At 40.8% G+C, this 288,358-nt stretch overlaps 1 protein-coding gene across 7 annotated transcripts; it reads right to left on the bottom strand.

Moving 5' to 3' along the window:
• Positions 1–69,985: 69,985 nt before the first annotated feature.
• ZFAT (zinc finger and AT-hook domain containing) lies at positions 69,986–171,004 on the bottom strand. 7 transcript variants are annotated; one of them, XM_075024003.1, is made up of 17 exons: positions 165,418–165,434; positions 162,893–163,270; positions 157,522–157,692; positions 152,702–152,962; positions 134,833–135,006; positions 124,557–124,707; positions 122,813–124,281; positions 121,397–121,629; positions 112,744–112,831; positions 108,737–108,886; positions 105,483–105,656; positions 100,424–100,512; positions 97,727–97,865; positions 89,583–89,701; positions 87,765–87,891; positions 85,565–85,695; positions 69,986–72,468 (listed from the first exon to the last, which is right to left on the bottom strand). In XM_075024003.1, the coding sequence occupies exons 3-17, from the start codon at positions 157,673–157,675 to the stop codon at positions 72,229–72,231; spliced, it is 3,699 nt and encodes a 1,232-aa protein (XP_074880104.1). In that variant the 5' UTR covers positions 157,676–157,692; positions 162,893–163,270; positions 165,418–165,434; the 3' UTR covers positions 69,986–72,228. The 7 variants fall into 7 exon arrangements, with proteins under 7 accessions (XP_074880104.1, XP_074880100.1, XP_074880105.1 ...); XM_075023999.1 differs by lacking the exons at positions 162,893–163,270; positions 165,418–165,434 and adding an exon at positions 170,225–170,571; XM_075024004.1 differs by lacking the exon at positions 162,893–163,270 and having other exon boundaries at positions 165,418–165,436.
• Between the last annotated feature and the right edge of the window lie 117,354 nt (positions 171,005–288,358).

A 288,358-nucleotide genomic window follows, 5' to 3' on the forward strand; every position in this document is an offset into this window, starting at 1 on the left:
AGGCTGTGATGATGGGTAGAAAACCATATGCTTTTAACCACTTTCATTTATAAAAGTAAGAAAGAGGGACTATAATTGCTCTTGATCACAGACTGTGTCTCAAAGGTCTTGAGAGGTAGGATGTGCGTGCATTCACCTTTCAAGAGGATGGGAAAGTCTTTGTTTCACCTGAGTGACTTATTGATATCCAGGAAGAAGATATGAGCAAAGTCAACTCTTGATTCTCAAGTCAAGTGGGATTTGAGAGCGTGGGCTCTGTGGCAAGGGGTAGGTTGTATCTGCAGTGGGAGACAAGCAGAGTCCTCAGGTCTTTATATCTGACCTATACAGTTTTGAGTTTCTCTTCCTCTCTTTTGCCTCACTGAAAGATCTCTATTCTGTAGCAGTCACGTAAAGAGCCTAACTTTCTTTTGGCCCTTGCCCATGCTTAAGCTATTGAAGAGGAGAAGAAAGACAAGGTCTAGATCTAAGAGTTTTGAGAACAACCAAGTTGAATGCATCAGGTTTAATCAAAAGGCATCATTCTATTTACTTCACTGGGCATGGGATCAGACACCATCTGAAATAATGAACTAGGACTCCCAGGATAAATTGTCCTAGCATTCTTTTCAGAATTTTTGCAGGATTTTAAGAATGCTAAGGGAAGGTGACCCACAAAGCCTAGTAAAGAGAAGAATATCATTGCACAAGGAAAGATAAAACAGAAGCACATCCATCAGTTGAGTATGGTTTAATTAGATGAAACCCAAGATGTATCGGCCATCATTTAAAAGATACTCTGCGCGCTGGGGGATGAGGAGGTGATTTACAAACCCATTGTTTGCAAATGCAAATGCAAGAAAAAGAAAGGCATGTAAGCAAAGCTTTGTGCTGCATTTGGAAGTCTAAACAAGGCAAGTAATCTAAGTTTGGATTAGAAATCATGATACTGAGATAATCCTTTATTTGAAAAACGCAAGACTCTTAGAAGAGGCTGAAATTTAAAGATCTATTATTTACTAATATGAATGTAAGAGCTCTTGAATATTAAAGAGATGAGAAGTTTGGGAACGAAAAAGATATTAGTTGTATGAGAGGGGACATATCTGTAAAAATAAATCAGTATTATTATACCTTACATTTCTTGTGATATGATACAGGAATTGGGAAATAATTTCCCTAAAGGAAGTGGCATATAATTAGTAGGATATGGTAGGAAGTTTAATTACATAGGGCTACAGTGACTTTCTTCCATGGAAGGTGAAATTACTGGTGTGTTTTGTGAAAGGAATATAGGAACTTTTCTTTATTTCCTAGGCTTATTAACAAAAAAGGTTAGAGAATTATTAAAAAAAAGACTCTTCTCAGGAATTTACATTCCAGTTTTAGGATCTGTCTGTTCCTGAGTTAGAAGAAAAAGATGTTCAGCAAAAGCAAGGGAGGCTTATTAAAAAGGATTAAAGTTTATTTTTGAAACTGAGCATATTAATGGAAGGTCATGACATCAGTATGAATGTGGTGTAACCTGGCAGGCAGCTAAACACCACACAGCCACTCGCTCACTCCCTTGCAGTGGGGTAGGGGAGAGAATCGGAAAACAGTTAAAACTCATGGGTTGAGATAAAGACAGTTTAATAGGACAGAAAAGGGAGGGAAAAGAATAATAATGATAAAAGAATATACAAAACAAGTGAAGCACAATGCAATTGTTCACCAAGCACTGACCAATGCCCAGCCAGCCCCCGAGCAGCAGGCTGCCCGCCCCCAGCCAACTCCCCCCAGTTTTATTGTTCAGCATGACGTCCCATGGTCTGGAATACCCCTTTGGCCACTTTGGGTCAGCTGTCCTGGCTGTGTCCCCTCCCAGCTTCTTGTGCACCCCCAGCCTCCCCGGTGGTAGGGCAGTATGAGAAGCTGAAAAGTCCTCGACTTGGTGTAAGCGCTGCTCAGCAACAGCTAAAACACCAGTGTGTTATCGACATTATTCTCATCCTCAATCCAAAACACAGCACTATACCAGCTACTAGGAAGAAAATTACCACTACCCACCAGACACCAGGACAATATCTATCCCTTATTCTATACCATCTACATCATGCCGAGGTCCCACACTTTCCAATATATCCCAATTAATCACTACCACCTTTCCTCTCTTTTGATACATACACAGAGATATCATTCCCTTAGTCTACGGGCCATCCCTCTAAAATGTCCTTTGAGTTCATTTAGTCCAAGACATTGGGCTCCATCTGTCATAACAGTCATTCAGGGCAAGAGAGGTGGTGTGTAGTGTTGGACTGTTTCATACTGAAGCCAGTTCTGGGTCAATCACTGCTGCACTTTTCTCAGTTTCATCAGAATTCATTCTTCATTAATTTGGGTAATTCTTACTGTAATACTGTTGATATGGCATATAGCAACCATAGTAGTGATGACATATAGTATTATATAGCGATTAACATTATACAATTAAAATCATTGGCTATTCTCACCTAAAATCAAACCCCCTTGAGGCACACATCCGACTTCTCCATCCTTTCGCATCACCCACCAAATGCACCCAGGTCCTTGAGCAAAAACAATCCCATGAGTGGGTTTGCCTTTGCCTGAGGCAGGAGTAACCCAGACTGTTTTCCCTAATATATTTTTCATGTGCACTACAGGGACTTTATCTTCTTCTACAGTACGTAAAAGTTCTAATTGGGCAGGGCCAGCTTGATTGGCAGATCCTCTGGTGTTGACTAACCAGGTGGCTTTTGCTAAATGCGTGTCCGATGTTTGAAGGTTCCACCTCCCATTGCTCTCAATGGAGTCTTTAACAGTCCACTGTATCGTTCAATTTTCGCAGAGGCTGGTGCATGATAGGGGATGTGGTATACCCACTCAGTGCCATGCTCTTTGGCCCAGGTGTCTATGAGGTTGTTTCAGAAATGAGTCCTGTTGTCTGACAGAATTCTTTCTGTGGTGCTCTGTCGCCCTAAAACTTGCTTTTCAAGGCCCAGGACAGTGTTGTGGTGGCATGGGGCATGGGATATGTTTCCAGCCATCCGGTGGTTGCTTCCACCATTGTAAGCACGTGGTGCTTGCCTTGGCAGGTTTGTGGGAGTGAGATATAGTCAATCTGCCAGGCCTCCCCATATTTATATTACAGCCATCACTCTCCATACCACAGGGGCTTTAATCACTTGGCTTGCTTGATTGCAGCACATTTCACATTCATGGATAAATTGTGCAATAGTGTCCATGGTGAAGTCCACCCCTCGATCGCGAGCCCATCTATATGTTGCATCTCTTCCCTGATGGCCTGAGGTGTCTGTCATGAGCCCACCGAGTTATAAATAATTCACCCTTATATTGCCAGTCCAGATCCACCTGAGACACGTCAGTCTCGGCGGCCTGATCCACCCGCTGGTTGTTTTAATGTTCCCCAGTGGCCCAACTCTTGGGTACGTAAGCATCTACATGACGTACTTTTACAACCAGGTTGTCTACCAACAACAGCAATATCTAGCCACAGTGTGGCAACCCAGATGGGTTTATCTCTGCGTTGCCAGTTGCTCTGCTTCCATTGCTGTAACCACCCCCACAGGGCATTTGCCAAGATCTGTGAGTCAGTATAGAGATAGAGCACTGGTCGCTTTTCTCTGTCAGCAATGTCTAAAGCTAGCTGGATGGCCTTCACTTCTCCAAACTCACTTGATTCACCTTCTTCAGCAGCTTCTGTGACTTGTTCTATAGGACACCATCCAGCAGCCTTCCACCTCTGATGCTTTCCTACAATACGACAGGACCCATCAGTGAACCGGGCATCTTGCTTCTCATTTTTTGACAGTTTATTCTACAGTGGGGCCTCTTCGGCATGCGTCAGCTCCTCTTCCGGCAATATTCTGAAATTGTTGCCTTCTGGCCAGCCCATGATCACTTCCAAGATTCCTGGGTGACTGGGATTTCCCATACGAGTCCGTTGTGTGATCAGTGCGACCCACTTACTCCACCTGGCATCAATTGCATGATGTGTAGCGGAGGCCCTCCCTTTGTACATCCATCCCAGCACTGGCAGTTGGGGTGCTCAGAGGAGCTGTGTTTCAGTACCAGCCACTTCCGAAGCAGCTCAAAGCCCTTCATATGCTGCCATATGCTTTTTCTGTTGGAGTATAGCGGGCCTCAGATCCTCTGTATCCTTGACTCCAAAACCCCAGGGGTCAACCTCGGGTCTCCCCCAGTGCTTTCTGCCAGAGACTGCAGGTAGGGCCATTCTCCCCAGCTGCACATTTTTTACATCTTGTCCTGCCTGGACTGGCCCAAGGGCTACTGCATGAACAATTTCCCATTTCATTTGTTCAAATGCTTGCTGCTCAGGGCCCCATTAGAAATTGTTCTTCTTCTGGGTCACTTGACAGAGAGGGCTTACAATCAGACTGTAATTTGGAATATGCATTCTCCAAAAACCTAGAACATGTAAGAAAGCCTGTGATTCCTTTTTATTAGTAGGTGATGACACAGCTGCTATTTTGTTGATCACATCCATTGGGATCTGACAACGTCCATCTTGCTATTTTATCCCAAAAAAATGTGTCTCCTGTGCAGGTCCCTTGACCTTAACTTTCTTTTATGGCAAACCCAGCTTTCAGAAGGATTTGGATTATTTTCTGCCCTTTCTTAAAAACTTTTTCTGCTGTGTTGCCCCATACAATGATGTCATCAATGTACTGCAGATGTTCCGGACCTTCATCCTTCTCCATTGCAGTCTGGATTAGTCCATGGCGAATGGTGGGGCTGTGTTTCCACCCCTGGGGCAGTCGATTCCAGGTGTACTGGATGCCCCTCCACGTGAAAGCAAACTGTGGCCAGCACTCTGCAGCCAAAGGGGTTGAGAAAAACGCATTAGTGATATGGGTTGTGGTGTACCACTTGGCTGCCTTTGACTCTAGTTTGTATTGAAGCTCTACTATATCCGGCACGGCAGCACTCAGTGGCGGTGTGACTTCATTTGGGCTGTGATAGTCAACTGTTAGTCTCCACTCTCCATTAGACCTTCACACTGGCCATATGGGACTGTTAAAAAGTGAACGAGTTTTGCTGATCACTCCTTGGCTCTCCAGTTGACAAATCAGCTTATGGATGGGCATCAGGCAGTCTCGGTTGGTGCGATATTGCCGTTGGTGCACCGTTGCAGTAGCGATTGGCACCCCTTGTTCTTTGACCCTCAACAACCCCACAACAGAAGGCTCCTCCAAGATACCAGGCAAGGTAGACAGCTGTTTAATTTCCTCTGCCTCCAAGGCAGCTATACCAAAAGCCCACCAGTACCCTTTTTGGTCCTTGAAATACCTTCTCCTGAGACAGTCTGTGTCAAGGATGCACGGAGCCTCTGGGCCAGTGACAATGGGCTGCTTTTGCCACTCACTCCCAGTTAGGCTTACTTCAGCCTCCAAGACAGTTAACTGTTGGGATACCCCTGTCACACCAGAAATACAGGTGGGTTCTAGCCCTTTATATTTTGATGGCGTTAGGGTACACTGTGCACTGGTGTCCACTGGAGCCTTATACTCCTGTGGGTCTGATGTGCCAGGCCATCGAATCCACACAGTCCAATAAACCTGTTTGTCCCCTTCCTCCACCTCGCTGGAGGCAGGGCCCCTCTAGTCCTGGTCATAGTATTCGTTACTCACTTCTTGTAAATATGAATCAGAAGTCCCTTTATTAAGATCAGAAGTAAGATCAGCCGTTCTACTCTGTTTGGGGAACTTCCCACTGGAAACTGGAGCAGCAGGTTTCCTGGAAGAACCCCCTTTTGTGACTGTTTTTCCTGGCAACTGATGTATGCATGCCTCTAGGGTCAAGGTAGATTTTCCATCCCACTTCCTCATGTCCCCTCTGTGGTCATCCAGGTAAAACAACAGGGTGGCCTGTGGTGTGTACCCACTATATCCTCTTTCTTGAGCAGAGGACCACTTACTCCTAGTAGCTGAGATACTGGTCCATACATGTGGGGAGTAGGGCACACCCTCTCTGAATTGATGGAACTCCTGGGACAGTTTCTCCACGGCCAAGATGAAGGCCTGTAGAGAGGAAGAGAGACTTTCTTTGTATTGCCAGAGTTGGCCAGCCAATTCATCCACTGTTCGTCCCTCTCCGTCTTTCCAGGTCATTACTGCCAATGAGTTGGCATACAATGATGGTGTGTTCTGTACAAACTTCCGCCACATGGGTCATGTGCATTGGACTTCATCTGGATCTCTGGGTAATTGTGTGTTGTCCAGCTCATAAGAAGTCATCTCTAGCACGGCTAATTCCCTCACCAAATACCTCTCTCCATGGTGGTCCACTTGCCTGGGTGACATACAGTGTCTATCTTGAAGGGGTGCCTTTCCTTCACATCCACCAGGAGTTGTCTCCAGAGACTGAGGGCTTGTGTCCCTTTTCCAATCACTTTGCCAATGCCCCCTTCCTTCCCTAGAAAGGGATCACAGCTGCTTGGCTTTCCTACCCTCTAATTCTAAGCTACTGGCCCCATTATCTCAGCATCAGAGCAGCCAGGTGACCATGTGCTCACTTGGATGATGGGTGAAATCTTTCCGCATATCTCACAGCTCACTCAGGGATAGGGATTGGGTGGCTACTGCCTCGTTTATGAGTTCTGCTTTTTCCTCCTTCTCTTCCCATGATAGCCCTGCTTCTGGCTAGCCTGTCTCGTCCACTTCTTCCTCCTTCCCCTTCTTAGTAGGAGTTTCTTCCCTTACTAAACAAGCTAACTTTTGCACCCAATATTTCTTCTTGTGTATAGAGACAACTGATACCGGCACAGGTTGGTTCTCTGGTTCAGCTGCAGTACCTGTCGTGGGGGTTGGAGTGGCCTCAGTGCCTGTCATTTTGTCGCCAGATCCAGAGACCTTCTGTTCCCCTTGAGGGTACTGTGTAGTGTTGAACAGGGCTCGGTAGGCATGGGCCAGGCCCCAGCACGTTGCAGTGATTTGTGTGTCTCTGGAATGGCCAGGGTGACAGCATACCTTTTCCAAACAATGAAAACATCAGTGTGTTATCAACTTTATTCTCATCCTAAATCCAAAACACAGAACTATACCAGCCACTAGGAAGAAAATAAACTCTATCCCAGCTGAAACCAGGACAAAGATGTTCAGAAAAAGCGAGGAAGCAAGGGAGACTTATTAAAAAGAATTAAAGTTTAGTTTTAAAAGTGAGTGTCTTAATGGAAGGTCATGACATCCGTATAAATAATTCACTCCTAAGGGATCTGTCATTTCATCTGGCATGAAATGCCCCATTGCACAGCCAAGCCTCTCCCAAGCATGCTCAACATATGGGACAACAGTTGAAAGTGTTCATAAAAATAGTTCTACTGAAGCCATGCCCTTTTGGTAGAGAGATCTACCATCACGGCTGTCATAGTGGGGTTTCATCACTTGTCTTGCAGAGATCAAATAGGCAGAACTTGTTAAGAAGAAGAATATTCTTCCAGACTCAGATGTCTCAGTGCAATTAACATCTGAGTTTCTATTTCAATAGAGCACTTGAATTACACAGAAATTTTATATAGTGTGATATGAAGAGTTTCTACCCACATTCTGGAGGGCTAGAAGGTCAGGGCTGTATCATTTTTTAAAAAATATGACAAAAAATTGATGTGAAGGTTGTATCCATGTCCTGGTTTCAGCTGGGATAGAGTTAATTGTCTTCCTAGCAGCTGGTACAGTGCTATGTTTTTGAGTTCGGTATGAGAAGAACGTTGATAACACACTGATGTTTTCAGTTGTTGCTAAGTAGTGTTTAGACTCAGTCAAGGATTTTTCAGCTTCTCATGCCCAGCCAGCAAGAAGGCTGGAGGGGGACAAGAAGTTGGGAGGGGACACAGCCAGGGCAGCTGACCCAAACTGGCTGAAAAGGTATTCCATACCATGGGACATCACATCTCGTATATAAACTGGGGGGAGTGGGGGCAGGGAATAGCCACTTGGGGACTGACTGGGTGTCGATCGGCGGGTGGTGAGCAATCGCACTGTGCATCATTTGTACATTCCAATCCTTTTATTATTACTGTTGTCATTTTATTAGTGTTACCATTATCGTTATTAGTTTCTTCTTTTCTGTTTTATTAAATCATTCTTATCTCAACCCATGAGTTTTACTTCTTTTCCCAATTTTCTTCCCCATCCCACTGTGGCAGGGGGGAACTGAATGAGCGGCTGTGTGGTGCTTAGTTGCTGACTGGGGTTAAACCACCACAGTCCAAAAGCAGCTAAAATGGAGGTGTGAAGCCACCCTTGGGCGATCTCCCTTAACTTTTTGGTTACAACTGAGAGTGATTTTTCATCCCTGGGTTTTCAGAGAAGAAAGGTCTCTGGCAGAAGCAGAAAAGGACTGAATGAAAGTAATTGAGAAAGAGAGTGAACTGGAGCTCTGCAGGAAGACGGTTCAGCTCAAGGAAATTCCTACAGACAGAGATCTTTAGGCTCCCTGCCTCCATCGCAATGAGAGGGTACAGTACACTGCCTCCTTTCTTCCTACTGCGATGCAACAGCCAACTGTCAGCAGACAACTTTCCTTTTTGGCAGCACATGTTTTGCTTCAGTTGATTTTTCTGACGAGTAGCCTGCAAACACAGCGGATGCTTATGTTCACAGTGGTTTTATAAGCTTCCTACTTCCAATCCATTAAGCATGGTCTGTGAGAATGTGTGCACCACATCTTATTATACAAATAATGTAATCCATCAAATAATTCAAAAAAGTAGAACTCTTCAAAGTTTGTATAACTGACTTACTTATAAACTGTTCACTTTGTGGAATATGCACAGAAATCAAGTTAGCTGAAGAGCTGAAATCACACCATAAATTACGTATGAATCAAAGCAGACGTGGATGTACAAAAACAAACAGCCCCTCCTTTCCCCCAAACCAGAGATGGGGATTATACTTGAAAGCAGTAGAGCATCCAACAGTATGTTGTGGGTTGTGGCGTTGGATGTAAAGTATTGGAATGAATGTTCTTTGGGATAAAGGGGATTCAGCAATTTTTCATTATCATTAATCTCTCAAAAGCATGTCTAAGAGAAAAATAGCAGCCAGTAGCTAATTAGACATCTGCTTTAAAAAAACCCAAAACTCATGTTGTGTGGGTATTTTTCTATAGAATTAATACATGTGAAATGTGCCAGACAGCAGGGGCTGGAGATGGAAGCTCTCTATTTGCAGAGCAAATGCAGCCCCATGTGTGTCTATGCCCAGGCTAAGACAGTTGTTTAGCCTTCCACAAGTATGGCCCTTGCCAAAAAAACAAGATTCATTTTAGGATCCTCTCCTAAAACTAAATTGTGGCCTTAAAACCTTTTTCAGAAGAGCAGCCACAACTTGAGGTAGCACATGTGTGTACTACTGCCTTTATCTACATTTGCAAATGTAGAAGTAAACTGGCAGTGACACACTCTAAAGCCTGCTATTTCCCAAGCCTGCTAATTCCCATCCACATTATTTTCTAAAAGGCTATTCCTTTTTGAGAAACTAGCTCTCCTCCCTCCCAGATGAATGATCTAATTCATAGGTTTGTGGTCCCAAAGGTTTCAGACCAGAACATCTGAAATCTCAAAATGTCTGGTGGATCAGCATACACATCAGCAAGTTTTTAACTGCAGATACTGTGAAGTCAATATTGTTTCATGGAGCAGGTTGTGGAGGTCTCATTTATTACAGCCACCACTGCTGGGAACCTCCGTAGCACCAGAAGCACTGATCCTAGATGGACACTTTCCACGCCTCTGCATTCATGATATACCCACCACATTTCTTGGGATGGAATGTGGTGGGTATATAACCCACGTTATGTCTGCCTATCCTACATAGCAAAAGCCTTAATCTCTCCATCCAACCAATCACACATGTAAGTATTACTATAAAAGACAAAAAGTCCTACTTCTATTCCTCTTTCATACACACATAGGCACAAACCGGCACAAAACAGACTGTAAAGTCACCTTTTTCTACTACATAACAAGAGTACCGCTGTTGCCTGCTCCAAGGACTTTACTGCCTAAGGGTCATACCTTTGATCTAAAGGTGACACCTCTGATGTAAGGGTGAGAGATACACATCTAAGTAATGTGTATTGTTTAGGCTGTACTTCAGCAAGATAAGAATTATCACCTCACTATATAAAAATGTCTGTGTATATAATTTATTTATATATTTTTTTAAAACAAATTGGGAAATGTATCTGAAAATCAGGGGGGTTTTATCTACTCAAGCGCGGACAATGTAAAAGCATCACTGGGTTAATTAGTATGCCCCAAAAGACATTAGCATCACCTCCAGTAAACTGTGAAGTATTCATATATCTGTATGCCAAAGTTATTTGATGACTTTATTTCAAGAAGCTGCAATGAGAAAAAGTTAGAGAAATTACTTGTGAGATCAAAACTTGAAATATAAGCTTCATACCCAGGAGGTAACACTAATCAAAGCCTGATAATTATCAGTTTGATTCTGCAAAGTCTTAATTGTCTCCAAGTCCATGTCAGTTCTGCAGGATTTGCTGAGCCTCTTGCAGAACTGAAATCCTCTTGAAAAGCATGATTACCCAGGGACTGATTTTGTTATCCTTGTTGCTGATTTCAGTGGCACTGTTTGTGAAGTAAGGTGGTGGTGTGAATGAGCTACTTATACTGCTTTGTTTACATAAAGGAACATCTGAAAGAGACTCGGGCATAATTTTGCATTAAGGCTGTTTGCACATACCATGGAAACTGCTCTAAAGATCATCTCTAGTAGGCAATCTCATCTTTATAGAAACTACTCAAAGGCATCTTTCTGCAATTCACATTGTAATTTTCTTTGATCTTTATTTTCTTTTTCCCTAGAGTGCATTGCCCAAGACAGATATACCTGTTAAAATATGCTAAAAGAAATGCAACTTGAATAAGGACACTTACTTCTCTGAATGCAACGCTAGTAGGACAAGGCATTGAAAACCACTCAATGCCCTATTTCCCCAATTCTTCAAAGTGACTAAAAACCTTGTCAGTGACAAACTACTGAGCTTGACCTTAAAATTTGTTAGATGAAAATAAGAAACCCCCTTACAAACCTTGCTCCACAATACTATTTTTCAAGCAATGGGAGGTACAGGTTGCCACAAGTAGCATAAATATGATTGGATAATTTGCTGTCCTGTGGTTATACATAAGATGAAGTTTGCTTTTAAAACCTTGGCACCAATTATCTTTAGCTATTAATCTTGAAATTAAAAAAAAAGTAAATCCAACATTGCATCACAAATTTAGTGGCTGCAAAAACTTTCTGCCCTAATGATACATAGAGTCTCACAGATGAGAACTGGACAGGACTGTTTGATCAGTTAGTTTGACTTTATCCTACTATCAGGCACTTTTTGATCTTCTATTTCTATGCTGAGCTCAGTAAATTGCCCAACCAGTAACTTCCAGAAAATTTCCCATTCTTGATTTGAATGCATTGCAGCTGGAAAATCTTTGCAATCTGCTCCAGTGACTAACTGGCCTTGCCAATCAAAGTTTATTTTCACTATGGATTTCCTTGACATCAGTTCCCAGCTATTAGGCTACCTGAGGGGAATGAAAATTAAATTATCCTCTGTAGGTGATGGAGGCAGAAATATTACTACCATCATGCCCCATTCTGTTACATTAAATATAAGGACATGAACCCAATATTCCTATTGTGTAGGAAAATGCCTTACCAAAAGGCAGTATCCAGAGAACGCGATGTAATGCTCCCTATTCAGCCTGTGGTTATAGGTACATCCACCTAAAGAAGGCACAAAAATTGCTTCAATTAGTATGGCATAACTTAGACCAACCATAAGTACTGGGCTGATACCGCGTCAGGCATTCTCTGTGGTCCTTATCTAAATAATCTAAATAAGGACTGAATTGCAGAGGTGCCAAAGAGAGCGTCATTGCTGTCCCTTGCTGGAGGGCATGCAGAAAAGTGCTCGAGGGCCACCTAAAAGCAGTGACAATCTGTTCAGGGACAGGAGTAGATCCTTCTTCTGGGAGTGAGGGTCCGTCATTAGAAACAGTGGTCCCTTTCTCTTCTGCTTGTGAAAGTTTAAAGATATTTTTAAAGTAGCTGTGCTTTGGCTGATGCTATGGAGAACAGCAGCTTTTCAAGGGAAATATCACTGTAAAATCCTCCCCAAGGTAGCACCATGGCCACTTCAACAGAAATGATGGAGAAGCAACCCAAGGTGGAGGCACAGAGTGCCAGAAAACATCCCTCCGAACAAATACAAAATGAGAGCAAACCTCACTCAGCTCCCTGAGATTGATTGGGCCTCACTTTAAGTCCACTGATTTCAATTAGTACCCTGGAACTAATTTCTCCTCTGATCTCCAGCACACCTGAGCTGCCTTGCTGGTTTATTGGCCCCCTCTCCTTTGACCGTAATTTTTTCTGGCTGTGGACCAGAGGGAATATTAAGCACCTGAATTTCCAGATTTAATTATAGTGTTTAAATAATGATACAGAGCATTGATTCCATTTACTCACAATGGCACAAAACAGCTTTAAGTATTTAACACCTAGGGCACTTCCTGTCTCACTGCTCTCCATTTAATCACCTTCTGTCAATTAGAAAAATCCCTAAGAGGCTGGTCTGCTTTATACCATTAGAGAAACTGAATACCCCAGGCATTACAGCAGCTTTTATTTAGTGTTTTATGTCCTGGAGAGAAAGATTTGCTCGAAACAAATTAGATGGTGTATTTGAATCTTACATTGCATGCCTACAACTCACTCGAAAACTGCCTGGGGACTGGCACAGGCTGACCTGACTTTATAACCGGTGCATTTATAAACTCTTTTTTGCTGGTCTGGCTGCACAAAAGGGCTCTGAGGCAGGGGTACATGGGTCTTTGCAGAGAAATTAATGTCTAGAGGGCTCGGAGCACGTCTGATGCAGGGCAGTCACGTGTTTTGCCATACCGGGGGGTAAGCCCCATCCGGAATGCCGGCTCCTGAGTGCACTGCACCCTCGCAGCCCCAGGATACTGCCTGCAGGTATCTGCTGCGGGCAGCTGGTGAGGTCCTCTTGGTCCCCAGGTCCTGCGAGGCCACAGGGGTGCTGAATCCTGGGCGGCTGCTCTCGGAGCTGAGCTAGCCTGGGATGAGCTGAGAGCTGCCCACTCTCTGCTTTCCGAGCGTTTCCATCTAACTCCAGCAAAAAAGCCATCCCAGAGCTATAGACAACAGCAATGCTACAGCACGCCTATACTACAGAGCTTGGAGCTTTCTGGTTTAATGAGGCTAAGCAGGATGTTTGCTACCGCACTCACGCTTTCTCTTAAGGCTCCGGCCAGCTGAAATTCACTTGTCATGTTTCTGTACAACAGCAGCAAATCCCTCCATCCCTCCCTCTCTACCCTGGGCTCAAATCACACCCCATGCAGTGGTAGGTTCTCTACTCATTCTTCCTCCTCATCTCTGCCTGATGCTTTGTCGTGGTTTAACCCCAGCCAGCCACGCAGCCGCTCACTCACTCCCCCCCCCGACCCAGTGGGATGGGGGAGAAAATCGGGAAAAGAAGTAAAACTCGTGGGTTGAGATAAGAACGGTTTAACAGAACAGAAAAGAAGAAACTAATAATGATAATGATAACACTAATAAAATGACAACAGTAGTAAGAAAAGGATTGGAATGTACAAATGATGCGCAGGGCAATTGCTCACCACCCGCCGACCGACACCCAGCCAGTCCCCGAGCGGTGAATCCCTGCCCCCCCCTTCCCAGTTCCTAAACTAGATGGGACGTCACATGGTATGGAATACACCGTTGGCCAGTTTGGGTCAGGTGCCCTGGCTGGGCATGAGAAGCTGAAAAATCCTTAACTACAGTCCAAACACTACCAAGCAACTACTGAAAACATCAGTGCCATCAAGACCCCCCACATACTGAACTCAAAACATAGCACTGCACCAGCCACTAGGAAGACAGCCAACTCCATCCCAGCTGAAACCAGGACATGCTTGTATACAGTCACTTCTAAAGGTCATCCACAGAGAGGGTTTTTCTCTCCTGTACCTTCCCCCTCGCTGCTGTTGGTATCTTGCTTTCTGTGCCTTGCCAGCGCTCATGAACCCAGGGAAGCAGAAGGACCCTGCCTCAGGTCTGGCCATGTGGGTAGCACGTGGGAAAGTTTGGTTTGACCCTTCTGCCCCTGAAGTCCACGGCACAGCAGGGTTGTACTTGTATTTTCTCTGTTTCTCCAGTGCTGCCAATGACAGGTTGAGAGGAAAGGGAAGGGTTGGGACTAGGAGGGAAAGGCAGACACAAATGTATTTAAGTTTATGGCTTTCCCTTCTTGGGACTGAAATCACAGGGTTTCTAACCCACGTTTCCCATACTGACTTGACCAAACAATCCCCTTCTTGTTCTCTGTGCCACATTTGTTCAGCCGCTCTCCTAGGGGAGGCTAATTTTGCAACTCCCTTGAAATGACTAAGAGCAGCTTTACATTAATAACAGTGTCCTCTTGACAGCTCTTAATGCTGATTTGCCACGCTGCTGCGGCAGTGGTGCCAACACCTTACCCAGCAGTGGTAAAGCGGCGGAGCTGCAAATCCCCACCGCCACCTGCAGCGAGCAACATCCCATCCCTGGTGCCCTGGCTGGTCCCACCAGACCTGCAGAAGACAGGTCTTCCCTCACCCTTTGCCATTGCTAATAATGCAATAACGCCAGGCTGACGCTGCCCTGACAGCCCAGCGCAGGGCTCATTGCACCCATCTGGGAGACGGTTTTTCCTCCCTGCTCACTATTCCGACCACCACCTGTGAGCATTTGCTGCCGCAGCGCTTCACAATCGATCTGATTTGCTCATCTGCCCCCCTCAGGGAGAGATTTACTCTCTGCAAACATCTCTCTCCTTTCTGTCCTTACCTCCTCCAAGAGACATTAGCATATTTTTGAGCTCTCGCTATGACTAGGGGTGTCTCCTGTCACTCAGGGAATGTGCCATCAAGCTACAGACTGCTTTAATCTTGTTTAGCTTTCCATGCAAACACCCTCATGCTTTTATTTAATCCTTGGGAACATCTGCAAGTTTACTTTTAGCCTTGATGGTTCCTAATGTTTTCTACTATCTAGTGAGTGCTCTGCGCTCCCTTTGACTCAGTGGTAGGAGCAGAGCTGCTTGGACATGGTCATGTCCCTTTTTTTGGAAGTTTTGCTCCCCACAGGAGGGCAAGGAAATTCCTAGCAGATGCAGCTGCCCATTTTTCTGTTGAAAATGCCTTAGCAGGCCCTCTCTGAAATATGTTCAGTTATATCAGTCTGGTGTAGGTTATTCATCTGTTCCTATCCTTTTTCCTGAGTTTCTCTGTTATCTAAGACACCATTTACCGGAATTACAGTTTTATCTCTAAGATGAGACAGGTCTTCCTAGACCTGCCTTTTCTGGGCCATCACATCTTCATTACAGCTCTGGAATAATCCATGGAGTCTGAGTGTTGAAATCATGTCTAAATTCCCCATACCACATTATATCTTAGGCACCAAAAATACCTTCTTGTTGATGTGGTATTTTCCTCCTCTGAACCTGAACTCCCATCCTCCTTTTTACTAGCTGGTTGCTGGTTTTCACTCCAGAAAGATTTGGAGGCAGTAAAGTGGTTCATAATGTCATTTTTTCTATGTAACTACTTGCATTAGCAAAGAGATTTTTAATTCTCAAACATAATTATTAGTAGAAAGGTGGTGGGGAAAGCCATAATGTCAGCTTTCTTCGCAGCCTTATTCACCTCCTTATGCACCTCCTTCCTAAGAATAGCAACTCTGTTTGTTTTCCTTCTTTTTTTAAAACCATAGCTTCATATTGATGCTGTCATTCTTCCTACACAATTACTTTCAGAACAAAGGAGGTGTAAAATGTTCCCATTTCATTTGAGGGCATTTTATATTCACTTACCACTCAGATGTGAATGGCCACACCAGTCTGGAGAATCGTGGGCAAATGCCCACTCCTCCTCCTGCTTCCCAGGGCAGCTCTCCAACCTGAATTGATGGAGAGCTGTCACAGGGAGCCTGAGGTATGAACAAGCCTTTCATCTCAACGGAGGCTTGAATCTTAAGATTAATGTAGGTGGAGGAAAAAACTTTTCCCAAAAGGCTTAGCATGCTCCCATAATTTGTAAATGCAATTACTGTAATGGTATGCTCCACTCGGGATAATGTAATTTGCATGAGCAAGTGGTCTATATTTAGTTTAAAGAGAGGCTGTTTATTGAGTGTAATATGAGGCAGAAACTTTACAGATGCAGGCTACAGACCATGGCTAAAAGTTGTAATTGTCCTTTTTCTCTGAGTGCGTTTGACATCTCTGCCTCGCATGGACCATATTCTGCTTGGGCAAATGAAGAAAATCACAGGGCTCCAATTCCATGGGGCAACATGCAGCATGTGAGCTAAAGCTGCATACCGCAATTTTTCACAAGGTTTTTGCTGGAAAACTTCTCCAGAGTATAAAATAGTACAAAAAAATCAGACTCGTCTATTAGCTTTGAAAAATAGAAGGCACAGACACAGCAAATGAAAACTGGAATACGTGCATACGTGCAAGGCCTCCAGAGGAAAAGGCATGGAGGACTGCTGGGAATCAAATAAGGTTCAGGAAAGATCTGATAGAAATTTGTGCTCTTGGGAGGCTGAGAGGGAGACATCTATTGAGGTAACTTGCATTTTATTCAGGGAAAATTATATCCCTCTTCTTCCCTCCCATCTCCACGTGCATTCATTCCCTGTGGCCTGTGAGATTATATGTTGAAGAGGAATTGGCATAAAAAGCCAGATCCCCAGCTCTTTTCTCTTGCAATGTCCTCCTTACATTGAAGGGGTGGTTTTGGTTGGAGCAGAAGCTTGCACACATGGTCTCTGTATGGGCTTTCTCTGCCGGAGAAATTTGCTCCTTCGACTGGTTACAGAGAGGGCTTGCAACTGAGACAAAGGTGGGATTTCATCCTCTTTCATTTTTAAGATTTCTTTTTTTACATTACAAAAAGGACAAACTGATTTTTTTCTAAATGCATGAAGCTTTTTATTATTGTTGTTATTCCAAATTCATTTTGTGGAGGTTCACAAATTTCATATGAGTGTATTTTTATGTCCAGACAGAGCCCCTAGGTTTTATAGTGTAAGTGATGACACAACTAGCTAGACTAGCAGGCGCAGCAACATGGAAAGCCAGAATAAAAACAAAAAGCTATGGAGGCTGCATTCATAAAACAGAATGAGGCAATAAACCAAAAAGAAGCATTCTCAGAAGTTGGTTATTTCATTTCTGATGGCATCAGCTCCCACAAAACTGCCAGAAAATATAGACAGATGTAATTTTTTGCTACATAAGGTTTGTCAGATAATAAATATAAGTACTGCCACCCTCTCTGGAATTGGCTTTATTTGAGGGACCTGGAAAAAAAAATGTCCTTCCTGGGAAATATTTAAAACAGAAGCAATTTGCTACTGTAGAGAGACTTGTAATAATCACTTTGTTTCTCAGTTTTTCAGGGCACTCTAGTGACTAGTGAATCTTGCTTTAATTCAGTAACAAAAAAATCCCTCATCTGGGAGAAGAACAGACCTGGGACCAGAGATGAAAGCTGTTCTACTGTATGGCTTTGATGTGGACCATCGCGGTTTGTCCGAACACAAAGTTCAAAACTAGGTGCCCGGGTTTAACTGATCATTTGTTAGTGATGTAGATCACAGTCTTTGGATCTGGATCTAATGCTTCTCAAATTCTGAATAGTTCAGAAAAGTGGTTAAACAATATCCTATTTTTGCTGCTGTACCAGACAAAAAAAACCCAAAACAACCAAAACCCCATTTTTGAACTGTTTACTTCAATGTCTGTCAGACCAACAAGATTGGAGAAAGACGTGTGCAATGATCCCACAATATTCTGCTATTTTTTCTGTTTTTTTTTTCATTTATGATGCTTAGACCATGGAAAAAGAGACTTGCTAGAGATTTTATTGCACATATAATGAAAAAAGTACCTTTTATGTGAATTTATATTCTATATTAACCCAGATTGTTTAGGATAGTGAACAGGCTTCACAGAGCAGCTTGAAGATAAATGGACGATGAGGCGCTTGGGTAAAAAGATGTAGTGGGGGGCAGCGTTAGAAGCCACTAACTGGGACTGTGCAGTCACCAGCCTTTGCCTGCTTAACCAGGAGAATTGTAAAGCTCCTGAAGAAAGGAGGGCCTCACAAGCTGCTGGGGCTGAAAGCTTTTCTGGTTTAATTACTTAAAACCGTAACAGTGAATTGTTAATGGAATTTCAGTTTTGTTCTCTTCTGCAGATGTGTCTTATTCTGCCCGTACCACCACATCCCTGAGCACCTCCTCACCTCCTGGCACTGCACTGATGTCCCTAGTCTTTGTCACTCATGGCTCATTTTTCCCTTGGTTTCCAGAGAAGGTCGGTGTGAGAGTCTCAGTGTTATGTTTGCATGGTTTTAATGTCTGTTGTTCTTATAAACAGTTATGAAAATGGAAGAAGTTAGAAAAATGGAAGAAACAGGTTTTGGAAATGTCCCCTTGAGTCTTGGGGGAATTAGCTGCTTTTTGGGCTAACTCTGTTATGGCTGAGAGGCAGAGCCGTTGATCACATTTCTAGAATGGGAACTATAAGGGCACCACTCAGAAATGCTTGTGCCAGTCTGCTGTGTTCCTTGATAATGAGGACCAAGACTTAGGAGCCGGAGAGGCTAGAGGAGGTCTGAGGATGCCAAGGTAGCCCACCTCACTGCAGGGGCCACCGGGATGTCCTGTGCTAACTGGAGTTTCCACAGGTTGGTAAGCAGACAGCGGTCATCTAAGTGGAAAGTAATGTAAGTGTGGTTAACTGCATTCACATCATCATATGTTAAGAAGGGACCGGGTCTTCTAGCTAGCCAAAATACTGTGGAAACTAAGATCGGTGATGGTACTGAGTGTAACGTACTCTGCAAGGTGTAATATGTTCCTCCAGACACAGGTAGCTGTCTTCTGCTGTTGTTTTCTAATCATTATATAGGGACCCCCACATAAAGCACAGATTGTCACACTCTGGAAGGTTGAATGTTTTGATATATGTCTGAAAAGAGCACCCATGGCATGGATTCATCTGAATTCTCTGACTACATGGAGAGAGAGGATTTGACTGTAAAGGGTTTGTAAAGGACGACCTGCCAAATGTTAACTTCATCTGTGTAAACCTCTAGTTTAGACTGGCAAAGCCATCATTTGTTCCAGGGGAAAATTTGCTTTGTTTGGCATTAAAAGGAAAAAAATAAAAATAAAAATGTTTTGTAGGTCACTGAAGTTCATAATTGCTGAACTGAGAGTTCAGATGTCATCTGCAATCAAAATATCTTCTCTGTTCATTCTGATTATGCGAAATATCTTCTTCTGATTCAAGTTACTATGTCCTGGTGCCAGGAAAAGTTATGATAAAAACTACAGTACTATCTAGGAAGTCTTCATGCACCTATTCTACAACCACAAGCCACCCAGTCCTTCATTTCAGCAGATCAAACCCGAGAAGTCAGTAGGGCTATCTTTCTCCATGGATAACACTAAAGGGCTAATTAGCAGGGGAAAATTTAGGTATTTCATATTTAATCCAGTAAACAGATATGACATACAGGCAAGTTAGCAAGCACACAGAGCATTGTAATAGGAGAAGGAGAGCCATGGAAAGTGTCTACAATATTCCAATCATGTCTTTATCTTGCAGCCTTTCTGACATAATTAAAATTTGTTAAACAATTTATAGGTAATACTAAGTCTGGATGAACACAAGTCTATAAATTAGGTTTTCCCATCAGATAAACTGTCCTCTGTGGTTTGTACTACGTTAACATCGCAACATTATTCCCTAGCATAGGCTGCAGGATGTAGACATTCAACCACTACCCTTATCCAAAACAATTACTTCACATACCAGAGAGTAATGAAGGAATTGTGAAATGTTTTCCCCTTTAGCTGTAACCAACAATATCAAGAAAGATCAAAGGAAGGCTTTTCCCCAGATGTCACACTCCATTTCCACTTCATTTCCCTTTGCTTGGTTTGATTGATGCTCCAAGCTAAGGAAAAGAGCTTTGTTTTTCTGAGCTGATTTTCTTTCTCCAGTGTAAACAAGCAGAGATGAGTAGAATGGGTAGCACAGGAAGCCAACAAGCTAAACTCAAATGAAGGATATCACAGCTGAGCACACCCCAGAGTCCTGTGGGGACAAGAAAAGCACCAACATCTCCAAGGTTGGCCACCCACACCGGTGGCCTGATAAATACCCGAAGACGTAGGCTGTGTGTGGCAACCCTATAGCATGTTGCAAGTATAAACAGTGTACTGTGTGCTTACTCCTGCTTTCCTGGAGATGGCTGAACGCCTGCCTGCCCATGGGAAGTGGTGAATCAATTCCTTGTTTTGCTTTGCTTTGTGTGCGTGGCTTTTGCTTTACCTATTAAACTGTCTTTATCTCAACCCACGAGTTTTCTGACTTTTACCCTTCCGATTCTCTCCCCCATCCTGCCGCAGCAGGAGTGAGCGAGCAGCTGGGTGGTGCTTAGTTGTTGGCTGGGGTTAAACCACAGCACCGTTTTTGTCAAATATCCTATTGCATGCTTTTAAATTATGGCTGGAGGAGGCAGTGGGCCTGATGTTAACCGAGTGATTAGTGCACACCTCCAGAGACCGCAAGTTCAGGTTCATACCTCCTCCCAGCTTGAGAAGATTCTGTCCTGTGCTCCTCACAGTCCTGACGTTGCTCCACCACAGCCCTCTCGGCTCCTGCTGGGTCCAGTTTAGGACACTGAGGCTTTTGGCCGCTCAGAGGAAGAACAGGCAGAGCTGAGTCTGTGTCTCTTGTGGAGCCCATTGGATGAGGCTCTTGTTGAGATAACAGGACACCAATACCTCTCGAAAAAAGGGATTCTCCCTTACTGATAAGCACCTAGTGCAGGTGCAAGAGCAACCACTCAGTAATGTAGAATATAATATTAATATCAGTTAACTAGGAAAAAACCCACTAACATACAGGAATCCAATTTACCTTACATCCTACCTGGTGACTGAAGGGCAAGAAAAGGGTAAATATACATTTGATCATAAAAATGATGACAGTTTTCCCTAATAAAATGCATTACTGTCATCAGAACCACTTGATATATTTACAACCAAGTCTCCATCGTCCCTTTGCATCTGCTCTGATTTAATTATGATGGTTGCACCAGTCTGTTAATATCGTTTTGAGCTGGCTTAATTTGCCTTCCGTAATTTAGGCAAATTACAGGAGGTGAGAAGGATTGAATGAGTAACCTTATTAGCAGAGAGACCTTCTTCAGGATGCAAACTGAATGAAGGTTAAAGAAAAAAAATTACAACAACAAAAAAAAGGAAGCTAAATAGTTCCAGATGAAACTCCCCCTTTTAGATGGCTGCTCTTATAACAAAGAGTTTATTTACTTGACCCCACGTTAAAAATCAATATTTTTATTAGAGAATTTTTTTTTTTTCTTTTTTGGGTCTTCAGGTCAGTATTTTGTTGACAGTATAATATATGAATGTTGCTCAATGGCCATTCTTTGTATTTATGGTATTGTAGATCACCCTTCCACAAAGGAAAAGAACCATGTTTCTGAAAATTACTATGTCCAAATCATAGTTTTTCTCCACATTTAAAAAAAAGAGACAGTATTTGTGGGAGCTTTTTCTTCTGTCTCTCTCACTGGTGTATATTCAAAGTAATCTCGTTAAAATGTATGAAATTACCTTGGCATAAAATTAATATGGGAGGAGATTTGGGCCCATGCTTTTTGTATAGATTCTGAAGTATCAAAACTGCCTCTGCTACATCAAGAGCTGCATTCATGTAATTCAGGAAAGGATCAGGTCTAATGCACTCTGATTATTCCTTTATCAATTTTCACTGGCAGCACTAGTCTATACTATTGAATAAGTTATTATGCTTTGATTGATTTTTCTTTCTTCAGGCATGAATTTTATATTTGAAGCAATTCCTGTAAAAGAAAGAAAAGCGATACCACAAAACATGAACCCCAACTTTTCAAAGGAAAAAGTTATTTGGTTAATTCCCATGGAAGAAAAATATGCAGTAATTTGTTCTTCTACATTTGACACTTAAATAAAGACCAGGGGATTTTTCAGTAGAGGGTTGGATTTTTATTCCAATTGTCTTTGTTTTTTCGTCTGTCCTCCTCACAGCAGGAATTGATGATGGCTGCTTTCAAGGAGAACTGATTCAAAACACACTGAAGACTCTGACAATCTCTCTATTGAATTCCATGAGTTTTGGATCAGGCCAAGCTGAGGTCTGCTTTGTTTTCTACGACTGCTGGTTTCTATTTTCCTAGATTTCAGCATGATGTAGCCAAATGTGCTTAAAAACGAACAGCCCCTCCTCTCTCAATGGCTGTATGTTTAGTTTGAGACAGACAATTGAATATGAGCATTTTAACTGAAAACCAAGACCAAAAATTTTTAAAACTGCATATTTCAGTTTGTGTTTGACAGTGCTCCAATGCTATCCCAGAATTCCTCGGTCTGTTCTGAACTTTCTCTCTACCTCTGACTTATCTCTGATTTTAGTAGATGTGGGCAATATGTAACTTTGCCACCTCTGTAGAAAATTGACTTGTTGGCCTAGCAAAACGAAAGCTTGGAAGAGACAAGGCAGCTCACCCACAAGGAAGCAATTACTAGGGAGGGAAAGGAGATGGAGAGCCATGTTGTCATGAGAATAAATGAATCGAAGGAAAAAAAAAATGGTCAAGACTGGCCCGAACTTAGCAATGATGGCAGCTGCTATCTTTGTTGCTATCATTATGGAGGAATTCAAAGTACAGAGGCTGTTATACTGGGGGGGACCCTTCATGCAAGCACATGGTAGTAGGAAGAAAAACAGCATAAAAAGTAATCAAACTATCTGTGAATATCTAGAAGAGAATGAAGTGGCAGGTAACTACAGACTTGGATTTGCCATGTCACTTCAGAGCAATCTAATATTGTTTGTGAATGACCAAGAGGTCTGGGTTGGGGAAGAAGCAGCAGGCACCATATATCCAGCCTCTAGAAGGCTTTTTTTTTTTTTGATGCTGCCTTGCACAACACCTTCAAAAGGTAGTTAGGGAAGAGTGGTCCTGAATGAGCCCTTCTTGTTTGGGCCTCAGAAAAGCTACTCAGCTGGCATTAAATGGTAGCTCAGTGTTTTAACTGGGGGAAAGTATCTTGTTTCCACCACCCCATGCCTTTCACTGGAATCCCCTCATTTTCCTCTCATGTCCCTGTGTTACAGGGTGTTTCTAGTTAGTAAAAGAGAGCATTTGTCAATTTAAAGCCAAGAAACAGTCGACTTCCATCATTCTTCCCTTCTCCACACATAACACGTGCAGCCCTCGGAGATTAGATTTGCTACATGCTTTCTCAATGGAAAGCAGTCAACCCAAAGAGATCTTGGAAAACTTCTGGTCACCAGACTGTAGTCAAACAGCCCAAACTCATTCATTCCCAGACATAAGCAAGCAGAAACTTAAGGTAATTACAGTTGACAGCCTTTATCAATTTGGGGAGAAATAACAAAGAAAGTTTCAAGTCTATCAAAACCACAGCGTTATTGAGGAAGTTAATTATATACACATAAAGATGTTAGTACATGGATAAGGATAAACAGTAATGCTGCCCTTCATGCAGTCCACATAAAAATCCTTGACAGCGTTAGACTAGAATAGACTACGTACAATTATTTTGTTGGTTCTGCTTTTCTGACATCATGTCATGGTACTTATATCAATTTTTATATTGTGGAAATAAGAGGATAAGTTCCCTTTAGTTTTATTTTTCAAGTTCTTATTCTGTATCAGAGGGGTATTTCACCATAAGATTTTACAGTCTGTTTATTTGGGGCAGGTTGCATATACTTGTAATGGACACATGTAATTTACTTGATACCAGAGAGACAAACACAGATATGCTGTATTTATTCAGGAATAAGACTTTTTTTTTTAATGATTCAACGCCTGTCCTGAATAAATAATCTTGCATATATCATTTGCTTTAAGATGGATGAGCTATTGCACCAATATTAAAGACAGTTAAGAATTACCCTCCACAGTATAAATCACCCGGTTGCTGTGAGGGATGTCACCTTGTATGACAAAAATGAGAGTGTAGGAAATTAGAAAGGAGATTAATGTCATGTTCTGATACTCTTGCATAGAAGTTATATATAGTTTGTATCTCTACTGCTTGATCTTTCCATACCTAAGGTAAATTGGTTTATGAAACATCCAGATGCACATAATGAAAGATTAGACACAGTAAACATTTAAATTAAAATGTCTACTAGGTGTGTCCAGGATCAATACCAGGGTGTAGATTTTTAGCATCTTGAGCTAAATTCCTCACTAATAAGAGGTTTATTTTTTCATTTAATGGAGTTCTTCTGAAAGGCAAGTGTCTCCTCTGATCACAGCAAATGACCTTCCTCTTTGAAGATAACTTGAGCTTACGGGATTTAAACTCAAAATCCTCTCCTAACAAGGATCACTGATAAGCACTGAAGTTGCATGGAAGGGAAGACCCCAGGGTGGCAGCCAGTGACTCCACTCAACGTATGACTACGTGATATGCTGCATGAAAATGTGAACACATTCTGCCTGTGCTTTGAGCTGGCCAAAACCCCTTGACCGTGCTAAGGTGGCACCAAGCAGAAGGAGGTCTGGCCCAGCACTGTGTTGATGGAGTCACACAGCTTTTGCAGGGCACCCGGGCTGGATCCTGGGGGCTCAGAACACAGGCAGTTCATCATTCCGAGGTGGTCACCATCACTAAGCACAGTCACCTTCTGGATGCATTCTAAAACTACTGGGAATGCATCTATGGTTCCTTACGGGAAGCGCTAAAGCCAAGGAGGGCCAAGATCTGGCTGGTGTTTGGGACTAAAATGCTGTGTCAAAAGAAATCACCCTTTAAGCTTTGTCTTTGTAGTTACAGCTTGCTTCTTAAATACGTATGAGCTGCATTCCAGTACAACGTATCGTACCATCTGCCAGATGCTGCCCTTGGGAGAGAGAAGAATCTGTACCATAAAGGAAAGAGTTCATTTTCCATAATAGTTTTGCTTTTTAGTCCTTAGATACATTTAAATTAAAATAAATTCAGCAAATTCCCATAAAGAGCATGTTGAGTCAAAAGCTTGCAAGTTCCCTCTCTCAATTCCTTCACATTGAACTGGATTGGTCTGCTGAGTAAGTCCAATTACAATGGGATGTGGTTTGATGTGGCAGCCAATGCCTAGAAGGCTGCTTTAAATTGGGAATTATTTTAGAATTAGGATACTGTAGCCTTATCAGATCTGCTTAGATCCGTAGTTTAAAATAAATTGGGTCATTAGAATGTATAGTATGGTTAATGCTAATGAGCTGGTTGGTTTAATTACATAAGAAAACAGCTCTAATCATTGGAGGGTGGGTTTTTTGTTGGAGGGTTTTTTGTTCTTTTGTGGTTTTTTTTTTAAACTAGTAGCAGCGATGATGCTAATGTTCTTTGTGCTAAATGTCTTCTCACAGCACATTTACAATTTATCATGTCTGGTGATACAACCTTGAAAGTGTTAAAGAGAAAAAAAATAAAACCTCTCTGAAAAGCTGTGCCTGATGCTGATTTTCTGAATAGATATGTTTTCTTACCTTTCTTCCTTGTCAGATGGAAAGTAATACCCAAAGACTTTCCAAACTCAGAAAAGCCATAGAGATATGAACTAACAACCCTGGTCTATTTTTAAATGGAGAGAGTGTTAAATGTCATCTGGGGGGGTGAAGTCTACTTACAGCAGCAAGCCTAAGCTGCTCACTGGTCACCTTTTTCACTGCATACTCTGTGTGGTGAAGGTCCTTCAAGTTATAACTTACTTTCATAGGATTATTAGAAAAGTAAATAAGTAGAAATTATGAACATATTTAAAAACTTTAATAATGGGCTACGTGATCCCCAGAAGACACCTTTGTCAGCCACCTGGTATCTTTCTGATGAAGGTCATCAATAAGTGCATCTGCACTAACCCTGATAAAGTTTGTAAACCACATCCAGGCCAATGAAATACCAGATATTGATGGGCCAGATCAGTCATGTAGTCACCTGCTCCACTTAATACATCAGGCCCATGTGAGAAAACACATGGAAGCACCTAACAGAAGCCATACCTCGGGAATGCATCGGAAGGAGCAACTCACCATGAGCCCTGCTGAGCCAAAATCAACCTGTGGGCAGATGGGAGATGGCTAGTGAATGTGAGCAGAGAGGTGATCTCACCTGGAAACGGGAAACCAGCGCTAGGGAGTTTCATCTAACATTAACCTGATTGAGAGTCTAACTTTCCTTTAAAAAGTGTATGACTCTCTTAAAATATCTTGGCAAAAGTAATCTACTAAAATACCTTAGCAAAACCAGCTGCGGTTTGCAGGGTCAGTCCACCTGGTTCTCCTCCTGTGAGGGCGAGCTCTGGCTTGTACTGCCTGCCCCAGCAGATCCAGGCCAGTGCATGCACTGAACACGTGGAGCCCAGATTATGGTCTGTCGCGTCCCAAAGTTGGAGCGACTCAGGTTCGTGGATTTCCTTTGTCAGAATTAAGGTGAAACGACACCAGGGGAGTTCAAACAACAATCAACATTTATTCAACCTAGCTAGCTTTGTCCAGATACACATGAACTTGTTAATATGAACCTTGCAACATGTCATTAAACTGCTGTTTGAGAAGAAGAGGGAAGTATAGAAAAATGAAATGGAAAAAGGAACATGAAATGTATCAGAAGGGGAGCCCTCCCGTTGAGTCACGAGGTTCAGAGCAGACCCCCTTGCTTTCTGGACTCCTTCTCAAAGAGGAGCTCAGGGGCGGCTAGATCCACTCCTAGTCTCAGACTTGGTCAACGGTTTATATTTCAAAGGATGAGGTGTAGGGACTGTGGAAAAGAGAGAAGGGAGAGAGAGAGAGAGAGAGAATGAGAGAAAGGAGAAAGAAAGAGGAGAAGGGTTTCACCAGTCCTGGGTCCAGCGTTGGTCCAGCCAGCGTAGAGGTCCAGTTCCGGCGGGCGCGCACTGAGGATTTGTTCTCTCCTCTTTTATAGTGTTAGTTGATGATCTTAACATGCGCAGTTCCCACACCTGGGGTTCACTGGAATCGATCAGTGAGCTTTGGCGGGGGGGGGGGGTGTGTGTTCATTGTGGCCTGCTGGCATGACCACTTAAAATAGAAGCACAGTCCCAGCTTCCATGGGGCCCTCTTCCTCCAGGGAGGCATAAATTGTGCTCCTTCTCCTGGTAATTGGGGCCTTGGCCCACCCTCCGTGGACCCCTCTCCCTCCAGGAAGACATAAATCGTGCTTCTTCTTCTGGTCACTCAAGATAAGGAATTGGGCCTTGGAGCAGTGCATTCCCCCCCTCCATGGGGCCCTCTCCTCTGTCCACATTGTCCTGTTCACAAAACTCCAGCATTTTTACAGAGGTCATTTTGTCCACCAAAGCTCTTTAGCGGATGTTTGAGACATTCGAATTTGTCAGACCGTCACATGGTCACAGTCAGTCTGTATCACTGACATTCTCCAAAGACAATAAAATTTGCAAAATCTGTGACAAGCTCAGCCTCAGCTGCCTCTCTGTATTACTGATCTCATCTCTAAATGTAGCATCATAAAAGTTGTTAAATGCTGCAGGCTTCACAAACTAAAAATATGAAGCATAAACAGTATGTGCCAAGCAGAATATAAATGGTTATACTTACGCTGTATGGGAAGTGTTGGCCACATATGTCCCATAAGGCTTTCTGTCAGAAGGGCATTAAGTGAATACTAAATACCTCAAGAGCAGAAAGTTAAATGTTGACCCTCATTTTTGTTTATTAGACCATATGCTTTGCTGACGGGGCATGAACGTTGCATGTTCCAGAGCTGAGAACAACAGTCCCATCTGCTAACGCAGCTCCACAACTACTGACTTGTATTTTTTATGTGGACCCAGTACTGAATGTCAACAAGATCTCCAGGACCTTATCAATTTAACAACTGAACAATCAGTGAGACTCTCATTGTCTTCCAGGATGTAGGCTTTGATCTAGAGTGGGGTTTATATCTATATAAAATATATTTAAAGTATTCCAAGTTTTTAGTAGATCAAGATGCATAACAGAATAGATGCAATATTTTATCTAGTGTTTTGGTTTCAATACTTTGGAGGCAAGAGTGAGGGTTAGGAGCTGATCACTGAAGGAATTATATGTTTTGAAAAATGTTTTCTGTACATCACATTTGCTGCATGCAAGATAGATGTATGTATATTTTCAGTGAAATAGAATGTGCAGTAATATATTTCCTCATTTCAGTCAAATGTAGATGTCTAGCCTGCCATTATAGATGATTAGATAGCTATATTTACTGCTCTGAAATTATTCATAATAACACCATTGCTCTCAACCTTCTTCTTAATCTCAAGAAAGGAAATTGATATTGTGTCTAATTATCTTCATCAATTCTGAATACAATAAAACTGCACACACTGGAATTACACTTATGTCTGTTCATAAAAACACACACCCCAGTGCTATAGAACAATAGGCATTTAAAAAAAATTAAAATCCTTCCTGTTTTATCCATATATCATAAATAATAGGTATATATGTGATGGATGGTGTACGGAATAACATCTTACTTTTCTCAGCAATTGCTTCACTCACTTATCTTTAGAATTCAGCTCTTGCTAACAGCAAAGAAAGGGGCACCTACTTCCCCGCCATGGCCATTTAAAAGTAATAGCCTCACACTATTTGTCATTTTCATTGCAGTGCGGTTAGTAAAGGAACAGATACTGAAGGCTTATTTCTGACTTGGCAATTGACCATGACACTCCAAGATTGCAGGTGTAATGTTTGAAGTATCCAGAAGAATCTGCCTCATATGCTCCCTCTGCAAAGGGACTGCTCTGCAATATCCAGTGGGTTAGACCTGAGGACAAACAAGTCACCTAAAATCAGACTTAATAGTCACGTTCATTGTTTGGGTCTCGGAAGTCTCCAATTTAGTTTCTACTTAGCTTGTTGCAGATGTCCCACAGATGAGGACGAAAACCAGCTTCTGGAACAGGACATAGCACTTTTCATTCCCTAACCTCTTACATGGGAGCCACACACACTGGCCCCTCATTATCCACTCAGAGAAATGGCTAAAAGGACTTGGAAAAGCATAATGTGCACTCCTATATTCATTCTACTCTGTGCTAAGCCAAGAGGATAATGCTAGGGAGTGCCAAAGTCCCTCATTTGTTACCATGAAAAGGAAAAATAGAAACTAAGAGGTACAGCCTGAAAAACAAAACAAAACACCAAACACCACCACCACCCCAAAGAAACAACAAACATCAATAAATGACTTTATTTTACCTGCATCTGGCATCTTTCTGTTAATTCTGTAAAGCTTATTAATGGATAGGTTAAAAAAAATGGGCCTCTTTGGTCTGAATTAGCTGATTTGTCTCAAGCTGGTTTTGGAGCTGTTTCAGTAATCAAAGGTGTTTCCTCTCCTAAGACAGATTCCCCTGAAGGGCAGTTTGTTCCCCTAATTATTTTACACTGAATGTAGCTAACTAGTTGACAATTTTTCAGAGAGAAAGACAGATGAGATGAATCCCACCTTTGAGGCCCTGACCCACTGCAAATGAATCAGCAATGGACAAATCATCGCTATTATAATAATTTGAAATTCCAGTCTTCATAACTCTTGAAGGTGAGACAGAAAAGCTGCATAAACTTAGAAAGCACATTTCTACTTGAAATGATGAAGATGCAAACCCGACGTATTTCATATAAGGCACCTGTTCTCATGGAGTCGCTCATTTTCTGTACTTTCCTAACAAAAATATTTCAAGCTCCTATCTCTCCTCAGCACTAAATGATAAGGTTGATAGTAGATATACTGTTATTTTGCATGAGTAGATGCTGCATTCATTTATAAGGCTTGAAAATAATTCTGTTTAGCAGCTTGATGTAAGATGAAAGCATGTGCCCATTACTTATTCCTAGTCAACAAATACAAGGTATATAATTTATACACAGAGAGCAACATCTGGCATCATCCTTGCTGCTGGGAATAGTGGAAACTGCACAAGGTATCCCCATTACCCTATCAGCCTAATTTTGCTAAGCTCATTTTAATGAAGCGCAGAGATGTGGCTGCCTATTCAGTCTCTCATCCTGGGAACATATTGTAATTAACTGCCTGAGCAGCTGTATGGCAGTACGAAAAGGCTTTAAATGATGTGACTCTGTTGATATTACTTGTGTTAAAATGATTCTGGAGATTGGAAAGGAAGATCTGATTGCCTTTTATGGCAGTGTCTAAAGCCTAAATGAGTTCTGACACCTGAAGGAAAAAGAAATAACCTGCAGACTTCACATCAGCAGTCTGTAAAATGCATTTGGAAGCTTGATCACTGTGACCTAACCTTTGCAATTATTTCAGCCCCTCCAGTTATTGTCACATATTTGATCCTCAAATGTTGTGTAATTGATACTGTGAATGTTAACATAAAGTCGATGGCAAAGGAAGAGCTATTCACTGTGTAAGCCAATTTCTTCATTATCGCAAGGAACCAAGATATATACCACCAAGGACTTTTCTCATTAGTAAATAGCAATGGTTCATTGAAGATCTGCAAAAAAATGTTCTTGGAGAAACTATTACGACACTTTATTAAATGGGAGCAAATGGAGTTGAGTCTGGCAGACAGCTACACTTTGTAAGGCAAGGGTGGGGTAAGCCTTGAATAATACATTTAAGGTATTAATAGCAATGGTTAAAATACTATCTTCTGTGGGATGACAGACTAGTTCTGCAAAGCTGATGATTGCTATCTTTGTTTCTAAAAAGTAGACTGAGAGATTAAGACAAATTATGGTATAGTCCATCATGGTGAATTATCATTAAATGCAGCCATGAGCCAAAAGGCTACTTAAAGACTTCACACCTCCATGTCCTGTTCACGTCACTTATGTCAACACTTATGTCAACAAAATAAGATTTCAACAGAGGAAGCCTTCCAGGTTACAGTCCAACCAACTGACAATCCACCACAACTGAAATTTCACTGCAAAACAGTGACAGCAGACCACCATGCAAAAGCAAGACCTAGCAAGAAAACATACCCTACCTTTTACAGCGTTTCTCATCTCAGAGTCCTAATCCTCCACCAATTCCCACTTTTAACAGTCTGCACCACTCGTTGAACAACGCCTTCCGGAACATATGTTAAGTTTTGAAATTGGGTTTCAATTTAGTTTTATGGGAAAGCTTGATGTGGCCAGGCTCAGGCTTCCCCTAGGAGGGGACGAGACGTGCTCCTTCACATTACCGGAGGCACGGGCTTTGCTTGCCTGTTTGGTCTGCTAGAAGCAGGGAGAGCGAGCTGAGGGCGTCAAGGACGTGCTTCCAAGTGCTTGATCAAGGGCAGGCTGTGGGACCTCCAAGAAAGAGTATGGGAGAGAACCATCTGGTTGAACATCTCATCTGTCTTTAAGAACCTGTGCAGATGTAAGCCTGCATCTGTTTGCGGGGCTAATTCAGCGCAGAGGCTGCCAACAGGAGATGCAGCTCTGAGTGATCCTGGAGCAAGGGGAAAGTGAGGCTGTTGCTTAGTAAGGCCTGTGATCTCATGAACATTTTTTTGTTTGCTTCTGTCCGTAGAAACAAGACATTCTTGCAGCTCACATTTATAGATAGCCTTCATAACCAAGTATCTCAGCTAGCTATGGTTTCCCTCCGTAACTGCTTGCTTGCAAAATTCACTTGATGAATCTTGTTTAAGAACATCAGGTCCCCTGTGAAGAAAATATTTCTCACAAGCTAGTTGTATATTGTACAATGCAGAAGCTTCTGGGCCTTATTAGTGTTATTATTTGTGTTTCAGAGAGCACCACAGAGATTTGAGAACAGTTGTTCTTTGGCTGGAAGAACAGGTTTCCCCATGAAGAGTTGCTTCAGGGACATTAAAATTGAAAGTGGAAATGGCACAGCACAAAGCATGCAAAGTGGCATTCTGACATCATTATGGGGGAATATAAATTACAGCCACATTAGTACTAAGTACTAAATATCAGCATAAATATTTGTCTATTCCAGCTGTTGATTTTAACAGAGATTTAGACACGTAAGTGCCTAACAGTACCAAAGCATTTGTTCTAAGAATATGGATTTTCATATCTGTGCTGTTATGAGCAGTATTAATTCTCCATTTGAAGTACATTTGTCTTCATCATTCAGAGTATCCCTTTTCATTAGCCCTGGAAATTCAGTCAGAAACACGCTGTATTCATTCCACTGATTATGATCTAAACTACCCTCTTGGGTGAGAAAAGCAAAATACATTTATTTTGCTTTAATTAGACCTCTAGCAAATCCTTGGCAAATGCAAATTCGAGCAGAAGACGAGAGAGCTATTTCCTTTAGTCTCTCCCTACCACGATAGCAGGATGACAGAAGGAGCTAGGAGTTAATAGGAAACATTAGCCAAAATTTGCCCTTGTAGCAGCTAGCAGTTCAGCGGCTGTTTCATATTTCTTCCATGACATCACACGCACTTCCAGACTTTAACATTTGTCCATGGCCTTCAGGCAGTGCACACCATGGTAATAAGATGAACTGCCTTTAAAAGATTGTGCTAATACCGTCAGGGCTGACACAGCACTGATGTCAGTGGAGGTGAGGGAGAGTGCTGAACTCCTCACCTCCGTTCCTGCGACAGGGAGGATGAAAAATGTACGCCCTGACGCTGCCAGCGTTGCAAGCTGTCTCCAGCTGCCCACAAACAGCCATCAGGATCAAAGGGTGGGGAGTGCCACGGCCCCAGCACCCACAGTGCTCAAGGTTTGAGGGCCGTGATGGAGGAATTGCAATGGGGTCTGTTGGGGTGGGGGAAAGAAGGGGTGCTGAAATCTCTCCTTTGCGTTTTCCCAGGAAACCTATATCTGACCATCAGCTTAAAAATGCAGTTGTGCTCTCCAGGGATACAGGGACATTAAAAGAGTATTAAGCTGCACTGGACTACCCCAGTGGTCCTTTATGGACTGGCTGGCCGTTGACAGGTTAGAGAAACACCCAATTTCTCTGCCACAATACTCTTTGTCTTTAAAAAAGGACAGTAGCCCATGGGAAAAGCAGTGACTAAGGCATCACTGAAAGATAAATTCCTTCCTAGGCCTGCCCTTTGCCTGCCCGCTGACTTGGGATGAGTCACTGTCGTTTATCCTTTTTCTTTTAGATGCTTCATCTATTCAGTGCAAATCTTTTAGGACAGAAGCATCTTCTTAAATGGGTTTGTCTAACACCAAAGATGACTGAGCTCCCCGAGTGCAACTGCAGTGTATAAATAGAGGGAGGCTAGCTGGCTGCAGAGTGTAAAAGGCTTGTGCTCTGCATTTTTTGGCCTTTCCAAACTGTAAACTTACAAATATCAAAAGGAAATAATCCAAAGGCAAAGGACGAGAGCACGAGGAGGAGGAGGAAGGGAGGGAAGCCACGCACTAACAGCTTATGATAAATCACTTGGCAATTCGTCATCTGGCTTCTTTGAGATAAAAAGCCAATACAGAGAAATCAAGAGCAATTATGTCCCAGCTTATGAAATGTCTTGGGCTATGCTCAAGCCTTCATTTTTCAGCTTATGAAATGTCTTGGGCTATGCTCAAGCCTTCACTTTTGATTCTATATGCTTTGCACTTTGTGTGTTTTGTCTCTTCTGCAAATAATGGATTCTACCATCATTATTAGTTATTATTTTCATTATGATATTTATTACACTCTTGAAGTTACAGGAGATGGCTGGAAAGTGACCAGACTGCAGTTGTAGAACATATTGGGTTTTAAGGAGTTCTTTCATGTGCCTAATGAAGACATAATTGGGATAAAAGGGCTGAAAGCTGAAACTTAAAAATCCAGCCTGGATTTTTTTTTTTAAAACAACAGCTGCAGAAATTTCTGCCAGAGCCAAGAGAAATAGTTGACAACTCTCTCTCTGGGCTTTTCGGACCAATCTGTGTGTGTTTCCCAACAGCTGAGCGGCCTTGATGACATTCAGCATAGCAGAGTGGAATATTGCTATCTTGGCGTGGGTTGCAGCAAAGGTCAGGCTAACAGGGATCCTTTCTGGTCTTAAAAATAAAATACACACAGCAAAAGAAGCGCTAAGCCTGGAGAGCTGGGAGTCTAAGAAAGCTGTTGCAAAAACATAGGCCTTTTAGTGGTTAGGGTGAGGAAAAGTACATGCCATATAGTAATAAGGAGAGAATTCTGTTCATGGGGTGAACATGACAAATAACATGGAGAGGCAATAGAAAAAAATGGATCCTACCGTAACAAAAAAATGCAAACGGCTGCCTGTAGGGTATTAATTTAGTTGGTCAGTACCTCTGTACCAGTCCTCCTCCTGGAGTTAAAGACTCTGCAAGAAGGGCAAAGGGGAGCTGTCTGCCTTGCAGAGCTCACAGGCTAAATGTAAAATGAGAGGCAACAGGCTGGCAGGGAAAATACAAGGAAACCAGCACACACTGTTGGTCAAAGTGGTAAGGCCAGGGGTTTCGGGAGAGGAAGGACCTAAGCCTTGCTTACACAGCAAACAGGTGTCCTAGGGAGGGATTTTTGGAGGATAATCCTAACAGAGTAGTTTCAGAGCTGCCTGTGGGGTTTTCCTGCCTAATGCAAGGGGAAACTTCAGGGAAGGCATAGAGGAGCTCACCTGAAAGCGCAGAGCAAGCAACCGAGCTGATGCCAAGGCCTGACTGAGGACAGGAAGATGAGGAAGGCGAGGAAAAGAGGGGAAAAAAATGTAGGCTGTGAAATATTTTCAACTACTTTCTCCTGGATATAGTGTAGTTGGAAGAGATAATGAATGTCATGAGCAGCAGCATTTTGAATGGGCAGGAGCAGGGAAAGGGAAGATGCCCACATGATGACGAAGAGGCAGGCAGATGATGTCACCACAGTGACGAAGCCAAGAGATGGGGCAGGGAAGAGGGCAGAATCAGGGCCAGATTCAGGACCGTGGTGAGACTAACCATGCACAACAGAGATACAGGAGACAGGCTGAGATGTTAGGTAGGAGATTGTGGTGCAGTCTTCACGTACTGCCCAGCACAGGATTTATTCGCAAAACAGCTGACAGGACAGATTTTGTCTTTTAGATGTTTTTATAATACATGCTTCAGGAGTCCTGCAGCCAGCCAGCTGACCTAGCCTCTGCAGCCATAGGTGGGCCGTTGGCTCATCACAGCAAGCAAATGCAACTCTATTGATTTAAAGATGTATGAGTCTCCTGCTAGAAAATCATTGTATTCAATGGTTTCTTCATTGCATTTAATCATGGGAGTAGGTTTTCCATTATATTCAAATGACATTTTTTCCTTTTCTAGGAGACAGATGGAGGAGCACATAACAAATGCATGGAAAGAGGCAGTTTTAAACAAGTCTGCACAATGGAAGCAAACTTTAATGACAAGAAAGGTCAGTCTGGCAGGGCCTTTTCACAGATGCGCAGTGCAGAACTTTCCAAACGCTAAACTGTTACTACAGTAGTGCTCAGGACCAAATGAAACCTACCTTTGCTCTCCCCTTCCACAAGGTTTATTAGCCCAGACAGAAACCTTATCTGCTTTTCTCAGAGTAGATTCAGGTTGTTTGTTCTTCTGCTGGTCTCACAAATCTTGAACTCCTAGTTATGCACTCAGAGGGATGGAGTGCATGTCCTTGGAGCACAATGGCTGTGGACACGAGAGACAGAGACTCGAAACCCCTCACATCAGGGAAGGTTAAATTCCTGCTTTCTGAGTACTGACTTCTTCACTGTCACAGGTTTGAACATTTGTGGTTTGTCGGCCATAGGGATGTATGCATGGCAGAGGGCTCCTGCAAGTATAGCACCATGGGCCAGAAGCTCTCCAGGCTCTTGGATGGAATTAGGCACTGGTGCCCAAATCTGAATGTCAAGGGAACTTGAAGGCCACATGGGCACCAACCTGATCTGAATGGGTGACAGCAAAGATGTACCATATTTGCATTTATATGGATAGGGAACTTTGGGGCTGACGAATAACACACATAGACAATGGACCCTAAAGAGGATATCAAGAGAATTGCCGTTTTGAAACAGTGGTGTGAGTTGTTGGTATCCAAATTCTGCAGACCATTAGTCTAAATTCAGTCTTAATTTAGGTGACTTCAATCTTGCCTTCACTGCAATTACATGGAATCGAATTGTGTCCTGCACTTACTTCTGCAGTAAGCTCTTCAGGGATACCTAGGTCTTAGGACGGTATCAAAACACATTTATCATCCCCCTACATTTTCATTAGTTTTGCGACTATGCCTTCCTAACCTGATACACTGCTTCCATTAGTCCTGACACACAGAAACAGTTGATCTGACAGAAGGGCCCTTGCCTATCTTCTTCAACATTTTTTTTACATTTCTAGATCTTGTACTTATTCTGTGTTTGGAAGATAATTATTTGAATCAGTTCTTTCTTAGCCTATTGTTATTATTTTTTAAATTTAGGTCTTAGAGTAATCGTGGCAAAGAACCTCGGTCTTGATCAAACCTGTTTGTTTTTCTCTCTCTGGTCCTCCAAAACAGTAAATGGATTGTTGTATAAGTCTAGTGAAAATAACATTTTCCATTTTCAAGCATCAAAGATCTTCACAAGTATTTATCGATTGCTGTCTCTTACGAATCGTCTTTGAAGCAGGTAAGGTCTGTTACATCTGTTTAACCAATGGATAAACAAGCCTTGGGGTTCTTCATAGAGCTTGAATGACATACTAGCATCGATATTTTTGTTAAATTCCTTCTTTCACATCAAATTCTACCAGGAAACTTCATCCTTCCCTCGCAAGCCTGGGTCTGGACTCCACAGCCCATGAGTTTTACTACCACTCAGTGTTAGTCCAGTGCATTGCAGTGGCGTGCAGACACCGCACAAGCTGGGGCAGGGCACCGTGGTCTTCCTCTGATCTGCCCACACGGTCATGGAGATGTCAGCAAAACATTACTGGGAAGGTTTCCTGGACCCTGCTGGCACTCAAGCTGTGCCTGGGATAATCTGCAGAAGGTGGCAGAGGCCAGAAAATGTACAAGAAAGCTTTCAACCAAAGTAAGTCGAGGCAGTCACCTCCCTCTGCACTCCCATGCAGTGAGAGACCGAGGAGCTGAGATCCCACCTCTCCATTTGATCTCCCTCACCTCCTCCAGTGTAATCATTTTCATATGCCACATGCTTGTTCAGGAATTTTCAAAGGGCAGTTAAACATTTTGGCCTTTATACAACTGAAATATTTTTTTTCAGAATGGCTTGAAATGCTTTCTTTTGAACCATTTTGGCATCAAACTGTGTTTCCCTACCAGGCATGCAGCACTGAAGGGGACCTGCCAGTCTTCTCCACCAGGAACTGCGTTCCCTGGATGGAGGCACACAACTATCATGGAAGTATTCTGGTATCATTTTTCCATGTGAAATAAATTAAGCTCTTTTGGTTTCCTCCAAGAAAATAAACAGCTGCGTTATCCTTTTCTCTGCCTGCTTCAGTTCATATTTCTTTTTCTCAGGCATAGGAAACCAGAACTCCCATGCTATTCCAGATGAAGTCTCATTACAGTCTTGTATTTTCTTATCTCCATTCAAACACCTTGCCTGGTAATCCTAATCTTGGAAGTACATTTGAATGGATAGTCGGGTATGTCTCCTCTAGTTTATATCATAAGCTCCCACGCTGCAGCCAAAATTCCTGTTCTCAAGGTGTGCGTGACTTGCACTTCATTCTGAAACATTTTAGGCCACCTCCACCCTATGGTCATGTAACTCTTCCTAAATTATATCCCTAGCCTGCTCTGAGGTGAAAGTGCTGCTTAATTTTTCTCATAAGCAATTTTCTTAAGTTTATCCCTGCTTTTTCTGTAAAGGTTGTTAATGCATGCTTTTAAATATTGGTTTCCAAAGCCAGAGACCTTCCCTCTCCCCCCCCCCCCCGATAATTTATCCCTCATCACAACCTATTGTGAATTTTCTTTTAATTTCATCCCTACTCGGTTCACAGTTCTTTGCTGATATCCAGTTTATTCATCTTAAGTAATAATTTCTTACTTGTCAAAGGAAAAATGCATTGTTGACTAATTTAGAGAGTCTCATATCTTATCAAATGAGACTTCAGATTAATCCAGAAAACCTGTTTTTGAACAAAGACTTGTAGCATATTAATTAATTTCTCTGAATGCCTATATTTTCCTTAAAAATTTCTTCTAAATCTTAGATAAAACCAGTATCAAAGTAATTGGGTTTTAATTATCCAGTTCTTTATTTTTCACCCACTTTGATAAATCTACTCCGGTCATCTGATTTGAGAATATCTCTGATGAGATCAAGAGATACGCAGAGAAACTGTGTGGAGGAAAAATACTTATCACAATACCACAGGTCAGCTATTTTTCGTTAGTCCACTGAAATCCACAGGGCTGATGAACATGGGCTTGTGAATTCAGAGTCAGATATTACAGTCCTGTCCTTAAAGCCACCTTTTTCACAAGACTTGGCACTTCAGGCCAGCGTGATTTAAAAGCCTGCCATCCCCAAATGTCCCTGCCAGATTACTGATTAGGTGTGGTGATAATTTCGCTATTGCCAGTAAGTGTAAACCACTATCAAACTCAGTTTACACTAAAACATCAAGCTGTAAAGTGTGCAGGCTGATGAGTCAGATTCACAATCATCTTTGATTTAGCTGCAACAGTTGAAGAGTTTATCTTCCAGGCTGGTAACCTCTTCAGCCACCACAGGTAAATCCAATGTGAATCAGAGTCTGAATTGCCCTTGTTTTCCCAATTATCCAGCTATCCTGCATAGAGTCATGACAGTCATGCTGCAAATCTCTGCCCTCTACTCCAGAGGTCTACGTCTTATCAGAAAAGACATGATTCAAAACGCCATGGGTAGATTTCAGCTATTCCGTTTGTCTCATCAAGCAGTGACCTTATATTATTATTAATATTAATAAGAAATTTATCAGATTACTGTATTCCAATGCCTAGGAAAGAAATACACCAGGAAGTAGACCCCTACTGTTCATATTCTAGGGAAAATTCTGACTATTTGTTGTTGCAGTTAATGTTGCGGTTGGCAGCTACATCAATGACAGGCTGAGAGACGTGAGAGCTGTTGCTCGACAATTAGACTGCGCCTTGTGGAATGAGCCTCGGTGGGAGCAGAGAGCTTTGTGCCTGCTGCTGAGTGTCGGGATTAGTCCAGATCTGAGCACAGACATGGTCATGACATGCAGGCGGCTTTTGAAAATGGTCTGGGCTGAGAGCAAGTAAGGGTCTGTTGCAGTAGCTGAGATTTGAAATGGCCAGTGCCACAGGGTAGCTGACAGGCACAGAAAAAGGGACATGGTGGGACACGCTGGCTGCCTACGATGACAAATAAATGTTCTTGGACCTTGAAGTCAAGTGGTACACATCAGCCTGCATCCATGCTAGTAAACCATGGTAGTCCCTAAAATTGTATCCAGGGACTGCTGGGGAGTGCACGAGTTGGAACAGGACAAATTCGTGACAGGGAATAGTCTAGGGAGTTACCAGCACATGGAGCCACATTCTTGTGCCCAGGAGTATGCTGGAAATTACAGAGGCAGCCTTGGCATCCAAATGGATGCAGCACTGGCACTTCACCGGCAGGGAAAAGTCTGTGGTAGGGCTCGTTAGCATTCGCCCCTCATTATAGGGTTACAAAAGTCACCAATAGGGCTGGCTACTCTACACACAAATTAGAGCACCTAGTCCGTCGTGTAAGAGGGAAGTCACAGCACAGAGAAGACTAGAAAGCACGGACCGGTGACGTGCTTTGCTCCCTCCCCAGTGCCGGCACATCCAGGCTGGGTGAGGCAGACCCACAGCTCCCGGTGCTGGTCGCGGGGTGCTGGCTGCAGAGGACCACGCAAATTCACTGCCCTTGGAGCCTGAGGTCTCCAGACTGTGTCCGGTATGGGTCTATACATCCACATCCACCCACTCTGCTGGGCTGGAGCAAAGTCTTTGGGGTGCACCTCCCATATTCATGTATATGAGGAAATATCTACTGCATTTTGACTGAATTTCACTCAAAATGTGCTGTTTATCCACTGAGCTTCCTCACCTTTGTATTAGTTCGGTCCGTTTAATAAACTCCTCCTGAGAAAAACAAAAGGCAATGTTTCATTGTACAGGTGTCACCTGTGACTTCCAAAAGCAATCTTGCGGGCAGAGATTTTTAATTTCACCTGGTTAAAGAAGCCTTTAAATAGGAGTCAGCACGACCCCTGCACAGTCCTTGTATACCCAAGAGCAACTTCTATGAAAGGTAATGGAAGAAAAGGACAATCACCTTGATAATTCTCCAGTAGATTTTTACAAAAGGCCAAAATAGGTGCATATATATATGCAAAAAACGTATGCATGCAGATATATGGCAAATATTTTTTTTGGCTGACAGTAAAAATAAACAATTTCATCTTTCAAGTGACAAATGACTTCTTATTTGGCAGAGTTGATTAAATTTGTTTTGTGGCTAGAAAAAAATGTGCTGCAGTTCACTGATACAGAAACAATTAAAATAGATTGGTTTTGCTGATGCAATTCCAGACATGAACTAATTATCCCCTTATGAAATCACATCTGTAAAAGGATAATTGATTTGAATGAGTACAATATTTCAGAGAGACATGAGTGAGTACAGCACCTATTTTACCTCCACAGTATATTCCTATATTCTTTAAAACCTTAATTCTTAATAGTGGCTGGTTTATTATATGCTTGTTTTTATTTTGTACATACATATGTGTTAATGTATACATTTCCCTCATGGATATATATTTAGACATAAAAATGTTGGGCTTCAGAAAAACAACAAATTAGCTTGGAGCACTGCAGAGGAGCCACAGTTTACTGAAATGACACAGTGATTTCTAAACTTTCTGTTTAATTTTGTTGCTTCCACAGGCTGTCCCAAAGAGGTCATACAACATGAAGTGACTCTTGGTTTTTTTGTATCTTAAGTAGTAGAAATTTCTCCCGTTTCTTTTGCCTAATGGATGTTCTGCCTAGAGAGCAGGATTCTGTACAGTGGCACATTTCCTGCTGGCCCTTGCAAATGCTTTGACATGCAGGAATAGGATCTACATTGGCATCCAAAAGTCTGAGATAAAGCGGAATAATGTCGGACATGGGCTGCAAGTCCAATAGAAAAATTTCAGGGTGTGACATGGGAAGAACAGCTAAAGAAACTTGTAGCATATGGTGTAGAGAAAAATGACCTGACAGACACAGCGATAAACAATATTTAGAGAATGTGTTAAAATAATGTCAGTAAGAATGGAAATTTAACTATGCTATTTGGAAGTGATCAGTGACATTTAGTTGTCAGGTCAATTAGCTAGTAGAATAATTTATATAGGGCAGTAATAACTTGGAACAACTGAGGAGGAAGGCTGGTTTATACTTATAGATCACAAGTGACTGAGAGTCACCACTGCTGCATCTGTGAGAAAGGCAAAGGTGTTCCTAGGACATACGAGATGAGTTTTTTCCAGTACATACAGTGAAATACAAATGTCATTGTATCTCACAGCACCTTGATGTCCATATTCCTGGAGAAACCTCACCTGCAGTACTCTGAGCCAATGAGGTCCCACATTCCTAGGAACACTAGGGAAAATGTGGGCTCTCTCCAAAAGGAAATGGAAGACCTGGTTACCCAGGACATGGAGAAGGCTGAGGTACTCAATGACTTTTTTGCCTCAGTCTTCACCAGCAAGTGCCCCAGCCACACCGTCTAAGTATCAGAAGGCAAAGGCAGGGACTGGGAGAATGAAGAACCAGTTGTAGAAGATCAGGTTTGAGACCATCTAAGGAACCTGAAGGAGCACAAGTCCAAGGGACCTGATGAGATGCATCCACAGGTCCTGAGGGAACTGCAGATGAAGTGGCTAAGCCACTATCCATCATATTTAAGAAGTCACGGCAGTCCAGGGAAGTTTCCACTGACTGGAAAAAGGGGAAAACATAACCCCATTTTTAACAAGAAAAAAAGGAAGACTCCTGGAACTACAGGCCAATTGGTCTCACCTCTGTGCCTGGCCAGATCATGGAGCAGATCCTCCCGGAAACTATGCTAGGGCACATGGAAAATAAGGAGGTGACTGGTGACAGCCAACATGGCTTCACTAATGGCAAACCATGCCTGACAAAGTTGGTAGCCTTCTACGATGGGGTTACAGTGTTGGTGGATGAGGGAAGAGCAACTGACAGCATCTACCTGGACTTGTGCAAAGCACTTGACACTGTCCTGCATGACATCCTTGACTCTAAATTGGAGAGACATGGATTTGACACACGGACCACTCCGTGGATAAGGAATTGTCTGGACAGTGGCACTCAAAGAGTTGTGGTCAAGGGCTTGATGTCCAAGTGGAGACCAGTGACAAGTGGCATTCCTCAGGGGTCGGTATTGAGACCAGCGCTGTTTAACATCTTTGTCGACGATATGGGCAGTGGGATTGAGGGCAACCTCAGCAAGATAGCGGGTGACACCAAGCTGTGTGGTGTGGTCAACACACTGGAAGGAAGGGATGCCATTCAGAGGGACCTTGACAGGCGTGGGACCTAGGAACTTCATGAAGTTCAACAAGGCCAAGGGCAAGGTCCTGCACCTGTGTCAGGGCAATCCCAAGCACAGTTACAGGCTGGGCAATGAGTGGATTGAGAGTAGCCCTGTGGAGAAGGACTTGGGGGTATTAGTGGATGAAAAATTTAATATGAGCCTGCAATGTGCACTCGCAGCCCAGAAAGCCAACTGTATCCTGGGCTGCATCAAGAGAAGCGTGGCCAGCAGGTCAAGGGACGTGATTCTCCCCCTCTACTCAGCTCTCATGAGACCCCACCTGGAGGACTGTGTTCAGCTCTGGGGGCCCCAACATAAGAAGGGCATGGACCTGTTGGAGTGAGTCCAGAGGAGGGCCACAAAGATGATCAGGGGGCTGGAGCACCTCTCCTATGAAGACAGGCTGAGAGTGTTGGGGTTGTTCAGCCTGAAGAAGAGAAGGCTCGAGGACAACCTTCTAGCATCCTCCCAGTACCTAAAGGGGGCCTACAAGAAAGCTGGAGAGGGACTTTTTACAAGGGCATGTAGTGATAGGACAAGGGGTAATGGCTTTAAGCTGAAAGAGGGTAGATTTAGACTAGATGTAAGAAAAAAGTTCTTTACTGTGAGGGTAGTGAGGGACTGAATAGGTTTCAACCAGAGAGGTTGTGGCTGCCCCATCCCTGGAAGTGTTCAAGGCCAGGTTGGATGGGGCTTTGAGCAACCTGGTCTGGTGGAAGGTGTCCCTGCCCGTGGCAGAGGGGTTGGAACTAGATGATCTTTAAGGTCCCTTCCAATTCAAACCATTCCGTGATTCAAGAACTCAAATTGGGTATGGTGAAGAAAAGGCCAGTAATGTGGCTAGGCTGCTGTGCAAAAGGAAACTGGGTACACAGGGCTTGCTCAAGCTGTTATGACAAAAGGAGGAAAGATTTTATTAAAAACTACTTCCTTCTCTCCATTTCTTCAGTTCCAGAGGGGGAGAACTAGGTTAATGCAGGACAAATAAACTGGGAATGAATACATTTAGATAGAAACCAGGAGAAAGTTTCCAGATCTCTGGCTGGATCACAGCCAGTAAACATCAATAAAAAGAACAAAGTTTTGAGACAGATCCTGATCAGCAGTTCTCATGTATAAGAAACTGTGTTTACCTGTAATAGCAGGAGGCAGAGTCTGATGATCCTTCTAGTCTAGTACTCTAGGTAAAGTAAAATAGCATAGCCTAATTTTCCAAGTTACTAAAGAACAGTGACCCATGAGTCAGGAAATTGCCCTTATTTGTGACTGACCTGAAAAACACACAGGAATTAAACATCTCTTTAACTACTGGACTGAATTAGAGCTTTAACAAGCACTGCAGGCTAATGTATTTAACTGAAAAGAACTAATTTTCATGACGCAACATTACATTGTTAATAGAAAAAAATCATCATAAAGCAAACTGAAAGTACAGCATAAAATAAACTAAATTTAAGATTAAAATAATAGCATAAATGCTGCAGTACTGATTTTATTGTTCATAGCAGAAGGTTGGTGGTGACTTCTCCTAACTAACAGGAAAACAGGTTTTATATCATCCAAATGTAAAACTTACAAATGGGAAGAGTACATCATGTTCTGTGTGTTTATACAGGTTGAAAGTTGCATTGATTTTGTGCTATCCCCTACTTTTAAGTGTATACCATTAAAGATTCATGTCATTTCCATGCTGTCGAAATGATGTGTCATTAACACAGAGGGAGGAGGCTTTGACCAGTACCTTAGTACCAGCCTGTTAAAGGTCCATGAATATCTACCCGCTAAGGATTTTGGTGGAACTAGAATAATCAGTACCTTCTATCATAAACAGCTTACCAAAATAGAAACAAGAAGAAAGAAGAAAGGGGAAAGTTTGGATGTAATTAAATAGGAAGGTTATTCTTTCCATTCTCGTAGCACAGATTCCAGTAACCTGAAGAGTTATTAATGGAGCCAGCGTGCTGATGATCAAAAGAGAAGACTGAAAGAAGTAAAGATTTTCAATACCATGCTGTTTTGAAGGCCGCAGGCCTACAGCCAACACAGTTATTTCTTATGAGTAAGTGCAAAGCCAGCTTAAACCAATTAATTTTTTATGGAGAATGTGCTTTCAATCTTGGGGATATAACGAAAGCCAGTTTGCATTTGGCATTACTTAACAGGTGGGAGCAGAGAACTTGGTTTGGTTCAATTATTGGAACTATTTAGATATTATTTTATGATGAAGTCATTTAAGTCAATTCTAAACAGCTACATGTTGATAATCTTCAACACTTCATTTCCATGATTTACTTGAAAAAATTGATTTATAACTGCCCCACAGCACTGTTGTCTGTCGAGTGTACTGGATTGAAAACGCAAATTCTCTTAACGCTGCCATTTTTCAGCAGAGAAGCCCTAGAAGAGATTAGACAGACATGGAAAGAATTGCCACAAACTTTGTATTTCGACAGCAAATGAAGCAAATGAAAGGAGCAAAATGAAAGAAGCAAATGAAAACCCAGTCGCGGAGGCAAGCAGCTCCAGTGCCGGCACAATGGGCAGCGCAGCGTTCCAGCGCGGTGCACGGGGGGTTTCCTGAACCGGGGGACCTGAGGGGAGCGGAGAGACCCACCAGGAACCAGCAGCTCACACCACAGTGGCTGAGGAGACCTGGGAGGTGCTAAGAGCAACGGTGGCCAAGCCTCCACGTTTATAAAAGAAACCCCCGGGGAGCACCACGAACAATGCCAGCAGACGGGGTGTGGTGTGGGAGTTTGCGTGGGAGGGCGCACGGGAAGGGTGTTCTAACTCAGACGGCTCCACCAGGGAGCAATGGTATCTACTGCTGACTTAGCAGGGGTCACGGAAAGAGCTTTAAACTAGATTTGAAGGGGGAAGGGGATAAAACCAGGCTTGCCAGAGATAAGCCTGGGAGTGGCATGCCAATGTTTGAGGGACAGTGTGCTAGCGAGGTTCTTCAGTCTGCTCCATGATGTGCTGAGTACACTGGAGCACATTTGAAATGTCCCTGTACTAATGCGTACAGCACCTTAGCCATCTCAGTGGAGGTAGGGGATGGAGGCCAAAGGGAGACCTTATGGCTCTCTACAACTACCTGAAAGGAGGTTGTAGTGAGGTGGGTGTTGGTCTCTTCTCCCAAGTAACAAGTGATAGGACAAGAGGAAATAGCCACTGAAATGGTTATCGAGCATTGGAATAGGCTGCCTGGGGAAGTGGTTGAGTCTCCACCCCTGGAGGTATTTAAAAGATGTGTAGATGTGGTGCTTTGGGACTTTGTCTATTGGTAGACTAGGTTTATGGTTGGACTTGATGATTTTAAGGGTCTTTTCCAACCTGGTGGGAGTTCTCTAACTTCCAATATCTGTTCTCAAAAGAGCAGCTCCCGATGATATTCATTGCAATCTCAGATCCAGAATCTTCACTCACTCCACAGACACCTTTAGCATTCGGTCTTGACCAAATCTCAGGGACACAGCCAGTAGCATCTCATAGGAGGTAAGTCTGAAGGAGAGAAGAGCAAAGGATGATTGGCAGTTCCTCAGAGAAAATATACTCACAGCAAAAGTGTGAACTATGCCTATGGAAAAGGAAGGTAGAAAGAAATCTCTACACAGAAGAACAGGAAGAGGAAACCAGGTCTACACTATTAGCAAAAGGAAGACCACAGAAATTGTCAATCACCTTCTCAGTGGAGAGGGGATACTTCTGATAAATGATGGTGAGAAACTCAAAAGGGGACTTGCCTTTTTTGCTGAACAGAGGGAGCATTTAATGCCAATGAGAAAGAGGACAAGGCAGGTACGCACAGCTGGCCTTTGACTGCACTGCTTAGCCATAGGTAGCTAGTGTTATTCCAGATGTTCACTCCACCTCCAGTTGCTGGTACAGAAAGATGCAGTATACCCCCCACACTATGAAGATGCTCAGGCATGGTCAGGCATCCCAAATGCCACTCTCTGTTTAAAAAATTCATTTGAGCCTTTGATATTCTCAATACAGTTTGGCCTTATGAGGTTAATGTTGGGGTCTGTTGGTGGTCAGCTGAGAGAATTTGCAAAGGGTGGCTGGAATACCAACAGACTGTGAAGGTCAAAAGCATTCCCAGTCCTGAAAAGGGGGAATAGAGAGGATCTGGGGAAAATACAGACCTTTCAGCTTGGCTTAAATCCACGATGAAGTTTTGGATCACATCATCAGCTCAGCCATGTGTAAGAATCCATAAGATAAGAAGGAGTTAGATAAGAAAAATACTGATGGGCAAAAATTAAATCATGACTGAACCTATCTAATTTCCTTCCAAAACTAGATACAATTTCACGTGGCAGTGAAGAAGTTCTGGATTTCATTCAGTTTAATTGGCACAGTTTTGGACTCTATTTTCTAAAATACTATATTATAAATAAGAAAGAGCACAGTCTAAACAAAAGCATATATAGTAGGTGCAGAAATATTAGGACACCACACCTGCGTTTCACACTAGTATTGTTCATAGTGTTGGTCAGGACATTTATCAGTAGCTCTTTGCCAATCTGAGAAACATACATCACATGGGGTGCCATCCTCCCGCTCAGTGTTTAACAGTGAGTCTTTAATGAATTTTCAAATGGCGTGAAGACACTGCTGAGCCTCTTTGAGAACAAGGTCAAATTCCCAGATGATCTTGACGTCTGAAACATGCAGGGTGAAATTCAATATGAAAGCATGCAATGCAGGAAGAATCAATATGGACTAACTCCCCAGGCAGTAGCTGTTCAGAAAAGGAGATGGGGGATACAGTGAGTCACAAGTTGGAGCTGAGTCAACAATGTCCTGTGTGTGAAAAAGGAAGAATGATCCTGGGATGTGTGAAAAGCAGCATGCAGCTTACAGAAGATGTGAAGCTGCAGACCTTGCTGTAAACATTGATTAGTATTTGTAATCATATAAAGGTTTTGCTGACACAGTAGTGAGAGCAGGTCTCACGGAAGATGTGATCATAGATGAACGGTTTGCCTAAGATAATGCTAAGGAGATCAGGAGAATGTCACAAGGTGAACAGTCCTGTAAAAATGGGGTAAGGGAGACGCTGGAGCAGGTGGGTGCCCAAAGGAGGCTGTGACCCCATGGGAAGCCCACGCTGGAGCAGGGTCCTGGCAGGACCTGTGACCCTGGGGGGTGCCACGCTGGAGCAGTCTGTGCCTGAAGGACTGCAGCCCGTGGGAGGGACCCATGGTGGCAAAGTTCATGGAGGACTGTCTTCCATGGGAGGGACCCCACGCTGGAGCAGGGGAAGAGTGTGAGGAGGAAGGAGACACAGAGACAATGTGTGATGAACTGACTGCAAACCCCATTCCCCATCCCCCTGCGCTGCTGGCAGGGAGGAGTTAGAGAAAATTGGGAGTGTAGTTGAGCACGGGAAGGAGGGAGGGGTGGGGGGAACATGTTTTAAGATTTTTATTTCTCATTATCTTACTCTGATTTGACTGGTAATAAATTAAATTAATTTCCCTGAGTCGAGTCTGTTTTGCCCGAGATGGTAATTGGTGAGTGATCTCTCCCTGCCCTTTATCTAAACCCACAAGCCTTTTGTTGTATTTTCTCTGCCCTATCCAGCTGAGGAGGGGAGTGATAAAGTGGCTTTGGTAGGCACCTGACATCCAGCCAAGGTGAACCCACCACACCCATAAACCTGGATGAATTTTTTGCCACCAAACCAAGCCTGTGGTCATGGTGTGAAAAGCAAGACCATGGATCAATGGATGCAGTGCAATGACAGCAGAAGATGACAGCAGCCACAAGACTACATCTTTCCTCCTCACGCAGCTCGTCTAAGACCTCAGCTGGAGACTAGTTTGGGTTATTTAGGAAAAAAATAGGTCAAATTGGGGATTGACAAAGAATGCTGGACTTCTAATTTCAGCATGACCAGTTCAGGCAAGAACACTGCCTGTGAGAATTATGAAGCTCATACTGCTCAGAGATGTCTACAAGAAGGTTAGACCATCATCTGCCAGGATGGCTTGGGTAAAGCTGATCTTGTCTTTAGTGAGTCAAAATTCAATATAAAGCTTGTAAGATTCCCAGACTGCAGTGAAGACAGACACCTATTCCCTGCAACAGCTTTCACAGAAAGTGATGATACAAAACCAATCATGTAGAGCCAGAAGAGACTCCTCATGATGGGAAACATTCCTAATTACATCTGGTTTCAGACCTACATGAGGCAGGCTGCTTCCTTTGCCAAAAGCATTTGAGAGCTATAGTAAATTAAAGCAGATGTCTCCAAAGTTTAAACCATGCAATCTACAAAACCATATTTCATGTACATCAGGCACTTTTCAAAATCAATGACAACCATCTAAAGCAGACAAGAGATCATCCTAAAACTCACTAACAACTGCAATGGATTTATTCGCTCAAAAGCACACTGATACGGAAAAAACGCTTGATGAATATATTCTATCAATCTCATTTCTGAAGAAATATAATATTTAAGCTCCAATTTTTAAATACAAAAGATCAAAATATGTGATAATAGATGTGTGCCAGCAAAAAATATATGTAAGTAAATCTGGCTTTTTTTCAAGGACTGGAAAGGCCTGTCAGAAGATGCAGTAAATGCTACGGCAGCAGATCTTAATCCCAACAAAGAATGGTCCTTTCTTTAAAAAGTATTTTATACATTTAAAAAATAGAGACCTACTCCTGTCTCTTTTTTAAGCTTGTATATCAGAAAGAGAAAATAATCAGTACCAGCCTCAAGTGAAGTTATAGATACAGGTCTAGAGACAGAAGTATTAGTAAAATAGCATTAATGGGGTAGGCAACGTGTAGACTGGTTTTTACATACCGAGTTCACAATTTCCTTACAAACTGATCAGGCTCCAAGTTGTGGAGAGGACTCTCCAGCCCTGTATAAAACCCAAAAGGTTGTAAGAGGTCAGACAGACCATTAAATGTTGCCAAGGGATGACTGTGAAATGGGTTGAAGCATCCTGTCTGATATCAGACACTGAAAAGGTCTCTGCAGCAGGGACCAGGACCCAGTTATCTGCCTACTCCACAAAGCAAGGCCTCCTGCTGTTTGCTCTCCCATGTGGCTTGGTGGCTTTAGTTGTGAACCAAGTGACTTTTAGAGAAAATGCCACATCCAGGTGATAGGGATACAAGTTTGAGTCCTCTCATCCTGGGGAAGGAATTGAATGGAGGTCTCCCAGACTCTGGACATGCTATGGAAAAGGTAGTCAACATATAACATTGCCTCATCTCAACAGATGATACATCACAGGTATCATCTCCGCAAGACCAAATGCTCTGACCACACAGCAGACCAACAAGCATAACATGCAACACTACATCAAGCACTGCCTTTGTTTGTCTCCAGGCTGCTCCCAGTCAGTGTGAAAAACACCCCTCATTTTCTACCAGAACGTTGTTTCAGTCCCTGGAGAGGGAGTCAGCTCCCAGAGACGGTATTTTGTGGAGGCACCAGAGCAATCCCTGCTCCCCTGCCATACAGATCTTAACAGATCTCAAACAAACTGTTCTAAAAGAGATTGAGCACTGCAGGTGGGTAAAAAACTAATAGGCAGTTCGGGAGACTGGGGATGCACCAGAAACCTGGAGTCAAAGGAGAGGTGTGCCAATCCAGTGGTACAGACACATCCTTAATTTCTTTACAGAAATACATGCTTTTGAATTAGAGATCCTACAGCCATGCGACCATGTGTGCATTTTACCTAAGTGATTTGCTCAAGGCAATGTAGGAAGAGCATGGCAGAGCAGACACTAAATCTAAAAAATCTGGTTTACTCTAGGTCTTTCTTAATTTTGCTCACAAGTTACTTTCATGTTAATATTCTGCTGCAGCCAGGCGAAGCCAGACACGACACACAGGGTACTGAGTTGCAGGAAATAAACCTTTTTAGCAATGCCTGGCAGCAAGTCAGGATAAGTCAAAGTTCATCCTCTGTTCTCACCCTCCCAGCAGAGAGGAACAGTGGAAATAACAAACAAGACACATAAACACTAAAAAGTGAGATTGAGTTGATTCACGTACCTTGAGGGAATCAAGTCATCTGTAAACCAAATTTTTTCCTTCCTTCCTTACAGGTCCTGTTAGATAAATGTCTCTGTAAGCAAAATATCTGCTTTAAATTAAGGGCAAGAGGTCAAATACACTGCTAGCAAAAGCAGGCCGAACTTCAGTTAAGTCCAAGTGGAAAATTTAACCTGATAAACACATTTCCTTAAGTTATGAGAAGGTTAACTTGGATTCAAAAAAATAACTTTTTTCAGACTGAAAAGTTACACGATTCCATACAAAAGATACACTTGGCAGCACCCAGAAAGTGATATTCACCTATTTGTATATATTAAGAATGCAGTTTTTTCCCAAAATAGTAGGTTATTGCTATTATTATTAGTGTTCAATTCAAAGAGCTGGGCGCGCTCTGTTTTTCAGAAGGTGCCAAGCATTCCCTCTACTAAAACTACTAGTCTTCATTCATGTGTAAAATGAGAAGCTTGAATATACCAGTCACTTCATGAAAGGAAGGCTAGAAACCTGTTCAGAAACCGCAGATAAATCACCTTAGGAATAAAGTCAGAAGGAGGAGACAGCCCTGGGTGCCTCTGGTGCGTGCGCTCGCAATCAACGTCTCCTTAAGCATTCTCTTTAAAAGCTTCATGTCAAAGTTTCTCCAGTCTCTTGACAAACGGAGTTTTTGCTGCATTCAGCCCAGCAGGGGAAAGTGTGATAACTTAGAAGGATGAACTCAAAAGTATTTCTGGTTCATTTGAAATAGCAGCAGCCATGACTAGGTAATAGAAAACAAAGTTCTTTTCGTGAATCTCAATGATGCAGTCTCACGCAGGAACGATAACATTCGATTTTTCTTCTACATTTGTCATGCAGGTACTATGTGCCTTGGGGGAGGGAAAGAAACAACTCACAGCATTCATACATGTATATATTTATTTATATGCTGAATGATAAGGCTAAGGAGTTGGGGATATAATACAGGTGAGGTTTCCAATCTACAGCACTCAAAGACAAGAGCTAAGTAATTCCGTAACGTAAAGTTTTGATCTGATTTGTGTAAAAATCTAATTTATATTTTCTGATTTAAGTGCCCACCCCAAGAGCGGACAGCAGTCTGTCCAGTCCCAAGGCTGGCCTGTTTCTGTCCTGCTACCAATGTACCACCTCAAACTGATGAAGCATACCATCATATTATACAGACACCTCTTTGCAAGCTGCACATGAAAGTTGTGAGTAAAAGTTTTGTTATTATAGGCTTTTTTCCCCCCTTTCCTTTTTTATGTGTTCTTGATGGCAGAACTAGAGATTCAAGACTCCCTTGTGCACAGTATCTTCCCAACAAGGTAAGTTGTAAGGAAATTATTATTGGAAGACACCTCTATAAAACAAGGTAAATGAATCACTTAATCTTCCCCACAGAGAATGACTTTTATTTATTACACTCTTACAAAGCCCTCTTTTTAAATTACGGAGAAGATGATCCCTCTTTCTAGTCACACCAATGTCCCGGCCACTGGGCCAGTGGGTGGAGGTGGGTGAAGCAGCATTTGGAAAACTACCTGTGTTTCCAAAGCCATGCTGTGTTGCTGGAATGAGCCTGGATATTTAGTTCAATTCCATTCTTCCTAAGTATGTTTTCATTTTCATGCATTCCTGTGCAGCCGCGTCTCAGCTGGATGTAATAGTGCCAACATTTTGAAAGGAAAATTGCTTTCCATTTCTCACAGTATTTCATGCATAAAGCATCCCTTACAATCAGAAAATGCAACTTCTCAGCCTGTGCAGAGCAGGGCAGTTACTGAGGTCTCAGGAAACGGGTGGGCTGAGGTCTTCTCTGCTTTTCCAGTCTTAAAACAAGCCAGATCCATGATCCTTACTGTCATGACCCAGGACTACACTGGCATGGGGCAGGACTGAGAAAAGCATGACAGTATTTCTGGCCACCTTCTCCAGACTGAGGAAGACTCACTTAATTTTAAAATTATTTGAAAAATGGTATCTGAAAATTTAGTACAATGAAACTAAACTGAAAAAATGAAAAAGTGTCAGTTTCTTTCCACTTGGCCGCAGTGTATGTTCATTTCTGCTTGTTTGTTAGTCAGAATCATGCAAAGAAAGGTTTATTATCTACTACCAAGGATAGTTTATCATGTCTGCTTAAATGGCAATGAAAGAGCTTTTGGTGGCATGTGAAGCTTTATTTATGTTATAGGCAGCATCGCAGTAGCAGAAGACATATTTCTATTCACTTCTTGTGGGAGGTGAGGATTTTATTTTTCCTTTTAAAACGTGTTTGTACATAACGCTGTCGGAAGGTGCCAGCCAACGCCATAAACACAAATCCTCTGTTCATCTGTCCACAAAACAGCCGGGGCAGTGCCCCATGCCCAAAGGACTGCTCCTCCTCGACTCCCAGTCCTGGGGACCAGTGGTGGGAGGGCTGCGGGGCATCATCTCCTCCCACACAGAGAGCCCACGCTGCCGCTAGACCACGCGTATCTCACTTCCTTCATCTCACCCTGTGAGATACAGCCACTGCCAGCTGCTCTTTTGTTAACGCAGATATTTATATCACATTTAACCTCACTCATATTTATCACAGTTTTTCCTTAAACCGGTGTGAAGTTCATCCTTGCTGCTCCTAAGGGAAAGCATTCAGAGCCTAGTAAAGCAACTCCTCAGAATGACTGTCAAGTATGAACTTAATAACAAAACATCCCATCCAAGGATTCACTGTGATATCCAGTAGTGCTGCCGATGCCCTTCTCTGTTTTCTCACATTTTGTTACACTGCGGATGGGCTCAGCTGCCTTTCTGCAGCTGTACAGCGGAGCAGTTAGGAGAAGATGGAATATGCAAGTTATTTTGCAAGCTGAGGATTAGAGAGGGCCAGGAACAAACAAATGTTTGACAGAAAACCAGCATGAACTGGAAGACAGACACACAGAGCATTTCCCTTGAGCCAGTAGAGCATGAAACCGTTCACACCCCAGAAGGTTCCCCACCGTGTCCTACAAGTCCTTCTGGTGACTCAGAACTTCCATTTCCCCCATGCTTTGCTGGCAGCCTGGTTACAAATCATCTCCAGCATTACAAGTGCACCTCAGACACAAAGGAGGTGAAAAAAGCAGCTAATTTTAACCCATCAAGAATGTTTTCAGGCTGTCAGACCCACGTTGTGTGTCTCTGTGAGGGTGAAATAGAGGGAAGGGACTTAAGAGCACTTGAGAAAAAATTAAAGGCTAGCACAAGCACATCACTAATTCAAAGAAATCCTGCAGCCGGGATTTAGAAGAGCGCCAGTACAAAGTAATAGGTTATAAATCCTTGATTCCCTTAAAAACACTAATGCCAATCATCTCAAGTTTGTTATTTGCTGCCTGCCCACACAGCTGCCTTTCAGTTTGAGCACTCAAGAAGAAATTTCTCTGGACAGCAGACCAGCAGCGATTAAACTTTAAAATCAAATTCATGACTTTAACCGCATAATCTCCTATACTTTGTGAAGAGGAAAATTGGTATTCCACTTAAAATTTAACAACAGAGAAGACCTGATCTTGCCAGTTTGCACAAGCTGACAAACTTTTCAGAAAAAAACAAAAAAACCTTACATTATTGGAAGGGGCTGGCGGGGAAAGGAAACTTTACCATTTGCATTCAGGGTTTTATTTAGAGGGTTTTGTAAAGGGAGAAAGAGATCCAAAATATTTACTGGGGAAAAACTGTGCAGAATCTGTTCAAAACCCAGGCTGTGTCACTCCAACCCCGCTCGCTTATTAAATGGAAATAAAAGCAACCAACCCAGAATGCTCCATCTTCTGATTAAAAAGAGAAAAGAAGAGGGGAGGGAATTGTTATCACTGTATTTGCAGCAAAGCATGGTGACTTTTCTCCTTTTCTTTTTTTTTTTCTTTTTGGTAACTTACTTTTTTACAAGTGCTCCATTAATAATTCATGCCGCTTCTAAACGGCAGGGCAGCCGCTGTTTCTTTGTCGCATTTCACAATGGCTGAGTGACAACGGTGGCTCTGACTCCAGGCTACTATCTTTGACTATCTGCCGGGAGAGACACATTGCTGTCCTTCGTCATTCAATCCCTGACACAGTTGTGACAAATGCTGGCATGCCCTGTCATTCCCTTCACCCTCCGATAACAGAAATCTGCCACTTTTCAATGTGCAGTCTGCACTCTTCTCCCCCCGAGACGAAGCTGTATGTTAATGATGCCTGGTGATGTGCAGGTCTGCTTCTGCTCATTGCTTTTCCTCCAGTTACATATTTGGATTGACCGCGCTTCAAAAAGCACAGACTTTAAATGCTGTTTTGGGACCAGCACCCAGCTAAAGCTTATATGATAATGGTGTCTGCAGGGGGTTGGGGGCGGGGGGGGGGGAAGCTCTCTTTTTTAGCAAAAGTGATAGGAGACAGTGCCAGATTTTAGGACAGAGAATAAAAGACCACAGATGGAAAGAACTGTATGTTTCCCATAGGTGCTAGGGAGCTTTTGGTCCTGAGGTGGGACAGTGTGGTGTAATCCCCAGCACTGCTGGAGGCTTCCCAAAACCTGGGCAGGGTAGTGAACGCAGGACATGCCATGTACCTTCCTTGTGTGCTGAAACATCACAAACTGCTTTGCAGAGGTTCGTTAAGACAACGATCCTGCTTCTTTTCTCAGATGCTTGGAAGCGGTGGGTTCGTTTTCAACAGGCAGTGCAGTGTTCTGGGGCTCCTTCTGACTCTGACAGCAACTTGCAGCCCCCCTCCCTTCCTCCCTCCCTCCCTCCCTGCAACAGGGGGGCACATGCTTGATGCATTCAGACAAAATTGCTCTATTCACTTAATGTGCAATATCCATTACAGAGTATCTAAGCACCTGTTCGGGTGGCTGATTCCAGGAAGGGGCTGGGAGCCTTAATGAGTTTCCTGATTTCTAGCACTTTGATCTTCCCAGATAAATGGAAGCAGGCAAGTGCAAAACAAGGATTAAGTCATCATAGCTAGAGATGCCAATACCAGCCTATTGAATCCACCATGCCCTCGGAGCAGGCTGCAGTGCCTTAATGGGGCATATCCAGCATTCAACCATCATACCCTCGGCAAACGTTCACTACATGTTGCTATTATAAACACAGGGGACAAGATGTTACAAGGGCATTCTTTTTCCCATGGAGACATTGAATACTGCTTCCTTTATCCCTAGCTGCAGCAGCACTGTTACGAATTACAATCACTAAATGAGAACAGCTGGCACTTGTTTGAACAGTGCGCTCTTTCCAAAGCCCACTGTAGCTGATGGAAAAAGGATCTCCTTTCTTTCATTGGATTTTAGATCAGACTCAGAGAGACCTGATGGTTTAGAAAGCAGGGGTTTTTTTTCCCATTCCTTTGTTACTTCTCCATCTCATGTTTATGACTAGAAACCATTTTTCCAATCTATACAGTCAGTGACAGGAGGTGGGGCCAGCATTAACCCCACCATTTTTATAAAATAAGAGATGTTAATTAAAAAGCTGCACAGCAGGGCTGGAACTATTAGAAACTAGAAAGGGAGAAAGAATGAAGCAGAACAGCAAACAGGGGAAGACTTTTGATGTCCTTTGCACATGATGTTTTTCCCCATTAGACTACTTTCATGGCTGTTCCATGCGCTTCTCAAAGCTCAATTCATCTCACACACAGATCTTACTGAAAGGTAATAAGCAACTCCTAGCTAGAGAGACAATTAACATGTAATCTTTGACATTTTGAATCATCCGTGGCTGCCAGATGGGTTTCTCCTTTATACAGAATGAAATCCATTGCTGGAGTGTTTGAAAATTTGATTTTATGTTACATGTTTCCCTATGCTTCTAGACTGCTCTGTCTTCCAGTCCCATGGTGGGAAAGTGCACTGAGTTTGGCCTCTGAAATTATCAACAAAACTCTTCTTGAGCTCAGGGAGTAACAAACTGATCCAATAGTAACTGTGTTATGAGATCAAAATTTCCTTTCCTCTCCTTTAATCTTGTCCATTTGGGGCCAAATTTTTTCATTTTCATACCTGTAAAGCTCTGACCAGTGAAGAGGGGGCATGCCTAGTTGACAGCAGCAGATGCTGACACTACCCTCCATTAAGGGTTCCCTCTGTTGTACAAACAGCTCAGCTGCTCCTGAAGCAAGTACTGAACCCCATGCACAACAGTAACATGATCTGCGATTACCTTGTATTATCAGAATGCAAATCAGGAGAAGTTCAGCAGCTGCTTCACAAGGCAAAAACCATGGGAAGAGTGTGAAAGGGCGGGCAGCTGAGGATTATCATCTCTACATCCTTCCCAAGTTGCCAAGACACTAGGTCCTTTATTTGCAGTGCAATAACAGTTTGGGCAGTTTTGGCAGAATACATTACAGGTAAAGTACTCTACTGGACAATGCAAGTACTTCAGAATTCAACTTGCAGACTGGTTGGGCGGGGACTGTAATTTCCCAGGTAACTGTGAAGGACCCCAGCTGAGGTTTCAATTGCTACAGCTACAGAAATATTTAATAATGGTAAGTAAATGATTATAATTGCTCAGTAATTTCATTATGTGTAATAAAATGGTGTCTGTTAGTTAATAATATGCACATATCTAAATACAGCAGTTGCAATAAGCTCCATCTTGCTCACCTTTCTGCATTACTGTTGGATCCCCACTGGTCTCAACATGGCTGAAATTCCATGTCAGTTCAAACACTTGTAATTATCTCTCCTTGAAAGATTAACAAAGCAGCAGGATTATATAAAAGCATTAAACATACACATAAAAATAACATACTAAGTAATGTAAGAAAAATTGTAGGTGAACTAACCTCTGAAACACCTGTGAAGGCTGAAAAGTTGTGAAATTGCCCTGACTTACAGAGCTGTGTATTTTCTACATCTTGTTTAGCTATCTAGAACGACTGCAAAAAACTGTCACCTGTACCCAGAAGAAAGGCTACAAGAATGCTGTAATAACTTCAGTTATTCTGAGACACTTGCTAGAAACAGTGCCAGCTCTGCAAGTCCTTCAGTTCATCTCAATGTCATGCAAATACATATATACATTTGGTATCAAGTGATGTCTTTGCTGTTTTCTCTTAACAGTTCTGATAACCAAGCAAGATAATAGCAACACTCATGAAAGAGTGATTACCATCATTGTGTTAATGATGGTCACAGAAGAAAGGCTCAGGCTCAATGAGCTCTGCATTGGAAATGAATTTTGCAAAAGAGGTAAGTAATAAATGGGAGAATCTGAAACCCAAATCCACGAGGAAGTGATTTACTGCAATTTTCTCTGGACTATATAATCCTAAAGTAGAATGGAATTCAAGCCTTTTAAGAGAGATCTCTGCCATATTAATATGTTTGCTACGTTACCACCACAAAGTGGCTATACCCACTGTAATATGTTGCCCCCCAGTCAGATGAAATGGCTCGCACCTCAGGTTCACTAGATGGTCAATTAAATCAAGCTGATAAAGCAGATGAATTCAGCCAAAGGACAAATTAAGCAGCACAGAATGTATCGTTGCCAAGGCAGAAATGTAGCACACGGAGCAGATGCAGAGAAGCTGCTGTACTCCCAGAGAGTGCCTTGCTGGCCAAAGCAAGGGAATGCTACCAGAAATTAATGGCAATATGGTCTACATGCTGAACAAGAAAGCCATGCCATGAAATGCATGACCCAAATGTTATGGTTGATAAAAATAAAAATGAGAGAGAGAGACATTATTCAAAGGGTAATCCAGCAGGTAAGAGTTTACCATCTTTTATGAAGAGTAGACCAAAATAAGAAGGGTCCCAATGAGAGAAGAAATTAATTGCTGTCAGTATTGCTGGTGTATGAGCAGAAAGGTCACCAAGGGTCTGGAGCAGGAGCTGAACAGATTGAAGTTTCTATTACACAGTGTTAGATGGAGATGCAGAATAATTACTTTTGCAAGCTTGCAAAGGATTAAACTGATTTAAATGGGATGAATCTAGCTGCAGCCCACTGCATCAGCTGTGTGACAATAATTAATATGCAGATTAGAAAAAAATTAAATAGAGTAGTTTACTTTGCATTAAGGCAACATTTTACTTTCAAAATTTCAGCAACATCTCAGGCCTTAGCATAGATAGATAGTGTGGAAGATGTCTTCCAATGCTCAAAGTTCTTAACGTACAGATGAATTAATTTTCCAGGCTTCTTTTTAATGTTGAACAACTTAATTTGGGATTTAGAATTGAAGTTCTAGTTTTACACTACAAATTTAAAAAGTATTTAGGAAAACAAATGTTCAAATTACTTGCAAATATACATAATGAAGTTGGGATAGATGGATTTGGTTTGGCTTGCATTTGTGTTTTGCAGCTACGTAAAGGCCACAGAGAGCATTAGACATGCTTATAAATGGTCAAGCTAATTATTCCCAAATATTCATACTGCAGTAGCACTCACAAGCCTGTCATGCACTAGGGTCCAACTGCTTTATTCAGTCTGTCAATCAGACCTCAAATGGCATGGGCAGAGCCGGGTGGTTGTAACAGGGTCCATCAGCAGTCACAGACAAGGCAAGGTGATGAATCAGGTCCAGGGTTCACCTTGGGAACGCAGTGAGGAACGGCAGGAGACTGGGCAGGAGGCACGGCTGCAGAAAAAGCTACAGCGTAGGTCTGAGGTCCATCCAGGAGACAGGGGCAGAGGAAGGACTGGAGGCAAGCTACCTACAACCAAGGTCCAAGGTCCTTTTAGGAAACAAGGCCAGACATGTCACCAAAATATCCATGACATTTTCAATGTTAATCCCAGCTTCCAAAATACTTCTGTTGTCTGTTGGTTTTCTGTTACGCAAACTTAATAAGCACACTGTTATACCAGTCATGATGTAGGCAAGTACTCTCGATACTCATGTTAAGAAAGAAGAAACTAAGACTGGAAGCCCAGGCTTGTTACATACTGCTTGATTTTCAAAAACTTCATGATATTCAAAAACTTCAGAGGGCATGCAAACTACTCCTCACCTCTGATGCCAGACCTGGATATCTAGCTCCGTGCAATCTTCAAGATCATCATCCTATGAATTTCTTTTTTAGGATTACTAAAAATTCATTTTCAATCAAAAAAAGGAATTGCATCCTTATTTAAGTTGTAGCTACCAGTCATTAACTAAAGAATGGTACTGCTTTAACCTCTACTATTTTTATCTTACAAATGACAAAGAAGGATGGCAAGAATAACTCAAAAGAATTGTGACACTATTTGCAGTCAGCAGACAACCTTACTACAGACAGCTTCACAAGTTCTGGGTAACTGAATGTAAGAAGGAGTTAATATAGTGAGAAATGCTTTCTTACTAGTTGTGCATTTCTGCCAGGATAATGTACATGTTACTGGTGGAAGGTTTGAACTACCTCTTTCACTGGATTGACTTCTTAGAAGCTCACCTGCCTACAGGTGAGCCTACCACACTAAGAAAACACAAATCATCACAGGGGGACTTGGCTCAAAACACACTGCAGCATGCTGAGATCTTTGCGGGCTGTTAACCTGTGTGGTAAACTGTTGCAACACTGTGTTACGCAGGTAAGATTTGACCTTTGGATACTGAGAAACTGGTGGTGCAGCTTTTCAGCAAGTCCTGAGCAACTCTTCTGCATCTATTTTTACAGCATCTTCATCTTGTATTCCAGATATTGCAAGAGTCCCCCAGCCACCTGTGTGTCAGGAGCGCAGGAATTACTACCCAGCTCCCACCTCAACCCACCGTGCAGTTGGATGCTTAGTGGCAACGAGCTCCCAAGCTCAACAAATTAGTTGTGTTATTTGTGTGCTGATGCTTTATAATCTCTACATATGCATAGCTAATTTTGTTTTTAACCACACTAGCTGTTCTTCTCAATCTCTAAAACCTCCAGAGAAGTGATATAATCCCATTGGTTCCCATTTTCATGATACATGCTCCTAACACACGCAATTACTGCATGCGTAATTGCTGGCTCACATAGGCTCAATTATTAGTTTCTTAATCAGGTATTTAACTAGTCCTTCTAAATCACCGGAAGGGTGATTTAAACACAAATTCATATACCCTTGTGGTGTCAGCCTCACTGAAATGGTTTGTGTTCGCAGTAAATCACACAGTATCCAAGTCTTAGTGCCTTCTGTTTTATAAGCAGGATCTATCGTCTCAGAACGAGTAAAATTCTTTAATCCACAGAATCCTTTTACATTTCTGAGTATGTGGATAAAGCAAACTGCCTTGAACAAAGGTTGAAAAATGGACCAACCTAAGCATTCAGCATAACAAAGGAGCATCAAGACATCTGAAAGCAAAGCAAAAGTGGCAAGGCATATTCTTCTGAATATATAGCACAAGGGAATGTCCAATTCAGATGGATCTTTGCTTAGCTGGGAAATGTGCAATTAAATAACAATCTGGCTTTATGCTGAGCTGTGATGTAGGACATTCTGACATCTAGTGTAGAAACCTTACTGATCCCTCACATCACTCAGTGCCCTGAAATCTTTGTGAACCAACTTAAGCATAAAGTAAAGATGCTAACAGCTAGTGAACAAGGCTGTGAAAAGAGAGAAGAAAGTAAAAAACAACGTTTGTAGCTTAAGACAAAACACTTCCATTGCTTTAAGGGGTGGCAGAATTTTGCTGCAAAACACATTAAAATTGTTAAATCAAGACAGACATACTTCTCTCCTGCAAAATTACAAAACTGAGCTTTTCAAGAATATCCCTTACACGTGGTTTTGCAAGCTGTGTTTACACTTGTCTTGGTGTTACACTCCTACCTTGGCATCTACTAATGTCTACCACTAGAGGTTAGACAGTAGCTATATGACAAAATACACCGATTTTATATATCTACAGACATTCAAAGCTAGTCCCACATAGATACCCATACTGAGAATACTAACCAAAAATGTAACTGTTTGAAAAACAGCGTAACAACTGAAATCACGCTGCTATCATTCGGCCAGTATCTGTCCTTTTGTGCTTCCACTCCCCCTGCCACGGAAATACCAGTTACCAGAATTCAAGAAGCTCCAGGCTCTCACTCATTCACAGAGCTACAGATCCATACAACCATGTATGGTACTGTCTCGCGCTGCATTGCATGAAGACACTGCACTGTACAAAGACATAGCAGAGAGGAATGTCAGTAAAGATGCCTTTTGGCTGTGAGAAAAGCTTTCTTCCAGGAGAGAGGTTCCACATATGTTTTCCTCCACCTGCCTGTAGGCTTTTCTGCAACTTCCTTATGTTTTGTATATCAAGAGGAAAGACAACGCAGGGATACTTGGCTTCTCTCGGCTCTGCCACAGATTTACAGCTACCCCCTACTCTAATTCTCCATTCATAGACATGGAAAAACTGTATTTTAAGAACTCATATCAATCCTACCTACTTAGAGACCAAGATCTTTGGGGCAAGGATTTTTGGTGTGATTTTACAGCACCTACCACAAGATCAACCAGTGACTAAATTCTGCTCTGGTACAAAATAATAGTAAAATAAATAGGCCTATATTAACTCCAGAGTATGACATGGTAATATATTTCCTTTTTATCAATTCTTGTCAGATCTTGTGCTGCACTTTGCTTCCTGCTGTAACAGTTTTAAGGTGATGGTTAAAAAAAAGACCAAACAAACAAACAAAAACCCCCAAACCTAGTAAACTTTGCACATAGTACCTCTTGCTTAGTACAGAATACCAGGAATAGATTTCATGATGACTCCCTGTTTTAAGTATGACTAAATAAATATTAGGTTTACTCAAAAGTAACATCTTGCATCTTTACACAAAAGTCTAATCATTTTACCTGCTTCTCTTGTTTTCCTCATTTCACACAAGGCTCTGGAGAGACTTTGTAAAAAAATCCATTGCATGGAAAGCTGGAAGCTCTGGTGCAGCTTCAGATAAAGTAAAATAAAAATAGTATTAGACTAATCACTAAAAAGCATAACACAGTCACTGTGGCAGTCTCTCTGTTATTTATTTTCTGCTAAAGTACATACAAATTTAAATTTTCTGTCAGCTAGTTGGTTTTGGTTTGTTTTTTTCCATTCTGACCCAGGAGAATTAAAGCACTGAGACTGGCTAAAGTACACCATCTACAGCTTTGTCCATGTTTTTGGTGTTGAGTTGTTTTTTTTTTTTAAAATCACACCTTAAGAGAGAGAAAACTGTAGCAGGTCACATTTCTAATGCAGATGCCATTACATTAGCAAAGACCTTTTGCCAAGAAAAAAATATTCTAATTCAGGCAAATGGGAAAAGAATTTATTCTAAATAAGAAACACATTCTAATAATACAAAACTAAAACATCTTATCATGATATTCCTAGCATTAGCTATACCAGTGTAAGGAGTTTTATCCTGTCACCATTGCACCCTTTTCCACAGCCATATTGGTTGGTATCAGTGAAGTTCCCAAACCGCTCATGATCAGCCACCTGCTCGAGGCTGCCCAATAGCTCTGTGAGCAGAGGGCTCAGGTGAAACTCTCTAATACGTTTTAAGGAAAGTGTATGGGATTAAGTTAATGATCCAGTTTCCTTGGAGTAGCTTAGAGAGCTCCTACATGACCTTTTCTGCTGGCAAAGCTATTGAGTAAGTGCTAGCAAATGGAAGAGAGCAGCACCTGAGGACCACACTGTCTTTGGTGAACACCTCTAGGTTCAAAAGTGGACATCTGTCTAGCACTTCAGGCAATAATTTCGGTAGTTTCAAGTGTTACTGTCCCCCAGTTATTTTCTGACCTCACAAAACAGCACAGTTATGCCATAAGAACTTGCAAGTACTATGATTTATAGGGAAAAGTTCTTGTGCTGTGGCAGCACCCAGGAGTTCAAGTCAATACCCAAGGTACCAGAATCACCCAAATAGAAATAAAAAGCATCTCCACACTAGTGGGACTGCACTCTAAATAGACAAGGCTTCACATACAATTCATTATTTAAAGATTTAAAATGCCATCTGAATAGCTAAACCCAAACTTTAAATAGAATGTCACTGTCTAGGCTAACTTTGTGGCAAGTGAAGGATAGCCGTTTCTTCTGGATAAACTAATTGACCTTTGATCAAGGGATAAGAGGTAAGTACAAAACAACTCCAGAGTTAAAGATAGGGGATAAATCATCTAGACTTTTTTTACATCAGTTAGAGAATTATAATTTACTGGTATTCCTGAATATCACTCATGTACCCTATTTCTGTTGAGCCATGAACAGGCACCTGCTGTAATGAGACAACACAACCCACAAGGTGAAATCAGCAACAATTTTTTTTCTTGAAATTCAGGTGTGTATTACAAGTCCTGAACTTGTTACATGATGGAAACTGATAAAATGATCATTAAAAAAAAAAGTTTCTTAATTTGTCTTCCATTCTTTTTCTAGTTTGAAGTTCTTACAGTTGCCCTAGGATTATTTACTTCCCACTCTGACTCCAGTCCCACTGGTGAAGAGTGCCCTCATCAGCAACATGTTCTCTTTAAATCTTCTTTTTTTTTTTTTTTTTTTTTAAAAATTCCAATGCTGGCAGCTTGTACTGGTTGGTTCCGACACAAAATATCTCTGTACTGGATGTTAGCTTTCAGACAGTATAATCTAAAAGGCCAACTACCCGATACTTCTGTCATCACCAAAACTGTAAATTTTATTTTCAGAGAAGAAAAGGTGTGTCACAGAACTTGCATCACAACAGCCATAGAAACTTTCCCACTGACCTACTAATGTGTTTTTCAGCTACTCTGAGGATGACCTATATTCACACTCCACGTGGCTGCTTGAAGTTTTGTAAAAACTGACATGCTACCTCATTCCCAACTACGTGGAGATTTTTTGACTTGGACCTTTTCTATCATATCTTGGATTTGAAGTCTTTAACTCATTCAATTACCACTAGATGAAAGAAATACTTGATTACTACCATTTGAATATGGATTTGAACAAGCTACCTAGCACTAAAAAAGTCTGCACTCTATTTTTAATATCCCAAGCCCATTCAGCTATCAGCTCCCAGAAAGTATTTTCACTCCTAATGGAGTAGCAAAACAAATGCTATGAAGGCTAATCAAAACCAGGAACCATTTCCAAAACAAATTGTAAAAACATTGACTAGCTCTGTAATCAACTGTGATTGTCCTTTATTTCATTGCTAGCCCATAAAGAATATTGCCAGTGAGGTAGCTCCCATGGTCTCATTCTCATAAATCTTATGCATTCCTGTAAAATACACTTACACTGTATTTCATTTGGGTGCACGACACAAAATGATCCCTCATTTTCCAGAAGATAACACTCCTTGAACTGAAGAAAAACACATAACAAAGGTTGTTCTATAAATTCCCATTAATTGTTTGATTTCATTCCAGGACACTGAAGACCTTTTGATCCCTTTTAATTTACCTAGGCTGATAAAGTTATTTCCAGCTTTTCAGAAAAACTTAGAGCATTTAAAAAATCAGGCAGAGCTCTGTGCAATGCATTGACTGTAATTTCCCTCTTCATCCACTTTTAGCAAACACTGTAAAAAATATTTTTATAGAGAATAAAAAAGTCATTTATAGCACTGTCAGGGACATTTATTTTGTGTTTTTGTATTTTACTGGCAACCATTACTCACTTCAAGTCTTGCACTGGACTTTTCATGAAGAATAACTGACATAAGAAAATATGTGACAATTTTGCTCTTATTTAACATCCCATCAATGCCCATCCCATCAATTCCTTCAGAGTAAGCTCTGACAAGCATCCTTGTTAGGTGTGGCTCTGAATATGAGAAAGGTCTTATGTCATTTTATTCTCCTCTGCTGTTATTAAATGCCCTGAAATCTGAGGTGTAGGAGAAACCTTTGAGGTCAGCTGCCCTGTTCTTCCCACCAGGCTCATTCCCAATGTCTGGCTGTATTTTACTCAGTGCAATAATAGAGCAACTCAGGAAGAGCTTCTACCATTTCAGGTACTACCTTCCAGGCTAATAGTTCTCCCCAACAGGACATTAATCCTATTTGGTCTAATATTTCTTTTCCTTGATAACAACCTCATCATTCCATGTTTTGGTATCACACTAAAGCCCTGCTGTTCTCCTCTGGCAAAATCCTTAAATATTGTTGATCAGAGTACACATGGGCACTTGGTATCAACCACCTGGTCAACTGATGTAAACCTAAGTCAAGAGACAGGGGATAGAGGACAAAGAGTATTTTGAGTAATCCTTAGATCCAACTTCTTCCTCTCTTGGTTTCTGAGGAGCTGTAGGCTGATATGGAGTCAGTTAACTCAGAAGAAAAACTCTATTGAGTTAAAGAAAACAAAAAGCCCAATCCAGTTTCACCAGGCTTTACTAAATATAGCCTTCCCCAATGAAACTGTGGTCCATGGAGAGCCCGGGCGGGAGCAGGTTGTCCCTGAAGGACTGCAGCCCGGGGAAGGGCCCGCGCTGGAGCAGGGAGACGTGGGAGGAGGGAGGAGCGGCCCAGAGGGGATGGGGGGGGACCCACTGCAACCCCCGGCACCAGCCCCTGCACCGCCCCTCGGGGGGACACGAGTCGGGGGTCTGGGAGCAATGTGTGCACGTAGGAGAAAGACTTTTCTTTTAAACTAGGATAACTATTGCTATCTCTTTCCTTCATCCAAAGGGTTTACAAATTAATTTAAGATTTATTAGGCACTTTAAGCTTCATTTAAAGAGCAAAGAGAGGAAAATAGGTAGCTGTACTAAAACAAGCACGCAACTCTTGAACTCTTCAGTTGAAGTCCCCTCGTGCACCTAGTGCTATCAGAGCAGGAATATACTGACTAGCTGGAGTCATTTGCCAACCTATACTACTACTGCAGCTGCAGTAGTCTCTTTCTAGAATTCTTATGTTGAACTTTAGCTCCACTGTAACTGAGGGCTGAGTCATATCCTTGACAAATATCTATTGTAGCTGATGGCTTTTTATCAATGTGGCAAGTCATTCCCTCAAGCATCAACATGTTCTGTACTCTAAAACATATTGCTGGTTAATCTGAGAAAAGGTGATCAGGTTGGTTGCTGGCAACATTTTCTGAGAGAGAAAAAGTCATTCTGGGATGGTGAATTTGCACTTATGACTGAAAGGTCCTGTACAAAGCAGAATTCAAATCCAAGGGTTCATATCCAAGGAATTATGTTTAGATATAAGCAGAGCATTTTTATCCACTAGTATTTAGCAAGAGAGAAAACACGGGATGGTTCCCTTTCTCTGCCTCAACCGTCCTGAAGATTGACAGAGGGAACACAACAGACTTTAACAAAATTTTTTGTTAGGAACATACAGCAAGGGCTCTGTAATTTGCACTGTCCTTTGAAATGTGTAGCACTGCTTTTAATCACTTAAAGCCCAATACAGGCAAGTTGAGAACAGGAACACATGAAAGATCACCTAGCCAATTACCTGTACCTTGTGGAATTATAGCAGAGATGAATATAATACTGCATATTTATGTCATAATATGAAGCTTGATACTCTCAGGATGTGCCAAAATACATCTCTGTGACTGAGTGAACATGAAAGTCTTCCAAGATGAAAAGTTGTCCTCATTTCAAGGAATAAAAAAATACAAATGGAGTAGGGCTGCTATTGATGGAAATGATGTCCGCTAATGATGGGAGAGCTGGAAATGCAAATTGAGAAGCTGTCAAGCCATATGCAGTACAACTCACTAACGTCTCTGTCATCATATTACAAAAGGGAAAAGAACATCTGCAGTTTATCATGTTATGAGCAAAGACTGTATTATTAGCATTACCTAAAGAAACCACATTTTTGCTAATGATGCAGTCTGCAAATCAGCTCATGACTTTCCCTGTTTAAACTTTCAGATACAGCTCAAACTCACCTACAAAAAGCAGAAATTGTGATCTGGTGTAAAAAACCCCAACAAAAACTACAAAACAAACTATGACAATCCATGTACTATGATTTTGTGTACACCACCTGTTTAACTCAGCTCTGCTATGTGCACTCTGGTAACAGTCGTCATTATTTTCAGATCAAAAGAATTAAAAAATAAAAATCAATATTCTTCTCAATTTAATACTAGTTGCACAGTCCTCAGTTGAACCCTTCTGTTCTTAAGAAACACAACTTCACTTTTAAGCAAGCCAAGAAAAGACAGACTTGCAGTTTTTTAAGGCAGAAGACTGGTTGATAATTCTCCTACCTCCATAAAAGATTAGGTGTGACTTTGGAAAAAAGTTCTCCCAAAGTGGTCAGTCTTGGTTACTCAGTACTCTTTCACCCCAAGAGTTTGATTTTCAGAAGGGCCCAGTACTTAAAACTGCCTCATTGGGTGAATTTTCACATCTCCATTGACTTTACTGAAGCTTCAACAATCTGGAGCAGCTAATGATAAGACTCTTCCATAGGCAGGCAGGAAGAGTTCAAGCCAAAAAAACAAGTCCCAGTCCTGCAGTTGAACACAGCTCCAAAAGGTTCCCTCACATGCCAAACTCTCTGCCCACTTGGAGCTTAAAACATTTATTTGAATATTTGAATACCTTGCAGTATTATGTCTGCTACTTTCTTCCTTTCTCTGTTGTGCTAACAGGACTTGCTTATTCTTGAGACGTGGGGGGGGGGGAGGGGCGTGTGTGTGTTTTGGTTTGTTTTTTTAAAGTTTGCAATGCACATGTCCGTGTTGTGAGCAAATTTATTGGAACGTGAAAGCATTTTTCTTTTCCTTTATTAAGACCAAAGGCATTAAGTGCTATAATCTGTATGGGGGTTCTAGGATGCTGCATAGACTCAGAACTTTATAACTTCAGAAGAAACTTATTATAAAATTTTGAAAATCTTAGACTTGCAGCAATGTCACTTCTGTAACCTTGTTTGAAAACATGCCATTAAAAGCATTCATATCAAGTATATATACTCAAGGAGTGTAATTCCTTATTATAGCAGGAACAGTTGGTCTAACATTGTCATCTCTGTAGTACTCTTGTCTTTAGCCGTGATTTCATACAACCCAAAATATGTCGTAAAACAGCAAAGTAGAACTATGTAGTTCCTTTCTCTTTTCATCCCATGGATTTTGCAGGTAAGGGATAAAGATCCAGTACAAAGCCTCCATCAGTGCAGCTTCACATAAGTTAGGATGCTACAACAGCTGGTTAAAATCACTAGTATCAAGAAACTGTGCTGGGATCAAGAGGAACCACAAACATCCACAGAAACCAAACTACATCAAAAAGAAAGGCAGATCTCATCATCTTCTCTACTCAGCAAAGATAAATTACCCTCTGTGGATTTAATAAATTGGCGATGTAAAAAATTTTGAAACCTCCATTTCCCATACCCTCTCCTGTGCCTTTTGCCTTGCGAGGTCCAAATTTTCTCCTTCGTGTACAGATGCTTATACCATTCTGTAACATGACGTCCTTCCAGAACTAGTGTTCCTAGTTAATTTCTGTAAGACCTTTTGAAGAAGTCAGCTTCAAGTATCATAATCTTACCTTCCATTAAATAAGATTCTGCTGCCACTAAGTTTATTTGCAGCTCCCTTTTTCCATTTTTAAAAATCTTTGCACGATTCCAAGCCCTATCTCCCCTCTGTGCTGAACACATTCCCAGAAACATTTGATGTGTTCTTAGCTGTGCAGATCAGTTAGCCCATCAGTTACTCCACTTATGCATGCATAAGCTTTTAAAGAGTAATATTTGCCAAGTGTTAGCCTAAAGCCAGGACACTCCTCAGGTGTCAAAGAAAGAGGAAAAAACAGAGTATCAGATAGTGTAGTAAATGCTAATGAAAATTACTAGTGTGTGGGAAGAATGTATAATCTTCTGAAACAGGAGCTACTTGACTAACTTAAAACTGCTTGTCTCCCCTGAACTGAAAAGGTCATTTAACCCTCTGAAAAGATTAATTGGATAAAAAGAGTTGAATCTACACTAAAAACAATCTGTGCTGTTTGTGTGATAACAGAAGCAGAGCTTGCCAAGCAAAAGATTTAATTCTTACCTTTTTGGTCATTCCAAATCCAGACAAAAGACAACTGGAACAGCCATGGCCTCTCAGAACAAATGCCTGGTATAAACAAAGCTCTCTTTTCTTTATGCTTCTGAAAAAATACAAAAAAATACTTTGGACATTCACTTTGTAAAGTACAATGGCTTACATTAAAGAGGAAGTACTTATCTCCTCATAGCATTACAGACATTGCATATTCTAGAAAGAAGAAAATGTATTAATTATGGAGGCATGAAATCAGTGCGCAGTACTCAACACAGCTGAAAGTCCTTCCTGACTTACACCTCGTATGTTTCCAACCATTGCATTTCCAAGCAGAGTTGGGAAAAAACCTGGAACTTAAGAAAAGACCTGAACTGAAAAGTATTTCTAAAATAAAAAAAAAAGGATACAGAAAATTCACAAAAATATTTATGCTTTAGTGTAGGAAAATGTGATATAACTCATCAATTATAAATCAAGACTTAAATTACAGTACATATGCATGGCCATGATATACTGCAATTAAAATAAACCAAACCCAAAACCCTCCCTCCAAATACAGATGTACCTCTCATAAACATAAGTACTGAGTCTATCTGGAAATAATTTACTTAATAATCCTTGAGTGATGCATAGCAAAATAGTTTTCCGTGGCCCTCCCTCCATCAGATAATAATACAATTCATTGTTGAAGTGATTCAGAACGGTTTTAGATTAAGAACATAGTTGTTGCCACATATGATCATGATGCTCTTCCAAATGTGGTTTAACAGCAAGTGGGCCTTGAATATTTCAATAAATTCTGAGAAAACTCTTTGAGACCACCTTCTTCTCTTTCTGATAATACAAAGCATTATTCTTGCAAATCAACACTGAATTTTAACCAGTAATTACAAAAACCAAAGTCTGTTATACAGATTAATCAAGTTGATGCATTTGGTGCACCAGTTTCTATCACACTGCAAATGTTATTAAACACTTCATGGCTTATTCTAGTCAAGTTTACTGAACATATGAGAAATCAACACTGACATTTGTGACCAGCTCCAGCCAGTTACACCAAATGGCCAAAAGGTCTCCATCCTACAATGTAACACCCCGGGGGCTTCTTGTGCACTTTCAAGATTAAACCAGAGGAAACATAGCTACTGCCAAAGTTGAACGATTTTCAGTTCTTTTTCATTAACAAATTTAAATTCCCTATCACCACAGTTACGGGAGAAGCTACCACTGAATGTCTGCAGTCTGATTTTGTATAGCATTAATAGAACCCAGCAGATATAGAAGAGGCAGACAACCAATTCAAAACACTTAAGTCAAAAGCTTTTTTCCACTTTTCTACCCAGAATGCCCATAAATAAGTTCAATCACATAAAAAGGTCCGCCTAGACTTCATTATGCTGCTTTCTTGATTAAAGACTACTAACTGGAGGAATAATTTATTAGAGTCAATGCAAAACAGCATTTTTTACTTAGCTGTAAAAGGAAGCCAACACTTAAATCAGAGCATTAGAAGAAAACATGACAATTTTGTTATTAATAACTTTTATAGCTCAAATTTAAAAATAGTAAATCAGAAACAATTCAAGATTCATGAACAAAAGTCTGGAACTATATACATGCATAATTAAGAATATCTAGATTCTTGTCAATATTTACTTAAGTTTTTTGTACACGTTCTTTCACACAGTCATATTTACAAGTATGTCTGTTTAAAACATATGAACATACATCTTTTATAGCATTTACAAATCATTTGAATATAATTTTTTCCTTAAAAACAAAACAATATTTCATTGATTTGACAGATTTGGTTTCATCACATGGTACTGGACACGTATTTATCCAGTGGGATTCTGGTACCCAGAATTATCATATATGGCTTTAAATACCTTCCAAACTCAAAGGATCATCTCACAAGTACAAACTACAGTCCATCTGTGGTATGTTTCTAATTAAAGTCTTGAGCCTTTGTTTGGGTTAGATCCACAACTCGGCAAACACATTCTAAGCATGTACTCAGAAATAAGAAGCCCTTCTAATTTAAAGAAAAACCAACTCTGCTTCCAGTCAATTCCAAGTACATATTAAGTATGCATGAAATGCGATTTATGGACTTTTCTAGACATTCTAGCTACCTTTATAGGTGTTTTATTATTGTGGGATAACACAGTTTTGAACAGACAATATTTGTGGGGATTTACAGGAATCAAGTGAGAGATCTTTTAAGAAGGGAAGAATATTTTTTCCTCAAAGTATGAACATTTTTTAGAAAAAAGTCTGAGAAGATTTTGTACACAGTATGCCTAAGTTACTGATACAATCCAACCAGTCAGATCACTATCTAGTAACAAGGTCTTGCTTCACAAATTAACTGAAAATGTGTCAGCTTGCTTGCTTTTGGTTAGGAAAAAAACCCCAAACTTTTGGCTTTGGCAAATCAAGTAGCCATCTCCTTTGAACACTGTTCTCTAGAGCTCCTGCACGGATTGTTCCACAGTTTGTTCTTCTACAGGCTGCATAGCTTCCTGAACATAAACTATGAATTCTGAAGCCTCACCACCCTGCGTATAGACAGTCACCGTCTCAATTCCCTCCACTTCATCTGATGAGACTACCAGGTGATGCTGTTCAGACAGCTCCACTGAAGCCTGCTGCAGTGTCTCTTGAATCATCAAAGTGTGATTGGCTGATTGCTCCTCTTCTTTTACCTAAGGAGAAATTGAAGAGGTTACAGAAATTTCACCTTTCCAGTAAGTACCCGGTAGTGTGATGATTAATGGAAATACAGGACAGAAATTAGAAATCAGATAGTTTTGAAAGAAAATGTCAGTTTTACAGAAAACTTGTTGTGAGCACTTCTGATTAATAAGTGTATAGCTAGACAGAATACTGAAAGCAGTAACACAGCATCTCGGTTACATGCACAGAGACCTGTAAAGTACCAGGAACGTAGGTCTTTGGAGACAGCTTTAATCTCTCAGCAGTCATTCATTCAAAACTGCTCTTATTTAAATAAATCTGAAGCCAAACAATTCCTCTAGCAGCACTGAGATGAGAATCCATCGAAAACCACAGAAAAAACATCTACTGTACCCATTGCTTTCTTTTTCTTCTTTTTTTTTCCTAGCCAACCTATTGTTCATGGAAGAAAAATTTCATTGTAAACCTTAATGACATTTATTAGAAAACTGTGAAATGTAAATATTACTGTAATAGATTCCTAAGACCTACTGTTTGTGAGGCCGCAATTTTTACATTATTGAAAGGACAGTGACAGAAACAATTGAAAATAAAAGATTTTTTACTGAACATTTTGTTTCTTGTCAAAAAGAAAAAAAAAAAAAAACACAATTTGGTATTGAATTTCAAAGAATTCAAACAGCTGTCCATCAATTATTAAAATACAGTACTTACCAGAATTCAAGAACAAATCTTAATTCTTTACCAGATCCATACAAAATTCCTATGCAAAGTACTCCAGGCCAGTAAAAACACACCAGAAAACTGTAAGTCATGTGGAGGAAATGCATTCTTCTCAAGTGTTAGTGATAAAATAATGTACTTTTGAGGAAAGAATGAAATAGCAATTTTTTGGTATGCAAGATATATGCATAGGCATTTGATAGCTATTTTCAGTACAATACCACTCCCTGTGTTCATTGAAGAGAGCTGTTTTATTTGCTGGATCATAAATGCCAACCCACCTGCAAATGCAACATGCAGTTAATCAAATCCTCTCTTCCTTCTTTTTTCAGAAAATGGGTTGTTTTTGTTAAGGCCTATTTCTCCTTCATTTAGGCTTAGCAAATGTTTTATGAAGCAAGCTTCCAGAGATAAATCATGTTTATTTCTCACTGTAAGAAAGCAGCCAATTGAATTTGTAGGAGGTCACATTCTCTACAACAAATACTTTTTTCATATCATCAAGTCCATCTATAAATTGTCCACTTACACAAACAACAGGAAACAAAGACAGAATTGCTGGCTCACCTACATTTTATGATGGAAAGCAAAACTCCATGGTACTTCCAATAACCATACAAAGTGTAATAAAGAAGAGGACAAAGGATTGATAGACATCAGTTTACTGGATCTCAGTGTACCCTTGTATCTCACAGCAGCATATGGTGTGCTCTTCACAGCACTGAACTCGTAAGCACTCTTAAAAAGAATAGGTCAAACATGGTAGATACTGCAAAGTGTGGAATCTAAATTATGCAAATTAGAAAGGGGCTATTTTTTTAATTAGAAGCTGATTCAAAAGTTCTTGTCCAATTCTCATTTATATGTATCCTGGGTTCAGCTGGGCTAGAGTTAATTGTCTTCCTAGTAGCAGGTATAGTGCTATGTTTTTGAGTTCGGTATGAGAAGAATGTTGATAACACACTGATGTTTTCAGTTGTTGCTAAGTAGTGTTTATACCAAGTCAAGGATTTTTCAGCTTCTCATGCCCAGCCAGCAAGAAGGCTGGAGGGGCAAAAGAAGTTGGGAGGGGACATAGCCAGGGCAGCTGACCCAAAGTGGCCAACAGCGTATTCCATACCATGGGACGTCACATCTAGTTTAGGAACTGGAGAGAGCGGGGCCGGGGGGATTGCTGCTCGGGGACTAACTGGGCGTTGATCAGTGGGTGGTGAGCAATCACACTGTGCATCATTTGTATATTCTAATCCTTTTATTATTACTACTGCCATTTTATTAGTGTTATCATTATCATTATTAGTTTCTTCTTTTCTGTTCTATTAAACCGTTCTTATCTCAACCCACGAGTTTTACTTCTTTTCCCGATTTTCTCCCCCATCCCACCAGGTGGGGAGGGAAGTGAGTGAGCAGCTGCGTGGTGCTTAGTTGCTGAATGGGCTTAAACCATGACAATATAACATTGTTTTGTAAACAGCAGTATTGGAACAATCAACTTCAAGAAAATATGATTAAGATCAGTATTGTTGCTTAAGAGGGGAACAGGAACAGAAGGGAAGAACTACACCAAAGATTCCAAGCGTGTGTTCGACTCCTTAGAGACCAGCAAGGAGAAAAAGAATTCCTCTATTTGTTTTCCTGATGCTCTTTTCTAATTTCTTTTTTTTCCCCCCCTAAGCAACCATTCTCATTGTTGTACACTGACGTTTCTTTTAACTTTTTCATTCTGTGTTTAAAATATCTGTCAGATGAAGGTTTCAGAGATGCACAAACCCCTTAGGACTTCATTTCACTTTGACCTTTCACTCAATTCATCAGGCTATACAAAGCTTTTTCTTGAACAATAACAAGTATGTTCAGGTGTTAAATTATTCAGAGGTCCCAGAGTCAGTATGCCTGTAATATATTGATGAGATATATATGGTTTTTATCTGGTGAAAGATTTAACATCTAAAGAGAATCTTGCCGTTGTCACTGACCTTAATGCAACAGCACAATCGTACCTACTGATGATGACTCTGGCTTTGTTGCACAGGATTCAGATTATAGGGATAAAACTACAGGAATGGGCTGAAGTCCCTTCTACATTCTGTTTCTTTTACTAAGCATATCTGAACATTTTAACTGAAAGTTACATTAAACAGCTCCTGCTGAAGCTCAAGTTCAACATCCTACAAAAGTGAATGATGCTGGATGCTTGTCTTGACACAATAAAATTTGCAACCACCCTCAGAAAAACTAATTTATGTTGTCACAAAATATGGGTATCACCGAAGTACCCTTTACTAATGGGAGCTTGAGCCTCTTTTCGAAAAGCAAGGAGCTAATCATGAAAAGAAACTTAGCACTGTTAACTTCCTTCTCTTGTTCTTCTCCATGCACCCCCCCTTTTTTTTCTTTATTTATTAAAGAAACCCTAAGTCCTACTGAAAGCAATAGGAATTTGATTACTGTCCTCTCCACTTTCCTGAGGCTACCTGCTCCATTGTCAGCTATTGTGTGAAAGGAAAGGACATACACAAGATCTACTAATGAAGATCATAATAGGTGGGCAAAAGTCTAATCACTAGCAAATTCAGATAGGAAGCTGCAGTTAAAAATGTTAGATAATTAAAATCTCCCAGCTTGTTATGAATCAGCTCACAATTACAGTCCTTGATGCTAGACATCCTCAAACAAATACACAAATAGTGGTGTTTAAAATTTGTCCCTCTAACTATATATTATGCACTAACTTCTCCTGTGGTAGCGCGCTATACACAATCCTCTGACAACATGCCTCAGGCCCGAAAAATTACACTACATTTGCTAAGAGCTGCAAGAATGCACAACACAGTCTGAGAAGGATCTCATATAGTCTCACTTTAGTCACTTCAAACCAAAACTTATAAATAATTTTAAATATAGTTTTGTGAGTGTACATAAATAACGAAGAAAGGAAAATAAATAAAGCACAGTTGACACAAAAATGAAATGAAACCAGAATCTCATTCAATTCAATAGCAGCAATCTAATACTTATTCAGTTTTATATGTTTTTGAAATGAAAATGGCCAATAAAGAAAGTTAATTTAACCTCCCTACCTGACTTTATCGATGTGGTTTTATTACCCTTGTCATGCAGGGTAAAGAAGACTAATGCCCTTATTTCTGGTGTTTCTAGCTTCCAGTATCTTTTTTGGACAGCTATCTGTAATCCTTTTAGTTTGACAAATCACCACATTATTTTGGATATTTACATTTCAAATCAGTTCAATGTTTACATGCTTCTGCTTGGTTCCTATTAGATTGTTCCACAGGGAATAATCTCAAAACGTTAATTTACATCCCTCAAATTGATGAAACAGTGGGACAGCTGCCATCAGAATGAATGAAGTCACTACACTCAATTCTTTTTATTGGCGTCTGAAATCTTTTGAAGAGTAGCATCCAAGACCTCTTTTCTGTTTGAGAGCCAGCTGAAAAGCATCTGGCTGCTTATCCTTTGCTAAAGAATGACAGCAAGAAGCTGAAGCCACACACAGCTGGCATATTAAATCAATTCAGTACCTGCATAAATATTCTTCACTAGCTAAATGTGTCTCTCACAAAGGCCAATGGGACTATCACCCCCACGTCTTCATAAGAAGCTCAACATTTCTAAATTATAAATGTTCTTAATATAAATATCCAAGGACCATCCAAATACATGTAAGTGACATTAAAAACGGGTATCTCTTAGAGGAATCTTTCTCTCAAAACAAGGAAGTCTTTTTTAATTTGAGAGAAATTAATTCAAGCCATTAAGGAAAATATACTTCTTCCCTTCCCTGAAAAGGAGTAAAAAAAGTTTTGCAGTAAGATGCTAAAGCCGCTTTCTTATTATAGAACTCATCCTGAGAAATAATGAATATCTTCAATATTCTTTTAAGTCAGCAGGAGTTGCAGGTCCATAGAGTTTAAAACAGTCTTGCTGGGCTTGACCCAAAATCCTCTACAGAAACTCTCCCTTGATTTCAGATTGAATGCTGCCTTTCAGTTTACCATGAAGAACAAAAGTTAATCACAGAGATCCTGTAGGATTTCAAAACGTTTTACTAGGTTACAGATGCTCCTATTTATATCATAAGACACCACAGTAAGAAAATATACACAATACTACAGAAAGGATTAAAAGGAAAAGTAAATATAAGCATTCTAGATGACAGAGAGCACCTGAATATGCGATGTGCCAGCTTACATTGGTGCCTACGGGACTGTCTCTACCATTTTGTTCAGTGCCATTTGAATAATTTGAACTCTCTCTCTCTCTCAGTTCTAGTTTACCTATAGATATACTGCGTGAAAAACACATGCTGACACACACAAAACCCACTATAATTTGATCATATGAACCTCTATAATGAGCTACAAAACAATCTGGTGCACAGTAGCTTCAGAATAATAAGAGACTTGAATATGAAAGACTTGCTTTGCATAAAATAAAAAATGCAAGGTGGCAAACAAATCTTCATACTGGTGATGTAGATTTTTAAAAAGTTTTAGCAATTGGCTGGTTGAATATATCCTGACAGGGAGACTGTGACTGGCAACTTCACTCAGCTGGCAAAAAGTTGTAGCACCAGATTTCCTTCTGAGGAAGTATGGCAATGCTGTCATCATTTCAAGAGCTCTAACAGGATAGTAATCTTGATGTGAGACTTTTTCTGTATGTTACACAGATGACAAGATCTCCACAAAGGCTGAGAAAACAGGGCCATGTGCCCCAGTTATAACTTTCCTTTGCTGGTACCGTTATGTTAAGCATCAGATTGTTCCATGACCTAAAGCAACCACAAACTTGACAATCAACCTATATATAACTCCATATATTGGCAAATTTTCTAGATGAACACCAGCACACAGCATTATGTAGATACAAATCAGAGCCAGACTGAAATATAAGGTGTGTTCTGAAGTACAACATTGTTTTGAGTTTGTATGGCACAGTTTTGGTAGCAGGGCAGGGGCCGCAGGGCTGGCTCCTGTGAGAAGCTGCTGGAAGCTTCCCCAGCTCCAAGTTGGACCCACCTCTGGCCAAGGCTGAGCCCATCAGTGATGGTGGTAACACCTGTGGGAGAACAGATTTAAGAGGGGAAACCTGCAGTGAGTGAGGGGATTGGGATGTGAGAGGAACCCCTCTGCAGATCCCGAGGTCAGTGAGGAAGGAGGGGAGGAGGAGCGGGGAGGAGGGGATGCCCCCGCAGCCCGTGGTGAGACAAGATGGCAGGCTGTCCCCCCCAGCCCATGGAGGGGAGTGGGGGAGCAGATGTCCACGCCAGAGCAGGGGGATGCCCCCCAAGATGGCCGTGACTCCATGGGAAAGCCCACACTGGAGCAGTCTGTGCCTGAAGGACTGCAGCCCGTGGGGGGTACCCATGCTGGAGCAGTTCGTGAAGAACTGCAGCCTGTGGGAGGTCTCATGTTGGACAAGTTCGTGAAGGACTGTCTCCTGTGGGAGGGACCCCACGCTGGAGCAGGGGACGAGTGAGGAGTCCTCCCCCTGAGGAGGAAGGAGTGGCAGAGACAACGGGTGGCAAGCTGACCCCAACCCCCATTCCCCGTAAATCAGGAGTGGAGTTGAGCCGGGAAGGATGGAGGGGTGGGGGGAAGGTGTTCTAAGGTTTTGGTTTACTTCTCATTATCCTTGGTTTTTATTTGGTTGGTAGTAAATTAAATTGATTTTGTTTCTTCCCCAAGTTGAGCCTGTCTTTTGCCCATGACCATAACTGGTGAGTGATCCGTCCCTGTCCTTGTCTCAACCCATGAGCTTTTCTTTATATTTTCTGCTCATCATCCCACCAGGGGGGAGGAGTGAGCGAACAGCTTTGTGGTGCTTTGTTGCTGGCTGGGTTTAAACTACGACAAATGTGCAGTAGCCTTTGACAGGACAGCCATGCTAATATAATTAGATATTTATTTTTTGAAGATGTGTTACACTATAAAATTCTGTTCTCTGATCAGCTTCAAGCTGATGTCTAATCTTTGCTGTGCATTGCTACCGCTGTCACTTTGAAGAAAGTGACCGTTACAATGGCAGGATTTTACTGGAGCCTGAAGAGATCACAGAGTAAAAGGATGAAAGGAACTAAAATAAAGGGTGAAATGCATGGAAAGCCAGTGTTTTCTTAAGTTTGATAAAGATCTCCTTAGTTAGTGAAACAGTTGATATACCTACTCTTCAGAGCAAATTATATAGAAGTCTGGGTTGAAAATAGGTTACTATGCTTTTCAGAAATAGAGTTAACCCTACACTCCAAGATATGGAGGTAGTAAGAACATCAGTCCTGTCTCTTATTTCTGAATGTGAGAAAAAGAGAAAGAATTCAACAGCCAGTTACTGCTGTTTATTGTTAATATTAGTGTAGTGCTTTGGAACAGGACCTGGATTGTATCAGGTATGCTACATGCAAAAAGTACTTCATGCCCCAAAGGCCTTATAATTTCAATATAAAACAAGAGACAGTAAGCAGACACAGACAAAAGGAGGTGGGGGAGTACAACATAAATGAGACAGTGTTAGTTTTGTGCGATAGACATTAGTATCAATATACCAATAGCCTAACCACAGATAATTACTGTCATCATATTTTTGAAGAGTAATTGAGAGAAGACAATGAGGTACAAATTGCTCTTCATTAAAAATCCACATAACTAAGCACAATATGGAAGAAGGCATTAAGAAACTTGTTTAAAAAAAGTATTGAGCAATGAAATCTTTATGGACTGAGCAAAGGCAGGAGTCAAAATCTTTACAGCTAATGAGAAATGGGACACTAAGTCAGAAAGGAGTAAAAAGCCTTGGAAATGAAAACAAGCTTTTGTTTGATATGGCAAAAAAGGAACATCAAGTGAACAGAGTAAAAGAGAGTGATGCAAGAGGGGCAGATAAAAATAATCTTTGAATTTTTCTGCAAGAATACAAAAGGGGCAAAACGTAATCAGTGAATGACAGAAAAAAGTCTATCAGAGTTAACTAGCATAAAATAATGATGACTTGGACAACCATTTTAGCTAAGTGGTTGAAAGTGGGGAAATGTTTCTTCACAAGAAACTCAGTATTTAAATCAAGCAAATGTTTAACTTGGAACAGACTTCTTCAGGATCAGTTAATAACCTTATTTGATATATATATGCTAACTGAAAGAAATAACTACACATCAAGGTAGTTTGTAGTTAAACATTCTCTCTCTCTCTGTTCGAGTCTATATACAGGTATATTGTGTGAAAAACAAGTGTTTGAACATAGACCTGCAGGCACTGTAAATCAAGGGTGGCTGTGATACTGGCATGACTGCTCATCCTCCAATCCTGCCTTTATATTCAGCATGTGAGCTAGGAAAATAGTACACCTATATAAATAACGAACAGCCTCTGCTAGCAAAATAAACAAAACCCCAAATTAATTAATCTCCACCCTAAGGCATAAGGGCCAAAGTATATCTGTAATAGGACACAGAGAATCAAATATGCAGAAAGTAAAGTGACTTGGTTTACATTTTCAGTCCCTCCACCTTGCTATATGCTGTTCCCACAAAACTGCTTTCTCCCCAATTTCTTGTCTGTGTTTACCATCCACTATGAATGATATTTCCTGCCTTTTATAAGAATTTATTAGCCTCTTTCCCAGATATTCTTCAAAGTTAGCACTCTTTGCTCTCACCTTTTCCCTACCTTGTTACTTTTTTTGGTCTTTAAGCAGTGCAGAACAACTCAAATACCATGCCATAAAGAAATACCTTCATTACCTCTGTCAGAAAGAGATCCAGACTGATCACTAGTAACTGAAAAGGACTCAAGCTGACAAGGATACATTTCTCCTGCCATGCTGTGATCAAAGCTTCAGTGTGTATTTTTGCCAGTCTCAGATCATACTGGTAAAACTTCATATTATTAACTCTTTTTCTTGGGCATTTTGGTGTGTACTACGTTCCTTAGCAGTTGTATGTTTTCATCTGTCTTCAACAAGATTTCTCCCAAATTAGACACCAGAAATGTTTAACTTTGATAACAGGTTACTATGCTGACTCTCAGGCAAGACTGAAGTGAAGTTGTTTCAAGCTCCAGACACAAACTTTGAAAGGCCTCACACACATGACAGTATCAGAGCCAACAATGATTCCTATTTCCCAATCATAATCCAAGCTAAACAGGGCTACCTTTGCATTTTGGGGGTTTAAAATCGTAAGCTGAATCCCGATTCAGGCTGGGATTGGTTATTGCTATGTTGTCAAAGTGTCTTCTCTTATAAATCATTCCTATGAACAAAAAATATGAAGTTTCCAAAGTCAGAACTGAAGTTTTTTTCTTCTCAACACCCAATTCAGGAGCTGGGGGCTTTGAATAGACAATCTGATCTTGATTTCACCTCCATTATAATGCGTACTCATGATTTAAGATACTTGCAAGAAGACTACATGCAACCCAGAAGAGTAATTTAATAGAAGAACACCTCGAACATGGTATCCTTTCTGTCTTGTGACTTAGTAGAAAACAATTTTAAAAATGTACCAGTCAGATCTAATACACTGGTCATCTTGCAATATGCTGAGAAGGACTTATGGTTAAAGACAGAGTTTGCCTCTGCAGGCAAAAGTCTTGCATTATCCTGAAACACGACAAATACTGCACACTGAAGGTATCTGAGGACACAGGTTAGGGGAAATGCTGAAGCATGAAGATGGCAGCATTACTGATAGATACATCTGGATTCACACCTAATTTTAACGATCAAGTGTGAATGACACTTTTATGGGTGAAAAGTAAGGAAGACGACAGCTGTGGGAGAAAGTTCCAGGGAGGAAATGGGAGACAAAGATAGCAACAATGTAGTGTAACATTTACAGCAGAAAATACTTTTAAAACATGCTAATAATTTAGGATTCAGAAGAATTTTCTTGGTGCAAATTTAGAAATATGAAGGCAACTTGCAAGAGCTACGTAAAAATGAGATATGAAGCTAAGAACTGATAAAAAAAATGGATAATGTATGTCCTTAGAGAAGAAGAAAAAACCCAACATAACAGCATAAATATCAGAACAACTACAATAAATGTTGTTAAGGGAAAAAAATGGAACCAAGCTGCTAAGCAAGGACTCAGTGAGGCCATTAAAGAACAAGAGTGGAAATTCAGTGACAGATGATGCTGATATATTGCTGACATCCTGAATGAATTTTTTGTCTCACAATCCACAAGAGAAGCTGAAGGTCACAGAACAAAGTGTGGAATAAATTTTCCAATAGGAAAGTGAAATATGAATGTTTTAAGATCACTTCAAGGTTAACAATTAGGAACTTGGCATAATTAAAACCTGACAAAGTCGTAGGTACAAATGAGTGATATCCCACAGAAAGCAACTCAGTATTGAAGAATGAAGAAAAGCTTGCAATTCTGAATAGGAGTGGATTACAGTGACGTTAATACCATTTAAAGACTTCTTTGCCTCAAATGAAAAATGGGTGTGGCTGTAATTCTAAAGCAATCTTCTGGTGGGAAGACAAGAACTGGAAAATAACTAAAGCTGTATAACAGATCAAAGAGACTCTGATAAAACACTGATTTATATAGAAAATTAAAAGAGAAAAAATTAAAAAAGAAAAATGAAAGGAGAAAAATTTAAAAAAGAAATAAGCATCATCATCTACAGACCTCCTTTGGTCCTTGCTCTGCTCCCATAAAGCCCACTAAAGGTAACTATGCAGTCAGTCAGCTGTCAGTAGCTGATTCTGATTCTCCCCTGGGAAATCACAGATCTGCACATTTCTGCACATACAAAGTGAAAAGTCACTGAGGCTACTAGAGAAAGAAATGAGTAGGCATTCCAGGACACTCAAGAAATGTGTTAGTAGAGGAACGGTGCTTCAAGCATCAAAGCAAGGCATTAGTAAAATCCAGCGTAAACAGAGGTAGCACAAGATCACTCAGCTTGAGATGTACTTAAATTCTTCACTGATTTTGCTTCTGTGCAACTTCAAGTTAGGGGAAAGAAGGCATTTTATATTAACAAGACTCTAAAGCGGAGGGGAAGAAAACAAAAAAGAAAAGCAGCAAAGAGATTCTGTGCTCTGAGAATCCAATATTTGATTTGATATAAGAGTGGAGCTTGTAACAGTTTGACATCAGACCACTGAGAGTCACTGATGTATACAAGGCAAGGGAAAAAGACGTGATCAATGCTTAGCAGCTTGTAAACTCAAGAGGCTAGAAATATGGATTAAAAAGCGAGGAAGAAAATTAATTTGGAATATAAACATTTACTTACAAAAAGGTATCAGCAAATTCAGATGGTCTAATAAGGAAGACAATAGATTTTAAGATGAATCAGACATTGATCAGATTTAATACTTGGAGGAGGAGGAATCACTGAATTTTTTTAATTATGTATTTTTAAAGTTTAACATTCAAATATCAAAACGCAGTTTCTCCTTGGCAGCTGCTAGTACAACAGTCACTTTCTCCTACTCTTTTAGTAGAAAGGCCTCAAAAGATGCATTTTTAAGGGAAGAACAGGTTTCAGTAATATTGACAGACGGCATAGACAAACACCAATGGCTAATACTACATTCAACCCTTGAATAGGTCATACGTATAGCATAGCATGCATGTTGGCAGTGACTCTACTGTTAAGTTGTTTTGAAACTTGTACATAACAGGACTAAAATGTCTCTTCTCTCTAATGACTGAATTTAGTTTCCAAATTTGGATCTGTTATTCTTCAAAAAAACCCCAAACTCTCATGTGGTTTCTAATCAAAATACCTGTTAAGTGTTGCAAAAGAACATCTCAAAATGCTTTGTCTTGACATTCTGCCTTGGCTCCCTGACAATTGGGCAGCAAGTTTAGGAATTATACAAATACTGCCTTCACAGGCTATAGAATTCCCACTTCTATGGAGCACTCATGAATTCAACGTTCACAACACTACAAAAAAACACTAAACTCAAAAGTTAGTTCTAGCACTCAGAATAATCAGAGTTTTGGTTCATTTAATAAAAAGAGTTACTGAAACACTTCAGGAATTTAAGACTTCTCAGGTACTTTCCTTCCCTCACCTATCAACCACATTGAGCACAGAGACCCCAATGAATCAATGAACAGAATGGGAAAAGGGATAGGCAAAGAGCTATCATGAAACAGGAGGAACAAGTGGAGCTTGGAGAACACTGTGAGGAGAAATGTAAAATGTCAGCAACAAAGTTAGCAGACACCTGTGAGGAAGAAATACTGAGCAAAAGTCTTGATATTTGCATTCAATAGCCACCTCAAATTGAAAATTATTTCCTTTTACTTGCTGATTTTGTATATCTTATTATTCTTAATTTCTGAAGTGCTTTAGTAATGCTGTACATTGCAAATATTTTTAGCAAAAAATGTGCAGTACCAAACTTCAAGAAAAATATACATACATTCCTACCACAAATTACATCACTTAATTATCAGTTGAATCCACCATTTTTCTGGAAAGAGAATTCGTGCAAAAGCCTGAAATTAACAATCAATCTTATATCTGTTTTGTTTTTCTTTTTTAATTGATCTACATCTTCTGGTCTTGCACAATTTCCCTGGTAACAACAAAATTAACTACAGATCTTTTCAACCAACTACAACTCAATTGAATTTTTCTTTATTTATCTCAAATGTGGGTGGCCATGCTGACTTTTGTCTCACATAAACAGCTGTTGTAAGGAGCACCTGCAATATTCTTCTCAGAGCTGTTACACGCCTGCAGATCACTTGTGTTGCAACCCTCATTAAAAAGCCAGTGTGAACTCAGACTGAGGATGTCTCATTTGTCCCCAGGGTACATGACTTTGGGACCCCACAAGTCTGTCAAACTTCAGCCCCAGGACAGCCCTGAAAAGACTAACGACAATGGGTATGGTCCTACAGCACTACGGTTGCAGAGCACGCACAGTTCTGCACAAGCAACATGCTTTCATGCTCTTCTGTATCTGGATGAATGCTGTGCCAAGGACCTCCCGAATCTTTTAGACGACAATGGAACTAAGTGCCCACACACAATGTAGGTATGTTATTTTTAAAAGCCTGAAAATACCTGCTAGAAAAAAAGCTGTATTTTCACACCCCCCCCATATATTTGTGTATTTGTTCACTCATATTTTACACAACGCAAAAATGTATGCATTTTGTATATATAAACATATATGTGTAAATATGTATAAACATGTATGTGTGTGGGCATATAAACACACATACACATAACATAGTAAAAAATAAGTTTAGGAAAAATTCTATATGTGTCTTGCATGGTCATTCAAAATTTATCCCTTGCAAAATAATATTCATTTCACAATAAATGTATGAAAATTAAATATAGCTGTTTAAGAGAAGAAAAGAGGTCTTACCTGCTTTACCACTGTCACAGTGCCAGGTGCCATGGTAACTACAGAAGCAACTGCCGTGGCATCATGGGTTTCTGAACCCAACTCAATGATTTGCTGCAGGATGTTTACAGCTGTTGGATCAAGTCTTTCACCTTATCAGAAAGACAGTAACCATAAGATCATTACAGTAAAACAGCTCTAAGGGTATGCGAATCTAAGTGCTACAGGCACTCCTTCCCCTCCTGCCTTAACCCTGACTCACAGCGCTGTTTATAAATTTCAAATAGCTCAATAACATGACACCTTAATAATAGATCTATGGCAGGAAAGTATTCACAAAACAAATTTGCCTGAGGAATGTGTGAATCCGCAAGTGAAGCCACACTGATCATTTTTATGCATATTTGAAAGAGATCTAAAAAAATACATTGAATAAACAAGCAATAAGTACAACTCATAGCAGTAACTGTAAATTAGGAAGCTGCAAGACTTGACAAATCCAAATGTGTATTTGCCAGACATTCAGCTTAAACAGAACCTGAACTCTATTCCTATAACCACCACAGCTATTAGGTATATTACAAACCTGTGTTTACCATCTGTCCAGCCATCTTCAATACCCCTCAACCTAAAAGAAGTACTCTTATCACTAATGTGCTGAAGGGAAAAGTTAATTCCTTCAGAGAGCCCACGCTTACCATTTTATAAGCATGGGATCAGTACATGTTTGCCCTTTTTTTTAAAATTCTCTTGATGTGTGTAGCCCTGCCAAAGGAAAGGCAAGTTTACAAAAAAAAAAAAAAAAAATCCTGAAGTGTAAAGAGGAATAATTTGGATGCTGGAAAATGTTTTTTGTTATGCAGGAATACAAATTCCCCTCCTGTGGCCCACCATTCCCACATGCCCAGTGTAAGCATGAGATATGTCAGAAAGGGAAAGAAACTGTCAGTGTCATGTTAAAGCTGCCATATATTTGCTGTAATCACTGTTCAAACTAGGAAAAAGACAGTAAATAGAATAAAGCTCATCTCTTAACCCCAAACCCTTTCAATCTGAAGTTGATACTGTGATAGGGATCTAGGTCAGATAATATCATTTCAACCAGAAAGTAGTTATATTTTGTTATCTATGTGAGAAACAAGTTTATCTGAGTACTGGAAAATGTTTGCTTGGTTTAGTTTTTTTTTCTATATAACTGCCTTTAGACAAGATACTACTGTTTTTCATAACTAGATGGAATATGCTGGAAGAGTATCTGAAGTTGAATGCACTAACAAGCAAATCAAACTACAGCCTCATGCTTAAAATCAAAACTGTTAGTACAGCATATTCCATGATCATGTTTATTTTAATTTCAATATATAAAAGCTTAAGAAAAGTTCTCAAAAGGTTTTTACTCATTCAGAATTCCCAGTCATTAAAATAAAATAATATATAGAAATTGTCAGTAACAATTTAATTGCAACATGCCTGGAAATTCCATTAAAAGTGGGAGTTTTTGGAATGTATCTGTATTATGAACTATAAAGACCACAATGGTAAACAATTGTAAAATGCTATATTCTGATAAACCAACACATTTATTTACATATATAAAACCAAAACATATGAACAACTACTCTAGTCTCTGATGTTTTAACACTCTCAAAAACCTGGACATTTTTTCTTTTTGTCCAGTTTTTGTTATTTCCCACTTAGCAATCATTATCTAATCCCACTCTTGTTCTTCCTCAATCTGATACAGAATAGCCTACTTAGTTTTGTGTACCATCAGAATTAATTTTGTTAGTACTGTCTTGGGAACATGGTATATGAGCTATTCCACTGTGACCCTTCTGCAGTCTGGCTGACTTAAGCAGAGAGAAAAATAATAGCTAGAGAATTGCCATTAGATACACACCATCTACTCTGCCAAGATAGCTGATTCCACAATATATTTAATAATACAGGCAGGAAATTCCACACACCTAATAATAAAGTGCAAAACAGAGTGTGATAAGTATTAATGACTTAAGGATATAGAAATTTATGAAGAATGGTCATGTCTCATTATTTATCCTCAAAGAAAAATATAACCACCCAGAAGTAAGTTCTGGATGACAAATTTCATCATTTTTAATAGTTTTACAGGAGATCGTATATTGCCCAGTATACTCAAAAGAATTAGATATTTATGAAAAAAAGATATATTTTGTGTTCCAACCTAAAAAAGGTAACTTACCGTTCTCAGAAGTATATCTAAGGTTCTGTAATGCAGCTACGGCAGCTTGAGTACCTTGAACATCTTCTCCAGCCTCTGTTATATGGAGATACTGAGTGGATCCTTCTTCAGAAACTTCAGCAGTTAACTTGAAAACAAAATCCAGCCAAGGCATGAATAATCTCACTCTCATTTTAGCAATTTAGAGAACAATGAAAGTTCTGAGTTTAAAATAATGTGTTTTGGACAACAAATATTGTAACAAGAGTTATAGAAATACTAGGTGAAACAGAATTCAAGAAGACTATTACACGGGAGTCAGGGTATCAACCCATAGTTTTCTTCTAGATTCTACTTCAAAAGTCGTATTAAGCATGCTAAATTACCTTGACTTCCTTTTTGTTGCACAGTTATTTTAGAACTAACAACAGATTTCTATTGTATCAGGGTCTAGTACAGACCTTTTGGGCAAAATTAGCTTACAATGCATATCTTTGCAGATCTGGTAAAATGCTTCTGCAGTTAGAAAATGGCATTTTGTTTCAGAAAAATTGTCCTTTCCGTAACTATGTTTTCTGAAGACAAGTTGTCAATACGTACTCCTGCTCTTTATTTATAGCCGTTTCAGCAGCAGAGACATGCTTGCATCCTGGATGTCCTCTTATTTTTCCAGGTTTGGGCATTTACTGGGAGAGCGTACAGAGAATCGTTTCTGAAATGCTTGTGGATACAAAACTTTGAAGGACTACATTTTAAAATGCTTGCCCTGTCTTTGAATAACTGTCCATATAGAACCTACTCAGATATTTTTCAAGAACTTAACATTCTATCTGTGGATACTCAAAAACTGTTAAACAAGAACTGCAGGACAGTTCTTCCAAATCAGGCATTAGATTTATAACAGGGGCTAGACTGCCTGAAATTTAGCAGAACAGGTCTTAAACTGTGGAGGTCAGCCAACTGCAGTTGACTTCTGGCTTCTTCCTCTCATTGGACACCAACAATAGCCTACTCAGGCAGTGGAAAAGACTCAGCTTGCCAACAGTGATTTTTTAAATAAAAGTGTCTAGATAGTTCTGTGGTTTTCCCATAGCTTCTGCATCTACAGTCAGCTCTGCTCTATAAGAGCAACAGTTTTCATTTTAGAACAAATTGCTATGCATACGACAGCAGAGGAAAGCTTGAAAGGGTACACCCTTTCAAGGTAGCTGCCCTACCCTACCCCAAACCAAGAAAATTCAGGTTGTTGGTTTGTTTTTTTCTAACCCAGCTTCTTAGGTCTAACTTAAGTTTTTTAAAGTCTGATCCTAGTGGTACTGTGATTTCCTATATACTTTGGACTGAAGCTGAAAAAAGAAAACAAATGATAGAAGACTTACTTTGTATAACAGCACCATTCTTTTAGCTGACCAACTTACAAATTCAGTTTTCTAGATTGTAACCTTTTCTGGTCCAACACATAAGTTTCTCTCATTAATTCAATATAAGTTTGCAGCTTTACGCATCTTGCAGTTAACACCAGCAAATATTTGGCATATAACAAATTGCAGTAAGTGTTTCCATTTCACATTTTTTTGCTAAAACTTTCACCTTTCTGCTGCAAATAGAGGACTAGAGCACTAAAATGCAGAAATAAGCACTTACAAGGTTGTTAAACCTGCCAGATATTAAACCAGTCAAGCTTAACATTCATAGCAATGTATGCATTCAAGATGAGATCACATGACCTCCCGATCTTCTATAAAGTCAAGAACACATTTTTGAATACTTCTTATCCTTACTTTTCTCCTTAGAATTTGTTTAGATCTTAGGGGCAAAGCTATGGCAACTTTGCTTTACCTCCCACTTGGTCTCCCCATCATGTTCCACTAGCTTCATTCCATGCTTGTTTTTAAGATGTCTGTTGAATTCCCATTTTGTACCATACACAAAGCTGCAAACAGGACACTTAATGCCACCTACAAGGAAACACAAATAAATGCCTTAAGTTATTTTCATGTAAATACTTTTTCGAGGCAGTAAGGACCCATCTAATTTGACCCCATCTCAACCAAGTCACATAACTGTAACTTAAAAGGGTTTCCTTTAGCCATGTGTCCAACATGGAAAAAGGGAAAGAAAAATAAAGTAGTTGAACTCTCACAATGCTTAAAGAGCAATTTTGGATAATGGTAACAGAAGGAGTCTGGAATAACTCATATATCTGGGGAGCTACAGCAATCCTGCTTCCCTGCCTGCATGCCTCCTTTCAGTGGATGTGAAGCTGCAGGAATGCTGTTGCCATCTTTTCCCCGCTCTACACCTCTCTCCCTGGGGAACCCCTACCACAGACCAATTAGAAAGAAAGTGCAGGAACAGACGATTATTAGCATTAGTCTCGATACGGCATCATTTCTGCAATCAGGTTGACATAAGAAGTATTGGTTTAATCTCTCAGGAGCTAGATGTTAAGGGACATAGATAGCCAAACCATAACAGAGAGAACATAAATTGCAAAGTAAATAATTACTCATCTACTGGGTGAGAACATGTGCTTTCTTTGCTAACAAAAGCCATTCTAGAAGTGACATGTACATTAGAAAGTGAGAAGGTTTTTCAAGGAATGACGACACACTAAGTTTGACCAATCCCACCCCATTCTTTTGCTTGGACACAACAAAACACTGCAAACCTAGGGGATGCTTCAGTCTGTGCAGAATCATTCCCACAGTCATGATTCTGGTTGACGTTCAAGTTTTGCAGCACCAGTGGAGACTAGTCCTAATTTCCAAGGGAAATTTCTTTCAAGTTTGAGGGTGTCTACGACTTACGTTCTGCTTTAGGCCCACCAAAACCATAGCCTAGCACATGTTATAAATAATTCTGAACTAACAGTTTTGCCCTGTAAATACTCTTTTATTCCAAAACACAGAGTTCCTTAGAGACTACTTTTGACGCCTACTCCATTACATATCATTGCAGCTTCAAATATGAATTGTATGCATAGTCCAAAAATCTACAAGACTGGCATCGCTGACAAGCTTCAGCTTTAAATATCAGTTCCCTGTTGTCTTGCAAAGCTCTGGTGTGCCAGCCTTCACCATAGTGCAAACCATATGCACAATGCAAAACCATAGTGCACTGTACTCTTTCAGTAAGTGCTGGCATTTTTTTAAAGTGCTTATAAAAAACACTGAGACCTTAATATTTAACATACAGAGTAGCGGCATACTTTAATAATTTTTTAAAAATGTATCTTCTCTAAGACAGCTGTTCTAGTTTTCTGAAGTTTCAAACAAACATTAAGTTTTCTGGCACATTATCAAAGCAAACGAGGAGGAGTTAAAAAGGTAATGTCATCTTCACTCAATTATCTTTGCTTTTGAATTTCTACTGTTTATATTAACATACAAAACTGTAAACTTAAGTTTTCTGTCTATCTACAAAATGATGCATAGCATGAATTTAGCACAATGTTTTCTGACTGAGTATGCAGCATTACAGGTAAAAAACTGAGCATGACGAAATCATAAGCATCCAATTTTCTACACTAGATTAAACAGCTTTTACTTCTTTTTCTTATGAAAGTAATTTGGTCAAATGTTAGATCTCAGCTGCTTGTAATTATGCAAATAAGTATTTCTCTTTTTTTCCCATATTGACTAAAGCAGAGCAAACATAATCTGCATGTGATAAATTGTTGCATTAGGTGACCAGAACTCAGTCTAAAAAATTTAATGGGTAGGGAAGTGCGTTATGCCACTTTAGGAACTATGCCACCAGATGGCCGACTCCACATTATTGTGGCAAATGATGACTCTTACCCATCATGTTCGAATGCTTCAAATATACTCTCATAAGCTGGTTATAAGCCAAGTCCTCGTTGCACATAGTCTTTTATGAATAAGGTGATTAGAAAAAGCATTCCGTTTTACAGTAATGGAAACCTACCATATGGTATTCTACCAGGTGAAAAGAAATAAAATTTTTACTTTGATAAAACAGAATATAAGTACACCCAGTCACTAGGGTCTTTAACTGACACTTATTACTCCTATGCAATTTCCCCTCTTTGCTCTCAATCTAAGTCTTCACCAAACTTCACTACTATAGCAGATGCTCAATACTCCATCTCTAGATAAAACTGAAATAGTTTCCTTACTAAGGGAAACTCAAAAGTTCACAATAGCAAAATACCTTTGTTCAGATTAGGACAAAGATATTACCAGTCACAGAAAGTGAAATTAAATATTCATTTCACACCAATCTGTAGTATTAGGAAAAACCTGCTGTTGTGAAAGAGAGGGCACTTTTCCGCATTACTTTGCTATTGAAACTATTATAACAATACACCGGGTAAATTAAAGCTGTAACTTTTGTCATTATGACTTTAATTAAAGAAAAAAAATGGAAGCATAGAATTAAACTGGTAATATATAATTCCCTGTCAGTGACTTGATATGAAAGCTCAGGAACATTCATTTCTAGATGATTCTTTAAAGTAATTGCTAACATACAGAGAAAGTCAACGAATTACACACCTTATCTACTTTCAATACCACATAACAAAACTGATGTTTGCAGCAAAATAATGCACACAAATATTATACAGCTCCACAACTTTTTTCCATCATAGCATTGACACATGCTCTCCAATTTATTTATTGGCCTAAAATCTCCAGAAGACAACTATTATTTTATATTAAAAGAAAGCATGTGATGATAGTGGTGTAAGACAACACAGAGGCCACAACTGGATCATCATGTATGTACTGCACAAGTTGCTGCACAAACATAAATAGAAAATCTGTCTCCCAGAGTGCAGAAATATGTAAACAAAACAATGGATGGTAGGGAGTATCAGTGAAGAGAAAAGAAACAATTTCAGGAAAAATTTTATGTGACTTGCCCAGCACAAAGCAAATGAAACTAAAGACAACTATCAAACGAGCAAGTAGGCAGGGTCTTGCAAAAAACCTAGTGGGTAATGCATATATAATACTCTTGTCCCCTATGCAGAGTACATCAAATTCTTACAGTATTTATTTTCCTTTATTACTTTAAAATACTAAAATAAATGTCAGATCATAGACTTGTATTTAAACAAACAAACAAACAAACAAACCCAAATCCCCAGGCTTTTCTCTGATCTTGACTGATCCTAATTTCTAATATAAGCCAAGAAATGAAATACTGCTGTCTATCCCTGGCAATGCAGTTGCTCAAATGAACATGTTCCCTCTTCTATTCTATGAATCATTCATTTATTATAAACTCAATCTAGGAATCTTGAGTAGATTACAGTAGTCTACATTCATATAAATATTTACAATTAAGATTATTTGCAATGTCTGCAATGCAGTCAAAAACCAGTTGAGAGTAGAGAAGAAAAGATGAGCAAGTATGAGGCAATTCACTCTGGGCTTAGTGGGTAACTTAGAACAAGCGGAATACAATACGAATAGATATAGACAGCTTTTATTAATCTTTGTTAGTTTCTCTTTCCACTTTTTTCCAAACCCTTTTGCTTGTTGGTTCTCCCACCTTTTCCTTTTTGTCTATAGTCCTTTAATTTCAAAGGACTTGTTTATTACCAGGTCTGAAGGGTCTTCTTCCCTTATATGAATACATGAATAATTTTCCAAAATTGCTTTTCAGATCTATGACTATGGTAAATTGAAACTTGATAGAGGCTAGTCAGACAGCAAGTTGAAACTGCTGGTCCAAGCAGCTCAGAAACACATACCTTGTCATACTGTGTAACATGTCCACAATGATCTGTTTCTGCTGTGTGACCCAGATACAGAAGATCTTCTGATTCCAAAATCAGGAAAATTTTTATTGACTTCAATAGGACTCATGTTTATCAACTCCAAATGCAAATCCTAATTAACTAACGTCTCCCACAAGGAACATTTTTTTTCCCCCAGTGAGATACCAAAACACTGAGAAAAACTGATGCTTCTACAGTATGGTAAGAAATCTGCAGGTCTCCTGTTTTATTTTGAGCCCACGTGTAAGACCCATGTGATGCGTTATAGCGAGGAAATGGAGCTGGCAAAGGAGGTTGCATGTGTGAAAAGTGCACCTATTAACATAGCTTTCTTCATGGCAGAGTCCCGATAAGAGGCACTGACTCCACAGCTACTACATGGATTTGAAGCCCCTTTACTGCTCTAAAACTCCACAGAGCAGGTGAACACGTGGAGAGCAGGCATAGCACTAGTGGTAGCACCAGAAATATAAATGCTGTGTCAGGAAGGGAAGAGAAAGAAGGATGCAAAGTCAGAGATAGAAAGAACAGAATAGGATATTTCAGTTGGAAGGGACCTACAAATGTCATCTAGTCCAACTGCCTGAACAATTTGGTGTTGACCAAAAGCTAAAGCATGTTATGAAGGGCATTGTCCAAATGCCTCTTAAACACTGACAGGCTTGGGGCATCGACCACCTCTCTAGGAAGCCTGTTCCAATGTTTGACCACCCTCTCGGTAAAGAAATGTTTCCTAAAGTCAAGTCTAAACCTCCCCTGGTGCAGCTTTGAACCATTCCCACGCGTCCTATCACTGGAAACCAAGGAAAAGAGGTCACCACCTCCCTCCCCACGTCCCCTCCTCAGGAAGTTGTAGACAGCAATGAGGTCACCCCTCAGCCTCCTTTTCTCCAAACCAGACAAAACCAGAGTCCTTAGCTGCTCCTCACAGGACATGCCTTCCAGCCCTACCACCAGCGTTGTTACCCTCCTCTGGATGCATTCAAGGACCTTTGCATCCTTCTTAAATTGTGGGGCCCAGAACTGCACACAGTGCTCCAGGTGAGGCCACACCAACGCTGAATACAGCGGGTTAATCCCCTCCTTTCACCGGCTGGTCACGCTGTGTTTGATGCCCCCCAGGATGGGGTTTGCCCTCTCGGCTGCCAGGACACACCGCTGACTCCTGTTGAGCCTGCTGTCAGCCAGCACCCCCAGATCCCCTTCTGCAGAGCTGCTCTCCACCCATTCCTCTCTCAATTTAGACTTGTGCCTAACGCTACTCTGTCCTAGGTGCAGAATCTGGCATTTGGACTTGTTAAATTTCATCCCATTAATCATTAATCAAGTATGTCCACTACAGAAAAAATCAAAGGCTGTTCTCTCTCATCTCAATCTAATGTCTTCATTATAAGACTACTCCTGCATTCTCAACAACTTTACAGTTTTTTTGTTTCAGTGGAAAGGAGTTATTTTCAGAAGTGCATTATCTGGCTCCCAGAGGGGAAGGAAAACCTAACTAGCACATGATTCATTTTATTTGTTCAAAACGTTACAAATATGATCCTTAATTTCATATTAACAAGAATTCAATCTCAGGTACCTATTCTTGAGCATGGCTGTGGACAAATAATTTCTGGCAATGCTCAGGTAATTGGAAAGTTAAACAAAGCTCCCCATAGTTCATCCTTCACCAGCATGACTACAGAACAGAGGCTTTGAGTACTGACCAAGTAAATACTATGTCTTTAAAACAACTGCAGGTTCCCTGACAACTTTTACTGTCTGTGAAAATAATCGTAAAATTCTACTATATATTCCTGCCCTGAAATTTATAGACAAAGACCTACTTTTTAAATTATTTCTTTTTTTTTGACAAAAAGGAAACAAAGAAATGTCATATAAAAATAACACAGGCTCAAACTCCTTAATGTAGTTACACATTTCCCCATTATAGTGAAAGTTTAAAGGGAGAGTCTCAGACTTCAATTTGAGTGCCTTTCTCTGTGTCATGATTTCAGTATCATTTTAACATGGATTAATGCCTTCAATAGATAAATGTCCTGCGTAAGATGAATAATTTGGAGATACTATTTAGAAATAATGTAATCTTAGAATAATTATATTTAATTCATTATCTAATACAACAGCATTATTTTGGTCTTTATTGTTCTTCAACAAAACCAGAAATTTTGAAGATCCCAAGAGATTATTATAAAAAGGCTGGTAGTTTCTACTAAACAAATAGGGAAAACACTTTCTAAAATTATCAGAAACAAAGTAAGAAACTCAACTCTACCAAGCATTAAAATATTTTCAACACAATTTAATATTTTATTTGGCTTTCTCTTCTTCTTTCCCACTTCCCCCCACACCAGGCACTAGAACTGAAGGAGCTTTACATTCAAAAAGGTATCTGACTGCATAGTCAATTGTTTGCTTTTGTTCACCTGCCCAGTGTACAATAGCAAAACTACTTATGGGAGTCAGACAACTTGTACACATCGCCTTTGCTAGCACCCAGACACTGCAAGGAACGAGTTACAATTTGTGATATCTGTATCAAGGAGAAATAAAGCAACTAGTGGCATTGACTATCTTTTCAGAAGGATCTAGGATTTCAGCTGGGATGACATTTATAAACAAAACCAACAACAGCCAGGAATTTAATTTTTTATGCTACTATATAAGCATGGTAAAAACTACTACAATCTGATTTTCTCTTCCCCTGGCATTGGTGGACTCGGCAGTGTTAGGTTTACGGTGGAACCAGATGGTCTTAAAGGTCTTTGCCAACCTAAATGGTTCTATGATTCTATTCCATAAGCTCTTATACTTAATCTTGAATTTTTGACCCTCCCCCAAATACTTGTTGCCTTTACTTAGTTTATCTGTGACAGCAATTTCTCTAATTGACCAGGTGTCTATATCTAATTAGTTTTATTTCTCTTTGTGTGGTACAACTATAGTTTTACACAGACAGCAGTAACAAGCAGTTGTTCTAGGCACAATGAGGTATTTAGGACTCTTAATATAGAGATGTAATGTAGAGAAACGCAGGCCTGGTATGACAGCCTTGACAAGTAGACACAGGATGCAGCACAGAGGAGGGTGGGCATGGAGTAATAAGAAGTGGGGCACAAGCTTGGCACTGAAGGACCCACAGCTATAGACAACTCAGAAATGATCAGTTAAAAATATGCAAATCTGTAGCTGGATAAAAACGTTTTTTAGGGACAACAAAAAACAGTACTTAAAGTACCGGAAGGGCAGCGTATACAGTAAATTTGGATTTAATCTGCAGTTACAGACCAATGAAAAAGAAAAGCATAAATGTGTGTAAACAAACATGTAACAATGGCCTCAAGTGGAAGGGGAGAGGAAGATGAAACCATCAAGATGAACATCATACTACTCCCAGTGAAGACCTCCAGATGCTGACAACTTACTGAAACCCCCATCCCAACACCAACACCAGAGGGAAACCACCCATCTTAGAACTCAGAAAAACAGTGGAAGGGTGACCACAGCACCAGGCAAAGGAGTAAAAATTAAGAATTGTGTGTGTGTTACCATTTTAATTCTATTAATAATAATACTGAGAGTTCTCCTGTATATAAGTACTCTAACTATATTTTATTGTTTATTTAAAATAGTAATTAGGTCTAGCTTAATGGTGATTCTTGAATTAGACTGCTAAGATTTCCATTATACTAATAATAAATTCTTGACCTTATTTATATAGGTAAGGTGTTCTTCCTTTGCCATAAACAAGATTCTGAGCATAACATTTGTAACCTGTTTTACCTGTGCTCTCTTCCCCCCCCCATTTTTCTAGTGGGGGAATAATTTGCTGCCATTTACTCTTCAGTCTCTTTCCTTACATTTGCTCAACCTTACCTTGTGTTCAACCTTGCAAAATTGCCATAGAAATTTATCATTCATTTCAACAGATAGTGATACTTGCCTTACAAAAGGAGACAAAACAAGTGAAAATGATAAATGTATGCAACAATGAATAGTACAGGCAAGGTCAATCAAAACTTTGGTTCACCCACCCTTACAAACCAAGAAGAAAGGACACTGAATGAAGGGTAAAAGGTGGTGATTTCAGAATTTCTAGAAAGTAGTAATGATTTATCACATAACACCCAATAAACTGAGGAAGGCATATCGCACAAAAGTTTACCTTTACACCAAGTCTGCTTCAGAAAAAAAACCCCTAAACAAGTCTTATATGGTGGCGATGTACCTTGTTGGATAAGGGCTTCTGCTGCGGGCTCCCCAGAACCTACATTTACATACTCCTCATTAGGATGCTTTCTGTTGTAATGCCTCTTCAGGGAACCAGATATGTTGCAGGAATAGTGGCAATGTGCACAACGGAAAGGCTAGGAGCAAAAAGGAAAATGTTAGACCATGTTACCTGACCTTTTCAGGATACAGGTCTAAGCTGCAATGTTTTGATCCCGAGAAACCATGTTCATTTCTGGTTTAGGCATCTTCCAAGGAGACCTTCCAAAATTCAATATAAATGGAAGTTGTAACTAAACTTCACCTAAATTTGGTACTTTTTATTATGTGAATGACACCAAGTATTCTCAACATTATAAGATTATTACCTACTTTTCGTAATTCAGTAAACTGTGTGTTTTCATAATTGATGATCACAGGTCTGACCACGTGGAGACTTTCTACTACAAGGAAATGACTCAGCTGCCGTGACCTTTGGTCTGAACACGGGGAGTAAGAGAGCTAAAATAACTGAAGATACAATATGATTGTACAGTCAACCTAATTTAACAGATAACCGTACCTGACAGGGTTGATCTCTTCCCTTTCCTTTCCTTCTCTCTCCAACATGCTCCCAACTGCTTCCCTTTCACTGGCACTTGCATTCATCTGACCATCTGGTGAGCTAAGTTTTGGGAACTAAATTAATTAATTTTTAAGAACATACGTCTCCCTTCAACTGATAGGGAGAGACATTTCTAAAGAAAAAAGTTTAGGAAAACAAGCGTTTGTGCCTAAAGTTAGCCTTTGAGAATAACCTTCTGACTGAGATATGTCACAGTTATAGGAAGCTTGACACAACCATTAGGGTCCTGGAAAAGAATGCAGACATTGACCGAAGTCCCTGAGGAAAATTCCAGTACCTCAGAATGGGATGCAAAATATTTCATGCACAGCAACCAGGCCCACCTGAAGCTAGTCAGCAGAAAATGGTTGGTCCAGAAATGTTTATGAAGAAGGTGAATTTAAAGCAAGGAAATGTCTGCAGTCAGGGTCCACTGACCAGAACATTCCCCTAAGCTTGTTGCTCATGACCTTCCTTCAGGCTCCAAACAGCAAAAATAAGGAAGAAAAGTGGTGTTCAGATTCCCTTGATGTTATAATTCAGAGAGTACTGTAACATTCAGCTATTCAACTTTTCAGAGAGGGGTACTCTTCTATTGCTGAAACTGTCTTTTTTTCAAGAAAATAATCCAGACAGATTGCTGTGTTCTTGTAACGCTCTCTACTACTTGCATGTCCTGTATGTTATCTGCTACTGGATAGCAGGATTGCAAATTCATGGAGCTTGGAAATATGATGGATTAAATTATCATTAGGCTGTATAACTACTGACATTCCTCTGAGCTTGATACACATACAAACAACTATCTCAGAAGGAGGCAACACGTTACTAACAGACAGTTTTCGAACTCTTTTTGACAAGTACCCTGACTGACCTACCTCAGTGTTTTCCAGTTCTCTTGATGATGCATTGAATAGCCGCAGTTACATGCAGGCTTACAGAGGACTGAAAAGAGGTGCTGAGTCAACAGTTCTAAAGCTGATCCGGAGGTCAGAATCAGCTATATTTCAAGAACTGCACTATAAGTACATTCATCCTGTTAGCCATTAAAAAAGGAAAATGATGTATTTTCATTTACAAAAAATTCTTTTAAAAAGATAAGTCCACAGCAAAACTACATATTTAAGAAATAAAAATTATGTGTTCAAAATGTATCTTTAGATGACTTGCTTCATTTTTTTGTTTGTCTTGTCTTCCAAAATTGAAAACATAAATCAAAAGACTGTCTTCCTTTCTGCTTTATGAAGGTACGTAGCATTGGTACTTATTAAGACTGGTTGAAGCGTACTCTTTACAGAAGCAAAATGATTTGTTAGATAATGAAAGATGTTGCATATGAAAATAGTATAATGTTTTCAGTAAGAAATATGCTCATTGCCAAGATGAAGTGTTACATTAAAATGAACATTTTCATACATACATAATACTGGATTTTTCTGGAAAAGAAACTAGTATCATTTCTATTTCCTGAATATAACATTTCACAATTCATTACATCAAGACCCATCATGCTGAGAACCAATGTGAAATTTAGGAATAAAACCATACTATAGTTTATTAAAATAAAACCTATCTCTAATCTAAACACTTCATAGAAACATTAACAATCTTCAAAACTCTTTCCAAGACACGTTTCAGATAAATGGGGTGTTTTAAAATTAATTCTCTTCAATTTTCTTCAAGTATATGAACTCATCTATAGTACATTAGACTGGCAAACTTTCAGAGAAAATTAAGGTGGGCAATGAACAGTGATGTATGGGATTTGCTTCCTACTTCCCTAGGACATTTTAAGGTACATATTAGATTACTTCTCTCAAGGACTGACAGTCAAAAAAACCAATAATGTTTGTTTTATATCGCAACATACGTATATTTTTGGCAAGTAAAGATACTACTTAAAGTTGTCCATGAACGAAACAATCCTATCTCAAAAGTCTGTATATAAAGTAAAAATTCACAAAATATTAAAATATTAAGATGCCATAATTGTCACTGAAGAGGAAAATATGCCAGTTTTAAAACTGTTGTCTGAAGTTCCATGTATTTCTAAATGACTTATCAATAAGCATGATTTATATGTTTTCTTACCTTGAAAGAGACATGTTGTTCCATATGACGTAGGAGCTGTGGTTTTTGTGCAGCTGTATAGTCACACACTGTACATTTAAACTGCTTTCCTGAAATGGGAATAGAAAATGGAATAACTTTTTTCTATTTAAGTTCAGAAAACTACTGACTATATTTCCTCATAAAGATGATTTCCAAAATGCTAAGAATGAACAATGAAGAGTCTGGCACTTTCCAAAATTTTGCTTAAACAGAACTAGGGGGAGGGTAAAGAAGAAAAAAGGCTCAAGTGTCCTCTTTAAATTATAAGCATTAAATAGTCTAGATGCACCTGGGATAGTCACTTGGGAAAGAAGAAAAAGAATCATTATAGTGCAGCCTAAATGGAAGAAGGAAATCAATTATTTACAACTGCAGGTACAGTTATTTCACTATTTGTAATGCAGACTTGAAATCCTTAAAACAGAGATGTTTGGTCATGTTCACATGTTTTTACCTACTTCTGTCCCAAGCACTGAATTGTTAGTATTCAAATACATTTAAATTTCCTTGGTTTTCCACTGTAAGTTTTCTTGATGTATTTCTGGTAGGGTATGACATGACCTGTTATTTTTACCACAAGATTTGGTTATGTGTTTAGCACTACTCTTCCAATAATGACTCAAACTATCATAAAAGGGTTTTCTACACTGGCTTATCCCCGGATACAGGGAGAAATAAAACATGCTATAAAGAAAAATAAGATTAGAATGGCAAATAACACAGAGGTTTTGAAACAATGGGCACAAGTTCCTCCATCCAACATCAGATGGAATGATGCCTGCTTGCCTTGTTCATAGTGACATTTTGTCCTTCCTCATCTAAATCTCTGCCATAACCCTAGGCCTCACATACTGTGACACAAGGCAAGAGAAAGCACATACTGGGACTAGTTCACACTTTGTACCTGGTGACGTACACGCTGGTGGCTACCAACCCCTGGGGATAATGGATAGGTTCTGTGACCTGTTCTTGGAGAGTGCTAATTCGTATTTCTTTATTTTAATTGGGCACAAATTTTCTCAAGATATATGGAGTTAAAGTAACTGTTGGACTTCTACTCTTCTGCATCAATTGCTTCAAAAATCATAGAGTGGACTGGAAGAGGGTTAAAGACAATGGGTGCATATTTGCATCAACATTGTTCCTTCAGATACCAACCTAAAAAATCATTGGAAGATTTGAGACAGTCTCTGTCTCTTGAGTACTTGGCAGACTGAAAGTCTGTGTTATAAGCAGGTCTTCTACAAACATAATGTGATTAAATAGAGTCAATGCAATTTATATATATTGCTTTCTGAAAAAAAATTTACTTCAGTTCCAAAGTATCATCCAAAGAAAGGTGTTACTTTAAGTTCCACAGGCAAGAAATTACACTTGAAATTTCTTTACGTGCCTGTGAGCTTTCTAGTCAGGCATCAATACTGAAGGTACTAACAACCCTCCAACATGAAACAGTAACAATAAAATTGAAGAACAAGAACTGGAATTTTAACTAACGAAAGCTGAAGCTCAGAACATTCAGACTAAAACAAAGTCAATATTTTTAACAGAGAGCATGATTAATGACTATGACAATTTACTTAGAAAACAGATGGATGCCCTGTAATATGAAGTAAGTCTTTAAATCAAGGCTGCTTAGCCCTTCCTAAAAAAGATATACTACAATCCAAAGGAAATGTGATTCAAAATTTCTAGATTAAGTTATGGCCTGTACTCTGCAAGAGATCAGACTGGTGATTGTAAGAGTCTGCTTTTGGCCCTAAAATCATTAGTCTGAGTCCTTAAGGCAAGATGGTCAGATTTTGTCATGATACATGTTTAGGATTCTCTAACAGGAATGAACTCTCTCTGACATTTTCAAGAAACAACTGTTGCTGTTTGTGGCTTTGCAAAGAGTGAAACTCCCAAACATATTACCATTCTGTAGGTTTCTCTTACTTTCCCTTCAAAGCATTCTCTCTCCCAAATATTTTTTTTCCTTATGATTTAAAATAACACAATTTCCTTCCTTTCATTCTCTTGGTTTAATAGTCCTTCGATCCATATTTTGTCTTTATGATTCCGTCACTCCTGCTACCTCCAGCAATGTTTTATACTGAGTGTGCAAGTTTCCATAAAACATAGCTAAGAAAAACCTTAAGACAATTACTGATATCTAATTAAAATAATGAAAAACAGATTTTCCGGTTTATTTCTAATCACAAACAGTAATAAGCCTGGATGTCCTGGTTTCAGCTGGGATAGAGCTAGTTGTCTTCCTAGTAGCTGGTATAGTGCTATGTTTCTGAGCTAGGTGTGAGAAGAATGTTGATAACACACTGATGTTTTCAGTTGTTGCTAAGTAGTGCTTAGTCTAAAGTCAAGGATTTTTTCAGCTTCTCATGCCCAGCCAGCAAGAAGGCTGGAGAGGCACAAAAATTTGGGAGGGGACACAGCCAGGGCAGCTGACCCAAACTGGCCAAAAAGGTATTCCATACCATGTGATGTCATGCCCAGTATATAAACTGGGGGGAGTGGGGGCGGGGAGGGATCGCCACTTGGGGACTAACTGGGTGTCGATCAGCGGGTGGTGAGCAATCGCACTGTGCATCATTTGTACATTCCAATCCTTTTATTATTACTGTTGTCATTTTATTAGTGTTATCATTATTATTATTAGTTTCTCCCCTTCTGTTCTATTAAGCTGTTCTTATCTCAACCCACGAGTTTTACTTCTTTTCCTGATTATCTCCCCTATCCCACTGGGGGGGGTGGGGAAGTGAGTGAGCAGCTGCGTGGTGCTTAGTTGCTGGCTGGGCTTAAACCATGACAGCCTAGACTACAGAATTGTTTCCTATCATGCCACTCTTAAGAAGTCTGTCTTCTGGAGAAGAATAAAGCAGACAGAAAACTACTTTATATTCCACTGGTTAAATTGACCTTGCAGGGCTGATATTTGAACAAAAATTGCCTGGATTCTTAAGTCAGGAAGACAAGACTCATAAACAGCAAAACATCTTTCAAATTCATTTATTTGTGAAATAACTGAAGAACACTAGATGTGTGCTAGTAAGAACTTTTGAAGTGCTGTCACTATAGAAAGGGACACTGGCTAAAGAGAAACTGTCAGCATTCAAGAGGCTGAAAGTCCCTTGACAAATCATACACTACATTCCTGGTGACAAATGTTATCTTATTTTTCACAAGTGTTTGAAATGCATGGAGAGTTTACTGGGGTGGACTTAATGAGGAAAAATTACTTAGGATTCCACAGACAGTGAGATTCTGTTTCCAATGGAACCAATGGCAAAACACATTTTCCAAAGGTATGGGGAATTTCCTGGAACACTTTTGGAAGTGTAAAAAGCAAGGCAAAAGAGTGTAAGCCTTGTATTTATTTGTATCAGTCAAAAAAGGAGGTGCATCAAAAAGGAACATGCGGTCACCTCAGTTATTGCAGAAGATGATGACAGTCTGAAGCCAGATAAAAAAGGCTCCTGCTAACAACATTGCCTCTAGAGTCAAGGTTTCAGCCTGACCTAGCAATAAATGATATGAGAATATAGTTCCTTGCATGTAATTAAATGTTTAAAACTAACTTCACACCTTTAAACCAAATCCAGACAAGGCTAGCTCCTGCACAACTATAGCGCTATTCTTGACAGTGCCAAATTTCAAAGCAGCCTCAGCTGAATTGCAATAATTACTTACAGACATATATAATTTGTTCAAGCAATAGAACTAATTCACAGGTAAAAAACGAATTCAATTTTCATTGCTGAATTTCGCTATTTGGTCATGCCAGATGGTGAAAACAAAACAGAAAGGTTTTGAAATGAAAACCCATGAAGGGATTTTTTTACAGCACCATAGAAAGAAATCTTTTTTTTCTTTACAGTCTGGTCATGCTCCAAATTTCCTTTTAATTCAAATACTACCTGCCTCCTTCTCCCACCCAGGAATCAGCTGAGGATTGCATTTGATAAGTAAAATCTTGATTCTTGCATATGAAGTTTAGATATATGTGCAACATCTGCTTGTTATTGACCAAATTATTTCAAAATATTGGAAAGTACTTTTCGAATAACAAGTGATCTACCAACTCATGGTAATACTGCAGTAACTTTGGTAATACTGCAGTAACTATATGCTTCCTATACTAAGTATCATATCAATATAAACGGGATCATCTCTTTCACTTACACATACAGATGTAAGCATACATAAAAATAAAATAACTCTGACACAAAACTTTCACATATATTCTAAACATGTAACAAAGCATTGTGCAGTTTCTGTGAAAGGACAATGCTAATGAATATGCAAATTTTTTAAAAAATAATTTCAGTGAAATGGTCAATAAAGAGTGGAATGAGGTTTCACAAGGTTGCAAGAGTAACAAAGATCAAGCTACCAAGTCATAATGAAGGTCTGTACAACTTATCCTGCTAAATCATTTATTTCAATTTGATAATCACAGAGGAATAAAGTATTGTTGTGTCCCAAATTTGGATATGAAAGATGATATTTTTCTGGATTTGCACCTCACTTTTTTCTGTTATCATCACAAAAATATTAAAATTACAGAGCAAATGCATGTGCTGCATGTGTGCCTATAAAGAATAACATGCTTAGGCTTGTCACTGGCTGACTAGACCTGGGGACAGAGAGCTGCAGCAGCTTTGCCTCTATTGGCCTACTGGATTCGGCAACTCCTAACAATATTCTCACAGAAGAAAGTAGTAGGAAACTTAACCACGGAACTATTTCTATTTTCAAATTTTTATTGAGATCAACAATTCTCTGTAAGAACATAAAGGAATATAAAGCCAACACAAAATTTCAGAAAAATCAAGTATTCCAGAGACAGCTGTCTGTCTTTCACAGAAATTAACTCTGCAAAGTTTTGAATTATTTCACAAACAGTGTCTCCTGGGAATAACCAAAATTGTAAGAAGCACTTAGTATTGAACTGAAAAATGATTGCAAATAAGGTCCTATAGTAAAGCCAGTATTTATTGCTGTAAAATAAACTTGGATTTAATAAACATGCACTTACCATCAGCAGTATGAAGGAGTTTATGGCTCTTCAAAGTGCCTTTTGATTTGAATTTTTTCCCACACATATCACAAAGGTGCGTTTTCTCAGTGCTGTGACGATTCATATGAGCTTTCAAGTTACTCTTGCTGCGAGTGGCATACTCACAGAGAGAACATTTGAAGGGTTTGACACCTAAAAATAAAAAAATACACTTTGAAACAAACAAGCTGTACCTTTTGATGACAGTGTGGACATTTGCTTGAAAGAAATTTCAGATCATGTGAGCAACATGGAAAACAAGGTCAACATTTTAAAATTTGGATATATACATTTAAGAAATTTCATCTATAGCTTCTGTGTAAATGATACCAAGCTCTTGACAGCATCATTTAACTTACTAAAAGAAAGGAGGGCCTCTTCTAGAATTAATGTACTGGCTTTGTGCGGTACGGTTTTGGTAGCAGGGGAGTACAAGGGTGGCTTCTGTGAAAGGCTGCTGGAAGCTTCCCCTATGTCCGATAGAGCCAATGCCAGCCGGCTCCAAGACAGACCCACTGCTGGCCAAGGCCGAGCCCATCAGCGACAGTGGCAGTACCTCTGGGAGTACAGATTTAAGAAGGGGAGAAAAACCTGCTCAAATGCAACTGAAGAGGGGAGTAAGAACATGTGAGAGAACCAGCCCTGCAGACCCCCAGGTCAGTGCAGAAGGAGGGGGAGGAGATGCTCCAGGCGCTGGAGCAGAGATTCCCCTGCAGCCCGTGGTGATGAAGACCCTGGTGAGGCAGGCTGTCCCCCTGCAGCCCAGGGAGGTCCACGGTGGAGCAGATCTCCATCTGCAGCCCAGGGAGGACCCCACACCAGAGCAGGTGGGTGCCTGAAGAAGGCTGTGACCCCGTGGGAAGCCCACACTGGAGCAGGGTCCTGGCAGGACTTGTGGCCCCATGGAGAGAGGAGCCCACGCTGGAGCAGGTTTTCTGGCAGAACTTGTGACCCTGAGGGTGACCCCCACTGGAGCAGTCTGTGCCTGAAGGACTGCAGCCCATGGGAGGGACCCACACTGGAGCAGTTCGTGAAGAACTGCAGCCTGTGGAAAGGACTCACATTGGAGTTCACGGAGGACTGTCTCCCATGGGAGGGACCCCATGGTGGAGCAGTGGAAGAGTGAGGAGTCCTGCCCCTGAGGAGGAAGGAGCGGCAGAGACAACGTGTGATGAACTGACCACAACCCCCATTCCCCATCCCCCTGCGCCACCAGGGGGAGGAGGTAGAGAGAACCGTGACTGAAGTTAAGCCCAGGAAGAAGGGAGGGATGGGTGAAGGTGTTTTTAAGATTTGGCTTCATTTCTCATTATCCTACTCTGATTTGACTGGTAACAAATTAAATTAATATTTTTCCCCAAGTCGAGTCTGTTTTGCCCATGACGGTAATTAGTGAGTGATCTCTCCCTATCCTTATCTCAACCCACGAGCCTTTCATTATATTTTGTCTTCCCTGTCCAGCTGAGCAGGGGGACTGATAGAGCAGCTTTGGTGGGCACCTGGCATCCAGCCAGCATCAACCCATCACAATTAAATGCCCCCCTATTGAAGCCAGGTACTGAGTTTAACCAAGCAAATACTAATATTTTGGTCTTTGTGTGTCCATCTTTCATTTAAAAGTAGAATCTAGACTGCCTAAGTTGATGCCTAGCTGATGTACATACCAAGTCTCCCTCTAAAAGTCTTCAGATAACTATCATTCTCTATTTACTGCAATAAAGAATGAAGAAACCTGTTTTAAGGAGGACTGGTTCATTAGGCACTTAATATGTAAGCAGAAGTTAAATGTGCAAAGCTGTGTTTTGCTGTTAATTAGTATCAGATTTGCTAATGGCTCACGCAGTAGTACTTCTTTTATTCCCCCCTGCCTCAGTAAGATGCAAGCACTTACAATTTCACTTCTCTCAAACAGTCCAAAGCATGTAATAGAGAGACACACAGTATGTCATCTAGCAGAAGGTCTACAAGAACAAAGTAAATCCTTCAAAGAAAAGTTGAATAAATCTGAACTGGCAGAGTAGTTCAACAGTTTCATGAGGCTCTGGCAGTTTTAGATTGATATTCATGACCTTAAAACTAGATTTACAAGCATGAGGAATTATAGCCTACTTTAAGCAGACTTGATTGCACACTTTGAATTGGGAATAAATTTCTATTCACCTCTTTCTCCTGCTAGTTAGATGAGATGGGTTCCAAGCTTTCCTGGCAGAATAAACAAACTGTATCTATGGAATACATAAGTAATTGCCCTAAGCCTACAATTTTGCATTACCTAAACTCCTCAATGGAGTAAAGGCTACTGGAGAGGACCACTACTATAGTATACAGGCAGGTAAGCTTGTAGTTAAAGCATTCAAACAAATATGCAGTACTAGTATAAATGTCTGAACTATCTGCATGGGAACAAACACTTTGGAATCAAAATATCAGTTTGAGAGTACCAAATCCCATTATCTCCTTTATGCAGATGGATGGCTATCGAATCCAAAATAATGCTCAAACACCATAGGCAACCCGTTCCATAGAATATTAACTGACTAAAGAGCACACCAGTGGTCTTTCACCTGTTATAAAAATAGACAGACTGGGTAGACACAAGATGTTACTGGGCACAGATTTTAAGTTCAAGGGATTTTTAAGCTATGTGTTGCCATATTACTAGAATTTCACCCTAAAAAATCATAGATATGATCAGCATTATCCTATGGGTTCTTCATCACTGTTTATGTCCATGTTAGCAACGGCCACGCTCAGCATGATTTAATTAAAATATACACAGAATTTTTATGTATACATCAAAGCAACTGGACTTCAATTGTTTTACTAATAGATTTCCAGACCAAGTATTTTTGGACAAATGTGAAAGGAGCAGCAATTATTCATGAGAAGATACAGAAAAGTACTTGTTTTAAGAGACTGAGCATATATTTAATTCACTCTTCCTTACTCGCATTTATTACAGAATATTTTATAGGTGTTTATGAATGAGTTTTGGAAAAAAATTAATCAGAAACTTTTTAATTTAATAAAACATTTAAGTTGTCTATTCATGTTATGAGCATGCAGTTCCATATGTGATCCAGAACCTATTAAACTAATTATTTTACCTGTACTGTAGCTTAAAGTTTTTGATTCAGGTATAGCAATAATCTTGAATTCCTTTTTATGTCAGCAAAGTTTGTGTGGAATATGAGACTGACTATATGCCCAAAAGCTTACAACCAGAGTTTTACCTTCATGAGCCCAAATATGACGTTGAAGGTCTGATCCATTCTTCATAAAATAAAAATCACAGTAGGGACATTTCACAGCTCGTTTTCCAATAAGTCCTTTCAGCTGAACTCTTCTGCCAAGAATCTCAGAAATAGTAGTCATTGAAACCTCTGAGAGAAATGTAAAAGGTAATAAAAACCAGAAGGACATGAGGAAATTTGTTCCATAAGTGATATTGAAGAGCTAGGTCCTGATTCACCTCAACTTTTTAAAAGCTCCACTTCCCCTACTGCCACTCAGATAAGACCTGAGCAAAGAACATAAGGACCTTTTTTCCTTTAGGGCTTCTAGGATGTTCTGTCCTTTCTCTTCTGATCTGTGTACTCAGTGTCCCCACTGCCTGGTTAAACAAAAAATATTTTAAATATAAAAAAATCTTGGGTGTGCCACTGGTTTGGAAATAATTTTCCAACCATCCACTTATCTCAATAAGCTAATTTGGCAGTTTTTTCTTCAAGATTTTCAAAAGACTTTATTCAAGATTTCACTCCAGATTTCCAGATGTCAAGGGTATGAATACAATTCACTTCAGCCATAGCTGATAATCAGAAACTTTAAAAGAAAAAACAAACTAATGGAATAAATGCAATTGGAAGGGACCTCTAAGGCCACCTGCTCCAATCAGGGCCAACTTTGGAGTTCCAACTCCAAAGTTACATCAAGTTGCTTGGGGTCATATCCAGTCCTGTTCTGAACATACCCAAGGATAAAGATTCTACAACCTCTCTTGGCCCAGTGTTTGACCATCTTTACAGTTAAAATTATCTTCCTAATTTCTAAACAGAATCTCCTTGCTTCAACTTATTTCCTTTCACTGTACAATTCCAAGAAGATACTGGCTCTGTCTTCTTTTTAATTTCCTATTAGATAGCTGAAGACAGCAACTAAGTTTCCTCTCCCAGCCTTTGCTTATTTAGGCTAAACACACTCAACTCTCTTAAGTTTTTCCTTCATACAATCTAACGTTTTGGTTGTCACAGTGAAAAAGCTCAAAATAATGAAATTTAAATTAAAATGTCCCAAACACACATAATGAAAACACTGCCAAATGCTTTTAAAAAGTAAATCAAATTATTCAATGCATTTCACATGAATAAAATGCTAAATACCACGACTCAATGCAAGTACAGTACTCATGCAATCTAAACACATAGACATGAAAGCTGATTAATTATTATGCCCAAAACCTTACAGTCTAAACTTTGATTTTTACCAAATATGAACTGTCATACCTGGTCTCCTGATGATTGGTCCCAGAGTGGAATCAAAAATCCTGCCTGAACTCATATGCACAAGGAAAACAACCTCACAAAGGCAATATAAAAGCCCATGAACCGAGCAGATATATGTTCTAAAGTACCCAAAAATGAAAAATACAGACATAAGTCTGAACCCTCATCTGCCTTCTATGGCTTAGATCCTTCATTGATGATTGCAGGCTAGTATGTCTGCTCAGTAGGTATCTATGAAAGCTGATGCCTCTCATGTCTCAGGACTATTAACAAAAATCATATTAAATCAGACAGTGGATGAAAAGGTAAATAATTCTGAGAGCTGGGACCAGAATGCAAGATTCCTCCTTCACTGCTGAGTACCCAAATCATCTGGGAATAAAGCCAAACTCTGTTATCTCTTTGGTATGAAATACTGCTCTATCCAAGCCTAGAGAGATTTTTGCCCCATTGCCTTCATGGGACCAGAATTCAACTCCTATTCTCTGTGAACCTAGAAGAGGAAGGAGTACTGTTTTATTTCATACTTTCTACTTTATGAAATAGAAGAGACGAGAGATAGGTCATGCTGAATGATATTAAGAAAGGAAGGAGAGGGGAGCTCCAGAAATAGCATTTTAATGATAAATATGAAAGGGTTTCAGTTTAAATTAATTTTTGATATGTCGTTTTAAAATTCAATTCCTGTTAACAGTATCCATTTTTCCTTTCACCTTTTTTCTTTTCCATTTACATTTTTAAAAATAATTGCACTCATTCCACTACAGTACTTATACCATCACACCCCTCACAATTACTTGGCTTGTAATTAAGTGTGTTGTACGAATAAAGGATTTCCTCCTGATTACAAGGACAGCATGCACAGGAAAAAGATTTGTGCATTAATTCTCCTCCATATATTAAAAGTGTTGTTGCATAACTACTGCATAGGCATATCTTAGATGTAGTATTTCTTTACTACCATGGAGATATATCTAATAAATCTGGTATTTTCCTTCTAAGTTCTATTCGCCTGCAATATATGAATTAAAAATGAGGACACAAAACAATAGGCTGTGCAGATTTTCTTTTTTAACCTTACCTTTACTATAACCCAGAGTTTAAAAGAACCCACTTTCTTGGATCAAAAAATTTACGCTATACTTTTAGAGGGATTCAGATACCAAATGAATTGTTCAAGAGTATTTAAATGCATTAGTTTAGCACGTCAGGGCTTCAGAGTTAACTGGTATTTCTGGACCACAGACACAGCATAGAATAATAATTCAGCAGTCAATGGACCACTGCAGACCAATGGCAACCTGTAAGGGCACAGTACGTAATGTACTGCTAGTTCACAGATCACATTATTTAGGGAGGCCTCCTATACTCCCTGGCTGAGACAGCACAAAGGCTTTATAGGCACAGCTCTTGAGATTCAATTTCTATGCTTACTGGCTGACATACCTCCTGACTACAGTATAGTACAGAAGCCTTTCCTCATCTCATTTTGCTGCATCAGACATGTCCCCTGATGTATGACAAGCCCTCCAACCACACTGTTGTAGAGTGGTCTGCAAATAAAGAGGTTTGGTAACTAAAGAGCTAAAGTGGGAGTTAGTCTGAAATTAAAGTGAAGGAAATTGTTTAAAACACGGGTCTAGCACTATCTAGTGGCAGTAGGAAGATAAGAAACCACTGCTTTACCTATTATGTTGTATTTCTGACAAAGGCAAGAAAAGTTACATCATTTTAATTGGATTTTTTCGTCCCCAAACTCAGTTCAAGCATGGACTGTATTTTCTTTCTTAGTATCAAATTATGTCAGGTGATAAGTAACACTGTAGGTGAGTTAATTAAAGTTATGTTGGCCAACACAGCCAACCCTCTTTCATCCACAGTAGCAGTGGGCCTTTCTATCCAGCATAACACAGATACCGAGGAGAAAAGTACGGACACACCAACACAACTCTGCCAAGTTCACATCAGTCAGATTTAAATCAGTCTCTGCACCAGTCACCTCAGCACTTTGGCACTGAATTCCCAAGATGTGAGAAAGGATTGTTTACTCAGGCACAGCACGCTGACTTACTGCCTTCATTTTATGTTGTGCTTGCACTGATAAATCAGGGCACTAGAATGCAAGGTATAAACAGAGTTTGAATGGACTGCAGTGGTTAGCTTGGATCCAGCCAGGCTTGTCAGCTCCAGCTTAATACTGGCCATACTACATCACAGCTGTAAGAGCTCTGTTACAGACTTCAGTCGGCCCTGGACGTAAAGCCCAGCCACACACCAACTGAGCACAGGCAGAGTCAGCTCAGGGACCTCTGCATTCACATCAATTACTTACAGACAAAATAACGTGCAAGAAATGCATTTCTGTCAGTTTACGTATGGATGGGAATTTTATGTCTCATGGGTTGTTACGGGATGTCTATATGACTAATTCCAAACTTCCCAATGCTTAATTTGCATTCAGCTAAGTCCTCTTTTGGAAATGAATTCTTTGCCAGATGAAGACAGATTTCTTAGCACAATTACCTGATATACTCCACAACACACAAGCTGGAACAATAACTTTTTTCACTCTAAATTCTAAATTCTAACATCTGCAACATCTTACATCTTACTCTAAACAAGTTAAATTAGACATAGACTCTTTCTTTGGACTGTAATCACATTACTCTGCTCACTCTAAACCTTTATCCAGTTATTGCAATAGATTGAGAAATTTTCCTTGATTTTTTTCTTACCAGGGTGATTTGTCTTGATGTGAGATTTTATAAGTCGATCTTCAGAAAATGACTTCTCACACACAGGACAGGAATAACTCTTTTTATCCTTAAGCAAGAAAGAAAGAAAGAAAGAAAGAGATTGCATTATCAGTCCACTGGTGTAATCACTACAGTCATTATTCAGTAATACATGGTGCTCAACAAAGTTATAATTGAACATTCAGTTTGTAAGGAAAAAATGGAGATATTTATAGTGAAATAAGTGAAGGAGAAATATTAAAGTATTCTAAGCACATCAGTAATCCTCATGAATGAAGGGCTCCAAGTTACAGCACATGAGAATATGCACAATAAATGTAAGCATTATCTTCTGACTGACTCTTTAGAGAATCAAGAGTTGAAAGATCAAGTCACATAACAGAAGAAAACGTATTTGATATAGCAGTAATATTCAGGGTTTTTTCATTTTTTTCACAAGTCCACCCTTCCGAAACCTAAGGATCAGATCTCATTATTCTGAAGACATCCACCAGTATGCGTATTTATAATACTACTTAATGGCCTGAAATTGAGCAGAAGAGTTAACAATGACAGATGCCATTACTTATTCAGTGCCTACATTTCTAAGTACTTTATAAATATTCAGCATTTTATATATTACCAATAAAGTATTATTCTACTATTTTGATTTAAAAACTTACAGACTACTCTGGCTTTTATCAGTGTCACTGATATTATAAAAGATTTAACACCATGAAACAAGTTGAACTGGAGAGTTTTGATGCAATTTCTTCCTGTATGCAATTTTAGTGTAATTGTAATTTTAATTTTAATGTTTTTCAAATGCATCTAACTTCACATAAAAATGTAGGACTTTTCTCCATTAATTAACAAATTACCCAATTTAAAATAATCTTTGCCACTTACTATATAAATTGAAGAGGTTGTTCTTTCCAGAAGCACCTGCTGACACAACAGACTGGATGCTCAATCACATGAGTGGATCATCTAGTCACCTCTGCACTGACCAGATTAACATATGAATGGATTATCAAAACAACAGATGGAGTGAAGTCCATTTAGTCCTGACAACTACGCAGATACCCAGATAACATATTAGCTGGTGGGAGATGTGTACATACCAAACTACCAAGAAATCACTGTAAAAGGCGAGCTGAAGCTACAGAACAGATATTTCACAGGGACAGAAAACTTCTTGAAAACTGTGGAAGGAAGATTACTGTATCAAAATGAGACAGACCCCTTGGTTATGAAACAGAAATTTGGAGGTAACAGGAGAATAAGGGTCCTGGACTCTACCAGTTCATTTGCTCCTGTGAGAAAACCTATGCCAGGGACTGGGGATGGCAGCTTCTAAATGATTACCACCCTGACTAAGGCAAGGACAGTATCTTGTTATTATGGAGTTGGGGCAGTCACCATCTTGAGCCCTGAGAACCTCAAGTGAAGAAGGATCAGCAGAGAATACTAGCTGGTTTTTGGAAGAAGAGATTCAAGGAGCCTACAATGCTGACAAAATCTGCTTGAGAAAGAACTGTTAATTTGCACAGTTAGGTCTCTGAAATGATATAGCCTATTATCCCTATACCTGCTACTTATGATTTTGGACTTCTATCTGAACATGTTACTCAAATGAAAATTGGTAGATTAATTCTAATAAAACTCTATATAAATGTTTGCACCTTTTCAAAGACTGGGTTGCATGATCACATTCATAATTTGGCACATACAAGAAAAACATAAGCAGAGTATCATTTAGGGGCTGTTGAGGGACCAGCTAAAATTTGTTGACAGATCTCAGTCTGTTCCTCAAACTTGCTATATAAATGTTTTCAAAATATACAATAAATGAAGAAAAAAATAAGTATACTTTTAATGTACAGTTGGGTGTTGCTGATCTTTAATACTCATTCTATGAAGTATTTCTCAGTGTGCCCAGAACATTAAGACAAATACACCTTGCTGTTTCATAAAGTTAACTAAGGAAAAAAACCCCCAACACTCCACTCCACACACACATTACTTTACGTAAAATGCTATAACTGTGACAACTTTACATTCTTGCTAATACTCTCCAGGAAGGCAAGGCTATAAGCCTATGCCTGAGACAAAAAATCAACATCATCAAAAATGCATCAAGAGCTATAAAGCAACATTAAGGTATAGGCACCAAGAACACATCTTTCCACATGACAATGCTAACAAAATTTTTCAATAAAAAAATAATCCAAACAGCTTTCTTCAAGCAGTTAGAAAGTTAATGTCCTGGTTTCAGCTGGGATAGAGTTAATTTTCTTTCTAGTCATTGGTGCAGTGTTATGTCTTGGATTCAGTGTGAGAAGAATGTTGATAACACCCTGAAGTTTTCAGTTGTTGCTAAGTATTGCTTACACTAAGTCAAGGATTTTTTCAGCTTCTCATGCCCAGCCAGCAGGAAGGCTGGAGGGGCACAAGAAGTTGGGAGAGGACACAGCCAGGGCAGCTGACCCAAAGTGGCCAAAGGGGTATTCCAGACCATGTGATGTCATGCCCAGTATATAAACTGGGGGGAGCTGGCCTGGGAGGGATGGCTGCTCGGGAACTAACTGAGCATTGGTCAGCGAGTGGTGAGCAATGGCATTGTGCATCACTTGTTTTGTATATTCCAATCCTTTTATTATTATTCTTGTAATTTTATTATTGTTATTATTATATTTTGTTTTCTTCCTTTCTGTTCTATTAAACTGTTCTTATCTCAACCCACGACTTTTCCCATTTTTTTTCCCGATTTTCTCCCCCATCCCACTGGGCGGGGGGTAGTGAGTGAGCGGCTGCGTGGTGCTTAATTGCTGGCTGGGGTTAAACCTATAACGACAGTTACCTATACCAAGTTCTGCAGTAAATGACCTTCAGAAGGTGTATCTTTTGCAGCGTAACAAACAGATTGTGCTTACGAGCACCGAGTCCCTTCAAAGTGTATCTGTCAAGCTGCAGTCTCTCACAGAAAGCACCCAGCTGAAGCCAAACTTTTCACTGTTGTTTGTCCCAGTCAGTGCCATAGACTTTTGGAGCTTACGTTCTTAGTTTTAAATGTTTAAGTGTACTTCTGTTGCTGCCCTCAGAGCTTGTGACAGTGCTAGTCCTTCAGTGTAATCCCATCAGTCTCAAAACCAGCCTTTAAGAAATCCTCTGTTGCAATGAAGTATTTCAGAGCACCTAGGTCACAACGCAGAGCCCCAAAGAAGGTCTCCCCCACCACAGCTCTAGCTCTTCAGAGTGCCCTTGTCATAGGTGATGACAGAGGCACTTTGAAGAACTTAGGCTGAAGTTGTAGTAATACCTTCATCACATTCGCAGCATGCAAGTTTTCCACTGGTACGAATAAAAGTTATTTATCCTATGCCTTACCAGAGTGCCTGCCTTTTAAACTGCCTTTGAGGTTTTTTTTTGAAGGACACAAACAGAAGCAAAGTATCAAGAGAGCTGGATCTACCTTTGTTAGAGACCAGCTGCATAGTCCAATCAGCTACTTAAATTTCATATTCACTTCCACACTTCCTGAGATTTGCTTAATCCCCCTATTAGCCAATTTGAGAAAATATAAGAAACTTGAAATAATTCCAAAATAAAGTTAGCTTTCTGACGGAAAGTACTGTTCACAGTCCACAAATCAGGAATGTATTAGGTCCATAAATATTCTTAAACCTAGTGAAAAAAATTAGTGTAATACTATCACAGAATTTTCTTGTTTATGCTGTGCTGCATTGTAAAAGAAGGCCACTTACATCGGAATCACAATGCCTTTCTCTTTATATAAATGAATTAAAATTGTGCTAAGAAAGCATCAGCTATATTGCATTACCAATTTATAGCTCTCTGAAGAGAATTTTGTTTCTCTAACGCATGTGTTTCAAGATGATTCAAGGGGTAGGTGTACTAGTACGCAGTCATGAAAAGAAAAATGAAAAGCCTCTGTATGTGTAGCACTTAAACCAACAGACCACTATGAATTTTATTTGACTAAATATGACCTACACTGCAAAACATCAGAAACATTAGCAGCTATTCTATTGCATTCATCAGTAGAGACATTCTGATGACACAAATATCTTCCCTTATGAACACAGAATACACATGATCATATATTATATAACTATATGGCAACTCTGCCACCAATTTCAAAAGACTGTGTGAACTCCTGATTGCTTTGCCATCAATTCATTAATAGTGTAAAGTTAAGGCCACAGCCATAATAAAAAGCATTTAGGCTCAAATTAGACAAATATGTTGTAGAAATCAACAATCCATTCCCCTCCTTTTAGTAGTATTGACGTGATTTTATGAGCAGGAAATAAAACAAAGCTCTACTAAATATTGGTAGTCTGAGAGCATTTCCAGCAAAAGTTCCCACAACTTAATTAACACAACATTTGATTGTATAATTTCATAGAGGAATAGAAAGCCAAAGTCCGCTCCTGCATCTACTCATATCAACAGAAATTTAATTTCTAACACCTATGGGAACAGAATTAGGCCCCTGAGTTACACTTTCAAGGAGTGAAGACATCCAGAAATCTTCACCACAGTTGTCATGATATTCAAGTCAAAATTTTCACGAAAAGACTCCCAAATTAAGCTGATGTCCTATTAAAATGCAAATTAGCTAAAAGGATCTGATGTACCCAGGAGGTGGCTATGCACACGTGTGAAGGAGGCTACAGAAAAATTTGCAAATGGTTAGACAGACTTTTATGAAGTCTGGCAACCAGTAGAAATCACAGCTCACAAAATGACAAGCACCTGCACACAGTACTGCTTAAGCATTTTTTTGTGAAATGACCACTAGTAAAAATGAATGGCTAGCTGACATTCATTATGGAAGCAAGGACCAAGAACAAAAGCCATTTTCCAACTGAGTCCCCAATCATTAGATGATAGATTTTTTTGTTAATTCTGTCCGTTTCCAGCACCTTGCATTCTTGGCTACATAGTGGCACTGCTCCAGAGGCAAAGGTATCACAGCCAGACCAGTGATGGTCTGAAAATGAACACTCCTCAGGAAGGGGAAATAAGCAACCAGAGCTCAAGTATGTCACTTCCCACCGACAGCTCTAACTACACTATTACATGAAAGGTCAGCAGCATAATGAAATTTCTAAGCATCCTTCCAAAGACAAGAATAATTTACATCCCAAAATGTACGTGAAAGAAGATGTAGGTCCATAAGAGCAAATGGTGGTTCTGGGTCTGAACTCCAGTTTTATAAAGGTGCTTATCTTGCAGTATGAGTTACATATATAGATTGAAAACAATTTCAGAGACAAACCTCTCCATGATGTTCATCTGCTCAGCATACTAAGTATTGTAAAACCCACTGGAGGTTGTAAATGAACTTTAGTACCTACATGAGTACTGTTTAGTTCCACAACCGGTCCCTAATGCTACCACTAGCTCATTCATAACTGTAAATTATTTTAAAATCATTATAAACTGCCCATCCCTTTCTAAGATACTATGACATTGAAGTGATTCACATGTGTCATGGTTTGAACTACTGAAGAGCTCCATAAATGCCAATAATTGTCAAAAACTACTATACAAAGCTTAGAGGTAAAAGACGGGTACTGAAAATCAAAGAATATATGCAAAATTTTTCATTTGAATCAAGCTGAGCTTCAATTCCCAGACTACAAAAGTAAAAATCTTCCCTGTAACAACAATTTGTAGCAAATACAGAGGCAAGAGGCAACACATACACATTGTCCATCATCATCCTCCAGGGAATAAACAGTCCCAAATTCAGTGCAAGACTTGGACGGTGCATAGAGAATAAGATGGGTGGCTATACGCTGAGTGACAAGAATGAACAGTAAGCTGCTTTTTAATACACCATCATTTATCCTGTTCACCAAATACAGGGATCCAGTTGAAAAGCAGCCAGCAACAAGGTAACGTAAGATACGCATTCATACAAGGAACCGAACTGAGATTTTGGTATCTTCTATCTCCAGGGAAGCTTTAATTTTAATATTTATTAAGAATTGATTTTGCAAACTAAAATTAAAATTAAAGTAGCTTTCCACATTTAACAGCACATACTTTGATAAAGTACTATATTTTGGAATGCGTGGTCCTGTTCAGTGAGGTATGCATTAAGTAACTATGCCAAGCAGTGGGCACAAAGGCCAATATAAGAGCTGCCAAGTTTAGTTACTGAGTAAATTCCAATAAATGAATTTTTCAACCCATTTAAATACTCAAATATATTTGACAGTAAGCATCAGTAAGCATACTCCTGAAAGATCTCGCTGTCACACTGTTTTTAATTATGAAATGCATTTTCTCGGTTCTATTTAGTACCATGAAAATGATCCTCCTGGTGGGAGCTGTCGGACACTCATCACACTTGAAAAACAGGTACTTACGTAAGGATACAGGATATCTAATTTTAGGCTCTTTTTTCTTAAGTAGTCTCAGACATCATATACACAGATTTTTGCCATCAGATGGACATCATAAACATAAATTCAAAAGCAGCCTAAAAGAATGTCTATTATGTGAGCTTTCTGCACATTTCATAACAAATTCAGATTCTGTTTAAAGTATCTACAGAACTGGAGGACAAAAGGGGGAAAAAATGTTCCCTTTTGTGTCACCTGCTTGTTTTTGTTCTTTAAAGCTGTCCTGCAGTGACAAAGAACTAGTACTTAACAAGAATAGGAGGTGAAGTGTTCTGTTCTGTTACAAACACCTTTAAAATAACTTCAGCTGTTGGAAATATTGACCAAAAGCCTACCTGCTGACTGCAGAAGACAACCTGAAACTACTAGGTGCTGTATGTTAACAGCTTTTTTAAGTAGCTACACAGAAATTGTCCACATCTGGGGAAAAATTAACATGAATCCTTAATTCAAGCATCACATTTCACTACTAAAAGGAAGTGTAACAATATTTATCACAGTACTTTAAGTGAGTTCTGATGTTGCTTTCTCATGTGATTAGGAGGAATTTGTCATGTGGTGCATTCTATCAAGGGTGCATAATATTTATTTACATGACAATGCCAGCCAAAAACATAATATTATGTAAAGAATGAAGGAAGGCCCATCTGTGTGAATATTTCCTCCTTCTTAAAAGAGTGAGTGTTGCCATTAAGCAACTGGTATTTTGTCCTCTGCTGGAATAAGAATAAAAATAAATTCAGGAGAAGGGTAACTCGCCTTTTGGAAGTATTTTACTGCATAAATTATTAAAAACCCAAATTGCAAGGATGTAGTTCATGCCAATTTTCTGGCATTATCAGTCAAGAAAGTTTAATTACAAATAACATGCTTATCAAACATTTTTTGAAATCCTAAACTGTACTTTATTCAATACCAGTACCTTCACATAAAATCATATGAGGTAGTATCTTCCAGCTAAGCACTCCAGGTGGCCTTCAAGAAAGACTCTAGTCAAAGTGGACTAAATTCATTATGCTGGAAAAACAGGTACTTGCCAAACACCCTTTTCTAGAGGTCAATTTGGAATGGGAAGGAACTTACCTGTGTTCATACACTGTGTGAGTATTTGCATGTTATAACCTCTCTGGGTATATATAAGTCTAGAATATCCCAGATCAATTACACCTTGCAGGCAGAAAGGATCCTGCCATGTGGTAGGAAGAGAAATCCATGGTATACAGACCTTTCCTGACAATAGCTTCACCTATTTGGGCCATTCAAGCAAAACAATAACACAAAATCAAGAAAAAGCTAGGCAACACTAATGTCAAGAAAATAATTGTTTTTTCTTAATCTTCCAAGAAAAACATGTAAATAATTTCACTTTTAAAAAAGCATCTTAATCAACAATGAAGAGTAAAAATCTCATTCCTTAGTTTTAAAATATTTGTTATTCTGAATACCATATTTTTAAAAACATACTTTTGCAACAAATATAAGCAGGGTTGATGTAGAAAGCATTTTTCCTCAAAAAATTATTCATGTCATAATGTTGGATCAGAGCAAGATCACAAAGCAGTGTCTTGCACAAAGAGGGCTTCCAGTCAGGCATGCAGCGCCTTGCGTAGTCTCAAAGAAAACATGTAACAGGGCACGTTGAAGAAGTAGACCAGACCTGTTTTTAACACAATGGGATTCAGAGCTGGAAGGCTTACTAAGATAGGAGCTTTTAAAACATGATCTCTTCATTTTTGTAACCACAACAGAAAATGATAGATGTTCAAAGAGATTGGCTGCAACTAGTTGGATCTATTGGGAAAAAAACCAGTTATTTCCAACAACTTAAACTTCTTCTGTCTACAGTAATTAGGAGAGGAACATATTTTCATTTTACCATAGTCATCTATTTATGAAGGAAGGGAATTAAGGTCCATGGAAAGAAGTAAAGTAACAACAGTACCAGACCTCATTTTACTCTCTCAAAACCCAAAGAATCTGAGAATACTGGGAAAACCAAAGGGAAAAAATGGATACAGACATACTCTATTGGAAACTACTACAGGAGGGACCAAATATCTAGTTGCTGTAACTCATGTATTCCCTGCACCGAAGTATGCAGACAGCGCTCAGGTAAGAACTCCTACCTGTGTCTTCAAATATTGCCACACGATTCCAAATGCTATGATGATGACACTGAATTTAGACAAACATACCGTTTTGTTACTTACCAGTTCTGTGTGAACTTTAAGATGTGCCTGGAGCTTGTATTTATCTGGAGTAGAGTAGTCGCAATGTTCTGTGGGACATTTCAGCAAAATATTACTGTGTTTCTGAATGACGTGACGCTTAAGGCAGTTTTTGGTGATGGAAGAATAATTGCACTGGGAGCAGTAATATAAATGTTCTCGAGTATGTGTACGAACATGCATGTCATAATGCACTTGGTACCAAAACAACTTGCCTGAAAATAAAATTAGACATGAAGAAAGTAATTTCTAAACAATTGTTAGTGAAAATTCCAATACATACCCAATTTTCTTTCAGGGTAAAACACACTGTTTGAATCCCATTCCTTTTGTCTTTAATGAAAACTTGTCCTAAAGACCCTTCACTTCTGAAAGTATGTTTATAAAAACCACTTTTGTCTAAAAAGACTGTCATGTCCTGAAACAGCCTAACAAGGGCAACTTTAATACATATCAGTGACTTTTCTCCTAATGAGGAAGTCCTTTAAATCTGTTCTCCTATACAAAGAACCTGAATACAACTGTATAGTAAAAGAGATTGTAAAAATCTTTTTTGTTACTTCCTTTTGTGTTACTCCTTCCTAAAAGCCTTTCTGACATAATGGCACCAAAAAGTGCATAGCAATTCACCTAATGTACAATGTTATGGTGTTTCAAAATTATTTTTTTCAAACTTCGATTTCTTTCCCTTCTCAAGAATGAAGACTACAAGATAAATCCCAAATTGTTTCCTTTCCAGTTATGTAAACCAAAAATTTTTCAGTTAGAATTAATGGGAATGGTGTATTATTCCCACTTTTGTAAATTCAAAAGAACAATTACAATCAGAATAGCCTTGATCTGATACTATATCATTAAAATTTTCATCTCAAAAAAACTTGTTCAAAACAAGTCACAAAAATATGCCAGTATATATGTATCTATTGTACAGAATGTATATTATCATACATCCTCCCATACTGTATGAAAAAGATTCTGAATTTTATACTAAGCTGATAATGAAGCTTAAGCATTAAAGCATGGACTGATCAATGCTGATCACATGCCTAAATCTGCTGTGCTTGGCCCCAGTGAAAGTTATGAGGTGGGGAGAGGCATGTGGACAGAAATAATCTAATTCTATCCAATTTCACATCAACAGAAAATTGAGCCTAGCAAAGCATTGCTTTGCTATATTCCACTGGGGTTTTTTTGAGGAGTTTTGAGTCATTTCACACTAGTTATACAGCAAAAAGTAAATCTTGCTGGACCCCAGAATCCATACTGAACTACAAAATTAATACTGCTACAAAGACACACAAATATATCAAACACTATAAAGCAGAGGAGCAGGAAAAAGATGGCCCAGTACATAACATTTAAAAGAAAACAACCAAACATAATTCTACTGCTCCTTACCACAATATTCACATTCTAAATCTCCATAAACCTTCCTTATCCTCTCACACAACTCTGTGTTCATTTGTCTCTTCTGCAAGCTATCCAAGATCTGCATAAAGGCAACAGCTCCGCTCCCACTGTCTGATGTAACTGCATTAGAAGAGGCTGCCTGTGGACTGATGGCTGCTGTAGCTTCTGGTGCTGGCAAAGGGTTTGTGGTTTCTGCTGAATTCTGAATCGGCGGATTGCTTGTTTCTGATTCACTAGAAGGAACAGCTTGATTTCTCTCTTCAGAGACTGAAAGGTTCTCAGTTATTGCATTGTTCTGACTCAGATTTAAACTTTTGTCTTCAGACAGCAAAATCTGAATGTCTTCACCCTGCTCATTTACAGAACTGCAGTGATTAACTTCCTCTTCATTTGCAGGAGAAACTTTTAGTTCATCAGGACCAGAAGTACCATTTTTCAGCAGAAAGCAATCTGATGCGACACAGGATTGAATATTTGGGACTGCTATGTCTGTTGCCTGACACAGCGTCTCTGCTACATTCTCCACCAGATGATTTTCAAACTCTAAGGAAGGCACTGTATCAATTTTTAAGTCACCATTATGTTGACCATTATGGTTTACGTTTGCAGCTGTTGATTCACCTTCACAAGCAGATGGTTGTGGTGTGTTAGTATCATCAGTACTCATCATAGTCAATTCATCTGCACTTTGTGCTAGCTGTTCACCAAGGGCTTCTGGCTGGATATCACCTCCTGGTTCCAGCAGGCAGAAACTTTGATTGATAGAACTGTTAAAAACAGAAGACTCCTGCAAATCTGCATGCACATCTTTGATGTGAGCACGGAGTCTTACAGAACTGACAAATTTCTTCAGGCAAACAGAACACACATATACAAATGGGTGTTTTCGAACATGAAGCTCAAGGGCCTGGTATTTAGTGGCTCCATGACCACAGAGCTCACAAGCAAAGGGTCTTTCATCACCATGAACAAGCATGTGACGGTCTCGATCAAGTTCATTTTTGAATTTCCGTTCACAAATATGACAGTCATAAAGAAGTTGTCTTTTGCCCTCTCGTGTCATCAAGCGAAGCTCATCAAAAACATCCTTCACCTTTTTATCTTGAAGGTCATGTGTTTCCTTGATATGCTTGATCAAATTTTTAACATCTGAGTATTTCTTTTTGCAGAAGCGACAATGCTGCTTAATTTTCTTATGAACTCTTTCAATATGGACTTTGAGATGGCCTTTGCTGAGACAAGTGAACGTACAATAATCACAGCTAAACTTCTCCCCTGTATGTTTCCGCATGTGAACATTAAGGTTGGCTTTGATTGCACTGGCATAACTGCAGTATGAACACTTGTAAGGTTTTTCATTTGTATGAATCCTCAAATGTGCTTGGAGGGAGTGTTTAAATTTGAACACCTTGTTACAGTATTCACATGTAAAAATCTTCAGTTGAGTTGGACCCAACCTAAAAAAAAAGACCCAAACCAGTTATATTTACAATATTGAAACTTGGTGACATAACATGTCAAAATTTCCCTAGATATTCATAATGGACAGAAGTGTTTAATTTATTTTTAAAAGGTATTCTCCATAAGCTTTTTAAATTGTTCAACTTCTGCACAGATTATTTTCAGCTGTTCCTTTACTTAAAAGGTTCAGAAAATATTTCAGTTCCATGAAAATGGATAGGGAAGCGTTTCATATTTTGCATGAACACAGATATAAGTACTTCAAAATTACCTGCTAGATTTCATTGCCTGTTCGTATGGGGTCTGCTGAATGGCATATTCTTGATATCCTCTTCGTTGGGATGGGTCTTGAACTGTTGCCTCTGGAGTTGTTGGTTCACTTTCTTGGGGAGCAGCCTCAACGGGAACAATTTTTGTGGCTCCTAAAAGCAAGAAAAAAATGCTCATTAAAAATGTCATATTAAAATGTGTGTTGTCTATAATATACAAGTGTAAACGAAACATTAAAATCTGTAATCATTAGTTCAACTATTTTAGTTTCTATTGTTAAATTCATGCACATAAAATGATGGATACACTTCTAGAAGACATCAGTACTTACACCACAGATCTGCTTAAATAACATGCCAGAACTGCTGGTTCTGAGGGTTATTCATGGTGCTTGATGCCTGCTATTATGACATCCTACATCCAAATGCTTCCACCTTTAAAAAAACTAACTTTTCAAAATCAAATTTTTATTTTTCTTTTTCTGTCTCATATTACATCCTTTGAAAACTTCAGCCAAGCTGTTTAATTAGTTCCATAAATAAGGCTGGAGAAAAGACACTGTTTAGTCTATAGTTAAAAGTCTGCACATCTTTCCTTAAACAGACCTTTTACTGCTTATATTTTGGGCCATACTGCCCTCCCCTCAGAATAAAAGAATATGTTCCATGTGTACTTCTCAGTCTCCATTATAAGTAGGAGTAAAGGGGCTCTACCGAACACAGTAAGATCAGATTCTGTCCCTCAGTTAGTTGAAGCAAAAATAAGCATATTTTGAGAAGTGATTGAGTTGAGATTCTTTAGCTGGGTGTTCTTTATTTTCTGAACAGTGGCAGAAAAATATGTCAGGCATCCATAGTTAGCATTGAAAGTAATGAAAATCCATATAAATACTAACTTACACTGAAAAAAAACCCCCCAAACCCAAAGCCTGAAGTATATCAAACCAAGTACCCATTATTGATTGATCCCCTCCTTTTTAACTTCTTTGTCTGTAACTCATCTACCCATGTGTTCAATGGGAATGCTATTATCTCCAAAAGTTGAAACTATATATATTTGTATATTTATGTATTTATTCACATATTACAAATATATGTATTTGTGAATTCTTCATATGCTACTAACAAGTACTATCGAAAAATCTTTGAAAAAAATAAATTTTGCTTTCAGTCTGATAATGAAAAATGAATAGTAAATGAAGGACCATATACTAAATAATAAAAAGAAAACAAGACATTGAAGATGTAGTAATATATGGACACCCATCCATCCTAGGAAAAAAAATATTATAGGACCTGTAATTAAAGGTTTTTTCTATCATATACTGGGGACAAGGAAGCAAAAGAGGTTGCACATGAAAATTTCTTTGAATTAAATAGTGAAGTTAACAACTTCAGGTAAAACTGAAATTTTTTAAGTTTCCCTTTATTTTGTTTTTCTTGGATATTACATTATTATCTGATCTCATTTCAATTCACCTTATTAGAAGCTGAGGGGAAAAAGAAGTACAATACACCTTTGTGACAGAGGAAAGAATTTACAACAAGAATCGATGAAATTTGAGACACAAAAGCCTAGAAAGCAAATGACAGAGTCAACATACTCAACGTATTTTTAACAGATTCTCAGTGTTATTCACATATGTCTATATAAAATGAAACATCCGAATAGAAAGAAGAAAATTCAAAGAGTGATGCATGAGCTGGTCCTTTAACTATGTTGAAATTAATTCTTGTTCCAAAAGCATGTTCAAAAAGCATGTTCCTGAAGATATTATTTACAAAATATATGCAATATTAACATGAAGTCTCTGAAACAACAATTATAAGAACAACAAAACTAAAACACAAGGAGTACACAGTCCAAAGAGAACTAGCTGGTTAGCAAATTATTATATTTAGTTTCCCTAAAAAAACTTTCAGTCTGCAGACTAGCAAAAGCATCAGGAAAAAAGAGGCAGAGTATTTGGGGAAAAATCAATACTAACTGGGGTTTACCCAACAACATGTGTGAAAGACTTAGGAACATTAAGTTGAGGAAAGCAGTGCTGTAGGCAAGACAAGGGAGAAAGATGGAGATCCTGTGGGTCCTTCAGAGTGATTTAAAGTGGGAAATGGAGATATTTTGAGAAGAGGCCATTTGGGAGTGTGTAAGGCTATTGAAGTTTTTTGTATCAGATGGGACATCAGCCAACTCTAACTAAACAGACTGTAATAGCTCTGTCGCTCACTGAACTGGCTGGATCTCAAAATGGGTTTTTTTTGACTACTGTTTTTTAATAATGCTTTCAGTTCTAAAAATTCTGCCAGTTGAACAGAACTGATCTTCCAAGTTTGCAACCTAAATGTTACCAGACCACTATAACTTCTATTCTTCCTGTCACTCTCTCTCCCACAAATGCCAGGTTGTCCAGCAGGACTGCATCTCCCAAATTGCACTGTAGTAGCCCAGTGAGACAGGAGCTTGTCATTACAGTACAGGAGACATGGTTCAATCAGTGGGTTCAGTATAAAGATGATAAAACAGACATTAGACACCAGACCAGTGTTCCCATAGTTCGGTATTTTAAAAATAGAAGCAAGTTCCCCTTTATTGAGAATGACCCAGTTAAAATAGATCTTGAACTGCTTTACATGCATGGCTACCTCTTTCAGGCCTCCCATTTCCTGAGACAAAGATCCTCATTAACTGCTCTGCACCAAACTTCCTCTGTGCCCTTCTGCCTTTCAGGATGTTTAAGCATTTCCTGAAAAGGCTGTTGAACTGTTTAATAGACTTTTGTGTTATCAGTATAAAATTTTAATCACCTAAATTAGGTAGACTAGATCAGTACTAACTCACCAGTATTTTCCATACTTGGGAGTGGACAGAATTCCATATTTGGAATGGACAGGTCATCCTAGCAGTACAGCCTGCACTCCTCATGCAGTTAATAGAGAGGCAAATGCCTCTAAAAACCTAAAGAGGGAGATCCAATTCTTTGAACATACTGATAGAGCACTTGCTCACAGAAGGCAATCACATTCCCTCATGTTAGGTAGTTATTTCCTACTCTTAAAAGATACAGAAGCATCAAGAAACATTAGATGCCTCCATCCACTTGGGATGATGCCTAAGTATGGGCTACTAATGGACCAGTAGCCACAGCAATCACTGCTATATCATAAACTAATGACTAAAGTATATGCCCAGAAAGTGAGAAACTTGGTTTCTAGGCTCTACCCAGCATAGTAGTTAGTGAACCCACATGTCCCACAACCCAAGAGAATGCCCTCAATATTCATGTCTGTAAAAGCAGCAACAGGCTAGAGAAAAGTGTAAGAACAAGGCAAACAGATACAAGGTCTGGTTTTCCATTAAAAATATCATATGCCAATAAGGAAGATAAAAGTTTTCCTAACTGTTTCCCTGGACATTCATTTCAAGAAGTCAGAGTATAAAAATACCAGGGCGAAAAAAAGAGGTTAACTGTACTGATAATTTCTTTCAAAATAACACTTCCTCCAGCACTATTATATCTCTGTTTTAAACACAGAATTGACTTTAGTTTACTAGACTTTACTTATGCCTTTTACTTTCCTCTTTTCAGTCAATATCATCTGTTCTAAGTAAATCTCCTTTAAGACTACTAAGATTTGAGTTCCTCATGACATTCTGACAGCAACTTCTACAGATAAGCATTACCCAGTGTGCCTTATCTCTGGCTCAAACTCAGTGATGGCTTCTAATCTCTTACAGTCTGCCCCTTAGAAAAGTATCTTGCCCTTCACTATAGAACTCTCTGTTACTTATCAACAGTCTAAAAGGTAATCACAATGGAAGGAATTACTAGGAATGGATCAGAAATAAAACAGGAGACATCATCAACCGAATTCCTACTAAAATCCAACTGAATTCTGTGAACCTCCTACAACTTCAAGTATGGACAACAAAAAGGATATAGAAGAACTAGAGAACAGTAACAAAGACAAAACCAGAAGTATTTTGTTTGGAAAAGGATACATATCTCAGAGACCTTCAGCTTGAAAGAGAGATAAATGAAAGAGGAATATCAGAAAGACCTCTAAAATTAGCAATACTGTGAAAAAAGTGTGAATAATTATTATCTTTCTCATAAACCATGAACAAAGAGCAGTTCAAAGAAATAAGCAGTCAGCAGGCTAAAAACAAAACAAAAGAATGTACACTTTGACCCTGTAATTAAATTATGGAACAATTACTGCACAATGTTAGAGACTGAAAATATAAATGTATTCCAGATGGGATTTAGACAAATTAACATATAGGTATTAAATTTGATGATCCATGTGCAGCCACCACTCAATGGCTGTCAAAATCTGGGAGGCTTTACATAATAAGTTTCTTATTGCCTTCCTATAGAGATGCTGCAAGCTGCCTTTAAAGACAACTGATCCAACTAGATGAATCTTTAAACTATGGATTATTTTTTTCATTTTAAGTTTAAAAATGCCTTCATAATGGAGGTATCTTGGTCTGTACAGGTAAAATAATTTGCTAAGGTTATGAAGTAAATATTTGTTTCTTACAATCTCTTTTTAAAGTAATGTATTTTTTCAGCTTCTACAACATCCTATAGAACAGGCTACTAATGCATATGACCCCTGGTAAGACAGTTCTGAAAATGAAACCAACAGAAACTAACCCTACCCAAAACTCCGGATGTTCCCCATGCAAACCTACCCTTCACTCCTGAAATAAAGCTTAAAAAAAGCAAAAGAACCTTTTAATGATTTTACAGGTTAGCTCACCATGAGGTTAAACACATTTTAACTCAGACAAAGAAATAGAAACACAGACCTGTGTATAGTAGGATGAAGGTTACTATCCCTTGCAATAGAGCTGGACATTAGAATGGCTGAGCTAAATCAATCTGTAACCCCATGGTAATAGATGCCTGCTTACATTCAGAGGGGAAAGCTTTAATTTTCCTAACCTTGCTTAATTTCACATTTGTATTAAAACAACAGTAGGTTAGCTTCTTTTCTCTTGCCCTCCACTCAACTACATGTTTGTGACAACTTACAGTGTCAGCACAGGAATTTACACAAAGATGAAGAGGCTCAGAGAAGGGATCTGGCTAAAACTTACACCATGTCTCTCCTTCTGCAAATACATAATTAGTTTTCTGTGTTTTACCACACAACTGCATAAACAGGCACAATGATCCAAAGGACAGGAATGTGTGGCCAGGGCTGGGGCAGGAGGAGAGCACTGCCCCTGTGACAGCAGTCTATACTTACTGACCCAGCTACTTTAAAAAGGGGTAGTCTCAATCCTCCTCCCTTCCTCCGAGAGACTCATTTTGTCACCACTTTCCCTCTTCCCACTTTTGAAACTTGTGTGGCTCCAATGTGAGACATCTCAGTAAGCAAAACTGGTAGAAAAAAAATTCTCTGACAGAGAAAATATGTGTGTATGTGTGCATGTGTATGTGTATGTGTACATGTATGTGTATTTATTTTACCAGGTTTTTTAATCGGTTTACCACAGGCTGACACAAGCACTAGTGGTGGTGCAAGAAAGGGGAAGTGATCTGGGAAATAAGAGACAAGCAGGAAAGCTCCCTTGGCAACAGTCTGATATTAAGTCCGTTCAGATGTGTCATAAACCCACAACCATCGTTCCATGAGCTACAAAAAAGAAGTCATCTTAAACAGAAAAGACTGATATCAGTTTAACGGAAAAGACTGTCATCAGTTAAACTAAGTCAGTTGCAAAATAGTAAGCAAAATTACATTATTCCTCTTCTTTCCCCCTTCCCAAAAACCTCTATGGGAGAAGAAACCAAGTGTTCATAAATTACAGCACAGAGAATAGTAGCAGGAGAACACAGCTGGCCTTTTATGGATAGTGGTTCTTCAGTGGAAATCAGGGAGAGAAAAGCCTGCACAGTGTTATATTAAGAATTTGTAGGAGAAAAAAGTCCAACCCCTTTAGAAATAAAAAAAAAAAATTAGCATCAATGATTTAAATACTTTATGCTATTTTTGTATATCTTGAGCTCTAGCAAAAAAACGAAGAATTCTACCATTGACCATCTTCATAGGAACATAAAACCACTCTCCTGGTAGCAAGCTGAGTCTTTAAAATATTACAGGACTCACATAAACCAACAATTTAAATGTTCAAAGTATAATCTCTCCTGAATCAAACTAATTGAGCATGAATAATAAATTGGTTTTAGAAGCCTCAATAATATTACAGAATTTAAACACAGGAAATAAAATAGCTTACAAAAACAGAAGATTGAATATTTGGCAGAGTTTACTCACCGGTTTGTAAAAATAGACTATGAACAAAAGTATCTGCTGTTCAAAACAAAGTATTTTTAGATGTGCATATAACTGTAATTATTCACTCTCATTCCTAATTGCAATGCTTATGAAAAACTGTATGTTTAATCTGATACCAGGTGCACATGTTCATGAACACAGCACTCTCTCTCTTCAAGGTCCCTCCAGTTATAGAATCACAGAATGTTTTGGGTTGGGAGGGACCTTAAAGATCACCTAGTTCCAACCCCCCTGCCACGGGCAGGGACACCTTTCACTAGACCAGGTTGCTCCAAGCCCCATCCAACCTGGCCTTGAACACTGCCAGGGATGGGGCATCCACAACTTCTCTGGGCAACCTGTTCCAGTGCCTCACCACCCTCACAGTAAAGAACTTCCTTCTTACATCTAGTCTAAATCTACCCTCTTTCAGTTTAAAGCCATTACCCCTTGTCCTATCACTACATGCCCTTGTAAAAAGTCCCTCCCCAGCTTTGTTGTAGGCCCCCTTTAGGTACTGGGAGGATGCTAGAAGGTCTGCCCGGAGCCTTCTCTTCTCCAGGCTGAACAACCCCAACTCTCTCAGCCTGTCTTCACAGGGGAGGTGCTCCAGCCCTCTGATCATCTTCGTGGCCCTCCTCTGGACTCACTCCAACAGGTCCATGCCCTTCTTATGCTGGGAGCCCTAGAGCTGAATGCAGTACTCCAGGTAGGGTCTCATGAGGCAGGAGTAGAGGGGGAGAATCACCTCCCTCGACCTGTTGGCCACACTGCTTTTGATGCAGCCCAGGATGCAATCAGCTTTCTGGACTGTGGGCACATATTGCCAGCTCATATTCAGTTTTTCATCCACCAGTAACCCCAAGTCCTTCTCCGCAGGGCTGCTCTCAATCCACTCATGGCCCAGTCTGTGTCTGTGCTTGGGATTGCCCTGACCCACGTGCAGGACCTTGCCCTTGGCCTTGTTGAACTGCACGAGGTTCGCACGGACCCACCTCTCAAGCCTGTCAAGGTACTTCAACACCCACACAGAAAAAAATCTACCACTCCTATTCAAACTGTATTTACTCTATGGGTTAACACAAGCATTCAAATTTCTAAAGCTGTAATTCTATTATCTTTCATATGCCTCCCAAGTAAACATTACAGAAAAGGAACATGGGGAAAAATCAATGTCGCCCAACTGTCATTTCTGCAGTTAAGAACTAACTGATCTGTTTGTTTGAAGGGATTTTCAAGAGATCAATTTAGTCATAATCTACTGAACACATGATGTAAAAGCAGTGTCCCAAACCTAAATAGTGTATAGCAAAATTACAGCAAAGTGTTAATGTAATACTCCTAAAAGCATCTTTCATTTAAGAAGGGAGACATACAGTCTGAATATTTTCTCTATACTGCGGATAAAATACAACTAATTCTTAAAGCCTTCTCTATTTTTCTAATTGACAGAATGCTTACCTGACATCTTCAACAGGATTTTACTGCACTGGACACAAAAAGGGATATTTGCACGCATCTTTAAAGCTAGATAACACGTGGCTAGAGAGACTAAGTTTTGATAGTGCTTAAGCACTTTTAAACTTCATTTTCAACTTAACTTTACAGATGATCTAGCACACAGAAAGCAGGGGAGAAGGAAGAAATGTTTTATCTATTTATAGTCTTCAACGGCAGTCTACAGCAATAACTAACCTCTTCAGCACATGATAAATCTCCAGAAAAATGGAATAAAAGAGTATGAAAGATCTTTATAAGAACTCCAGACATTAAAGTAATACTGACAAAGGGAAACAGCCTAAGAACTGCAAGTGACATTAAAATATAGTTATATCATGGAAATTAATGAAAAAAATGGAAGGAAAAGCAGTGAAAAATAAATTAAAACATAATTGTATTACATGAAATATTTTCTTTTGAATCTTCAAAGAGTTAACCACCTATATAGTATCTTCCAGAATTTCCAAATTCTGAAAAGTAGGATGATAATTCCTAACTGTCTTAACAGCAATGACTTTTTTATTACACATATACCACCTGGGAACTTGAACATAGTAAGGTTACTAATTGCCAATCAAATAAATGAGAGGACCTTCAAAAATAGCTGCAGGTTCACATTTGACCGTAAATCCCTTCGGTTTATTAAAACCTTTTGAATGTAACATGTACTATGCACAAATAGCTCCAAAGTTTAAGTTGTTTTAATATTTTGAGTCACTCAAAAAACACAGTGTAAAGAAAGTCCAAACTTTTTGTTGTCTGAAGAAAAATTTTACTAGGTAGCAATTAAGGCACCGACCTCCTCTAGATTTTCCTGCCTCACATGCTTACTACATTTTCTTCACTATCTGTATTTACTATTATTTCATTCACCTCTTTAGGCTAGTTTCCTAAGAAAATGGGTCTTTGATTGCACTGTCTACTAAGTCTTTCTTTCCCCTCTTGAAAATTCTTCTAGTCCTTGCTGGAAATGTAAAGATCTCAAAGAAAAATTCTTACAAGGTTCATAAAATTTAGCACCTGGAGAGAGGAGACCCCAGTTGCAGCTCTTCCCAAAACCCTGAGGAAGGGAGGATGTGTGTATAAATCCATAAACTAACACCTATATGAACCCATTTACTAACATCTCCATGAGCCCCTTAACCAGCCATCGCATGTTCCCCTTCGCCCAGACGAAGGAGGAGAGGACATGAGGGAAGCCTCACGGGCAGCAGTGAGGGCAATGGCCACCAGCATGGGGGAAAAGCTACAGGCAGTGGAAAGAGGCAAAAGAGGTGGGAGACACAGTGAGAAAACGAGTGTTTAGCAACAGGTAGGAAAGTGCCCAGGGTTACATCACACAAGAGAAAGGGGCCTGCGGTTAGTGAAATGAAGCAGCACGGACTTCAAGCCACCCTGAAGCCAGGTTTCCATACTTCCAGTGCTCACCAGTCCTCTTCCACCTTCCTTTGTATTTACAATATCGCAAGACCAAACATTTAACAGCTCAGTGTACGTCCAAAACCCTGTGTGATGTTTCTCACACAATGAATGTGAAGGTGTTTTTTACTTCCCTTCTAAGCACACAGGATATTCGTAGGTGAGTTCACCCAGCTTCCTCTACCATTGCAATTAGAAATGCATTTTAGCAAACAAAGTCCAAGCATATTACAGATCTTAATATCAAAAGATATTAAAGAACAACACAGAAAATCCAGCTAGCTTCCAACCCACGACAATAAAATAAATAAATACATTCTAGTTGTTCTGAGAGCTATAAGCAAAACAAATACTCAGAAATGTTAGCAATAGTGAAAAGGAGAACAAGAAAGCTACAAAGCTGAAAATAATGAACAAAACTATTAAAAAGGGATTCTGTCAATCAGGTGAGTGAATGGTTTATATAAACAGGCAAATGCAAGTCTAGTTTTAAAATAAATAGTTTGAAATTATTCCAAAATGCTTTGATGAAAAGGCACCATAGCAATTTATGTATGAAGAAACCTTTAATCATTATATAGGAACTTGATTTTCAAGTATATATATACATATTTTCTGTCAAACTATTTGTATCCAGAAATATTAAGTTATATATATATTAAGCTGTTTGTGTTTTCACAAACAAATTTACATTTGTCATAAATATACACACAAATCAAGAGCTGTAGTAAAGATATTACAGGGGAAAAATACTTTCCTGTTCTTTGGTCACTCTTTTTTTCACTTTCTTCTTTAAAACTATTCACAGACTAAACATAACTGATGTTAATGCAGATAATTACACCCAGGTCCAGCATTTGTCATACCTATGAAGAAATGGGATGGTAGTTCTAAAATCATGTAGCTGCCAGATGCAGAGATTCTATATCAAGATAACCAAATAGTATTAAATATTTTTCAGATAATAAATATCCTAAGCAGTTCAGACTTAGACCAATAACTATTTTATACAGTATTAGCATGGACAAAAATGAATTTGATTACATAATCGGTGATCCTGATTACCTGGAATAGCTTCATGGGCTGTCAAAACCACACTTATAATAGGATTTTTAGCTCCTGAAACCTGTTCAGCCTCCTTAGTTGACGGAGTTTTCTCTGTTTTCTGAACTCTGGGCCTCTTTGGAGTTTTTTCTCGCTCATCTTCCTTCCTGTCAAGGTCAACGTCAGAATCATTACCTAAAGAGCAAACATCAAAAAGAATGTAACTATGTACAAAAGAAATGCAGGTAACACAGTCACTAACACTACAAGAAAGAATTAGGAGAAAATTAATGCTACTGTAGAAAGAAATACATGTTATCAAAACAAGACGTGCTGCATGAGTCCCTAAAGGGGAACTGTTTTCTTCTCTATTTAATAAGATTAGTGTGATACTTACACAAATAGAGAAAACAGATGTCCTGGTTTCGGCTGGGATAGAGTTAATTGTCTGCCTAGTAGCTGATACAGTGTTATGTCTTGGATTCACTATGAGAAGAATGTTGATAACACACTGGTGTTTTCAGTTGTTGCTAAGTAGTGTTTAGGCTAAAAGTCAAGGATTTTTCAGCTTCTCATGCCCAGCCAGCAAGAAGGCTGGAGGGGCACAAGAAGTTGGGAGGGGAGACAGCCAGGACAGCTGACCCAAACTGGCCAAAAGGATATTCCATACCATGTGATGTCATGCCTAGTATATAAACTGGGGGAATTCGGCCCAGGGGGGCAGATCGCTGCTCAGGAACCAACTTGGCATCGGTTGGCAAGTGGTGAGCAATTGCATTGTGCATCACTTGTTTTGTATATTCCAATTCTTTTATTATTATTTTTGTCATTTTATTATGTTTATTATTATAATTATTCTTTTCTTCCTTTCTTTTCTATTAAACTGTTCTTATCTCAACCCACAAGTTTTACCTTTTTCCTTCCAATTTTCTCCCCCATCCCACTGGGTGGGTGGGAAGTGAGTGAACGGCTGCGTGGTGCTTAGTCACTGACAGGGGTTAAACCACGACAGTCTATTTTGACGCCCAACATGGGGCATGAAGGTTGAGATAACAACAGATCTGACCAGAGCGTGTTAAAATGTATTTGTTACAAGCATTTATTATATCAGTTTAATAGCCACTGGTCACCATGTTGATTTATGAGCTCTTAAGTGTTGTAGCACTCATTTTTAGAGTTCTGTTTTGTATCACCTCATTTGCTGTATATAGTGCCTGTGCTGCTGCTTATCATCTGTGCGAGGTAGATTAAGGTTTTCGCTTTGATGTATTGCATAATTCTGGCTTATGGTATGATAAAATTATCAGTCGTGGCACTAATCCGGTATTTGCACTCAGCATTGTTGTCACCTCTACACTTCGGGAGCCATCTGTGGGAAACTACTAATAATTACACCCTTTATCTTTCCTCCTCAGAGAGCCAATCTATGGGTGAGACACCTTTCTTCCCCTTTCCCTTCTCCTCCAGTCTAATTACAATAGCATCTGAGAATTTTGAAAAATCTGAATACCCTTGGGATGTTGAAACCAGTATGGTCCTACTGCTAGGAACCAGTATGTTGCTGAATGTGGTTCAGGTCTTGTTTAGGGTTAAACAACTATTTAAGAAAATCACCCAGAGATCTGCCCCGAGGCTGGATAATTATGAGTAGCAGGGTGTGTGGGGGAGTATGGGCAAATGCCTAGGGTGGTGGGCACCTCCAGTGTTTTGGAACTTCACTGTTGAACACGTGCAGAATCCTGAAAAGTAGAACATTTGGAAAAAGCATGCTGTGACCCCAACAATTCCAGGGAGACACAAATTACTGCAATGTGCTGGGGCCTGGCCCATGCCTATGGAGCCCTGTTCAACACTGTTCAGTATCCTCAAGGGGAAGGGGAGGCCTCTGGATCTAACAACAAGGCAACAGGCACTGCGGTTACTCCAGCCCATGTGACAGGCACTGCAGCTGAACCAGAGAACCAACCCATACCAGTATCAGTTGCCCCCATACAGAAGAAGAAATATACAAAAAAATCAGTTCGCTTAGCGAAGGATGAAGATGAACCACGGCCATCACAAGAACAGGAGGAAGAGGCAGATCGCACCAACCAAGACTGCCTGATGCCCATCCATAAGCTGATTTGTCAACTGGAGAGCCAAGGAGTGATCAGCAAAACTCGTTCACTTTTTAACAGTCCCATATGGCCAGTGTGAAGGTCTAATGGGGAGTGGAGACTAACAGTTGACTATCACAGCCCAAATGAAGTCACACCGCCACTGAGTGCTGCCGTGCCGGATACACTAGAACTTCAATACAAACTAGAGTCAAAGGCAGCCAAGTGGTACACCACAACCCATATCACTAATGCGTTTTTCTCAACCCCTTTGGCTGCAGAGTGCTGGCCACAGTTTGCTTTCACTTGGAGGGGCATCCAGTACACCTGGAATCGACTGCCCCAGGGGTGGAAACGCAGCCCCACCATTTGCCATGGACTAATCCAGACTGCAATGAAGAAGGATGACGGTCCGGAACATCTGCAATACATTGATGACATCATTGTATGGGGCAACACAGCAGAAAAAGTTTTTAAGAAAGGGCAGAAAATAATCCAAATCCTTCTGAAAGCTGGGTTTGCCATAAAAGAAAGTTAAGGTCAAGGGACCTGCACAGGAGACCCATTTTTTTGGGATAAAATAGCAAGATGGACGTTGTCAGATCCCAATGGATATGATCAACAAAATAGCAGCTGTGTCTTCACCTACTAATAAAAAGGAATCACAGGCTTTCTTACATGTTCTAGGTTTTTGGAGAATGCATATTCCAAATTACAGTCTGATTGTAAGCCTTCTCTGTCAAGTGACCCAGAAGAAGAATGATTTCTAATGGGGCCCTGAACAGCAAGCATTTGAACAAATGAAATGGGAAATTGTTCATGCAGTAGCCCTTGGGCCAGTCCGGGCAGGACAAGACATTAAAAATGTGCTCTACACTGCAGCTAGGGAGAATGGCCCTACCTGGAGTCTCTGGCAAAAAGCACCAGGGGAGACCTGAGGCTGACCCCTGGGGATTTGGAGTAGAGGATATCAAGGATCTGAGGCCCGCTATACTCCAACAGAAGAAGACATACTGGCAGCATATGAAGGGGTCTGAGCTGCCTCAGAAGTGGCTGGTACTGAAACACAGCTCCTCTGAGCACCCCGACTGCCAGTGCTGGGATGGATGTACAAAGGGAGGGCCTCCGCTACACATCATGCAATTGATGCCAGGTGGAGTAAGTGGGTCGCACTGATCACACAACGGGCTCACAGAAAACCCCAGTCATCCAGGAATTTTGGAAGTGATCACAGACTGGCCAGAAGGCAACAATTTTGGAATACTACCAGAGGAGGAGCTGACATATGCTGAAGAGGCCCCAGTGTATAATAAAATGTCTGAAAATGAGAGGAAATATGCCCTGTTTACTGACGAGTCTTGTCGCATTGTGGGAAAACATCGGAGGTGGAAGGCTGCTGTATGGAGTCTGTCATGGTTTAAGCCCAGCTGGCAACAAAGCAACACGAAGCCACTCACTCACTCCTCCCTGTTACGGTGGGATGAGGAGAAGAAAAGATAAAGAAAAGCTCGTGGGTCGAGACAAGGACAGGGAAGGATCACTCCCCACTTATGGTCACGGGCAAAAGACAGGCTCAACTTGGGGAAGAAATAAAATCAATTTAATTTACACTACAAATCAAATCAAAACAAGGATAATGAAAAGTAAAACCAAATCTTAGAACATCTTCCCCCACCCCTCCCTCCTACCCAGCTCAATTCCACTCCCAATTTTCTCTACCTCCGCCCCCCGGCAGCGCAGGATGATGGGGAATGGGGTTTGGGGTCAGTTCATCACACTTTGTCTCTGCCGCTCCTTCCTCCTCAGGGGGAGGACTCCTCACTCTTCCCCTGCTCCACCGTGGGGTCCCTCCCATGGGAGACAGTCCTCTGTGAACTGGTCCAATGTGAGTCCTTCCCTTGGGCTGCAGTCCTTCAGTCCCAGCCTGCTCCAGTGCAGGATTCCCCATGGAGCGGCGGCCATCCTGGGGGGCATCCATCCCCCTGCTCTGGCGTGGGCTCCTCTCTCCCCGGGCTGCAGGTGGGCATCTGCTCCCCCACTCCCCTCCATGGGCTGGGGGGGGACAGCCTGCCGTCTGGTCTCACCACAGGCTGCGGGGGCATCCCCTCCTCCCCTCCTTCCTCACTGACCTCGGGATCTGCAGAGGGGTTCCTCTCACATTCCAATCCCCTCACTCACTGCAGGTTCCCCCTCTTAAATCTGTTGTCCCAGAGATGCTACCACCATCACTGATGGGCTCGGCCTTGGCCAGAGTCGGGTCTGACTTGGAGCTGGGGAAGGTTCCAGCAGCTTCTCACAGGAGCTGGCCCTGTGGCCCCTCCCCTGGTACCAAAAACCCTGCCACAGAAACCCAAAACAGAGTCCTATACGACAAATCGCAAAAACTGCTGAAGAAGGTGAATCCAGTCAGTTTGCAGAGGTGATAGCCATCCAGCTAGCATTAGATACTGCTGACCGAGAAAAGCGACTAGTGCTCTATCTCTGTATTGACTCACAGATGGTGGCAAATGCCCTGTAGGGGTGCTTACAGCAATGGAAGCAGAGCAACTGGCAACGCAGAGATAAACCCATCTGGGCTGCCACACTGTGGCTAGATATTGCCGTTCGGGTAGACAACCTGGTTGTAAAAGTACGTCACGTAGATGCTTACATACCCAAGAATCGGGCCACTGAAGAATGTCAAAACAACCAGCAGGTGGATCAGGCCACCAAGGTTGAAGTGGCTCAGGTGGATCTGGACTGGCAACATAAGGGTGAGTTATTTATAACTCGGTGGGCTCATGACAGACACCTCAGGCCATCAGGGAAGAGATGCAACATATAGATGTGCTTGCGATCAAGGGGTGGACTTCACCATGGACACTATTGCACAATTTATCCATGAATGTGAAATGTGCTGCAATCAAGCAAGCCAAGTGGTTAAAGCCCCTGTGGTATGGAGAGTGATGGCTGTAATATAAATATGGGGAGGCCTGGCAGATTGACTATATCTCACTCCCACAAACCTGCCAAGGCAAGCGCCACGTGCTTACAATGGTGGAAGCAACCACCGGATGGCTGGAAACATATCCCATGCCCCATGCCACCACAACACTGTCCTGGGCCTTGAAAAGCAAGTTTTAGGGCGACAGAGCACCACAGAAAGAATTCTGTCAGACAACAGGACTCATTTCTGAAACAACCTCATAGACACCTGGGCCAAAGAGCATGGCACTGAGTGGGTATACCACATCCCCTATCATGCACCAGCCTCTGCGAAAATTGAACGATACAGTGGACTGTTAAAGACTCCATTGAGAGCAATGGGAGGTGGAACCTTCAAACATCGGACACGCATTTAGCAAAAGCCACCTGGTTAGTCAACACCAGAGGATCTGCCAATCAAGCTGGCCCTGCCCAATTAGAACTTTTACGTACTGTAGAAGAAAATAAAGTCCCTATAGTGCACATGAAAAATATATTAGGGAAAACAGTCTGGGTTACTCCTGCCTCAAGCAAAGGCAAACCCACTCATGGGATTGTTTTTGCTCAAGGACCTCGGTGCATTTGGTGGGTGATGCGAAAGGATGGGGAAGTCGGATGTGTGCCTCAAGGGGGTTTGATTTTAGGTGAGAATAGCCAATTAATTAAATTGTATAATGTCAGTTGCTATATAACCCTGTCACTGTATGTTATCATCAATATAGTTGTTATAGGCTGTATCAATGGTATTACAGTAAGAATCACTTGGATCAAGCAAGAATGAACTTTGATAAAACTGAGCAAAGTGCAGTAGTGATGGAACCAGAACTGACTTCAGCATGCAACAATCCAACACTACATGCCTTCCTCCTGCTGTGCCCAATGTCACCTTCCCACCGCACTGCACCGAAGCCCAATCCTGCTCTGCCGACTCAGAAGACTTCACACCATCCCTCCCGCCCAGAAAGACTGGTATGACAGATAGAGCCCAAAGTCAGGAACCAAATGAACTCAATGACCATTTTATAAAGCTGGCCCATAGACTAAGGGAATGATATCTGTGTATATACATCTGTCTATCTATCTATCTATATCTATCTCAAAGGACGGAAAAGGTGATGGTGATTGATTAGGATGTACTGGAAAATATGGGATCTGAGCATGACATAAATGGTACAGAATAAGGAGTGGACTTGTGTCCTGGTTTTGGCTGGGATAGAGTTAATTTTCTTTTAGTAGTTGGTATAGTGTTATGTTTTGGGTTCAGTACGAGAAGAATGTTGATAACGCACTGATGCTTTCAGTTGTTGCTAAGTAGCATTTAGACTAAAAGTCAAGGATTTTTCAGCTTCTCATGCCCAGCCAGCAAGAAGGCTGGAGGGGCACAAGAAGTTGAGAGAGGACACAGCTAGGGCAGCTGACCCAAACTGGCCAAAGGGGTATTTCATACCATGTGATGTCATGCACAGTATATAAACTGGGGGGAGCTGGCCTGGGGGGATGGCTGCTCGGGAACTAACTGGGCATTGGTCAGTGAGTGGTGAGCAATTGCATTGTGCATCACTTGTTTTGTATATTCCAATCCTTTTATTATTCTTCTTGTCATTTTATTATTCTTATTATCATTATTATTTTCTTCCTTTCTGTTCTATTAAACTGTTCTTATCTTAACCCACAAGTTTTACCTTTTCCTTTCAATTTTCTCCCCCATCCCACTGGGTGGGTGGGAAGTGAGTGAGTGACTGCGTGGTGCTTAGTTGCTGGCTGGGGTTAAACCACAACATAAAGACAATAATCAAAATTTTTAAAATGTACTCTCAGAAACATTTGTGTCTCTAAATTCTCTTGATGTTATTGTGGATTTTTGTGAAAATTCTACAAACTTTGTAGAATTTATGATTCCATCACTAATGAATAAATTATTTTTCTCCTTTCCATATGTAATTGTTCAGATGATTTTAGGATTATTTCTCCTAGTACTGGATTCATTATCAGTCTTATTTAATGGAAAGTCTTCTAACAGTCTCCCTGGATTAGGCATTTTTTCCCCTACTATTATTGTGAATCAACAGCCAGAAACATACTTCTCTTTTTCAGTGTTCATTCAAGAAGAATTCAGGTTCAAAACAGTTCTTTGGTTCAACCTATCTCCTGACATTTTGAAGGCCTGCACTGCTTCACTTTGAAGGCATGCACTTCTAAATCATTCCCTGTTGCTGTTCAGAATGTCTTCAGCCTCTTAAGTTGGATAACCTTCAGACCCATTAACTAGAAAGCAACTCAATAGTTGTATTCAAAACACTCATCTGAAATAAGAATGAATAATCAGTAATCAGCTAAGTTGTTCCTTGAAGCTATTTATTCCTTAAAGCAAGTGAGGAATTCCTTACTAAAATTCTAAAAACAAATAATAAAAAACGCTTATATATGAGGAATTAGCAGCATACAAAATAAAAACAGAGGGCTGCAAGTTTATACCAACAAAATTTCTTTATATTAGATGAAGTGGTAGAACATGCAGGGTAGAGAAAACAAACTTGGCAAATTAAGGCATTATGCAAACATTCCAGAGGTAATGAGTAACGAAAGCAAAAACTGATGGAAGAAAATTATAAATGAAGCTAGTGAATTTCTTTTTTCCCCTTTTTTCCCCTGAATCTAAAGCAGCTGACTCAATCTCCAGAATAAGTCATTCAATGTATATTCATAACATGCTGCAACTGCTCTATTGAGATAGGGAAACAATCTATAAATAAAAACTAGTAACAGCAAAGCTGTAGTGTGTCTACAGTTGTTTATGACATACAAATAGCAAAAGCAGTGGAAAGATATGCTACATGGAAATGGCTCTGTTTTAATTTCAGTAACATTTTGTTAATATTCAGCTGAGATTCAAATAAGTCTGTCTCCCATGATCTTACCTTAATGGAACAAAGGGTTAAAGAGTGCTGACTGTTCCTTGAAAAAATGAAGGGCACAAGCACAAACTAAAGTAGCATACTTAGGACTGAGCATGTAACTACCACCTGGAAAAACTGCAAGCTCTTTACTGCATACACCACCAGAAGGAAACAAGGTATACAGGAGTTAGTTTAGATTTCTCAGACATACTGAGGCAGAAATGTGTATACTGACAACTATTAATGACTTGATGCTAATCTGTAGATCTGAAATTCATTTTTACAATACCTAGAATGAGCAACAACTACATAGCAAACTGAATTTAAACACAGTTAAGCAAGTCATCTTTCTGTGGAGTCATGTTAGCAATGTTTTTGCCCCAGCTTCCAGTTTCTAGATTATAGAAAATTATGCTCTGTCTTGAGAGCCCCCTGCTTTTCAGAGCCTGCTAATGATTTCTCCAATTTCATCAGATAAATTCCTTGACATATGCCTCTTCTCAACTACCTTTTTCTCTGTAGATTTCTATGATTTTGGAAAATATTGCTGCTTTATAGGTATAAAAGGTCTCATTATGTCCCAATTTAACTCCTTAGTATAGTTGTGAATTAGTGATATTGAAATCACGTAATTCTAACACCATTTCTCTGCAATACTGCAAAGGGATATTTGAATATAAAGAAATATCCCCTTCAACCAGAAACTGTTTGTGCAGTGTTTTCTTTTGGTGTGATGAACAGTGGTGGGAGGAAACAAACACATTTTTCCACATGTCCTTCATGAAACAGTCTCTGTTAGTTTATTATCAACAATAAAATGAGTAGTCACAAATTTCACAGCAGGATCAGGCCACCAACAGAAGCAAGTCTTCTCAAAAAGAATCAGAATACACAAAAAATGTAAGCTGCTTATTAAATTGTGTTCCCCTGAGGCACTTCACATACTGTTAAACAACAAATACAAAAATTAATTGGGTTAATTACTCTGCTTTTGTTCAGTGGACACTAAGAGTTGGTGATTGGGGGGGTGGGGGGGGTGGGGGAGATTTGATATACCTGTGGACAAAACTCTCATTTTTTTTGCATGTTTTAGCTAAAAAACATCCAGAACCATAGATTGAAAGGAAAGCTCTGAGGAGGACAACAGCATTTTCTCCATTTTGCTTGGGATCACATAATTAATTCCTGGTAGGCACATGAATAGAATCCAAGAACCCTACTCCTAAATCCTCCTTTCTAACCATTACAAAGTAAGAGTTAGTCAGTTTAATGATGAAATAAAGTGGTTGAAACTAAACCACAAAAACATTTTACTGCCTTTTCATGTTAACCTGTAACTCTATTAACTTTTGAATATTGGAATTCTACTAAAAAATAGAAAAGGAAAAAAAGGATGAACCACAGACTGGAGTTTGTTAGTGACCCACACTAATGAATAACTATTACCACAGTAACAAGGTAACATATGTTTCATGCTGTTTTTCTTTCCTAATGTGCCTCTATCAAGGCAGATCAGTTTGCTAGTTCCTTCAGTTTGACTAAGGGTAAAAGCTGTGGAACAGAACAGACGTGTTACAATAAATATAGCTGACTGTGACTCCCTGCTTTCAAAACAGAACTCCAAAAATGCTATTAAAAAAGATTTAAAAAAAACATACAGAATTGCAACATAAAAATATTTCATTAAAATGTTGCTATTTCATATTCATAGAAACCTTGTACACAGATACCAAGCACTAAATATGAAGATTATGACCATGTGGAAATATTTTCTTAAGAAACTCAAAGCTGGTAAGTCCTTCAAACAAAGGACTGAATCTCAACTTCCATCTTCCCAATATGAGCTGAGAACATCCAGCAGCTAACAGGAGGACTACATACAGTACCTGCAAAGATGTGAGGAAGGTACTGAGTGTCATGCAAATTCCATTAACACACAAAAAGCCCAGACTTATATTGGCCAAAAACAGGCAAGCAAGAAAATTCAACTGATATGCTGATCATATATCTTCAACTGGTGCTGAGTATTTGTATGAACATTCTCAAAACTCACATAATACACAGAAAAAAAAAATCTCCTCTCTACAGAGTGGTCAAGTCAAGTTCTGATATTTAAACATTAGAATTTATTCACTAATCTGATGCATGTTGATGGCAATAACCCCATTCTTCCCCTTTCTCAGAGGAACAAGCATCTTCCAGAAACCATCTGTCGATAAGGAGCTGGGGCTTCACACATTGTCAATACTTTTTGCTACAAACATAACTATATCATAGTCTGTGTGTAACCTGAAAAAGACTTTACAAAAAAACCCAAACCAATGCTCCCCATCAAATCACCAAACCAAAAAAAAAATTTAACTCTCAATGACAGCTCCTTTCTTCCTGAACTCTCTTCACACAAAAAAACCCTGAACTAGAAGGTGTGCTTTAGGAAAGGATTAAGAGGGAGACAAAAGCATGTTTTAATGAAAAAGAGCTTCAACTTTGACCACAGGGCTCAAACAGCCTTTCCATAATATGGGAACACCTCATCAGTAATTCAGTTGTCTTACTTAAGTGTTAGCATTGTGAGTATCAAAATAAGTGCTTTGTCTCTCACAACTAGGACAATTCCCCTGTATACTACAATTCTTGTATTATAAAGGAACACTCATAAGTGATTTTAAGATGATTTATGAGAAAATGGTGTATATGCAACTTAGAATAGCTATACAAAGTTTCTCCAGGCGGTAAGGATCTTTGCTTGCTCCTAAACAGATTTATTTAGACAAACTGCCTCACTTTGCATCCCCCTTGCTAAGCAGTCAGCTTAGCACTTTGTCAGCTGGCACTTCAACTCACCAGACAAATAAACTGACCTCCCCTATCTAGCAACAGGCATTTTAAATGCCTGCCTCTGTTTGTGCAAGAAATACAACGCTGTGCCTGTGCCTTCTAACACGTTTAAGAAATGGTGGTGTCTGTGTTGACAAGTAAAGCTACTGTCCACTCTGAATGAATCACTGCTTTCAGAGTCCCGTCGAACTGTTCATCTGTCCCATGATTCTATTTGAGTCATTAATCAAAGGTACTGCTCTCTGCATTCATAATTGGATGTACAACATTTTGCAGGTTCAGCCACACATCCCTAATTGGCATGTTTTTAAACTACTCCTCATTCAAATTACTATTTTTTATCCCCTAAAAGATGCTGGTATTTCATAGTGGCAAGAGAGCAGCTTGAAAAAAAGAAGTAAACTGGTCATGCAAAATGAACACGTCCAATCACTTCTCCTGCAGAGACTGACATACTACTCGTAGAAAGAATTCATTTAAATTAGAATTCAGCTGATGGCAAAAACATTTTAAACTAAGGCCAAAAGTGCCATCTTTGAGAATTATGCAGGCTCCTAATTCAGTAGGAATGAACAGTTCACTCCAGGGAAGAGAATCTGTTCACTGCTGTAATCTGTCTTCCATCCAAATCCCATTCCCCGGTCATCCAATGTCCTCTCTTATTATCTGCCAGAGATTCAGGTATGCTGTAGTGTGGGAGAAGGATGGTGGTTAAAATAATTATCTGTTCTCTATCTCTCAAAACAAGTGAGTTTAGAGGCGGCTGCTGGGGAACTGATCCAATCCAGCAACAGCCAAAATCCCCAAACCCATCCCATCCCAGTGGCGGAGGCTAAAGAAGCTCTATTTTCTGGCTGGGAGCAGACACAGTGAAAACACATGGCAGTTCAGGAAGAATCTCAACTCTTCTAGTTTTGTCTTTAGAGAAAAAGAATGGATGGCAGTACCATCAGCCAGCTAGATCCAAATCATTAGCTGAAACTGTCAATTTGGTTTAACCAAATAAAAACAGAAATAGGTGTATTCACAGCTCTGCTTAAATCACAGCAACTCTCTTAGGCAAGTAAGCTCTCTATTAAAAAAAAAAAGCATGTACGTGGGGGATTTCTAAGCACAATGGACATTTTTTTAATTCTATGCAAAAAATTAAAACTTTTTTCTTGCTGTTTTAGTGAATGGACCCACAAGGTGAAGGCAATCATTACCCATTAAAGGATTAAATTAGATGCACAGAAGATGTCAGTGACCAGAAAGGCTTGGTGACTCCTGAAAGAGTGGGAGAACTATCAGTGAGACACTGATCTCTGAGAGGTCAATGTGGATCACTAACCACAGAAGCAAAGAACAGCAGAGGCCTATTACATCCACCAGTTATTCCTCTGACCAACACATACTGCAGTTTCATAGAGATTTATTCATTGTAATTTCAAATGTCATGTAATTTTAAACACTTCCCTTGTGGATCTATAAAAGACAGCAAAACATTTTATTACTTCGAAACCTTTCCTAATATTTCAACTTCAGCTCAAAACATATATTGTGTTTCTCTCAATAAAGAATATCACACAGAATATCAGTATGCATATTCTTAACATTTATATATTTAGCATATTTTAGCAATAGCTAAAACATTAGTGTGTTATCAATATTATTTTGGTCACAGATCTAAAACACCACATCATACGAGCTGCTACAAAGAAAATCAATGCCATCCCAGCCAGACCCTGCACAAAGTGAAAATATACTTGATTATTAATCAGATGTCCATACAGTGCCAAACTTTGCAAGAAATTAAAAACATGAGAAAGTAGTAAAAAAACACTACAGAAAAATCCCAGAAGCATCAGAAAACCAGATTAAAGTAATTTCAAGTTGGAAAGACATGGATAAAAAGGGGGAAAAAAATAACCCATATGTATTAGGTATGAGGTCAAAGACTAAGGGAAATGAACTTGCAGTCCAAGCTCCTTATGATTTTTAGCCATCTACTCTGAAATAGTGTGTCTCAAGTGCTAGAGAAGATATTATAACTCTGGAAGGTTCAAAGACCCTCAATAAAATTCTCCATCTAGCTCTAAGAACTCAGCAACAGAGAAATCTCATCAAATTAGAAGTTTAAATACTCCTCGTATACACCAAAATAAGTGTGATTTCAAGAAGTTTTTATCTCAGGGATAGTTTACACTAGAAAATGTTGGTATCAACCATATTCTGCTCAAGTAACTGAACTATTTGTTGGACATTATATACACACAAAAACACACACACAAAATAAATACCTGGTGTAATACTTGCAGTATTATCTGCTGAGACAGCTACACCACTATCTGTATATGTGTCATGGTTTAACCCCAGCCAGCAACTAAGCACCACGCAGCCGCTCTATCACTCCCTGCCTCAGCTAGACAGGGGAGAGAAAATATAACAAAAGGCTCATGGGTCGAGATAAGCACAGGGAGAGATCACTCACCAATTACTGTCATGGGCAAAATAGACTTGACTTGGGAAAAATTAACTTAATTTATTGCCAATCAAACCACAGTAGGGTCATGAGAAATAAAACCAAATCTTAAAACATCTTCCTACCACCCCTTCCCCCTTCCCGGGTTTAACTCCACTCCCGATTTTCTCTACCTCCTCCCCTGGTGGCACAGGAGGACGGAGAATGGGGGTTGTGGTCAGTTCCTCAGACGTTGTCTCTGCCGCTCCTTCCTCCTCGGGGGGAGGACTCCTCACTCTTCCGCTGCTCCACCATGGGGTCCCTCCCATGGGAGACAGTCCTCCATGAAATTCTCCAATGTGAGGCCTTTCCACAGGCTGCAGTTCTTCACAAACTGCTCCAGCGTGGGTCCCTTCCACGGGCTGCAGTCCTTCAGGCACAGACCGCTTCAGCGTGGGTCCCCCATGGGGTCACAAGTCCTGCCAGAAAACCTGCTCCAGCGTGGGCTCCTCTCTCCATGGGGCCACAGGTCCTGCCAGGAGCCTGCTCCAGCGCAGGCTTCCCACGGGGTCACAGCGTCATTCGGGTATCCACCTGCTCCGGCGTGGGGTCCTCCACGGGCTGCAGGTAGATACCTGCTCCACCGTGGACCTCCCTGGGCTGCAGGGGGACAGCCTGCCTCACCAGGGTCTTCACCACGGGCTGCAGGGGAATCTCTGCTCCGGTGCCTGGAGCATCTCCTCCCCCTCCTTCTGCACTGACCTGGGGGTCTGGTCTGCAGGGCTGTTTCTCTTACATGTTCTTACTCCCCTCTTCAGTTGCATTTGAGCAGGTTTTTCTCCCCTTCTTAAATCTGTACTTCCAGAGGTACTACCACTGTTGCTGATGGGCTCGGCCTTGGCCAGTGGTGGGTCTGTCTTGGAGCTGGCTGGCATTGGCTCTGTCAGACATGGGGGAAGCTTCCAGCAGCTTCTCACAGAAGCCACCCCTGTACTCCCCCCACTACCAAAACCTTGCCACGCAGACCCAATACAAACAGGGGGAAAAAAAATCACGGTATAAACCAGGGATGCTCTTGTGTTTTGAACACCACTTGTAGTTCTGGTCCTCCAACTCAAAACAGTTACAACAGAGTTGCTGAGAAGAATAAAACTGACCAGATGCATAAGCAATTTCCATATATAGTCTAGTTAGTCTGTTACTTAAGACTCAGGATAAGAATAATCTAAATGCAAATACATGGATTTCTAAATTATGAACCTTATGCAAGAGGTTATACAGAATTATTGTTGCCTACTTTCCAGAGTTATAAAGTAAGAAGGCACCCAATGAAATGAGCAGCATCAAGTTTAAGAAACAAGCAGAAGTACCACTATTTCACAGACTATGTAGTCACACTCTTAAAATCATTAACACAGAACATACTGAAAACTAGAAAAGCAGACAGCTTTGTAACCCACTTAGATAAATTAATGAGTTTAACAGCTTTCAGTTGCCAATAACATGGGTGAAACCTCTAGTTCAGGGACTCTGTCAACAACTTTGACAACTAAGAATCCTGATGCATTTTGATAAGTATTTTTTTTTAATTTTTAAACTATGAAAAAGTCCTCATTAAATTACATGAACAGATAAAAAAATATTTATAATTTCCTTCTTTGCTTGCCTTTTCAATGTTAGTCTTTTTTTGTTCACATTTAGAAGGTTCACCCATCATCCTCAAAACTTTCTTCATAATGAAAATTGAATCCGATAACAATTCAACTCCAAGAGCTCAAATTTTAAAGACCGTGTTTTCCGAGCTGGTAAAGCAATGCAAGTATGACAAACAATCCTAGGCATAGACCATATTGTTCTTGTCCACTACTCAGAAAGTTTTGAGCTACTCAATGTAATCACATTTTCTGAAAGGATAATAATAATACACATGCTACTTTCATCTACGTATTGAAAAACTGAAAAGTTGTCACAAAGCAGTTCATGTGGTAAAGCCAGAACTGAAAAGTATTTCTGGGATGGGACAGTAGTCAGTAGATGGCTGAAGACTGAATTTCCCAGATGTATTCCAAGGAAGAATTACCCCTTCAGAATAAAAACAGCCCCCAAATACCTTCACAGTTGGCAGTCAAAGTAGGAATTTCTGGGCTGGAGATGTTCTAGCTGCACTAGTCACCAATAACTGGAAGCCCTTGTTATTTGCTGCTCAAGAATGACTTACTTTGCTTGATTGGTTTGCTTTTGCCAGAGAATTAAAAAAAAAAAAAAGTTTCATCTGCCCAAAACTCACATAAAGTTAGATAATTTGGACAAATGGATTACTTTGTATGCACATGACATTCACCTTTGAGCAAAGTTAAATAGGCAGTAGGACTAGATGATCGTCTTAGGTCCCTTCCACCACTCCACTCCATAATGAATATTTACTGTTGTCTTTTTAAACAGGCTTCCTAGAGGGGTGGTCAATGCCCCAAGCCTGTCAGTGTTTAAGAGGCATTTGGACAGTGCCCTTAACAACATGCTTTAACTTTTGTTCGGCCCTGAAGTGGTCAGGCAGTTGGACTAGATGATCATTGTAGGTCCCTTCCAACTGAAAATACTCTATTCTGTTCTGTTCTATTCTAAAACTTTGAGAGGCTGAATATATTCAAATCAGTCTTAAAGCTAAATTTAAACAATGAACTTTCATACTCCAAAGACAGTCATTCACATAAAGCTTTGTAAAATAGAAGAGGTGAGTTTGGCATTATTTTTTAAAGAGTAGAACAAGCCATCCTGTGTGATGGTGGTGCATTTCTTTCCCCCTCTCCAGGGTGATTTACGAACTCAGGAAGGCTGACTAGGCCTTAGCATAAGTGTAATGGGTCAGGCAGTTAAGCGACCCTTGACTGTGCCAGGAACTCTTACACAGCTAAGACAGGGAGATACGCTGTGCATCTCAAGGACTCCAGCTGCCCGGCGAAGGCGGGGGATGGGAATAGAGATAGCCTGTTCTCATAACAACCTGCAGCCAGTTCTTTCTCATAACAACCTTGAGACATTACAATCCTCCCCTGACAACCTTGGAGCATCCCGTATCTATGTTTTGAGTTATTCTCCAACAGTCTCGGAATTTTCCAGTGCAGCTGGGATTCTAGCAATTTGTTAGTGACGAAAGTCAATCATCGCCCAAACCTATAAACAGCGCTACCGAGTGAGGCCCTTTGAGCTCTCCTGGACCGCAGCAGGCTGTGACCAGCATCTCCCTCTGAGCAGGACGCCTCTCAGAGCTCACAAACTTTCCAGTTTGCGAAAATCAGAGGTCTGTCGCCAAAAGCCGACACGACCTGGGCTGATTCTCTTCGCTCCTTGAGGCTCGACCCTTCGCCCGTTGAGACAAATGCCGAAGCATTCAATGTGAATATTTTCACTGACCTCGAGGGGAATTTTTGGCAGGTATACCTCTTTTTCTCTCTCTTTTACTCTCTTTTGTTCTCTTATATGTATTTCTCTTAGTGTCTTTATGCATGCGTGTGTACTAACCTGAATAGTCTATAGTAAGTAAGTTACAGCAAGTATATTATAAGCTATTAAGTATGTTATAGCAAGTATAAGATATAAGATAATGCTTTCAAATTTATACTTAAATTACTGTCATTATTTTTATGCAACTGTGAATGAATTTTAGGCTTCTATTATACTTATAATCCCTTTAGATATAAACCGTTGTCCAAGTCTGGGACTAGGAGTCGATCCAGCCGCACCTAGACTCCAACAGGAGTTTAGAAAGCAAGGGGGTCTTCTCTGAACCTCGTGACTCAACGGGAGGGTTTCCCTTACCCTTTTACTCTATTAGACATAAACCGTTGTCCAAGTCTGGGACTAGGAGTCGATCCAGCCGCACCTAGACTCCAACAGGAGTTTAGAAAGCAAGGGGGTCTTCTCTGAACCTCGTGACTCAACAGGAGGGTCTCCCTTACCCTTTCCCGCATTTCCTTTTACCCTATTATGTTTTCAGTTCTTAAATACACAAGTTTAGTTTGATTCTGATTTAATTTTCCTGTGTGCATTTCAACCATGTACTAAGTAATAGAGTGAACCTTGTCAACGAATTCTGTGAAGTCGCACTTTTATACAAATTTCTATTAAATCATTTTTCTATTGCTAATACAATTGGAGGCGATTCTTCAAGCAATCCAAACCTCTCTTTCTCATTTTTAAAATCCCCCCCGCGATATCCTGAAAAGCAGTCTTTAAATCTATCAAAAGAACAGGACAGAATCCATGTTTCCCAAGTCACAAGACAGAAACACCTATAAAGGATCATCCGTCCTACCCTATGTGTGATACTTACCTATGTGGCTCATACCACTTTTCACTGGAAAACTGTAATCCTCTTTGTGAAAAACAAAACAGTTGTTTATGCAAAAGAAGCATTTCAGGGAGTTTAAGATAATTATTAGTGCAATAAACATTTTGACCTTTTTGAAAAAAATTAAAATACCTTGTCTTTCTTCTCAGTTTTGCTTCAACATGCTTTTTTGTGTTAAAAGAAACAGATAATTCCATTCCACTTAAAATTAACACTGGGGATTACAAGTTGTTACCAATCAGGTCACAGGATGGAAACATACTGTTTCACAACATGCTTCAGATATTTTTGTTGGATGTTTTCTTACCTCCATCTCCTTCTTCCTCTCCTTCATTTAAAACAATAATGCAGATATGTTTCCTCAGCTGACGTGTGTTGGAGAACTTCCGATTGCATTTCCTACATTCCAAGCTGCCTGGTGAGACTTCAGACAGTTCCACTCCTTCTTCTGTCCCAGGCAGAGTTTCTTCACTTTGAACAGGGTTATTTTCTGCTGCATCTTCATCCACACAAAACTTCTTAGTAGACCCTTTTGGTCTGCCCCTTTTCCTCTTCACTACAAGAAGCTCTAGAAAAGAAAGTTAAAGTTAAAAGAAGTTATAATTAAATTCCACAGCTAATTAGCTACTATCCATCTAGTCTTTGAAAAATAGGAATATTAAATGAAGTTTGAAAGCCTCTATCCCTAAAGCCTAAAAAAAGGTTAGCTTCACACAAACTTATTTTTAAGCAGTGGTATTTGTTGGCATTTCTGCTAGCTGCAAAGCAATAACATTTGTGTTACTGAGATCGGCAGATGTCAAAGTGCCACAGTTTTACAGAAATTAGACTGGAAACACTCCTTTAGATTGTTCTATAACTGTATCAGCATGCATATTCTACAAAGTTGCTCTACTGTGTTCTGCCACTCTACAAAAAACCTTTTTAATTTAAATCACTCTCGAAGAAATTGCTTAAGTATTGAGATGTATTCAGAGAAAAACATTTCTCTTTTAAATACAAAAACTCCTTGTCCTTTTAATAAATTGAACAATTACTCTCTATTATTTCCTCTGGTTCTTCATTGTTAGCACTTTCTAGCCAAAAGTTGGTATAAAAAAACATTGGCAACAAATAAATTCCAAAAGTCATGCAAAAAATGTTTCCTGAATGAGTATTTCAAATAATTAAAATCAGAACTCATCCACAATTCTTAATACATAACTTTACATTTCCATATTTCTGTAGAGGAAACATTGATAAAATCAATGAGATGTAGTGAACATAGAAATGCATGACAACATAAAAAACTTCACACTCGTATTTCCTGCTTAAGATTTCTCTCATCACTGCTGTAGTTAATTCAAAAGCCAACTTGCTATCACCCGCTCACAGAAGTAACTGTTGGCTTCATTGACCAAACCAATTAGATCCCAAGAAACTTTAAATCAACAAAAGCAGATACTCAGAAGGAAGGGTGGAAACTTCTGGATAGTAATTAAGTTATTTTAGATTTCATCCTAGCTATAATTTACTTCTATCTAATAGTTTAATACAATGAAAAGAATCAGTCTCTATCAGTCTCTATTTTTCTTGTCAATGTCAGGGGTTGCTTGCTTGGACTTTACTTCTTTATACTGTGTGCTTGAGGAACTATCCAATTGTTATTGTACAGATTTTAGTTAGTTACTTTGAACTTGCTCTGCTGCAAGAAACTGTCAGTACACAAGCAGCAAACCATGGTAGCACTGAAATGATTTTTCTGAGTCTGAGCAGACATCTGGTGAAGTATCATATCTACTCTGCATAGAAGGAAAAACTAGCTTGCATTGAAAAGAGCTTGCCTGATGGTGCATGGAGAAACAGGACAGAGTTAGGCTTCTTCCAGGCTTTTAGGATTCATTTTATCTAACGTTAGACACTTGAGCTCTCAAATTAGTTTGTCTTCTATATTGAAGGAACAGAGAAACTGCTCTTCAGAGTGCAGTTCAGATCACACAAGGCCTGAATCATCTCTGGATCCCAGGGTGACTAAGATCCCAGTTTAAGAACCTTCAGTTACATGCAGTGAAATCCAGCTTAGAGAATTAAAAGGTAAAAGAGCTTGACATGGTCATTGTAATTGCAAAAAAACCCTGGAGTTTAATGTGCATTAAAATGTGACAAGTGAAATAGAGCAGGTATGAAGCACCTGTCAGCCATCATCTTTGTAATATCAGAGACAGACAAAGGACTGGCACATACAAAAATTTTGCCAAGTACTCTGTTTTTAATGCTCAGAAAAAAACAAGCAAACTTAAATCTTGTGCATATTTCAGCTTATGGCAGCAACGGCAAAGGAGCCCCTTAAAGTTTTTTTACACCAAAATATTTCCAAATCTTGAGAATTGTGCAAAAATGAAAAATAAAATTATTCTCCTCAAAATTTCATACTTTTAGTGTTGAGGGGGAGGGGGAGGGGGAGGGGGAGGGGGAGGGAGAGGGAGAGGGAGAGGGAGAGGGAGAGGGAGAGGGAGAGGGAGAGGGAGAGGGAGAGGGAGAGGGAGAGGGAGAGGGAGAGGGAGAGGGAGAGGGAGAGGGAGAGGGAGAGGGAGAGGGAGAGGGAGAGGGAGAGGGAGAGGGAGAGGGAGAGGGAGAGGGAGAGGGAGAGGGAGAGGGAGAGGGAGAGGGAGAGGGAGAGGGAGAGGGAGAGGGAGAGGGAGAGGGAGAGGGAGAGGGAGAGGGAGAGGGAGAGGGAGAGGGAGAGGGAGAGGGAGAGGGAGAGGGAGAGGGAGAGGGAGAGGGGGGTATGTTTGTTTGGGTTTGCACAGCACAGATGGGGGAAGTATGAAATATGTCTTCTGGGTTATAAGAGAGAACAAAATGTGATCTATGCATAATTTGTATAACAGCAACATCTGCCTGGTACCCTTGGTTCCACTTAATAAAAAAATTCTAACAACATCCTACCAAAATGGTTAGGACAAATCAACTCTAAATAGATCATGACCTAACTATGGGAAAGTGGCGTGACTAAATAAAATTCAGCAGAAAGCACTGCCAATAAAATAACATTAGAATAATAAACATATACTACTTGCCTAGCATTTTACTTGTTCACAGTACTTACAAAATCATTAATTTATTACTCAGGCAGAACAAAGAGCTCCATTAACAACTCAGTGTTCACTCGTCTATACCAATTCTGGAGTAGCTACAGTGTTTACCAATACTTGGAAGAGAAACTATGCTTTCAAAGGACATAAAGATGTTCATCTCTCACTCAAAGAGTACTAAAAGGAAGTTGTAATTTCTAAGACTGTCATTCATTAGTGACTTCTCCTTTTAGTGAATTACTACAAAGAAGGGTCCACTGAGAAAAAAAAGTGTATATTATAAACTTTTAAAAGTTTTGTCTGCTGCAAATTCCGTAACAGGAGGGAAAAAAATGATGCCTTGAAAGAAAAATCTCCAAATTCCTCTATTCAACTGTGAACACAGTTTAAACAGAACACAGAAAATAACTGAATAGGGCTTCAGAACAGAGTACCCTCTTTTCTGATCAATCTGTGTGATGGGAAAGAAGAAATACTAAAGTATGTCTAGAATATAAGTTGAAATCTAGGTGAAAGTAATTTACCTTGACATTCTTACTGAAAGCAGATGGCAAAGAGTTGGGCTACATAATCTGAAAAAGGTGGCACCATATGATCATATCAGATGATGAAAAGTACTCACCAAGATAATGAAAAAGGTAACTTATGAATATGTAACTTAACATATGAATGTTATATTTTACATAATTAGATTTGCAAAGTTGTTTTCTTAAAAGCTGCATGTGTCTAATTTCTGTTGCTTCAGATCATAACAGTAATTACATACTATCCTCATAAATGTACAATGCATGCTTAACAACATACTATACAGAAAGTGCAGACAATCCCTGACACAAATGCAAAAAGAAGTTTACGGAAGAGCCTTTTTACTAAAAGGAATACAAGTATGTTACAAAGTACTAGTCTCACCGTGCTCAGAAATACAATTTAGTGAAGGGATAACAGGAAACAAAGATTTAAGAAAGGCAGATGCATGCTGCATGCCTGAGAAATTCATTCTGTACAATGAAAATAAAATTAGAATGGTATTTTGAAACTTGATTTAGATCTGAAATTTATTCATCTTCTTCTGATGCACTGTTAATTTTAGGCATTGTGTGAAATAATAATCTGGTGCAATTTTTCCTCACCAACTATCTGAGGAGATAGCAGTTACACTTGAATACTATATGACCATTATTAGAAATATCCTCTTATGGTGATGAAGTTAACATAGCTACTGAATTACTGCTGGTAAATAAATGAAGAAATATCACATGCACATGTTAATGATAAAAGAAAAATTATGTAAGTATGATGTTAGAGTGTTTTTTATTCATAAGCACATAGTTTTTAAAATCCAGAAATCATAATGATTGGAAAATCCTAGTAGTTGTCTTAAGTAAGAGGTTTGCCAACCATATAAATCCATTGCTCAGTAAGGATCTAAAAGAAGATATAATTATGAAGTCTGAATTACTTTCAATCCATTGCTAATATTACCAGGGATTCCAATTATAATCAGTTAAAAATGGAATGAATGTAACTTCTTCCACTGCAGAGTACAATTTTTCTGTATAACTAATTCAACCTTTGACTACCAGTGCCAATATCAAAGCACAGTTACAAATTATTTCCTCTTTGGAATAGAACTATTAGTATTACCTGAATCACAACAAAGAAGTTAGACAACTCAAAAAGCACACCACCATTCCTAAGCCTCAAGACACACCCCCATCCATGGTATCCTGGTTGCTTCCCACTGCTATTACACAATCTTCCCACTGCTGTTACATAGCTCAAATTAAAGCTGTAGGAAGCAGACCTTTCTATACTTGACATTTAAAATTAATGGACCAATGTCATCATCCTCTATCACGTGCTGAGTTTATCCACATCTGTCTTATGGTCTATTCTGCACTGAATGAAATTCAGGGTGGCAGTTGTACAGTGACCATTATGAAAACAAGCTATGTAAATCATTCTATACACAATGCAGAATCATCACACCACAGGTTTTATTAAAAAACTAAATTACTTTGAAAATTACATTCCTCTCAATTTATGAATGTACCTTCTCCATCTTTGTTTATGTTTGTGGGTACTGTTAGAGGTTGGAGCGGAATAATGATGTCATCCACGTTGGTCCCTTCTTCTGTATGCTTCTCAGAGACATGAGACAATAGTTCAGATTGATTTGGTGAAAATAAGTTACAAAGCTTACACATGAAGATGGAATTGATCCCTGAAAAATAAGTTTAAAAACAAGGAGTCAGTATTTCCAAAATTGTTTATTTTTATTACCACTAATTATTGAGATTTTGGTTCAGCTAACGCAGTAACTATCAGTTAACTTAAGACATTTAATAGACAGTAATGAGTTGAAACAAAGAATGTTACACTGTTAAATTAAGACATTCATAATAAATCCCAAAATGAATTAATTTAAGAAATGGTTAAACTCCTACCCAGATCCTCACAGGGCAAAAAATTTCTTCTGGCTCAAATCTTAGAAATTTTCTAACAAGACCCAAAAGGAAGCAGGATAAAGACTTTTTTTTTCCCTTCCAGCCTCAGACAACATTACAATTTCATATTTTTTCAAACGTACAATAGAATTATATAAGACATTAAGTCATTGTCCAGGTTTGTTGTGTATCACATTGGTATAAATGCAAAACATTTTATCCTTTAGAAAGCAGCTCTGAAATACAGCTGGGCTCCGAATCCTAATTTACATTCACAGACTACACTGTTCTTTCCTACCTGTACTTAACCTTTCTACTTACCTCACTTAAACAAGCCTAATTCTCTAATTACCTGTGTAAGTGCTGGAAACAAAAGAAGGCAGGAAGAATTAAATACCATAAAAGATAAAAGGAAACTTTTCATTCACCACAGTAACATTTGTTAGAAAATAAATATATTTTATAAAATTGTATGCTTTGATGTGTCACTTTTGCCTTAGCATGTTACCACGAGCATACACTGTGAGTTAAAAATGTTAAGAGCATCATTTCGGGGGTCATTATCCTTAGATGTTGCTCTGCCACTAAGGAAAGAGTGGGGAGGAAGGTCAGAACATCTGCAGCACAGTAGACCACAAAATGTTACATCATATGGCAGTCACAGCTATGCAATCACATCATCTTCCTTTCTCCTTCTGGCCATTCACTTCAGAGCTGTACAAACACACAGTTTTTTCTTCTTTTATCCCAATATATGAAAAAAATATCAGGCCTCATCTTGACCCATCTACATAGAGAAAAATGGGCAGGAATAGGAGGAAAATTTAAGCAGGGGAAAAAAAGTTTTTCTCTCAAAACAAAACACATCATGTCAGCCTCAGAGGCAATATTCAACATTAATGAAAACATTTAGTATTTCATAGGCTTTGACATACCAGTTGTATGAAAAATTCCTGCTGATTCAAAAAAAACTCCAACAAACTAAAAACCTTCAAAGCAGCAGCAAATGAAGAATTTCATTAAAAACTTTCCTTGGTCAATGCTTTAAACAGAAATTTTACAGAACTTTTTAGACAAAACTTTGTGGATTTATTTTTTTTTAATTCACAGGCACTAGAGGTGTGATGTGAAAGCAAAGCCACAAGAGAGTAAACAAAAATAAAGAAGGGTTAATACAAAGTTAACAACTCAGAAAAACCCAGCTAAAAAAACCTCACAAACTTTTGGCATAGAGTTAATTCAGAGGACTTTGTTTGCTTTCTAAAATTGCTGTCACTTTTTTTAATGGTTTGATTTTTCAACAGACCCTGCTCCCTTCAGTGTCCAATGAAACCTAACAACAACCAGGAATCAATTTTAACAGCACACTTGTTCTTCACCTACATATATAAACTCCTGGCCCAGAGATAGGTTTCAACTGCTCCTCTCCCTCCACCTCCCTAAGGAAAATTAGGGACGTACGCTCACTGAAAGCAAACTGGAACAACGAATGTTATTTGAGGTACAAACCAAACACAGATTAGCCGGATAAGTACAGAAATAAAGTGGTATTTTGTGAACTTTGGGATGAATCTGGGGGGAAGCGAACAAGGAAACTGTATTTTGGGACCCATTTTCAAAACAATCCCAAGCAAAGATCACTAACCCTATTCAACATTATTCACCTCCTTTCACAACACACTAATTATACGGTTCACCCCACTCAAGAAAAATCCATCTTTAAGGTGTTCTGAATGTTAAGAACAGCAGAGCTGGCTCTCTTTTACAGTTATTTGCACCTGAAACTATAATAAAAGCATCCTCATCTTCAGAAATAACTACCTCAAAACCAAAAGGCAGAGTATGCCTTCATCTCTTTTAAAACACCTCTGAAAAACAATTCAAATACTGTTCCTGTTTTGAAATATGCTCTATATTATACACATAAGCAGCTATGTAAAATGTATAGTACGCTCAACGTGTTCTTAGGAGCTTGGTAGGGTTCCTTCTCAGACATTTTGCTGTCTTGAGCACAAACACATTTCTATTTTGACTGCAGTATGTTTATAATGGAAATGTTCCTTTGAACCAGTTCCTTTGAACTATTTCTGCTCTAGTTAGCATTATACTTTTTTTAAAAAAAGTGAATGAAGCCTGTTATTGACCCAGTGGATGACAACTGTTCTCTCTAAATGTAAATGCACATTTGAGATTCACACTACAAAACCTATGAGCATTTACCTAAAGGTTTAACTAACACTGAACATTGAAATTCCATGATTTAGCTGACACTTCTATTTTGAGGTTTTATTTGCAACTGTTTCTACTTCCTAATCTGCTAGTCATTTTCCCTAAAAGTTCAGGTTTACTGCTTTGTGTCTCCTGTCTCCTCCTTCAACGGCTGTAATCAGTACTCACACACCACTTTATCTCTTGCTCCTCCCAGTGAGGACTTGGAAATGGGCAGAAAAGCAACAAGAAACCCCAAAAGTCTCTGTGGTTGTTTAAAGTGCCTGACTACACAAACCATCACACAGAAGTAAAGCTGGAACAGAACCAGAAGTCAACAGACCAGGTGGCAGGGAACAGTGTATTAGTGAAGGTTCAGAAAGCATCAGGAGAATATGCAGAAGATACATGTGCTTTGCTCAGAGGTGAGATGGAAACAAAACTGAGTAAAAAAATTATTTTAGGAAGCATGACTGGAAAAGGAGGTCAGATAGCAGAGGATAAACTGTGCTGATCAGGGACCTAAACAACTAGATTAGAAGTAAGCAAACAATAATTGATTAACCAGTTGCTAATTAGGTGGTGTAGCAACAGAGGAATGAATTATAGTCAATGAAGTGTAAAAATCAAATAAGCAATGAGTTAATTAACTATGCAGGGAATCAATGATTAATTAGTGAATAATTAATTATGTAGGAAATCAACAGAGCAATTAATTAGACAGCAATGAAATATGCAGAGAAAGAAAGGAACAGTAATCAAGTATGCAGGTAAACAAACAACAGGAATTTCAGCCAAAACCAATTTGGAACATTTCGTTGACTAAACGTGCTTTGTGTTAATTAATTATCTTCAGTTCACTCATATAAACTGTGTGAAGTGTACACTGAAATAAATAATACCAGTTATTTTCTTCTTAAATGGAAAAGTAAGCTGTAATGTAAGTGAAGCCATTTATTTTTTTAATTCTTCTAAAGACCTCAGCATATTTCTTAATTTGTCAATTTTTTTTCTGTATATTAAGCATGTATACAGCAAAGGGAGATTAACAAATGGATTACTAAAAACAAATAGCAAGTTGCAAACTTGGAAGCAGGTTCCCTTATTCCCAATCCCCTTCACAAAGCATAAAACAGTACCTGTGCTTTTTTGCTTTAAAGTTGGAGTGGGGAGGAGAGAAGGGGGGGAAAGAAGCAGGTACCTTAGAAAAATCACTGAAATTAACAATATTTAAGGGAATCAGGTAATATATTATTGTTATATATACTTTTGATCATTGTATGACAAAACCTAGTCCAGAGTTAATTTTAACTAATCAAAAACTTTCATTTTGCATAAAAGGTAGGCTAGGGGTTGGGTACTGTTTTGTTTTATTTTTAAATAACTATTTTCACAAGAAACACAGAGCAAGGAAACAAATCTGTATTTATATGCCATAAATCATTCTAATGTATCCAAAACTTTTCACCACTCTTTTCAATGCAGGCAACAGTTAAAAAGTTCTGTAATAGCCTTTGAAGTTCTGCAACTGTTAAAAGGAACTAGAACTCTGTAGTTAAATACAAAAATAAAAAAATCACTAGATATCTATTGGCCTGTGGAATAACAAAGTTGATAGTACGCATACTTCTGCACCTGGTCAACCTTCCTAAAATACACAGCAATAAAGTTCAGAATATGAATAACTACTTATTTCCTTCTAAACTTACAACAGAGCTGAAACAAACCTTGCTGCCTCATCACCATCAAATTCTTAACAACAAGAACTTTGTGCAATTTAAAATCTTATATGTCATTCTTAGACTAGGACTTTGTCTCATTGTTTTTTTTTCTTTGTTTGGGGTTTTTTTTTTAATGACAATTAGGCATTTGTGATTGTATTACAATTAGTAACGCTAATGGTGAAAGTGAAAAAAAAATGAAGTATATTAAATCTAAAACATTTCCTCCCATCTTCAGCATATGTAATATAACCTTTATTCTCAGTTTAGTAACTCCTTTATCTCTCAAGTTATACTAGTGTTTGTTTCCAATTCTTTTTTTTTCCCTCTTCCTATCACGCATTTTCAAGCTTTCCCTTTCTGTCTCCTGCATTTCTTACACCATGCTCTCTACCAGACTCTCTCATCTCTCTCCCCCTGTTCCTTACTATGCAATTCCAAGCTTTCAACATAACTACTCATGTTGACTCGTACTCCTGTTTCCAACCTCCCTTCTTCTCGTAGCTACGAGAACTTTGCCCCTCTCTGTTCAGGCCTGGTTGGAATCCAACAGTACTCATTCTTAGCTTAAAATCTTAAAGGTAAACATAGCTTCCAGGTTTCACAAGATTTAGACAGGCCTGATCTAAAGCTACCACAGTCTTCATTGGGCATATTATACCATACGGCTACCAGACACTGTATCACTGAATCCTGCTAGAAGATTCAGGTATTCTTAACTCAGATTAAATAAGGAGCAATATCTTTATTTCCAGGGTTAACACCCAGTTACAGCACAGAGAAAACCACTATGTCTCTTCTCCAGCAGTACTTCTTCCTGCATAGACACAATTTAAGCCATTGATTTGCCATTTTCTACTCCAGCAAAACAGCTAGAGGATCTGCATGTACTTAGCCACAGACGTGGTTCCTCACACGCTTGATCCTAAACTCCCTTTGCTTCTATCTTCCCATCTACAAGCACATCAAGGTTTGCAAAGAAAAGCCTTGTGGTAGTGTTGGTTCCTTTAGGGAACCTGATAGAATTATTAGAAATACAAAAACATGCCTTCAGCTCAGAATCATGTCCTTGGGTCTACTCTCCTCCTTCTAGTTCCACAATACCAGTTCCTTCTTCAGTGCCTGGCTGCACTTCCAACTTGTTGCGGGTCACTTAACTCCCTGCTCCAGTTCACCAGCAGCTCAGCAAAAGCTAACAGGGAGCAGTACAGCGGGAACACACACCAGACCTGACACTCCATCGCTTCACTTGATGTTTAGGTCCACAGGACAGCCCACTCTTCACCACTCAGGTCTTCCAACTCTGCAGTAAGTCATGTCATAGCATGCAGTGCTTGTTGCAAATTCAATTATTAGGTGAGAAGTTTGGGTGTTTAACATCCTCTGTATGAAAGCTCTTAAAAACAACTGTATGAAAGTTCTTGTTCTGTTGTGCATCCAAGGGTACAGCCATGAAACAGAACGTAGTGAGCCAAGAATGAGATGAGAAATAGCAACTTCTTAAATAAGATTTTAGTCTTTTTATCATTTACAAGGGTAAGTGGAAGGTGAAAGTCTGCTTCATTAAGGCTATCTGATCAAGAATATTTTCAATGCAAAGGAGGTCAATAAGTTAATAGGATACATGATGAACAAGAATACAGAGACACAAACCTGGCAGACAAGAGATAACAGTGACAATGCCAAGGACCAAAAGTCTCCAGTTACTAATTGATGGGACACCGAGAAACTGCATGCAGAGCTTTGGAGAAGTCCACCTTGACTTTCTAACTGGCAAGAAAAGGGAAAAGCAGAGGAACAGGAAGATTTGGAATACTTGGGGAGCCATCTGTGGGACTATGTATATTTGGTTTATATGGCAAGGTTTTGGTAGCAGAGGGGAGGCTGCAGGGGTGGCTTCTATAAGAAGACACCAGGAGCTGCCCCCACGTCAGACAGAGCCAGTTCCAGCTGGCTCCAGGACAGACCCACCACTGCCCAGAGCTGAGTCCATCAGTAATGTTGGTAGCGTCTTTGTGGTAACATATTTAAGAAAGGATAAAAAACATTACACAGCAGGTAGGAGAGAGGAGTGAGAACATGTAAGAGACACAGCCCTGCAGACCCCCAGGTCAGTGCAGAAGGAGGGGGAGGAGGTGCTCCAGGCGCCGAAGCAGAGATTCCCCTGCAGCCCAGGGGAAGACCAAGGTGAGGCAGGCTGTCCCCCTGCAGCCCAGGGAGGTCCATGGTGGAGCAGGTATCTACCTGCAGCCCATGGAGGACCCCACACTGGAGCAAGTGGATGTGCCCTGAAGGAAGCCACAACACATGGAAAGGAGCCCCCACAGGAGCAGGTTCCTGGCAGGAGCCATGGCCCATGGAGGGGAGCCCAGACAAGAGCAGGTTTTCTGGCAGGACTTGGTGGGGACCCACGCTGGAGCAGTCCATTCCTGAAGGACTGTACCCTGTGGAAAGGACCCACATTGGAGCAATTCATGAAGAACTGCAGCCCATGGGAAGGGTCTATGCTGGAGCAGTTCATGAAGGACTGTCTCCTGTGGGAGGGACACCACGCTGGAGGAGGGGAAGAGTGTGTGGAGGAAGAAGCAGCAGAGACCAAGTGTTACAAGCTGACCACAACCCCCATTCACCATCCCCACCTCCAGCCACTGAGATGGGACCACTGTATGTCCCAGATGCAGCTACTGGGGGGACTGGGCTGAGTGAAGTAAGGGGCTCAGCACCAGCAGCTGGAGTGGGATCATGGGTCATAGCCTGTGTGCCTGGTGCCAGCTGCTGGGCAGGGGTGGGATAAGCATCTGCATCTTCCCCAAACCTGCTTCGTGGCTGTGGGTGCCATATCAGATGGACAGAGAGGTCATGCTGGTAGCTGGGAGATCTGTGAATGTGCACGTGCTTTGTGCACCTAGAGAGTGCTGTGTGTGTGCTTTCACTAGTGAACTTCAATCTCTACCAGCCAAAGAGGAGGACTTGGCTGTCTCTACTTACATGTTACGTAAATCCTATACATAGGTGCTGTTGAAGGCATTGCCTCCCGTGTTGGTGTCTTGTGTGTGGTGTGTGCAGAGTGTGTCTCTGGGATACATACTCAGCTTTGCAGCTGGTTGAATCTGCAAGTGGGAAAGCAGCAGCTGTGTCCATCAGCCTGTGACAGGGGCTCCCCCAGGATATCCCCCACAATGTTGTTTCTGATCTTTCTCCAACAAGTTTTACTTCCTTAAGGTGTGCTACTCTCAAATCTCCAAGCCCACATCTGTAAAACCAGCTCTGCTTGTGGACCAAGTAAAAGAAAATCCTACAGTCCTACCTAAATCTCTCCTACATCTCAGCACTGGGCAATATTCAGAGATAACTGCCTAAAATCCAGCAATAATTTTAAAATATTCCTAAAACAATTACTTATTCTTATAGAAACTCCCAATATCTAACACCTTAACAATGTCTACAAATAGCTAACACAAATGTTATAATGCAATTAGAAACAGACTGTATTTTCATTTACCAGCAAAGCACAGCACTGCATTGCTGTCCAACAAGCTTATAAAAAAAAAGAGGTATTTGTTACTTCAGTACCTGACTTCCTCTCTTTCCATTGCTCTCCTCCTGCACTGTTATCTTGAAATCTGCAATTATTAGATCACAATTCTATTACCTACAAGTCATCTTTATTCAATGGAGTTAAATTTTCCATTACAATACCAAACATGATAATAATATGCTAACGTGATAATTACTGAGAAAATACAAGGGTTTCTGTTCAAATCTCAAGTGCAATGAAAAGTGGGCACAATTCTTCCAATAAAACTAATGTTTTTATTAAAGAACTCTTCATAGACAAATGCTAAGCACGTAAAATACCGAAGTGTCTAAGAACAATAAACAAGATTTTTCCTTGATAGATTCTTCAGGTAGAAGTATTAAGATTGTGAGATAATGGTTAGTATGAAAGTAATAAGTAAAAAAGCCAACGATTTGTGTTTAATACAAGCAACATTATCTCTCAGGAAAAAAATGGTTTGAACTGAACATAAAAGAATTGGCACATACAGTACAATGAAGTATGATATCCTATACTAATGTCAAATGCATTAAAAATTTTTCTTAGACATCAGATCTTACTCCTCTGTGCATGTTAGAGATATTTTTCGTTTTCAATGCTATTTCAAATATATGAAATTTTAAAAAACACATTATAATGTATCTCTGATTTTTATTTCTTCAACTGGAGGGACTTTTTTTTGTTGTTGGGTTTTTTACTTAAAATCTACTTTAATCTGTTTAAAAAAAGAAATCCAAATATTTTTTAAAACACTGTGAAATTTACGATTATTTGGTTTTCATACCTTCGAGTAATGAGTACCATTCCATAATTTCACTAAAATGTAAGTACCTGTCAGATGCATTTTTCTATCTTACAAAAAAGGATCTTTAAATGAATGTAAGTTTTGATTACGTGTACTTTAACCTCAGAAGGCTATATTTAGCCACAGATTTATTCCTTAAACCTCCCCCTTGACCTTATAATGTTTTAGTTATCATTTTAATAAAGATGCTGGTATAAACTAATTTTATTTCTCTTCATCTGATAGAGTAAAAAAATTAAATAAATCAATACTTGTTTCCTGCTATTTTCTCTATTTTGATTCATCAAGAAATTAGTATGCAGGATTATGGCATATCTCCAAATCAAAAGCATTATCCTCAGTAAGCATTAAGGAAAAAAGTACATAAAATCTGCCACTATTTGCTACCATTAGAACAGCAGCATCACAAGAATCCCATGTTCAAAACTAACAAATTAACTGTACTAAAAGCAGCAGGCAAGACAGAACAGAAAGCTATTCCTTCATCTGAAGTTGAACTATTCTGAACAGTAAGCAACTATTTTTTTAATTCACCACTATAGAATGACTACTGAGACAAAACCCACAATACAGAATACATTCGGTCAAAGAAAAGGAGCACCTGACCAAGTCTGTTCTCACTTTTAGCTGCTAACTAAAATCAGGACAATTTAATTATCATTAGTTAAATACCACAAACATTTTTTATTTTAACATTAAGAAAATTATGGCAATGTTGGTATAGGATGTATTCCTGCAAAAACTAAAAGATGATACTAAAATCAATACTGCTTAATATGGTTTTATGGAAAAACTAATCATATACATTAAACATTCTTTCTAACAAGGCCACAAGTTTAGTTTACAAGGTAAACTACAACTATAGAGGCTCTCAGACATTACAGAGAGGTACACAGTATGTAAGACTAAATTATACTGAAGTTTGTAAATATTTCTGATTAAGAAACTGCATTTAAAAATCTATACAATACAGATATACTAGGACAGACAAAACAAAAGCAGGAAAAAAAAAAAAGCACTAGTTAAGGTCTACATACTACTACAATAATGCAAGAAGCCTACTAAGGTGTCAAAATCAAAATGCCTAACTGTAGACACGGATTATTAGCAGACATGCATTCAAACAGGTTTCTGAAAAATATTGTTGTAATGCCAGTGGCACACTACCACATCAAAATATTGAGGACAGAAAGTAGGATGGATTGTTTGTGAAGCAATGCCATCTGTTAGAAGCAGCTTAGGTTCAAATCTGATTAACAGGCTATTTTAACGAGTAACAGTATCCCTGAGGAATGATATCTTCACATTATACAGAAAAGCACAGTGTTAGGACTACATGAGCAACAGTCTGACCACAATGTTAAGAGTGACTGTGGCACACTGAAGAGGATGAACAGGTTACAAAGACACAAACAACAATATATTGTAGGCTTCAGTTATCCTTATGCAGATTGGTTATATGTCAGGTCAGGACAGGATGCCAAGATTAAATGTTTAGACACCATTAATGACTGCTTCACGCAGAAAGCAGTCAGGGAAACCAGATGAGGAGAACCAGTTTTTGACTTTATCAGAAATAAAACACAGGGCCCCATTTAAAGCAACACTACTTGAGAGTTACACTGTAACTGTGATGAAAGAAGTACTCAAAAATTCTTTAAAAGAGTGATAAAGACTGAAATGTTTGTGTTTAACTTCAACAATGTGAACTATATAAAGAGAAAAAGCATCTTTAAGAAAACTAAAACAAACCACAAGAAGGACTAAAAAGGTTCCAATTACAGTTAAATCCTTGAAAGCAGCATGAAAGCTATTTAAAAGCATCATATTTGAAGTTAATCATCAAAGAATATTTTAGAAAGGGGAAGAAAAAAAATCTAGCACAGCTAAATAGCAGTGAAAGGAACCTTTAGTAGAAGAAAACACCATTATAAAAGTAAAGTTTTGTCAGATAAGGAAAACAAAAAAAAAAGATTTCTGAGGAGTGGAGAAAAGGCAAAGTGTAAAATGAAGAACTATGAAATCACGTGTGTCATGGAGGAGATGACCAGCAAATGATCCTTCTGAAACTACTGTCTGCTCTTTTAGCTGATCTCTCCCTGCTGCTGCACTGGGAGAAGCAGAGAAAATGAAAGCAAGCACGGTTCTTCATATAACTCTAAGGTGGGTACACATCTGCTTGGTGTTAAAAATTCTTGGAAGGAAAGTTCATCAAGAACTAGTAAGTGGAAAGACACTAGTCAGGGCTCAGCAAGCCCATAAGAAGGTCTAAGAGAACATTTTTGACAAATATCACTGTGTGCTTGCCCTGTTCTTACACTTCTCTATTTAGACATCCATCATGAGTCACTGTTAGAGACATGATGTTTCAGGCATGCCACAAAATTAAAATCCAGACCATTGATACTTTCTTGGCTTTTTTTAAGTCACAGTAAGAGCACTACACAATGTGGACTTTAATGCAGCTCAGTTACTCTAGCATACAAATACTATAATATTTCACCAACACAACACAGTACCTCTGAAAATCTCCAAATACTTGACATAAAGACATCATTATCTCCAATACAAAGGCAGAGAAACAGACTAATAACAGGCTACAGTTCTGCCTTTTGCTAAATCAATTTTAGATGGTTAACTTGAGTTACTGAAGACTAAGTATCCAGGTTACATTGACTGGCTTCAGACTTGTCTCAGATATTGCCAGAAACCAGAACCTGCTTCATGCCACATGATGAAACAGCCACCCCAACAGGAAAAGGGCACAAGGCTCTTATCTCTCCTCTTTGAAGCATGTTCTCACACTCTCACCATAACCATACATACTGTATTTATCTAGTCTGTTACTAGATTTGTTAAAAGAAACTTGTGTTTAGAACTACTGAAGTTTAACTAATGAAGGCAAATGAAAGCATATGTTTGATTGGGGGGGTTTGGGGGGGGGGGTGTTGGTTTGGTTTTTTTTACACACACCAGCTTTACAAATGCTCCTGAAAAAAGTTACATAAAGTTCTTCAAAAGAAGACAACTGCCTACACATGGTTATGTTGGCTAAAATACACAAAATTCAGAACTAGATTAAAAAGGATGTTCTAGTAACTAGGAAATTAAATTATTTGCAGCAGTTTAGAATGTTCGCTTTATCAAACATATAAACAAGGTAGCTTTTTCATCGTTAAATAAAAAGCCGTAACAGATGTGCTTATAGTAAGACACTTTTTTAATGTTTTAAGATCGCCCTCATGTGGCTAAATGCAACACTGCTGAAGTTACCACTAAAACGCACTCTCGTACAATATCGTACCGTAAGTCACACTACCAGACATACAGAAAAAACTTGGAACCTCTTAAAGAATAAGCACGAACTACATGATCAGCCACCGACTTCAGGATGCCCTGGCTGAAATGCTCCAAACCTGATTTTTGGAAGCACGCATAACAAGAATGCATGGGAAGTCAGTTCTGCAGTTGCAGTATCAAATATACCACACACTCGTGACAGTTCTGGGTTCAACTACCCCCAGAACATTTTTTAATTAAAAGAAATGTCCTTGAATAAATACAAATTTATTAGTAGCAATAGTAGTACTACTAGTAGTAAAAGAATTAACTTCTCATCTAAAATTGGATCAGACAATATAAAGCAATCTTGGAATGCTTTTACAATAGTACCCATTTAACACACCACCTGTTAATTATTTTGCTATTTAGATACAAGTTACTCTCCCGATAGTGCTACTCTCTTTGGCATAAAATCCTGTTTGAGCTGTAAACTAATTGTCTGTAAATGCTTCATAGGACAGTTAGAAATAACTTAGGATTCTAACAATTAAAATGTCATCTCAGGGAACAACAACCAAAAGCCGAATCTGAATATACGGGGTAGTTAACCAGCGTTATATTACTGCAACATCGCTTCACAAACTTGTACTGCAACAAACACATAGGGATTGTGAAATGCAGAAAGCGTGTACACCATATTACTACAGCTATCACGCCTGCATAATCTTACTTACACGTGTCACGAAAGTCAGGCCAATATAAGGCACATAAAGGACTGAGATGACAATGCACTGGAAGCATCTAACTTTAGCTTGTTACGTCCCTTCTGCAGCTGCACTCGAGCTAAAGCTATTTACAGAAGCTGCCAAAGGAAAGCACGAGCGTTTTAAACCCAGACGCGCACTAGTTCAATACAAATGGTAGGCAGCCCGGCAGCTGCTCTTTTCCGGGTGTTCCCCGGCAGGCTCCTGACCAGGAGCGGCGGCAGAGGCAGCAGACCAAGGCCTCCTCCCCTGCAGGGAGACCGCGCTGAGGCAGCCCCGCCGCCTCCCCACAGGCACACGGCGGCCCGCGGCCCTCCTTCACCCCGCCGCCGGCCACCCCCCCGGCCTAGGCCCCGGCCCCCCGGGTGAGGCAGCTCCACAACCCCCGAGGGCGCCTAGCAGCCGCTGTGTCCCCCACGTCCCCGCCCCCCCTCTACCGCCAGCGGAGGGGCGATGACGGTTGGGGTGAGGGAACTACTTCTCCTGCGGATGGAGCGCGACGACAGAGCTGCCGCCGGAACTACTTTCTCCCCCCCCCCCCCCCCCCCGTCAGAGCCGGCCCTGCTCTAAGCGGATCCGTGCGCGCTCCCCCGCCCTCCCCGGCCCGCCGCTTGCGGCCGGCCCCGCGCCGCCCCGCTCACCTGCAGCCGCAGCCTCCATAACCGCGGCGGGGAAGGGGCGGGAGGGCAGCGGGGGAGCTGACCGAAAGCCGAGCGGCGCGGCCTGGTTTAAAAAGAAAAGCGGGGGGGGGGGGGGGGGGGGGGAGGAGGAAGGGAAAACCAAAAAATCACTCCCGCGCCAGCGGGCCGGGCTCCCGCGGGCCGCGCCAAGGCCCCGCGGGCCTCCCCCTTTAGGTAAAGAAAATATTATTTTAATCGGTGGGGGCGGCGGGGGTGAGACTAGCCGGGCGGCGCGGTTATGGCGAATCTGCCGCGTCCGACACGGCGGCTTCTTCCTCAGCGACGTCGCGCAGGAGAGCGCGAGGGCAGGGAGAGGGCGGGGCGCGAGGGCAGGGAAGGCAGCGCACGCGCCGCCCAACCGTCGCCGCCGCCGCCGCGCCGGCGCCTGCGCAGTTGGGGCGTCGCCCGCCGCCCCGGCGGCAGGCTCAGGCTGGCGGGTTTCCTCAGGCGGTGCCGGCGGGTTCCCGCCGCCCGCTGAGGGATGGGGGCCCGGCGGAGATAAGGGGAGGGGGATGATCCTCCGGCCACCGCCCGAGCCGCGGCTCTGTCTGCTGGGGTGAATTCTCCGTGCCCCTCTCCACCGCGGGGGCCCGGAGCAGCCTTCTCCCTGCCCCGGGACCCTGAGGAGGATGGGACTTGCACAGTTGATACTGACACAGCCCTTCGATCTCGAATCCCCTTTTAATTTACCACCGATGATTACGCAGCTGTGTCGTAATGAACCTGGTCCGTCTGCATATTTACAAGCTTGGCGGAAAACACGGTTTCCACCGTATTAATAAGTCCATAAACAAGCATTGATGATGTGCTGTTCAGATGGATATTTAGCCTCATGCCTAACACCCTGACTGCTCCATAAGTTATTTTCCAGAGGTTTCACATATGCTATGGAGACCAGTGTATCAACATGTATCAATAGTCTGGTGAATCACATCATTTTTTGAATTTGGGTATTAGATTATTTATTCCGTTATTGGTTTGTTTTTTTCTTAATAAGAGCTTGAAGACAGGTAACTTCCATGACACAGCACAACTAGTGCTGCTGGAATACTCATAAACACCCACTTCTGCCTCATTTTCTGTTTTGTTTTCTGTTTCGTTTCCACCCAAACAACCACTGAAAATCAGTTTTATCACCATCACTTTAAATCATGACAAGTGTTGTATGTATTCAATATTAATGAATTTAGTGTCAAATGCCGTAATGTCTGTTACTGTAGTTAATTTCAGTACAAATGACTGGGTAGGAATCTCATTATCCTTCCTAAATGTTAACAGTATGATATTATTTTTTTGTCATACTGCAGATGTACTCAATTAAGTGTAAAGAGTAAAAATTGTGAAAACAATAATTCATTTCAGCATTAATTACAGTAATAAACCTAAATAATTTCCTGTTGTAAGAGAAATAATGCATACATATTAACAGAGAAATAGCTTATAAAAAATATTTTTTAAAGCATCACTCCATATATCTCATTGTGACAAGTAAAATTCAGCCACAGGCAGAAGGCCACAAAACCTATGTATTTCCTAGTCCAACAAAACAGTTTTTAACATAGAAAATATTTATATGATGATTCACATCATAAATATTGACTCCAGAGCCCCAAACCCAATTCACCACAGCTCTGGGACTGGGCCACCTCTGCCATCACTTGGGCATTTTCTGCGCATTTCTGCTGTATTCCACTGTAATGCTACCAGTGCAATCTTGCTGATCTTCCTGCCATGGTGGAAGAACCCTCTCTACCACCATCCCATCTCAAAAAATGGTGGGGGTGAACATCAGCAGTTATTTTCCTCTTTCTCTCCCGCCTTCTCTGCCGGATGCTGAAATAATTAGGATCTTTATCCTAACAGTCAGCCTCACAGTTTTACCCCATATGTTATTCTTGTAAGAGTCTTTTGGCCTAGACAGAAAAGTCCATCACATTTAAGGCCTCATTGAAGCAAATGCCTTTAGATCAGATACAAGAGAAGACGGAGAAGAAACTCCAGCCCTGCAGCCAAAAGGAAGGCAGGTCTCTCTTACTTAACTCACCGGGACACATGGAAAGCAGCAGTCAAGGATCTAGCAGGGGTGGGAGCGCAGAGATTTCGAACAGAAACATTGAGTACAAATGGAAGCAGAAGAAGCTGAAGAAGGGCGTACGCTCAGCAGGTCATTGATACCATGGCACGTCTATGCATAGCTCCCCAAGACGCCCAGATCAGGAAAGCAGAGGGCAGACAGCACCCAAAGGGGACCAGAGACAGTAAATCAGCTGTGTTGTCTAATGACTCATAGGGTGGGGCAAGATGAACGCGCAAAGATGAAAATTACCGTCAGCTCCTAAATAGCACAAAAGACACATCCAAACACCAAGCTTGCCAATCGAGGAACAACCAGGAAATATGATGATGGGGACTCAGCGGCCTATGTCCCTTGTCCTCCATGTTACCACAAGTTATTCTGGTCGACTACCTGAACAAACATCCATGGTGCTTATGCATGTGAGAGGGCGAGTGTGAGGAAGTAAAATCATTTGCATGTAAAAGTCACCTTTCCTAGCTGGTGCCACATTCTGTTCTGTCACACTACTTGCAAGCATTAACCAGTCCTCTGTTGACTTTTGCTACGTTAGTTGCTACAGGTGCAGGAGGAGGGCTTGGCCAGAGCCACACTGAGTCTTGGGCCCCAGCAAGAAAGACTTTGACTGAGCAGCTGTACTCCGCCAGCGTTCGCCCCATCAATACTTACGTTAGATAGCTCGTACATAAACGTGTTCTTTAGAACGTATGTCAGGGACCCAAATACAAGTAGTCTGGGTTTGTGTGCTGGGGTTTTTGGTAGTGGGAGAGGGGCTGCAGGGGTGGCTCCTGTGAGAAGCTGCTGGAAGCTTCCCAGGCTCCAAATTGTACCCGCCTCTGGCCCAGGCTGAGCCCATCAGTGACAGTGGTAACACCTGTGGGAGAATAGATTTAAGAAGGGGAACCTCCAGTGAGTGAGGGGATTGGAATGTGAGAGGAACTCCTCTGCAGATCCCGAGGTCACTGAGGAAGGAGGGGAGGAAGAAAGGAGGAGCTGTCCTCCCCCCAATCCACGGAGGGGAGCGGGGGAGCAGATGCCCACCTGCAGCCCGGGGAGAGAGGAGCCCACCCAGGAGCAGGGGGATGGATGCCCCACAAGATGGCCGCCGCTCTGTGGGGAAGCCCGCGCTGGGGCAGGCTGGGACTGAAGGACTGGAGCTTGCAGGAAGGACTCAAGTTGGAGAAGTTCATGAAGGACTGTCTCCCATGGGAGGGACCCCACGGTGGAGCAGGGGAAGAGTGAGGAGTCCTCCCCCTGAGGAGGAAGGAGCGGCAGAGACAAGGTGTGGTGAACTGACCCCAACCCCCATTCCCCATCCCCCTGCACAGCTGAGGGGAGGAGGTGGAGAGAACCAGGAGTGGAGTTAAGCTGGGAAGGAGGGAGGGGTGGGAGGAAGGTGTTCTAAGGTTTGGTTTTACTTCCCATTATCCTTGTTTTGATTTGATTGGTAGTAAATTAAGTTGATTTTGTTTCTTCCCCAAGTTGAGCCTGTCTTTTGCCCATGACCATAACTGGTGAGTGATCCCTCCCTGTCCTTGTCTCGACCCACCAGCTTTTCTTTATATTCTCTCCTCATCCCACCGTGGCCGGCAGGGGGAGGAGTGAGCGAGCAGCTTCATGGTGCTTTGTTACCGGCTGGGCTTAAACCACGACAACAAGGCAGAAGGGAAGAAAGACTAGACCTTTCCAGAGGCTATGGTCACACTCCTCTGCTAATTTACTTGATTTGTCTCATTTGATCTGAATGACAGAGCAATATTATAGCAGAGTCACGCACAGATATTCTGACCTCATGAGAAGCAACATTTAGGAGTCTGCCTTTGTCTTCAGCTTGCTGCTTTGACTCACCCTCTTCGCCTTGTGGACTCCTAGTGCTCCTTTTCCCCCTCTTCCTATCCCTGCTCACTACTGCACCTACCATCTTCTGGAGAATGTTTTCTACTAGGAGCAATAAAGATGAAAGCATATTCATGCTCAGGCACTTACCACCGGTGAAAGGAAGGGATTGTGCTCTTTTTAGGACATGAGTAATATTCATCCTTACCTTGGCATTGAAAGAACATTCTCTGGTCCTTGAGTCACCGAGCCTCACTACAGCAAGTAGGGTGGACTCTCCTGCCAAGAAAAGTGCTTGTCTCAAATCTTTCACATAGAACCACTGGCTGAGCATCAATATGACACATGACTTGTTACTTTTTACATACAGTTATTGCATACAGTTCTTCTTTGCACAATCACAAGCCTGTGTAAACAGCCACATTAATAAAGTCTTGTTCTTTACCAAAGACAAAAAATGAGAGCTGGACTCTGAGCTTTGGTGTCTGGCGCAGTCAAAATGTTCTGGGAGCTCTGTCTGTTGGAGATCAGAAGAGGAAGAGAAAAGAGATCACTTCTGGGGTGCCTGGCCGGGTCACAGAGCCACATTAAAGCAGTCTTTGCAACTCTGAATCACAATTTCCACAGCTTAAACAAAAATACCTTCAAGTTGTTCCAGAAATTACACCGCTTGCCGTCATATTGAAACCCACATAACTCATCACCAGCATGAGTTGAGATGCATCTTATACAACAGCTGATCCATCTAACAGGATAACTAGCATCAATTCTAAGTGCCCTCTCAAAGCAGACAACAACAGCCCTCACCTCAAGAGGGAACCTGATCCTGGTCTGCTTATTCATCTTTCTGTCCTAGTTTCTTTATTGACTAAATTCAAGGTCCACTCTACCCATGCATTCCCTGTCTCTCCTGCGTATCTCCTTGTCTGACCTCTTTTGCTACCTTTCAGCTCCCACTCCCAGTTTTCATCTGCAGGAATATATTTCCTATTTTCCTCAAAGGCTCTTTCCAGGTACTTTCTGCACTTACTCTCCAACCCCAGCTTTGGTCGAGCCACTCGCAGATAAGCTTCTGCACGCACAAGTGTTCATTAAATACAGCTACCCGCTCCCTCTCTTCAGTCCACTGAGCAGTTCCTTCTTCTAGCTTCCACATCTAGCCAGTATCAGCTGACTTCTCCTTAACCAACTCTTGTATAATAATAATGGAAAACCCTAGAGAGTGCTAGAGAATGCAAAGTTCACATACAGAGTGAGTTAAGTATTACATAGGGCTTCAGCCTGCTTCTGGAGCTGGAATCCACGACGAGAGTGCAGATGCCCTTATTGAGGGCACAGCAGATACTGACTCCTCCTTTTCCCAGTTACATGGTTTTGCTTTATTCACAGGCAATGGGAAAAGCATTTTACTGAAAATGTGTATTCACAACTGTGAAACCAGAGTGCACCTTGCTTAGCTCTTCAATAAGAGTGGTCCCACAGAATTAAAGTAGTAAAATCAATACAAAGAATTAGTACTGCCTTGTACAGCTTTCATTTCCATTTGGTTTTGCATAAGCCATTTCTGAGAATCTTTAACATCACAGTCATATACTGCATTTGTGCAGGATCTCTGACTCATTTAGCGTTGTTGATGGACCTGACCTAGATATGAATTAGGGCTACACAGCAGAGGGGGTTGTCTGTAAAACAAGACTCTGCCTCATTTGTTACAGAAGCTGGAAAATACTGAGAAGTAAACATGAGGTTTTACGAAGGGAAATTCGTAATAGATTTTTCAGGAGGATAATACTTTTCTCAAAGAGTTCTTTTATGATATAGAAACAGTGTTCATTAATCATGTCTTGCTCCTGTTCTGGTTGCTCACCATGGCATCTTGCAATGTGCTTTGAAAAGTATCATGTATTTCTATAGCTGAAAATTTTAGCATCTGTGCTTAAATGTGATAATTGCTTTTAAAAACCCTCATCCTAAATGTCTTAAATTGAACATATAAAGTTAGCAAAACTTTTCACCCTAAACTTCAGTGCTTCACTTACCCTTTTTTCCCCACAAGCATTTTGTGAAAATAGAGCCATTCCTGTTGAAGCAGCCAATCAATATAAATGCCCCATAAGCATCCACAACAAAATTAATATAAGCCACAGGGAGGATGCAAAGCTCTATATAGGACACAGACCAAGTGCTATTTAATTGCCTAAATGAAGCAGTCATCCTGTGAGAGAAAACAGTAAATTATGTGATCACAGACCTAAGGATCTGCAACAAAAAAATATCAGCAAGAGGATAAAAACAGAAGTATGCTGACAGTCTTGACTTCAACACTTAATGAGCTTCCAGTGCTTGACTTTCAACCTTACTGATTTTTAATTATATTAGTATTTTTTAATTAAAAAAACCTTTAGCATCTTATGAAGTAGAATGCATAAAGCATTCTAACAGAAGTACAGAACTCAGAGATATGGCAAACTAAATATTGTAAGAAATCTTCAAATAAACTTTGTGCACGCTTGCTGTAGAATTGAAGAAACTAACCCAAAACATCTGTTGGGGTTCATTACTAATATAAGGAATGCTATAGAACATATGCACTTTACTGCATGTGAGTTTACTGTACTTGCTTGCAAACCATTTTTGGGGAAGTACACAATTCTCACTGGAATCATAGTGTTGTTCTCTGATTTCATATTTTTTAGAAGAGCAGTTTGACCAAAACCAGTTTTAGATAAACATGGTAGGTATACTCTTAATATACAGTGAGATCACTTCACAAACTCACGTGAAGATTTTTCCCACTTTTTTCATGACAAAGGGCATTGCAGCGTGGGACAGTTGTGGTCTAAATCAGATAATTCAGAAAGTCTTATGAACGGCACTACTTTTATATGATTCTTGTCCTTTTGATTAGCACATCAGAAATTATGATTCTTTTCTCTAGGGATAAGAAGTATTTTATTGGATGTTATTTAAAGAATAAAACATTTATATACTAAGTTGTTATCCTTTCATGTATTTAAAATATTTTAATTTAACATAACTGATATTTGATAGAATTAGTCTTTCAAGCTGATGTGTTAACACTAATTAAAGTATTTACTGCTTGAAGCCCCCTTTGCATGTTCCCACTTTGAGATGCATCTTTATTACTGTTGAACTTTAAAAAAAAAAACTTCCAGAATTTAATTTTTTGTTTTTTTTTAAACTGCTGGAACAAAAGTTTCCTCCTCCCCAACACTGAATGCTTGGAACAAAAAATACAAGTATTTACAAAGATATTTCTCAGTTTGCCAGTAGTACCATACCATAAATTTTAATATTTTGCATTTGTCACATGTCCCAGCAATTCATATTTCTAGACTGCCCTTGGGGTCATTTTGAGGACATAACACTCATTACAGATATTGCAGAAATGTAGCCAGAGCTTGGCCCATGCAGTTACACCATGACACCCGTTTCAGTAGCTACACAGTGAAAGTGGGCTGGGAATCTCATTAGCCTGCAAATAGCCTAACAACCAGTGGCAGTGCCATTAAAACAAGTTTTCAAACTACACTCTCAAAACGTACTCTAACGCCTGCTTTACAATCCTGAAATTGGACAACCCGTTCCTCAGTCACAAGTCTAGCCATGCAAGATATGGACACTTAATTCCAGGCTTAACTTCTTCAGTGCAGGTTGTTACAGTTTCCTGGTGACAAAATAGCCCAATGCTCTTCCCATTCTTTTCCTTCCCTGAGCTGTTCAGTCCTCCTTGCCAGTAAGTTTATTGCTATCTAACTATACCTGTTAAACTCTCTCTATATAAACAAGTGCTCTATTTCAATTTGCACAACAATCTAGATAAAAAGCTTGTTTAAAAAGTTATCTGTAACCTCAGTTATTTCTCTCAACCAGCCCAGAGGCAACTGCACTGAAACAACTGAGCAGACAGGGGAGAGTGGGAATGGGGGTTGTATCACCATTCATTGATCCATAACATTTTATCTTTAATTTTAGTCAATTAAACAGGTTTTAAGCCAATCAGTACAACTATCACCTTTCATTTTACACTGTAGAGGCAGTCTGAATCCATCACTTTCACCTCCAACTCAGAGACCTGGGCCAACATGTATTACCATGTAGGGAGCATTTCATTATTTTTAAAATGAAAGCACCATTGTTTAATAAGAGCAAAGACTAAAGTTTGTTAAGTAATTAAGTAGTTCTTCCTGGGTTTTGTAAACTGTTTTTCCACTAAGGGAAAACTCTAGCCATATTTAGAACTATGGAGGCCTTCAACAGTGTCCACTTAAGATAGATTCTGGAAAAGGACGTGAAGGAGAGCATTCTCAAAATATTTTAAATATATAATTTCAGGTATATAAGGTATATAATTTGAGTTAAATAAAAATATGGGATTCTTCCAAAGAGAAGCTCAAAGCACTATAATAAACAAAAATATTAGGTATTTAAAGTGAATTTACCTTCACCTTCTTGTGCATAATTCTGACCTTTATCCCTATTCCATCAGTGTGATCATCTGTGTGGCAAAGGTCAGTCCACCACTACACAAGTTTAAGAGTAATTTTCAAAGCTATTCAGCACATATTTTTTTACCTCACTTTTATTTTCCCATTGATTTCCAAGGGAAAAAAACCTCTAGCTGATGCTGTGCATTTTTGGAAGTCCTACTTGAAAATGCAAAGAAGGTGCATGCCCAGAAATTATAGGAGGCTGTTTTGCAACTAGCTTTATGCTTAAGAAAGAAAAGTTGTTATTGCTTTACTGTAAATGCTTCATTTTTTCCCCCAGTATCTGTCTGAAGTAACTGTATATGCTTGTTATTTTTATCAGCTATGTTTAATGTGGAGTTCTGTGTTTAGGACTGCATAATTGCTGTTTTCTTGTTACAGAACATTAACTTTATGCTTCCAGTAACAACTTTATAATGAAAATGCTAATAAAAATGGGGCAATGCAAACTGCACATTTACAAATCTCTCCAGAGCTTAGTATGAGACTTATCATAATTCTTGCCATCTCAGGATTGTATAGTCTACTGATACTGATTACACTGCACAGTTAATTTAAAAATTATCTCCTGCAGGCCTGAAAGGCAACAATTATAAATAACTTCAGAAAAAAAATATATACATACTGAAAATGCTTCTAATAAACAGATTCTACTTTTCTCATTGTAGCAATATAATCACTGCAGGACTTAGAAATACCCCGTATTAATCACATTTCTGCTTGCAGGTTTATACTGTTTAATCCTATTACAACTGTACAGCATGTTTTTCCTTTGCTAGGTGCTGTCAGACTATCTGGAGACAGCAGCACAGCTGGAGCACTGCAGATTTAAATGGTGTTTTTCTTTGTTCTTTTAAGGACTTTTTGATTGGGGGTTGCTTTCTTACATAGGCTCCTATGAGACAAGAAATTACACTAAAAAAAATGAAAGTTAAGAAGAAATGTTATTATGTGCTGTTTCTTCAGACTAGTACAAAATGAACAGCACGCAGCTGGACTGATATAGAAATACATGTGAGAAAGCAAACTTTGCCAGAAGCTTTTCAAAATGTAGCACCATCAGAATAGGATATTATTTATATTAGTGATGATATATAAAAAATACAGTGCAACATCTAAACAGCTCCCTGATTTTGTTCTCTTCAACTTTACTGTAATTCAGGGAACGAGGAAATATATATATGTACCAAATAAAAAAAAGTAATTCATAGTACAAATAGCATATTCTCAAAACCACGAAGAGACAGCAGTATTGAAAAAGGCACAAAGACAGGTGTAGAAGACAGACATCTTTGTTATCGTATTCCTACCGGGAAAGTTGCCACAGCTCTCGCTGAACATTGAGCTATTTATAGGATAGTAGAAGCAGAGAGGGAAAACAGCACCAATCATGCTGGTTTTGATTTATTAACTCTACAGTAGGAATTTGACAACCATGATATACCCAAACTGCAAACTATACAAATCTGACAGTTCCTACATGATTGGTATGATTTTGATTTGATTAGACATTGCATCATATGTTTGGCTTCAGCAGATGACTGTTCTGTTCTTAATCTTCATCAATTTTCTGCAAGATTAGCATGTTATTAAATACTTCATACCTTAAGTTCCCTCCTAGGAAAGTGAGAACCACTACCTACCTAAATAGTTTTAGTTCCTCCAATTAAATACTATATACATATATATATATATGTATTTTATATGCACACCCGATTTCCCACATTCTCTTTTCCATATGCACTTTATTTGTGCTACTAAAATGCATGTCTCAGATTTTATTTATGGCTAGTGTTTTGGGTTTTTTATCCCAATAAGCTTAAATAGAATATGATATGCCTTCAACTATCTATCAAGCTCAATGGGTAAGGCAACCACAAGTTTGTTCAGAACTCATTGCTTCATTACTAAAAATGTTTTAAAATTACAAGAAACAGTACACATACATTACTGTATCCTGAGGACTTTCACCCAGAGAAGGAAAAAGGAGTAGTAATAGGGATTTCCTTATAAGCAAATAAAAGGTAGTCTGTTTCTTCTGTTTGCTGAAAGATCTCCTTGTCTGGTAAAATGTACCACTGTTAGTTATGAAAATGTAGTAAGAAATAGCATCGTTACTTACAAACTCTGACATTTGTCTAGTCTATTAAACGCATACAACTGAATGTCTTTAAAATGAAAGACCACTGCTCCTTCTCATACAGAATCACCACAGAATTCAGGCAGTCTGAAAGCATAACATTCACTATCCCTATTCTTTTAGCTATATTTTTTACATGACATGGTAATTAAGTAAAGAATTTCCCATTCTTGGGGATTGGAGATGGCATCTTTCAGCATCCTCAGCTCACAGGCAACTCCAAACCCACTTTCACTAGCATTTGAAGTCAAGATGCTGGGCTTCCAGCAGGAGTGACTGAGGCATGGGCGTGCTTTCCTCTCCTGGCTCTGTATGCATAAGCATGCTGATACATGGAAAAAAATCTGCAGCTAAATTCTTCAGAGCCTGTCTGCCTACAGCTTCTAGAGGTCTTCAGAAGCATCCAGACTTTCCCACTGACTGCAGGAGATGACTGATGGGACTACTGTGACCACCTAAACAACACTTTAAAGGAGCACATGCCTACTTATGAAACAAGGTAAAAGAAAAGTTAAGGTATCTGTCTAACTTGTGCAGTGCTGATATCATTGATTTGCTTATTAGTCGTTGCATATTAACATTGCAACTTCCACAATTGTCACAGCCCGATAATTCACTCTTCAACGTAATAAATATTGATGACAGAAAAAAAATCCTTGAAAAGTGAAGAGCTGTAAATAAGTCCTTTTTCAGAGTAATATTGCTTGACTGGCAAAAAGTGGTATCACCACCTATCTGTTCTTTGCTCCTTACAAGAAGGAAAACACATGCACTGCACAGTGTGGGTATTTTAACCAAAACCCCTCCATATCTCTTACAGGTGAATTTTGAAGGCAGTATAGAGATTAGACCACAAAATGTTTTAAGGAAAATTTGTGATTTTACAATTTTCCCCAAATCACAAATATTGCTCATCTTTTGATTACTCCAGCTACTCAAATGTATTGTCAACAACACTGAATTGGAATGTCTACAGAAAGTCCATGTATGAGAAGATGACTTCATTTCTCTAAACTCCATCTAGAGGCTCCAGTTAAACTCCTTACTTGGTATAAGCTGTTTGAATTTCCTTTTTTTATTACTCCTTCAGTTTAAGCTATTATCTTTAGGTTTCATTCTGCAATATCTCAGAACCAAGCAACGGTATGTTCTATCTGGGATTGTTCTCTTGGCCGTGCTACCAGGGTGCTCCTGATCCAAGAATGATTTTTTTTTTTTTGTCCCCCTCCACCCTGATACAAATTAAACACACTCGACAAGTTTTTAACGCCAGTGCTTTAATGAGATAATAACTCAAATTGGCAGCTAAAAGAAAATAAGCTTTGTAGCTTGCACACCTGAATATTTCCCTTATTTTTGGAGTTCTTCAGGTTCTTCAGGTCATTTTCTGTGTTACTTTAACAATGAGTGAAAAATTGAGCTTTAAAGGTTTAGCTGTATTTCTTTCTGCCTCACTTCTCTTTCTCTGAAATAACAGCACAGTTGCATAATATGTGAAGTGCAGTCCCTAAAAACCATCTGCTCAGTCTACTTTCATTAGTACATTACATCAAGGGTTTGGGGTTTTTTTTGAGTTTATTTTTGTAACACAGACACCATTACTTAAACATCTAATAAAAACACAGAAGTTCAGTTTTCATGTTCGTGCAGGGAAGCTATGCTAATAAATTAGCCATCCCTGTCATATCTCAGCTGTCAATTCTGCAAAACTTGTTTATGATTAAACGCACTTATGTATCGTGTACACTTCACATGCTTTACATGACTGTTTACTTTTGCTCGTATTTAGTATCTCCTGATATATTCTGAACCATAACTGAAGCCTGATTATACTCTCATTCATATTAATGAAAGCCAGAAGAAAATACCTTAGAAATCAGTGAAGTCACCCAGATGTAATGGAATTTAATGGAGTCAGAATCTGGCTTTCAGTCACAACAACTACAGGTTGATTAAATGCTCTCAAGTCAGCACTACTATTCTGCTATACAAACAACCATCACATCTAATTAGTAGATGTGAGCCATCACTGAGATCAAGGCATTGGGAGCCATTAGTTTAGTGTGACCTCACTTACCTAGTTTTCTAGCAGAAATGCTGCAGCTCAAACAAAACTTCAGGGAAGTTTGGTACTCTAGGATTTTCCAGTATCCCATCTGGATGTACTGGAGGAATCTGTCCGAGGACCAGCAGAAGCTTCGCATACCTTGCGCTTCCCATGTATGCAGGCCATATCTGCAAGAGCCTCGGTACCGAAGCTGTCAGTGAAAGATCAGAGTGGCAGAGTGCAAATCTCCACATGCCCACGGTCACACAGAAATATGCATTTCAGTCCTCTCTCTGACTCCTGAGAGGCAAAACAAGCTTCTCATCCCTATCACTGGGGAAGCCCAGATACTGATCTTTTGTCCAGAAGGGAAAACTGAAGCTTGCCATCTATGGCTTTGGAGAAGGCTTGAAATATCACTGTATCTCCCTCTCCCCGCAAAAAAGAGCTGATGCCTACCTAAAAGCTACCAGCCTGGCAACGAAGGTCCGTAGCCCTTCCTGTCCTATCTTGTCTGCCTCTCCCACCAACTTCTTAGCCTCTCTGACGCACACGTCCTTCCTTCCCCCAACAACCAGTTTGGAACTGTGGAAACTCAACTTTTCTTTCCACCATCTACAAGCCCATACAGATCCCCGGACAACCTTTCTCAGTCACCCCTCACAAAGTACATGTAATGCCCTAGAGATTCTCCTGTTCCTCTACTCCTGGAGGGAAGCAGTGCCATCAGTAGTCAGGAGAGAGCTGTAACGTGGCTGTGGAGTCTGCAGAAGGTATTGTCCTCGTTCACTGAGGTGTATCAGAGAGCAACAGCAAGCAGCTGAGTGTCTTCCCTAATCCCTCCACACTGAGGTATGACGATGATTACAACCATGGACATACCTAACTAGGATACACTGGTGGCAAAACAGGGCAGCTGAATGGCACTGTTAGTGGAAGGAGGGCAAGACACAGACTAGAGCAAAGTAGGAATTGAAGGAGTAAATCTATGCCATTAAATAACTTCTTAAGATTGATTATATGCATCCCTGAGCTTTCTTTTGGAGTGCGCAGAACTGGTTCCTTCCAAAACAGTCATCCCTGAGTTTCGAGACTCTTTTGCTTCAGGAACACCTTCTACTAGCCCACCAAGTGGACTCCTCCTGCCTCAGAGTTCTCTAACACCACCCAAGCAATGCTACCATTGCACCCTCGGTCACCAGAATACACCCCCACCATCACCCCCAGGCATGCAACACGTACCTCAGTTTCCCACCTTGAGAACGCTACTCCAGTGAGCTACAGCAGAGCCCCCTGGTATCTGACACTTCCAAAAAGGAAAGGGGAGAACACAAAACCCATGTGTTTGTCTTATGGCAGGGGCACTACGCAGGTGATGGAGGAGATCCAAAGTCAAATGCTAGGTAAGTGCAGATCCAGCCAGTCTAGAGGGGACAGCTCTGAGCACTGCGGGAGCAATCTTTGGGGGGGGTGGTGGGAAAAGAGCCAGGGGGAAGGAATCACTCCTGGCAGCAAGTGTATTTATCAGTATATATGTAGCCTGTATGTTGGACAGATTCGAGTCTTAGCCTACATCTTATTTACGGGAGGAAACTTTTTTATCCCTAAACCAAGAAGTATAAACTCCTCCTAACTTTATACAACAGTTCACAGATGCGCAGAATCTACTTGCCTGCTTGTAAAATAAAAAAAAGGTATTTATCAAAAAAGAGAGATATGCTGTTTAATTTAAATGCTTCTACATCAAAAGGGGCTGTTTTAATAAGGTATTGCAGACTTGGTTGTGCATCCTGTAATTCTAACTACTGCTTCATCAGCTGAAGTAGTAATAAGCTAATATTCTTACCAGCATAGCTCTAGAAAAAACTTCACTAGATCTCGATTTTTCTTACCACTACAATATATACAGTCTTTATGGTACAATACCTTAAATTTGCAATTTAAGCAGTCAAATAGAAAAAAAGTTTTAAGATGAAGATCTGTATGGAAATTATTTCTGATTGTTCAACATGTAATAGATTTTTCTAGTCTTAAAAAATTAAAACGAAAAACTATATCCAAAACTTTACTCTTACCATGAAACACCATCCATAAATTATTTGAATATATATTGTCTGCTACTAAACATGTGAAATGGCCAAAGTTTCCATTTCCTGAATTCACTGATTAAAAAGAGGAGCTTTTAAGTGCACTAGCAAAAACTCAAAAAGTTTCAGAAAGGGGCAAAAAATTTAGCTGGGAAATCTGTAAGCTTTCAGTGAAGCCCAGAAGACCAATCAATTTAGCTGATCAAGAAGCATATAATCATAAGGTAGAGAACATACGTGGAAGAAGATTCCTCACAACTTCTTAACTTAGTTTTCACTAAGTTTTCTAATGAGAGGAAGCCAAAGCTAAATATAGATGTAAATATATTTAGTAGTGGTAGATGTAACATCACTGTTAGAATTCCTGCAGAACAGAAATATAGATAAAGAAGTGAAAGGGTCCTTAGCCCACTGCGTTTACAATAAGCCATTAAAGAAACAACGTCCATAAAAATACTACAGTCAATCAGTATACTGCTCAGTATGGCAGGCAGCTGTCTCAGAAGAGCACCTAACCCCGATGAAAAATCCAACCTTATCAGATCTGACACAAAGAGAGAGTTTTAATGAAGGTTTCCAAGGGCACTGAGTTCATTTTTAACAGATGTTCAGAAGGAGCGACTCCAAACAGCAGCTGTGCTCAGGACAGTGGCAGTAAATAGATGACATTATACAGATGGGCTGCTTGTGTATGTTGTCACATCATGATTTACTAGAAAGTAAATATAGAGTTTCAGTTTGGGCATGAAGCTCTTTTTTTTTTTTTTGGGGGGGGGTAGGTATTTTTGCCATTTTTTAGTATCTTAGTTTAAAAGAAATGGGCAAAGTCTACCACTCCAATACTTTTTTTTTTTTTTAGTCTACTTATATTAAATATATATTTCAGTAAATTAGATCCCATTTTTGCTCAGAAATATCAGTTTATAGTATGGCCAAATATTGATTCTTAGATATCTTGAAGAAATTACGTTTTATTCCATTTTACAGTAAAGAGACATATTACTTGTTCTGTCCCTACCAACTCTGTGTTTAAGTATTGCTAGCCAACAAAAATTCAACTAGCAAAAAGCCCTCTCAGGATTAAAGTTACCAATGGTGCAATTTAAACTATTCCTACAAAGCACTTAAAATCCTTATAAAATATTAAAGTGTTCTTGTAACACTAAGAATAAATTAGGAACAAGCTTCCCTGCATTCTTGTATTTACCAGTCAAGTAGGTCTGTGTCATAGTGTGCGTCTAATGTACTTAAACCCAAGAGTGATAAAACAGTACTCAGAATACTTCCTCCTGCTTAATATTTTTTGTATCTCTGTGATAGAAGTCATAAGAACACCACACATTAGCAAATGTTCACATAGCAGAAGATAAAATTTTAACATAGCATGCTGACTTTGGGAGATAATGTTTTCAGGGCTACTTAAGCACCTAATTACTTTATAATCCTTGAGAATTAGAAAATCATTTGTAAGTGGGATATTCTCACCCGAGTCACTTTCATATTTTTGATTATTTTTTTTTTTAACTCAATGTCAAGAAGTTTGGATTCTTATGCTTTGTGAAGCTTTCCTATTCTACATGGAATATGAAGACTGATGGCCACGTGTCCAGAAACCTCTGAGGTAGGGCTCTGTCCTATGTAATGTCTGTTATAACAATTTAGTTATCAGAGATGGAAAGTTTATCTTTATAATATCAATTAAGCTTGTGGGCCTTCACAGAAGAGTTCTCCAAATTAGAGGATTTGGTGAATCCTTTTTCCCTGGACAATATCATCTGTAAGACTTGCCTGGTACATTTCCACACCTAAGAAAACGCCACCTTGTGAATCCCCTAGATACCCTTGTGAAATATTCCTAGCTGCAACTAACCCTGGCGATGCAAATTCCTTAACACACAAACCAGCACGGTATTCCCTACTCCACACGTTTACAGCTCAGAGTGAAGAACAGGCTCTGTTTAAAGCAGTGAAAAATTATGTAGCTGTTCCTGATACTAGATCTACACAAAGGGAGCCTGAACTTACTCATCCCTTAGAGATCAAGGCAGTCTTACAATAACCCTTGTTAGGCCACAGCAACTCTTCAAAACTGCATTCAGGCAGGTGCATCTGACAAATTTAACTACCAAGCAAAAAGCCACCTCCTATAAAACAAACAAAAAAGGAGAGAGATCCTTGTGAACATTATCCAGTGAACCCTTCTTCCCGTTTACTGTCTACTAATAAGGTTTGTATTCTGGGAACTCTGGCAAAAAAGTCCTTCATACCTCTGTCTTTGTTAAACTTGGAGGATTCACTCCTTCCTTTTCTGTATTCTCAAACTAAGGCCACCAAAGGCACCGTCTCCAATTTTGCCTTACTGGCACTTGCTTCCCTATTCTCTTTCCTTGGGAGGAAGAACTCTTCCTTTACTTCTGAGGAGACAAGTAGGAGTGAAAGACAAAGAATTCCTTTATTGAAATTAAAAGAACTCTGCATTTGTTTTTGTCTGGAACACTCTACAATTTCTAAGTTTGGACAAAGCTCTGAACCTTAATATTGTGAGTGGATTAAAAAAAATTTCAAGGACCAATAGTACACCACACAAAATAAATTTGTTATAAACACATCCTTCTATTTGCTTTCAGTGTCTATTTAAACATGGCAATCTAGAAAGTCCCAAAACATCTGTTCCTAAATATATAAGTGCCAAAGTATTTTTATTCCTGGAAAAAAATTGACAGGGTCCAGTTAAAAAAACCTACATCACCAAAAAATTTGTAAGCCTAGTAATTCTAATTTTCTGACACTCAGGTATACACAGTAGGGACCACAAGCTTCAGAAGAAGGCAAGACACAATGGAGATAGTGACATGCCAATATTTCCTGTACAGACAGATGGAGAGATCTGTATGTGCCTGTGTCTGATAACGTGACTTACTACTGCAGGCTTTATTAATCAGTCTTTATGGGAGTACATAAAACTTTATTGCAGAAATAGCAATACTAAATTCCTGCACATAAATTCACTGCACAGTAATCTCAAACTGTGAGGAACACCATTTTGTGATTAGGACCACACTAAAATTTGTTCTGCTTACTCCGTCTTCGTTTTGTTTTGGTTTTAATTATTCATTAGAAAATAACTAGCCCTTGTGGCTACAGGGGCAATCTTCAAGAAGGGAAATCAGTGATGATTATGTCAAACCAGTTCTTTGTTCCAACCATGCAGCCAGCTGGTATGTTCCTGAGCACCAGCAATGCTCTGGACAGCACATGAGAGCCAGAATGGCTATGGCTCAATACAAGCGGGTGAAGCTTCAGACTTTTTTGTTCTGTACGAACCGAGACAAACACAACACAAGCCTGGTATGACCCTACAACGCTGCGAGAACATCCTACCACCAGAACGGAGGAACAATGACACCTTTCAATCATCAGTTCTTTCATTTAAGTCACCTTGCTTTAAACAGCATTTATATTAATTGTATCAAAATAGTTTGGGGTAGGGAGACATATGCTTCATCGTTAGAATTTAGATTTTGGACCCAAAACTCTGTAGGAGCCTGGACTACTTGAGAGAACAAAGAAAGACTCCAATGGAGGAAAGCAGCACTTCACTGAAACGTGGAATTCTTCAGTAAGCAATGTTACTTTCTTAGGTAGATGCAAACACGTTCTTGGAAGTTTCTCTTCAACATTGCAAACTGAACTAAAACATGTCTTTAAAATACAATGTGGAAAGAACCTCACAAGTATACAGGCAAGCATTCTGCAGCTGAATGAAATGATTATCGCCCCTGCTGAAGGGGTAAGAGGCATTGATAGGCTTGGTTCTGCACAGAAGCTTCCCGCGAGGTATGATGGAAGTTGTGAAGGCAAGAGCTAACAGTGCCCAGAACAGGTCAAACAGATGCAATGGACTAGTGACACCGTCATGCACCTGCAACTCCAAAACTAACCAGTCCACACTTCCAGAAATTCAATACCAAGCAGCAGAATATGAAGCAGAGTGTGAAAAATTCAGCTCTTTTCAAACAAGTAACACAAGAACATAAGTATCAGTAGTAGCATTTAAAAGCATATATTCTAGTAGTTGAAAAAAACTCTAGCTGTTCCTGATTAACTCCACATAAGAAAGCAAGTATCTTGTTTCCATTTAGCTTAAAACACTTCCACTTGTTCTGGCATAAATACATATGAAATTAATCTGGAGCCGTTTTTGGACCACAGTTCAATATAAAGCACGATGTACAAGTAAAATAATGGAAAGTGTTCTTATCATATTGCCACCCACTTATTCTCTAGCAGCACATATTGCACATACTGTGGTATTTAGGCATTAAGAATGGAAAAGAAAGTTTATGTGGCAGAATTCAGCAAAATTAAAGATGCCTCTGCATTTTAATGTCATCCCAAGAAGTTAAGACAAACACAGAAGTCCAATCCTGCTCTCCCTGGAACTTAAACTGGCGTCAGCAGCTTTGTTTACATGGATAATATACTAATATTCTAAGTATAAATCCCACTTATGCTTAACTCCCCTGTAGAAAATAAGAATTTCTCACATTATTGAAAATACAGAGCAGGTATATTAACCAAAATTGAGCATCTTCTGAACACTCCTTGATTGGAATTATAAACAACCTATTTTATTATTAAAAAGTTGAAGTTTATTAACACGCACCAAAATGAGCATAAAAATTTTGTCATCTCTAATGCAAATCTAGCATCTTAAGGATTAACCATTAGAACTTCTAAATGATGCAGTCTAACTACATAGGTGCAGTGGCAAACAGTCCTGTATGGAATTTTTTTATGCAAAGCACAGCTTCTGTTATAAGCATATAGCTGTCATTTAAAAACTACTCAAAGAGTTAAACAGTTGACTGAAAAATCTCAAACTGTGCAAGTGTCCTCTGAATTGAAACTGATATTGTATATACAATCTTCTAAAAAATTTAGTTCCGAATTTTAACATTTCTCCTTCCCTTCTACTAGGTTTCTTATTTGGAAGTAACTTTTCTAGAAAACAAGTCTCTATACATTTAAAAATGACAGATTTTTTTTGTGGGGTTTTTTTTTGGTGGTGTTCTTTGATTTTTTAGTCAGCTTTAGCAAATAAAAATGTGAAGCAGCAGATACAAAGGAGAATACCTCAGTTGTCTGAAACAGAACAGATTACTTCAGTTAATTTTTGGATGAGGTTTTTTCCCCTTCTTTTTTGGCTTTTCAGAGAAAAATTATGAAGCGATTTTTCAGAGTTTGTATCTCAGCCATACATGCAGCTTTAATTCAGTGTCTTGAAGCAGAAGCCAACAGATGTTCTCTTGGCCTTGGCCTCTAGCACCAACACCACACATACACTAGTGCCTCTGACCTGAAAACTCTTATTAAATTACTTTTTTTTTCCCCCTCCTCCTCATGAAGATTCCTCCTGCTGATAAGATCTAGTTTGCTTCTTGTTTTCCTGTCTCTATCCCATAACACCAGCTTTTCTAGAAGACTGTAATTTATGCAAGGAGGGGAAAAGGATGTTTCTTTGTTTAATAGCAAGCAGGATTTCATTAATGCCTCTCTGAAGGTGAGTGTATGAAGTTTGTGTCTCCTAGCTGACAGAGCTAGACCAGTAAAACCCTCGGCACATGATGCAACCGAGAAGTGCCGATGCCTGGAGAAGCAGAGTAGCTGTGAAAAGTGGAAATACCAGATACATGTCATGTCTCCATTGCAGGTAGGAGAAAGGGAGCAACCTACAACAGCTACAGCAGACAGCTTGATAGGACGGACAAGACTTCACGTGTAGTGGGCACAAAAGAGATCATATTCCTGAAATCACACTCAGCTATAATATTTCTGTTGACTATTAATACTGAATTGGAATCCAGGTTAAGGAGAGATTTGCTAGCTTACAAACTCCTTAGATTTTAAGTGTAAAACATCTCCAAAAGAGATTACCAATATATCACATTTTCTACTAGTTAGTAGATAGTAGATTAGTTCAACTATTTTATTAATATTTGGGGAAATGTGTTTATAAAAAAATGCATTAAGCTATGCACTAAATGTATGTTTTCAGTATGTTTTCAATAACCTTAAGTAAACAAAGTTTAGTTCACAAAGCATCTTTCATCCCTGCCACCTCCCCTTCCTGTCAAAGATAACACTTGTGTAAAGTTTGGAAAAATAATTTTCCGCTTTATTAAAATGGCAGATTTTTAAGATAGATAAAACCATATTGTTTACAGGAAATTATTTCTCTACTGAGAAAGTGATGTTATCAGGCAACAAATCATCCAGACTGACATAAACTATGTTTCCTTCATTCTGCTTACAGGCCCATACATTGTTTCATGGGTTAAGCCTTCCTCTCTTTCAAAGATGCACACGTTAGGGCTCTGCTGTTCCTTAACAGAGGGGGAAAAAAAAGCCAAACAACTTAGAGCTTTCCTGAACTGTCTGTTCAGACTTCAGCATCAGAGTTAAAGCTCTTACTACTCATACTCAGCTACTACAGAATCATGGGAATTCAGTACTGATTCAAGAGTATCATGTGGAAGTTTTAAGTAGTTTTAACTATGCCCTTAGTCACCACGCACACAGAACCCCTATGAACCGCAAACTAAGCTGGTTAGAACTGGCATAGCTGGTTAAGAGGGAGTGCATTGAATTACGGGAAGAACAATCTTAGTGAACACCACAACAGACAGGAAACGTGGGTATCAATGTACTTTTATGTAAATAAGCATTTGGATTTTTAGCATAAGACAAAAACAAGAGGCACTAAACAGAAGAGTAAATGCGTATTTTCAAAATTGCCATAAAACCCCCCAATATTAACTGTGCCTATGTGTTTTTCAAGAGAAATCCAATTTTTGACTAATGTTAAGTGACTTACTGTTGCCACAATATCTATGTAAAACTTCCAGAAAATCTTATAAATCATGCACACTGTATCCTTTTCCCAGCTATTTATCCAATTTTGTTTTATGCCATCACTGGCGCCATGGGATTATGACTTATTTGTTTAAAAAGCACCAACGCAATGGAAGAAAAAAGTGAACTACATGATTTAACACAGAGCTTGAAATTCTGCAGTGTTATTTTATGTTTGGCATTGAGGTTGGAAGTTTAACTTTTTGTTGTACTTTAGCACAAACTAGAATGACAAACATTACCCAATAAATACAGCTGAGAAGAAACAGTAAGAGAATTAGTCTATTTAATTCTCAAATTAAGATTTTCACAGAACATAAAACAAGTTAGCAGCTTACACTTTTACAACATCTGCACGTGCAGCTAAGCACATGGAAGGATGCACACAAGCACAATACTCAATCTCCTATCAAATCCTTACTAAAAGAAACAACAAAAAAACCCCAATAGTTTGGCTTACCTTTAGAAATTTCACCTCATGATACCAGTCCTGACACTTTTCAGTGAGTGTGCTGTCTCCCTTAGGAGAAACCAAACTACCTGAAATTGTTTGACAAGAATATCATTATAACCTAGCCTACTGCCCGTTTATCCAAGGAGTAGCTAAACAAAATGTAAACCCCCCCCAAACCTGAAACCACTATAGAACTCAAACTACTGCAAACCCCAAATATTCAAAATATGTTAGATTTCAAGCTTCAATAGGCTCTTTGATTTTACTTCTAACATTTTACTCCTACTTAATTTTTAAGTGTCCCATCAAAAGCAGTCACAACTGTTCTTTCTATAACAAAAAAACCTGTAAGACTCTAGTTTTGGTCATATTTATATTTCTGCAATATGAACTGTAGATCTCAAATGCATTTAAAACAAACCTGCTGAAAAGCAAATACACATCCACATCCACTCAGATTGTTTACTCACTATCCACGCTACCAATTACTTCCAGACAGAGGCACTTACTGAAAAGATTAATCTTTACACCTTTTGGTTGACGATAATGTTGATTTGAGGATTCTTTCTTGACATCAAACCCTTTTTTTTTTTTTTTTGTCACTGCGCTATCCCATGGCTACATCAGCATGTGGTGCCACAGAATACACCAAGCAAGGGAACTCATCGGGATTGAGAAAGAACAGCAACTACATTTCACTGCCCTCTCAGTGATGCAACACCGAGATGCGTACACACTGCACGTTCCTTTATATAAGCAAGGGTAGAAATCATTACTGAATTAGGTCAAGAGCACGTCAACATTAATCACTCCATAACGCACAACAGCAATGCTGCAACATGTTACGGCTTCGCAGGTATATACTGCTCGCCTCTCACCACATTCTCTGTGCTTGTCCTGCTGTCAAAAAATTATCTTATAATTTTGATAAAGTATTTGCCTTATAAGAAATATGTTGCATCTCAGTCTGAGCCTTTCAAATATTCATGGGGATACAAAATTGTAAAAATGATCCTCAGAAACCAGGTTATGCTTCACAATGATGATGAACCCCATGTCCTACATTCTTCCATTTAAATAAAATTGAGTTCTTTTTGAACAATTAAATTTGGTACTTAATATTCTCCAAATGCTGGAGCGATACTTCATTTAACAACACATCTGCCACTACTAGATATGGGATTCCAGGCTATAAGACGGGATGCAAGAAGAGTTACATGGAAAGTAAAACATGCTCATCTCCTTCCTTGTTCTCCTATCCAGATTTTCCCTGTCAAAATCATAGAATCATAGAATAGAATGATAGAATCGTTTAGGTTGGAAAAGACCTTCAAGATCATCAAGTCCGACTGTAACCAACACCAACATGCCTACTACACTGTGTCCTGAAGTGCCTCATCTACATGTTTTTTGAATGCCTCCAGGGATGGCGACTCCACCACTTCCCTGGGCAGCCTGCTCCAGTGCTTGACAACCCCTTCAGTAAGGAAAGTTTTCCTAATATCCAATCTAAACCTCCCTTGCTGCAACTTGAGGCCATTTCCTCTCATACCATCTCCAGCCACCTGACAGAAGAGACCAGCACCCACCTCACTACAATCCCCCCTTCAGACAGTTGTAGAGAGCCATAAGGTCTCCCCTCAGCCTCCTTTTCTCCAGACTAAACAGCCCCAGTTCCCTCAGCCGCTCCTCATCAGACTTGTGCTCCAGGCCCCTCACCAACTCGGTTGCCCTTCTCTGGACACGGTCCAGCACCTCCATGTCTTTCCTGTAGTGAGGGGCCCAAAACTGAACACAGGACTCGAGGTGCGGCCTCACCAGTGCCCAGTACAGGGGAACAACCACCTCCCTGCTCCTGCTGGCCACACTATTTCTGATACAGGCCAGGATGCCATTGGCCTTCTTGGCCACCTGGGCACACTGCTGGCTCACATTCAGCCGGCTGTCGACCAACATCCCCAGGTCTTTCTCTGCTGGGCAGCTTTCCAGCCACTCTTCCCCAAGCCTGTAGCGCTGCATGGGGTTGTTGTGACCCAAGTGCAGGACCCGGCACTTGGCCTTGTTGAACCTTATACAATTGGCCTCAGCCCATCAATCCAGCCTGTCCAGATCCCTCTGTAAAGCCTTCCTACTCTTGAGCAGATTAACCCTCCCTCCCAGCTTGGTGTCATCCGCAAACTTACTGAGGGTGCACTCGATCCCCTCATCCAGATCATTGATAAAGATATTAAACACAACTGGCCACAAAACTGAGCCCTGGGGAACACCACTGGTGACCAGCCGCCAACTGGATTTCACCCCATTCACCACAACCCTTTGGGCTCGACCATCCAGCCAGTTTTTCACCCAACGAAGAGCACACCTGTCTACGACATGAGCCACCAGCTTCAAGGAGTATGCCATGAGAGACAGTGTCAAAGGCCTTACTAAAGTCCGGGTAGACAACATCCACAGCCTTTTCCTCATCCACTAGGCAGGTCACTTGGCCATAGAAGGAGATCAAGTTGGTCAAGCAGGACCCGCCTTTCATGAACCCATGCTGGCTGGGCCTGATCCCCTGGCTGTCCTGCACATGCCGTGTGAGCGTACTCATGATGAACCGCTCCATAATGAGATGTTTCTCATTTTGTTAGATAAAAAGGGCAACAGACGGAGTTAAATCTTAGTAGTTTTACTACTTTAATGATCTGGGGTTTTTTGGTGGTGTGGTGTTCTTTTTTTGTTTTTGGTTTTTTTTTTTTTTAGCATTACCCAATAGATCTATTCCTTCTATGACAATGAGCAAGTAGATAAACAAGAAATCACTGCTGAAACTGAGAATTGGAACAATAAATCTCAGATTTTAGATTATTTCTCTATCATCAGGGTATCAGAAGCTACTTTTCAAGCAAAGATATATTAACACAGTTTATTTGCAATTAGAAAGATACAGATTTCATCAAAGACTGCTTCACAATAAACAGGTATGCCTTTACACAGCCAATATAAATCATAATTTGAGTATTAAGACATTTATAGAAATACATACTACTTCCACAGAAATTAAGAGTATTTACAACACAATAAGCTTATTTGAATACTACTGAAAAATAGTATTCCGTTCTTGCTAATAAGTCACTTGATCATTGGGGAAAGCTGCCTTTCCAAGTCAGTTGAAGTAAACATCCACCCCCCAGCCCTACCACTTGTTATAGCTGAGTGTAGGATGTTTACAGGAACTAAAAATTAGCTTAACAATATAAATACAGCATTGGCTTTCAAGATATCCCAAACCGAATCGCACAGACATATTTCAATGTATTACGTGAGCTACAATTTGTGCAACTCGTAAGGCACATGCAACACTTATTAAGCCTTACTATCATTATGAAGTTGGAAAACATTTTTAACATTTAATCTTCTAAATATCAGAACACAATAATACACATGTACAGTCCCTGATGCTGTAGAGGTACAAGAAGGAAAATAGGAGAAAAGTTTCTCACAGCCCATGGAGATCAGCATTATTGCACTTACCTGCCAAAACCCCCGATGCTCCGAGTAGGCACCTTCTAAAAATCTCAAATTCAAATAATTTTCAAATCTGAAACTTAACACCAAAATATATACGGAAGATTAATGGGGTGGTACAAACTGGGTAACTGTCCTCAAAGAAGTCTATCTCAAACTGTTTCTGCAAAAATAAATCTTTGTGGTGTTGAACATTTCAAGTTCTCTCAGTGTGCCAAGTTTTACAGCTTTTGTTAATACATTTTTATGTCTTCCTATTTGTGTTGTATTTTCTTAAACTAATTCCCACTCCTCCTCCAGAACTTTTCAAGGTACTCCCATTATTTCAATCTTTTTCATTCTTATTTTCCTGCACATGGATTTAGCTACTCAGAAATACACGTCATTATAACAGCAAGAGAGCTGAACACTATTACTTTAGCTTCAACATCTGAGATTTTTTACAGGTATGTTTAATTCAATATCTACAGTCTCAAACATACAAGATCTCAGCAGTCCAGGAGAAGGCTTCAATAAACTCAATCAGCCAAGAGGCCAAGCCTCAGCCTTCTCAAAGCTCTTGTCCGAAGAGGTGTTTTGCAGATTTACTGGGGAGAAGGAATCACAGATGCAGATTATTTCATACATGGCAGGGAGCAGGGAGAAGCCCTCCAAATGTATAACAGTTGTTCTTTGTATGAAGAAAAACATGAGCTCAAGTGTTTCTGCCGAACACAGCTGCGAGTTCACAGCAAGGGAAGACAGTGCTTCACAGAGGCCAGTCTAAAGTCACCAAGGACTTTGATGTATTGCTTTTAAGCAGACATAAAAACCACTCAGAGGAAAATCACAGACAACTAATCCAGACCCCAAACACTAGTCTTCACAGGCACTCCAACTGCTCAGCCAGTGAGGACCTTTGTATTCCTCCCTAGCTTCCATCTCCAAAGGAGATGCAACTGTACATTGCACCTGCATATACAGCATATGACAGCCACCCAAAATTACTAGCTGTGTGTCCACAATTTCACTGCTGGCCTATGGCCCACCAACCTGGTTCTCATTCAGGTATCTTCCTCCGCTTCAAAATTAGTGCACTGCAAAACATCAGAAACTGATCCATGACTCTCTGTAATATAAGCGATAGTCACAGGCTTCACATTAACGAGGTGGGTTAACTTGCTTGTTGATCACCAGGCTGACATGTCAAATCTGCCTCTTCCATTCCCAAAATTCATTGTTGTATTTGTGGCCCTGAGCTGCCTAATTCTGCAACCGTTGCTTCAACTCCTCCTCGCCACCAGCAGAACTGCATGCCAAATTCCCATCATCCCTTCCCAGCAATCCCAGTACTATGAGCTCACCTGGAATCACAGCATAAATATACACACACTTTAAGAGACCCCACCTTCTTCAGCTGCAAACAGCTGCCATGTTTGAGATGTTAAGATGTTCAGTACTTTTGTATTTCATGCATAGAAAAAGGAGAAACTTGTATTTCAAGCACTTGGCGAGAAAAACCTCAAACAAATAACACAGTGTGTTTTTTTAAATGTATTTATTTCCTACAGTTACAAGCCACTTCAATTTGTTTTCATGTGCAGACATATGACAGCTGTGTTTGAGTACACATATTAGATACTAGTACAATATAAATGTATGCATAAGTAAAATTCCACAAGACCGGACTGACAAACTGCACATGAACTAAGCTTATAAAAAAAAAAAATCACTGTTATCTTGCATGTGGAAAGGCTAAGACAGCGCTAACCAAAATGTCTACTAGATTAATTATGAGATAATATGTTTACTTTGATCATTTCACAGAAGTTTAACAGAGAACACTTCCTTTCTTCTAAGTCCAAATACTATATACAACTAGGAAATGCTAAATATTTACAGCAAAGAAAGGTTGGAAAACAACTACCGGCACTTTTTTTTTAAGAAATCAATATCTGTAGATTCTGCTTCAAAGTCCTTTTTAAAAATGCTCCTACGTGAATTATCAAGCTGAACAGATAATATTTAAAAAATGTGATTTTAACTGAGATTGTATTAAGTGTGCAAGTTGCTTTAAAAACAAATCTTTGTAAAAATGCTAGCAATGAATTAGATCAATAAATTAGTTCAGTACCTTCTATCACCACACGTGTTCCTATGTCACCAGACAGAACACCCAGGTAACAGAAACAAAACAGTTACGGTCATGGGACCATCACAGAAGAAGAATGGCTGACCTTGGTTCACGCTTGGTCATTTACTGACTGCTTGAAAATCATTATCTTTCTAATGCTTATTAGTCTAGCTTTCCCAGGAGCAAGAAATCCTAGTAATTTTAATTCTGATAAATTAAAGAGAAAAATCTTTCACTTTCCTAAGTATTTGTATCTTTGGAAATAATCTCTTACAGAATCACTATAGCAAGGTTGAACAAATTATACCTAGGTTTACTATACTAACAAATAAACAGTTTTTCTTTTAAGTGTTAGGGAATAAGAAGATAACATTTTGGGAGGGGGAAGAATGGAGAGCTAACACCATGCAAGAATATTTTCTGTCTTAGCAGCAGAAATTACTTGCATAGGCCATTCCTTTAGAAATAGACTAGCAAGAAACAAAGGAAAAAACAAATCCCAGACAAGATCCAGGAAACAGCATGCACAGATCCCACTGTGAGGAAAGTGGAAAGCGCTGAAGTTCTTTGTAGATAGCTGTTCCTGTTGACATGATTGCTTCAAGTTGTTTTGGAATTGAATCAGTGAAGAGTTAATTCTGCAGAAGTACTTTCCAAAGCCGTTATTTACATGAAAAATAACCCTTTGTAGTGCCATGGTGGGGGGTAGCACAAACCAAGCTGACCATGCCACAAACAAGTGTATATGCTACGCATTGTTAGCGCAAAAACACATCCTCTGTTGTATTTTTTTAACCTTTATTTTGGCCTTGGGTTATGTCCAGCTTACTAACAATAAGAACACCACCCACTCATAGGAGACTCAGAATGTGGAATTTCATAAAAAAACAATAAAAAGCAAGGCACGTCAGATAAAATGCCTGCTAAGTATTGACAGCATTTATAATAATTCTTCCTAAGAGTCATAAGTAACAGAAGCTGCTAAACCAGACAATTCATAAAGCAAGTCTGGTTTATGGATAATTGCACAAGAAATTAACCACCACTTGCCATTACATTCCAGTAAAACATTCCATAACTCAGACCACAAAGCAGCAAAGAACTCTGTTTCAAGTGATATATATCCAACAGCTTTGTATCTCCATTTCAGACTAGATTTCAAGAAATCATACCTGCTCTACTAATAACAATCAGGTTAATTCATTTGAAGGCAATTCAACTGTGTCTATAGAAACAGTATTAGAGATATACATATGCGCATATGTATTTAGGACAAGTTTTCCTTCTGATGTTGTCCAAGAATAGCCAGGTGCAGCAAACATCTGACTGAAAGCTAGAACTGGTACAGCTTCCAGTCGGGGATGTTTACAGCAACAGACTACTATACATCACTGCAACTGTCTAACAGTACAAAGCAGCCGGTCACCTTTAGAGGAAGGGAAATAAAAAAGAAAAATATTTAAGACATGTTTCCATAACATTCCAACCAACTACTGTTCAGCCAATTCTGAAGAAAACCTTATTTTCACATTTGTTAACAAAAATACAGCTCTACATTCTCAACTTACATTAAATTAACAAAGTTAATTCTGAAATTTTAATATACATTTTAAGACCCCTTTATGTTCAAATACATATAAATAAAAGTAAATACATTTTATTTTATATTTATTTATAAATACTTATTTATACATTTTATATATATAAAAATAAAATAGATTATTATTTTTTTAGAGATCCCTTGATTTTACTTCCCTATAAACTTATTCCTGGAGCTCTCAAAAATACATGGACTTCTGTCCTGGTTTTGGCTGGGATAGAGTTAATTTTCTTTCTAGTAGCTGGTATAGTATTATGTTTTGGGTTCAGTATGAGAAGAACATTGATAACACACTGATGTTTTCTGTTGTTGCTAAGTAGTGTTTAGACTAAGTCAAGGATTTTTCAGCTTCTCATGCCCAACCAGCAAGAAGGCTGGAGGGGCACAAGTTGGGAGCAGACACAGCCAGGACAGCTGACCCAAACTGGCCAAAAATGTATTCCATACCATGTGATGTCATGTCTAGTATTTAAACTGGGGGGAGTTGGCCTGGGAGGGATCGCTGCTCAGGAACTAGGCATCAGTCGGCGGGTGGTGAGCAATTGCATTGTGCATCACTTGTTTTGTATATTCCAATCTTTTTATTATTATCATTTTATTATTGTTATTATTATCATGATTGGTTTCTTCCTTTCTGTTCTACTAAACTGTTCTTATCTCTACCCATGAGTTCTACCTTTTTTTTTTTCTTCCCCGATTCCCTCCCCCATCCCACTGCATGGGGGGGAATGACTGAGTAGCTATGTGGTGCTGGTGGCTGGGGTTAAACCACAACAACTTCCACTTTGAACATCCTATGAATTTTGCAGATAGCTATCCTTTTATAATTATTTATATTTTTTAGATAAAGCTATATGCAAAATTAAAGACAATAGCAAAACAAGCCATGTTCATAATAAAGAAAATATCAGAAACAGAAACTTGACAGAATTCTGAAGACATTTACATTCAGTGTCAGAATCCTACCTCATCAGTTTAATGCTCTATTACAACCAACTAATAAAAAAAAAAAACATCAACACAAAAAACCCCAACCAAACCCAAAACCACTTATCTTTGGGTAAGCATTAAAGGAGAGGGACAGGGTGGGAGGGAAAACAGTAACAGCCTCAGGATGGAACCATTTTATTTCCCATCTTCAACATGTTACTATCAAAACTCCCACAAGACTGCATTCTGTTCTGCAACAATTTCCTCTAAGTTAAAAGAGCCTTTATAATGTTAAAAATTAATATTTACATTGTATAACACTTAAAGAGGAAATAATTTAATTTAAACTGAAGTAATTTATTAAGTGCATTTCACTGAGTTAGTTGTTGCATATTCTCCTAGCAGTCTGATTCCACACTGTTGTGCACAGAAGTAATCCAGAGGTCAACATTAAAAGGACTCCTGTGGTTCTCCTGTCGCAAAGGTTTCCACCGTCTCTGCAACGGATGCGAAGGGTCTGAAACTGCTATCAGCAGGGTTTTTTGTTTTTTTTTTTTTTTTTAAAAAAACCCATAGAATTCTGGCTTGATCATATTCACATAATACTTATATGCTTTAAGTTTGCAGTTTATAGTGGAATGTCTTCCTTTTACTAACACAGCTGAAAGCAGACTGATATATTCCCATTTAGCAGTCTTTATCCCTTCAGCAAGAAAAGAAATTTGCAAGTAAAAAGTTTTCTACTTCCAGATTATATGTAGACTTCAGCAATTTAAGGTTGCTTGTTCTGGGGGGTTCTGTTTAGGTCTCCACAGCAACTCATAAAAAAAGAACTTATGACAGAGTTTAAAAGTGAAGAAAAACAACAACAATCAAGACTTCTGTTACAGAAACCCAATCACATCCAATTTTCAAATAAAGGTTTCCTCTGGAAACATGAAAACTTAGAAGTAAGTCAATTTAGTTATTACAGCAGTATGCCAAGATTAACGAGGAAGCTGCATGCAGTCACTATGGATACCATGCTGACCTTCATTATTTTTGAGAATAAATAGTTAAAAAGCCAGTGGTCATTTGCAACAAAGGCCTCTTCAGGCTGTTCCAAAACTGAAAATTCCTATTTTACAGTGGAAAGAAATAGACTATTTCATGCAGAGGTAGGCACATGGTATTTGACTAATTAGGCTGCTGAGCATTAAGTTGCAGTGAACCATTTCTTACACTTCTTTCCCTTAACACTTACTTCTTAAGGAATAATGAAGGTTACCACAATGTCACCTGCCCAAAGAGAACAAACTCCCCACAACCTCCATTTGTTTTAACATGTATATGGACTGTTTTGTGATGATTTACATGACAATTAAGTCTCTCGCTGCTTTATCAAACTCAGCTGTCAATTACAAATACTTACACAGCATCTTACAAAGTGATTATATTTGTATAAAAGGAGTTGAAATTTTCGTTTCCAAATGTGGTGTTAAAAAAGGTCGAGGCATTCCAGACCACTTTGTACAACTACATGCTTGAAAGATGCAACTTTTATAAAAGTTCAATCAAAATTGAAGCTGTATATTTATTAAGAAGCATCTTCAGCTATTCTCCCCAACACTTTTTTTTTTTTAAACAAATAAGAGTAGACAGCATACTCCAGCTTTCACTAAAGCCACTGCCCTCTCATTTTTGTAAAGCTTAAAAGCACTAAAAACAAACACGATTTATTCTAATGTCATCAAAAACTGAAGAATATTGACTGCTGGCTTCTGTTAATGCCTTTAATGGTTTTTCTTAAGAACAGCAATAAAGATACCATTCTTTGCAGTGTGAAATCCCCTCCTAACTCCACATGTACAGAACAATGCAAGTCTTTAAGACTACATAAAGTCCTTGTAACACAGGAAATTTACCTATTTGTCATTTTCCAACAGCAATATATGATCACCTGCCTAGGAACTGTTCTTCAGGTGTCAATACTGCAGAATAAATAAAAAAAAAGTTTAATACTAAAAAAGGGACACCATTATGATACCTGAAGTTTGCATTCATTCACAATTTCCAAATCAAAGGCATGCAGGCCACAGATTTACTGCAATTTCCCAAGCCTCAAGCATTATTTTACCAATCACACCAAAGTTTACTGCACCTTACATGAGCACCTTGAGCAAAGAGTTCAATGAGATAGGAAGAAGGAGAGGAAGGAGAAAGGAGGAGGGTGAAGAGGCAAGCAGCCAAAGAGAACTTCTTCATTCTCTTCTCCTCACATCTTAAGACATCGTCATGCTACAACTAGCATGACCACAATACCTCATTGAATTTGAAGCCTCCATTGTCACACAGAAATAGTTAAATGTAAATGGAGTCTAAGAGGTCTGTCTATGCATGCACGCTTGTATGTGTGTTTTGGAGTCAAGGTCTTGTCTCTCAGTCAAAGCAGTTTAGCCACAGATGCCTGATGCGAGCAAAAAAGTGACTAGAACTGACAGAGGGAGACAGATGCTCACTATTGCTATGATTGTTTTTTTTTTTAAGTCATTCATATTGACCAAAAGAGAATTGAGAATTAAACATTAAATCCTTAATATAAAAGGGATTCTTGAACTGCACACAAATTTAAAAATTAGTAGGAAGAACTTCACAATAGAAGTCAACAGCCAGCATTCACCAATTTTCTATTAGTTAAGTCTGGATTTTAAAATTCAATAGTATACTATAGTCTAGTCTGTTTAAAGACTAATGCTACATGAATTGATATGCTCTCAAGAAGCTCTTTTCCCCACCCTCACAAACTCCTCCTAAGTATAAATCTAGGCAAAAAAAAGAATATAAATCCAGACATTTGTTTTTAATAGATTCTCTCCCTTTTTACCTTATTGTAATGTAATTATACCAAACTATTTAAATACAAATCCATTCCTATGATTACTACAGTAAAGTAGCCAGAATAGATTTTATATTGAAGTTTTTTGTTTTGGTTTGTTTTTTTTTTTTAAATTTTCCTTCTTGCTTTGGTGGGGAGAGGGGGGCCAGGGAGGGGAGAACAACTTCTTTTCACTAGACAGTTTATTTCTAAAATAAATGCTCAAAGAAATTTATCCAACTCTGAAATATTAAGTGATTAAATTTTCACCATTTTTATACATTTTTAACTAGCCTTATAGTTCACAAGCATTTTTATTCCACTTTTTCAGGGATCACAAAGAATAAATTAAGCTATTTGCCCTGGTTCAAACAGTGTGTCTGAATCAGCATTACTTTTTAAGAACCGTAGCTTGCAGCTCGTACGTAATCCAAATCACATCATCTCCAATAGCACTTATATCAGGCAGTGATTCACATGTGTTACTGCCTTGAATATTGATTGTATTGTAGCAAGCTTCTAACACCCACAGAGAGTTCACTGTAGCACTAGAAGTTAACAATGCATGATGAATTATGATGAAGTAGGAAGCATACATAAGTAGTTTTAACACTGCATTTCCTATGTATTTTCAGGAAAGCACATGCTCTGCTTCTTTTGATCACTAATAGATGTGCAATACAAATAGCAATTTTGGTACAAGAAGTGGAAGGATTTTTTTTTAAATTGGGGAGTGAATTCTAAAACAATGCAAGAGATTGAATCCAACATTACCAATTGTAAAGAAAGAAGCAAAAAAAGCGTCTTGATATTTTAAAAATATATGGGAGAGCATGAAAGTAGAATGTTACTAACATAGCTGAGACTCAGTTTAAGCGAGGGCTGGATGCATATGCCATATATAATTATTTCAGAAAAACAAACACCTAGAAGTCTGTGTTGTAAAATAATCTTCTTATCTGACAAAAGGAGATCTAAGGAGGACAAACTACAGAAAAAGGATGATGGTGTGAGCCAAAATAAAGTTCAGATCCTGATTCAAAATTACCCCACATCCTAGTCTGAACAAAGTTGGAACAAAATCATAAGTTTAGTCTGCTATAGCTAAGAATGATGGCAGCAATCAATCCCTTTCCTTATGTTCCCATAAAAGTATTCCTTCTTTAGATTTATCAAGAAATTTTGATTATACAAACTCAATGGGTTTAACATACAACTCAGTATTGCTGTCTACACTATAGTTCTAATTTCATAGTTTCAGCTATTTTCCTTTCTCTTTTGGTCCCTCTTTCAGGAAGGGCATTTACCTCATTCCTGGTAAAGAGCTACACTGAAAGTAGATTGTTTATTCTGGGGTAGATTCTTGGAAATACTCAATTACAAACTATTAAAACAAATCACTGTACATATTTCACAGCTACCTCTACATGACATGCCTCCATGTTATCCTGAAGTATTCCAATTCCTAATTTGGGCCCATAGTCTGCCTCTTCTTCTTTCAAGGTAACCAATATCTCTGGTCCAAGATGACAAAGCTGTCTGTAGAAAATGAGCTCTTTCTTTTTAAAGGCATCTTTAAGTATAAGATTCAGAAGATCCTCCAACCTGAAAAATACAAAGAAAGTTCACACTACTGAATATACAATAACTGATCTGATCACTCTTTAAGAGAATGGAAGACAGAAGCAGGAGGGCAAAAACCAACCCTAACGCTTGACAAGAAATAGAAACAAAGAATACATTTAATACATGTTTTTTGCAGTAGTATCAGAGAGCTCTACCCATTAAAAAAAAACCCAAAAACCTAAACCACAAATAATTCAGTCTTTACTACTTCCCCTAACAAGTCTCCTAAAATGCTGAAGCCCTCTGTGCCTGCTGACTCAAATATGGCCAAGCATGAATGGAAAAACCTTCCTAAAAAGATCAAGAACAAAAAAGCTATATAAATATGTCATTTGTTAGACTGGGTTGGTTTTTGGTTTAGTGTTTTGGGTTTTTTTTGGTTTTTTTTTTTTTTTTGGTTGGTTGGTTTTTTTGAGTGGATATCAATTGAGTCTGGTGTAGCAGACTCGAATCAAAGACACATTTAGCACACTCCTTCACTTAATGAGTTTTCACTCACATTTGCAATTATAATTCTCTGGTGATATCAGCTGCCAACAATAGATCTCTGTAACACTGTGATGGAAACAAGTTGAGAATTGCAAGGAGACATTCATACTGCAAAGTCCCTTTACTTACCTTTGCTGAACAAGGACACACTTGGATAGTGTGCTAACATCAGCAGTCTAGTAATTAAGTCTACACCACATTACTAGATTGCTGGAGAAGCTGGTAAGGGCCAGGGCACCAAGAGATCTACAGGCAATAGAAGGCAAAGGTTCCCATTTTAAGGGTAATCCTGTGTGAACATATTCCAATCCTTGCAAAGGAGTATAGTTGCAAATATGACAAATCCTGGCATTCTCATAATACGCTTAATTTTGGTAAGCAGAGTCTGGAGATTGTTACTGCAGCCTGCAGACTTTGGTGAAAGTACAGTGTCTCAAAAACATATTTCCCCAGCTGTATAAAGTGAGCTCAACTCCTCCATTGCAATAAAATCCTGAAAGATATCAGACTGAGAAGTGACCTGTACACCAGTACCAATCCTAACCTTGCTTCCAGAGTACATAGAATTTTAATTACTTCAAATAAAATAAGCTCAACCCAGCAAGCACGCAAGTCACGAATATCAGATAAGTGCATGGTACTTGGTTTTACAAAGCATCTTTGTCCTTATGCACAAGTTTAAAAAAAAAGTTAATTATTTGTTTTGCAATAATACCCAAGAGACTCATTCTTTTAAGTACACATATACAGCCTGCTTCCACAAAGGAAACAGTCCACACAAGAACAGCATGCAGTCATGGCATCCACTTCAAGATCAACAATCTCAAAAACAAAACAAAAAAACATACAACATAAAAAAATAATAAAAACACCTTTCAACTACTCTCAGAATTATTATCTCTATTTAAAATGTAGATTTCACCAAGTTCTTTTCAGAAAATAATTTTCAGGATTTAGTGACAGTAATTGGAAACAGGCATAATGCACTGGCAAAACAGTTCATTTTGAAAATATTAATCCATATTCTCATATCAATCTTACATAGGATCTGGCAAATATACTTAGAAAATTACTACTCTCATAGTCTCTAAAACACCCTCTTCTCTAGAATCAAGCCACCTCCTTCAATAATTTATAACACAACAGGAAATAAAATACTCTTCTAGTCTGCAAATATGCCAGGAGCATATCTGACAAATTTGAGTCATGTTTCCCTACTTGTAGCAATGAAAAATTTAAAATTTAGCTATTTGAATACAGTAAAAAGAGAAGGTACTCAATTTTTTTTTTTTTTGAGAACACAGAAGTGACTTTTAGCAGGAATTTTTTTTCTACATCATGAAAATAATCTTTGATTTTCATACTGACTGTTAAAAACTTTGCTTACCAACTACCAAATGCATTAGTCTTCTTTTGCTGTGTTCTATACAGACTTACCAATGTAATCTAAAAAAGTATCATGGCATTCACAGAAGGTTCCTGACAAGCACAAAACCAACCATACTCATGGCTGAGAAAGTCAAAAGGGGAGGTAAAGAGTCCCACCAACTTCTGGAAGGCACATGGAACACATCCATTTGGAATTAATTTTTGAAGATGTGGACAAAAAGATAATCATGAAGAGTTAAAAAAAAGATTTATCCAAGGCAGAACATACACAACCAACCTCATGCAAAGAGCTGGGAGGGGCTCTGATGAAAGTTGAATGGCCCATGTAACATACTTTGACTTTAGGACAGCTTTCGAGACCGTCTCCCACCACAGTCTCACCTGGGAGCTGAGGAAGCCCAAGCTCAACACACAGAAGGGAAGCTGAGCTGGAAAACCGGCCGGATCTGTGGTTCACTGGGCTGCAAGCAATGGCCGAACGTCCAGCTGCAAGTTGGCAAGGGAGGATCCCGGCGGCCAACGCAGGGCTCCAAACACACTCAGCAGCAGCCAGGAAGATGACACAGACTGCACCTCAGCAAACCACTGCAGGTGATAGTAAAGTAGAGGGGGGCAAGGAAGAAGAGGGGGCTGACACAGTGAACGGCAGCGCTTCTACCAACAGACCCACCACGACAGACCTGAGGATGGGGCCAAAAGAAACCTCATCGGGTTCAAGAAGGAAAAGCGCAGAGCTCTGCACCCAGGGCAGAAGAACCCCCTGCATCAGCACAGGCTGGGGAGAGCTGGCGGAGTAACAGCCTTGCTGGAAAGGGCCCAGGGGCTGGGGCAGAAGCCAGCTGAAACGGGAGCCAACATCTCGCTGCAGAGAAGGCAAACTGCAGAGGACTGCAGCTAAGGGATGTTATCCCTTCTCTGCCAGACACTGGCAAGGCCACTGTGCGGATACCAGGTGAGAACCCGCACTTCAAGGAGGTTCCTGAGGAACCAAGGAGGGTCCAGCCCTGGGCTACCAAGGTGGTCAGGGGCCTCCAGGGAGAGGGAGAGGTTGAGGGAGATGGGCCTGTTTTCTCTGGCAAAGAGAAGGCTAGGACCATCTAGGAGCTGTTTACAGCTACCCAGATGGGAGCTATAAAGACAGTCAGCCCAAACTCTCCTAGCACTAGCAGACGGGATGAGAAGAGCAGTGGCCACAAAAGGCAGCATGGAAAATGCGGGTCGCACATCACGACAACCTTTGTCACTAGGAGGGTGGTGAAGCCCAGGAACAGACTTCCCAGAGAGGCTGTGGATTGTCTGTTCCTGGGGGTTTTCATGGCTTCGTAGGACAAAGCCATGGCTGACCCCACCAAGTGCTAGTTAGAGCCCTGCTTTGAACAAGTGCTTGGACCAGAGACCTCCAGAAGTCTCCTCTGACCATTATACTTACAACTCCATGATCTCATTAATTCCTGTGATATGCTTCCAGCAACTATAGCCTTGTTTATAAAATTATCCTCAGACATGATGAAGTCAATAAGTCTTTGGAAAAATAATGATCCATAGATGACATTAGTACAGACTTTCCTATAAATAGACAGGTGTTATCAATAGACTACAGTGCTAGCAGCTCCAACAGTTCTGAAATCACAAATATTTAATGTTAAAACTATTTTAATTAGCTGGTGCCAAATATTTTAAAAAATGAACTACAGAGAAAATAGAAATTGCATACCTAAGCTTACTGAATTTAAATATGCTGCCAAACACTATCGCATGGTCACCTTTGTAGATTCACTAATAATGTTGTTCCAGAAAAATAAACCCTTCAATATTGTAATTTTATGCCAGTATCTTTAAGAACAGCCAATATGAAACATTATTTTCACTTAGCTTGCTTGTAGAAGCTCCCTCAAATTTGAAAAAGGCAGTAGAATGTTTCCAACAAGGCATATTTTTGAACATGAAATTTTTAAAATGTCACTCTTGAGCAATACACAAGGATGCTTTACATTTAAGGATAGCCTACAGATTTTAAATCTCTATTTTTCTCTAGCAAGTCTCAATTTTGTTTCCTCCCAGTATTAAATATAGCTTTTCAAATCGTAATAAACCAAATACAGAAGATGTACAGTATGACCCAAACGGTTCTTTTGTCACACTACAAATGCAGAGCATTAGTGATAATCAGAATTAAAGCAATTACAGTAAACAAACAGTCTGGCAGTAATTTAGGAGTCAGATTGGTTCCTACAACTCACTCCTAGGACCACACAGATTGAGCAACAATTCAATGCAATAGAGAAAACAACTTAGTGAAGGGGAAACCTACGTCATTATCTGACATTAAAATCCTGCTTTTGGGGTACTTCTGGTCCAGTGAACCTTGAATTATCTCATGCCGTCACTGAGTTTCAAAATAAGAACAAGAGGTACTCAATTTAATCAATAAGACCAGTAGCTAAAATGAACTCTCCTCCTTGCACTGACTGGTGTTTTTCACACCTTTTGGTTAACTAACCAATGTATTCATCTAAAAAAAACCCAAAAAACCTACACCCACATTAGTGGGTAGTGTGCTGCAAGAGGAGGAGATCTGCAAAACAAAATAGTTTGTGCTGAAGACAATATTCAAGCTACATGTATTCCAGGGGATCTCACTTCAGAATAAGCTCTAGTCCTCCCTATGGTCTAAATACCCTTAACCAAATGCATTAGCCGAGTCCAGAAGCAGACTCTGCAATTTTGTTTCATCCAAAATAGTTGATTTGCATGTTCAGCAGTATCAGCAGCAAAGAATGCCATTATCCAGCCTATAGTGATAGGCATTCTGGAGATAATGCACAGTTATTCCAAAGTTAACCCTGAAGCAATTTTTATTAGCTGCATTTTAAGTCACAGAACCTAAACACTTAAATTCTATGCATGCCTGCAAAATACAGGTAATGCATGAATGCAACAATTACATGCAGCTGAGATCTTCATCACATCTCAAATAGAAAACAACTGCATAATAACAACATCATTTAATGCAATTTAGTACTGCTTTATAATTATCTTAATGAGAGAGGCTGTTGCACAATGACCATTCCAAAAACATGAGAGAATACTCACGCCACAGAGCCTGACTAGTGGTGCACTTTCAGGATGGTTTAAATTGAACTTGATAAGAGCACTGTGGCAGAAGAGTAGTCCTGCTCTCTCTGCCTTCCTGCTGAGGGATTCCCGCTTCCTCCACTGTTACAGGAATTTTATGATTTCATGATGCAAGTTACCACTATATTAGCTGCAAAATAATCCTGGGGAAAAAAAGAAAAAAAAAAAAAAAAGATCAGTTTTCTGCTGAAGGTTGCTGATCTCAGTTAATGGATGGCAGTACAATCCTTAGCACCAACAGGAAGAAGGTACTGTGTAGGGCAGGACTGCCTCTTTTGGTGGCAATAGAGTGCTAAATCCATACAGGTGAATTGTTTAACCATAACAGGAACCTTTCCCCACCCACCCCCCCGCCCCCACAAGAAAAAAGATAGCAATTCTTACGACCTCCGATATCAACGTTTTGAGTGGGGAACAGTAACATGAGCAAGCTGTGTATCTCACAGACACAGTAAACAACAACAACAAAAATGAATTTGGCAAAATCATGCTCCCTTAAAGGTAGTATCAGCTTTACAACCATTTAGATGTAGCTTCAATACTTCCATGCCTTGCAACAGGAAACTGACATTTGAAAAAAATTTAAAAAAAAAAAACTAGTAGAGGAACACCAAGTTGCCTTTCACTCTGTGCATCAAAGTTCACCCCAACTGCAAATCTGAAAGCTATCCTTTGGCATTTTTTGTTAACACTGCATGTTAACATGGAGCTGTTCCCACAGACTTCTATGCCAAACAGTCAGCAGACTCCACCTCCACGGAAATCAACTGAGCAGGACTTACATGGCAATCACTTTTCCTGAATGCTGAAGGGAGTTAGAAGTCTGTCTTACATTACCAATGCTCCACCTGCCGGTATGTGGACAGTACAGATTAGTCCAGAAAACATCCTGACCTTGGAGAGGCAAAGACAAACCAAAAGAATGCAAGAATAAACAAAAATACTTCCAAGTAGTCAGTAGCATCTAAAGCACCTAAGGCAAAACCTCCCCTGAAGAACTTGGTAGTATAATACATTTTTTCAGGAATATTAGTATTCGGAACATTTGAGAAAACCTCTAACCAAGGATGTGGTTCAATCCTCCTTTGATGGCTGGCCGTCTACTAATACATGAACATTAGTTACTTCATTAGGTCAAGGGTACAGCTCTGCAGAAAAGTTTGCATGAGAGATGCAAGCCAAGCCCAGAAGTGGAGCTCCCACACAAAAACATCATTACGGCTGGAGTTTCTACATTAATTGAATTTTATCAGGATTTTAAAGTGAACTTTACTAGAGCACAAAATAAAATATCATTAAAGCCAGACATCTCCCCAAAACAAATGAGCCAAAAAAACCCCAAACCAACAAACACTGCCCACCTCATTTCACCACATTTACATATGAAAAATAATGTGTTTACAAAAATACAAAATAAGCAAACGTGTGGCTCTTCATAGGAATCCTGCCATACTCACTTCATAAACCAGACAGTGTTCCCTGAAAGCATTTTGAAAAGCAAGGATGCTACAGTCCTTGAGACTTATTTTACCTGTTGAAAGCACTGAAATATATCTTCGTTCAGCTTTCCACAACAGCTATCATCTGTTTCAATTGTTTTTTTTATAATCCAAAGAAACCAGGATAGGTAACTGAAGAAAACTCTCAAGGTGTTAGGAGACTGACTTAACTTGTAAGTCAGCTATCTTCCTCAACCTCTCCTATGTTGTTTACCTGCAAGTCTGAGACAAGTTACTGAAAGCACTTTTTACAGACACACACTACTTCTATTCTTTATTTGAGTGACTAACAGCAAATTCTCAAGTCAGTTTTGCAGAACTGTTGTATTTCAAGTAGAAGTCAGCGGAGACCATAGCAGCTCAATGAAAATCTTGTAGAAACATCAAGAAATTCTTCTAAAGAATCAATTCAATTTTAAAAAAAATTTAAAAAAATCAATTTCATGTGCAGTCTGTAATCTTCTTTCAACATGAAGAATTAAAATGTAACTTGTACTAGAATAATAAGCATCAGCCACGGCATTTCTAGAACAAATACATACCGTGAAAATAGTTAAATAAAAATTAAGCTGTACAATGGGACCAGTGACGGTACACTTAAGGAAATGCTGCAAATACAGGCTTCCAGTCATTGTATAAAATAAACTCAAGCACCAACAACAGACCAAAACTCACCGCCCTTCCACAAGGCCACAAAAAGTCAGCTGTCTTACGCTCCACTTAAATGCAACAAAGTTTCACAGTTGACTATATTTGTCAAGCTCTGTATGCAAATACAATCTCACATTTAATCTTTCAAATTCCAACTTAACTACAATACTATTTAAAAGCAGAACACCTCAAACTAATTATTCTCCAACTTAAAGTAGCTTAAAAGACAGGAAACATCACAGAGTTACCAATAAACACAGTGCTTCAGTCTCCAATGATCTGAAAGTCCTGTATGTGCAAAGATTAACCTGACAGCTAAAATAACTTGATTCTACAGTGTGTGAAGGAATGACTGAAGCAGACAGCCACATAATTCAACTTAACAGCATATTATAAATGGGCTAAACTATTAAGGAAAATTCTGCAATAGTAGATTTGTGCTGTACCAGTAAATTGACAGAAAACCAGTATTCACCTTTTAATTTAAAGCAGGTAACTTAGGAAAAACATCCCCCTTTTCACAAAAAGAAAAATAATTAATGATTAACAATCTTTGAGAACTGCAGCAGAGGTTTGGTTTTATTGGGATGCCTGGTATTCTTAGGAGAAATTTAAAAGTAATACTATGCATAACAGCAATTCAAGCTGTGTAAATAAAGGTCTTGTTTCTTAATTTACATGTAAGCAAGAAGACAGGTGTCATTAACCACAACAATAAGGAACTTCACATGAAAGTTTGTGTTGTGTAAGAAAGAGCAACAAATAAACCAGTACTGCTCCCTGATACTGCAGTATGCAACTTTACATTAACATACAGCTTCAATCAGTTTGTTGGAACCAAGGAATTTTAAGTACATAGATTCATTTCACCTTCCCAAGATTTTACTGCTTCTAGTTAATATTTGGCATAACCTGACTTTTAACTGAACTACCAGCTTAGCAGTTCCTGATCCAGCTAGTGTGTTTATCAAGACAAGTCATTTAGTCACCGTATTCAAAGTGGAAAAAACTCATTGTAAAATTTTGATAAGGCTTTTGAACTCAAAGCAATCATATAGGCTGAAATCAAATGAAGAATAGAAGACCAGACAATCATGCCTAATCACATAATACCTGAGGATATCAACAACTACATTTATTTCATAATTAATAATATTAGAAGCATTGGATCAGATGTGGCAACTCATTTTTCAAGTTAGAGTAATTGAAAAAAAAAATCTGAGGAAAGAGTCAAAATAGATAGATGTGTATTTTAAGCAAAGAAAATATCACTAGTTTCCTTGTTAAAGAATCCATCTTATATCACAGCTGATTCAAGTTTTGAACATGGCAAGCCCTGTTTAGTATTCTATTTTTATTTTCTGCTATGTAGTCTAGAGATTCAGCATACCAATCTTCATAAAGCTCTAGAAGTCACCTTAATTTTCCTTGATATTTCCTTGAAATACTCCCTTGATATATTCAGAACACATAAGGGACAGGTTGCAGAAGACCTAGCTTCCCTAATACCAGAACATTCCCAGTGTTCCAGTGACCTCAAAGTACCTCATCCTGTCAGCAGACGGCTTAGTTATCCCACAGCAAAGGGCTGTGAAAAAGAATATGTCCTTGACCTACAGGCAGGTCAGAGAGTTAGGCTCATAAAACCACCATCAAGAAAAACATTGCTGAAAACACTGCCTTTGTCTTATTGGGATAAAGTACACACCTGTCAAACTAATATTAAAAATTAGTTAGCAGTACTATTTCTTGTCTTAACCTAATTTGATGGAAAAAATGTGTTTACTTATCCTTCTAGAAGCAAGGGCAATATTGATTACTCTTAAGTTAAAGTTTTACTGATTAAGTTTTCTGAACAATAATTTAAAGATGAGCAAAACTCCAAAAGAAGTAGATTGAGGAGCAATGATGAGAAAGAATATTTATTTACAAGCACGATCCATGCATAATCAGATCATTTAGTTACAAAGTTTAGCAGCAGTGATGATAATATATCATGTGGTCTGTCTAAAAAGCTAAAGATACGCTCAGAAAACATGATTAACAATACACACTACACTAAGCATATGAGTATGTTGTAAGAATGTTAGGTTAAAATAATGATGCCTATCAAATATGGACCAGTCAGCCAGCAGAACAAACATGGATAAAACCAAAAAGCAACAGTCTTTAAGCACAAAGGTGCCCATCTCTAGGAGGAGCCACAAACACCACACAACTTTCATGCCCCCAGCCACAACGCTAGTAAGGATGAGGCAAAAGAAAGGAAGACATGATGGAAAACTCACAGCAATTTTAACTTTAAATTCTTCATCAAAGCTAACACTGATTAGCCTAGCAAGATATTGCTATGAGTACTGACTCTCAGGGTCCAACAGCTGAGACATGCATTAGAAATTCTAGCTAACAGCAGCTAAACAGCTAGACAGGTGACCATTTGCTTAAACCAAAACAGAGTTTGCAGACTGTTCTAGTTTTACCCTTTCGTTTCCAATTTCTATCTTGCTAAATAACTCTCTCCTCTATTTTACTATTCCGTTTGTCTGGTACTGCTGAGGGTATGGGGAAAGGAGACAGTTTAGTTAAAGTTAAGAAAAGATACCCTGTGCCAGAAGCCCCAAGCAGTCTGTACTCTGGGATATATGCTTAGGAAGCGCATGCACTAGGAGCATTTTCTGCCAAGCTGCAGAGGGTCAGCAGGGCATCTTCTGTTGCCAAGCATCAGCTTTGGGAAACAGTACTTTCCAGAAGGCACAAATTTGAGCTTTTTCTGTAGGTTATCAACAGTACACAACATACCTCACCACTCACCCAAAACTACGAACTCACACTGTGATTTCTGCATATAGAAGTACTCAGTCAGCGCACTGAACACTCCAAATGATGAACTGAGCAGTTTAAGATAATGCATGGAGAAGAGCTCAGTCTTCAGGAACACTTATGAACAGTTTGAACATCAGAAGAATGATGACCCTGTATTTGGCTGAACCATGCTGTATCTGCGGAAAAAACAATGAAGTGAATGAAGAAAGTCCTCTGAGGCTCATCTGACATTTTGATTTATTATACTCATGTTAAGTCTCCAACGTTCATTCTGTACACAGCTCTGACACAGTGAAAGATTTGGTTTGGACTAACTTATTTTATTTCTATATTCTTTATATAAGATGTCCATGTTCTTACAAATTCTGCTAATACCATTTTGATATCTAACATTGTGTTGATTCGGTGTGAAACACAAGAATTAAACAGCCTTTTAGTAGTTTAGCTTCCTCATTCCCACAGGATTCAACATGCCCTCAGACATGAAACAATCTTATTTGGGGCACTTCTTGTGAATATTTTAATCTTTTTTCCTTTATCTGTCTAACCTTCATTTCTGCACAAGTATAGACCTAATTCCCTCAACCTTCTTGTGCTGTTGGAACTCTTTACTGGTGGTGTTCAGACTGAGGCATCCTAAGACAACAATATACAAGGAGCAAACCGATATTACTGAAGGGTAACTTCAGGCACAGAAAACTTATCTGTACTAAATAAATTTTAAACTGCAAGGTGGGTTGTGCTTCTTCTCATTAAGTGCCAGCTCAGACAAAGCAATGCCTCTTTATTGAGTAGTAGGGCATTCTCCAGTTAGACCAGTTCACTGCTGTTGTAACTTATGGAACTCCCTAAAAAAAGAAAAAAGTAGGAACATTTTGAAACAAATATAAACAGGAAAGACTGAGATTGCTAGTGTGTTGATGAAGTTACCAATAGGCTGATCAACAGGATCTCAATACACTCTCTTCCATGTACACATTATTATTATTACAAATTGGTATTATAACCTTTTTGAAGCATGAATCAGTGGGAGAAGAGTTTTTCCATTTCTGGCCTTTTTTTTTTTTTAATAATCCTTAGCATTGTGCTAGGTGTTATGGTATCAATCATTCATCAGTACAACCATCCCTTTGTTCTTCTTTACCTTCATCACTCTAATAGTGCATGCAAGCATCAATCTGGAAAAGATCACTAAGCCAGGCAATGAACAGTTAGGCTAGACAGCGATCCAAAAAGTTTTCAAACAAACTAGATAAAATAAATTATGTAAACAAATTATCACAAATACATCTTGCTACCTTCCAGACCATTAAAAAAAATCCCAAACATCTACTGTCACACAGCACGTCTGTATTTTCCAGGCACTAACATTTTAGATCATTTTAATATTATTCCATGTTACGCATGCCAAAGATAGATCTGAATAAATTTGCAGGTGAAGTTTATAAAACTGAACAGTTTTTTGGGTTTTTTTTAAGGTTTTCAAGTCCAGATAGGTCTGAAAGTACTGATCTCTTTACTCACGCCAGAAGTTCCCTCTGACAATGGCAGGCATGCTTTCACCATTATATATACTTCCAACTACAAGATTTTTACCTCTTTATTCCATAGATCACAACAGGAAAAGTCCGCATCATGTTAACTAAACCAAAAACACAAGCAGCATGCAAACAGCATACTCACTTGCACAGTCTATTCAGCTTGTTCTCAATCTGATTATTCACCTGTTTTGTACTGACTGCCATCTGCCCACTCCTCCTCCTGTCTGTCTCTGACACAGACTTTGTGCCATCTCGTAAGAAGTGTTTGGGGTTTTTTTTAGCACCTTCCTGCACACTTCTTCCAGGTCACTGACACATCCAGTGAATAAACTTAATTGCAAGACTGCTTCCTGGGGCTCCCCAATCATGACATTCCAAATCGACTCCAAAGGAGAGAAGGTTTTGCTGTGTAACACATTTAAAAAAACGTATATACTTATTTCCTATCTTTAAATATATTTTTATACATAGAATATGTATGCAGATAAATTCTACTATTAAGTATGTATATAAATATATTTACACACATATTTAAGACAGGAAATAGATTCAAGACCAAGTCAGCCACTACTCACACTTATTTTCCCATTTAAACTGCAGCATGAGGACTAATCACCAGTAGATACGTACAAGAATAAGCATGCAGGTATTTTTATTTTAGGCAAACAATCCACTGCTTCATAGAACTTGACAGTTGTCTCCATTAACTCTATGGCTGTTGTAGCCAAATCTTATCTTGTGTTGAAAAGGACGCTGGGATTAGTTATGTAGTTCCAGTCTGGCCCTTTTACTAGTATCAGGAGCGTTCGTTTCCTAAGTTGTACATGACAGTTGCTTAAAACTCCATCTGGCTTTTTTGATTTACACCAGGAACTTCTATGCTAAGAGTCTGTGAGTATATTAACTGCACTGATTTTTTTTTCTCCTCTCCTAAAGAAAAAAAATAAAGTTTTCAACAAAACGCTTAAGTATGAACGAACATGTAAATGCCTGTTAGCATTTGGAAATTTAGGAAGTAACAAAGAAAGATTCCGTGCTTCTTTACATAGGAAGGGTTTGTTTAAAAAAAAAAAAGTAGAAAAAATAAACCCAAAAGAGCTTTCACTTTACTTTGTCTGCCACTGACCTTTAGACCTGACACCCACTGTATCCTGTGGGAAATCTTTTCCAAGAACGAACTTTCTTATAGATATTTTAGCAGATTTAAGCATCCAGACTACATTTTATTTGCCTACATCTACAGAATGAAAAGGCTATTGAATAATGACAACATATACATGGACTTTCATATTCATATAAGTATCTATAAAGCAATAAAATATAATGGAATCTTGAATGTGCTACATGCAGGTGTTTTTGAAGCATATTTTTTTTAATGAGGTTTACTCTTACAGTTGCTAAAAGCCTATAAAACGCATACAACTGCATTGCTGTCCACTTTCCTGCATATGGTTTTAAAACAGATTTGCATATTCTCCAAAAATAACAAAAGCACTAGAAAAAGTCCGTCCATTCCTAGATTTGTGTGATAAAAGCAATAGTGATAATTCAGTTCCCTACTGAAAATGAAAATTCAAGTCCCTCTTAGATGTTTTGCCAAGAAATCTCCTTAAACTCTGCAAGAACAGTTCACTTACAGGAATTTGTTTAGCTTTTAAGCATCAAAGCACTGCACCTGTTCCTTTTCAGATAACCAGTCCCCTTGTCAAGTCTTATACTCCTCTTGTTTCTCCATTAGAATGAGAAATTGTTTTGTGCAGCATGGAACAGATCACTTGTGGAAAGTCACAGGAAAGATTTCTTTGTTACTTCCACAGGCCACATCAGCACTCCTCTCCAGGTGTGCTTCTCTTTCACATCAACCCTTCCTCCCTACTGCATATGGTCCCACTGCAGAGCTATACATCTTGTATAGTCCCATACATGACTGTGCTACATCAGTGCTCATAAGGAAACTTTCCAGCTGTTCAAAACAAGCCATGGAGCCAGACAAGGACAACCACATTCACCAAGACAGGTAAGCAGGAATTTGGCTCCCTCACACTACTAGAACACTAACAAAAGGGACTAGAGTATATTTAAGAAACACTTTTTTTTTTTTTTTTTAACTGAAACATTAGGTACTGTTCAGAGAAGGTGCCCAATTTACTTAGAATTAAACTATAAACACTGTTAGTTTCAGCTACATTTAACAAGCAAGAAAAACAGAAGGAATGTTTGGTTTTGAGAGCTTGTAACAGAGGGTTTGCTTCAATTTCACCCATCAAGTGACAGTAACTTCCTTATGCATGACTAAATGCTAACTACAAGTTTAAAGCATCAGTATCTGAAGGCACAATTCCTCTCGAAGACCTTGCAACAAGGAGTGCACAGTAATAGTATATAAAAACCTTTATCTTCCAGTCTTAATATTACCAAAGCTTCTGTTGAAACTTTAGTCCTTTGATTTTTATGGCTGTTTTATCACCAGACATCAAAACTGCATTAGTGGTCCATCTACGTATGATACAGATCACGGCTTCTGTCCAGTAAAACCTCTCACTATTAATCTCCACAGCCACATTACTTCACAGTGGTTACAGTTCCCATTACCGAAAGGAGCAGGGCGACAAGCTGGGTCTCACTCCAAGTTACTCCTCTGATGTCTCCTAGGAAGACAGCATTCTGCTCCTGGCATAGATCTCTTCGGCATGCTCTTAAGAAATTTGCATGCAGACATTTGAGACAACAAGCAGCCAGTAACTATTCAGCTCTCAAACCCTACAGTAAGATAACGCCAATGAATTTTCATGCATGAGAACAGCAGGACAGGATGTACAGTGCAAGCTTACATAAGACACAAGGCACTGCTGGGAACCAACAGAAGTGAATAGCATAAATGGCTCAGCAAAATGCTGATGTCACTCGTATACGTTTGGGTTGCGCCAGCCAAGTTTCTCTGATCCTAAAACTAGCCTTTCTAGCTGTTTGTAAAACCTCACAGTTTGCTTTGTTTTACCAAGATCTTGAAAAAGAACTTGTTTTCAAAAACCCATGTTTCTTCCTAGTATTAAGAAGAGAGATAAAAAAAATCCAAGACGACTCTAGATTTACTGTAGCACTTAGAATCTAAAGAAAAACAGAAAACGTAATGGAGAACTGGAAAAAGCAGATAATTATGTACACAAATACTTGTTCCTACTACTTACTGAAAAAATAGTTCAGGCACAACTTATCTGTTTTAAAATATGACCTCTGCAAACCTACTAAGGTCAATGAGACTTAGAGTAGTTACTCAGTGAGCCCTGCTTGCATAAATTAAAGACGCCTAAGGGTAGCTATGAAACCAGGTATTTGATTTTTCCAGGGCACCTACATATTATGAATTAACAATGAATTGCCATTTTACCAGAGCAGCTTTCAGTTTTGTTAAGGAGGGGGAAAAAAAAAAAAAAAAAAACAAGAAAAAAAATCAAACCACCCCAACTGTGTCAAGCTTGCCTCTTCCTCAACTCATAAAAGCTTTCCTATTTAATGTTAAAACTGATTATAGAAGTTTCATATTACCTTGAGTACACAAGTGAGAACCTACAGATCAAATTACTTTTAAAAAACCCCTCAGATCTCAGTCAAATAGTGCTTCTTCCTGGTGTATCCTTCTACAATAGATTTAAAAAGGAAAAAAAAAAAGGCACACACAAGTAATCTAGCTGCACAAGTTAGTATAAAGGAAAACTGTAAAGAGGGAAAACTTGGCTCACGCAGGCCAGTATTCGCAGCAGCAGCAGTAACTCCCAGCTCTGTGCTTCGCTGCTTTCACCTGTTACTGCAGTGGCTGCACACCACTTCAGAGCAGTGTGTGAACCATGACAGGTCATTCCTTCACAGTTCTAGGATTCCTGTATCAAAGTTTTTGCCTATGACATACTTAAGGCATTTGATTTTCTAGAGAGCATCATATAAGGTGAAAGGGAAAATACTGTTCCTGAAACTGAACTACTTAGTTTATCTGTCATTACGCATGTAATGAACTTACTGTCACTCCCTTTAGTATTTTCTTGCAAATACAGAGGCACCCTGAGATAGCATCAAGTTAATGCAACTACCCAACTGTGGCAAGTACAACTGAATGGTATCACAGTAAGTTAAAAACCAGTACCAGCAGTAATTTCTTCATCAGATCAAGTATATCAGAACACCTCTCTTCCAGTTCCCTACCAAAACACCAAATCTAACACCAGGTAGCTCAGAGATGCCAACTATCAGAGATAATCAGCCACATTAGAAATTCACAAGGTTTCCTTAGTAGTGGAAGAGGACACTAGCTTTGTTCTAGGCAAACAGGAGAGGAAAACAAACCCACAAACTGTTTGCGCTGTGGAATGGCTGTTCTTTGAAAGCATATCAGTGCACACTCTTCATAAAAATATGAAGTGTAAGATGACCACACAGGTTATTAAACGTCTTTTTAAACAAGTGCCTATTTTCCTCAAAGTGTAGCTACTACAGGAAAACTCTGCAAGCAAACCACTCGCATCTTGGCTAGAGCCTCTATGCTTCTATAGTAGAAATAATATTGATATCTGCCTGTTATTACTATAGCAGATAAGCATTTCACAGTCATTAGTATATTTATTCACAGTACGCTTTTGGAAAGCACCACTATTCCTGATTCATACGCAAACAGAGGACTGATGCGGAAAGACTGATCCAAGGTCACAGAGTAAGTCTGTGGTAAAGTAGGAAACTTCACCTGGTTTTGCCTTCATGCAACTAATACTTTCTGTTAATGAGTCATTGCTGCTCCTCTAAATTATTCTTTGAGCATGAAGAGACAACAGACTGCCTGTGGCATGCAAACTCTACGTGCTAATAGCAGCTTCACTCGAGGGTTTTCTAAAACAAAAAAATCACGCCCAAGGCCCTTGTTCTGTACTATGACAGAATCCTACTTCAGCGCTGGGCTGCTGTGGGGAAAAAAGGAGAGAGATAGATATAAAAAATTAGGTAGTCTGCCTTGTTTGTGGTCCAGCTCTCTCACTACAGAAACAAAAAAACAGCCCTTGAATAGTTTTACTCCCTTACGCTACAGACCACCGGGCAAGGGCAAAGTGCAGGGAGGAAGGGACAGTCAACTCGGGAGACAAGTTATGCAAAGCTAGGGGCCGGGGCGGGGGGCAGAAGTCCCACGGCCCACAAAAAAAAAAGAAAAAAAAAAAAGAAAGAAAACAAAAAAAAAAAACGCGGCCAACTTCTGTTCGCAGGTCAACGAGGTCAAAGCGCGGGGGGGGGGGGGGGTATGCGCTAGGAACGGGACCCCCGGCACAGGGAGGGGGGACACACACAGTGAAGGTTGCGGGTCTCCTCTCGCCCCCCCCGCAAAAACCCCGTCCCACCCCGCAAAGTGCAAGGGGGCGCGGAGCCCCCTCCCCAGGCTCACCCCCGACCGCCGGGGGTCGGCAGGCTGCAAACCCCCCCCCCCGCCACCCCGGGCACCCCTCGGCCCACTTCAGGGCGCTCCCCCACCCCAGGGCTGCCGGCACAGCCCCGGCCCCCTCCCCGCCCGAGGCGGCGGCCCGCCCGTCCCCACAGCGGGGCGGCCCCGCCGGGGCGCTGCTCCCCCGTCCGTACCTGTGAGGGGAGGCGGCGGCCGGCTCCGCCGCGGAGGACCGGGCCGCCTGTGCCCGGCCCGCTTCGCGGCGGCCGCCGCCCTCGCTCGGCCGGCGGGTCCGGCGGTAGCCGCCCGGCTCGGCTCGGCCCCGGCTCGGCCTCGGCCCCGGCCCGGCGGCGGCGGCGTCTCCTCCTCGCCTTTAGTTTGACCTTTTCCGTGTCTCCGCTCCCTGTCCCCGACACACTTTGACGTCACTGCCATGGCAACCAGCCCCGCCCCCTCCCGCCTCGCGCGCGCGCCGCCCGCCCCCGCTCCCCCCCTCCCCGCCTATCTCCCCGGACGTAACGCACGCACGCACGCACGCGCGCGGGCGGGCGGGCACCCGCGCACGCGCCGCCGGCAGGGGGAGCGGCGCCCGGCCCGCTTCCACCCCGCCCCCGCCGAGATGGGGCGGGGCGCGGCGCAGCGCGCGTGGGGTGGGCGGGGCGTCGTGCGTGAGGCAGGGCGCGCGCGGCCTTCATGGCGCCCGGGTTCTTGCGAGGGAGGCGCCGGGGCGGGAGCGGAGGCAGAGGGACGTGGAGCAGGAGCGGGAGGAACGCGGGACGCGGCGGCTGTGGAGCCGGGGGCAGAGCGGTGTGTCGAAGTGAAGGCCTCTGGGCCTTCAGTGGGAGGATGAGGGCGAAAAAGGGAGGACGCGTTCTCTCACACGCCTTAACGGAGCGAACCCTTCCCTCCTCCCCAGAGGGAGAAGGGAAATCTTAACGCAGGAATTCCGGCACTGCCTTTGCTCTGCACACACATACGCAAGCCAAGCTAGTGCCGTCGCGGTTTGCCTGCTCCTTTCCGTCTCTAGTGTTCTTCCTTATCCCGCGGTGCTCCAGTGTTCCCCGAGGATCAAGCTGCTTCCCCCGTCCCACAACGTGCAGCACGTTCCCATTGTTTGGGGAGCATATGGGCAATCGCATTTACTTCCTCCAAAATATTTGGCGTAAATATCATCTATGTAATATGTATAACGTACGGGAGGCTGCGTATCTCAACGCCTCAGTGCACAATGTGGGCATAAATTTTTCATGTGTAAGTACTTTGCTTCAAATACTGTCAGCTGTGAAAAGGTTACGCGCAGACAGCACGCAACCTGTGCAGGGTCTGCGTGTTAAGGCTCTTTGGGTTTGCGCCTTGTTTTGTGAAAGGTGTGTGCATTAACAACACGTTATGTATTGTCGGCTCGAAGTTGAGAGACGTACACAGGCATGATATTTAAATATCAATTAGCAACTACACTGCGTCTTTCATCTACCCTACATGCAGAGCACATTGTGTATTTTATATGTGCCGCGTATCTGTCGTAGCTCCAAAATGACAGTTTCCAAACGATTTTTAATAAGAAACATTCGTTCAGAAATACAATCCAATATTCATCAGAAATACATACTGAGATGTATTCAAAAAACCCTTCCAGAAGGTGGATAAAAGGGCACAGATACAGTTTCCCTGTCTTTGAAATGCATGATACCGTTCTCCCAGAGTATTAACAAACCACTTTAAAACCTATCACAGCAAGAGCAGGATCTGCAGTGGGAATTCATACACGGTCTGGCTCTTGCTCATTTGAAGGCAGAGATTTAATAAGGAAATTATTTTAAAGAGAGCTTTTTAACTATCACTGAATTTGTGACATGGCTCATTTCTCATCAGCCCAACTGGATTTAGTGTTGTATTACTGACTGCCAGCAAAACACTCAAATTTGGTGATATTCAGAGCAGGAGCGTTCGGCTCTCGCAGAGGTGCAGCGTGGTGCTTGTAGGGTTAGGTGCTGACCTGCCCAGTGAGGGTAACGCCAGCCCACCCCAGGGCTCCCGTGCATGGATCTGCTGGCTTTGCCCAGCGGTTCTGGTAGGTGCCAGCCCTGCTGGAGCTTGCTTTCTGATGGGTCTCTTTTTTCTTCCAGTCTCCAAACCACGAGCCTGACTGTGGCCGGCTTGCAAGGCTGTGAAGGCTATGAGTTTGGCCAGTCAACAGTAACCAGGAGTGACCTTATTCTAATGTACTGGACAACCATCTGGGGCCAATTTGACTGTCAACCATGATGACCTGTGTATTAAGACACCAGGACTTGGGCCTTCATATTTGTAACTCTGGAAAACTGCAGTGTAAGTGTTACTGATCCCCCCCCAAAAATCCCTCTTGAGGCAAATCATGAGGAAAACTTTGAGCAGCAAACTGTTGGGAAGGACATAAATAAATATGGCACCAGGGATATATCAATATGACACACTGGCGTGTCCCCAGGGAAAATGTTTCCTTCCTGCACATCTGTTGCCCCCAAGTTCGGCAAGGAGAGTACTTCCTTTTCTCCCAGGGGGTCAAACGGTGTAATTAGTGCTTGTGTGCCATATATTGAGGTGGATAAAAAAAGTCCTCAGCATGAGTAAATTCATGTCAAATCCACTTATTTGGCATTTTTATCCATGAAATCTTAAAAATGCTGAGATAAGCCTGTAATGACTAATTGGACGTGATGAAGAGGAGATGGCGCAACAATGTAGGTGAGGGAGGAGATGGAGAAATCAATCCTGAGGAAGGATCTGGCACTTGCGAGGCCTGAGAGAGCCAGAGGTCATCGGTTCAAATATAATCTCCCAGAAAGGGAGAGGAAGAAAAAAAAAAAGCAACGTCTCTCCTTCTTGCACGGACAATGCCGGACTCCCGCGCCTGATTTCCATGAGAAAGGCGACTTCTGGCATTGACATTCTGTGGCATCAAGTCCCCACCACAGACCTCCTCCTCAACGGGAGGCTGAAAGAGGAGGGGAGGAATAAACTCTGCTTTCCAAAAGGGCTGGAGCTGCCAAAGAGGCCCGTGGAAAGCCAATTGTGCAATGAGGGAAAACGGGGAGAGAGGATCCTTGCTCATAGACACAGTGAAAAGCCCGCCGAAAAAAAGTGGGAGGAGGGCTAAGAGGTATTTTGATACGTTTAGACAGACTTCAAGTGAGCGCTGGTTTAAAGCAAAATTGTTGGTGAGGACACTGATTCAGGGTTGATTTTGAATACTGGAGTGTAATGTAGAAGTCTTTCCTTCACATGCATAACGTCCATAACTGCTGCTGATTTCAAATCCCGGCTCACACAGAGTTTTTATGAGTACTTTTCATTTGTACATCTTGGAGGGCTTTACAAAGGAGAGAGCTATAAATAAGACAGATGGGAAAGTGAGGAATAGAGAGGGGTTTTTAAAGGGCAATAGATTGTTTCTTTAAGGGTTTCTGTGTATAAGAACTAGATAAGAACTGTCATTTTACTGAATGTAAAATATTTTGCAGTGGCACACTGTGCCAAATTACTTGTGCATAGATATTTATGTTATTAAGGCAAAGTTTTGTCATGCTGTGTACAAATGTCTCTAGCTAGGCTTTTGGAAAATACAAAAAGAAAAGCATTTAATGTTAGATTTTAACATAGTGCGTGCATGTTTTAGGTACTTTTAAATTGAACAGATCAAAGCCTTTTATTCCTAAATGCCAGAAATCCAGTGATATTTGTGTAACTATGTAATTTGACCTGTCTGTTTTACATGTTCCCAAGGGTTTATTATAGGCAGCTTTCAAATTAAGTGGGCTGGAACATTTGATGCTCTCTTCCCTGGTTTTCAAAGCCTGTGCAGAGCCCATACTGTGTGACTGACACTGCCGTTAAAGTGGTAGCATTTTAGTTTTATCACAAGGTACACAGTGTGGCGAGGGAATGGAGATTACCCTGGTCCTGATTCTGGCTCTGCCACTCCAAGGCAGCCGTTTCATTTCTGCCTCCTTCATCTTTCCCCTCTGCGGAGCTGGGTACAATATTTCCTTATCCTCCAAGGTGCCACAAAGCTTAATTAACCTTGAGAAAAGGAATGGGTAAATTGCAAACAACAGGGACAGAGTGGGGAAGGCCCTGGCGGTTTAAGCATCTCCGTGTTCATACTCACCTGCGTGGGGCCATTTTACCACTGATGCTCCACAGCGCTGCAAACTTGGCAAGCTTGAGAGAGCCTCAAATACTTTCCCTGCGTTTAAAATAACATTATTATATAACCGGGAGGCAGCCATAGGCTGATGGCTCAGTAATGTTTTATGCAGCAATCCTCTCACCCAACGGTGACCTTCTAACTGGATAATAAAAGCCATATTCCACTCGCAATTGCACCTGTGCTGCCACTATTTACATTGCAATAGCACCTAGAGGCCCCGTTGTATAAGGCACAGTAAAACTGTCTCTGCCTGGAGGAGACTGAAAGTGGGAGGGGAAGCAGGAACAGAAGCAAAAGGTTTGTCTCAAGGTCATATATCAGAAAAGTAGCTCTGGCAGGAAAAAAACTTAGGTCTCCCAAGTCCCAGTACTATGCCCTGTGAATGATGACTTTTAGGGAAAAAAGGACATATTTACTTCTAGGAATAGAAATATAAAATGCTGGGAGATCACAATGTTCGCAGCAGGATTTGCTCTTTGTTTATTCTTCTGGCTGTAGAAATGCTTGTTTGGTAGTTTTGGGATTGGTTTGTTTGGGTTTTTTTAGGCACTTTAATATTTAGGCAAATATTAAATTGCAATTAAATTGTCAATGCCTTCATGAGAGGCATGTTTTTATCTGAAGTATGTTACGATTTTCCTAATAACAGACCCAAAGGATCAACATTTCTCTTTTGGATTTTTCTTTGTTTGAAAAGTTGGTTGTTCCTGAAGTAATGCTTGCTGGTTTTGCAGTGGTCTTTTGTAGGTCATGAAACAATGAATCTTCAAGTCACATCATCCTACTTTCTATCCAGTGTGTTTCTATGTCACTATCAGCTCTGCTTTGGTTTGATCTAACCAGATGGTATCTCACAAGATGCTAGACATGAATATTTCATATGGTTTAGAAACTGTTTTTTCTCACTCTTCAGTGGCAAAATGTGTTGATTTAAGACTTTTCACAACTTGAGAGGCTTTCTGGCATGGCACCGTAACTCAGGCCAAAGACAGCTGAGCATTGTTGTCATCTCACAATGTGGGAAGCAGAGGATGTTTTGGACCGCTAGAAAAATGGAGCTGAAATTTTCCGTTAAGAGGAAAAAAAAGCATTTGTCCGGCAGCAATCTTCCAGTCTAGCTGTACTTAGGTTACATTTTTTGGACATTATGTGGAAAGTCAGACTCATTAGATCAATGCAATTTTTGATCCATTGAATCAGCAGCCAAGTTAATCTCACATCTCTGAGCCAGTGAACACTTTGTTTTCATTCAAAGTTGGTCTTATTTCAGTTTAGGCCATTTCTAACACTGTTTTCTTATTTACAGTATCGAAGGCTTCAGCCACTGTATCCTGTGATATAAATCAATTAACAATCGCCTGCCTTTATCATTTTTCACTCAGACTTTGCTTTTGCTCCTCTTTGGAGACATGAGTGTTTTCTTTTTTTCTAGGTCTTTGTTGTTCTTAGTGGATAATCAATATTGAGTTGCAAGTGTTGCACTGAAACTCTGGGCTTGCAAAACCAGCTTATTTGGTTTCTTCAGCTGCACATGAAAATTTTTATTTTAGCCGTAAGCCTTCTCGGGGCGATCCAGCTCCAAATTAAGACACACAGAGCTTGATTCAGTTGCCCACACATAGAACTTCATTGTGATTTAAGATGTCCTAGATGACTTGCCTAACCTCCCGCTCCTGCTTCAGTAGGTCACAAGTCCACTGTAGATCCTGTGTAATTTCTGCCAGTCCCATAAATACATCTGAGATACCCTGGGGCACCTCCAATGATGCTTGATACTTGCTTATCAATAGGTTAAATGTAAGTGTCTGTGTGTGGGCATCTACCTCTGAGCTGAGTGTCTATGTTCCCACTAGAGTCAAAAGAGATCCAGTTAGTAGAGCCTAGAGGGTGTCCAGTTGACCAGACCGTAAGTGTCCATTTTAGGGTATGTGATCATCATGCTTTTCTGCTTGACTTTCAGATGACACATTTTTCAGAGCAGGACATGTTTTGCTTTTTAGTAAGCACGCTGGCAACTAATTTAAACACTCTGCACACCAGACAACAGTCACACGTAGAAGGAGACATATAACAAGGGACTGGGGATCCGTGACTTTCTTTCCAGCTAGAAGGCTGACATCTCAAAAAGAAAGGCAAATTCCCAAGCAAAAAAATCTCCTTAACCTAGCCGTGCTGCTTCTCTGTCCCCCAACACATGCCTTCCAAACTTCTGGAGTCTTTGATGGGCCATTCATAGAAATGAGCAGTTATAGTCCCTCAAGCCGCACTTTATATCAATGTACATCTGCTCTTGTTTAATTTATGTTCTGCATCATGCGATACTCTTGTTAGACACACACTCCATACAGAATCTGGTAGGTATAGATTGCCATGTAATATCAATTTGCAGGTAAGTAATATCAACCCCTCTTCAGAAAGACATGGGAGGCAAGTGGTGAATGGTGGTAGAAGAAGAGCTGGGAGTTGAAATCAGAGATCCAGGATGATAGGGAATATCAAGCAGGTGTAGCACAGGACAGAAGAAAAGAAATAAGGAGGAAGAGTGAGATAGATGGGAGAACATGGAGATAAAGGAGAAGAGGGAATAACAGGTATGCTGCTTGAGAGGCAGTGTCAGACAATGCTGGAAAAAATAGAGGATAAAGCACAGAAGAAGGCGTTGGTCCTTTGGCTGGACTACAGTATCTCCCCAGGACAGCAGGGGAACAAAGTGTTGAGATTAACAAGAAATTTGTGAAAGCGAAAGAAAACATTTAGGCTGTTTTTACTAAAGCAATTTAAAGAGCAGTGTTGTTTTGCCCTGATGGCAGAACAGCATGGGGGATGCAGCGTCTTTCCCCCCCGACACACCAGCCCTGCAGGGCCAGAGGCAGAGCAGTTCCTGGGTGACTGAGTCCCATCGTCTGTTATTATAAACAGCCACATAATCTGGTTCAAAACCTGTCAAACTCTGTCAGAAAAATAGTTTGGATGCCCCCTCTCAACACACTGCAGCTATTAGGCAGCCTTAGGACAGCCCGATTCGGCTGGTTAGAAATCTGGACTAATTTTTTTCTGAGACAATTTATACCACTTGTTTTTGCACCAGAACTGGCTTTTCACTTAAATAGTTCTCCCCAGTGTTTCCCTCCCTGCTGTATTTATAGAAAGCAGTCATGTTCCCTTGCAGCCAATCTTCTGCCAGACTAAACAAGACTTGTTATGAAACAGGACATTATAAAATAGGCTTTCCATGCCCATGGTCCTTCAAAAAGCCCTTCCTTTCACCTAGTCCACACTGAATTTGTCTTTTCTGAACTCGGTCAGTGAGATGTGATCACAGTTTTTCAGAAAGGCTGGCTGGATGGCAGCATTTGCTTGGGACCATAGTGGCACACCAGAGGTCTCCGAGACCTGCTTTCAGCCTTGCCAGTCATTACACACTTACAGCATCCGTAGCGTCTGTCCGTCATGGTCCCTACATCCCATTTCTGCTCCTCCCAATGGAGTACTTGAGGGGATGTGGGTTTTCAGACTCAGCCATTTCCCCCAACAGAGGCAGGACCCCACAGATCCTCTGGCTGGTGGTAACTTGCCTCCAGGGAGGCAGTGATTCTCACTCCTCCTCACTTCAAGAACTGCGGAAACCCTTTACACAAGATGAGTTGGATTTGTACCTGTATTTAAGATGGCAGCTCTCAGCTTCTGCTTAGTTTTGGATCCACCACCTGTGTCCAAGCCCCAAAAGCTTGCAGTGCACGGGGAAAAGATGCTGCCACACAGCTGAGCAGCATTGTCAGGGCTCTGTGAGGAATCCCAGGCCAACCAGCCCTCCAGCAATTTCAGGAACAGAGCAGTAGTTGCTCAGCTATATGTTTGCTGCAAAGAGCATGCCCTGCTATGCTTCCCTTGAAAAGACAGAAGCAGGTTTTTTTTTGAAAATCAGAACAACAACAACAAATGTTCAAAATAAAGAAAGTGTGATCCTCCAGGTGATCTATGTTTATGATCTCAACAACTTTCTTTATAACACCTTTATCTTTATTGCAGTTTTTCCTCAAGAGGACTTAACCTTCAAACTCCTTATTCTGAGCATGGGAGCTCTTTTGCAGAGACTGCAAATATTCTTCCTGACTTATATTACTTTTCTTACTTATCAAAACTTCTCCACCACATTTTTGTTTTACACCTGTTAAAACACAGAGTCATTGAAGTGCTGGTCAGAGGAGACTTCTGGAGGTCTCTGGTCCAAGCACTTGTTCAAAGCAGGGCTCTAACTAGCACTTGGTGGGGTCAGCCATGGCTTTGTCCTACGAAGCCATGAAAACCCCCAGGAACAGACAATCCACAGCCTCTCTGGGAAGTCTGTTCCTGGGCTTCACCACCCTCCTAGTGACAAAGGTTGTCGTGATGTGCGACCCGCATTTTCCATGCTGCCTTTTGTGGCCACTGCTCTTCTCATCCCGTCTGCTAGTGCTAGGAGAGTTTGGGCTGACTGTCTTTATAGCTCCCATCTGGGTAGCTGTAAACAGCTCCTAGATGGTCCTAGCCTTCTCTTTGCCAGAGAAAACAGGCCCATCTCCCTCAACCTCTCCCTCTCCCTGGAGGCCCCTGACCACCTTGGTAGCCCAGGGCTGGACCCTCCTTGGTTCCTCAGGAACCTCCTTGAAGTGCGGGTTCTCACCTGGTATCCGCAGAGTGGCCTTGCCAGTGTCCGGCAGAGAAGGGATAACATCCCTTAGCTGCAGTCCTCTGCAGTTTGCCTTCTCTGCAGCGAGATGTTGGCTCCCGTTTCAGCTGGCTTCTGCCCCAGCCCCTGGGCCCTTTCCAGCAAGGCTGTTACTCCGCCAGCTCTCCCCAGCCTGTGCTGATGCAGGGGGTTCTTCTGCCCTGGGTGCAGAGCTCTGCGCTTTTCCTTCTTGAACCCGATGAGGTTTCTTTTGGCCCCATCCTCAGGTCTGTCGTGGTGGGTCTGTTGGTAGAAGCGCTGCCGTTCACTGTGTCAGCCCCCTCTTCTTCCTTGCCCCCCTCTACTTTACTATCACCTGCCGGTTTGCTGAGGTGCAGTCTGTGTCATCTTCCTGGCTGCTGCTGAGTGTGTTTGGAGCCCTGCGTTGGCCGCCGGGATCCTCCCTTGCCAACTTGCAGCTGGACGTTCGGCCATTGCTTGCAGCCCAGTGAACCACAGATCCGGCCGGTTTTCCAGCTCAGCTTCCCTTCTGTGTGTTGAGCTTGGGCTTCCTCAGCTCCCAGGTGAGACTGTGGTGGGAGACGGTCTTGAAAGCTGTCCTAAAGTCAATCTTATCTGGGTGCGATGGGTTAACCTTGGCCAGTAGCCACCTCTTCAGCTGCTCTCTCACTCTCTCTCCTTAACAGTACAGGAGGAGAAAAGAGGATGAAAAAGTGTGAGATAAAGACAGGGAGATCATTTACCGAGTACCGTCACAGGTAAAACAGATTTGACTTGAGGAAAATTAATTTCATTTGTTGCCAATTAAAATAGACTCAGGTAGTGAGAAACAAAGAGAAGAAATTAAAATGACACTTTCCCACCCTCACCTTTCCCAGGCCCAGCTTCACTCCTTTAAACCCTCTCTACCCGTGTGGTGCAGCAGGTGGGAATGGGGATTACAGTCAGAGAATCACAGAACATCTCAAGTTGGAAGGGACCCATAAGGACCATCGAGTCCAAGTCCCTGCTCCTTGCAGGACTACCTAAAACTAATCCATATAACTAACAGTGTTGTCCAGATGCTCCTAGATCTCTGACAGACTTGGTGCCATGACCACTTCCCTGGGGAGCCTGTTCCAGTGACCGACCACCCTCTCAAGTGAAGAACCTTTTCCTAATGTCCAGCCCTAACTTCCCCTGATGCCGCTTCATTCCATTTCCTCGTATCCTATCTCTGGTCACCAGAGAGGGGAGATCAGCACATCCCCCTCCAATGCCCCCCTTGAGGAAGTTGTAGACAGTGATGAAGGCCGTCCCCCCCCAGCCCCTCTGGGCCGCTCCTCCCTCCTCCCACGTCTCCCTGCTCCAGCGCGGGCCCTTCCCCGGGCTGCAGTCCTTCAGGGACAACCTGCTCCCGCCCGGGCTCTCCACGGCCGCAGCTCCTGCAGGAAATATCCCCCTGCTGCGGCCCCTGTGGGGCCCTCCCCGGGCTGCAGGGGGGGTCTCTGCTCCAGCGGGGTCTCTCCAGGGCTGCAGGGGATGGATCCCTGCTGCGGGCCTGCACCGCCTCCCGCCCTCCTCCTCCTCCTCCTCCTCCTCCTCCTCTGCCTGTGCCGCCTTCGGCCCTTTCTGGAACCTGTTTCCCCCATCTTGGCTGAGGGGCTCAGCTGTGTCCTGCGGTGGGGCCGTTGGAGCCGGCTGGGACCGGCTGGAACCGGCTGTGTCCGGCACGGGGCAGCCCCGGCCTCTCCTCACACAGGCCGCCCTGCAGCCACGCTGCCGGCGCCTGGGCATGGGCAAACCCTGCCGAAAGCAACGCGCTGGGCAGTTCAACTTTCATCGAAGCTGCCCCTCAGCTCACCACGGTGAGGCTGGTCAGGCAAGATCTGCCCTTGAGAAGTTTTCATTGACTATTTCACAAGTGGAGAGCATATGGAGGAAAATTTACTCTAGAAAATCTTTAACACTGAAGTCTCTCACCCAGAACATCCAATTTTCTCTATTTTAAAAATTGATTGTTCTAATTTGCCTTCTAATAAAAACAAACTCTTCATAGTCAACTCTCTTTTTGTGGTTTGATGTGCTCACTTTGAGGACAATTTGCAAGTGGATCTGCACTAAGGCTTCGGCTCTGCTCTGGTCCCATCACAGAGTATCAAACCTGCCATCATGTCTCACCCTTGTCACACCTCTGCTCTCCTGCTACCCGTGCCAGAAGGATTTTGCTGGAGGTCATTATAGTCTCTGCTCACTTCTGAGTCCCCTCCACAATACAGAGTCATCTGTCTCACTGAAAACTGAAAAAAAGTGTTCTTTCTCATTTTAGACCGTAATTAGATTATCTTTAGTTATTACTCCACTCTCTCCGTTGAATAGATATGCTTTTACCATCTTCTCTTTTTAACTATAAGGCTAGAAATCTTTTACTGTGACATATCTTTTGTCTTGCTGTGTTAACGTTTCTCTCTAATGTTTCCCTAGATCAGAATAACATCTGTGTACACCACGGAGGCCATGGTTCCCATCATTTTTTGATGAATGGACCTCTACCAACCTTCAGCGTTCCTTGCAGAATGCCATGCACCACTATTACCTAAAAATTAATTGGAAACATTGTTGGAAATGTTGCTTAATGTAGCTCCAGAGGCTGGCTGTGAATTAATTACTATGGCTAACTCGACCCCATCCAAAATTTCTTCTGATAAACCTGAGGTGCTGAAGACAGACTGGATGGTGAGCAGAGGGAGTGATCCAGCCCCAGCAGCTGAGCTGCAGTCCTGAAGGGTGATGTGTGATGCTCTGTTTTACTGTGTCATACCCCTGCTGATGGGGATATATCAAATATACAAAAATTTTTGGTGTCAGCCATTTCCCCACAGTCTCTTTCTTTTGTAGGAAGTGGATCATATTCCTTCATTTACCTACTTTGTTAATTATTTCAGATATCTGAAAGTATTCTGTTTTTTTTTTTTCCTACAGTGATCAGTGAGGCAAAAGCTACAAAATAAACAACATTGAGGCCATTACTTTGCTCAGGGCTCACTGGCATGGTTGGCTACAGCTATATTTTTAAAATTCTACCATCCGAAACAGGATGGCCTAATCCAGACTGCACCAGCTCTTGCATGGTGTGCAGGCATTGTTTGGGAAAATGCTAGCAGGCTAAGATAAAACCATCACTCTTCTTGCAGTGTAAGATTGGGAGGATTCAGTCCCAGTACCCAGGAACTTTCCCTGCATTGTTCCATCCATTTGTATGGGTGTAGCCTGCATGGCAGCTTTGCTGATTTATGTTAAAATAAATTATGTCTTTAAAAAACCAGGGAAGGGAGGACCCACAACTGTAAATCAAACTTTGCAGCTCTAATACGTGGAAAGATACTGAAACAAATTATTTGCTCATCCCTAGAGGATTATAAGCCTATGAGAAGCAGCCAATGTGGATTTGTTAAGAATAAAGCATATCACATGAATTCAGTTTAGTTCTTTAACCCAGTGGATAAAGGCAAAACAGTTTTGTCTTGGCTCTAGTAAAACTCTTGGCATAGCCCTGTAAAATGTTCTCATAGACAGACGAAGAAAACTGGTCTAGATGATCACTGCTTAACCCAGATGATACCCCACATCAGCAAAGTCCAGTACATCAAGTCCCTGAGGTCACTTTCTGTGATGAGGCATGAGGAAGCCTCCACTGGCTGGAGGAAGGCATGAACTAAAATGTCTGAGAAGGAGGAACATCCTCGTTCGGAGGAAATTGCTACAAGGTTGAGAGAACAACTGCCTGAAAAAGTCATGCTCAGAGAGAACTTATAAATTATTCACTTTCCACTACTGAGGTCATTTGGGGCTGACAGGTCTGCCCCAATTCCAGAATGGTTGGAAGTTCTTGTCGCCAAGTTTCTGGGTGATATAGAGCATACTCTTATACAATTTGCAGAAGATAACATTCTGGGAAGAGATGCAAGTGTTTTGGAAGACAGCGTTAGAATTCAAGTAATTGTGATAACTTTGAGAAATAACCTATAACTGATAAAGTAAAATTCAACAACAGCGAGTGCAAAGTGTTTCACCTTTGAAAGAAAAATGAAATGAAAAAAACCCCACCCCAAAATGGTGAATATTGGTGTATGCCCCAGTATAGTAAAAAAAGAGTACAGGGCTGTATTAGACCAGAGGCTGAATATAAGCCAGCAAATAAGATGCTGTTGAGCCATTCTCGTGTATGTCACATGTAAGAGATGAAAGGCTATTATTCCACTCTATTTAGCAGGGGCAAGACCTTTCCTGAGGTATGTGTCCCGTTTTGGGCACACAGACTTTAAGAAGCAGGGTGTGCATATGTGCATGCATACATCTGTGTATATAGGGGAGAGCTCAGCAAGAGCGACAGGAGCGCTAAGAGATTTAGACAGCGTGACCTATCAAGAAAGGGTGACCAAAGGGGTGTTGTTTAGTTTAATAAAGAGAGCATCAAATGTGGATGTGGAAATAGGCTTCAAACAGAGAACAGTGCTACAAAGGGGATACTCACCATTTGTTCCCCTGTCCGAGGACAGGACTAAAGAGGCATTTATTAGACACTAAGAGCAACCTTGCTTAGACACTGGGAAACACTTAGCAATTAGGAGGATAATCACATACTGGGACACGTTACTGGGAAGGCTATGAAAGCCCAGGATGGAGGCAGCAGGCATCTTTGGAGGGTGTAGGTACCTTTCATCACACCTTGGAGTGAGGAAGTGGTGTGGTTTGAGTTCCCCTCTTGCACTATGGTTCCCAAGAAAGGAGCCTGCCTGTTTCCCTGCTTTCTGCAAGCCTCCACAGCAGGTCAGGAGACATTTCCAGTGGCAACAAACAGGAGGTGGTTTTGCTTTTTTTTGACGTCTGTTCTCTGTTCCTATCCCTTAGGATATTCTTAAACTTTCCATTGAACTTGCATTGATGCTTTTAAAGCAAGGATTGCTACTTTTTTTCACTTGGTACTATTACAAATGAAATTTTTTTCTCCCCCCCCCCCCCCCCCGAATATTTAGTTCAGTCATTTCCAAAAATTGGGATAAATTGTGACTGTATGGTTGAGGTTGCGCTACGTTGCCCTTTAGTATCACATGCCAGCATCACGGTAATAACATTACCTTCCTTGCTGGTGGCCAGTGTAATGCTATGTCTTTGCCTTCCAAATCCTTTCTGCCTTCCCTTATCACCATATTCACTCTCTGGAAGCTGGCTAAGGGGATCACACATCTGCAGGCTAAGGGGATCAGACAGGGTGAGGGAACAGAAAAACAGTGTTTTCTCTGCAGTCCTACACTCTCAGGTAGGAGCTGCCAGGCCAGCAACAGTTTCTCTGAGGAGGGCTCACAAACACAAAGCAGCTTGGCGAGGCAGAGATGGGTGGCTGGAGAAGCAGAAGTCCTGAAGGACTGATGCAGCTCACACCATTTCCCCTAAAGAAAAGGCAATAAGAAGTGATTGCACAGCCTCTCTCCCTAATTCTAGACCTCCTCTGGCAGATACATTATATTTTCAAGGTTTGCCTGTTTCTGTGTTATATTTTTTAACATCTTTTATCGAATGAGTGTGAAGAACATATAAGAGCAACAAGAAAGCAATCACAACGGTATCCAGAAGAAAGGGCAGCAATTTCTTCCTTCGGGATATTCTTAAGAAGATCTTAAGATCTCTCAGCTCCTCCACCCACCTACTTTGATTAGCTGTTCTCCCCCATATCTGAAATTACATTAACTTGTTGGCACAGTCATTTTAGGCATGATGAGTTTTGCAACTATGGTTTTAAAGCCAAAGAAAATCCAATCAACTCATGCCCAAGCAGTCAGGAGTTGTCAAAACAGTCATTGCTGTTTTCTGAACTGTCCCAATCTGCGCCTTTTTGTATTTGTTTCTTCTGTGCTCTGCAGGAGAGTAGAAGTGGGGTTGTGGTCAACAGGCACATGACCTTCCCAACCTAAGCTTTGTTTAAGCCTAAAGAGAAGGGAATGTGACTTTTGCAAGTCATTTGCAGCATCTTGCAGAGTTGGCTGTAAGTTTTGCATCAGTTGTCCGAAACCCAACTTTTTGTTCAGTCGTAGCATGTCATGCACTCTGTGCGTGTAAGTGGTGTGCGTACTAGTGCTGCTGCATGAGTGCTCAGGACAGATACAAGCAGACACAAAAGTATCACGCTGGCAGATTTCACAGGTACATTTTCATTATGCCGTGGATTGAAAAGCCATTCAACATGAGCTCAAGCTGTGCAAGACTCTTGCTCCTTGCAATGCACCCCAGATTTTTCTCTTAAAAGCTTATGAAAATTATTTTTCCTGTGTTTTCCATCCTATACTGGATGTGGAATAGCTGTATTGTATTGTACTGCGCTCTTTTTTGCAGCCAAGTTGCTTTGTACACTTTAGTTTATTAATGAATGGAGCTCTTCAGAAGCAGAGGGGGAGGCATTTGCATGTCTTTGAGGCAATTATCCAAAAACTGTATGAGGTATCTTAAGCTTTGTGTAGTTCAGAAGCTAAGAGGGAGCCCTCGTGCGTACTCCAAATTAGGAAATTTTGAGTTCTAAGGGGTTTTATTATTATTTTTAAAATTCAGCAGAGCTATGTCTTAGCAAAAAGTTCATAAACTTTCTGGGAATGCCTGCAAAGGAGCAGCCAGTACAGGAAGGGGTACTGAAGCTTGGAGGAGCCAGGGATGCTCATGCCAGGGATGCTGATAGAAGTAATGGCTTGGAGGATTCAGTAACTCAGGGTTGATGAGGTTGACCACCTGGCACACGAACTTGGATGAGGTGCCCAGCTTGGTGACAGGTGGTTTTCTTCCTGAGTATTAGCTCTGTCAGCACAAACCCATTAATCAGTTTTAAATAAATGTCACTGTAAATACAGCATCTGGCCTGAATCCGGCAAAGTGCTAAGTACCTCCATCCCTTTTTCAATGAAGCTGGAGTTGCAGGTGGTCTGTCCTTTCAACAATTTGCTATTCTGTGAAGAAGCAGAAAGAAACTGTAAAAGGTTGTAAAAAGCCTATGTTTTTCCTAAAGAATATCTGACCTCATGAAAGGAAAGTTATAGTCTCTCTTCTCTTTGTTACCAGTATTGTAAAACTGGTATTTAAATAGTATTTTCTCACTGACAATTCAGGGGAAATATAAAAATTAAAATGGTGCAGATAAAAGCAGCCACGTTTTCTAGAACCTCCTCCCCACCTCTGAAAAATCACCAAACAAACCAACCAAACCAAAAAAGCAAACTAAGAAAACCAAGGTTGCTGGCTCATTGATGTAACAGTAAAAAATATCAGACCTACTGAGAAATTTCTTGTTATTTTCAGTACTGCTCGGTATGTCATTTTTGTGGAGCACTATGTTCTGGTGATGCCCTGCTGATGTGGTAACAGGAACGATCTATCAGCATTGCCATTATAAACCTCATTTTTATAACCTGGATGTGCACATTTGCTGTTACTTGGCATTTCTTATAAAAACATTCAATTTTCTTTTTAATGACTTGATAATTTTTAAAGTAGAAAAATATAAAAGGTTTCAGAAAGCAAAAAAGAAAGGCAGTTTTAAAAAAGAGGGAATAATCTACAAATGACAACACTTAATTATTTTTAGTAGTAATAGCTGTAAGTTTTATTTGTATTGCGGTAGTGCTCATATACTCTGTAGAATTAGGTGCTGTACAAACACTTGTTTTTTTTTAAATGGATTTAGTGCTGGGAGAAAGTGTTGGACTGAAAGCCTTATCAATTCTTATTTATTATTTTTTTGTCTTTGACAGTGCCCTAGTATCTGTCTGAGATTTGGCTTTTATTGTGATAGATGTCATACATGTACTCAATTATCTCCATTGTGAAAAGCACTTTAACGCATGCTTACTTTTAAAAGGGAGCTGAAACACTCGCCGTGGGAAAGAGCATATTTGCGGAGCAGAGAACAAGCCTCATCACATAAAGCATATAAAGCACATATTTCTTGCAAAGCCATGCTGTAGAGGTACGGCAGAGATATCTGAGCAGCTTTCAGATGGGCCGCTGTGTTTCCATGGTGCTGAAGACATGGGCTATGGGCTCAGATGCTGGAAGCAGCGCAGCCATGTTAGTGCAAAACTCTTACTACACTAATCTGTAGGTACTCCATGGAGCTGCCTAGTTTGGGTAGACTTCAAGCTGGTGAAACCATACAGCTGCTAGACCCCAACTCAGTGGGGCCCTGAATATGTTTTTTTCCTTGGCTCTGTCTTGCACAGGGGGGATGTATTCCTTCAGCCTAAGGCTAAATTCCTACATATTGTGGTTGGGTTGGGCTGCTAGACCTGTGCAAAGCCCCCATGGAGTTTACAGTCTCTGCACTGCCTAATGAAGGAGCAGGTGTCCTACTGGTGACCCCCAAAAAAGGCAGAGGGAAAAAAAAGAGCACTTTGCTCTCCATTTTGTGGAGAACATCATTTGGGTATTGGTACCCACTAAAAGTGGCTTGCCCAGGATCACAGAGGGTTACAGGGCACAGACACAGCTGGAGCATACACACAACTGTGTTTCTGACACAGTTAGTAGCTGATCCCAGGCTCCTTCATTTGTAGTCCAGTGCCTTGCACGGGATTTGATTTGTCAAGAATCCTTCTTGGATGGATGGCTTAATACAGTCTAATTGCTTTTTTTCTGCCCTCAACTAAGCTTGTTAGCAGAGTCAGCCTATGATGTAGTTGAGGATAAAAGCAAACAAAGGAATTGAGGCACTTCTAATTTTAGTAATATGCAGTTTATACCCTTCTCACTATCTAGTCTTGAGCACCGTGATCTCAAATTTACTTTAATTTTTTACTTTAGTTTTTATAGAACAACCATTATGTCTCAGGCTGGTTCTAATCACACACGTACTAACTCTTTGGTTGGGTGCAGTGTGCCCAGACAAAGCATATTGCTCTCTTTTTTCATGACGGGTCACGCACACTGCTCATGTAGATTCACATTTAAGCCTCCCTGTCTCATGATGCATTGTGCTGCCTCTAAAGACTAAGTGAGCAGTAGCTTTCATTAAAAAAAAATCATAAATATATTTTACTACTTGGACTTAGTGCAAATGCACAACCGACTTGTTGGCTCGATAGATGTAATTGCTCTCAAGGAGCCTTTATGGTCTATTGTTTCAATTATAAGTGAATTACATAGTCCCCAAGTACTTACTCACTCTGCTTTCAAGGAGAGTGAAAAGACCAAGACAAAGCAGGAAATTAGACAAAAAGGACATCATTTTATTGAAACTCTTCACCTTCCAAGTGACAAAGGGAAACACATCAAGACCAGTCCAAGCCATTCATGAAGGACATATTTTATCCATCGGAAACTATTACAAGCCCTCAATTGTATAAATTCAGATGCTGAGAGAGGAAGACAAAAATCAAGCGTAATATACACATGGAAAAGACAAAGTTCATGAGGGATTGAGGAAAAGGAAGAAAAAACAAGGATCAGGATTAGATCTCTGAGAAGCTGAACTGTATTTTGAAGGACATCCTGCTGTTTTTCCTGAGTAGAAAAGGCTTCTGCGATCTGCAACTTCCAGCACCACACAGTCACCATCAGAAATCATGGCATTCTTCAAGAAACTATAGCAAATGCTAAAATTAGGCAGGAGAAGCACAGATCTGATATAACTTTGTAAAATAAGACCTTCAGGTAACAGTCCTCCCAAGACAAAGGACAACATATGGCAATGCTTTAGTGACAACTTTGAATGAGTTTATTATAAATAAGAGAATGGAAATAGTCTACAATAGCAGAACAACGCACAAACAATAAGCAAAGATATTCTGCGTATATCCTCTATGAAGTCTCTGAGAAAGGATGATTTTATAATAGTTATCAAATTTACACATAAAAATATTGGTGTTTTAACCTATATTTCATCAAGAACAATTAAATTATAAGGTGGAATGTGAATGCTTAGGTGAATCCCTTGGGATTTTGGATCAAAAGATCTTCACATGTTTAATTTTGTAGAAGAGCATTGACGGCTTTGTTCCAGTGTACAGGACCCTCTGAAAAATCCCATATTCAACTGGGACCAAGAAGGTAGTATCAGTGGAAACATTGCTCAAGTATAGCAGAGCTGCGTGCACTGCCAACATCCCACAGCCACTAAACAAAGAAAAATATACAGGATAGTTTGTGGTGTTGATGAAAGAAGATCCCTAACTCCTTAAAAAGTGGGTGGAATGTTTGTTTTCTTGTCATTTGGTGACTGGTTTGGAGGCTCTGGGCTTTGGTTGTGATCTGTGTCTGGGTGCTTAAATTGTGGACATGATCCTTGAGGAGGTTCCTGGTGGTGGTTTTCTCTGCCCAAAGGGAAGGTTAAGACAACTCATGGAAGAGATTACAGGGAAGCAAGTGGAGAAAACACAGGGTCCAGAGGTGGATTCAAGAATGAGGGAAGGCTGTACAGACAACTCAGAGTTTGCAGAGACAAACCCAAGCGGGAAAACATGGATAGACAAACAGACTTGGTGCCTGAAAGGTTGGAGAAGGAAAACTAACACTGTGCCCTGCCAAAAGAGAAGAGACAACATCAACCCTAATCAGACACTGAGACCTACAATGACAATGTGATACACAGAAGAAAACGAGAGCTGCTGAGCAGGGAGCCACAAAAAATTATCCTACTCAGCAAGCTTTTGCCCACAGCTGATCTACAGGACAATACTTAGGACAGGGCAAGTCCTTCATCGCAGCACACAGTGCCACATGAAGGCTTGCTGGGAAGCATCTCGATGGAGCTGGGCTCCACAGTTGTGGACTTTCTCCAGTTTTTGAGGTCCCTTCTCTGTCACCCAGGGAACATGCATGCGAGAGATCCTCTGGCAGCACCTACTGGATTGGGTCTAAGAGAAAATAAGTGAAAGAGATCCTGCTTTTGGAAGGATGTTCTGCTAAGCCGTGCTGGGTCTGGGGAAGTTTTTGGCAGCATGAGGTGTCACTGCAGCCTCCTGGAGGATTGTAAATTCAAGCAGTAAGGCCCACCAAATTTAGGCACCTTTGACATTTGGTTGTAACTAGGAAGGACTGCTAGGAACCACACTTTGGATTTTGGGCAAGGCAACATTAGGGCTCTAGACAAGTGAAAGAATGTGCATGGCATGGCTGCTTCACACAGTCTGAAAACGGTGCTGCCAAGGACATGTGTGTGATAAGAACTCCTTCCCTTTATCTTTGCCCCTGATTTTAGGTGGCTACATTGAGCTAAAGCCCTACAGTAGGCACTTTAATACTTGATTGCCTTCCAGTCCCGAGGGATTTTTAGGCAACTGTCTGCCAGGTCTCCAGTGTTGGATTGTATCACCTCCATGCAGGGGCAGTGCACCAGGTTACTGCTTCACGGCTTTCCTAACAACTAAAACCATTCAGGAACCACACTTTGGTCCTGAAGGCAAGTGTCATGGCAACACTAATACAGATAAGCATCCCCACACACCTTCCAAACAGGGGACCCCATCCAGCTTACCAACTGGAAACCATCCAGGGTTCAGTGTCCAGCTGATCTCTGACATTTCCCTCGTTCTGAAGCTCTCTCCGACTCATGTCATCATCACCACCATCAGAGATGTTATAAATTCTGACGTACTCATTTCTCCAGCTGCTGGGTCACTGTCTGGGAATTTCTCATGCATAATGTCCAGCTGAGACTCTCTTTGCTGGCACCATACCACATTTCAGAGGTGATATCACTCTTCCAGAGTTACAATGTCATGTGGCCTTTAGGTTACACCTTGCGAAACCAATGCTGCTTGCAGTCATCAGCACCTGGAGCCCAGAGTGGTGCTGAGTTTTTCCTTTGACTGTATCTGTCTCTTCATGCATCCTTAAATACCCCAGGGACTTTGTTACTAGCGAGGTGTACCTTTGTTTTTTTTGCTGGACAAAATGCCAACAGATTACATTTCTTTTTCTCTGAGGCTGTACAGAAATTTAAAAGCACTAAATACAGCTCAGAGTCTGACTCTTTTTTTTTTTAGCTTTATTAGTAATTATTATTTTAATCCCGTTCTTTGCTACCCATGGGACTAGCAATGATAGAAACTTGAATTGACGTATCTAAACCACACACAATGCTAAAATTCAGATTCAGAGACTTGTGGTATGCAGGACTTAGCTATGTCAGCTATACCCTGTCTAACAAACTGACTCAGTGTGCAAGGTCACCTCTTATCTGTAGCATCTTCTGGTAGAATTAATTTAGGGAATTATCTAGGACAGGTGCATTGTTTTCTCTAGTCAATAGAGGGAAATCTATGCCTGTCTAGCTACTGGAGACCCATGTTTGCTCACTATCAACACAGGCTCTTTGACCTGACTTTTGGCTCAAGTGGCATACCTCAAAGGCTTTTTGTCATTGTTTTTCATTTGCCACTTCTCTGGCAGGGTTTTTTTATCTTGTTTGATTGCTACATGATCTTTTTTTTTTTTTTCTCCTTTCAAAAGTTTTCACTAACAATATGGGTTCCCATCCCCTCTCCCAGCTGGCATATCCATACTCCAGCTCCGGACTCTGTGCAGGTTTTGTGATAAGCTGTGTTGCCTGTGAAGGGATGGGGTCAGTACTTCATCCCAGGAGAAGGAGCAGCGCTTCCTACATTAAGGTATTTCTGTTTACTTAGGGGAGCCAGACCTAAAGCACAGCACTTTCCACTGTATTTCCTGGTGACTTGGCCAGATATTTCCCTTCCCCATGTGCATAAACTCCATTTCCAGGTGACCAACAGCCCTGTTTGGAGCCTTCTCCCATGGACTGGGCCAGCCAGGCACTGTTTGTGAGGAATTGGAGAGCCCTTCCCCGGCCTGTGTCCATGGTACCCCCAAATGCATCCCATCTTCCTAATGGGATGAGACATGGTCACACAACATCCTCCTGCTGAGGGGAGGAAACCTGCATGAGTGGGCCAGAAGGGCACCAAAAAGACCCTCAGGTTGCACAGCCAAGGACCAGAGCTGCAACTGGTCCTACAAGATGCCTCCCCATCACGTACCCTGCATTGGTCTGTCAGTGGTTTTGAAACTCCCAGCATACAAGCTGGTGCCCATGCAGCAACAGCAAATCACTCCCTTCCTCTAACGTGTTGCTGTAACACAGTATAAGACACCCAGGACTAATCTGGGGGCGGTGGTGGGTATGTTTTTGTCAGACACCAACTATCTCCTGGAATAAATAGGTGGACGTAAGCCAGTGTAGATAGATTTCCGATGACTGCTGGGATATATGCAAATTGTATGAGAGAATAAAAGAAAATCCAAGCAAGTATGTAAAGGAATGATGAGGTACAGAATAATTCTTTATAACAATAGAAGAATAATAATAATTGAAAAATTAGAGTATAAATTATTCTAAATAAAAATATTACTCTAAATATGGTTTTGAATAATAAACTTAAATAATTCTACATGAAATGGCATGAGAGTGGCAGCTAGGCTTTATAGCCAGCAGAACTGAAAGTAGTTTTTCAGAGTGATTTTGGATAAAGAAAAGGGATTTGAATAAAGATTTCTTACTTCTACCTGACCCTAGAATAATTTCCCGTCTTCACATTTTCCAGACTTTTTAATAAAGTACAACAGTACTTTGTCCAGATCACTAGATCTCTAAGTGATGGCTTATTCTTTGCTAAGCCACTGGGCGGTGCTATTACTCTACTTTTTAAGGTTTCTTGTCTCATCTACCAGCTTCGAACATGTTGTTCAGAGGAATGGCTACTGCTGGTGGCAGATTTAAATTGTAGAGTAACATAAGAATCTGGTCAATAATTAATGCCATAATAGCAAATAATGAGCGGAATTTTAGTTCAGTCATAATCTTTGTTTTCTTTGTGTACCTGTAAATGCATACAGTAAACCAATTACAATTGGATCAAAATAGTTTTCAGGCACATTAAAAGTATCTAGCGAGGCAGATTACTTATAATTGAATGCTGCAGTCCACCTACCAGCTTCTTTGCAACTAGATGCTCTGTTCTGTACAGGTAAATGGAAAATTTAATCCAAATTAAAAAAAAGAAGGCTTAGCTTCAGTCTATATTTTTGTCCATTTTTTTCCAGTGTTGTCTCTTGCAGTTGATCTCAGTCAGTGAGCATCCAGGTTCATCTCTGTATTGCACAGGCTTGGTTTTTAAAGGTGTTGCTCCAGAAAAGTATGCAGCAGTCAATATACTGAAATATTAATAATACTTTAGCCAGAGCAAAAAGATCAAGCAAGTGGAAGTAACCCACCCCTCTCTGGCAGCCTGCTTGGTCCTTTTGATATTCAAGGTTGCACTGTGTATTGCTTTTTTCTTTTTTTTCTTTTTTTTTATTTTTTATTTTCAGTGATCAAGCTGCAGTACAAGGTGACTCCCTGTCTGTGCTCATTGAGCTTTAGCTTTTGTCAGCTGCTCAATCCCAGATTTTGTTACAGGATAAAATCCTGGATATTCTGTGTATGATTTACAAGAAAGTGTGGTTTACTTGCCAATATGCTTTCTCCTCTTTCTCAGGTTATCCACAATTTTCAAAAACTTATGAAGTCTTCTTACTAGGCCCATGTAATGCACCAAATCTGCTTGACTGTGGCAGCATGAAATCAAGAAATAAATTTCACATTCTTGAAATACAGCTTTGAGGAACATAATGCCTCTGGTATTATTCTGTGTGTTTTATATTGTGGCGGGGCTACTAATCATGAACCGAGATCCCATCAGATAAAGTACTGTAAAACACAAAACCAGACAATAACGGCCAAGATCTTACAATATCTAAGTAGTTTACTAGGGCAGTTTGTGTTGTGATTTGTACATCTTCTATAGGGTCTTCAGATCAAGAAATTCAATGGGTTAGGACAGGCATTATCTTGAGTGAGATCCCAAACAGGACTGGCTGAAAAGAGTGCCTAAGTGCTTTTTCAATCTGGCAACTAGTCCAGGGCTGTTGAAATGTGAAAATGTCCTGGTGGACTCTGCAGCATGTGGTGTGATCTCAGACCAGACCTCACCAGGCACGTGTTCACCCCAGCTGCCAGTGTCTCGAGAGGTCACAGACTCCATGGCCAAGGAATGACCCATCCTAGGTAGTATTCCTACCTAGTCTGATTCGAGGTGTGACAGGGGAATAATGTTTGAAAACTTGTTTTTGCGCTGACCAAGCTGCAGAGGTTATGCAGCACTTAAGGTTCCAAGATTGTCAATTTATTATCTCTCGGGAACATTACATTTGCTCTAATATCTTGCAAATGGCTTTAATTTTAATGCACAGCTTGATCTATAATTAGTTAACAAGTCTCTCTTGAGCCAGCTATGACAACGATTACTAATTTTTAGTAGCATATTTATAGAACTGGTCACTAAGATATATGTAGTTCCTCATCTCTACTGCTATCCTGGAGCATGTAATTATTCTACTGGATCTAGGGACATAGCTGAAAATAATTCTCTAAATATATTATTAATAACACAGTAACCATTAAAATAAATTTTAAAAATAACTCATTTACTTTTTTTCCATTAGGAGCATTTATTCACTGTTTACATTATGCAAGGTCTGGACAGTGGAGTATGATATTCAGAACTTGCTTTATAGTTATTTTCATATTTTGGTTCTCCAGGACTCTTATAATCAGGCTGCAAACATACTTTTTAGAGGCAAACCAATGACTGTTTTCACTGTGCTTTTGACTTTTCCCTGAATCACATATTGCTAATGATTTTTACGTGGGCTTGATTTTGATCTTTGGTGCCAAATGTGTCCTGATAAAAGAGTGATTTGATGGATTTTAGAGACACTTCTTTTGACATGTCTTTGGAGCCCTGGAAGAGAGAGGTTGCCTCTGGGAGCAGATGCAGTGGACAGAGGGGAGCGTGTTTTTCTGCTGGGGGTGGAAGCATCCCGGTGCAGGTCGGTTTGTGAAACATCCCTCCCTGCAGGGTCAGCTCCTCGCCCTCTGAAAGAGGCTTTAGCATCCTTCGCACACAGACATTCGCTTTCACACTCTAACAAGATTTCTAGAGGGTCAACCACACTCACCAAGGGTGTTGTCCTGAGGGATGTGGCTCTTGGAAGTGCATCACCCCAAGCTGCCGACAGGAAAGCGGCTTATTATCAAACTGCCTCTCTCTTCCAGAAAAGTAAAAAGCCTGATTTCTTGCTTTTAATCCTTTTTCACACTTTTCTGAAAATAAATTAGATATTTCAGTGCCACAGGGTCTGCCAGCAAGGATTCATCCTGCCACGCAAAAGGACACTAGCTACTTTTAGCCTTTGGCTTGCCTTTTTGCCACAGCTCCCCTTCCCCTCTGTACCAGGGCACTGTGGGCACGCTGCTGTCACATGCGCAGATGTGGCCTTGCCCTGCCGAAGGCATCTGTTCCCTCTGTGGTACCACTTGATGACATCCCAAATATCTCAGCCAATTGACAGACTCCAGGTGACCTACTCATTTCCGAGGAATAAATACCCTGGCCAATGGTGTAGCGGAAGATGATGAAATAAACTTCTCTTGGATGCTCATTTCACGGGTGCCCTGAAAGATATTGCAGTGAGGGGCAAGAAAAGAGTTTCCAGGCACTTTTTTTATGCAACGCAGTCAGGTGTGTGCTACTTAGCTTGCAACTTTTATTCCCGGTGAGTGCTTTTCAATGTCCTTGCCCAACAAGTGCAGACTTCTCCTCTCTTAACCCAGCCACCTCCTCATAAAACGGTAATTCTGACTTGGAAACAAACTTGAGTAACTCTCATAAACAGAGCCTGTGTCAGTACATTTTGTGAAGAATATACAATATGAGTCAGACAGAGCTGGAAAAGCAGGGGGTTTTGCAGGAGGACCAAGTACGGGCATAGATGTTGCCTGCTTAAAAGAGGATGTCACTGTCAGAGATTCTCCACTTTAAAGTGCAGTTATCATCTGGAAAGTGTAAAAGTGACATCCTGGTATGCCACATTTATTCCTCCTCCGCAATTTCTATTCCAAATTCACTCAGTCTTCAAGTCAATACCATGTTTTTTTCTCTGACTGCCAGCACAGCTATCTCAGCCTGTTACCTGAGAATCAAGCTGTGTTCTTTCTGCTTATTAAAACATTGCTAACTGCAAAGCTTCTGGAATCAGATATTAACTGGCAATACTGTGGGAGAGGCAGAAGAGCTGGGCATGACATGGCTAGCACATCCCTACCTACAGGAAAGAGAGAGAGAGTAAGAGCACAAACGGTCCTTAAACTCGGCACATATGCCCCAGGAGACCCACAGAGAACACATATTTACAGCACCTAGGTGCCATTTTTACGCAGTTACTTTTCTGACTATCACTACATTTCATGATGGAGCAGCTAAATAGGGAGCCAAAGAGCCCCCTACTCAACTCCCAGCTGTGCCAGATTTCCAAAGGATTCATTATAGAGGAAACAGGTGAAAAAACCCATGCAGCCAGGATTTATTTACTATTGACTTGCTCTGTCATCTCTAAACTGCAGCACCTCCTGCAGCATGTAAACCTGGCCAAGGTACGCTTACTCCTTTTCTTACATTGTACGTGTTTAGTTGCCGAGAGAGTTTAAACAGTATCTTCTCAAAGGGATTAAGATTTCTGGGTAAAAGGAGGAAATAAGAAACGATGAGTGAACAAAAGCTTTAAATAGTTCAGGACTTGTGCTGGATTCAGAAGAGCATCACAAAGTCCACATGCGTATCTGGAGCTTAGCTGAGGCATATGAACTCCTAGTGCCTGCAAATGCAGGCAGGGGCTCTCATGAGGTCTCCCAGGCACCAGTGCTGCTCATCCTACCTGGAAACACCACAGGCTTGAGTCATCGCTGCTTTGCACCCCATGTAACCACTTCTCTCTGCAAAGCCTGAAAGCAAAGAAGGTGCAAAATGCTAGAGGATTACAGCATTTCAGCACCTTCTTTCACACACAGGCACAGAAATGGATAACGAACTGTTCAGAGCTGCTCAGTCTGGTTCTCATCCCAGCAGCTTTACCGATGTCTAGAAAACACCTGCTTTCCTCGAGGGCAATATGGCTACTGAAGGCAGCAGATGAGCTGCCTTAGACAACTTTCTTGGTTTAAGTCCAAAACATATAGAACCAGTGAGCCTTTGGGGATCTTAATTTCTCCCAGTTGAAGACTACACAGCTAACAGGTCCACTTGCCTGGAAAATTTTAATCTGATAATCTGATAACTGTAAATTATCTGCCATTTTGGTGGTCTCCAAAGGAAGGTTTGATGTGGTCCCTGACTGCTCATCGTGAGCCCACTAGCTGTGGCATCATGCAAACTGACTGTATCACTCAGTTACTGGAGTGGCTGTCTTTGGGCCAAACTTGAAAGAAGGTTAATGGGGTTTAACCAGTTACCGTGTGTCAGCTGATTTGCAATAAGTCTCCATGTGCCTGAATCACAGAATCACAGAATGGTTGAGGTTGGACGTGACTTCTGGAGGTCATCTGGTCCAATCCCCCTGCTCAAGCAGGGCCCCCTAGAGCTGGTTGCCCAGGACCATGTCCAGATGGCTTTGGAATATCTCCAGGGATGGAGACTCCACAACCTCCCTGAGCAACCTGTGCCAGTGCTCAGCCACCCTCCCAGTAAAAAAGCGTTCCCTGATGTTCAGCTGGAACTGAACTCCTGTGTTTCAGTTTGTGCCCACTGCCTCTGGCACTGTCAGATAAAGAGATTGTGTGTAACAGCCTGCAGTGAACCAAGCAGATGATAGAAGCTAATTCATGTATTTCATTCTAGTGTCCGACTGAAGTGTGTAGCATGGGACAGTCTCTGGCAAAAACTTTGGTTTGTTTCAGGGCAAGAAAGATGTGAGTCTTGCAGTTCATGCTGAACCATGCTCAGCACTGTCAGCCACTTGTGGATGCATGGTTTGGCACTGGACATGTCTTTAATTCCAAAGGTATGAAATATTGCCTTCAGTCAACTTGACAAGCGTTTTTCTTCCAGAATTTAGTCTTCAGACCCACAAATCTCAGCACAAAGTACCACACAATCTTTAAAATTAGGTAGGACTTGCTGCTTTTAATTCTTTTCTAACCTTTGCGGAGGTCCTGTTCTTTAAATAGCTGCTACAACTACCTAATTTCCCACCCCAGTATTGCCAGTTGTTCCTTATTGAATTATATTAATTAATTTTTATTATTTAATTTTTTCTTCTGTGCTGAATGGTGGAAGGTAATAGCCGTGTCACAGTAATACAGCACTAACTCCAGGCACCAGCCCTGGTGATGTCATGGCTATGTTACAGAAGAGAGAACATCGGTGGTGGCCGTGTCACAGGGTGAGTTGCTGATGTGGGTGGTCCAGGATAGGTATAAAAAGGGCTGCTCCAGGCTGGCAGACTAGAAGCCAGGTGACCAAGGGCTGAGAGGGGAGGGCAGGGGCTGTCCATGGCGGTGGAGGGTGGCTGCTCCTCCTCTGTTGCTTCTCCTGTCTATTCCAGCCAGATGCCTGGATAGGGACCTGACCAGACCATCGCACACTCCCGTTCTCTCCCTCCTCTAACACTCAGCCAGAGAGCATGCTACAGGACAGATAAGATAGCCTCAACCTATAACCTGTTCCAGTCTTGCTGGGAGCTCCCTCCAGCCATGGCAAAGCCACGAAACCTTTTTCCCCAGGTAGCCAAGGGCTGGGCCACACATGAGCTCCTGGCACCAGCCCTAGCGTCCAGGTCACAGCAGGGAGAACACTGGTGGTGGCCCATGTTGCAGTGGGGTTGGTGACATGGTTGGCCCAGGACAAGTGTCTCCTTTCCATCAGGGAGACATGGGATAGACAGCCTTGATGTGAGGCTGGGAGAGCCCTGGGAAGGAAGGCAGTGGCTGCCTGTGGCAATGGGGGGTGGCTGCTCTCTTCTTTGATGCTCCTGTCTTTGACAGCTAAATCCTTAGACAGGGACATGACTGGATCGTGGCACACACCTGTCCTCTCCTTCCTCTACCATTCAGCTAGAGAGCGTTGCAACTTTCTACAAGGACATTGACCTAAAGATAAGAAAACACACCTAGCCCTAGTCTCTACCCTGTCATGGTCCTACAGCAGCTGGAAGCTCCCCTTAGCCATGGAGAAAGGGAGCTCCACACCACCTGCCATTTCTGTGTAAAACTTATCTCAAAATGAAGTTCAAGATTCATGAACCCCTTGGCTGGTTCTTCTGGTTTGTGCTGTCATTTTGGGGAAACCTTTTGGGGTCTGTCTTTTTGCATAAGTGTTGCATGAGCCTCAATATCTTAGGAAAAGAGCCCCCATTGGCAGGCTTTTCCAGACGGACCACCTCTTTGACTGCGAGGACCCACCTTTTGATAGCTTTTGGCACATGTCCCTTTTCAATTTTTGGAAACACGCTCCAGTCATTCACCCTCATTCCAATTCTCCTTTTGAGTAGCAGCTTTTGTTACCTGATGGCAAAACTGCTTTTACTCACATAAGGCCAGAGTCCCTGCCGTGCTTTTCTCACTAAACAAAGAGCATGAAACAAAGGGAATGGCAAAAAAGCATCACAGAAGCCCCATCACTCCATCTCCCCCAACGCACTCCCCTTCAGCTGCAGAAGGACCACAGAACAGTATTGTTCTGCAGTAGAAATGCTGGAAAAAAAGGCAGGTTGGCTTCTCTGTGATTAAAATAGCCACCCTGCAATCAAAAATAGCCAGTGGGGATGAGATATGCTTTTGAGGACACGCTGGCAGTTCAGCCTGGAGGCTTTGGGTGTGCCATTTCATCCCAGACATTTGGTGCACACAGTACACCCCTGTTCGCACAAATCTCTCATTACCTTAGTTTTCTCATATCTTCATAGAAAATGCAGAAAAACAGCAACACAGCAGTGAGAGCCTTTGGAGGGGCAGCCCCTTGGGTTTGCACTGGGGGGGTTAGACCCAGGTATGACGCAGTTTGGTGCAGGAGGGACATCAGCGAACAGGTAGGCTGTGGCAGTCAGCAGTTTTGGTCTGCTTTGGGCCACAACAGCCACCTGACAGTACCAATGTACTTGTTAGACCGATGCCCTGATCAGCTGCTGCATTCCTGGCCTGGAAGACCCTAGGCTCCCCATCAATCCTCTTCCTATAATCTTTAGGAAGTCTGCTTGAAGATAGGAAATGAGCAGGCTGTTTTGCTCTTCTTGCATGAATCCAGAGCAAAAATTACTTTCTTACATGAGCAAGCACTGGAGTGGAACTGGAACAAAATGTCCAGGGGACAACTGTTCCCTGCTATTGGCTTGCAGGGTTTCCAAAGGCAGCAGATTCACGCTTTCCACCACACTGAGCTAGATAGTGCGTCTCAACACACAAGAGGTCAAGAAGTATTTGTTTGCTAAATGAGTCAGGAAAGAAGAAGATGAATGGAAAAATAATTGCAGGGCTCAATAATGCATCTGATAGGTCAAAAGCAAAGAATGCAGAAGCAAATACAAGCAAACAGACGGATGAAGCTCGAGACCCTGATACCCTGCTGTGGACCCCAGCAGAATTAGCCTTCTGGGGATGACTGTAAGTGGTGTGTGGAAATTTAAGTACGCCTGTACTTAATGAGCTCTTCACAGGTTGTAATATCACACAAGGAGGACTATGAGCATCCCAGCAGCCCTTTCCAGAACCCAGCCCTGCTGCTGAAGGCTTAACGAAAAGACTCAAACAAAAGAACAGATAGATTAACACAGCAATAGCAAAATGCTGGCACCAGCCCTGACTGCTGTTATACTTCCTTGCCGGGTAGGTGACGGAGCATAATATTAGCGCCAAACATTCATATCAGGGTCCTCTCCCCCCAAATCCATGTACCTGTGCATTAAAAGAGCTAATCCAAATCCAAGCTCTGCTTCTATGAAACAGAGTCACTAGAAGGCGGCGCGCCTTACTGGGCACCACCTTTGCAAAATGGTAAATTATGCTGAGTTTGATGATGTGGTTATGCTGATGTTGAGGACCTCAGAGGATTCTCTCCATCCCAGCCCTGACACTTCAGGTGCTTTATGAAGAGAGAGAAATTCAATTTGAATTCTTGAGCTTCATGGGATAAAAAGTTCAACTTCCCTCCTACACACCACTGGAGGATGAGGACAGGATCAATTATGCTGAAACTGCTTGGGTCAGTGCTGATTTTAGACCCAGGTCTAGGCTCTGAATTTGCTGCCTGCAAAACAGGACCAGTGAGATAGAAAGAGATGGAATGGTACAATTCCTGATTTAAATAGTATTGCTTTGCTGCAGTCGAGGGTCTGGCCTAACCCTTCTGATGAACAGAGTTACTTGAAAATCAGATGCTTTCCTTTGTGGTCTATTTTTTTTATTCTCTGTCTCATGCACTCCATATATAAAGGTATCTGTCTTCCTATGAAGGGAGTGAAAAGATTAATTTGTTAAGTCAAATATTCATGACTCCCAGAAAAGGGAGAGGAAGTCACCTGAAGATCATTTATTACTGGCAAGTAGCTGAGGTTCCTGTGGAAAAAGGTACAACTGCAAATCTGTGACACAGAGGATTTGTGACAAGGAATGAGTCATCTCCTGTCCTCCCTGTCACACACCTGGAATTAAGATCACTGATAGGTAACAACCCTGTCACACGACAGCTCATTTCCCATTGATTTCAGTGGCTGCTGTTACAAATCTTGGGGTCAGATTATCCAGAGAAGATTCCAGAGCATCCCTGAAATGGCTGTGATAAGGCATTGTGTTAAGGTAGGGGATTAAAGGATCTCATGTCCTCCTGGAGAAAACCGGGCAACTTTGCAAAGTCAAAAGGACTGTGCCGACCAACACTGGCACAACAGCTGGCTTAAGAGTGCTTTACAGGGGGATTTTCCATTTGGCTTAAACTAGGCAGGTAAACTAATTACATAAATGAATGTTTCCGGCTGTGGCAATATCAACCATCTGAATGCATTTAGCCAAGGAACTATTAAGTACAGTATATCTTTAGCATCACAGGAGACAATAACTTACCTTGCGTGGCAGCTAATCATTGCTGCCTCAGTTCTGCCCGCTCAGTCCCTTTGCGTGGAATTACACCCACTCATAATCGGGCCATTCATGCTCAGTCATGCATACAGCCATCTCCAAACAGACACAGTCCTACTAATTATCACGTCTACTCTCACTTAGGCTGCCATTTGGAGTATGATTCAATACTAAAATGGATCTCGGCAGCACAAGAAACCTGTCTTGTACTCCCTCTCATTTAATGTGGCAGTTCCCTACTCTAATCATTCATCTGGTGCAGAGTAACGCTGTCATTGCAAACGCTGCTCACCGTAACGTTAACTGTCTGCTGTGTTGTTGACTAAGGCCAGTTTATGAGCTTTAAAAATATGATACAGAAAAGGTGTAGATATTCGTAGGCATTAAAGTGTCTTATGAAAGCAACTTGCACCTGTAGAAATAGTTTTTAAAGATTCACTTTAAATTCTTAAATTGATAGGTAACACTTTGGGATGGTCTGGCAGATTGGCTCTTGGCTCAGGGCTGGTCCTGCAGAGCCAGGGCTGATGCCATGCGAAGTCGCCTGTGTGCTTCCATGTCCCAAATCTCTGAGCTTCAGGCTGCTGCATGGCTGTTACCTGGTACCAGTGCCTGAAACAGGTCTGCATGATGCTTCCAGGGCAAAGAAGACCAGGTGTCCTCCAACAGCATTTTACCAATATTATTTGTACCTTCTGGCTCAGGAGGGAGAAAGGATGCAGAAATTGTCACTAGAGCTTTAAATAAAATTTCCTTCTTCTTTCACATATTCGGGCAGCCCTCTTCTTCCCCCTCCACAGCCCATGGCCCAAGCCCTGTTTTTTTCTGAGGGCTGAGAGGCATTTTCTTAACTTGTCATGTCTTATTTTAGGCTGCAGTAAAGTTTTTGTGCAGGACTGGCCATCCTGTCTCTGATGAGTGGCTGTCGCTCAGCACTGAGAATCTGTTTCTCAGTGTGCCTTGGACCTTGACATTGTTACCTGCAATTCCCAAAGCTTGTTGGTGACAGAGATAGTAATGTCCTGGACGTGCTAGTGAAATATTTGGATTTTTTTCAAAGTTCCTCTTAGGTGTTTCTATTTAAGTGGTCTTTGCTTTTCCTTGGTCATGTCTATATAGGGACAATCAGGAAAGTTGATTTAAATTAACTAAAGGCAGGAGTTTAAAGTGAATTAGCTAAATTGCATTAAACCTCCGTTTCGCAATTAAAGTGGCCTTAATATGACTTAGCCTTGGAAGAGAAGTAAACCAAATCAAATCAAAACCACTTTAATTCTGACAGTTCCCACAAAGGGCTTTAATTAATGCAGTTTAACTAATCCACTTAAAAATTCAGATCAACTTTTCTGAGCAGCTTCATGTAAACAAGCTCTTACAACTGCTCTGCACTGAAATTATTTAGCTTGGCTGGATAGTTTTCCCTCATAAGATAAATCTGTGCAAGACTTACTCTGGTGGAAGTCCCACTACCAGAGGCTTGCACTTGGGTAACTATATCAACTGGAAAAGTTGCATGAATATAAATCCAGGCTAGTTTAGCTCTTTGTAATGCCTACTAGCTCCAAGCTACTGTGCTTTCATACCATTACGCACACACAAAAATACTTACTCATCAATTTAGGAAAGGAAAGACAAAATGGTGGTATGCAGTCCCATTTCTCTCCTTTGGTTAGTGCAGAGGTCACCTGTGTTGGTAAGTAGTTGGTATAATTTGCATTGTGCCCTAGTGAGTCCTTATACTGTATGCAGGCAGGCTGCAATCAGGCTGGGATTTATCTTAGGTGGGATGAGACTCACTTTAGCACAAAACTCATTTGCTTCAATGGGCCTTAGAATGGTATGAATTAGGGCATACAGTGATTTTGTCTTTTTTCTTTCTTTTCTTTTTTTTTTTTTCTTTTTTCTATGCGCACCTCCTGTTTGGCTAGTGTCAGTTCTGGCTGGGGTCACAGCAAAGGACACAGCTTACAAACAACAAAAATCACAGATAACATTGGCCAAGGAAAAAAAAGACTATTTCAGCCAAAACAGACATTTAGTCAATTTGAAGTGTATCTCATCAGTGTGCACATCAATCTGGCCCATTAAATAGTACGTCCTTTAATTCCTTCTGCCTTTATGAACAATTCCCTTTGTAGCTAAAATGCTTGATGAAGGTAGTGCAGCCTCTTTTTTAGCAGGAATATGGATGTTTGACTTTCTCAATTAGCTGAAAGTCCTTCAGCAGGGGGTTCCCCAAGGCACACAGCATTCCTTCGCTGGTGACCCTCATTCCCTGTGCCGCTTTACCCTGGCAGGGACAGAAAAATGCAGACTTTCCACCAGGGTTTCTTCACTTTTCCCAAAACGTACCAGTCTGCCAGCTTGAAACATTATCCCCTTTTGGGGGGGGAATAATGCAGAGCTCTCACCTTTCCTCACATTTATTAGGCTGCATCTTTGTGAAAGAGCCCCTCCGAAATAACTCAGGCAACTGCAATGCTCCAGCAGCACTGTACACAAATAAAATATTCCCAGTGAAAAAAGTGTCAGCATCACCTCCGCTGGATCAAAAGTCATGTCAGAGAAGATATCAAAGCATGAAAATCTGCTTGCATAAAAAAGCCAAAAGCCTGAAGCCATCCCAGCCACCTTCAAACGAGCTGGGAGTCTGCACACAGAGCTGCTACGCAGTGGTGATGGATCAAGAGGGAACACAATTTCTAGCCAAGCTCCTTCAGCTGTTGCCATCTTCTCCCAGAGTTGTTTTAGAACTCTGCAAAGTTTAACTTTTGGGGGAAAAAAAGCCATTCCGCGGTGTTAGAAATCCTACTTGATTCAAAGGTACAGTTTCCTTTAGGGCAGCAGAAGCAGGAGTCATTCCGTCCCAGTCAGAGATGAAATCTGTAAGGAAACTGTTTTCTGCCCAGATTTTGCAGGTGTGGGGAGCAGCTGGCTCTGGGGATGCGTAATGGGTTACACAGGGCTCCAGCTCAACATCATTAGCTCAGATGCCACTTGGGCAGGAGGAACCTGCAAGTCGCTCAGTCTGATGCCACACACAAGATGGATTCCAAGCCCTTAAAAAGCATGATTTTTTTTTTTCCCCCCTAAAGAATTTGGAATCTAACAGGCAAGTTGCACTTGAGGCATCTTTGAAACGATTTTCCCGTGGAAACAATTTGGTTCACTACATGTGACACAGCGCTGAAGGCTGTTAAGTCCCCCCTGGGGCTGCAGACGGCCTCGGCAGATCTGTCTTATTCACAGGCACCAGCTCGGCAGCGGGTGCCCACGGGCTGCGTTCCAGGCCTGGGGGAGAGGCGGTGGGCAGCCAGTTGGGTTCACTGGGCTGCTCATCCCAGCACTGGATGTCCTTGGCGCAGAGGTGGCCGCACATGAGCAGAGATGGCCCAAGGGACCGAACATCTCCCGTGCATCTGGGTGCTGCTGCTCATCGATCGATTTGGCCTCCCTGCATTCCTGCTGTGATGGGCGCTGCGTATTTCTGTTACACAAAGTTGTCTCTTCTGTCGTTACTCTAAAAGGGTGAGAGCTCATCCTCCCGCAGCAGCAAGATAGCCTCTCTGCGCAAGTGTGCATAAACTTTCCTCCTGGAGGCTCTGCCCTTATGAAAGGAGACGTGGAGAGCCGTGGAGGAAGTGGGAACCAGCTTGTAACACATTCCTGTGCTTAGTGACCAGCTTGGGAAGGAAAAAAAAAAAAAAAAGAATTCTGCTGTTTCATTTTTGCGGTTGAATATTTGCATTCTGTCATTTTTCCCTTAGATATTAATGCAGGAGGATGATTTGTAGGAAAACCCAGGGGAGCATGATCACATACTTAATCCAGATGTTTTGTGTGTAGAGCACAGTGCCTGTGCAGAAGTCCTTCAGCAGCTGGGGTGAAAAGCATCTTCTGCTGCCCTATAATAAAGAAAGCATTGTGTATCTCCTCCTTGTACTATTTATCTCTTCCCAGTAGGACTGTGAGGTAGGAGCCCTTTGCAAACACAAAGACTGAGAGAGGGGAAATAAGTAAGTTGTGTCATTTACAGGGGAGACAGCTTTCCCCAGTCCTGCCTATCTGGTGTCCCCACTGAATCTTGTTCTTCACCCACTAAGGCATTTGAGAGGGTTTCACTCTATGAAAGCCCCAGTGCTCCTAGTTCTGGAACTTAAGGGTGAAAAAGCTAAATCTAATGTTTCTACAAATTTGATTCTTTGGTGCTATTGGAAGGGAGAAACAGCATTGTCACTGTTGTTGCCTATGATTAGTGTCGGTGCATAATTTCTTGGGGATGTGGGTGCCTCCACTACTGCCACACACTGTTTCAGTCCTTTCCTACAGTCCTCTGCACCTTCACAAACCTGACCAGCTGCTTCTCTTACTTTGCAAAGAACACAGACTAAGTAGCTTATGTTCTTCTGAAATGGGAACTCAGCACGGTTTTTTACAGTTTATCTTGTAGCCTGAAGGACTCTGTTTCTTCACACTTGCTGTTGGTTTTCCCTGCCTTACTGTGCCTGGCTAGCTTTGGTATCTCTCTGAGTTTATCTATCTGTGCTGAGAGCTGTACTCCCTTTTGTATCAGTTTATTTCCCTCCATGTAAACACATATTATAGTCTGATTTCCTCTTACTACTTTAAGTTGCTCATCTGTTTATACCATCTTTGCAACATGCTATGTCTGCAGCATCAACCTACTACTATTCCTACTATACCTGACACTCTCTGAAAATTTCTTGATATATGTAAACTAGGGTTTTTCTTAGATCTGCCAACATTTTGCAATAGTTTTTCTTTAAAAAGACAAATGAAGCTGATTGATAGTCATAATGTTAAGTTTGACAAATACCATATAAAGGAATGTGGATTTTTACATGTGTGAATGGAAACAGTATGCCTGATAATCCCAGTGCTGATATCCTACCTCCTATATGGCATTACTAGTCAGCAAGAGAAGCCAAGCAGCTGAGGAGAGAGTCACACTATTGGAAAGCCTAATTTTGAATTTCAGACCCTAAAGTCTAAATTCTATTTAATATTATTTATGGGTTCTTATTATGTGGCTTGCAAATATACAGACTATTGCCAGTTATTCATGAAAACCAGACCTCCACTTAATCCATATGAATAGTTGGCTGAATAGTGATACCTGGATTTTGGTGTATTTAATATTTGTTATTTCTCTGTATGAAAAAAAATGTTCCAACAGTCCAATCACAGACTGAGAACAGCTTCAAATAGCTCTATCATGAATAAAGCAAATATGAGCAGTTTCCAAACAGCCCTGAATTTGGGATTTTGTCCAGAACCATTTTGCAAGTTCTTTTAAAAACCAGTAATAAGTTAAATGTGCAAGCATGCATGTAAAAGTGCATATGTTCAGAAATGTGAAAGTTTCTCAACATAGTCACACTTATTAAAAATTTTTCAGCGAATAATCCTCCTAAAAATCCCTCCTTATGGATGCCTGTGGAGAGAAAAAAATTACTAACTAAGTAAAAATTTGGGAAGGCATGGGGGAAGTCATGTTTGTACAATCAGAAAATGTACTGTCTAGTTACAGTGCTTAGATACTGTGATGAAAAATCTTGATGGGGTCTTTTACATTGATCTGATGAGAGCAGTGTAATTTTTTTGGGGTGGTCAACCTAAAATAAGCTGTTTTCTTTTTTTCGTATGTTCAAAACCTTTTGCTTAGATTGAAATGGGTGCTTTGCTCAACTTGAAACACAACATTTTGCTTGGAGGCCTTTTTTTTTTTAAAAAAAAATAAAGGAAACCTATATCCATAAAAGCAAGGAGGTAGAAACAGACCAAGCTCGAGGTGATCTGAGACAGCTGCCTTCAGATCTCTTCTCTACTTGATCAGAGAAATTTAAAACCAGCTCAAAGTGTGGGTTACAGAGGAAATGATGGAGGTCAGTTCACTTTGGTAAGCAGCCTCGTCACCAGGTAAAAGTTATCCTCCTGGCTTTCTTCCAGCGAATACTGCTGTTTGAGAGCTGAGATGCAGAGAGCTGCACTCAAGAAGAGCCTGCAGTTGGGTGTGAGGGAGTCCCTTGGGAGCAGGAAAATGCAGACACAGAGCCCTCTTTCAGCTGAGATGGGGAGGCCAGCCGAAGGGAGAGAGTGTAGGTGCTACCACAGCAACTTCCATTTATTTTGCATGGTCCAGTGCAGGGAGAGTCAGAATACTTGGGAAATCTGAAATAAAATATCACTGCTCCAGGTGAAAGTAGCTCAGCTTTTGGCTTGTTCTGACTCACTGTATTCAACTCAAATTTCTAAATGCTTTTGCATCGAATTGGAACTGTCTCTGAAAACGTATGTCCATCTGCAAACTTGTATTTTCCACTCCCGATCTCTCTCGGTCCATTCTGTGGTTATGTTTGGCTGTTTTCATGTTCTATTCTTGCACTGACCTATTGGTATTTTTTTTCAGCAACCTCTAAAGAAAAAGAAGATAAAGATGGAGCCCTGTAGAGACACCCACTCTAATCCATCGCCAAGGCAGGGCTCTTTGTCTGTAGCCCAGCCAAATGGCTGGGTTGCCATTTTCTTGCGAGCCTTGACCAGACCCCATCCTTCCCTAGAGGGTGGGATGATGCAAACAAAAGGCTTGGATGTCGCTCTGGCTTCTGACTAATGCAAAAGCAGGTGGGAGAGAGAGTGTAATATTTCGTTCCAATTCTCCAAGCCGTCAAGCAGCTGGGAGCCGGGATGTTGAGGCTTGTGCTCCAGCGTACGAGCACCACGGGCATGCTGGAGCTTGGCAGCACAGCAGCTGAGGGCTGGCAGCTGCTCCACGGGCAGCATCTGCTGTGCTTCGGAAAAAGAGGTGGGAGAATCAGCACCAACCGCCTGGAAGGGCTCTGCCTCTTCCTTCCTCCCCTGGTCCCGTTCAAGTATTTGTCCCCGTGTCCCTTGGCTCTGGCCATTCTAAAGGAAGAGCCCCTGGTCCGCCTGATGGGTGATCGGCCGCCGTCTCTTCCCACATCTGTTTGCAGGTGACGAGGAACGATGGGGGGGAGCCACGCTGCGCCTCAAGTTGAGTCTCTGCAGCCCAGCGGGGTGGGTGTTAAATCCCGTGGGGAGCTTTGTTTTCGTTTCCCTTCAGTTCCCTCAGATCTGGAGAACTCTGAATAATGAATGCAGCGTTTACAAGCTGGCTGAGTTAAGCAGCCTTCAGCTTAATTAAGGGGATGGTTATTCAGGGAAGAAATCAACGTGTACGTCAGGTATGCGGTCTGAAGTGTGGTGTGGGAGAAGGTGGGCAAAGACCTGCCTGCAGACAGCAAGGCAAGTATCCATCAGCCCTCTTTGGGCAAACTAAGATGCCCAGAGCCAGGCAGATCTTTCCCCTGTGCTTGCACAGATCTCTGAAGTGGCTTTTTACAGCACCGTTTGTCAGCATTCAACAGCTTCCTGCTTGGTCCCAAGTTAAGATTTATTATTCATATTACAATATCACTTAAGCATCCTGCCTTGGCTGAGCTGGGAGTTACCTGGACCATAAAGATGATCCCAAAGTAAACTTATAAGGTTAGGCTGAGTTTCTCTCTTTCATGTGTGCATTAAGAAAATGAGGCTGTGGTATTTACTGTCTTCCAGCTGAGCAGTTGTGACCTTGGAGGCATTTCAGGTTGACAGGAACAGGAAATTTCTATTTCCTGCATTAGCCTGAATGGCAAGCAAAACCCCAAAAGCTTATTGCCAAACATATCTAGATTTTTTCCCCTATTTATGGCAGTAGAATAGATGAATACCCAGGTCTCATTTCCTAGTGTTTGAGTGTGTGATAAGGCCTTAGGTAAGTTATTTCTCTTTCTTGCACCTTACTTTCCCTAATAGTAGATTGCAGATAATAGTGGAATTTGTGCGGTGTTTAAGTAGCTACAGATAAGTGGAAAACTTAAATGTGGAAATCTCAGGTGTGAGCTTTCGGGGAGGCAGAGACTCAGCCTTTCTCTTTGCAGCATCAATGCAATGGGATCCTGAGGGAGGACTAAATATTCGAGTATTTGAAATGAAGGTGCATGTTCTCAGTCTTCAGCTCTCCTTTTTCCTCCCAGGATTTGACTGTTTTTCTAAACATTATAAGTTCTCTTTTTCCTCCTGAAGCTCTTGTGCCTTTTGATTTTCATTAATGGTTTTGTATTAGCTTTCAACTTTCTGCCAATCTGTTGATTTTAGCCTTGGAGGTCAGTTTTTAGTCCCTGGCACATGCTGAAATTTTCAAACATACTGGAGAATTTAAAGCTTATGAGAGCAGCTCCAATGATACTGGTAGAAACACTCAAGTGTCCAAGTAAGGCATAAATTTAAAAGCCTTGTTGAAGAGATTTAAATCTGGAATAAAGCTACAGAAGTAGGGCAAGTTGTCTAGATTTATACTGGCTGTTTGGAAGCAGAATCGGGACTTAATCTTAATTTATTTTACTGGAAGCACCTCTAACACCTTAATAGATAGGTGCTCTGTTGTATAAATGCAGTTAATGAGGATGATTTCAGACTTCCTATATACTGTACTTTTGAAGGTTTACTGTAAGATATTGCAGTTGTAGCAGAAATTGCAGAAAGCACCATGTCCCCACGGTACATTATGTGCAGCACTTCCCAGTGGCAGTAAATGTTCTGGCTTAATCAAAAAGATCACATTTCTTTCTATTACTACCTGCCTAGAGAAGCTAGAATAACTTTTGGCCGAGGAATACATTAGTTTAAATCTTAAATTTCAAAACTAAATTACACAAAGACTTGCAGATATGATTCATATGTCCCCCATTACTTCCAATCTCTTTCTTTTTCTCCTGCTAACTGGAATTTGTGTGAGAACTGTAGTGCTGTCGATAGCAATTGCACTGGTCGGAGGCTGGGCACGGGCAGGCACGGCGTCCAGGCATCCCCAGTGCGTTGGGACTTTGCTCCCAAGCCTTAGCACAGCCCAGCCGCCTCACTGGTCACCTTCTCCCTTTGGAGATCGTTTAGCTAAACTGTTCCTAGTGAATTGTCTGCTCAGCCGGAGTCACTCTCGTACTTCTTGCAAATTATTCTCAAGCAGCTATAGCTTTAGTTTTAAATCACTATGTTCTGCTCTCTGCAAGGTTCACGGAGAGATTTCTGTGGGCATTTGTTGGTCTTCAGGCTCTCCCAAACCTGATTGCTGCAGGCACATCTTTTGGCAGTTTTGTCTCTACCTGCTGTGATGTGTGAGCGTCCCAGTTTGGTAAAGTGGGGATAATGCTCGTCACCCACCCACCGCACACGCCTGTCATGAAGATTAATGAAGCGATATTTTCAAAGAGTAAAGCATTACTTGTGCCAGGTGCTGTGATCTATCAATAACAAATGGGATAAACATTGGGTAGTTAAATATTTAAAGCACAGTCTTTGGAATTGGGACATCCGTGGCCTTTTCCAGCTCTGCTAATGGCTTCCTGCCTGTCCCTGGAGGAGACACTTCCCCGTTCCTGCCACTTCTCTCCTCCCTGCCCCCGGCTTTTATATCATACATCTATTTAGCTGTGAACTCTTCTGGTGAGCAGTGCTCTGATAGGTGCTGGCTGAAAGGCAGGTACAGCAGGTCCTGGATGCTCATGAAGCCCTCAAGGCTTTGGACGGAAGATTTCAGCCCAGTCTGAATCCAGGGATGGAAAGGAAAAGCAGTTCTTCCACCAGCCACCCTTGGTTTTATTTCAACTCTAGACTTTCCTGTTGTTCTCTGTTCCCAGTATCACATCCGCTGTGTAGCTCAGTATGCCGGGCTGGTAGAGGGTGTCGTTGTGTCACAGCTCTAGGAAACGTCTGGCTCAAAGCAGTGGTAGCTGTATGAAGTGCAATGGCCTGAAACAGAGAAGATGGCTGGGAAAAGACTATTTAAGCATTTCTTCTGCTTTTAAACTCTGATTTGATGAATAGAAAACAAACACACATTCCTGTAGCTTTGACAATAAGCCTTTTCATCTTTGAAGAGAAACCTGATGTTGAATTTTCTTCCTGGTTGGTGCATTTCCCCTTATTTCAGAGCTCAAGTTTACAGAAATATAGCAGGGTACCTGCCCCTTTTGTATCATATCAAAATATTGGTAAAAAAAAGTGCTGCAGATGTACCCCAGAATGGTTTATCAAATAGAGTAGTGGACATGAATCCAGTCAAACAGGCAGTAGCCCTAACTCCAACTATAAGAAATCGCTAGCTGACTCTCATGGTTTATATGATTCCCAGCTGTAGATCTTGAGAGCTGACACGTCTTTAGTGGAACCTCCTGTTTGTCCATGTAAAATGTCCTCATTCAGTCATTTACTCATGCAAGTACTTCCCTTGCCCTGGAAGTACATCTTAGCGTGGTGTCCACTTATTTGAGTGTGATCCAGTGGAATATTCAACACAGACATCTTTTATAAATCACATCCAAGGCACTTTCACACTAGTATTCCTTGAAGGACCACAACACAGAGTACACTTTGTCCCTGGATTCTTGGTACCAGCTTCTGACTCAACTCCAATGTGCATATTTTGTGATGGAGGATTTTTTTTCTGCCGTACTTAATGTTCAGAGAGAGTTTAATCAAGAAACATGAGTAATTGGCATTAACATTCACTTCTGAGCAAGAGAACAGCTTTGATAGCATCTATACTCATTAGACTTTTCATTCCAAACACTGTTAATTACAGTGAGCGCTCTTTGTATTGGCTTTTACTTTGTAAATACAGCACAGATTCTGCTCAGCACAGAAGCATGCCTTGAACAAACACTCTGTGGTTACACAAAAGGAAAAAGTTTTAACTGCCAAAAAGAAACAAGTGGAGCACTGCAGTTGCTTTGAGAAAATTTCTAAGCAGTCTGCAACACGACAGAAAAACCTGCAATGACAAGACACAAGATTTATTTACTGGCTGGCTAATTGGAATGAGTAGGACTGAGTTTGTTCACATACTGAAATGAATCCTTGGAAAAGCTCAAGTGGCAACTAGGGAGGCCTGATGAAAATTTGTTCAGGTGCACTTATGGACCCAGGACCACTTTATGCAGGGCAGGAGCATGAACCATGCCAGCAGTGAGATGGGAGGGAGCTAGACGGGTCTCGGTACTTCGCACTTCTGCCGGCTTAAAAGTCCTGAACAGGCAATGGGTACTGATCCCCAAAGTGACTATATCAGCATGTCTGCACCCCACTCCCTGTCCTCCTACCACCGGAATTAGTACAGGTGAGAGACATTTAAGCAACTTACAGTCTCTGTTTACTTTTTAAAATGCACCTTAACTACAGATGTATGAATAAGCACTTCCTCTGTTCACTGAGGAAAAGCAGCACACAGAGTAATGCTGATTTTCAGCTAGCTTCTAAAATAACAATAATAATATTGTGTTACTGTAATATCTAAAATGGCCCTAGGGCAGAAGATAGGAAGTGTGTTCTGTGTCAATTCACCCCTTCATTCCCTGATTAAATTTGCACCCAAATCAAGTAGTTCAAAGTCTGAATTTGTTTAATGAGTTGACTTGACAAATAGATCATTTTCTCTTTTAGCAATTACCCTGGAAATGTGAGGCAGCAGGAGCCTCGATTTTCATATCTATCAATACAAACAAACTGAGGATCTTGTTCTACTGTTCTACGATACTTAACATTTTCACAACTTTAAAGCATTTCTCAGGTAATGTACCATCTATTATTTCAAGTAATATTAACGATGCTCATATTGAGTGAAGTACAGAAATGTCAATTGCTTTATGCCAGTGCTTGAGGACAACATGCCAATGCGAGAACTCTTGGATCCCAGTTGCCTGCTGTGACCATCTGACCTGAGTTTTACTCATTGCTGCACCCTGCAGGGTCATCCACAGTAGTCAAATCATTTCAAAGAGCTTCAGCCTGTTTACTCGGTCCATGGCTTCCTGGTCATGGTATAGCCAAGAGCCAGAAAATCTTAGGGACCACTGCTCATTTAAGGAACCTCTGTTTGAGAAATGCTGCTCTAGGAGCACCTTTCTAATGCCAATATCATATGAGATTTGTCTGGTTAGGCTCTTCATCCTGCACGTAGCAATGCAACCCAAGAAATAGGGCCTTGCTTGGTTTTGGCAACAGTCTGCTCTCACCGAACTAGCCGTGAAATTTGCCACGATGAAGAATATAGTAGTTGAGTGCCCTGGGACAACAGTTTCCCACTCAACTCTCCCTAGATACAATGTTTTTGCTCTTTTCAGCCTTACATTCTTCAAGCCTGTATCCCAAGAAAAAAGGCTTAGGTGGAATCAAGCCATCTTTCTCCTTGGCTGGGCTCGAGGCTGATCTGGGAGGCTGGCTCAGCAGGAAAGAGCCATGCCCTCTGCTACGTACAGGTGAAAGCACTGCCAAGTCTCACCTCTGACTCTTATTCTCTGTCCCCAGCTCTTTGCCATCACGGCAGCTGCCATGAGGCATTTGTGGGATAACACTTGCAGTAAGTCCATGCCAGGGCAGACCATCTTGATGCCATTTTCCTATTGTCCAGCAGCAGCAGCACTGAAGGATCTATAGACCACCAGAGAGACACTTACCAGATGTTGGTGGCCACAGTCTCCTTTCCCTCCATGCTGCAAACATCACTTTTCTTCTTAAAAAGTAGTAAGAGCATAGTACTGTTACTGCTGTTGCTGTTGCTTCATAGTAGCAGCAACAAAACGTGGGTTGTTCCAGCCACACAACCTGCATTTCTCATTGCCTCTTTCCTTTTGCTTTACTACTTCTAAGCTTTGTTCTCTTCTTTCTTAGAGATCCAGCAGGATCTTATGCTGTAGTAACAAATCCCTCTCAAAACATACACCACCTCACAGCTGCTAGGAGGTGGGACTGTGAACATGACCAGTTATCCCAATGTGGCTGATGTGCTGTGGAGACCTACCCAAATATAACTCAGGGAAACTGGCCTGCGGGACTGCACTCCAAGACAGTAGCTCTGGTTCTCGCAGAAAGTGGAGGGAGAAGTCTGTCGAGGGGACAGAAAGTGAGGGAGTCCAAGCAAGAACAGGGGACTGATACAGCCCTGATGGACCAGAAGAAAGGATGACCTTAAGGAAAAAGTGTGAGGGCAGAACAAGGGGGAAAGGATAAAGATAAGAGCATAAATATGGGCAGGAAGGAGCATCACAAGATCTTAAGGACAGAATTAGAGATATGATGAAAAGGGTTAAAGACTGTCAGTAAATAGATACACAGTCTGAATGGTAATGGATGAGGAGCTTTAGCTGCAGTGCTGTGAATGTTAAGAAGAGGAGGAAAATAGGTGGCAGAGAGTTTGCAGTAATCTAGTTAGCCAGAAGGGACCTCGACTCAGCTCTTCAGACCTCAGAAGCTCATTGGAACAAGGTGGGATGATCATGAGAACAGGCTTTCTTGGGGGATTTGCAAGGCTTTCCAGATGGAAATAGCACAGAAAGACCTTTGCACAGCAGATTTTTGTCACTGCTGGCTTCACTTCTAGCTGGAAATGGAAGGCAAAACAAAAATAAATATTTCTTTTCCTCCAGCAATCCTCAATAACTGAAATATTGAGTCAGTGTGTGAGTTTGGTTTAATCAATGCTGGTCTGGTCAAACTTGTCACTTATAGACAAAAATGCATGTATGCTGGAAGAGAAAACAAGACCAGAAAAAAATAAACACTATTGACAATGACCTTTGAGCAAAAGTGGATTTTATTTCTGTTACTCTCATATATTTTAAACCTCCTAGATCAAAGTTCACAGTAGCAGTCAGAGCTAAGTTCAGAGACCTTAGTTCACAGTAAGGAACTTGAATAAATGACCTGATTTGTCAGAAGTTCAGAGCACTGACTTCCCATGAAAGCAGTGGAAATATCAAGTACTGAGTGTCTTCCAAAACAAAGTTTTAATTAGTTGTGACACTACTTCTGATCCAAGGGTCTTTGACATGATGTCTTGGACCTTTCAGCTTGGCTCCCTAGTAGAGGAACAGTAAGTGACCCCAAGCCTGGCATGTTCCAAGTGTTTTGTCACTGGATCTGGAAAAAAAGTGGCCCAAAACCATGCAGAATTTTCTTCTTTTTCTATACTGAGGGGAATAACCTTAAGAAAAAAGAAATCCTCTGTTTATTCATGGATCTTGTTCTAAACAGAAAAAACAGTGAAGGATATCTGGTGTAGCTGAAACTAAGCCTAATACAGCACATCTTTCCAAGACTAAACACTGGCTCATACTAAGAAAAATAGTCTTCAAGATTATGTGAAACCATACTGTCTGCTGATACCTTCCCTGAGTGTGTCATGGTAGATATTTAACTCTGGGCGTCTAACTCTGAAAAAGTCAGCATAGTTTTTTTATGTTGATTAGCTCCATTTTGGCTAAAAGAACCAAATTCACTAAGGGAGAGATGGAGAAATATTGCATACCAGCATGATAACCTTGTGTGACAGCGTAGTCATAATAAATATGCTATACTTCTAGAAGTTCAGTCTGATACATAGTCTGGACCAAAGGGTTCTCTCACAATGTGATGATCTATTGTATTGCCCAGCCAACTGGAGTGGCATTAAAATGAATTATACCAGGCTCCTGGTTTGGAAATTGTCTAGTCCATTATTTTTTAAGTACAGATTTCTTAAAGGGCAGAAGGAACCTTGGAGAGAGAGAATGAATTGGAAACAAATTGTAACCGTGACATTCTGCCCTCTTTCCTCTCCTTGCCATTTTTGGCAATTAGGGCATTATTTCCCCTTTCCTGTCAAGGACTGTCAGGGTTTGAAAAAGGCTTTTCAGTCTTTTGCTTTTGTTCTGATTTGCAGAAAGGGAAGAAAAGGGTTGTTTATCCTTCCTTGCCTGGACAGCTATCTCTGCACTTCCTTTTTCCTGTTCTATGTCCTTTTCTTGTTTTCTGATACAGTTTCATAAAGCGAACATAAGAGATGGACCAACAGGTTGCGCAGGCTAAATCCTTAGTATTTTACAACTCTTTCATGATGCCACAGACCACAATGTGCTGTACTGTTCAACAAGTCTCTATGTTCACACATTTCTGTGTATTTATAATAATCACATTTCTGCATGTTCTTGTTCTTCTAGCTGACTCATGTGCAAGAAGGTCTCCAAGTCGTTGTCCAGTCCATTCTCACATTACTAGGTAAGGTAATTTTCTTTCTTTCCTTCTTTTTTTTTTTTTTTTAATCTATGCTAATTTAAAATAACCTACTGATTATGTTGTACATTTCCAATTGCATAGCTGACACAGCTTTTGTATTGCTGCTGTAGCTAGAAAACTTTTCAGCACCACCATAAATATGCAGCCTGCATTCTCTGGTAATAGTGCTTTCATGATATCAGATAGGATGATCCCCAGAAAGACATACTGATTTTGGCTTATACAAGGTATGCAGTAAGACACTGCAATTTCGATCCGTTGCAACCTATCTAACTCTGCAAACCCTGATCTTTCCCACACAGAGTACAGGTACAGGTTCTGAGTTGTACTGTGTGAGCTCAGCAATCCACAGCATTATTTGGTTGCCATCGTTCTCCTTATCTCCCCCTCACCTCCATTTGGAAACTGAGCTCTTACAGGCACTCACTTTGTATTTTGCCTTCTCTGGTCTTCAGAAAAGTGTGCAATTTAGCATGATACTGAGATAGACAGGTGCTAGTTGTGGGTGGATGACCCCCAATCTTGGATGTGCAAAATTGTTTAGCAGCTTATTGAGTTTAAAGGAGCAGGAGATTTGCGTATGTTTCATTTGAATTCACATACAGTTGGCTTTGGATGTGCTAATCAGACATCCAGGAAAGTTGCTCAGGTCAACATGGCTTTGATTTTGCATGAAGTCCTTACAAATGACATCCTGTTTTTGGACTGGGATGCCTAAGCCACCTGCAAGAAATAAGATTTTATATGATCATAGGCTGGTTGTTTATTTTGACAGATGCTAAAAATATTGGTACAAATATCCCTTTCTGATAGTTCATATTGCTGTCTGCACTATTGGCTCTATTTCTCACATGGTTTTATGTAAACTTTTCAGTATGCACACCCCATGGGGTGGTGATCAATTTGTGTAATTTAATAATTACAAATAATTACATACTTCAGATTTTTGCAGTGTCATGAGCAGCTGCTGATGGATCTACAGGCATAGAGTCTCTGTCCATGCCCTCCCAAGGCTCTCTTGGAACTGCTCAGTGATGTTAAGCACTTAAACAGCAGGGACTTTCTGGGAATAGTCCAGCTTGCTCTAGTATTAGGAGCCATTTAGCAAATGGTGATAACTAATTTAATTAAGATCAGATGCTAATGCCATTTGTGAAGATGATGCCGTATGGACAAAGGCCTACTGTTCTTTGGCTCTGAAGCATCCTTCTCTGATTTCTGGAGTGCCATGACATACATGCACTAACACACTGACAGCAATGCACAATAAATGGTGCGAGTATTCAGATATTTGTCATTCAACCAAGGTATTTTATCTACTCTGCTGTCAAATGTCGTCAAGACCAGCAGTTTTATCATTCCTGAAAGAATTCATTCCTCAAATGACTGACTCAAAATGATCAATGTTCTGAAATTCTTGTCACTTACTGTGTAATTTACACTTTTGGTCTAATTTACACACTTTGGGTACTCAAAAGATTGGTCTGCACTGATAGTATATGACTACTTTTTGTCAGTCAATAGAGGGTTTCTGACTAATTGTTGGTGCTTTTCTGCTGTCATGGATTATGTCTACATGTTCTATGGAGCATGACTTCCATCTTCTGTCAGTTCAGAAAAAAAAATATCCTCACTCAACAAATTACTTTACAGGTCAAGAAAATCCTGTGTATATTTCCTTCATCTGACAATGTGCACAATTCCTAGCTAAACCGTGGAGCTCCCTGCCACAGAATAATGTAGATACTAAAAGTTTCTATGGTTTTTGGAAGACATTATATAAGTTCATGGGACTTATTGTAATACCTTCTCTCTGTCTAGCAATGGTGTTAATGACAGAGGCCTGACATAGATTATTGTACTTATTTTTGTCAGTCATGACTGAAGACAGTTTGGATCATGGACTAGATTCAATGTATGCACATGTCCATACTTCTACCATTTCCACCCATCATGATTTGTGTGGAAGCAGCAGTTGAAATGGTAGCTGTTAAGATTACTGGCAACGACTCACATTTTACCACAATCGCAATTGACCATTCTGTCTGAAAATGTATAGGCAGAAGTAACAGAAATGCCACCAACGCTTCTAGGTGACTCCTGATGTTCCCTATCAGCAATGGGTGCTGCGATGACAACAGGATCAGGCTTAACAATAACCCTACTATTTTGCTCACATGTTTTTTTTCTCTGGTCAGGTTCATTCTTGTTGTCCTGGTGGTAGCTGTTGTTTATCCCCTCATGTTTTGCTTGTAGACTTAGCACCTGGCAGTTACATTTATCACACAGCTGGATGATGATTTCTTGTTTGACAGCTGAGGGCCCTTTGACATTTGCAGATATTATTGTCAGCGCTGGTCCTGATAAGAGGCCTTTTCTAAATAACTGACAGCTTGCACATCTAGGCACGTCTTTAGTTGTGATATTAGGTATTTAGCAGGATTTGTGGATTCATAGAATCTGACAGGGATGGCAATGTAAGCATTTCTGCTGGGGTCCTGTTATATATGAATATCTGTGAAAAACACTCAATTTTCATTTTCTATTCTCTGCATGACTGCTTACAGGTAACTCCGGAGTGAGAAAAGGGGCAGAGTTATAAATTTTGCCTTGTCTATGCATCAGAAAGCTTTAAAATATTCTTGTTGATATACTGCAAATTTGAAATCCCATGAAGTCTTGTCTTCTTTGTAATGAAGGAAGAACTAACAGAATCTATACATAATACTGAAATAGATCTGACTCCTTGCAAAAAGATTTTTAACCAAGAGTTCTTTCTTATTTCGCTAACCAACTGACAGTATATCTATTGTGTGATTGAGTCAATGTCCTGTTATTTCAAATTTGTAAATGCCCCACTCTGGTCCTCCAAGGAGTTCCTGGCATAGTTACGAGAGGCAGATTCACAAGCTCTACTTCCACAGCAAGGTTTTTCCTATCTTTTCCTCATCAAGAAGCAAGAGAAAGAGAACAAAAATACATTTAATCTACTGGTTTCTCAAACATTCCCTTACAGTTCTGTGAACATACAAGGAAAGATCCTTCTAGAGGTGCAGAGGTTGAAACCATACATAATATTTCTCTGGATAGCTGCTTTCTCGATTGTTATGTACATACACAGACAGCAGCCATAGTCTCTAACTCTTGGTCAGAGATTCCTCAATGTTTTGTTGCTGATATCCTCTAGAAGAGGGAAAGCTTTCTGCAATGTGTTACTTGCTGCTGAAGGACTGATGAAGGTTGGTGGCATGTGGCTCTAGCTCCAGAGACGAGATTTTGCTAGATGAGTTTTACAGTCAGAACAGGAACCCTCTTTCTCTCCACATTTAAATGTTTAGTTGAAAAAGGTTTGCTATTATAAAGATGGTACATTAGGAAGTATGATCAAATAAAAAAAACAGAGCAGCTTAGGTAACCACCATCAATGACCAGACATCCACCTTCATTTACAGAACATGTAAATACTGTGAGAGCATAATGTGGCTGAAAAGGGTTGAGGAGAAACTTTGGCAATATAGTATCAGATAAGAGTAGGAGTCTACATAACGTATTCCTTGAAATCCCACATCCCCCTTTCTAGAATTATTCTCCTTTTTCCAATCGGACTTTGCAGGCTCACCAATTTTCAGAATATATGATTTAACAACAGTGTTTGGTGGTTTTTTAATAAGCAACCTTCAGGGATTTTTAAAAAATAAAAGCAGTGCTTAGCCCCAATCAGAGAGCAAAGCTCTCACTCTGGGGCAAGTTGCTCAAATCTATAACAAGAAAATGAACCTGTGCCATAAGCAGCAGGGAGACAACAAGTATGTATTAAAGAAAGGAGAACAGTTAGTTGGAAGGCAGGAACAAACGATGCAAAGACGGTAATGGGATGCTTTAATTTTTAAAATAAATCTGGGATTAAGTGTTTTCGGGAGAATAGCACTACACCAGCAAAGCGAAACAGAGGACTACAGTGCTTAGCCCTGGAAGATGAGAGATGTATAAACCAAATCCCTAACATTCACAAGAAGCAAGAAATGGCAATAAATTTCTAGCTAGGGTGCTGCTGTCAAATACTCTGATGATATTTGATGTAGTAAATGAGACTGGAAGGTAAATTCAGAATCAACATTTGCCCTGGGGATTCTGACAAGTAGATGTAAACTGATGGTCATCAGGATCGTCTGCCAGTGGAAGAACATGTCTTAGGACATGTTGAAATTGAATTATCATTGGATAAATTGAGTTGTAAGAAATTAATGTTCATGTGTGCAGTCCTTTGAACTGAAAGAGCAGACACCCTGTAAGGAGAAAGGAATGAAAATCTGTGGGTGTGTTTCTGGGCAGACAGATGCTCAGTCTTTGGGAACTGGGACCTATTATATTCCTTACAAAGCTGAAGAGCTTAATGTTAGAAAGCAAAACACGATCTAGTGAACATGGAGAGACGTGAATATGCAAGAAGATTTCTGAGGGCTGTGAACACAAGCCGTAGGAAGGAACTGCCTCAAATTGCCCAAATATTTGTTCCTGCTTCAAAACATAGTTTCCGTTAAGAGCTGTGAATTAGAGTAACAGGCAGCTGTGGCACTTCTCTTACAGAGCAGGTGCTCAAAGTTCTCCAGACTCCTAGCTGTCACACTCTCATTTCTGGTTCATAAAAAGCATATTTAATCTTTGTTTTTCCAAAGCTTTCAGATATTGTTTCAGAGCTTTGTTAAACTGGGATTTATTAGTGATACAACACAAGGAAATTTGCAAAGCTCCTTTATTTTTCTGAGCAATTGTTTATGGGTAAAAGTCTGCAAAGACAAATATCATTGGTTTTGTGTCACTTTCTCTGTACGTGAGCCAGAAATTTAAAATCAGATTTTGATCCTGTGTCTATATATATATACACACATGTATATATTCATACATTTATACATTATAAATTGATATTTATACCTTGTGAAGACTTCTTCCTCTACCTGGTGAACGTTGTATTTACAAAAATGGATTTAGAACTGAATGAAAAAAATATGACCTCTGTTTTTCTCTTTGTTCTTCATTCACAGGAACACAACTGATTTCAGTAGGAGTTGCCTCTGATTAAGACCAGTGAGTGTAACAGAGCAGCTTTTGCAAGCAGGGGTATAGAAGAGCAAGCTAAAAACACCCAAATGCATTTACTGTTCAAGCTAGGATTTAAAAGTCCTGAAAATCTTATTTATGTAATTTTTATTTCCCTTTAACCCCTTGGCAATAGCTGGTAGGACTCCTGCCATAAGCACTAATGAATTTTGCATTGAATTCTGACTCCTGGCATTTAGGGCTTAATAAAATCTTCTTTTCCTTTATCTCGAAGATTCCTTTTCTGCTAATTGGTGTCAACATCAATCAAGATCAGAAGTGCAACAACACTAGTTTAAAGGCCTTTTGCTCTTCTGCTTTATACCCCAAGTATTACGGAGCTGTAGGCAGCTTACACATAAAAGTGGCAATAAATGTCCTTTCACTCTAAAATGCACAAAAATCTTGGAAACTTTGAAAAATTGCGTTGTTGCAATAAATTAAAAGCCACTTCCTGAGGTCTGTCAGTTATACAAGTGGCATTTTGAGTGTGTGGGGCTGTGTTAAATATTTTGGGTAGCTCTAGAAGAGCTTCCTCCAGACCTTCAAAACTGTGGGTGACACTGGGGAGTTCTTTAGAGGAAGTTCCCATGGAAGATGAGGGCTGGGTGACAGCTCCATGCATTTGCTTGTCTAGTATCTTAAGTCATAGGCATATTCAGGGAAATTTAAATTTTTTGTGCAAGTTCAACAGATCATTAAAACCTGTGCTTGGCTGGGGGCAAGGATAGGAGTTGGAAGTATGGTTCTAGATGCTGCTGATAGGCAGCACCTTGTTTCCATGTGAGGTGACTCCCCCTTGCTCTGTGCGAGGCTGGACGTCATGGGTCCCACTGAATCTGGCATTTGCCTAGGCCAGAAGCAAGATCTGGGCAACCAGCAGCTTTGGGTGAGTCCTTGGAGAGGCTGTTTGATGCTCCACCAAGTATGATACATGTTGGTGAGATAGTGGCTCCTGAGCCAGCCAGCTCCCCCAGTCCCTACAGGAACTCGGAGAAGGGAGCAGCAGCCCATCAAAGTCAGTTGCGGGGTTGCAACAAGTGTTCCTGCTGTCTTGTGGGCTTTCAGAATACTGTTTTTTGTCTAGACAAGCCATGAAAGAATGATGTCAAAGACAAAAACAGGACATCACAGGGCTGCCCATTACACGCAGACTCTGCCCGATCTCTGATCATCTCCTTCCTGCCCTGCAACAAGCAACACAGAAGTATAACCATTGCAGTGGCAAAGGACCACAGCCTCTACCCCCTACAGTAACGAGGGGTAGATGTGTGTGTGCACAAAGACCAAGCCAAGGACTGGAGGAGTGGACTGGGAAAGGTAGTTTGTAAGGAATAGCTTTTAGTAATGACCAAAACTTGTGCGCCTCCCCAATGGCTCATGGGACGTGCCTGACAACTTCAGACCACATGCCTGTGCCCAGGCCACCCTCAGCCCCAGCAGACTCACAACAGCAAAGCAGCAAAGGGTAAAGAAATGATGCCCCTGACTTTCAGAGAGCATGCCTTTTGGTCACCAAGGCTGCATGTGTCTGCTGACTATTCCCATGGGTGGAAAGAAGATTTAATTGCATGAAGCTTAGTGACCCCCTCATTGCATGATGCACCTTCCTGATCCAACAGGGTTCCTCACCAATATGAGAGCAGCCAAAACTGTTTCAAAAGATGTGGCAACCCCAGTTGGAGGATCCCCACCTCCACCACTCTCAGTGCAGGAACCTGCAGTGCAGAATTGAGGTGGTATGTGGACATCCTAATGCCTCAATAGGACCAGCAGAAAGCTTTGCCTAAGATTGATGAGTCTTGCTCTGTCCTCCACATGGTCAATGTATTGCTTAATAAAATGTAAGTGAAGAAAAAGATTTCTCTTCTACAAAGGAAATCAAAGCCAGAGCACACAGTAAAAAGTGGTCCTATTTGGATCCAGTAATTTTTTTCTTCAAAAGAAGGGTAAATGACATGCAGGATATTCCCTTCCTTTCCCATAGCTGAGCTGGGGAAAAGTGCTTTCATTCACAGAAGCACTATGAGACTGAAGTTAATGCTGACAAAGGTCCAGGGGCAACAAGCAGCTAATTTCCAGTATTCCCATGATACCTTGCAGCTCACGCTGCTGCACAGCTCATTGAGCTGTAGCATTAGGGTAGCTTGATCTTGCTGCTCAGTGAAGTCTAAAATGAAAGAGTGGGGAGCTTCATGGTACTTGCTTTTTTAGGTGCAGTGGTGTCCATAATGGAAGAATACACAAGGAAAGGACAAACGTGTACATAGAATAATAGAATCTCATGTCTCTCTGTCTCTCATGGCATACTCCTTGAGAAGCTGGCATCTCATGGCTTGGACAAGTGTACTCTTCGCTGGGTGAAAAACTGGCTGGATGGCTGAGACCAGAGGGTTGTGGTGAATGGGGTGAAATCTGGTTGGAGGTGGGTCCCATGTGGTGTTCCCCAGGGCTCAGTGTTGGGCCCCGTTCTGTTTAATATCTTCATCAATGATCTGGATGAGGGGATTGAGTGCACCCTCAGCAAGTTTGCAGATGACACCAAGTTGGGAAGCAGGGTCGATCTGCTTGAGGGTAGGGAGGCTCTACAGAGGGATCTGGACAGGATGGATTGATGGGCTGAGGCCAATTGTATGAAGTTTAACAAGGCCAAGTGCCGGGTCCTGCACTTGGGTCACAGCAACCCCACGCAGCGCTACAGGCTTGGGGAAGAGTGGCTGGAAAGCTGCCTGACAGAAAAGGACCTGGGGGTGCTGGTCAACAGCCGGCTGAATATGAGCCAGCAGTGTGCCCAGGTGGCCAAGAAGGCCAACGGCATCCTGGCCTGTATCAGAAACAGTGTGGCCAGCAGGAGCAGGGAGGTGATTGTTCCCCTGTACTCAGCACTGGTGAGGCTGCACCTCAAGTCCTGTGTTCAGTTTTGGGCCCCTCACTGCAGGAAAGACATGGAGGTGCTGGAGCGTGTCCAGAGAAGGGCAACCGAGTTGGTGAGGGGCCTGGAGCACAAGTCTGATGAGGAGCAGCTGAGGGAACTGGGGCTGTTTAGTCTGGAGAAAAGGAGGCTGAGGGGAGACCTTATGGCTCTCTACAACTACCTGAAGGGGGGTTGTAGTGAGGTGGGTGCTGGTCTCTTCTGTCAGGTGGCTGGAGATAGGACGAGAGGAAATGGCCTCAAGTTGCAGCAAGGGAGATTTAGGTTGGATATTAGGCAAAAATTCTTTACTGAGAGGGTTGTCAGACATTGGAATAGGCTGCCCAGGGAAGTGGTGGAGTCACCATCCCTGGAGGTATTCAAAAAGCACATAGACAGGGTACTCCATAACGTGGTTTAGTAGGCATGGATGATGGTTGGACTCGATGATCTTGAAGGTCTTTTCCAACCTAAATGATTCTATGATTGTATGATAATCATTTAGGTTGGAAAAGACTTTTAAGATCATTGAGTCCAACCATAAACCTAACACTGCCAAGTCCACCACTAATCCATGTCCCTAAGAACCACATCTCCTCGTCTTTTAAATACCTCCAGGGATGTTCACTCCACCAGTTCCCTGGGCAGCCTGTTCCAATGTCTGACAACCCTCTCAGTAAAGAATTTTTTCCTAATATCCAACCTAAATCTCCCTTTGCTGCAACTTGAGGCCATTTCTTCTTGTCCCATCACTTGTTACTTGGGAGAAGAGACTGACACCCACCTCGCTACAACCCCTTTTCAGGTAGTTGAAGAGAGCAATAAGGTCTCCCCTCAGCATCCTTTTCTCCAGGCTAAATAACCCCTGTTCCCTCAGCTTCTCCTCATAGGACTTGTGCTCTAGACCCTTCACCAGCTTTGTTGCTCTTCTTTGGACACGCTCCAGCACCTCAGTGTCTTTCTTGTAGTGAGGGGCCCAAAACTGAACACAGTACTCGAGTTGCGGCCTCACCAGCACCGAGTACAGGGGCATGATCACCTCCCTAGTCCTGCTGGCCACACTATTTCTGATACAGGCCAGGATGCTATCAGCCTTCTTGGCCACCTGGGCACACTGCCGGCTCATATTCAGCCAGCTGTCTATCAACATGCCCAGGTCTTTCTCTGCCGGGCAGCTTTCCAGCCACTCTTCCTGAAGCCTGTAGCATTGCATGGAATTGTTGTGATCCAAGTGCAGGACCTGACACTTAGCTGTGTTAAATCTCATACAACTGGCCTCAGGCCATCGATCCAGCCTATTCAAATTGCTCTGTAGAGCCTTTCTATCCTCAGGCAGATCAACACTCCCATCCAACTTGGTGTCATCTGCAAACTTGCTGAGGGTGCACTAGATCCCCTTGTCCAGATCATTAATAAAGATATTAAACAAAACTGGCCCCAATACTGAGCCCTGGGGAACACCACTTGTGACCCACCGCCAACCGGATTTCACCCCATTCACCACCTTTTTTTAGGGAGAAGCCCTAATTCCTATGGGACTGTTCTCAGGTGCTTCTGTGGTTTCTAACACATTGACAACCCTTACGTCTTTGCTGCCATGTGGATCTCCATCCCCTACCTCCACTGAGATGGCTAAGGTGCTGTACGCATTAGTACAGGGACATTTCAAATGTGCTCCAGTGTACTCAGCACATCATGGAGCAGACTGAAGAACCTCGCTAGCACACTGTCCCTCAAACATTGGCATGCCACTCCCAGGCTTATCTCTGGCGAGCCTGGTTTTATCCCCTTCCCCCTTCAAATCTAGTTTGATCTTCAGGTCTTTCAATGAGCCCTGCTGACTCCTGAGCAAAGATCCTTTTCCCCCTCTAAGAAAGGTGTAGCCCATCTGTCGCCTGCAGGCCTGCTCTTGTGTACACCAATCTGTGATCAAAATCCCCAAAATTCTGCATGTAACACCAGCTTTGGAGCCAGCTATTGATGAGCTGGGTCTTCCTGTTTCTTTCCTCATCATTGCCTGCAACTGGATGGGTAGAGGAGAACACTACTTGTGCTCCTGATCCCTTAACCAGTTGTCCCAAGGCCCTGAAGTCTCTTTTGGTTGCCCTCAAACTTATTCTTGCAACTTCATTGCTGCCTACATGAAAAAGCAAAAATGGATAATAATCTGATGGCTGTACCATGGTAGGAAGCTTCCTCATCACATCTTTAACCCGGGCCCCAGGGAGGCAGCAGACTTCCCTAAGAAGTGGGTCTGGTCGGCGTATTGGGCCTTCTGTTCCCCGCAGAAGAGCGTCTCCTATGACAATGACCCATCTTTTTTTCTTTATGGAAGCAGTTTTGATGCAGGGCGTAGGCCGACTTAACCTTGGCAATACCTCCAAGCGAGATGAACCATCGTCCTCGTCCTTGTTCGGTTCCACTTGCAGAGCCTCGTACCTGTTGTGCAAGGGCACCTGGGAAGGTGTGAAGTCATGGATGGAGGAGACGTGCCTCCTGCGCCGGGCAGGAACTTGTCGCCATTGCCCCCTATCCCTTCAGTCACCGCCTTCTGCCGGGTGGGGAGAGGACAGGGAATCCTCCACACCTTGTGTCCTGTCTGCCTGACAGGTCTGTCCCAGGGATGGTAGGTGCAGTTCCAACAGTCCGTCTCCCTCTCAGGCTCCCTGATACTCCTCAGCCTCCTCGCCTCCTCCCACAGGTGTACTCACTACTGCTGTCCGGTGCTGCTGTAAGAGCAGGGCAGACACTGCAGACGGACACCCGGATGGCAGCACGTTCCCACCGGAGCTCTGCCTGGGAAGCGGCGTCAGTGGCGGCGGGTGCGGAGTTTAGAGAGGACGTGGCCTTCTGCCGGCTGGATCCCGTTGCTCCCTGGTTGAGCCAGCAGAGCGACAGCGCCCTTCTTGTGTGCCTTTCTGTGCAAATTGGTGCCCCACGCTCTGTTTGCCTGTTCTGGTCGTGATGCTCCCCCAGGTTTTTTTTTAATATGTGTGGGGGCTTGGCCACCGTTGTTCCTGACCCCACCTAGGTCTCGTCAACTGCTGTCATGCAAGCTGCTGGCTGGCTCTCTCTGCTCCCCTGAGATTCCTCTGGTTCAGGAACCCCCCCTGTGCACCATGCTAGAGCACTCCGCTGCCGATCGTGCCGGCACTGGAGCTGCTCGCTTTGGTGACTCAAGCCTCGAGATGTCTGCTAAGAAATTCACTTTCGCCTTCCACATTCAGCTCAGAGTTAATAGTCAGATGGGTTCAAGGGTGTCAGAGTCATTGAAATCCACAGCCTGAGACAACTACCATGATCAGGTCAATTTGTGAGACTATGGAGATTTTGCTGAGGATCTAAATAATTACCTCAAGTGAACCACTTTTATCAAGCTGGACAGGGACTTAAAATCTGTATTTCCTGGGCTATGATTTTGGGAAACATTTCAGAACTGCAGGATTTGTAGTGACACCCACCAAATCTTTCAGCTGACTAAGATGCTATTTGCCTTGTGTTTTGAAGAGAGGTCTTAGCAGCCTATTGCATTATTCTTAGTGACAATCCTCTAAAAAAATGTGAAATAGTCCTTCTTGGCTATGATGCCCTTGGCTTCACTAAGGGCAAATCGTGCCTGACAAATTTGGTGGCCTTCTATGATGGGGTTACAACGTTGGTGGATAAGGGAAGAGCAGCAGACGTCATCTACGCGGACTTGTGCAAAGCATTTGACACTTTCCTGCATGACATCCTTGTACCTAAATTGGAGAGACATGGCTTTGATAGATGGACCACTCGGTGGATAAGGAATTGGCTGGATGGTCTCACTCAAAGAGTTGCAGTGAACAGCTCGATGTCTGAGTGGAGACCAGTGATGAGTGGTGTTCCTCAGGGATCGGTATTGGAACCAGTCCTGTTTAACATCTTTGTTGGTGTCATGGTTTAAGCCCAGATGGCAACAAAGCACCACAAAACAGCTCACTCACTCCTTCCCCTCCCTGCCACGGTGGGATGAAGAGGAGAAAATATAAAGAAATGCTCATGGGTTGAGACAAGGACAGGGAGGGATCACTCACCACTTATGGTCATGGGCAAAAAAACAGACTCAACTTGGGAGAAAACAAAATCAATTTAATCTACTACCAATCAAATAAAAAACAAGGATAATGAGAAGTAAAACCAAACCTTAGAACACCTTCCCACCATCCCTCTCTTCTTCCCAGCTCAACTCCACTCCCGGTTCTCTTCACCTCCTCCCCCCGGTGGCACAGGGGGACAGGGAATGGGGATTGGGGTCAGTTCATCACACGTTGTTTCTGCCTCTCCTTCCTCCTCAGGGGGAGGACTCCTCACTCCTCCCCTGCTCCACCGTAGGGTCCCTCCCATGGGAGACAGTCCTTCATGAACTTCTCCAGCGTGAGTCCTTCCCATGGGCTGCAGTCCTTCAGTCCCAGCCTGCTCCAGCACAGGATTCCCCACGGAGCGGCGGCCATCTTGTGGGGCCTCCATCCCCCTGCTCCGGCGTGGGCTCCTCTCTCCCCGGGCTGCAGGTGGGCACCTGCTCCCCCGCTCCCGTCCATGGGCTGGGGGGGGACAGCCTGCCCTCTGGTCTCACCACAGGCTGCGGGGGCATCCCCTCCTCCCCGCCTTCCTCACTGACCTCGGGATCTGCAGAGGGGTTCCTCTCACATCCCAATCCCCTCACTCACTGCAGGTTCCTCTTCTGAAATCTGTTCTCCCACAGGTGTTACCACTGTCACTGATGGGCTCAGCCTGGGCCAGAGGCAGGTACAATTTGGAGCCTGGGAAGCTTCTAGCAGCTTCTCACAGGAGCTACCCCTGCAACCCCTCCCCTATTACCAAACCCCCACCACACAAACCCAAAACAGTCAGCAACGTGGACAGTGGGATTGAGTGCACCCTCAGCAAGTTTGCCAACAACACCAGTCTGTGTGGTGCGGTGAACACAGTGGAGGGAAGGGATGCCATCCAGAGGGACCTTGACAGGCTTGAGAGGTGGGCCCATGCGAATGCCGTGAAGTTCACCAAAGGCAAGGTCCTTCACATGGGTCAGGGCAGCTCCCAAGCACAAATAGAGGCTGGGTGATGAGTGGATTGAGAGCAGCCTTGTGGAGAAGGACTTGGGAATATTGGTTGAGGAGATGTTCATCATGACCTGGCAATATGCGTTTGCAGCCCTGAAAGCCAACTGTATCCTGGGCTGCATCAAGAGAAGCGTGACCAGCAGGTCAAGGGATGTGATTCTCCCCCTCTACTCTGCTCTCGTGAGACCCCATCTGGAGTACTGCATTCAGCTCTGGGGCTCCAAACATAAGAAGGACATGGACCTGTTGGAGAGGGTCCAGAGGAGGGCCACAAAGATGGTCAGAGGGCTGGAGCACCTCTCCTGTGAAGACAGGCTGAGAGAGATGGGCTTGTTCATCCTGGAGAAGAGAAGAGACCGGGGAGACCTTATAGCAGGCTTCCAGTACCTAAAGGGGCCTACAAGAAAGCTGGAGAGGGACATTTTACAAGGGCATGTAGTGATAGGACAAGGGGTAATGGCTTTAAATTGAAAGAGGGTAGATTGAGATTAGATGTAAGGAAGAAATTCTTCACTGTGAGGGTGGTGAGGCACTGGAACAGGTTACCCGGAGAAGTTGTAGATGCCCCATCCCTGGCAGTGTTCAAGGCCAGGTTGGATGGGGCTTGGAGCAACCTGGTCTAGTCGAAGAGGGCTTGGAACTGGGTGATTTTTAAGGTCCCTTCCAACCTAAACCATTCTATGATTCTATTCTACGATGAGATGCTCCACTGAATGCTTCTGCCCCAGTGCCTTTGGTGTTGGCAATACCCCAGTTTTCTCCCTTGTTCCTGAGGTCAGCACAGCCCTGGATGATGTCAAAACAGCCTAACCGGTGAGTAAGTGGAGGATTTTATCCTCGTGGGCTGCCAACCTGGTAACTTTCTCTGGAAAAATGTCTTTTGATGCTACTTCATTACATGGTGCAATCCAAGGCTGCCCCTGGTCAGTAGACCAATGGCAAATCTTTTGGTGTCCCGTAGGCCATTGTGCATTTTGAGTAATAGCTGCCTGGGGAGCAAGTTAATGCCAGGAGCGGGCATTGTTTGCTGTAACTCACATGAATAGCTGTGAACAGAAAGGCTGAACGTTGCGATGACAACACATCAATAAGCAAAGCCACTTTCTCCACCTTTTGACATGAATTACCTGTCTTGGATACTGCACTATAATCAGCACTTGCATTGCCAGGAGCAAAATAAAGGCCAGTTTGACCTTCAGGAGCAACGGGATCTGTTTTCCTGGACTGATGAGAGAGTCATTAGTCTGGAAAGTTACTTGGACTGTCAGTAACCTGCTCACTGTGTGATGCACTGCCTTGACTGAGCCACACCTCAGTGTTTAATTTATACGTTTTGCATAGGGTGAGTTCTTCAGGAACTGTTCGCGTAAATGTGCCTGCAAGCATGGTGACTAAGCAGCCCGCAGGACAAATCTGTACAATGACAACATGCAAACTCTGTGCAGATTCAAAAGTGAGCCCTTTGGGGTTAGTCAGTAGGTTAAAGAGGGAGAGAATTGGGAGGAATAGCTCCGCTGGGATTGCCAACATCCCTCTTCACCAACCTGGATGTTTATGTCACCGGTACAGGGGCTGCTGGACCGCTGCAAGGAAGCATTAGGACAGCAGTGGGACTGCTCCTGCGTTAGAGGGGCACTCAGATCACTATGCAAGACAAAACAGACTGTTTTGTCTCCTGTTCACCTTCTAGGCAGATCAGTGCAATCCTTGGTGCTGGTCTTAGCTATTTCCCTCTTCATTTCACACATATTTCAAACAAACAGGGATGACAAAAGTATGCAATTTATTGCACCACACAATGCTGGTAATTTTGCAGGATCTGAGGCCAGCTGAGCAATATGCTGCTGACCTTAAATTGCTCATTCCCCTTTGCTGTTAAGTAAAAGAATAAATCAATGGGTAATTCCTTTCTCTCACCATACCTTCTCTCCCTCCTTCTTTTTTAAAGCCAGACATCAGTCTTTTTTATTTAGTCATGACAATGCAACTAGCGTGAAGAAAATCCTAGTACCATACCAATATGTTTAGTTTCTTTTATAGTGTTAATTAGGTGTCAAAGGTATGCTTAGTGCCTTTCTGAGAAAGGCGTGATGCTAACCCAGGAAACTCAGATAATCCTATTGTCAAATTTATTTGTTTATTAAAACAGGTTTTTTTTGCTGTAGAGGACTTAGCCTCTCCTCTAAAAAACAAACTAATCAGGGGATTGCTGGATGCCGTCTATGCTGTTGTCCAATAATTGCAGAGTTACCTGCTGCTATATCTTGTCTCAGCAATGTGTGCAGCTACAGCATAGCACTGCTGCTTGAGGAGCTGGGAGAGATGTAAAACCATTTTAATCCTTTGTAGTTCTTGCCTGAAGTTCTTGACTAGCAGTATATTAGAACAAAATGGGAGAGGCTTTTTTTTAATACATGCAAAATATGAACAAGGTACTCCTACTGCTGTTGAACGTGTTTTTCAGTAAGGGCAACTTAATTTACATTTGGAGGTAGCTCAGAGGAACTAGTTCTTTCTTTCATTTATACACATATAGTATCAGAATAGGCCAGTCTGAATTGCAGTGTACCTTCAGTGCTTCAAAGAAGTGAAAAGGCAGACAGGAAAAGGGACTAGATAATGGCAAAAAGCCGTACCATATATGTCTGAAGTCTCCTATGAGTTAAGTCTATGTATACATGTATAGGCATGTATATGTATATCTGGTTTTTTACTGCATCATGACTGCACTGTCTGCCAGGATTGTGTCTGGCAGCATCTGTAGAGTCGGACCGCTGAGCTGTGTTTCCTTACCTCTCAGCACCTTGTCCAACTTAGTGAGCCTGTGCAGTGGCAGGAGGCTGTCCTACCCGACTTGCTGTGCACAGGACAAAAGGTATATAGGCAGGCACTTTATCTGAGTTATCCATCTGGGAGCAGGAATAGGATTTCTTACCAGCACAGAAAACCGTTCTAATACTAAGAAATAACTCACAGGGAATTAAATTATAAATGTATATGCTGCCCTGAGGGTATGTCAGTTTGTATCACAGAGTATCCATAACCACTCACTTTTGTGCTGTTGGGCAGGGGAGGCCAGTTAAGCTGCTCTGTGGCAGATCAACTGTTAATATCCAAGGCACCCTCTAATAGAAAGAGGCATAAGGGCACTATATCAATTTATTGTAATGCAATGAAATATGAACGGCAGCAAAAATAGAAAGAAAAATCTGTTTCAGTGAACAATCACGTTTTGGAATATTTTTTCCTGGTGGTGGAAATCTAATAAAACAACTGGAAGTCATCAGGAAATAATAAATTATTTTCTGACTAAGGAAGAAGGTTTTTAGTTAGTTCAGAAAATCTGAATATCATTCTCATCTCTGTTTCAGATGAGCCATGTCACAGAGGCCAGCCACAATTTGGTTTCTCGACAGGCTGATTCCTTTTCTCAGACTTCCTTTTGCTTACGATAGCAGCTTCAGGGCTAGTTAGGCCTTTGATTTCACTCAATATGGCAGTACCTATGGTCTTCTGAGCCTGTTATTCTGAAAGATGGACACTCAACAATAAAAATGAGACAAGCAGACCAGTCTTGTGAAGCATAGAGCCACATGGCCAGTTGTCCTCGATATGCAGCAGAAGTAGCTGGCTAGTGAATTACCACTGCTGATTAATCTAAAGCATTGCCAGTGACAAGGTTTTCTGTCACAACATTGTTCTACATGGTCTTTGCAGAAATTAATTTTACAGAACCAACATCCAGCATTTCATTTGTTTTAAATTTATCTGCCTTATATCCCATGAAGTTCCCCCTCACTTCCCCTCTTCAGCCGTTTGCCCCCCTCCTCCTATGAGACAGAGTGAATAACAAAAAACAATTCAGTTTTCACTGGTTTAAGACTTGTCATCCTGTGCTTTATGACTTAGAATTGGTCTTGCTAGGAAAAGAAGCCACTGGGAATACAGGCTTATTCTCTGTAAAGACTGACAGCAGGATAGACAGGTGTCATCTCATGATGACATTTAAAGGTGGATGAGCCCTGTGAGTGAGGGAGTTCAGTCTGGTGTAATCAGTGTCAACTCTGATGAAGATTATTTTTGTCAACTTTATTTATTCCTTTGAGAGATCACTTTATAATAACAGGAAGTCTGTAATTTAAATGGTTATGGGGTGGGTGACAGAATTATTTATTCTTTACAGAAGGCAAACTCTCCATTGAAACCCAAAAGTGGCTGACATACAATATCCTTTCTCTTCCCTTCCCACCTTTGGTGCCCTGAAACACAAAAGGTGTACTATGGGTCCTTCAGTTAATCTGCACGGATGGAAAATTAACATCTTCCCCTTTTATTTAGGGAAGATGCTTCACCCCTGAGACTTTCCCAGAGACACTCTAATCGGTCATCTCTCAGAGCTTAGCTTTTCATAATAAACAGTGAACAGCATTTTGCAGCCAGACTAAGCAAAAAGATGCTGAAGTTTATTGTAGCATGGATCTCAAAAACACTGAAATAAAGACTTGTGCAGGCGATTTGCAATGGCTTCTGCTATTTAAATGCAAATGTGTATACAGAGCTTTATTCTAGATACCAGGCATTTGATATGCCTTGACTTTTGTCCCTGCCTTTAAATACCTGAGTTTTCTTCTGAGATGCACCTACCTTGAAAAAAAACCCCAAACCCAAAACACCCCCCTCACACACCAGTTTCTACATCTGAAGTCAAAATCACCTGTGCAGCTCAGCATCTGTAAAAATGTTTTTCATCCAGGCTGGTCCCTCAGCTTATCCACATGGCCCTGAGGCCACCAGCTGCTGCTGGGGCAGAGAGGCATATATAGGGGAATATACTGGTCATGGCATACCAAATACAGTTGCCACAGCAGCAGCCTTCTTTTTTTCTCTCTCTCTTCCTCTAGGAATCTTGAATGTGTTTAAATATTAAAGCTGGACACATCTCAGTGTATCCCCCGTGGAGTCTTTCTATTGAAAACATCCAAAATCCAATAAAATTAGCTGGTCCTTTTGATGTTTGTAAAGTGGCTGCTCACTGAGGCAGCTGGTCTGGGAGTCCAATATCAGACTCCTATAAAGATATCTACAAAGCATTTCCAATAGTGCTGATATCTGTAATCTCCTTGTTAGGTATTCCATTCTGCTCACTAGCATATCCTTTACTTAAAAAAGGATATTTAGGAGGGTTTGTTTGCTTTATTCCTACTTCAGTGTAAGCATTGATTTACCTTGTGTCTTAGAGAAATCCCTTAACCAAAAAAATACTTTGAGCTTACAGCAATTTATTCACTTCCTGGGGAAAAATGTTGACAGTACTCTCTAAACCAGGGATCGTTTCAACTTTACTAAGGAGGGAAAGTGGTTGCTGTGTCAACAGGATGAAAACTCAGAAATTCTAGTATTTGGGGTTTTGCCTTAATAATGCTGCTCCAGTCCCATCTCCCTACAAAAACAAACAGAGAAGGACGACAGACTCTCCAGGTATTTTTCATGACCACAGACCCAAGCACAGCTGGGAAGAACAGCAACATCAGAGCCCTTTAGGATTAAGTTAACATGCAAAATAAGCTTATGTGCTCTGCTTTACAAAGCGCACCTTTTCCGTGCTCTCACATCAGGGCTGGTAAAATACCAGGACAAACCCTCAGCTCCTGCAGAAATATTTATACCTCCATTTAATTTTCACGTCAGGCACAAATGCTGTTCATGAAGATTAAAAATAGGAGTCAG

This window comes from Buteo buteo, chromosome 3 (genome assembly GCF_964188355.1).
Source record: "Buteo buteo chromosome 3, bButBut1.hap1.1, whole genome shotgun sequence".
Lineage (NCBI taxonomy): Eukaryota > Metazoa > Chordata > Aves > Accipitriformes > Accipitridae > Buteo > Buteo buteo.

What these genes read in the sequence shown, in the direction of transcription:
- ZFAT (XM_075023999.1), bottom strand. Translation starts at nt 170,291, where the DNA reads ATGCTTCCAGTGCATTGTCATCTCAGTCCTTTATGTGCCTTATATTGG. An exon ending in CATAAACAAAGATGGAGAAG is followed by an intron (nt 152,963 to 157,521) that starts GTACATTCATAA and finishes TTTCTTTTCTAG; the next exon opens with AGCTTCTTGTAGTGAAGAGG. An exon ending in ATGGGGAGACCAAGTGGGAG is followed by an intron (nt 87,892 to 89,582) that starts GTAAAGCAAAGT and finishes TTTGTTTTCAAG; the next exon opens with TTAACTGCTGAAGTTTCTGA.